We start from the raw sequence: 285,404 nt of genomic DNA, 5'->3' as shown, positions 1-285,404 counted from the left end.
GCTTGGGGAGGAGTTTTAAGGATAGAGTAGTCAAAATCATCCAAACAATTTCCCTTGTGCTGATTCCATTCTCACCAGGCGTCCTTTTTTATTATAATTTGGCTTCTCACGTACATTTCCTTTTGAAAGAAAATTTGCTGACCAGAGTTTTCCAGTCTTCTTGGCTGTTACATTTTTCCTGAAAAAAGAATAAATTGGATTGGAATTTTGGTTTGTTTTATAAACAATTTCTGGTCCTCCCTCTGAGGCAGATTGACTCTCCCTCCTCCTGATTTTAGTTCAGATGTGCAGGCTCATGACACTATACACAGAATTTGAGAGAAATTTTATTACTCAAGGGACCCCCCCACGGAAAGCAGGGGGGCCAAAATGGTTAGGACTGTCTTGAGAGAGAGGCAGAGGGAGTGCGTTGGGCCTTTATAGTCTTTAGGCAGGGGACTGGGGGAAAGCACTCCCTCATTAGCTATTGGTTTGCAAGTTTTAAATTTCCCACCTGTACCAAAGGAGGAGTCAGGCTGGAGAGTTGCGAGTTTGAAATTTCCCACGAGGGTGAAGGCGCCAGGACTGTAAATTTGCTAGTTTTAAGTTTGCTACTGACAACATGGAAGAGGGAGCTGGGCTTTCTTATCAGCCTGTCCAGAAGTGGGGAGCAATCTATGAATACTTTAAGATTTTTGAACTTTAAACTTTCCATGTTTGTTATTTTGATTATTCTCTGTCTATCAGGGCCAGTAGCAAAGAGCAGTATAGGTGAGAAAGAAGAAACTAGCTCAAATAGAAGAATTGGTAGCATTCAGTGGCTGATTGAACTTACATGTGTGTTAAGGAACTACTGAGGCAAGATTTTAAGTCTTGAGAGGAGGAACACTAGTGCCATAGACCTTGTGAGGAAGGTTGGGAGAGAAAATTTTCTATACTGTTTATTACACATGGTTTAGAATATGTTTGTGCAAGCAGTATCTTGCAAGTGTTTTTCTTGTAAATGTATTTTTTTCTTAACATTTTAATAACTATTATAGACGACTATATGACCGGGTTAGGAATAACAGAGATGCAACCAAAATCATATTTTTAAAAACAAATTTAGTAAAATTAACCAATTATTTAAAATAACCTGATTTTTATTCCTTTTACTCATCTGATTTATGTCTTCACCTCTTGGGTACAGTATTTTTTTTTTTAATTGGTGCTTCTAGCCCTTAAACACTGGGAGGACCCAGAATTCACGTTTCCATGTGCTCACATTTCATGTGTAGCCCTGATTTCGGGATTGCAACACGGGCTAGACAGTGGTCTGGCCGAGGAGATAGGCATCAGCCCAGACCCTCGCCCTGACCCGCGGAATGTGGCCCACAGCCCACCACCCGCAGGCAGAGCACCGGCTGCCTTCGAGAATGTGTAAGGCCGCGCACATGTCGGCGCCCGCCCTCCCTGATCAGTTAGAAAAGAAACCCGGATGTTTGGGGGGCGGGGGAGAAGCTGGCGTCTACCCATGAATCAGCGCGCGTAGCTATATATCTCTGCCCTCTTCTGAGGCGCTCAGTCCGCGCTGAGAGTCGCCCCAGGCTGTGGCTGTGGCCGTCGCCTAGTGTTTTCACGCTCCTCCCTTTCCTCCTCCTCTTTCTCCTCCTCCGAGTTCCAGTCAGGCCGACCTGCTCCGCTCGCGGTAAGTGCCCCGCGCCCCCGCCTGCGCCGCGCGGAAGCAGGCAGGGGCTCTCCCGCGAGGCTATGGCCACCGTACTCTGAGGGCAGCTGAGGTGGCCCGGCCGTGAGGACTGCAGGTCGAGGGTCTGGATGCTGGCGTGCGTCGCCAGGATGGCCCAGGGCGCGGGGGAGGGGACGGACTTGGCGGCGCGGTGGCGGGTGGGCCACCATCTTGCACCAGCCGGGCGGGGGGAGGCATCTCGGAAAGGTAGTTGGTTGGTGGCAGCGTTTGGCGTTTGGCGGCCTGAGGGCCGGGGCCGCCCGGGTTGCCACTGCTGCCTCCTCACCTTCCGGGGCCTATGTGTCGGTTGGTCCCAGCCTGGTTTTGGCTTTTCTTTCTGGAGGCAACTCCCTTTGGTCTTTTGTATATATGATGCCGATGTTTGGCGAGACCCGCCCATCCCCACGGCTCTTCAGTCATGGGTATAGAGACCAGAGAGGGTTCCGAACTTTCTGGCCTCAGGGCCTCTTGGGCCCCTCCTTTCTGTCCTGATTCCACCCCCCCACCCCCCCACCCGCCACACACACACACCCAGGTTACTGGTCATTCAGTGCTCACACCCTTGTTCTTGCCAAAGGGACTTCGCTCCTCCGTCATAGAAATCGTGCTCCATTCCGTTATTGTCTAGAGGAGAAGAGCCCTGAGGAGAAACGTGGAGTTAGAGACACAGTTTTTTAACAGTGATCTTTGCAGGTTTTACTTTGAGACGGAAAAAATTATCTCATTCTGAGGTTTTATCCTTCTCTAGACACGGAGGGAGTTCCTCTTAACTTATGTCAAGTTTTAATGCTTTTTTTAAAAAGGAGAAATCAGAGGAGAAAATGTCAAGTGAACCAGCTTCTGCAAGCACAGGGGGTCTACATCCAAGGAGTTCTCTTTGTTTGCAAAGATTTTTTAATCTGTGAACTTATATTTTGCTTTTATTATTTTCAGGTTTGAACTGTGATTTTTAATGCCTTTTAGTGCCATTAAACATAAAATTAAAACAAACAAGTAGAGTTTTAACTACAGAAGTCTGGTCTTAGCATTTGTGATGTGTCTTGCTTTGGGGGGGTTACAGTGAAAACTCAAACTGTCTCCTTAAGCAGAAACTTTACTAAGCCTATGAAGACACTGGGTTGCTTATAAAATTAAGGCTGTGTGCCCTTGATGTTTTAACATTTGTACAAGTCCCACTGCAGTTGTATCTTGCATTTGTATATTTCATGGCTATCACCTCTTTTGAGGTGGGCTGTGGGGTGTTGAAAGAACTGTTTAGGTGAGGAAACAGCCTCAAGGAGGAGACTTTACCGAGGTCATGTGGCTAGGAGTGATAGAACCAATTCTCGAACCTAGGTCTTCTGACTCCTCACCCAATGCTCAGTTCACTATATTATGATTCATTTTTTATGAGAGTGAGTTGGTCAAGGAGAATAAGCATGGAGACTCACCTAAAATATATAAGTAACACTTTTCAATTCTCTTTTCCTTTATACTTAAAATATTTAAGACTTCATATCAACACAACATTGTAAATCAACTATACTTCAGTAAAATATTTTTAAAAGATTTCATATCTTTTCAACTTTTTTAGTATTTAAATAATATTGTTATTATTTCCAAGCATGTTGAAAAGTTGAAAAAAGTTCTATGTTGAAGGGGTCCAAATTTCAGCTTCTTCTCTTCAACCCCTTTTCCCCAGTTAAGTTTTCTAGTCCAATCTGATTTTTTCAGCCCAGGGTTTTACTTCTCAGCATCAGCTTTCTTAGTGGAAGAGGAGAGTAAGGGGAAAGGATATATAATTCTGTACCTCCTCTTCTATCCAATTTGTTTTCTTTATTCAGGAGGACATTTAGAACCATACCCAAATTTTTCTGTTGTTCTTGTTATACCAATTGGACAGGGGCAATACCTAAATGAACAGCAATTTTTGTGAATAGAAAGTAACCCATAGTTTTAGTGACAGATAGGATATTGGAAATTTATATTGAAAATGTGTTTTATTTCAAAAGTGACTTTTCAAAGATCAGAAATATTTGACATATTGACTGCTTAAATACATAGCCCTGAATATTTTTTCTTCTTGCTTCAGAGAAGGACTTAAAATATATATGATTTTCAGTCAGGTTGTTTTAAATAATGACCCCAGAAGACTTGTTTTACTCAGTAATTTGTATCAAACATGTGTCTAGACTTTTTAAATTCATTCATTGCAAAGCAGTTTTCTTTTAAGGAGTGTTTTGGTTTATTTATTTATTTATTTATTTATGGCTGTGTTGGGTCTTCGTTTCTGTGCGAGGGCTTTCTCTAGTTGTGGCAAGTGGGGGCCACTCTTCATCGCGGTGCGCGGGCCTCTCACTATCGCGGCCTCTCTTGTTGCGGAGCACAGACTCCAGACGTGCAGGCTCAGTAGTTGTGGCTCACGGGCCTAGTTGCTCCGCGGCATGTGGGATCTTCCCAGACCAGGGCTCGAACCCGTGTCCCCTGCATTGGCAGGCAGATTCTCAACCACTGCGCCACCAGGGAAGCCCTTAAGGAGTGTTTTTAATAATACTCAGTATATCAGGAAAAGTAGTCATCCCTATGTACCATCTGGGTCCAAAAGACAATTTTTATTTCATCTTTTATATTTTAAGTCATTTTAGAAATAATTTACATAAGAATAAAGAAATAGTGAAACCAGTTTTATTAGATATTTAATGTGTTTAGACATGGTGTACTTCTTTGTATATACTTAGAAGAACAAAAAAATACATTCCAGAAGCTGATAAAGGAATCCAGTTGTCTTTTATTAAGACAGATATTAAAGACATTTGCAAAAATGTAAATCATTGTCATTCTTCTCCTTAAATTTTTTGTTTTTGAAATTGGTTATTTTAATTAAAAATATTAAAAAAAAAAATATTTATATGGACATGTAATGGGCTTATTATTACTTTAAATAAATTAATATATATTAAATTTTTTCTCAGTTTCAATTTCTAATATGGTAAGTATCAATAGATATAATCCACATAAACAGGAGGCTCATTGGGGTCCTCAGTAAGTTGTAAGAATGAAGAGTGGACCTGAGCCCAAAAAAGTTGGAGAACTACTGATCTGGTGTTCTTTATTTGTGACAGTATTTTAACAGTTCTATACATGAACTAGAATTTTGTTTCTTTTTAGTGCTTATATTCATCAACTTGTATGATTTTCAGTAAAGAAGGAAAAGTTGAGCAAAATAATGCAAAGTATTGTGCAGTAATTTTTCATGTGCTTCATTTAACCTTACAGTAGTGCTGCAAGGAAGGTATTACTGTTTTCATTTTACAGATAGAAAAACTAAGTTCAAAGAGGCCAGTTAAATATCCTATACGTTTGGCAACCAGAAAGTGGTAGACTTCAAATTCCCACTCAGTTATTCAGCCCCTATGTCCAGTATTCCCATAATTGTGTTTTTACTTGATATTTTCCCAGTGGATCAGTTTTACTCCTATAAAATGTGAATTAATTAAGAATATATACTTCCTGAAGTTACTTTAGGAATTAGTGATTATAGAATATCTTATAAAGGGGACTTCCCTGGTGGCACAGTGGATAAGACTCCGTGCTCCCAATGCAGGGGGCCTGGTTCGACCCCTGGTCAGGGAGCTAGATCTCACATGCATGCCGCAACTAAGAGTTCACGTGCCGCAACTAAAGAGCCCACCTGCCGCCACTAAGAGACGGTGCAACCAAATAAATAATTTTTTTTTAAAGAATATCTTACGAAACTTACTAAAACATTTATTATATAGTTTGTCTTTGAAAGGCCAATTATGCATTTGTCTTTTCACCAGGTTATATCTTTTACATATCAATTACAATAAAAACATCTTATAGATAAAATCTTTACCCTGAATATGATCTAAAAATTACTTTGCAGAAAGTAAATTTTATTAGAGGGGTGGTCCATCCCAAGAGCTAATTTTAAAATGTTTTAAAATATAGACAATCTTTGCAAAGTATTATGCTGATGAATTTTAAATCTTAGCGTCAACTAGCTATTTTCTACATATAGATGAAGTATGAAAGTCAACAGACAAAAGTTGAAAACTTATATTAGGGGGGAAATAGTAGAGTTATTAAAGATCTGCTCAAAATGTACCTGGACTTCATGTGTTCAGGCTTTCAGAAAAATAAAAAATTTCCACAATATAAAAACTTCTTGGACAAAGAAAAGATGATGAGTCTATATTTTTCTTCTAAATTATATGTGATTTGTTCCCAAAACCTGGTTTGAGAGTTTGAATTGTTTAGGTGCCAGTGAAATTGTCTAAGAAACCAAGGTATAATCCAGTGTTTCTTGGATTTGAGTACGGTACCAATTAATTCCTATTATAAGGAAAACATTTTCACAGACACCCTCTTACTTAAAATGTTTAAATATTCTTAGAGTTCTTGTACAGTCATAAAACAAAATAATCAAAACTGCAAAATCAATGCCATTCGAATCAACTTTAATACATTGAATAATGTATTTTGGTGAAACAAAGTCACTGACTACTTTTTTTGAGTTTTTCATATCCATGATTCATATCTATCTAAACAGTAGCAAGATTTTTCTGTTTAAACTTTATCAATACCTTCATTTCTCTGGCTAACCATAAATACTGTCATTTTCCTTGCATTTAGTACAAATGCATCATTTAGATATTCCCTCCCTCTGTTCTTTTATTATTAGCCAGCAGCAGTAAAAGTGATAGTACTTGATGACAATGCAGTAGTAAATACAGACAAAAACATGAGTAGTGGTATGATCCAACAGTTCCTCTTCTGAGTATTTATCCAGAGGAAACAAAAACACTAACTCAAAAAGATATCTGCACCCCCATGTTCATTGCAGCATTATTGTAATATAATGTTATAATATTATTGTAATAGCCAAGACATGGGAAAACCTAAGTGTCCATCTTTGGATGAACAAATAAAGAAAATGTGGAATACTATTCAGCCATAAAAAAGAAGGAAATCCTGCCATTTGCGACAACATGGATGGACCTTTAGGGCATTATGCTAAGTCAGACAAAGAAAGACAAATTACATATAATCTCACTGGTATGTGGAATCTTTAAAAACACACACACACACCTCATAGCTACAGAGAACAGATTGGTGGTTGGGGGGGGGACAAAATTGGGTGAAGGTGGTCAAAAGGTACAAACTTCCAGTTATAAAATAAGTCCTGGGGATGTAATATAGTGTGGTGACTACAGTTAATAAGACTATTGTATATTTGAAGGTTGCTAAGAGAGTAGATCTTAAAAGTTCTCATCACAAGAAAAAAAATTGTAACTATATGTGGTGATGGACGTTAACTAGACTTACTGTGGTGATCATTTTGCAGTATGCACATATATCAAATCATTGTGCTGTACACCTGAAACTAATATAATGTATGTCAGTTATATCTCAGTTTTTAAAAATGTGAGTACTGAAATTATGTGACTGAGCTTAGTTATAAGGTAGTCATTCAGATGATCCTTGGAGTATGCCTATGTTAATTTTTTAGATAGCAAAACAATGTATTGTTTTAGAGCTTTCTTGTACCATCTGGAATATAAGTATTTTCCCAGAGGTCTGTTAGTTTCAAAAATGTTGGGGTAATTTGTTGGAAAGTGTATTATTAATCTTGAATGTAAATACCAGAAACTTAACTCAAAGTAGTTTGACCAGAAATGAACAATTATTCCCTCTCTTAACTGAAAAGTTCTAGTAGCTACTTTGCCTCCAAGCATGGCTTAGGTGTTTAAATGGTAGCAAAAGAACCTGAACGTCTCCCTGTCCTACCCTCTTTTTCTCTACTCCATAATCTTATGGTTTTGCTATTCTCTTTGTTGGCGTCTTTCTTAGGTAGTCTTTCTCCACATAGGGACTTCCATCACCACCAGGCTTATATCCTACCAGCTTATTATATGCTTAACAGCTTTATTGAGCTATAATTCACATAACATACAATTCACCCATTCAATGTACAATTCAGTGATTTTAGTACATTCACAGTGTTGTGCAACCATCACCACAATCAATTTTAAAACATTTTCGGACTTCCCTGGTGGTGCAGTGGTTAAGAATCTGCCTGCCAATGCAGGGGACACGGGTTCAAGCCCTTGTCCGGGAAGATCCCACATGCCGCGGAGCAGCTAAGCCCGTGCACCACAGCTACTGAGCCTGTGCTCTAGAGCCCATGAGCCACAACTACTGAAGCCCAAGCGCCTAGAGCCCGAGCTCTGCAGCAAGAGAAGCCACCGCAGTGAGAAGCCTGCACACCACAACAAAGAGTAGCCCCCGCTCACCGCAACTAGAGAAAGCCCGCGTGCAGCCATAAATAAATAAATAAATAAAATTTTTTTAAAAACCAAAATAAACATTTTAGTCACCCCGTAAAGAAACCCCATACCCATTAGAAGTCCCTCCTTATTTTCCCGCAACCCTCCCTGCCCTAAGCAGCCACTACTCTACTTTCTGCCTTTATGGATTTGCCGTTTCTGGACATTTCATATAAATGAAATCATACAGTATGTGGTCTTTTTGACTGGTTTCTTTCATTTAGTATAATGTTCTCAAGGTCCATCCATCCATTTTGTAGTATATATCAGTACTTCATTCCTTTCTATGACAATATTATTCCATTGTATAGATATATCACATTTTGTTTCTCCATTAATCAGGCATTTGGGTTGTTTACTTTTTGCTGTTATCAATAATACTGCTATGAACTTTCATCTACAAGTTTTTGTGTAGACATATGTGTTCAATTCTCTCTTGCTAGGAGTGGAATTGCTGGGTCATATGGTAACTTTAAGTTTGTGAGGAATTGCCAAAGTGTTTTCCACAGTGTCTGCACCATTTTATACTCCTACCAGCAGTGTATGAGGGTTCCAGTTTCTCCATATCCTTGCCAACACTTGTTATTGTCTGTCTTTTTGGTTATAACCATCCTAGTGGGATGGTTATATTTATTGTATCTATTACTTTTTAAAATATTTTATTTTGTGGTAAAATACACATAACATACAATTTACTATTGTAACTATTTTAATCCTCTAACGTTTTTTTAAAAATTTTTGTAGAATTAACTCTTAAAAGATAGTTGAATTTTAGATGTATAAAAGCTGAAACAAAATATATATATGTAAATTATAATTATTTATACACGCAGTCTCCAAAAACTGATCGGGTTGTGCTGGAAGAGGTCTTTCATTAGTCAGTTACTCGGAATTAGTCAGTTACTTGTCAATAGCTGAGGTGGAGAGTTCTTTTCTGCTTATTTTGGTGCCAGCTCTGAGTTGCAGAACCTAGAGACCCTCTGGAGTTGCTCTTACAGGGATTCTAAGATACTTCTCGCATATTTTGCTAGATATTCCATTTCTCTAACAGATAATTTAATGTCCCATGGAATTCCTTGCCTTGCCACCAGAACTGTTAGTTTTGGGGGGCCTCAGCTACCTTATTGGATAGCACAGCTTTAGACTGAAGTTGTGGTTCTAATGGCATCTGAGAGTGTTTATGAATGTACCAATTGAGGCTCCTTGGTGGCTGCTATCAGCCTCAAAAGGTACCGCTGTTGTCATGGGCAGTGGATATGACTTGTTTATATAGACTACTTGAACATTTAGTACCAATTTAGGGTATTTGTACCAATAGATATTTGTATATGATCATTTAATAAAAGGATTCTATATGAGTCTCAAATGCTGTACAGTTGTGACTCTTAAAAAATGTTCTGTATTCTTCGTAGCAGTAGGTCCTTAATGCTGAGCAAGAATTGTCATGTATTTATCTACTTGACATATGCATTACCTTAATTCTCACTTAGGGACAAGCAATAACTATTCAAATAATTGAGTTCAGAGGTTTCAATAGCCAAACCTCAGAAATAGGGGAATTTACTTAAGTACAGAATTCACTAGAGATTCTTGTAATAGTAATTCAAACATTTATACCAGTAACTTCTTCTGGAGTTAAAGTCATTTTTTTCCTTTGATCTATTTCAGTCTAAATGATTTGGAATTGGAAAAAGCAAGAAAGCTTGCTTTTGCTACTCTGAGGATAAAGACAAATGTGGAAACTCAGTTAACTCTATTTATCTTAATACTTTAGATTATTGATGTTTAAGTTTTAACTTTTTTAAATAGCTGAAATAGTTTTTTAAGCATGTTTATCTTGTATGTAAAAAAATATGTATGTGCATGAGAATTCAGAACAGAAATTCCTGTTTTAAAGAAAGCAATTTAAATGCTTTTTTGAAAATGTTTAATATAACAGCTTTTTAAAAAGCCCAAAGAAACATAGACATTAGATTGTAAACTTCTGAAGGCAAGGACTATGATTTATTCATCTTAATTTTTTCCCTAGAACTGAGCACATTACATTGAGTACAGAAGGCAATGAGTAATTATTTTTAATGAGTTAATCTATGATAAAATGTATCCAACTAATTTTCTGTTCCTTTCAGTTAGCGTTGATAAACAAAAAAAACCTAAAAATTTCTTTGAATGTGTTTTTTTATAATATTAATTTATTTCTGAAATGTAAGGAACAACAGTTAAAGATTAATGTTAACTTAGCATTTCAAAATTCAGATTTACTAAAGCATGTATTACAGGGTGATTACTCATTTACAGAAGGGTGTCTTTCAAAAACTATTTGTAATTTAATAATTTCAGATTTCTTCAAATAATAAATGCTTATTACATTCAGCATTTTATTTACGAAATTTGCATTCATTCAGGAATGAACCAGTTATGGAAAGTGAGTAGCATGTGTATATCAAACTCAACAGGTAAACTTTTTGTAGAGAAAAATATTTAATGTGTGTACATTTAATTTAACAAATCCACCCTAATAGTAAGTATCTTTATTTTATAGGGCAGAAAACTAAGACCTAACTTGCTACCTTGTCTGGAGTCACATGGTGAGTTTCTGGAGATTGAAATTAGACCCAAAGATTTCTGAATCCCAAGTATCATGTTTCAGTATATTTGGTGTTACTTAAAGTGACTCATAAAATTGATTGATGTCATGTGTTAATGCTTAGGTGACTCTGCAGCTTGATGGACAACAACAACCCTTTTCAACCAAAAAGTAAGTATTGCTGCTGCAAGTGATACTAGTGTACTTGGGTCTTGTACTGATAACCTTGCTTCATGAGAAAAGGTGAGAGAGACAGAGGTGGGCACGTTAAAAAAAACACACAAGAACACTTAAATTTTTTAAAGTAATACCATAGTAAAAAAGAACTACATACAATAAAAATGTCAGTAAAGTAGAAATGAAGTGTTTCTTCCTCATTTCCAGAGATAACTACTATTATCGGTTTGGTATACATAATCACAAACTTTTTTCTATGCATAGACAAAAAAATAAATTATTTCTAAATAAGATCATACTATATATGCTGTTATGTGCCCTTAAAATTTTTTACTCAACCATCTATCTTGAATATATTGACAGTGTCGGTACCCAGTTAAAAAGAATGAGGAAGACCTATGTATCAACATGGCATTAAGACCATGGTATTAACGTAGATATAAATTTCTTTATTATCAGTATACATGGGTCTCTCATTTTTTTAAATTTGGCATTGCCTGACTTTGCCTAGTTCCTTAGCCCTTAGATTACCATATGTTAAGTGCATACTGCATATCTAGTAGACTACTGTGTGTAAAAGGAAATGTAAAGGAAGAAGAAAATATGTTCTTTACTCTCAAGGAGCTTACTTTGGAGTTACACATGTACAGTTAAGACACGTTAAGAAATAGCAGTTTGAGATTATATATAGTGTATTCTGAATTGCCTGGCATAGGCTGTCAGTGTAGTAAAAGGTGGAAGAAAAACAGGGTCTAATAGTTTATCGAGGAGTTACAATTAAACCAAGAGTTGGGAAGGAGTAGGGAATTAATATTTTGTTGAGTATTGCTTGAAGTTAGATACTTCATACAGCTTTTCCCTAAATCTACATTACCACTTCTATTAGGTAGATATTACACCCATATTTTAGGTGAGGAAACAGATTCAAGTAATTTCTCCAGAGTTACATTAGAAATGGTGCAATGAAGATTTGAACTATTCAATTTGATGTCAAGTCCATGCTCTTTCTACTATACTTGAATAATATGGACAGTATAAGGTAAGGAGGAAGGGTATTTTAGATGGAAAAAACAGTACAAATGAGGGCTCTGAGGGACACAATATGCAAATGCTAAACTATGAATTACACTCTTAATTATTTCACTTAGAGCATGCTGTATATATTTTTTTAAGTAAGGTTTAGAAAAGAGATCAGTTCTTAAAATCGGTTACATTTGGGAGGGTGGAAGATTTTTTTATTTTGTTTTATGTTAGGTGAACTACTAAGCATTAAACAACACTATGCTAAGAAATTATTTGTATAGAAGGGGAAACTACATTTTAAAAATTTGTTAGAAAATAGCACCAATTTATTAAACTGTTTCTTTTGTATGCCATCCCCAAATCATTATATTCACATAGTACCTTTTAATTTTGAGTCAAAAGTAGAAATGACATTGTTTTAATCTAGTAAAATTACCTTTAGAAATTATTTAATTTAAAAGATAAATTTTAGGTATCATTGTCTAATAAAAAAAGGATATTATTGTCTAAGCCAGAACTCTAGAGTTATTATTTTGTTTTGTTTTTATTTTTTCAAAGTTGTTACCCCATCCACATCTCACTCCATATATCTAGTGCCACTTATATCCATCTTCATTGCTATTATTTTAATTTGGGTGCATTTTTAAAAATAATACATAGTTTAAAAAAGACAATCAGAAGTTTATACGTTGCATACCCACAGATTCTTGAAAAGTGAGAGAGCAAGCAAGAGAGAGGTGTGTGTGTGTTTTGGGCCTACGTACTCCCTGTTTTTTCAAGGCATCCACTTTGAATAGTTTAGCTGTTTTTCTAATAATTAGTTTCATATTTCTAAATTTTTGAAATATGTACTGCTGTCTCTTGAATCATCAGTTTTTGCCATTATCTAATGATTTTTCCATTAAGGAATAGGAGGATTTTAGTTTTCGTACACTTAACCACCCCCCGCAAGCACCTCCCAATGTAGTTATATCTCAATTTTTGGTTAAATCATATTTGATGTTTTTATTGTGATGACTATAACAAATATTGTTTGCTGATGAGCATAGTATTGATACGATGGTAATAATATATTATGGATACATTTCCTTTTTCTTTTTTTTTTAATATATCCAGCAATTTAAATTTTTTGGTTTTTAAAATTTGCTAAATTTTATTAAAATTTATAGCCAAGTCTTCTCACACCCTTCTGTAGCCTCTTAAGTTGATTTTCTATATGGTAAAACTTGTCAAGTAATCTAACAATTTGATTGTTAATCTGTGTGTGTGTGTGTGTGTGGTCTCCTAGAGACATTTCTCCTGGGAGTAATGGTCGTCTCTACTCTGGCTGGTTGCTCTCTAGACCTGTTGAAAAGCTATTGTCCTGGGACTTCCCTTTGTCTTTGTATTGTGTGAATGTCATGTTTTCTGCGTTCTGTGTCTTCCTCCTTAAGTCTCATATTTTGATGGGGTCCTAAGAAAGAAAGGGTGAATGGGAGGTAAATTTTGTGTGATGTTGCTGGTCTTTTTTTTTTTTAAAGGTTATGTTTTTATTTATTTATTTATTTTATTCATTATTTATTTTGGGCTGTGTTGGGTCTTTGTTGCTGCGCATGGGCTTTCTCTAGTTATGGATAGCGGGGGCTACGCTTCGTTGCAGTGCGCTGGCTTCTCACTGTGGTGGCTTCTCTTGTTGCGGAGCACGGGCTCTAGACGCACTGGCTTCAGTAGTTGTGGCACGCAGTCTCAGTAGTTGTGGCGCACGGGCTTATTTGCTCCGTGGCATGTGGGATCTTCTCGGACCAGGGCTCGAGCCTGTGTCCCCTGCATTGGCAGGCGGATTCTTAACCACTGCACCCCCAGGGAAGTCCCACTGGTCTTTATTCTTGATGAAAGAATATGTAACTTCATGCTTGACGAAAATCTTGGCTGGGTATAGAATTCTAAATTGAAAATTATTTTTACTAAGACTTTTGAAATCATTATTCCAACTTTCTTCTCTCCCTCTCTCTCTCTCTCTCAGATTTTAGGATATTCTCTTTATTTCCAGCATTCTGAAATTTCATGATTTGTCCATCTACTGTAGGTTGTTTTCTTGATCATTGTGCTTGGTGCTGGTGAGCCCTTTCAATCTGGAGATTTATGTCCTTTAGAACTGGGAATTTTTCTTGTATTTTTCCTTTGATTATATCCACTTTTTTCTCTGTTCTTTTCTGGGCCTTTATTACGTGAGTTGTACCTTTGAAACTGATTTTATAACAAACTTGTCTTTATTTAGTATATGTATACTTTTTGACTTTTAGTTCCACTTATGGGCTGTTTACTCAACTTTGGCATTTTATTTTTCTTTACTGAATTTTGGCTATTTTATTTTTAATCTTTTTGCTTTGTGAATATTACTTTTTATAACGTTCCTGTCTTATCTCTTTAAAAATGCTAATTACAGTCTCTAATGTTTTCTCTTGTCCTCTGTATTATCTGTGTTTTCTTTAATATCTTTTGGTCCGTTTTATTACCTTGGTCTTTCACATTGGAGATTTTAGTCATATTTCTGGGGCTTATTGGGTGTCTATCCATATTTAAGAATGAGGCACTTAAAATGCTTCCTGGTAGCTCTGTGTGATTGGTCAGCACTTGTAGGCTGGTGGTATCCACAGTATGTTCTTTACTTAGTTTCTTCAGGTGAGAAATGCGTAATCTGCTCTGGGATGGAATAAGCCTCACTTAATTATCCTATTTTCGTTCCAGCATCTCATCCCTGCCTTGTCCTGTGCCTGGTATCCCTGAATCTGGTTCAGTTTTTCTAGCATATCTCCCACCTGTTGCTTCTTATTCTCAATGTATCTCCCTTTTGTTAATACAGAAGTTTGTGGGGGGGTTTTCAGATAATAGGTACAGTCCTTTTCATGGATATAATCATATTCTAGTCATAAAACTGAAACTCGGGCTTCCCTGGTGGCGCAGTGGTTGGGAGTCTGCCTGCTAATGCGGGGGACACGGGTTCGAGCCCTGGTCTGGGGGGATCCCACATGCCGTGGAGCAACTGGGCCCGTGAGCCACAACTACTGAGCCTGCGCGTCTGGAGCCTGTGCTCCGCAACAAGAGAGGCCGTGATAGTGAGAGGCCTGCACACCGCGATGAAGAGTGGCCCCCGCTCGCCACAACTGGAGAGAGCCCTCGCACAGAAACGAGGACCCAACACAGGCAAAAATAAATAAATAAATAAGTAAGTAAAAATAATTTAAAAAAAAACAAACTCACTTTGATTGGATTTGATTGTTCCTAAAATTTATTAGCTGCTGTAAATAACTACTGTCATCCATTATCTATCTAGCTAGATTAATTTTACTAGTTTAGATATTAGAGGTTGAGTTCCAAGTTTCATACTTCTGTTACCATTTACTGACAAATATCAGTTCAGTAATTGCTATCAGAATATTAAAGTACATCTTAAATATCATACTATGTATTGCAAAAAAAAGTATTTAAAAAAATAAAATTTGATTCTCTCTTTTTGAAAATTAGATAATCCCAAAATGGCAGAACTGTTCATGGAATGTGAAGAAGAAGAGCTGGAACCATGGCAGAAGAAAGTAGAAGGAATTCAGCATGAAGATGATGATGAGCTGATCTTTGTTGGAGAGATACAAAGTTCAAAACCAGCCATTTCAAGTAAGCATTCACTTTCAGTGAAGCAAAGTTTTATAAGATGTTGCTTCTAATGGAAAACCTGGGCCTGTCTTATATGTCCTTGTTACTCTATAAGGATCTGGAGGTGAGAGAGAGAGAGCATAGAGGTCAGTAAGAATTTGTGAGAATCAGAGGGAGAATGTGGTTGGAGAGTTGAATAAGGAGGTGTGAGAGGTAAAAATATCATATGAGAGAAAAGGAAAATGTTAACTAAATTACCTAAAGGTTAAGATTACCTAACAACATTGTAGGCTTTTTGAGATTAGCAATCATAATTTTATTGGAGCCAAGTAGCCTATTTACTTGTTTATTTGTTAATTTTTCTTTTTTCCCCTTAAGCCCAAATGTACCCGGAAAAGGAAGTGTTGGAATGCTTTGCTTAAAATATCAGACTACTAAATAAGTTTGTGTTAGTCTCTGATGGAGTTTCTTACACCCAGGCAAGTGCCTCATCAGTGTCATCTTGACTCATGGCTACAAAAATAAAAAGGTGCTGGTCTGTGTACCAACATGGCCGGTAGCTTCTGGCCGCACCCATCTTTCAGCAACTCCTGATGACTGTGTATTCATGAAGAATATACAGTGGCCTGATCTTCAGCTACTATATTGGGATGATGCAGGCAGTCAGCACACTTAATCCTTAATCCACACTTTCTAGGAGAATATGTCCAGTACCTTTGTGGATTTCTGGTAGAGTAATTAGACTTGACATTGTTATAATGTTAAAGTGAAGATATTAATGATACTTGTTAAGATGTCCAATCAGAAATGTGTAAAATGCAGAGGAACAACATACTGAGTTTCAGCGGAGAATGAAGAAACAGATTCTTTCTCATTATACTTACTTTTGTTAAGCCAGGAGAATTTACCAAAGAATGTAGCCAGCATACCAGTGTTTTCTTACTTACTATGGCAGTGCATAATAGTGTAGTTTAGAGAAAAGTTTGTAACTTTCTGAAAGCTTAGTTCTTACTTCTCTTGACTCTAAACTTAGAATAGCACTTCTATTCAGTTTTATAAAAGGTAGAATAATTTAATTAGTTTAATTCTCGGTATCACTTCCTGTGGCAAATTGAGAGATGCTAAGTGGAGTGCCACTTCAAAGAAGTAGGCATGTTGGCATATTTGCTGCTGATAGAGGAACAGAATATTATATTCTCTTAATGTTTCCTAGTCACTGTGATGATTTTTATACTGAAATATTGCCATATTTCAATATTATTCAAATCATCTTATTGAAAGCATGACAGTTCACATTGGATTTGTATCAGTTATAGATGACTAGTACTCAACTAGAATAATGTGTATTAGTTTTTTTTAATATCCATTTTTTTAAATTTATTTATTTATTTATTTTTGGCTGCATTGGGTCTTCATTGCTGCGTGCGGGCTTTCTCTAGTTGCAGCGAGCGGGGGCTACTCTTCATTGCGGTGCGCAGGCTTCTCATTGCAGTGGCTTCTCTTGTTGTGCAGCACGGGCTCTAGGCGTGCGGGCTTCAGTAGTTGTGGCACACGGGCTTAGTAGTTGTGGCTCGTGGGCTCTAGAGTGTAGGTTCCATAGTTGTGGTGCACGGGCTTAGTTGCTCTGCGGCATGTGGGATCTTCTAGGATCAGGGCTCGAACCCTTATCCTCTGCATTGGCAGGCGGATTCTTAACCACTGCACCACCAGGGAAGTCCTGTATTAGTTTTAAGTGATTCTGTCAGAAAGAAAATTGACCCCAGTGAAATTTCTTTTCTAAATAACTCAAAATTTAAATGATTTTATTGATGTTTTATGTGTGAGCCATAAAATATTTTAGCATATGGAACATGAGCTAAATATTTAAAAAGAACCACTATAAGAGGGGGGATAAAAACTTGTGTTTGATACACTGCAGTCACCAAAAAGTACTATAGGAATAGCTCTTTAATGGCTTGGGTAAATACTTACCTTGAATTTCTGAACGAAAACAATACCAAGTTGTTTGAATGAGCAGATTTTTCTCCTAGAAGACTTCTGTAGCGCTTAGTCAGAAACCCTACTTCTGTGTGACCCTTTACTTTATAGAATTATTTTATGAGATCTGGTTCTTTTCTACTAGGAGGGGAAAAAGGAAATTTTCTGATGTCTTATGGGATTTTTTTGTCTGCTTTGTATCTTCTTCTGATTAGCAATTTTCCAAATTTTCATTTGATTTCTCAATAACCTAGAAGTTATGGGTTCACATGGGTATAAGAGTGAGCAATATTAAACTGATCCAGAAGGTCATGTCAGGCTCAAATTGACTTTTGGTGTAGTAAGTAGATATGAGATACTTTTGTAAACTCTAGATTCAATTTAGTCTGCAGTCTCTGATGGTATCCCTGTCAGAAGTCAAGAGTAATGGTACAGATAATCCATCAGCTTGCCCATAATGAAACTTCCAGGCTTTTAGGGGTGTGAATGTGGCATGGAGATTGGGGAAGGGCTTGATTTCCAGTCACAGTAACCCAAGTCTATATACAACCCTGTCACCATTAAGAGAAAAAAATATACTTCAACTATTGGTTATATATGGATATATTTTTGGAAAGTTTTTTCTATTATCTTAATATATATTTCATTCAAATAAAAATTTTTTAAATAAATATAATTTTTACAGGTATTTTGAACAGAGATAATCCCAGCTCATCTTCAAAGGAAATAGAGATTGAGACAGTCAGTCAAGGTATAGTATTATTGTATTATTTTAATTTTAAAGTGAAATATTTTGACAAAATTGGTTGTGTAGAGAAATATTCAATATTTGTGTAATTTTAAAATACAGATGTTACGGATGATTTCACGCCTACAAGTGAACACTACAAAGACCCGACATCAGATCCAGTGGCTGCCTTGCCTAGATTTCATCCTGAATCTAAATCTTCACGTAGCCCTGCTATTGTTCAGGACATGTCTAAACCTGTAAGTGTTTCTAAAACTACAGAATTAGATCAGGGACACAGTGGATATTATAATACCCAGTCAGAATTGTGGACTGTCATAGCTAGTCACCATCCCAGTAGAAACATAATCACTATCAGAAAATGTCACCATCTTCAAAGTGAGAGAGTGGCATGGACATATATACACTACCAAACGTAAAATAGATAGCTAGTGGGAAGCAGCCGCATAGCACAGGGAGATCAGCTCGGTGCTTTGTGACCACCTAGAGGGGTGGGATAGGGAGGGTGGGAGGGAGGGAGATGCAAGAGGGAAGAGATATGGGGACATATGTTTATGTATAACTGATTCACTTTGTTATAAAGCAGAAACTGACACACCATTGTAAAGCAATTATACTCTAATAAAGATGTTAAAAAAAGGAGCAAGGGAAAGTGGAAGGGCTATTATAAACAAAGAGTCTGTGATTGGGAGATTGGGATTGACACATATATACCATTTTTTTTAACATCTTTATTAGAGTAGAAAAAAAGAAAAAAAAAGGAAAAAGAAAATGTCACCATCTTTATGATGGCTCAGCCAATACCCAGAATAATAGCTGCAGGAACTAACTATCCAACCTGTCAATAAATCAGGTAATATGCTTAAATTAAATAGGTGTAATATTGAAAACTATGCTATCTAAAGGTGAGTAAAAAAGTATAATCAGTAATGAATATTGCATAATGGCAAAATTCTTAAGACAGTAAACCGAACCAGGTATTCTTAATTGGGAAGATTTTTCCAAGGTCATTATTGCTGTTTATTTTGAAAACATACTTTCATAGTTTAGTTTTTAAAACTTTTAACAGAAATAATAGATAATGGTAATATTTAACATTTGTTAGTCTGTCAACATGGGTAAGTCTTAGTTCTAGATGCTATATATAAATTAATCTCTTTTAATTCTTATGACTTTCTTATGAGGTAAGCGCAGTTATTTCCCCCATTTTGTAGTTGAGGAAACTGAGGCTCAGAGAGTCTAAATGATTCACTCAAGGCCACACAGCTGGTAATGATGGATCTGGGATTTCAATCCAGGTTAGCCCAGAGTTTTTAAAATATGCACATACACACATCCATACATACATTTAAGTATGTGCTTTTAAAAATAGAAGCATTGCCTTGGAGCAGTGGTGTATTTCACAGACCATTGGGGTTCCCTGAGACTCTCAGTAGCCTGTGAGGTCAAAACCATTGTCATACTAACCCTAAGACGTTTGCCCTTTTCACTCTGTTAACATTTGCACTAGTGGTACAAAGGCAATGGAGGATGAAACTGCTGGTGCCTTAATATGAGTCAAGGCAGTGCCACCCAACTAACTGTACTAGTAGTTTTTGTATTGGTGGCCACCAAACACTCACAGTAGAAAAATTTCACTTTCACTTAAGAATATTCTTGAAGAAGTAATAAATTGTTTCTAATTTTATTAACTTTCAACCCTTGAATACACTTGTTTTTAAATATTCTGTGTGACGAAATGGCTAGTATGCATCATAAAGCATTTCTGTATCTGCAGTATAAAGTTTTTCTTGAGGAAAAGCACTTGTGAGATTGAACTGCAAGCTGAACTAGCTGGTTTTTTTAAAATAGAATGCCATTTTTACTTGAAAGGATGACTGACAGAGCACCATGGAGTAATTATTTATTGCTGCTTAACAATAGTACCACAAACTTAGAAGCTTAAAGCAATATATACTTATTATTTCATGGTTTCTGTGAGTCTGGAGTCAGGGTATGGCTTAACTGGGTCCTCTGCTGGGCCAGGCTGCAATCAAGGTGTCAGGCAGAGCTGCAGTATCAGTTAATACTGCTCCCAAGCTCACACTGTTGTTGGCAGTATCCAGTTCTTTGTGGGTTGTCAGACTGAAGGTGTCAGTTCTTGCTGCTGTCAGCTGGAGACCGTCCTCAGTTCCTTGTCGTGTGGGCCTTCCTAACATGACTTGCTTGCTTCCTCAAAGCCAGCAAGGGAAAGATGGCCTATGTAACATAATCATGTACATCCTGTCACTTTTGCCATATTCTCTTGGTTAAAAGCAATCACAGGTCCCGTCCACACTCAAGGGGAGATTATACAAGTGTAAATATCAGGAGGAAATTATGGGGGCCACCTTTAGAGTCTATCTGCCACACACAGTTTTTCAGTACTCAGAAATATACAAAGCATGCCTATCATGGAAGAAAACTGATACTATTCTTGCCAATGATAAAATTTGAGCTTTCAAGCAAAAAATTCAATTTTGGAAAACCTATATCTGTATTCTGAAATTATTATCAATCATAATATGAGCCCTGGACTAATAGTCCAAGAAACCTGGATTGAAAATGAGACTTGAATGCTGATTCTGTCTTTGTTCCTAAGTAGAGCATTGTCACAACCTCTGTGGGCCTCACTTTCTTCATTTCTAAAATGAGAACCTTTACCCAGACCACTGGCTCTCAAACTTGGATTCTCTAAGTATCCACAGGCTGTTCTTAATGTTTTTATAAACTTAATAGGTGCACCTGATGATTGCAGGCTACAAGAAATGCAAAAATTATTTGATTTTAGCTGGAATCAGATTAACTCAGTGGTTTTCTCATACTGTAATAAGCTGTTTGGCATTTAGGAAAAACAAACCAGGGAATTCCCTGGCAGTCCAGTGGTTAGGACTCGGTGCTTTCACTGTGGTGGGCCCAGGTTCAATCCCTGGTCGGGGAACTAAGATCCCACAAGCCATGCGGTGAGGCCAAAAAAAGGGGGGGAAAAAAAGGAAAAACAAACCAAAAAAACAATAAAGGAAACATCATTATTTAAATACAGATAGATGAAAATCATTCCAATGTTGGACCCAGGGAAGAAGAATAATAAGGAGGAGGGATATCTTTCGTGTTAGGAAAGTTAGAAACTAGAGCTCATCCAAACTCAGAATTTTGTTTCTGTGGGCATGGTTGTTTAATCAGAGTTACTCAATCAGGTTCCCAATCCTAGGGAGTTTTTTAAAAATAGAGATTTTTGTCAGTTGGTCTTGGGTGAGACCTGGGCATAATAGATTAAAACAGAAAAATCTCCAGGTGATTCTATTATGCAGCCACAGTTGAGGATGACATATATTCTCAAATGAATTGAGAATCCTATGTTAGGGAATTTTCTCTGAAATTCTAAACTTTTTAAGTTTAAGAATTCTCTTTAACCTCAATAACTCTTTTCGGCAGGCAGGGACATAATTATTATTATCCGTTTTAAAGTAAGTGTGATATAGCTTAAGGCACAGGCTTCGTAATAAGGCTGACCTTTGTTCTAATTCCAGCTTCATCATCAATAACAAGCTGGGTTTTACTGGGAACCTTACTTAACCATACTTAACTTTAGCTTACCTATTTATAAAATGGGAGATCATATTAGGTCTTCATTAGTACTGCTGTGACAACTTCTTAATAGAATACATGTAGTACAGATCTTCTTTGACTTATGATGGGGTTACATCCTGATAAACACATCGTAAGTTGAAAATATCATAAGTTAAAAATGCATTTAATACACTTAACCTACCAAACATCATAACTTAGCCTAGCCTATGTTAAACGTGCTCAGAACACTTACATTAGCCTGTAGTTGGGCAAAATCATCTAATACAAAGCCTATGTTATAATAACGTGTTGAATATCTCATGTAATTTATTGAATACTGTACTGAAAGTGAAAAACAGAATGGTTGTAAGTATATTGATTGCTTACCCTCGTGATCACGTGGCTGACTGGGAGCTGTGGCTTGCTGCCACTGCCCAGTATCGAACCACATATCACTAGCCTGAGAAAAGATCAAAATTCGAAGTATGGTTTCTGCTGAATGCGTATGGCTTTCACAACATCGTAATGTGGAAAATCGTAAGTTGAACCATCGTAAGTCTGGGACCATGTGTACTGTGAAAGAGGCAAGTACATTTTAAATAGACAATAGTTGGTGGCTATTATTTCAGTTGCAAAGGAATAACTTGAATCTCATAAGTGACTTACCCAAGGTTCCATAGTTAAATAAATGGACAAGTCTTCCAAATCCCAGTCTATCACCTTTTGTACCTTACCATTGTATTTGGTATCTTTCTGAACTACTTTATGAGATATTAAAAAATCCCAATTGGAGAATTATTTTAACAAGTTATTTGTTTAATAATGTATCTGCTCTCTGAAATGGTGGTACTTAATTGACCAGAGTTATCACCTAGGAAAGGATTTAAAGTGTTAAGTTTGTTTGGAGGAACTTCTGTTAAAGAACTATTTTGGGAATTGCTAGTGAATATTTTCCATTTTTAAGTGCAAATATTTGGAGAAAATATTTACCTCGTAGTTAGATTGTGCTTGGTTACAATTAAGTCATATAGCTATTATTGATTTTATATAATACATGGTGTAAGGCTCAAATGCAGAAATCTGCCTGTTATGCCTCAAATTCTAGGAATAGAATGGTTTGTGTCACTTCGATATCTGTCTCCATAACTTCTTAACAAGTCTCTGTCAACAGAAAACTTAGTAGCAAAGTAAAATTCTTAATACCTGATTGTCTCTCAACTTGTAAGCACAAAACATGCAAGCAGGATCCTTATATTCCCATGATAAAGGTAATATGTATGGGGTTTGGTGCGGAGCGGGGCAGGGGTTGAAAAGAAACGGAAGAGAATTTTGTTTTCTGCAGATGGTTAGTATGGTATATAGAGTATATCAATCAGGACTATATTTTATACACAGATGTCTGGTCCTCTTTTTTTCACTGAAGTTTATATTAGAAACATTTCTTTGTCATTGGCTGTTTCTGAAAAACTTAATGTTGCATGATAGTCTATTACTTAATTTATTTAACCATTCCACCATTGTTGGACACACAGGTTTTAAATTTTTGCTATTATAAATAATTCTCCATTAAATATTTTCATTTCCTTAGCATAAATTCTTGGAAATGGACTATTTAGAATAATTGGATCAAAGGATATGAACTTTTTAAAGCCCTTGATAGATACTCCCAAAATTTTCTTGCAGAAAAGTTGTACCAAAATATAACCTCTACTTTGCTAGTAATATTATCATTATTTTTAAATGTTAACTGTTTATTTAAAACTAACTTTAGATTTTCAGAAAAATTACAAAAATAATCCAGAGAGTTCTCATGTACCCTTTACCTAGTAGATGCTGATTTTGACAGCAAGTAATAAATATCTTTGTGTTTTATAACTTATTAGTAATTGAATCATTAAGGTTATCTTTATAGTATTGACATACAGTTAAATTTACCTTTATAAAACTTTGTAAAACAAAATAATTGTAACTTATTACAGGATTTTACAAAGAATTCATCACAAGATGAATTGGATTATTCTTCAGATTCAGTGTTCAACTTGACCCAGGTTACAATACCACTATCCCAAGATGGATCAACAGCTTATATAGAAGGTTTGGTTTAGCAGTTTTTATAAATATAATAAAAAGAGACTTGATGAATATACATATACGATGGATTTCTATTTTGAAGCCTGTATCTTCATGCTGTGTTTTTCATATGTTGTAAAATGGAAGCTAATCGTTCCTGAATGCCTTTCTTGGGTGATTTTATATAAAATCGTATTTCATGGTAGAATATTTTATTTCTTTTTATTAAGTTGGCTAACATATTCTTTGAGCTCATTCTAACTTGGAGCCAGCCATGCACTGAAAAATCTTAATATAATTTCTGTGAGTCAGGGAAGTCCCCTGATACCCTAATACTATGGTTTAAAAAAAAAGTATTAATTACTTGGTAATTAGTATGAGAAAAAGTGCATGGTTATAGTTGATTTCTTAATAGGCTAGAGTCTTTCTATCGAAATTAATGTTGTAGATGTGATAGTTAAATATGGTTATAGAGTAGTAGTATAAAGTGGCAATACTAAAGAAATAAGTGATTTGCACATAGTAACTACTCAGTAAATATCCATTGAAGGAATAATGAAAATTTCCAATTAAAGAAGAATTAACAATTCTTTGATTGTATACCATAACAAAGTTCTTCATTAACCTGAAATAGTATGCCATGAAGGAGTTTTATCTAGTTGAAAAATTCCCTGTTACCAAAGCAATTATTGTTTCTATGTTAGCAAATTTGATGTATTTCACTAACTGGAGAAAGGTACACAAAAATTTTTGTGAATATTTAAATTGTTTACTAACAAATTAGTATATATTTACAAAACCAAAATAGAAATTTATAGCAATATGTGCGCCAAAAACATTTTCCCTTGATAGTACTTGGTTTGATAATCACTTATCTAGGCGCCACTTATCTAGTGAGTAAAATAACCAAGAACCAAAATAAATAAGAAGATGAAATAGATGTCTGAAATCTGATTTTGTAATGCACACAGTCTTTATTCATAGAAAAAATCTGAATTCTTGAAGCTTCCACTCTCTCTCTCTAAGTTGTTACACTGCAAAGAGTGGAACTTTGCCCTGATGGTAAATAAGGTTATAGTTGATTAGGAAGATGTAGGCTTGAGCCTCTATTCTACATATTTTTGTAGCCTTTATTAAATCACCTAACCTCTTTACACCTCAATTTTCTCATATTATTAAAATAGATACTTTTATTTTTCTCACGTAATGCATTCATTTTCTAGACCTGAAATCAGCCATTTAGCTATATAATTTTGATTCTTGCTCTGTTTATCTCAGGGCTTTTTTGAGGCTCAAATGAGATAAGTGAGAAGTGAAAAATTCATTAAAACTTTAGAAGACTTGACAATAAACATTTTTAGCATGATAATTATGAATAATAATATGTACTATATGTTCAGAAGCATGATTAATGGACTCCTGTCTAGGATGATCATAAGATCTTGGAGACGGCTGGATTTGAACTTGATTTTGAAGAAGGAGAATGGGATTTTTATTGGCACTGTTGAGGATAGCGAACAGCACAAGCCAAAGGCAACACAGATAAATAAGTTGAAGAATCAGAATTTAAAGCTATTGAGCTCAGAGTGATTTTATTTAACTTGGAGATTTATGCATGCTTAAAAAATTATATATAAAACAGCCTATTAGATAACTAGTTGCCTAGTCCAAAATACCAGCACTCATTGGTTGTTCAGTTAACCTAAGCAACTGAGAAGAATGTTAGTGTGATTACACAGAAATCAGTCCCAAGTGTCTGCAATATAGCTGTCAGTAATCATGTGCTTGAAGATGGAAAAAAATCATTTCTGTGTTATCTCAAAGAATGAAACGCAGATTTGACAGAGGAGCCCACTGGTGTAATACTCTTATTTTCCTGGCATATATCTATTCTGCTTCTCCTATTAGTATACAGTTGGGAGCATTAAAACATGTGCAGTTTTAGAATCTTTATCACAAAGTACAATTGTGTGTTATTTTCAAAAGGGACTTTTTCTGGGTCTGGTTATAGCCTAAATAGCCCCACTTCTCTTGCAAATACCCTGAATTGCATAATTCTTTAGCCTTTAAGGTGATGGTTTTCAAACTTAAAACTATTTTTAGCAATGAAATCTCTATTCAAACAAAATATGTAAAAGTCTCTTTTTTTTTTTTTTAAAGTAAAATGAGAATTTCTCTATCTGACATGCCCACTGAATTCCCTAAAACAGAACCGTTAGGCTCAGGGGAACATAGTTTGAAAGCCATCATACTAACTCCAAACTTTTTCATATGAATAAGTGAGGTATTGTCATTCAAGATATTTAAGATTAGTTGTTTCTACTTTGCATGTAGGAATTAAATAGATAATTTAAACTACCCATCAGATTGTTAAGTGGGAAAAGAACCAGCTTGGTTTTCCATTAGATATCTTAGGATATTTTTTAAAGTATCTTAAGGAGTTTCTCTAAATTTTTAGATTAGAATATAAATTGTTTTTGTTCACAAGCTCAAATGCATTTAAGCATCTGAAGAGAAATTCATTTTTTGGAACTGAGCTTTTAGAGTATTCTCTCTGCTGCCTTTTTTTGGGGGGGGGGGGCTTGGGTTTTTTTGGTCTGACTTCTTTCATGATAACCTATTTATATATTAATTTGAAAGCATCTTTAGAATTTTCTTGCATAAAAAGTTTATTTCATGAATTGTTCAAACTGTGTAGTCCATAATGGCTATATGTGCAGTTTCTTTCTACCTATTGATCATATAAATTTTGGTCATTCTTCATTGTCAGTTGTATGATATGGTAATTCAATTATATTACCTTTATCTCCAAAGTATTCTTACTTAATTTTAAAGGTAAGGCCATTTTAGTAGCATTTGTAAGCAATACTCTATACTAAAGCAATTTCAAATATCTTTCCCACTATTTTAATCATTGTAGGTGTGGATGAAACTCCGCCTATAATAGAACGTTCTTCTGTTTCTAAAGTAGACACTGTTACTCCAAAAAAGCCAAAGACCAGCGAAAGAGTTTCTGACATAAATCCTTGTGCTTCATTGTCTTTAACTAACTCTCCTTCAGTGACATCCTCCCGTGTCTTGCTATCAAAAGGTAAATATGAATCTGGCGTATAAAAAAGAAAGTGTTATTTATACATAAATTTCAGAAATTGTGATCAAGTTTAAAACTGTTATTACTGGTTGGGTTTAAGGTTAAAAAAGGAGAATTTGACTCATAAAACTCCTTAATTTATTTTAGGTACAAATACCTCACCAAGTCTCCATAAAACTCAACCACCTTTTCTAAGATCTTGTCCAAAGTGCAATGTTCAGTTCAGTCTTTTGGATCCTTTGAAATATCACATGAAGGTAAAACTTTTTCAAAATTTGATTTTTAAAAATATTCACAAATCTCTGAAAATATTAATATTAAAATATTAAGGATTGATATATAGTAAATGCTAGTTTATCCAGATATTTAGATAAGAAATCTTCTCATTGGTATTTTCATATAACTTAAGTAAAAATTGATACTCATAATGATTAACTTTATAAGAGATTTTAAAATCCTTCCCAATCATTAAATTATTAAAATTAAGTTTACAAACACTACATATAATATTTTAATTTTTAATGAAATAATATATTAATCAGAATATTTTATTGACTAGGTCATGCCATTCTTCAAACTTCTTGGAAAGCAGGCATTTTATTAGGTGCTTAATCTTTCATGTAACTTAATTCCTTTTTTTTACGTTATTTTTTGTCCATGGTGATATATGCATGTCACATTACTCAATGAAAATCTTAGCCTTGCATTTTAATTTTTAGCACTTAGACATAAACAACTAATGGAGCATTTCATATGAAATGATAATTTTAACTCAATCCAGAATATAGTATGTGTAGTTGTTATAAATTAATTCTAGATTTATATTGGTGTAAGAAGCTCTTGAAATTAGGTTTTAGGTAATTTTCAAAGTACTAATGAAAATATTTAAAAATATTTTAGTAGATACTACAGTGTCCTTTGTGTCTGTGGAAAGATAGTCCATATTCTTTTCGTATGCCCAGTATAAGTGGCAGGAAGCGGGGAAGGAGGCAAGAAAAAAGGTAGTGTAGAATATATGCAGGAAACAAGGGATGAGAAGAATGCAAGGTAAAGAAAACTATTTAGTAAAAGTTATTGCTCACTATTTCAAAGATTGGCAATTTTTTCATTGAAATTCAGCATTTTACAAAAAAATGTAGAAAGAAAAGGAGCATCCTAGAATTCCAATTACAGTCTCTTTATTCTTGGGCAAAACTGTATTTGATCTATCACTATTTCCATCTCCCTGAGTGTGACTTCTGTTAACTGGACTTTGGGCTTTGGTTTTAAAAGTAAGAAGTAACTTCTACAATGCTTTCAGGTTTCCTATTTATGTAATATTGTGTAGAGATACACAATCAAGTGATGTTTTTATGTTTTGCATCATAGATAGAGAAAAGAAAGGAATGAGTTTGTTAGTTATCTTTAGTTTATTTAATTTGGGGGTAATTATAGTCACATGATTCAAAAAGTATAAGAAGGAATACAGTGAAAAATCTCACCCCGACTCCTGTTTGCCTAGTTCTCAATACAACTCACAAAGGAATCATTTTTTATTAACTTGTTTTGTATCCTCTTTGATTTTCTTTCTGCATATACAGGCACACGTGAATGTTCTTATTTTCCATCTATTAATATACACAAATCATAGCATGTTATATATACTTCTGTACCTGGAGAAAGTGACAGACTTTTTCTAAAATGTAGCTTTTATTTATTGTTTGTGATTAAAACTATGTGAGACTGTCTTTCCACATGAGCTGGCCCTAGTTATAAACACAGAATCATTTTTTGATGTCTAATTTTTAAAAGAAATATAAATAAGGCTTGTATTTTTTTTTCTCTTTCAGCGTTGTTGTCCAGACATGGTAAATGCATTTTTGGAAATGAGTAAAGTAGAACTTTCCAGTACTGAAGATAAAAATGAGACTGGTGCAGAGAAAGGAAAATTGGTTATGTTAGTTAGTGACTTTTACTATGGAAGACATGAAGGAGCTGTTGATGTGGAACAGAAGACTTATACAACATTTAAATGCTTCAGTTGCTTGAAAGTTCTTAAAAATAATATTAGGTATGTAAATACTTATTTCTATTTCTATTTGAAAATTGGGATGCTACAGATATAAATATTGTATTTCTTTTTCTGTGCCATCCTAGATAAGCAATTTTAACTTTCTACTAAGAATAAAGGCAGATTTTCATGTTGAAAAGCTTTTATCTTTTCTTGTATTTTTAGGAGTTTGACACTTGGATCCACTTTAGTTGTATGTATTTCAGATAGCTTAAGAAAGGACAAAATTTATTTTAAGCTAGGGGAAAATCATTCTTTTCTCTGTATTTATCATTGAACTAGGAATTTCCATGAGATATTTTTATTTTTTAACTGCTTCTGAATCTTATTTTTCCTATCACAAGAAGAACCACTTTATCCAATTTTACCTCCACCATGTTTGTCTTATTTAATGTTCTTTTTTTTTTTTTTAATAAATTTATTTATTTATTTATTTATTGGTGGCGTTGGGTTTTCGTTGAGGTGCACGGGCTTCTCATTGCAGTGGCTTCTCTTGTTGCGGAGCGTGGGCTCTAGGTGCGCGGGCTTCAGTAGTTGTGGCACACAGGCTCAGTAGTTGTGGCTCACAGGCTCTAGAGTGCAGGCTCAGTAGTTTTGGCACATGGGCTTAGTTGCTCTGCGGTATGTGGGATCTTCCCAGACCAGGGCTCGAACCCGAGTCCCCTGCATTGGCAGGCGGATTCTTAACCACTGCGCCACCAGGGAAGTCCCTTAATGTTCTCTTTTACAATTCATATTTATAATTTTAGTACATTTTCCTTACAGAAAAAGTGATTTTTTTGATCGTCTTCTTTAGAGAAGTGCCAGTTCTTTCTTTTTTTTTTTTTAATTTATTATTTATTTTTGGCTGTGTTGGGTCTTTGTTGCTGCAGGCGGGCTTTCTCTAGTTGCGGCGAGCGGGGTCTACTGTTCGTTGCGGTGCGCGGGCTTCTCGTTGCAGTGGCTTCTCTTGTTGCGGAACACCGGCTCTAGGCGCGCGGGCTTCAGTGGTTGTGGCTCGCGGGCTCTAGAGCGCAGGCTCAGTAGTTGTGGCACATGGGCTTAGTTGCTCTGCGGTATGTGGGATCTTCCCAGACCAGGGCTCGAACCCGAGTCCCCTGCATTGGCAGGCGGATTCTTAACCACTGCGCCACCAGGGAAGTCCCTTAATGTTCTCTTTTACAATTCATATTTATAATTTTAGTACATTTTCCTTACAGAAAAAGTGATTTTTTTGATCGTCTTCTTTAGACAAGTGCCAGTTCTTTCTTTTTTTTTTTAATTTATTATTTATTTTTGGCTGTGTTGGGTCTTTGTTGCTGCAGGCGGGCTTTCTCTAGTTGCGGCGAGCGGGGTCTACTCTTCGTTGCGGTGCGCGGGCTTCTCGTTGCAGTGGCTTCTCTTGTTGCGGAACACCGGCTCTAGGCGCGCGGGCTTCAGTGGTTGTGGCTCGCGGGCTCTAGAGCGCAGGCTCAGTAGTTGTGGCGTACGGGCTTAGTTGCTCCGTGGCATGTGGGATCTTCCCGGACCAGGGCTCGAACGCATGTCCCCTGCATTGGCAGGCGGATTCTTAACCAGTGCGCCACCAGGGAAGCCCAGAAGTACCAGTTCTATGCAACATGTCTGCTTTGATTTTATAATTTAACACATTTTCAAAGTAGAGATTTAATTCTCAATGGAATTCTGAGGAGTTATACATGTATGCTTCAAAATTTTAGGAACTTACACTGTGCAGTCTTTGAGTTATATGGCATATTACATATCTATCATCCTAAGTGAGATATAACAAGAACAAAGTAACGAGACATATTGATTGGTATTTTTTAATTGGCTATATAGCCTGACATTGTTTTTCCAATATTTTATTATAAAAAATTTCAGATAGTCAGCAAAGTTGAGAAAATTTTACAGTGAACATCTCTATATATTTACCACCTCAATTCTACCATTAATATTTTACTCTACTTGCATTACTACATATCTATTTATCCATAGACCCATCTGAGTTTTTTATACTTTTCAGAGTAAATTGCAGACATCAATGCACTTCCCTTAGGTGAGATACATATATGTATATGTATGTCTGTACCTATATTGTGACACATACATGCTTATAAACTTTTAAAAATATTTACCCTTGAAAACCATCATTTATAACTAGCATTCTTAAACATTCTATAGATAGGTCATTTCTAAGCTCAGCATTTATTTTTTCTGGTGAATTCTTGGGTCCAAAATGAAGTACATAGAAAAACACTGAAATACACTGTAATATAAGCCTAAAACAATTGTGAATGCTACATTTATGGTAGCGTTTTATAGTTTTCAAAGACCTTTCACTTATATTATTCATATGAGTTTTCACACTTCTTTACCTCCTTTTATCAAGCCCTACCAGCCATCAATTGCTAATGGTCCCAGTAGCTTAACAGAAGAGAAATTGTTATTTGCGATATAACACTGAAACAACGTTACGATAAAACCCTGTGACTCATAAAAACAGAGTAGAACAGTGGTTACCAGGGATGGGGGAATTGGGGATATGTTATTTAGGGGTACAAACTTGCAACTTCTTATAGATAAATAAGTCCTGGAGATCTAATGCACAGCATAATGGTTATAGACAACAATACTGTGTTATAAACTTCAAAGTTGCTAAGAGACTAGATCTTAATTATTCCCACCATAAAAAAAGAAATGATAATTATCTGATGTGATAAAGGTGTTAGTTTATGCTACTGTGGCAATCATATTGCAATATATAAATTATCAAATCGATACACACCTTAAACTTATACAGTGTTATGTGTCAATTATATCGCAATAAAAATAAAATAATGCCAAAAAAACACACCCAACTCTGAGACCTCATTCCATATTATCATTCTTATAGTAAAATACATCAGAAAAGGGACTTCCCTGGTGGCGCAGTGGTTGGGAATCCGCCTGCCAGTGTAGGGGACACGGGTTCGAGCCCTGGTCCGGAAGGATCCCACATGCTGCAGAGCAGCTGGGCCCATGCGCCACAACTGCTGAGCCTGCGCTCTGGAGCCCACAAGCCACAACTGCTGAGCCCATGTGCCTAGAGCCCGCAGTGAGGGGCCTGCTCACTGCAACTAGAGAAAGCCCGCGCGCAGCAGCGAAGACCCAATGCAGCCAAAAAAAAAAAAATCAGAAAATAATGTTGATAAATTTCGTAAAATGCATAGAAAAGTGGTTCACTAGTTAATTAAGTTCCTTGTTATACTTAAATATTATGTATATGATATTAGAAGTTCTTCCAGCATTAGCTTTTTGGCTTTTCTTTAAGATTAGCCCATTTAATATTAAGCATGAAATTTTCTTTGTTTTTTTGTTTTCATTTCAAAAGACTGGCTACAGATTTCTAGATTATCAGAATATCTAGAAATTTTAAACTAACCATGTTTTGTAATACCTAGGAATTTTGTGGCATTTTGACATACTGTTTAGTAAATGAAACCGGAACAGTAAACACTGAATAACCGAAGATGTTATATGTGTTAAATAACATTTTACCTTAATGGTAAAATCTAGGATGGAAAACTGATGGTTTTAAGGGATGGTAGACGCTAATAGCTCAAGATTTCTCCTCTCAGCCCTGTCAACATATTGTAGTATATTTTTCCCTACAGTGAGTGTCACCAAAACCAGTTAGGGTTATTTTATTTTGAGAATAGCCTTGTGAGGGGTTTCCTTTTTTCCACATCTCCATCTACTGGTTTAAGAAGTGTGAGCTGCTGATGGGGGCAGGGTAATAACTGAGAGATAGCTAGTTGGTTAACAGATTATTTTATACAAATAAATTTTACTAAAGTTGTGAGCTGAAAGGTTAATGGCTCATGACCTTTATATGTAAATATTTAGGCAAGACTAGGATTTTTAAATAGATTTAATAGAGATGATGTTAAAATGAAAGGAGAAAAAACGATATTTCACAGTGTACCATAAGCAGCTCTAAAGAGAAGTGGTGTTTTGAAGGTGTGAAGAGATAAATGTTAAAGCCTCTGTAATAATTGCTGCCTAGGTTGCTGACATTATTACTTCATTTCAAGATTATTTCCTTTAGGGACTCATAGTGACTAGCTATTAATATTTGACCCAGACTTGAGATTGTAATTTTGATTAAATAACTTTACGTTGAAATTCAGTAGAACATTTCAGTAAGCCGTTTGAAATAGATATGCCTGTTTATATTGTACTCTCTGCCATTAAAGGTCATAGTTCCTTCTCATAAGAAGCCTTTTAGGGAATCTGACATAGCAGAATGTAGAACTGAAAAATGGACTGTGCTACAAAGGGCACAGTCTGCGAGTTAAAATGAACTGTTTGTGTTAACAGTAAACCTGTATCATTAAATAAAACACAAGATTCTTGTAATTATAGGTATTAAAATTGCTATTACATGCATGTAGAAACCAAGGCACAAATAAAAATGCTAACAATTTGTCTTTTGAGCAGCTGAAAGCTATTGTATATCGCAAGGCCGTCAAAAGATTTCTGTCGTGATTCTGTAGCTGCTCTTGGTGGTAGAGTTTCCTTTAAGTATTTTATTTTAAAATGTAAATAGTATTTCATGTATGGTAAAGAAGCCTGCTGTTTTTCTTTACAAAAAAATTTTAATCTGAAATAATGGTGAAGAAGCAAATTAGCAGTATTTCGTATTAACTATATTAATGGATTATTTTAAAACAAAGATGCAAAGAAGAATGTTTGCTGATGCACTTAATGAAAGTGATCATTTGAAGTGCACACTTTTCCAGAGGACTGTATGGCTTTGGAGGTGTTATTTTGAGTCATACAACTGCGTTTTTAGCATTTAGGTTCAGATACTTATTTGTGAGATTTGTCTTTGGTTATAAATTTGAATATTTGCATCTGTTAACAATCATTTATAGGTTTATGAACCACATGAAACATCATTTGGAACTTGAGAAACAGAACACTGAGAGCTGGGAAAACCACACCACCTGCCAGCACTGCTACCGTCAGTATCCCACACCATTCCAGCTGCAGTGTCACATTGAGAGCACACACACTCCCCATGAGTTTTCTAGTAAGTCACAATTTTGTTAAAATCCTGAACATTAATGATTTTGATTATCTAACCTATGAAGAATCCTTAAGAATTCTGATGGAAAAATAAGAATAAGAGATAGATTTTGTAATTTGGGGGCAAAGTTGAAAGCATATTTTAACTTGTATAAACTTTTCAATAAAATTACTTACTAAAATTGAAGTCCCTCTTGTAAATTGAAGCTTCCTTGGCATAACTTATGCATTGTATGTAGGAAGTAAATTATAAAACTCAGATTCCCTGGTTTGCAAATATAAAATTAATGGTCTTCATTTACACTCTAATAAGAAAAATAACTGCAGTGATAGTTAAAATCACAGAGTGTGGAGTTAGCTTGGATTCAAATCCCAGCTCTGCCTCTTAATACAGCTGTGAGATGTCAGTCAAGTTAATTAATCTTTCTGTGCCTCAGGTTCCTCATCGGAAAAATGGGGATAAAACTTAACAGTACAGCTCTCAGTGATGGTATGAGAATGAAACAAGCTAATACTAAGCAAAGTCCTTAGAACAGCGTTACAAAATTAACCACTGTAGAATTGTTGGAGCCACCATCACCACTGTTATTATTATTATTATTATTATTACTTGTTGTTGCTGTTGTTATGGATGTGCAAACTGAATCTTTGATTTATACATCCTTAAAATGATGTAATGTGTTTTTTTCCACTTTCAGCTATTTGTAAAATCTGTGAATTATCATTTGAAACAGAACAGACTCTTTTACAACATATGAAGGACACTCATAAACCCGGTGAAATGCCATATGTTTGCCAGGTACACACACATTTTATTGTGTATTTAGGTGTTTAATTTTCACATGCCATGAAATAGTATTGTTCTTTTGATTTTTTTTTTTAAATAAAAATGAGTTACTAAAATGAAGACCCTCTTCAATAGTTGAAACTCTTGGTTTAACTCATGTATGTGTGGATGGTGGGTTGGATTTGACCTGTGGGCCATAGTTTGCTGACCCCTCTACTAGACAAACAAAAAGCCCTGCTGGAGAAAGACAAACATATTGACTTTCTTACCCTGTAGGGAAGAATATAGACGTGTTAGAGAAATAAGAAATACTGTTAGTTACGGGGAACTCAACTAAAGGCTTTGGGGCCAGTATTTTTCCCGAATTTCAAGTGGTTCCCAGTACGATAGCAAGATAAAGATAAATTGCCTCTGTTACAGCCTGGATGCTATTTAAAATCCAAAGAAGAGAATCCTCATTTGATGTAACAGGAAAAACTTTATAGGTCAAGAGGTGTCAGACTTTGAAAATTCAAGTCAGGATGGGGGATAGTAGATCTGAAAAGAAGGGAATCTACTGATGTTTAGGAATATATCCCTAAACTTTGAAAGACAACTTTTCTGCTTCAGAGATTATCTGTATTACTTGCAGTATCAGGATCCTTGGTTGTATAGGCAGCAGAGCTGAATTAGTAGTACATCATGTTACTCTAAACAAATGACTTATTGTTGCTACTTTGATATAATTGCGTACCGTTTATAAATTTTCAAGTTAAATTAAATCTTCTTTATATTTCTAGGTTTGCCAGTTTAGATCATCAGCATTTTCTGATGTAGAAACTCATTTTAGAGCATCCCATGAAAATACTAAGAACTTGCTGTGTCCATTTTGCCTCAAAGTTAGTAGAATGGCAACCCCCTACATGAATCATTACATAAGGCATCAGGTGAGATTTAGCAGTTCTTATTTGTTCATTTTGTCTTAGTGTAAAGGTTATATATATAAACTTAGAACATTGGTTAGATTTGTTCTAGAAGGAAAGCAAAGTTGTTCCAAATGACACCATTAATTTATAATTTATGCTGAAATACTTGTGAAACTTCCACTTCTTTTCTTTGTCTGCTTCCTGGTGATGATGAGGCTCATGGATAGTGAAAATTCTGAAAGGTAGGTACAAATAGGAGCCTAGTGTGGAGGGGAAGAGGAAAGATGAGTGGAATATTTACATTGGACATTTCAAGGGTTTAAGAGTGGTGAGAATGGGAATGATTTTAAAGAGCAGGGGAAAGGATAAGTTTGAACTAAGGAAGATAAGATTGAGGATTCACAATCTTCTGTTTTCCTCTCTCTTCAAACTTTATCTCCACTTTCTAGTCCACCTTTTTTTTTTTTTTTTCTTGGCCCCACGGCTTGTGGATCGTAGTTCCCTGACCAGTGGAAGTGCAGAGTCCTAACCACTGGCCCGCCAGGGAATTCCCTAGCCCACTTTTTATTATGAGAAGACATGTGGTTGTCATCAGTGATCCAGGATGGTCTCTTGTAGCAGCCAGTGCAGTGACAAAGGAAACAGCAATGACACATTTCTAGATATGTGAACTATGCCAAAGAACAGTGTTTAGGTTATAACTTGTTTCTTAGATGACTTTTACCAGTTCTGCTTTTGTAATTTCTGGAATATCAGTACTAGTGCTTGCACCTTTCCCTTGAATTTTCATTTTATGCTTGCTGGTTCTTAGGAATTCCTGACACAATTAGACCATCCTTTATTTGGGCTGAAAACTTGATAGAACAGTGAGCCTATTCTTGAGTGCTTGAAAGAGCAGTCATACATTTGCCAAAATCAGAAGTCAGTGAATTTACTGAATCTGATTATGTAATCAAGTTTTGCCTCCTCACTGATCAGCTCATTACATTTCCTTATTATTGAATGCGTTATCATGGCCATTTTATTCAGCACTTGTGCTAACATTGCTTTCAGTTCCAGTCATTATATAATCATGAAATCAACTTATAGTTGTTAATTGGAAAAAATCATAAATATAGAATATCCAAATACATTCAGGATCACCTGTGTTATGGCAACATGCTTATTTTTTTATCCTGGTATGTCACCTCACTGTTAAACTCTGGCAAAATCTTTCTATTCTAGAGTTTCCCCCATGTTCCATCAGATGTCAAATAGATGTTCTACTCTAAAATTGTTCCTGGAAAAAGAAATTCAGTAAATGGCTGCACTTACAAAATGAATAGTTTTTTGTTTATTTTTTAATAGGATTTTTCAGAGCTTTTAACATGCTAAAACATGCTTAAAAGATCATAAATCTCCAAGCAAGTGATATTGTAAATGTTGTTCCCAAAACTTATTTGACCATTGAATCCTTTATTTGCACAGTACATATTAAGATTTCTTGAGGAATAGAGTTTTTGAAACACTGATCTTGGTGCTCTGTATTTCATCTTTTAACCTTTGATTTTGAAAGAAAGAACGAGATATAAAGCAGTAGCTCTATTTTATTATGAAGCTTTTAATGTAATTCTTTCTCTTGTGCTTTACTAAGCTCCAGAGTGAGGTGTAGATGTGGAGGGAGTAATAGATGCTTAGAAAGGTAAGAAGGAGATGGATGGGCTTGCTATGTGGACTGTGTCTCCTAAATGGTTTAACCTGATCTGTAGTCACTCTTGCTGCCGTGAGTTGTATGTCTTAACTTGCCACATATATAGGAAAGCGTTAACCCAGCGGGTCTGAGTTGCTCAAATCATGCACATTTTCAGAAGAGTCTGCTTGCATAACTAGCCCTTGGCTAACTCTGGAAACTGAGCCTTTGTTATTAATTGATGAGTGTTTTGCACGCCTGGAACCTTGAGCCATGTGGTACCAGCTTTTCTAGATCTTGTGCAAAAATATGATTATGGTGAACGCCTGCTTTTCTTCTGGAGTCTGAAGATTTGGTGACTGAACCCCATGAAAAACCTGGGCTCTTAGACTCAAAGAGAGCTTCCCTGGAAAACAAAAGAAAACAACACAAAACAAAACCAAAAAACTTCATACCTGTTGCTGCAGTTAGTTGCTGGGGGATTGATAAGCATATCCTATGCAGCTCCACTGGGAGAGGGCACTTGGAGACTGGCGCCAGTATCCTCCAGACTTCACCCGATGCACTTGTTTCCTTTATTAATCCTGTTCTGTATCCTGTCACTGTAATAAATCATAGCTGTGAGTATAACAGCTTTTAAGCCCTATAAGTCCTTCTATTGAATCATCAAACCGGGGAGTAGTCTTGGGACTACTGACACACCATGGGTGCCCAATTTTTTTGTAAGTTTGGAGTACCTAAGAGGTAGGCAGTCAGCAATCAATAGAGGAAAGACTCTATCAATAAGAAGCGTCGTCAGGCATCCTTCAAAGTATTTCAGTTTGTATATAATTGTTCACAAAAGACTCAAAAGCCATAGCTGAGCAAGATTATAAGCTTGTAATTGAGATGATATTAGGGCAATTTTAGACCATAAGAATTGTTGAGTCTGTGGCTCATTTTATTCTTTTTAAAGACTTTGGTTGTAACCTTTTCCTTAAAAGAATAGATTATTATGTATTGAGTGATTTCAGAGCTAACAATGTAGTTTGTACAACTTTTAAGAAAGGATGAAGGATTTCAGATGTGTTAAATAGCCTCATTAGATCTTTATAGTAATAACAAGCAGTTAACATATACTAATCACTTGCTGTATGACAGCCACTAGTGCTTTTACTTGCATTATCTTGTCTGATCCTTACAACCACTCTACAAAGCAGGTATGCAATCATTTCCATTTCATAGATAAGGAAACAAAGCTTTATAGAAAGTAAGTAAGTTACCTTGCCCAGTGTCACATTCTCTAATAGTTGGCAGAGCCAAAAATTGACCTAGGGCCCAAGCTTTTACCACAGAGTCATTCTTCACTGACATTAGGTCTAAAGGCAGATATTACAGAGAGTCAGAATTAGCCTTGAAAACCCTCAAATCACCCAAAAGATATAGTATCCTTGTCAAAAAGTTCAACACAATTTTTTTCTCTACCCTTGGAATAGGTCACCATTTTTTTGGTTGAACATGTTATTTAAAAAACGTACTGGGGGCTTCCCTGGTGGCACAGTGGTTGAGAATCTGCCTGCCAACGCAGGGGACATGGGTTCGAGCCCTAGTCTGGGAAGATCCCACATGCCGCGGAGCAATTAGGCCCGTGAGCCACAACTACTGAGCCTGCGCGTCTGGAGCCTGTGCTCCGCAAGAAGAGAGGCCGCGATAGTGAGAGGCCCGCGCACCGCAATGAAGAGTGGCCCCCGCTTGCCGCAACTAGAGAAAGCCCTCGCACAGAAACGAAGACCAAACACAGCCAAAAATAAATAAATAAATAAAATTAAAAAATTAAAATAAAAAACGTACTGTATTATTCTCAGCACATCACAGGTATACATGCATAAGAGAGATATGAAAGACTTGAGTCCATCTAAGGGAACAGTAGGTTAATGTCCCCATCTCAGGGCTCTGGGCAAATGCTCATTGAATGGAATGGCAGACATTTTGAACTAGTTTAATTGTGCTTGCTTCTCATGTGCACTCTCTGTCAGTCTCTTGCTGCCTGCCTTACTGGTTATTTAACAAATATTTACTGTTTAATATATGCCAGGGACTGTTTTACAGAAGTGAGCAAAACAAAGTTTGTGCCCTCTGGAATTTGCATTATGGTGGCAGGGGGGAGAGAGAATGAGAATGTGTATTATGTCTGAATATATCTGTATGCCAGCTGATAATAAGTACCATAGGAAGGAAATACATGAGGATAGGGAATGCCAGGGCTTAGGAGGTGAAAGAGTAGCTTCCGTTTTTTTATATGGGGTGGTCAAAGAAGCCTCTCCAGAGGAAATAAGGGATTAAGCCATGTGGCTATCTGGGAGCGAATGTTCCAGGCAGAGGGAACAGTAAGTAGGCAGTGAGGTGAGCATATATCTAGATGTTCAAGAAGCAACAAGGAGGCCAGTGTGGCTGGAGCATGGTAAACAAGTGGGAGGAAGAGTAGTAGGAAATGAGGTTGTAGCAATAGAATGCGGGGAAGATAGTATATGGCCTTGTAAGCCAGAGTCAGGATTTTGGAGTGTTATGGGAAGCCATTGGAGTGTTTAGGCATGTGAGAGATTATTCCGGCTGCTATGGAGAGAATAGACTGTTGGGAGGGAAGAGTGGAAACGAGAAGGTAGGAGGCTATTGTGAGAGTGCGGGTGAGTGGCTTGGACTGATCTGGTGGCAGTGGTTGGAGGTGATGACAAGTGGAAAGATTATGCTTTTGAAGGTAGAGCTAAAAGGTTTTATCAGTGGGGTGTGAGAGAAAGAGTTAAGAGTGACCAAGTTCTTCCGTCCTGAGCAGCTGCAAGAATGACGTTCCCATCTATTGAGATATTGGGAAGATTAGGGAAGGAACAGATATTTTTTCAGGGTGGATGGGGGAAAATCTAGAGTTTAATTTTGTCCATGTTGATTTGAAGTGCATGTTAGATATCAAGTAGTGATGTTGAGTAGGCAGTTGGATGAATACTATTTAAAGTCATGAAACTGGATGAGATATAGGTACAGGTAGAGAAAAGATTTCTGGGAACTATATCTGGGGAACTTTCTGTCATGTTACCTTGCTGTCAGCTTCTTGACTGAGTTTTTTTTTCCCCCTCTTTCCCCTCTCTTGAGTACATATAGGTGAATCTGTTTATGTTGGCTGTACCTATGATATGATCCAATTAACCATACTTCTTAAGATGAAACTAAAATAGTAATACAAGTACATTATATTTACCTATTGCTTTGAACTTTGTAAGGAATTTTTATGTATCAAATGCCTGCTGTGCACCAGTAATGGCTAGGTACTTTAATGTATGTTACCTCATTTGATTTTTCCTAAATGTTTATTTATGTTTTAAATGCAAATAGTGATGAACCTGTGGAGATACAGCTTTAGAGAAAACATTTTTATATTTGTACGTTGTTCCAAATTTACAGATGAATGTACAATACATATTTTAATTGATGACAGCATATACAAAAAAACTGCAGTTGCTAATATGTAGTAGAAAGAACACTAACTAGCTGTGAGCAAGTGCCTTACATCTCTCTTCGGTCCTGTTTCCTATTGGTAAGGTAGTAATATGACCAGGTTTCAGAAGGAACGTAGTCAAGGGGTTCTCAAATAGTAAATTCAGATCAGTTGTTCTGATTTATGCTTCTGTAACCATGCCGTCCAATATCAGTCACTAGCCACGTGCATCTAATTAAATTTAAATTAATTTAAAATTAAAATTAAATAAAATTTAAAAATCGATTTCTCTGTTGCACTTGCCACATTTCAAGAACTCAATAATAACCACATGTGGCAGTGGATACCATATCAGACAGTGCAGTATAGCACATTATCATCACTGTTGAAAGTTCTGTTGGACAAACACTGACATATACAACCATTTCTATAACATAACTTTCTTGGGAGTGTCTGGTTAAATTTGTTTGGTTTTAGAAAGTTCAGTTTACCAACTTGTGAAACAAATGGAAATAACAAAAATTATTTGATCTTTCCAAGAATAAAAATATAATATAGCTCATTTTCACGGTATCATATATTTGAATAGTTTATACTTCAAATTAATAATTAGATAAACTCACACTACAAATAGTATAGGACTTGTCCCATTGTAATCTAATTGATATAATTATCATATTGATTGCCTGTATGATAACAAATACTTTTGAAACTCAAATACTAATGCAAGAAGTACTTGTAAAAAATGAAATATTTTGGAATTATTTATGATAGGATGTGGTAAAATTCTGGTTTTAAAATTCTTTAGCTATTAGAATTAGCAATTTCAGGTCTCGGGATTTGTGGTGGTAGAAATTATTTTCTAATATTATTTCTAATATTTATTGTAAACAGAAGAAAGGAGTTTATCGTTGTACAAAATGCAGACTACAATTTTTGACCTACAAAGAGAAACTGGATCACAAGACCCAGCATCGGACATTTATAAAGCCTAAAGAGCTAGAAGGATTGCCTCCTGGTACAAAAGTGAGTTTTAAATATGTTGTATTTTAACATTGTATGATAATAGAAATAAACCCCTGCCTGTTTTTATCTATTCAATATAACATTAAAAATTGACTTCTGGTTGTCATTAAAATTTTAATTTTAGGTTTTATCATTCTTATGCTTGGAAAGAAAATTTTTTATCCATTGTTTTTTGAGTTGATTCAAATGTGCTATATTGGAGCATATTTCTTTGCAGTGAGTGCAACTATATTAACTGTAGACTGAGTCATTGTGTTGTTTCAATATTCTTTTTTTTTTTAATAAATTTATTTATTTTTGGCTGTGTTGGGTCTTCGTTTCTGCGCGAGGGCTTTCTCCAGTTGCAGCGAGCGGGGGCCACTCTTCATTGCGGTGCGTGGGCCTCTTACCGTCGCGGCCTCTCCAGTTGCAGAGCACAGGCTCCAGACGCGCAGGCTCAATAGTTGTGGCTCACGGGCTTAGTCGCTCCGCGGCATGTGGGATCTTCCCAGACCAGGGCTCGAACTCGTGTCCCCTGCATTGGCAGGCAGATTCTCAACCACTGTGCCACCAGGGAAGCCCTGTTTCAATATTCTATAGTCTGGGGACTTGCCTGGTGGCGCAGTGGTTAAGAATCCGCCTGCCAATGCAGGGGACACGAGTTCGAGCCCTGGTCTGGGAAGATCCCACATGCCGCGGAGCAGCTAAGCCTATGCGCCACAGCTACTGACCCCACGCTCTAGAGCCCGTGAGCCACAATTACTGAAGCCCACACACCTATGAGCCCATGCTCCACAACAAGGGAAGCCACTGCGATGAGAAGCCCACGCACCGCAACGAAGAGTAGCCCCCGCTCGCCGCAACTAGAGAAAGCCCGCACAGCAGCAAAGACCCAACGCAGCAAAAAAAAAAAATTAATTAATTAATTATTTTTTAAAAAACCTTAACTTAAAAAAAAAATATTCTGTAGTCTGTTTTTGAGCTTTTCCAGTTGGCAGCGTACATGTCTGCTTCATCTGGTGAGGAATCATGTTTAATTTATCTTTGTGTCTCCAACATCTGTCATAATGCCTTGAATGCCGTAGTTTGTTGAAGTTGGTATTACTGAATCTACTCTTAGAGAAGCAAATTCTCTTGATTAGCATTGCAGTGTTAAGTGAGCAAACACACATCTGACTACAAATTTCATTTTCCCTCTGCCTTATGTACATCTGTTTTCTTTGACTTCTTTTATGTAAAGTCAGCTTTTGACTATTTGCTCCAGTAGAGGGATGCACAATCCAAAGTGAAATAATTCCCAAGCATTCAGTACTTATATTTGAGTACTAAACTTTGATGTGAGTATGTCTGCTATTTGAGTTCATTAAAATAACGTAAAGCAATGCTCTGAAGCTCTAGAGGGAGAGAAGCTATCCAGTATCCTTCCCTGTAGTCCATTCATTCCATGCTGGAACAAGACACGCAGAATACTAACATAAGCAGTGCAATCCTCTCTCGTATCTTCCCTTATTAATAATAATAGTAATAATTAGTATACTATAATTATGATATTATTAATAAATGATACTAAATGTCTTGTTAGCACTTCAGAATTAAGCTTTCCATGTGCTTTTTCATACATTCTATTATTTAATCCCTGTAGCAAACCAGTGAGGTAGAGAAGGCAGGTATTATTCCCATATTACAGATGAGGCTTAGAGAGGATAAGTTACTTACTCAGGGTCACATGGCTAGGAAGAGGTAGTACTGAAATTTAACCTCAGGTCTTTTGACTCCTAGTTCAGTGCTTTTTGTATGATACCAAATATATAGGTGACTGTTTTTCATTATCAACCAATGGGTATAATCAGACATTTCTTTTTCTGAATATTAAATGAGAAATTTTATATTAGTTCCCTCTAAGAAAATTCTGAATATTATTAAATTCTCCATGCTGTATGATGAATTGATGTAACCTACACAGTAGTAACCTTTGCCCGAAGAACCCCCAGAGAGAGAAGGTCACATTTACTGGAGATCTGGTTTTTTTGAGGGGGTGCATTGTTGTTTTTAATTGAGGTATAGTTGATGTACAATATTATATAAGTTTCAGGTGTTAACAGTGATTCTGGAGATCTGTCTTATAGTTACCAAAGAGTAATGCATGCCTTTCCAGAGTTATTTCAGGATTTGAGATTTAAATTTTGACCTCTATATTTGCCAAAGCTGTTTAGTTATATCAGAGCATAAAATAGCCATGGAATGTGCTCTTTTGACCCATTACTATCTGTGTTAACATATAAATGCTATCAATACAAAACTAGTATTACAACAGTAAATAAATACTGAGGTAAATTTCATTTAATTGGTATGACCATTTAGAGTAAATGCGAGACTTACCTGATTGTAGTTTATACTCTGATGTTTAACTTTTTGTATTGCAGTGATTTTTTTTTTTTTGGTAACAGCTTTATTGACATGTAATTCATATACCATATGATTCACCCATTTAAAGTATACAATTCAGTGGTTTTTAGCATATTCACAGAGTTGTGAAAACATCACTACAATCTATTTTAGAACATTTTATCACCCCCTAAAGAGACTCCATATCCATTAGTAGTCACTCCCAATTTCCCCTCCACCAGCAACAGGCAAACTTTAATCTGTTTTCCATCCCTGTTGGTTTTCCTATTCTGGACATTTCATACAAATGGAATCATACAATATGTGGTCTTTTATGACTGGTTTCTTTCACTTAGCATAATGCTTCTGAGGTTCATCCATATTGTAGCTTGTATCAGTACTTCGTTCCTTTTTAAGGCTGTATTAGTACTTGTGTATCAGTACTTTATTCTTTTTTATGGCTGAATATTATTCCATTGTATGGATATACCATATTTTATTTATTCACTCATAAGTTGATGAGCATTTGGGTTGTTTCCACTTTTTGGCTGTAATGAATAATGCTCTCATGAAAATTCATGTACAAGTTTTTGTGTGTACATTTCTCTCGAGTAGAATTGCTAGGAGTGGAACAACTAGGATTATATAATAATTCTTACATTTAACATTTTGAAGAACTGCCAAACTGTTTTCCAAAGCTACTGCACCACTGTACGTTCCCACCAGCAATATATGAGGGCTGCAATTTCTCCACATCCTGTCAGCACGTGCTGCTACCTGTCTTTTTCATTATAGTCATTTAGTTGGTCTGAGGTGATACATTACTGGAGTTTTGATTTGCATTTCCTTAATGACTAATGATGTTGAGCATCTTTTCATGTGCTTATTTCATGTGTATATCTTCTTTGAAGAAATGTCTATTCAGATCATTTGCCCATTTGTTAATTGGGTTATTTGTCTTTTTATTGGGTTGTAAGAGTTCTTTATATATTCTGTATACAAGTCCCTTATTAGAGATATGATTTGCAAATATTTTCTCTCATTATGTGGTTATCTTTTAACTTTCTTAATAGTGTCCTTCAAAGCACAAAAGTTTTAATTTTTACCAAGTCCATTTATCTATTCTTTCTTTGGTTGCTTGTGCTTTCAGTATCATATTTAAGAAATCATTGCCTAACCCAAGGTCATGAAGATTTACTCCTATGTTTTCTTCTAAGAGTTTTAGAGTTTTAGCTCTTACAGTCTGGTCTTTGATACATTTTGAGTTAATTTTTGTATTTAGTATGAGGTAGGGGTCCAAATTCATTCTTTTGCATGTAGATATCCAGTTGTCCCAGCACCATTTGTTGATAATACTGTTGTTTCCCTCACTGAATTGTTTTGGCATCCTTGTCAAAAACCAGTTATGGCCTGCATAATGTGTGATCTTTTTAATATTAATGTGAAGCTTAATTTTCTAAAAATGTATATTGCCTTCATTTTTATAGGTTACTATTAGAGCTTCATTTGGACCTCCTCATTCAGGGTCATCAACTACATCTTCCAAGGATACTCCAAGCACTTCTTCTCTTCAGGTCTCACCTCCAAGGTCTACAAGTACAACTGCTGAAAATCCTACAAGAGCTAATGAAAGTCAATATAAGACAAGAAAGCCTTGTGCAGCTACGTCCACTGAAAGTAAGCAAGGTAGAGGTGCATTTGAATATAAAGCAACAACCTATTACAAGCAAAAGCAAGAGCGCAACAGGAAGAATAAAGTCAGCATAGCTTTGAAGAACTTAAGGTAATATCTTTTATTCCTGATATACAATCCTAATTTAATATTAAATATTAAAGGTTATTTTAATATAGCTTAGCATATCACTAGATATGCACATTTACATGATAATCACTTATCTGGCATGAAGGCCAAGAAGATAATAAAAAGGTACTTTTTACAACTGCTGAACAGAACTTGAATTACTGAGTTTATTGTATAATTGTCATCTTTTACACTAATCTTATATTTTATGCTTATATCTTGTGATAGTTGAATTGTTCACGTGATCCTTTTTATTCCAAGGAAACATTAACTGGTATTAGACTTTTTTACTTATTCTAGCCTGTTGTTTCCAAGCAGATTTTCAAATTATAAGTCTCTATTTAAAGATTTAATTTAAACACCTTGGCTTCAATTAATAAAACATTAATAAGGCTTTACCTTATTTTTTTGTTTTACAATATATTTTTATCATTTTTTTCTGTCTCCATAAGGTGTCTTCAGGGAGTTCACAAGTGCATTGAGTGTCGTTCCGGAATAAAAGATTTTGCAAGCCACTTTTCAATGTATATGCACTGTAATTTTTGCAGATACAAAACAAACTGTAACAAAGCCTTTGTAAATCATATGGTGAGGTGAGTTAAACATGTACACTGCCAGTCAAAACTGCCATTCAAGATACTTGGTTTTTGAAAACAAAGCCAGTTTGTCACATCAAGGATCTAAAAAGATCTAGCAACAGGGAACTTCTAGGATATTACCCAATACTGTTTTCCAGCATAATAACTCATGAAATTAGTGGAACAAAAATTTCAAGAACAGTTAGACTAATGAAATTAGAATAGGTTTGTTAGGGAAATTATTTTTTGAAGTCTTTCAAAAAGTGGTCCATAAAATTTTAAATGTTTCCAAAATATTTATCAAATAAATACATGTAACCACGTGAGTGTTATGCACTTCAAAGCAGTCAACTTTTAGAGACTTCAGCTTTGTCAGAGACGCCAGGAACGTCATCGGTGCTCACATGCTCGCTCTCTCGCGCTCGCTCTCTCTCTCATCCATCTGTCTGTCCATTTGTCTTTCAAGCCATCTATCTTTGCATTCATTTGATGAATGTGAAATGAGGGAGTACAGGGATATTCCAGTCATGACGCTACTGTTGGAATTTCTTTTCATATATCAATTCTGTTTACATTATTTGAGCACCTACCATGTACTCTATTGCTAGAGAAAGACTTCAGAGCCCACATTACTTTCATTTGAACCTCATTGGTACTTTATGCCTCCGGGATAGATTTTTTTTAATAGACAAAAATTATTCAGATATAAATATACTAAGTTGATTATTCAGATTGAGGTAGTTCCATTTATTTTCAGTCAGAAATAAGGTATAACCAATAAAAGTGGTTTTCTTGCAAATCATAACAAGACCTCTACATTACTTTATGGTCATAGTTAACTACCACTTTCAAGGATTTGCCCACATTTTTTAATGCCTTCAGAACTTAGCTCTCAGTTGTTTTTTTTTTCCCCTTGATGATCAGCCCGTCATCATGTTGCCTTAACTTCTTTAATGCCAGCACTTCACATCCACCTCTGAGGTGTTGTACCCCCTTCTTTACCACCATCCAATTTTACCTCATCATATACAATATTCATTCGTTTTGAAATCTCATTACCCCAGGACTTTCAGTCTTGACCCCTCTTTCCAGTCCAGCATCACCAATCCAATCGTATAGTCAGCTTCACCCTCAAGTTCATCTGTTTTGAATGTTGCTTTGTTTTTTGTTCTAGAATCCTTTACATCTTCAATCATGCTTAACCTTGCTATCCTTGACTCTCTTATCCTTTTTGATATTCCTCTATGCTCAATTCTAGACCACCAAACTGTGCTTGATTCAGTCAGCTCTGAATTCCTGATCTTTAACTTTAATGTGGTCCTGTCTTTTTAAAAATACCTCTTTGTTTTTATCTACCACATGTTTAAATCCTTTTCAGTACTGTCAAGATTTTATTCTAGTCTCTCAGTTGTTAACCTTGCCTACTAGTTACTCAGAGGTCATCCTTTTCATTTTTCCCAAGGTTAACCTCTTTCTACCTCGTTTTTTTTTCCTTCATCCAGACATTAATCTCAGAAAAAGATATGTCCTCTTTTTCAAAGTTAATCCTGCCCCTCATCTCCTCCATTTCCTCCATAATCTTATGCACCTTCATTTTATCTTTTTCTCTCTGCCACATTCCTTCTGCCTGCAAATATTTTCAGGTATTTTTTTTTTTTTTAGGATGAGGGAGATTTGCCTTTACTTTGCATATTTTCTTATCTTCCTTTTACTGTCAACATTTGTAAAGAGTATTCTTTACTATCTTGTTTGTCATTTCTTTACCCTTTGTAATTTGAGTATCACCCCCATCTATCAGTTCAAGCTGCCCCTTTGAAGGTTATCAGTCATGTCCTAATCACTCAGTGTACTCACTGCTTTTCATTCTTACTCCTCCATGACTTCTTTAGAGTATTTGATACTTTCGATCACTCACTTTTGAAACTCTTCTCAACTTCTCTTAAACTATTACCACCATTTTTTTCTTGTTTGCTACTCCTCTGTTTCATTACCTTTTCTTTCTTCAGCTCTTCCTGCCTCTTTACGTTTCTTTTCTTGGTACTTCAACCACTCTCAGAGTTCTATCTTTTACCTTTCAACTGTAAATCCTCCAATTTCAATGCTGAGTTTTCCTGAGATCCAACTCTTCATCTCTAACTATTTGATAGATATTTTCACCTTTAACTCACTGGCATTTATATAGGACACAAATAAGTCAAACATTTTTGTCTGTCTGGGATCCAAACTCTTATCACCCCAATACCCTTTAAGCTCAGTCTGTCTCCATGCATTATTTCCATAAATGTGGAGCATCACCTGGAAATAATACACTTTAAGTTTCTGAAGCCTGTGGAGTTCTCTTGATCTGCCACCATTCATCATGGCTTCCTGAAAGTCCATCTTCTGTAATTTACCACTCTGCCTCACAACTACTGCAGTGGTTCTGCACCCATACCTCAGTTGTTCCAAACCAGACCACAGCCACCCTCTCTCTCAGTATACTGCTGGGGAGAATGCTGGTCTCTTATTCTGTGCCAAACACATGGCTGCCCCAATGGGGCTTTAATTCTGCCCCTAATTTCCAAGAGATTAAATTGGAAATTATCTTTGGTGTTTCTTAAACCCATGGATCATTCTGTCCTCTCCTTTCCCATTTTCCATAGGCTCCTCAACTGCCCTGTAGGACCTCTAACCCCATTCTATCCCAAAATATTCCCAATTGGCTCCAGGCTTCCTTCATAGCCTTTTTCTAATTTCCAGTTAGCCCCAGCCCTGCACTGCATTGTCGTCACGCACACTGATTGCTTACTCATCGTCAGCCTCATGTAGAACTGAAATCTTCCACTTCTGCTCTTCTAAGGGCCTTGAAGCTCTCTCTGTTTCCCCTACTTCATTGGTGCCTTGCTTCCCTGGTTGCCTCAAGTACCTCCCCGTTAATTGGATACCCTCACTCCGACCCATGTGGACTTTTGTTATAGGATTAAGCTCTGTACATACAGAAGCTTCATTTTTCTCAGAGGTTGAGTATCTTTATTCTCAGCCCATACCAACTCTGTAATCATAGAGAAGTCAAGCCTCCCAGATTAATTAATCTTCCCCAATGTATAGTTTGTCCCGTATTCAATATCTAAAGTGACTTTTCCTTATTCTTTGGAATGCCCTTCTCCTTCCCTTTCATTTTACCTTCTGTGAAGTATCTGATCACCACAGCCACTCGTAGGAATCAGTTGTTTCTTTTTGAGTTCTGTACTACTCAGCTGTTCTGCCTCATATTAAATATGTGTCTATGTCTTACCTACTTGAGAGAGCAGTTCTTTGTATTCACCATAGCACCTATTCTGAGGATTTTTTCTTGGGATTATAGGTAGCCATTCTTTGCCGATGTATACATGGTATGCTGATGATAGTTACTGTGTGTCTAAGGGTAACCATTGACTTGATGTGTTGTCTGGTTTGGGTCTGTCAGTGCAAGCTAGGGCTAGTACTTTTCAAACTTTATCTTGCGTAAGAATCGTCTGAAAAACTTGTTGAAACTGATTTCTGGGCTCCACCACCAGAGATTAATTCAGTAGGTCTGGAGTGGGAGCTGAGACTTTGTATTCCTAATAAGCTCCCAGGTGATACGGATGCTGCTGGTCTATGGACCACAGTTTGAGTAATACTGTGCTACACTAATCCCAGCTAATTCTGCCTGACTTTCTAATACAGGAAAGCTTTCCCTATCAGTTTAAAAGGGGATATAAAAGCTATTAGCATTGGCTACAAAATTTGGTTAGTGGTTTTCTGTTCTGTGCGTAGAGAAAGTACTGTTTTAACTCATGAGCTCTGCTTTTAATTCGCGTTCTTTAAAAGCTCTCCTAGTAATTGCAAAAGATTCTTTAAATGTTTCATTTTACTGATGGTAAGTAATGTCATTTAGCCCAAGAAACATTTACTTCCAGGATCATTCAGATTGGTCCCCTGGGCTAAGTATATCAAGATTAGAAAGTAATAATTATTATTCATAACAATTTATATTACAGCAAAATACATTATTAGCCAATACCTTTTAAGTTGTTCTCAACTCTTAACAGTTGAAAAAATTAATTTGATGCTCTTTGCATTTTTAACTCTAAAGGTTTTTTTTTTAATAATGGTGAGGTATGATCATTTAAGAATATCCTCAGGGAAATATGTTGTTCGAAAACACACAGGGAATATGAAACGTAAGATAAAAATCTTGAATTAAACAGAGATGCTAATAGAGCTTTATAATTTAAATCATGGTCTTTTATTCAAAACTAAGAAACTAAGCATAGGCTTGAAAACTGGTCATAAAATTAATTAATGGCTTATTGTATAATAAAATCTCATTTGTCTTTTGTCTCTCCAGCTCTCATAGCGACCAGCCAACTGAACAGTTTTATATTTTTAAGAAGCATTCTGGAACTCTCAGGTAACTACTCGATCTTTTTTCATTCTCTCTATTGAAAAATTATAGTAGCTTTTTAACCTGATGCTGGAGTGCCTAGTTTGGAAAATGAAATGATTGCTACTAGACATAATAGAGTTCTGTACTTTATATCCTTAGCTCAAAGAGGGGATTGCCTATATTCTCTAGCTAAACTTGTTTCAGTGATGTCAGGCATTAAGGTGAAACTTCCATGAATTTGCATTATAAAATTAAAAAAATAAGGCTCTCCAGCAATATTTGAAAATTTAAAAGACTTTTAAGATGCCTAGTAAAGTGACTAACACTACTTTGGTTGTGATCAATATATAGCCTTCATAATCCTTGGGGCTTTTTAATTTTTGAAGTAAAAGTACACAACTTGTTTACTGTTCAGAGGAATTGTTGTGAACATTTCTAAAGGCATTGATAATTCATTTTGGTTATACCACACACACTTAGCTCAGAATCCACTAAGCACCATCTTTTTCACATTCTTCTAATTCATTTTCACTCCATATTCCTTTGTTTAAGTTCTCATTGCTATTTGAAATACCAGTGTCAAGATCTTTGTAGCAGGAGGCTAAGACATAGACTTTAAGTTTAGCCAATACTTGTTTTGATGCTTTGGGTTAGTGGAAAAGTAGAAGAGGGGATGCTGTGTCTCAGGACCTTTGTATTTATTATTCCTTTTGCCTCATTTCCTCTTCCCCAGATATCTGCATGGGTAGCTAGCTCCCATGGTAGCTACCTTTAGGTAGCTCCTTTAGGTCTCTCCTCCAATGAGTGAGCCTTTCCTGGACCGCCCCATTTAAAGTAGCATCCTTTCCCCGGGCCCCACCCCCAGCACTCCCTATCTCCCTTTCTTGTTTTGTTTTTACTTCATGGCAGCTTTTTACTGTTCAATGTATTGTACATTGTATATTTCACCCTCTTGTTTATTGTCTATATCTTCTCACTAGAATGTGTGGAGTTCAGATACTGAGCTATGCCAGACATTTGCTGGGTATTGAATAGTGCCTGGCACATCATAGGCATTCCATAAATATTTGTTGAGTAAATTAATATTGAAAGTGACATATGTGGAGTATGTGGATGATAGACAAATAGCTCATAGGCAGAGGAAAGTTTGATTCCATTTTTAAAATATATTAGTGCTATTTTTAAAATATTACTAAATTCAAGGCATTAGAAGTTTCTGATAAACTATATTTAGGTATTAACCTGTACTAAAAATTTTTATAGTAATGAAAAGGATTTGTAAAGATGAGAATTTAATTTGATTTTTACCTCACTATTGTCAAACACAGTTTTGTGTTTGGTTCTTAAATTAACTGTATGACTTTAAAGATCCGAGGTGCTTTTTTCTTACCTTGGGTGGATCTCAAATTTAAACAGAAAATTGGTTATTTTCTGTATATGGGAGTTTTCATACTTGTAATTTTACAAAGCAATAAATTTCGTGGTTAATATTTTGTTAAAATGCAGTGTTCATTCTTTAACTATTTATTGTACATCTATTATGTATAACACAATGTAGCAAGTCCTATAAAGATGACAGTGATGAAGAAGGCTTGGTACCAACCTTCAAGGAATGTACCATTTACAGTAAGGTGTGAACATAAATAACTACAGAAATTAATGCAAGGAGGTTTGTAATAAGTGCAATGAGAGTTACTGATTTCAAAAGAAAGAAAGGTTTCTACTTATAAGAAGAGGCACGGGGCATTTTAGTTGGAATAAGTAGCATGAATAAAAAGGCAGACAGGAAAAAAGCAGAAGACATACACAATGAATGACAAGTAGTACAGTTTGAATGGAGCATGAAGTTCATGTAACATAGCATTAAGTTCAGAGTCTGGGGAAACAGTTTTGAGCTGAGATCCAGATTGCAGAATCCTTGAAAAAGGCTGGGGAACTTGGACTTAATTTTAATTTGAGGATGTTGGGAAAGCCATTGGGGTTTTGTGTAGAATCAAGGGTACTGAAAGAAGATCAGTTTGGAGGGGTATACAAGGTGAGTTGTAGCTACATGAGGCACATAGACTGGTTAAGACTATTGCAGTAGTTAACACTGATTTAATAAGATAACCTGGGTTAAGGTGGCGAGGTGGTGTAATGTCACATTTAAGAATATGGGCTCTGAAAGGGAACCCTCTTGCACTGTTGGTGGGAATGTAAATTGATACAGCCACTATGGAGAACAGTATGGAGGTTCCTTAAAAAACTAAAAATAGAACTACCATATGACCCAGCAATCCCACTACTGGGCATATACCCTGAGAAAACCATAATTCAAAAAGAGACAGCTCCAGACTTTTTCCCGGACTCCCTCCCGGCTAGCTGTGGCGCACTAGCCCCCTTCAGGCTGTGTTTACGCAGCCAACCCCAGTCCTCTCCCTGGGATCCAACCGAAGCCGGAGCCTCAGCTCCCAGCCCCCGCCCGCCCCGGCGGGTGAGCAGACAAGCCTCTCGGGCTGGTGAGTGCTGCTCGGCACCCATCCTCTGTGCGGGAACCTCTCCGCTTTGCCCTCCGCACCCCTGTGGCTGCGCTCTCCTCCATGGCTCGGAAGCTTTCCCCCTCCGCCACCCGCAGTCTCCGCCCGCGAAGGGGCTTCTAGTGGGTGGAAACCTTTCCTCCTTCACAGCTCCTTCCCACTGGTGCAGGTCCCGTCCCTATTCTTTTGTCTCTGTTTTTTCTTTTTTCTTTTGCCCTACCCAAGTACATGGGGAGTTTCTTGCCTTTTGGCAGATCTGAGGTCTTCTGCCAGCGTTCAGTAGGTGTTCTGTAGGAGTTGTTCCACACGTAGATGTATTTCTGATGTATTTGTGGGGAGAAAGGTGATCTCCACCTCTTACTCTTCCGCCATCTTGAAACTCCCTGCATGATTTATTTTTAAGGCCTCCTTTCTTTTCTGATTTTATCATCAATTAAATAGGACATTAGATTGTAGGCTTCACAGAGTGTATCCTTTTTTGTTCACTCTTGTATCCATAAGACCTAGTAGTACAGAGTATGTAACGAAGGTTCTCAGAAAATGTGTATTGAATGGATGAATATTGTAGCCTTGCTTTGCAGATGGGCAAAGGCATGGAAAGATTGTACCTTGCACAAGTTATATAAGTTAGTGGAGTCATGACTGGGCTTTCGTTCTCTTCACTCATATCTTTTGGAAACCGGCATGAGAGGGAACAGCTTATAGAGCACTAAATGCTAGCATAATTTAGACATGGCTATGCCGTTTTCTAGAGACATGGTTATACCATTTCATATATATCGGGCTTATATAACAAAATTTGCAAATGGTGATCATGACACATAAAAAACAAATCAAGTTATTACATGGAAAACTAATGCTTGAACTTGTATATGGATTTTCATAAAAGATAAAAACCTTTCTGTCTTCTTTTTTTCATAGGGGCATGACTCTGGTGTGCATTAAATGTAATTTCCTAACTGATTCTTCTGGTTTAGATCTTATGGCTAAACACTTAAGTCAATGTAAAACTCATACTTGCCAAGTTATAGTAGAGAATGGTACGTATATAATTGTGTTACTTTGGATTTCTGATACTTATTCCAGTGTTTTTGATCAGCCACAATACGGCTCTTACATATTAAAATGATAGTTTCATTCCTCATATATTCTTTAAAAAAATTTTTTATTGAAGTATAGTTGATTTACAATGTTGTGTTAGTCTCTGGTGTACAGCAAAGTGATTCAGTTACACACATATACATAGATTCTTTTTCGGATTCTTTTCCACTATAGTTTATTATAAGATATTGAATATAGTTCCCTGTGCTATACAGTAGGACCTTGTTGTTTATCTGTTTTATATATAGTAGTTTGTATCTGCTAATCCCAAACTCCTAATTTATCCCTTCCCCCCTTTCCCCTTTTCATTCCTCATATATTCTATTTTAAATGTAAAACTCTTCTAATTTCAGTTCCTGGAAGTATCTCAGCTTCTGGACCCACTTCTGCGTAAGTTTAATATTCATTCAGCGCATTTTTCTTTGATGGATTTTAGCACTGTTGCATTTTTTAAATGTATCATTAATAGAAATGAAAAATATTAAAGTATTTTGTTTTTGTTTTTGTTTTTAAAGCCACTTGTTGAAATAGATTCCTGCTCTATGGAGCTCGTGCAACCTGGTGCAAGACAAGTTGGAATTTCCTAAGTTCAAAGTTCTGAAGTGTTTTCTTACACAAAGGCAGTTTCCTAAGTTCAAAGTTCTGAAGTGTTTTCTCATACGAAGGCGGTTAAACAGCCAAGTTCATGACACTAGTTCTCATTATTCAGCTCTTTTCAGCTTTCAGATGGCACTAGAGTCTTATTCCACCTTATCTTTGTGTCAGGTTAACATATCTTAACATATGCTTTTCTCTCCAGTTGGCTCTCTTCAAAAATAACTTTTGTTGCTATGGTCTTTTCTTGCTTTGCTTAAAATAATTTGTGTTTTTCTCTGCTATACTTGCTTTCAGAATATTGCATTCCAAAAGATGTGACTGTTCATCGTTTTTTGTCTGTTTTGTCTGGTTTCTTCGTTAATTTCTTATAAGTCTTAAAATTTTAGGTCAGATAGCTGTCTTTTTCCTCATTCCTTGGCTGTCATTGTTCTATTTTTCATATTTTTCAGATGCAGAAGCAACACAGAAATTTCAAAAAAAGTCCAGGGTACTCCTGGTCAGTGTCCCCCTTCGATGGACACATCTGATGCCTGTTCTCTCTTTCCAAGGAATGTGAATTGTTTGACTGTGAGACCTCCTCTAGGTTGTGGCCTTAAGAAATCAGATCTTAGGGAGAGTCCGTTCCTTCATGCCTGGCCTCCCATAAGACTGATGCTAATGTGGCCAGAGATGACCTCAAGGCCCACCAAATTGAGCACACCTTCCCACTGGGGGCTTTGGTTCTTGATCTTAAGCTTATGGGTCGATTCTGACCAAGAAAAAAGCCTATCAAATCAATGCTTCAACATCCAAGTTGAAGTTTAATCATTTTGGCTGCTGCCCTTTAATCTTTCTCTAGCATGCATGCAGTCCAAGGAATATAAAAACTGGTTATGTAGGGAACCAAGGTTACTTTCATGTTCTTGGAAAACAAATTTCTAAAGCAGTTCTAAAATTAGTTATTTTTACTGTCATTTAAAGTTTTATCCAGTGTTAAACCCTAGGAGTTTTCAGCAATACTAATATTCAATTTTTTTTTTAAGTCTAATTTAATTTTGTTGTCTTGGTTTTATGTTGTCTTCACCAAATTTATTAACGTCCATTTTGTTATGTCCTCTTTTATTTCTTGTCTTTTAAACTTGTTTTGTGTTTGTTTTGTTTCATTAATAACTCCCCAAAAAGTCCTTACAATTCTCCAAGATTTTATGTAGCTACCTATTGGTAGCTTCTTAATTTGGTAATTGTTCAGACCCTTAGACATTATTATATCCTCTGTCTATCTTGGGACCATCATTAACATTATCTTAGTGATTGTGAGGTCAAAGACATAAAGAATTGGCAAAAAACACTTCCTACAGACCTTAAAACAAATTTTAGAGTTACATTTTCTGTACATCTAACACATAATGTCTTCTTAGCCATTAATGTAATTCCTTTGGATAAAGATAATATATCCAGAAAATATTGGGACCAAAAACTGCACTTGTTTCTTGCCCATATATATATAGATGTATATTTTTTTTTATTTGGTGTTTGTTTATTTTGGTTACATTGAATATAGATTTGCTGAACAGTTTTGATGTTATTACTTATTTTTTTAATAAAAGTTGTATTGTTAAAATGCCTCCGGAATTATTTTCTAATAAATAACTTCAAATAAAAGCTGTAGATTTTGTCATACAACTAGGAGCATTGCTTTGCTTCTTACATGGAAGCCTGATTACTTGGCCTACAGACTGAGAGCTTTTATCTGTTGAATCCATCTTCTGGTTTTTCCTTCAGCACAGTTAAAAGCTCACTATGTATAGTTTACTAATTTTTAGAACTTTAAAGGGTGGCAAGAGTCCCTTTGTAATCCTAATAACCATAAAGGTGGGCAGGCTCAGAAGTTGTTTGGCTCAATCATGAGTGGTTTTTTTCCTCTTAACATTAGAACTTCTTGAATTGTACTTTGAAACTTAGTCCGTTTGGGCTGCTATAACAGAATTGGATGGCTTATAAACAATAGAAATTTATTCCTCATTGTTCTGGAGGCTGGAAGTCCATGACCACGGTGCTGGCAGATTCATTGTCTGTTGAGGACCTGCTTCCTGGTTCTTAGACAGTCGTCTTCTCTCTGTGTCCTCACATGGTGGAAAGGGCAAGAGAGTTCTCTGTGGTCTCTTACAAGGGCATTAATCTCATTCATGAGGGCTCCACCCTCATGACCTAATCACCTAATGATGCCTCACCTCCAAATACCATCACATTGGGGATTAGGTTTCAGCATTTGAATTTGGCTAGGGGGAGGGGGAAACAAATATTCAGCCTATAGCAGAAACATATTGAAAGCCAATTTCAAGGACCACTTGTTATGTAGTCTACTTGTAACTCATAGTCAAAAGAGTTGAATTTAATAGTTTTAATTTTCCAGACTGATTTCTGCTGTAAATGATTTTACAAAATTTCCAAAAGTTGCTTGTTTCTTAGTAGTGGACTCGGCGATATTTCTAGTCTTTATTTCCATATCTGTCTCTAAGATGTTTTTTCATTCACCATCTTTCTATCCATTTTTTTTTACTCTTCAAAAATTGTGGTAAAAATATATAACATAAAATGTACCATTTTAACCATTTTCAGGTGAATAATTCATCAGTATTAATTGCACCAAGCTTTAAACTTTTGCCCAGAAATAACTTCTTTGTGGTTTTAACATAGGTTCTCTTTTTATATACCGATATTTTCTCTGCCTCTGTCATAGTTCACAAATACGATAAACCACATTCTTGCTATAGGAATATTTTAGGCAGGGGTGAACCTTTGTGTTCTTCCATAGGATTCTATTTCTTACAGTATATATTAGGTTCATTTTCTTAAAGTATAATGCTCTTAAAATTCTGTGTCCCGTAGCATCATTTTTTTACTTCATTTAAATAAAACATCTCAGTCAATACTAAGCTTGCTTATTTTATAGGCAGTTAGTTGAGTTTTAATTGGTGCTAATGAGTTTTAGCTTGACAGTCTGATCTCTTTACTTTCAGGCTATTCTAAATAGTCCTTTCACCTGATTTAGAAATAGCCATCTTACGCACGCATGCGTCTTGGTTACAGCTGAATAAAAAGTGTGATTGGCTCAGTTTCAATCCATCACCATTATTAGAAAAATAACCTCTGAACTACAAAGACTGTTTCTTACTCTGTTTTGTCAAACTTTGCCAAAACGCCTCTTTGGACCTCATTTATTTGTTTAGTAAATATTTATCGAGCACTTAACTATGTGCCTGACACTATTCTAGGTGCTGGCAAAACAGACTGAAATCTCTGCCCCTGTGGAGCTTATTTTTCAGTGTCGGAAGATAGACAATAGAAAATAAGAAAAGTGTATAGTATGTTAGATGATGATCAATACTCTTGAGAAAAATTAAGTACGGAAGGAAGATAGTGAGTATGGATTGGTAGTTGGGAGGTTGCAGTTTTAAATTTGGTGATCCGAATAGGCCTCCATGACTGGATGACAACTGAGTTAAAGACCTGGAGATAAGGAAGTGAGCCACTTGGGTATCTATCAGAAGAGCATTCCAAAGAGAGAACAGCAAAGGCAAAAGCCTTGAAGGGGGAGTTGGAATCCTCATTCGTTGCTGATGGTAATGCAAAGTGGTTCAGCCACTGTGAAAAACAGTTTGGTGGTTGCTCAAAAAGTTAAACAGAATTACCACATGACCCAGCAATTCCACTCCAAGGTATGTATCCAAAAGCCTCGAAAGCAGGGACTCAGATACTTGTACATGCATGTTCATAGCACTATTCACAATAGCCAAAAGAGGGAAACAGGCTAAATATCATAAACAGATGAAGGGATAAATAAATTGTAGTATATTCATAAAATGGACTATTATCTAGCCATGAAAAGGAATGAAGTAATGATACATGCTACAATGTGGATGGACCTCAAAAACACGATGCTAAGTGAAAAAAAATCACAGGTCACATATTGTATAATTTACATTTATATGGAATATACAGAATAGGCAAATCTATAGAGACAGAAAAAGCAGATTGGTGTTTGCCAGGGGCTATGGGGAGGAGGGAATGGGGAGCGACTGCTTAACGGGTACAGGGTTTTCTTTTCAGGGTGATGACAGTGTGGAGGAACTAGACAGAGAAGATGGTTGCACAACATTGTGAATGTACTGAATGCAACTGAATTGTTCACTTCAGAATGGTTAATTCTATGGCATGTGAATCTTCTACAAAAAAAACCAAAAACAAACAAAAAAAACCTTAGCGAACTAGGAATATGAAGGAAACCTCCTTAACCTAACCTAAACCTAATAAAAATCTACAACTAGCATAATGAGAGGAAGAAAAAGAAGGGCCCTGAAGTAGGATCATGCCTGGCTCAAGGAACAGCAACAAGATTGATGGGGCTGCAGTAGAGTTGGGGAGAGGGGGGACAGTAGTAGGAAATGGAGCCTGAGAGGTAATGTGGACCATGTAGTATAGAGCCTTACAGGCAATTGTGAAGATTTGGCTTTTATTCTGGGAGAGGAAGCCATTAGTGGATTTTGAACAAAGGAGTGTTGTGTTTTTTATTTTTTAATTTTTATTCTTTATTGAAGTGTAGTTGATTTACAATGTTTCAGGTGTACAGCAAAGTGATTCAGTTATACATACATATATACTTATTCTTTTCTAAGTTATTACAAGATATTGAATATAGTTCCTTGTGCTATACAGTAAATCCTTGTTGTCTATTTTATATACAGTAGTGTGTATCTGTTAATCTCAGATTCCAAATTCACCCCTCCCCCCTTTCCCTTTTGGTAACCAGAAGTTTGTTTTCTATGTCTGTGAGTCTGTTTTGTTTTGTTTTTTAATTTAATTTTTTAAATTTTAATTTATTTTATTTTTGGCTGTGTTGGGTCTTCGTTCGGTCTTCACGCTTCACGCAGGCTTTTTCTAGTTGTGGCGAGCAGGGGCTACTCTTCATTGCGGCGTGCGGGCTTCTCATTGCGGTGGCTTCTCTTGTTGCGGAGCGTGGGCTCTAGGCACGCGGGCTTCAGTAGTTGTGGCACACGGGCTCTAGAGCGCAGGCTCAGTAGTTGTGATGCACGGGGCTTAGTTGCTCCGCGGCATGTGGGATCTTCCCGGTCCAGGGCTCAAACCCGTGTCCCCTGCATTGGCAGGCAGATTCTTAACCACTGCACCACCAGGGAAGTCCTATTTCTGTTTTGTAAATAAGTTCATTTGTATCATTTTTTTAGATTCCACATATAAGTGATACAGTATGATATTTGTCTTTCTCTGACTTACTTCCGTTAGTATGATAATCTCTAGGTCCATCCATGTTGCTGCAGATGGCATTATTTCATTCTTTTTTTATGGCTGAGTAGTATCCCATTGTGTGTGTGTGTGTGTGTGTGTGTATCCCACATCTTCTTTATCCATTCATCTGTCAGTAAACATTTAGGTTGCTTCCATGTCTTGGCTATTGTAAATAGTGCTGCAATGAACATTGGGGTGCATGTATCTTTTTGAGTTAGAGTTTTCTCCAGATATATGCCCAGGAGTGGGATTGCTGGATCATAGCGTAACTCTATTTTTAGTTTTTTAAGGAATCTCCATACTGGCTGCACCAATTTACATTCGCACCAACAGTGTAGGAGGGTTCCCTTTTCTCCACACCCTCTCCAGATGAATACAGGAGTGTTTTATACCTCAGTGAAAAACAAAAATTCTTAAGTACAGTGAACAGGATCACTCTAGCTGCTGACTTGAGAATAAGACGCAGGGGACCAAGGGCAGAATCAGGGAGATCAGCTAGGAAGCTATTGTAATAATCCAGGTGGGAGATAACAGGGCTTTGGAGTAAGATGGTAAGAGTGTACGTTCATAAGTGGTTCAACTGCGGCTATATCGTGAAAGTTGAGCCAACAGAATTTGTTGATGGTTTGGATGTGAGGTGTGAGAGAAAAAGTGTTGTAGGGGACACCACAGTCATTAGCCTAATCACCTGGGAAGATAATGTTGATACTAACTGAGGTGGAGAAGACTAAAAGAGGAGCAGATTTGGGAGGGAAGATGAGGACTTTGATTTGGGACATGTTTGAATTTGAGATGCCTATTAGATATCCAAGTGGGGATGTCAAGGACATTCTCATGTGTGAGCTTGGAGTTTAGGGGAGAGGTCCAGGCTGTCAATAACATTAAAAATTTTTTTTAAGTCACAAGACGATATGAGCTCTCCGAGGGATAGAGGAGAGGTAGAGAACGGACAAGGTCCACAGATAAAGCCCTGGGGCATTCCAACAATAAGTGGTTAGAGAGATGAGAAGGAATCAGCAGAGGAGACTGAGGCGTGGCTAGTGATGGGAGAAGAACACCAGGGAAGTGGCAGTATCCTTGACCTCAGATACCCTATTTGTAAAATGTGGGTACTAACTTGTTCTGGAGTTCTTGGATTTTATTATTGTATTTTTGTTATACCTAAACATCACTTATAATTTGTTCTTAGAGGAAAGTGAATTCAGAATGTCACATCCACTCTCCCCAATAGCAGAAACAGATTTTTTTATACATTGAGAGAATGAAATACCCCAATTATTCCTAGTCATGGTTAACTCTCTACATGTACTCTTGTAAAAGTAATACTCTTCCCATTTCTGCAAAAGAAGGGATCTAGGTCTAGAGCTGTTGTCCATAATTTGTAAATGATCTGCATAATAAAAGTGCCATGGTCAAATAAATTTAGGAAATGCTGGGTTACAGTTAAATAGATTCTTTATTGTGGGATTTTTCAAAATAAATTTAGGAAATGCTGGGTTACAGTTAAATAGATTCTTTATTGTGGGATTTTCCATGCTACATGTGGTTTATGGTTCTCTAAGAAAAAAATCAGCAGACATTTATTTGACTCTGGAATTTCACCCCCAATACATAATAACTTCTAAACATTAATCTCCATAAGATACAGTGTGGAGAATGCTGACCTAGAACAATCATTAGTCAGATTTTCTGAACTGGGAAATAAAAAATAGTTGGGTGAGAGTGTTGACTAAGGTGAACTTCTAGACATTTCATTCACGTTCATGAATCATTTGTAAGATGGAGTATGAAACTGGAGGCTAGCAATATCCACTTTCATAGTTTTGGAAATTATATCAGGAGAAACTTGTGTGCTCATGATTGTGGTCGTAAAGTATAAGAAGTACATAACTGGAAGAGACCAGTAATTTGTGTTGGAGTATATGGTCACTTTACATTGTTTCAAACTCAAGAGGCTTCAGACTCTTATTGAAATTATGTCTAACTTCTCTCTGTAACTCATGCTTATCAAATCTACACATTTGCCTACTTTTCTTGAAACTATTACTATTTTCAGCCAATTTTTATCTATTAAGGAGTTTCTTACTCTGTAAAGTTTACTTCCTGCTTAAACAGCTTCAAGAGATTTTCCTTGATACTAAGATTACGAGCTTCGATCCCAAACTCCACAGTGAAGCCTCCCTGTACCTTAAAGGGGCAGTTTGGTGGGGTGGCTGAGAGCCCAGGGCCTGCAGCAGACTACCTAGGTTGGAGTTCCTGCCCCGCCAGCAGCTAGATATTTTACTCTGGGCTCTGTGCTTCAGTTTCCTCATTTGTAAAATGCAAATAACAGCACCTACTCATAGGGTTGAGGGAATTAAACGAGTTAATACATGTATATAGCACTTAGAACAGTGACTGGCACCCAGGAGTGTAAGTCATCTTTGTTACTATTATTGTTAGTCTATTAATTACTAAACTTCCTGATTTTATTTCTACCTTCATTTTATTCAGATAGAATGACCCTAATCTCCCCCCTATTTTTCTTTTTTTTTTTAACATCTTTATTGGAGTATAATTGCTTTACGATGTTGTGTTAGTTTCTGCTTTATAACAAAGTGAATCAGCTATACGTATACGTATATCCCCATATCTCTTCCCTCTTGCATCTCCCTCCCTCCCACCCTCCCCATCCCACCCCTCTAGGTGGTCACAAAGCACCGAGCTGATCTCCCTGTGCTATGCGGCTGCTTCCCACTAGCTATCTATTTTACATTTGGTAGTGTATATATGTCCGTGCTACTCTCTCACTTCCTCCCAGCTTACCTTTCCCCCTCCCCATGTCCTCAAGTCCATTCTCTACGTCTGCGTCTTTATTCCTGTCCTGCCCCTAGGTTCATCAGAACCATTTTTTTTTTAGATTCCATATATATGTGTTAGCATACAGTATTTGTTTTTCTCTTTCTGACTTACTTCACTCTGTATGACAGACTCTAGGTCCATCCACCTCACTACAAATAACTCAATTTCATTCCTTTTTATGGCTGAGTAATATTCCATTGTATATATGTACCACATCTTCTTTATCCAGTCGTCTGTCGATGCGCATTTAGGTTGCTTCCATGTCCTGGCTATTGTAAATAGAGCTGCAATGAACATTGTGATACATGACTCTTTTTGAATTATGGTTTTCGCAGGGTATATGCCCAGTAGTGGGATTGCTGGGTCATATGGTAGTTCTATTTTTAGTTTTTCAAGGAACCTCCATACTGTTCTCCATAGTGGCTGTATCAATTTACATTCCCACCAACCTCCTCCCTATTTTTCATTCCCACCTTCCAACACCACTTTCACAATCATTTCTGTTAACTTTCTTTTCCTAACCCAGTATGTCTTTCTTGAGAATCATGGTTGAAGCACAGAGTACTAAAGGTAGGCATACCATTAGCTTTTGGTGTCTCAAGCTCACCAGACTTCTATTTTTAGGGAACGTGTATGAACGCTCCTAGGTTCCTTTGAGTCATAACTGTCTTTTATAAATAGTATTAGGGTATTTCTCCTAAATTACACTGCCTTGTACTTGATCACACCATGGTTCACCTCATACTCATATTCACACACCTCGATTCTCTGATTTTGAGATCCTTCCATGGCCTCACTCCTGTCACTTTGGTATTCGACCACGTGGAAAATCTTGCTGTCGTCAAGCAACTTGGAGAGGCTACTGTGCCCCTCTTCTACTGTTTTTAATCTTTCATACTGAAAAATATCTATGTATCAATACCACTGGGTTATATGGTGGTATGAAGGGAATTCAGGCTTGAAATAAGACAGTCCTAGGTTTAAATCCTGGATTTGAACCTAGCCAGCTGTGTAGCCTCAGGTGAATTACCTAAACTTGTCACGCCTCAGGTTCCTCATCAGTGAAAAGTGTATGTGTGTGTATATATATATATATATATATATATATATATATATATATATATATATATATATATATATATATATATATATAAATAATTTGGCACTGGCCTGACAAAAAGTAGGCGCTCGATAAATGCTATTGCTTACCCTAGTATTGCTAACATTAGTGCTATTCCTGCCGCTGCTCCTGCTGTGATTGCTTTCATTGCTGTTACTACTATTGCTACCGCTGGAAGGAGACCCTGGGAACTACACATCAGTGGAATCTTCTCATTGACAGCTTTAGAGGCAATCCGTCAGCGCTGTGGTTATCCGTAACTTTGGCTCGTAGTTCAGATGTCCTGCAGTACATTCCTCCAGACTGCAGTGTGGATGACATCTTACCACAATGCTTCAATTACACGTGGTATAATTGTCTAATGTCGGAAATGAGGGTAGTTCTGGCTTTTCCTGTCAAGACAATGAAAAGACACCGCCTTGTTAAAAATGAGTACAGAATCCAATTTGCTTTGGGGGAAAACATTCCTTTTGTGCTGAGAGAATCCCATCTTTACAGGAAATTTTTTAATGATTATTACCAGGAATTCATTTCCAGGAATCCCGGCTTCTTATCTAATACCAGTAATTTTATGAAAAAGTGTAATTGTAAGTACCAGCAGTAAAGTGGCCTTTCCTTTAATAGGACTTTGAAATGATTAAAAAGTACCTGCTTTTCTCAGAAGTTAGGGATATTTTCATTCAACCTGGGAATTGCTCCATCTGTTTGCCCCTTATCTCCTTTCCTGTCCTCCATTTTCTCCGGTATATCTACCTGAATAATTATAACATAGAACAGAAGGAACGTTTGAAGTTGTACAAGTTTCTCTTTCTTGATAAAATGTTGAGAACAGAATGGGGTATTTCTATCTAGCAAATCTTCAGAGCCTCAAAGCATAAGAATCCTTGGGTAAATCAATAAATATCTCAAGCTTAGAAAATTAGGCTATTTAACCAGTTGTCTATTTATTGATTGACTCGAATGTCCTAAAGACCACAGTTTGAAGTGATTTTAAAAGTTGATTAAGGGACTTCCCTGGTGGCACAGTGGTTAAGAATCTGCCTGCCAGTGCAGGAGACACGGGTTCGAGCTGTGGTCTGGGAAGATCCCACATTGCCGCGGAGCAACGAAGCCCGTGCACCGCAGCTACTGAACCTGCGCTCTAGAGCCCATGAGCCACAACACTGAGCCCGGGTGCCATAACTAGTGAAGCCCGCGTGCCTAGAGCCTGTGCTCCACAACAAGAGAAGCCACCGCAGTGAGAAGCCCACGCACTGTAATGAAGAGTAGCCCCCGCTCACCACAACTAGAGAAAGCCCACGTGCAGCAACGAAGACCCAATGCAGCCAAAAATTAATTAATGAATTATTTATTTTAAAAACTTGATTTAGTTATCTCAGTGACTTTCAAGTGGCTTTGTGGTCAAATTACCTCAGTTCTGAATAATTTAAGAGAAGAATTTATTCAATACTGCTTTATTTTTAAAACTGAATGATCTGGAAAAACCTGAGTAGTCTTCCATTTTTGTTTCTTCCTAATGCCCTTTATATTAGGGGAATTGAATAAAGTATAATATACAAATGTTTACCCATACACTACATTTCACATGCTATCTTATTTAAATCTTCAAAAAATCCTGTAAAGATGATTTTCAATCCCATTTTACAGAGGAACAAACAGGTTACTTATTCTGAAAATAAAATGGTATCAGGAAGTACTGACTCGGAAGCACCATCCTCCCTGCCCCAGCTTTGGTCAAATCTGAGCATTTTCTCTAATGGAAGATCTGCACAATTTCAAAGCTGACTTCTGATCTGCAGACAAGGAAGCAACCCTTATCCGAAGGCCTAAAACGTCATTATCTTCATAGCTGGCTTAAAATGCGTACGGCCATAGAAAAAAGCTAGCGCACAATCACGCTATTCTCGGTGTTGTCCGTATGAATGGAGAACTGGAAAGGTTCATAAAGGTCATTTCTTCCCATCTCTCAAATGGTGCAAGAAGCTCTTCTAAAGTATCTCTTTTTAAAGTTCCAACTGTTACAGCCAGCCCATTCCTAGCCTTTCCATCCCCCTGCCCTGCCCTCTCTTCCTAGGAGGACAGTTCGATCCTCAGGTACCTACTCAGCCCCTACTCCCAGGTTCTGGACCTACCCCTGGGCTAAGAGTGATTTCACCAGATCAAGCCCTGGCATCTAGGATCAACTCCCAACTAATCTGCTACTTAGTCCTGAATGCAGCAGGAGCAGAGCCATTAGTCTCAGGCCCAGGAGCACAGCTTCCTTCCAGGCTTGAAAGAAATAGAGATAAGAGAAGTTAGCGTTGTGGTTCTGGCTCTGCAGTTAGACAGACCTGGGTTAGCCCCTGCTCTGACCCTGGGCAGCAGTGTGAGTCTGGGCAAGTTGCTTTGATCATTCTGTGCCTCAGAGTTTACTGTGAGGATCAAGCATGATAGTCCATGTTAAGCACATAACCGAGTACTTAGCAGTGCAAACAATAAAGATTAGCTGCCATTAATAATTGTCATTATTTGAGTTGGAGGTATAGAGATTGAAAATTAGGCTAGATCTGATATCATCCTTCCCATGGAATGATCCCCCTGGAAGGATAGGCAGGACCACTATACCTGTGTACTTCCCCTTTATCTGAAGCATCGGGGTTTCCACCTGGAATTGGTGAGTAAGAATCAGATAAGCCAGGTTTCCTATCCGTGCTTTTACCTGACGCTTCCTCCAATACTTTAAGATTAAACGGGATAAAGCAGAAACTAACACACCATTGTAAAGCAATTATACTCCAATAAAGATGTTTAAAAAAAAAAAAAAAAAAAAGGTTAAACGCGGCCGGTCACAATACTTTATTACTGGAGAAGAGACTAAGGACCAACCACAGTCAGCTCAGGTCATGAAGTCCATTTCTGTCTATTTCAACTGTGTCATGGCTTAGGGGACTCTCCCTGTGACCCCAGGGGTCTCTCTCAAGGCTCCCAGGGTTACTTACCTGGGATAGATTCAAAATCTATCTTCCTGGACAGGTGAGGTGCTTCTCAATGTCTCCCCTCCCTCTCTGCTGCCAGGCTCGTAGTTCTCACCAGGGGTCACAGATTTCCCTTAGGAGAGTTAAGCCCCAGTGATTTAGTGAAGGTAGCTTACTTATAAGAGTAACCATTAACATGAGATCCACCCTCTTAACAAATTTTAAGTGTTCTTGACACAAAAGCGTGGAGCACAAAGAAACTTTTGGAGGTGATGGATATGTTTATTACCTTGACTGTGATGATGACTTCACAGGGTGTGTGCATATGTCCAAACTCATCAAATTGTATAAAGTCAATATGTTGTTTTTATATATCAATTACACTTCAATATTTTTTTTAAAATTATTTATTTATTTGGCTGCGTTGGGTCTTTGTTGCCACATGCGGGCTTTCTCTAGTTGCGGCAAGCAGGGGCCACTCTTTGTTGTGGTGTGCGGGCTTCTCATTGCGGTGGCTTCTCTTGTTGCAGAGCACGGGCTCTAGGCGCACGGGCTTCAGTAGTTGTGGCACGTGGGCTTCAGTAGTTGTGGTCCGCGGGCTCTAGAGCGCAGGCTCAGTAGTTGTGGCGCACAGGCTTAGTTGCTCCGCGGCATGTGGGATCATCCCAGACCAGGGCTCGAACCCGTGTCCCCTGCATTGGCAGGCGGATTCTTAACCACTGCGCCACCAGGGAAGTCCACTTCAATATTTTTTAATTAGTAACCTTTCTAGTTCCCAGTGTCTTAAGTGCCCAAACTGGGACCAGGGTTAGCTCCTTCTGTATGGGCTTGCTTGCCAGGACATGGTCAGCACCCATTAGAAAAACTACTGGTATACATATACATATACCCCCTTATCTCTTCCCTCTTGCGTCTCCCTCCCTCCCACCCTCCCTATGCCCCCCCCCCAGGTGGTCACAAAGCACTGAGCTGATCTCCCTGTGCTATGCAGCTGCTTCCCTGATTCACTTTGTTATAAAGCAGAAACTAACACACCATTGTAAAGCAATTATACTCCAATAAAGATGTTTTTTAAAAAAAGAAAAGAAAAAGAAAAAACTACCGGTAAACACTTTCCAGCCTTCACTAATTTTACCAGCAGAGGGCGCACAACAGACATGCAATTTCTATTGAATTATCAACCTTGCGTCCAGAGTGGTCCTCATAGAGCAGAGCTGTTTATGCTCCGAATTAGTTCTTCATTTGCCTCTCATGGTTAAGAGGCTCTTGCCTACTAGTTTCAGACGCACAGCCCAAGGACGTTTGCTATGACTGGAACAGTTTCATTTATCCTAGGAAAGGATCCACCTCACCAGGCTGGATTCCATGGTTAACTAGACCACTAATTTTGAAGGCGTGGCTCAAGAAAGGTAGTTGCAGATCTTAGGGTTTATCAGGAAGCCTGGGGGTAGGGGGGAGGGGAGAGAAAGACCTGGAGGCACATCAGAATCAACTATGGATATTTAAAAAAAAATAAATTCCTGGGCCTTGCCCCCAGATCTAGTAGATCAGAATGTACAGGCTGGTGCCCCAGGAATCTATACTTTAACACGGTGCCAACGGATTTCATTCAGTCAGATGTGAACCGGCGTTTGGGAACTGCTAATCTAGGGCAATCTCTGGTGTTCACATCTCAGTTCTGCTGCTGCAGCTCCAGCCCTTAGGGACATGGACAGTCATGGAGTCAGAACTAGGTGTGAAACCAGTGGGGCCTAGGCCAGCCCTTCCAGAGGGAGCAAGGCCCCTCCCAGTGAGGGGATGAGGGATGGTGGGTGGAGGGAGGTCTCTATAAGTTAAGGCAGCAACTCTGTCCCCTCAGATGTTATAACAGAATAATCACTGACCCCTCTCTGCATCTGCCGCTCAAAGTTGCAGGAGAAGCTAAGCCTTGCTTTCCAGGGAGCTCTCAGCATGTCTCCAAGCCCTCCATCCCGGCCCCGCACGTACACAGGGTGGGCGGCAGTCAGCTACACTTGGGGGGTGGGCTTCTCCAGCTATTCCGGGCTGGACCTCCCTCCCCAGCACCGCTCCAGGTGGCGGTGCTCAGAGAAGCATTTCGTCTTGGTCTCCCTGACTGAAGGGCCCTGCTGAGACAGTTCTCAGCCACACTGAACTCAGCCAGAGCCAGTCCTCAGGCTGAATCGGGGGCCTGAGCAAATGCTCCGATACTGGGGGAAGGGTGGTGCTGGGGGTCCCAGTGACAGGATCCTACAGCCCCCAAAGGCTGAGCTGCAGAGTCCGGCTGGCTGTGTGGTTCCTAGCTATTGTCCAAGCCAAGGACATCTCAGGGACTCCTTTGGCCTGGAGCTGACACTTCTTCTGTCAGCCACTTGGGTTTCCTGGAGGATGTGGTCAGGGGTGTCCCATTCAGGGAGGAATGTCCCTGTCTGGCCTCCCGGATATTGAGTGGCCTCCTGGTCAAGCCTCCATGGGTCAGGGGCACTGGCTGGAGCAAACTCACAATCCCTGCAAGGGGAGAAATCCTGGAGCTTGGAACCAGCTGGAAAGACAGTATAATATCATAGAAAGAGCCTCGACTTGAAGTAAGACAAATTTCCCTTCACCACTTACTACCTTGGACAGGTCAGCACCCATATTCTTATCTGTAAAATGGAAGGCATTATCCCTACCTCACAGGGTTGAAGGAAGATTAAATGAGCTAGTGAAAGAATATAAAATGTTTTAGCACAGGGTCTGGTATCCAATAGGCATTGAAATGTTCGTAGTTATTTCTCCAGGTCCTGTCTCTGTAGCACAGTTGAAGACTCAAGGGTACAGGTCTGGAAAGTGAAGGGGGGCTGTAGAGGGGAGATACTGGCCATCATGGATCGTTCCAGAGCTTTACTGAGGCTGAATGAGGAGCCCGCATCTCCTGAAGCCCCCCGCTCCTCACCACCCTCACAGCAACAAGGGTGTCACTGTTCTCTGGCCTCCTGAGTCCCCTTCCTCTGGGTGCACTCTGGGAACAGCCCATTCCCAGGTCCTCTTGCTCGGTCTGTGGGCGGCCTGGGGGCCACCATGCCACCCTGCTGCTGCCAGCAGGAAGTTCTGGGGCTGGGAGACTGGATGGAGCCCAGAGCTTCTCAGGATTCCTGGGGCCACAGTGGGGAACCCCCTGACTTCTTGGCTGTCCCCAGGTGCCTGAGCAAGAGCAATGTCATCCTACAGGAAGGGACGGGATTGGGCAGGTGAGCTGCAGAAGATACAGGCAGGTAGGATTGGTGAGTGCCTGCTTTTGGCAGCAAAACTACCAGAGCCTTGGCGGTACCAATTACCAAAAGGTAATTGTCTGGGGGCAGTTTTCAGAGTCTGGATTTTAAGGTGGGGACCAGCCAGCGTGGAAGGGACAGCCCTGAGGCCCACACTCAGGAGGCACCCGGGAAGGCTGCCCGTTCCTCTCAGAGGAGCTAAGAAAAGTGGAGGCTTTTCCCTCTTACCGGTCAGTAAACCTGCTGAATCTTCCCAAAGGTTACTAAATCTAGATGATGCTAAGACCTTCCACTGGCTTCCCACTGCACTTAAATAAACCGACATTCTCCTCCCTGCTTGCTTAGCCACACCAGCCCCCTTTCTGTTCCTCAAATGCACCAACCTTACCCCTGCCTCAGGGCCTTGGTATCTGCTGTTTCCTCTGCTTGGGGTTCTTTTCCCTCACAGCTGGTTGCTTTCTTTCATTTAGGTTTCAGCTCAGATGTTCTCTCTTCAAAGACACCTCTTGGGGCTTCCCTGGTGGCGCAGTGGTTGAGAATCTGCCTGCCAATGCAGGGGACGCGGGTTCGGGCCCTGGTCTGGGAAGATCCCACATGCCGCGGAGCAACTAGGCCCGTGAGCCACAATTACTGACCCTGCGCATATGGAGCCTGTGCTCGGCAACGAGAGGGGCCGCGATAGTGAGAGGCCCGCGCACCGCGATGAAGAGTGGCCCCCGCACCGCGATGAAGAGTGGCCCCCGCTTGCCACAACTAGAGAAAGCCCTCGCACAGAAACGAAGACCCAACAAAGCCATACATACATACATACATATATACATAAAAAGAATGTAAGCAGACAAGAATAGCATTAAAAAAATTTTTAAAAAAGCAAAATAATTAAAAAAAAAAAAAGACGTCTCTTGTGACCACTCTATCTAATATGTTGCCCTCCCCCCACCTCCCGCACTTTCTGTCCATTTACCCCGTTTTACGGCCCTTAGAGTCCTTATCACTCTCTCAAACGATCTCATTTATATATCTCATTTCTTGTTTAGTGTCTGTCTCCTTTATGAGAGTAGGATTTAATTTTGTTCACCTATGTATCCCTGGGGCCTAGAACAGTGGCACACAGTAGGTGCTCAGTAAACGTTTGTTGAATGCCTGAAAGGTGTCAGAGGCAAGCCTGGTCAGAGGACTTGGAATGTTGTCATCTTGACCCTGTTAAAGCAGAAAGGGGTGTGACCAAGGCGGGCCGGGACCCGGACTAAAATGCATCCATTAGGATGGACAAGTGTCCCCGCAGCCACTGAGAGGTGGCCCGGCCCTGCAGCCAGGTCACAAGAGCCAAAAGATGCCACAACAGTAGTCCATATCCTGGGCAAGAAGTCGGCATCTGAAGCCTGAGACAAGGTCCTGGGGTATTCCATCGGGGAGAAGCACAGCAACAGGGGCTTCAGCGGGCAGTTCACCAATAGACAACAGGACCCCAGCCCCTCGGGTGAGAGTCAGGGGCAGGACGTTGGGTGGGGACAACCGGTCAGAAAACACAGCCTTAACTGGGGGTACTAAGAAGACTCCAAAAACCAGGATCCAGGCAGAAACAAAGTGATGAGAACCAGACTGGCAGCTGGGCTGAGGCTGACAGCAGGCGGGAGTGGGGTTGGGCGGGGAAGTAGTCAGTGAGGGACGCAGGAGCAGACAGGCTGTTTGGGTGGGAAGCACGTCTGTTACCCTTTGCTGTTAGGGGCAGGGCCAGAGCTGCGTTCGCCTATCAGAGGACAGTGCTCAGGGGCTATCTGTCTGGGACCCCCTCCCCTCCTCTTGGGCTTCCAACAGGAGGGCTGCCTTTAGAAGCACCCCCAAGCAAAGAAATCTACCTGGGGCTGTTGTACAGTAGATACGCCTTCAGAGCCACTTTTAGTTTCTTTAACCATCGGATAAGGAGCTTTCACATCCATAGGACCAGATGTACAAGAAATACCTACAGGACTTCTGCTGGAGAGCCACCAGAAGTTCCCATTGGCTCAAAAAGCAATAAACTGTCCTGCCTGAGGCGTGGGCCTCCCCAGCCTTGGCTCCGCACCAGGGCTCTCAGCTGTCAGTGGGCCAGACTCCTAGTTGTCCTTCTGCTCAAGCCCCAGGGTCATTCCTGCCTCCCTACTTTTGCCCACTCCCCTCCTCTTTACCAATCCAAATATTACACTTTATTCAACAACCAGAATAAGTTCAGTGATTTTTTTGGTGACTCCTCCCTGACGCTGAGTATATGATGCTTTCAATTTCCATAGCACAGTCTTGCCCTTGGTAATATTCTTGTCTAATTTTTGTTCCCAAGTAGTTTCAGTGTGTACGTTGTTCTCACAACTAAATCAGAGGGTCTTGGAACGTAGGGGCTGAATCCTCCTGTTACATTTCTTCCAGCAAAGATCTGGGGGCATCATAGACCTATGTTAGCTTGAACCCTGCCCTCTTCAAGAAAGGGCAGGGGGAAAGAAATACTTTTGGTATCGGGGGCTGCTTGGTGAAAAATGGGGAAGCAGGAGCTAACGGCGTTGGAAGGAACTGGGCCTGTTGGGCAACCTATATATATATTTTTTGTATATATAAATTTATTTATTTTTGGCTGTGTTGGGTCTTCGTTTCTGTGCGAGGGCTTTCTCTAGTTGCGGCAAGCGGGGGCCACTCTTCATCGCGGTGCGCGGGCCTCTCACTATCGCGGCCTCTCTTGTTGCGGAGCACAGACTCCAGACGTGCAGGCTCAGTAGTTGTGGCTCACGGGCCTAGTTGCTCCGCGGCATGTGGGATCTTCCCAGACCGGGGCTCGAACCCGTGTCCCGTGCATTAGCAGGCAGATTCTCAACCACTGCGCCACCAGGGAAGCCTGGGCAACCTGTATTTTTATTTTTAAATTTTGGGAAATAAGAAGAGAGCAGCCTACTCTCGACATCCTAGGAACCTAGGAAATAATGATGAGTCAATGTCTGCTCTCAAAACTTCTCTATCCCTCCGCCTGCACTGGCTCTCTAGAACCACATACCTGTCCTGTATTCCACCCCCTCCGGGTGTTTCTGCCCACTGATGACATCATGTGAGAGAATGAATTAGTCCTGAAGAAGTGACTCAAAGGATGAGCATTTCAGGCAGCGTAGAAGGCTGGTAGGGAGTGTGCCTTTCTAGTAGGGCGAGCTGCCTCTTCCACTCATCACAATCAGAAATGTCTTCTTGGAGGAAAGCAAGACATGAAGGCATATGATAATCTATACAAATTTTATTTTAATATCAATTTGTATGGAAACAAGCAGGTGTCAGTGTTATACAGGCACAGAAAAAAGGGAAAGAAAAAAACCTCCAGTGATAATTGCTCTTGTATTTACACCGTTTGGTTTCAGCAGGGACAGGAAGTTTTACTGTTAGCTTCCTGTGGGAACTCCAGTTTCTGCACCTTCCCCTGCTGCCTCTCAGCATCACGATAGAGCAGGGATTTCTGAGCCTTCAATCGGCAAGCCAGGCACATGAAAATTGACTCCACGTTCTGGCTCTCTTTGGGGTCCTTGGCCGATGTCTCAAATAAGAGCATGTTGTGGGCATCGGCAAATTTCAGGGCTAAGTTGGAGGGCACCTGGATCTGTTCCCTCAAGTCACACTTGTTGCCCACAAGCACCTTCGGGACTAGTGGAGGCACGGCATGCCCATTGCATTCTTGGATCCACATTTTGAGGTTGGTGAAGGATGTCATCTTGGTGACGTCATAGACAAAGACCACGGCATGCACATTGCGGTAGTAATGCTCGACCATGCTTTTTCGGAAGCGTTCCTGACCGGCGGTGTCCCACACCTGAACCTGAAAGATACAAAGACCCGTATTTGGAGTCAGAAAACGAAACATGAACAGATAGGAGAAAACATGGTTCTGTGGCATTATAAAAATGAGGTGACAAGCCCTGACACAGGAAGTGGTTCTTCGACAAATTGGCAGAATGGACTTATCAACATATAGAGAGAAGTTTCTTTCAAGGTTTATTAAGTCTTTCTTAAGGTTTTTAGTTGAAAAACTGGAATGTAAATCGGTCAACTTTCCTGGAGGGCAATTTGGCAATATTATCAAAAACCTTAAAAATGTACAAAACTCTTAGAGCCTAGAATCCCACTTCCAGAAATCTATACAAAAGAAATAGCAGATAACGTAAATAAGTACTTGGGGTATAATATACAGCATGATGACCATAGTTACCACTGCTGTATAATATATATGAAAGTTGTTAAGAGAATAAATCGTAAGAATTCTCATCACAAGGAAAAACTGTTTCTTTTTTTGGCTTTTTCTTTTTATTGTATCTGTATGAGATGATGGGTGCTCACTAAATTTACTGTGGTAATTATTTCACAATATATGTAACTCAAACCATTATGCTGCACACCTTAACCTTATACAGTGATGCACGTCAATTATATCTCAATAAAACGGGGGGGAGCAAAAAAAGAAAAAAAGAGATATGTGGTCAAAATTCTGCACAAAGATCTTAATCACTTAAAAAAAAAAAAAAACAGGAAACAACCTAAATGTTCACTAGGAGAGGAGCAGCTAAAATGTATGTATTGGGTTGGCCAAAAATTTCGTTTGGGGTTTTCCATATAATGTTATGAAAAACCTGAATGAACTTTTTGGCCAACCCAATATATATCTATACAATGGGCTATTATGCAGCCATTAAAATAACCTTTTCATAGAATAAATGGTGTAGAAAATGCTCATAAAATATAAGTAAGTGAAAAAAGTAGGAAACAAAATTTTTCATATGCTATGGTCCCAATTTTTTTTAAAAAAGTTAAACATAGACAAATGCATAGGACTGGAAGTGTATATGCCAGAACATTAATGGTTATTTATGAACAGTGGAACTTAGGTGATATTTACTTTCTTCTCTTTTTTTGTATTTTTTAACATTTATTTATTTATTTATTTATTTATTTATTTATGGCTGTGTTGGGTCTTCGTTTCTGCGCGAGGGCCTTCTCTAGTTGCGGCAAGCGGGGGCCACTCTTCATCGCGGTGCGCAGGCCTCTCACTATCGCGGCCTCTCTTGTTGCGGAGCACAGGCTCCAGACGCGCAGGCTCAGCAATTGTGGCTCACGGGCCTAGTTGCTCTGCGGCATGTGGGATCTTCCCAGACCAGGGCTCGAACCCGTGTCCCCTGCATCGGCAGGCAGATTCTCAATCACTGCGCCACCAGGGAAGCCCTTTTTTTTTGGATCTTCCAAATTTTCTACTGCATGCATACATCACTTTGGTTTTTTTTGTTTGGTTTGGTTTGGTTTGGGGTTTTTTTTATGACTTTTTAAAGAAAACAAAGTTAGTGTTAAAATCTCACCGTGTGGCTCAATTTATTTTAAGTTCATTTCTTTGTTATGTAAAAGGTAATTTAGCTCACTGGATTTTTCTTCTGCCTCTCAGCTTTTGGGATAAGGCCAATCAGTAACATATGTAAAGATACAACTCCCAGGGGATACTCTGGAGTCTAAACACATTCAGCCCAATCTATTTCCCGTTATACATCCAAAGTCTTGGACAAGAGAAATCATGCTGAGAACGATGGTCCCAACGCCTTATACAATTCTCAGTTATGAAAGAAAATGTGATTATGGTCACTAATTGACTACTATGGTTCTTAAAACGAAGTATAGCCTTTATTTGGAGTTAGCAGTCAGTAAGTATAATCTAGTAATTAAATCTCTTTGCTGAATGAAGATCTTACAGGGCCCCAGAGTCATCATTGTGAACATCAGTTTTCATTGTCCAGGCTTCCCTTCATCTCCTCAATGGAGATGGCCGCCATGTTCCTTTGGCACGACATTCGAATTCATCTCCTTCTTCTATTTAGATTTCCATGTCTCTTGGTCAGACTCTCCTCTCCTCACCCCTGGACTACAGCAAAGTCTTTCGGATTCTAGACGTCTCCACTCCAGTGCCTCTTGCACACTGCTTTCAAACTAGCCTTCCTAAATCCCTGCTTGCATCAGCATGTGACCCTCCTCTTCCGCCAATTCCGATAGCCCTCTACTGCATGTGGCATCAAAATGGAAACACTTCTGTCTGCCATAATCGGACCCCACCCAACCTGGTTTCCAACTACTCAGCTGCACCTGCTTCATTCTCTCCTCTGTACCTTTGGTGGTTGCCCCCTCATTGCTCTATCCAAAGCTCACCAATTCTTCCAGGCTTGGCTCACACTGCACCTTCTTCCTAAAACCTTCTCCAACTTTTCTTCAATTCTCTTTCCTTAGGCATTCCTATCGCACTTTGAGTCTGCACCACACCATTTAGAATATATTTATTTGTTCTCTAGTCGTTTCATCAGTGTTCTTGGCATCCCTCCAGCTAGACTGTAAGCAGTCTTTTTCTGCATCAGATCACTCGTCATCATGCTTGTCATCAATATCGTCATCGTGATCAAAAAGCAGTATTGGCCTGAGCCAGCAAAACTACTGTCTGGCATCCTAGGTACCTGCCAAGGTGATTTCAGAGACAACATTCGACTTTGGTTACCCAGAAAAACATAAGTCCTCAAAGGCTGATTTGCTTCGGCAAGCAGAGACAGAAGAGAGTTTCATTTCTTCCACCTCTCTGGTGCTCTGAGCAGGAAGAAAGAGGACAGCAGGCCAGGAAAGGAATGGAGGTCAGTGGGAAGAGGGCAGGTGTCCTGCGAGAATATCATTACCACTTGGCTCCCACCCCCACCCTCCGGTAGTCGTAACTCTTGCCTCTGAGTAAGGCTGAATGCCTACCAGCCCTCAGGCATGTGGCAGATGCTTTAACACCATGAGCTCAGGACTCTAAAAATACCTGCCACTAGCAGGAACGTGGGTGGGAGTGTATGAGGTGTTTGGTGCTGAGTAGTTTGGCTGTTTGGCTTTTCTATGGCTTCAGAATTATGCACGCTACCCAAGCTGCCAGAACTGCAGGGAGGGCCCTCTCTGCTGGAGACCTCCTTTGCCTTTCCAGTGCCTGGGGAGCCTTGAAGCTTTTATTCGGAGGCTCAGAATTTCAACGACTGCTCTCATTCCAGCTCTTTAGAAACCCCACCCCAAGTTCTTTGCACCCCTGTCTGTGGTGAGAGGGGAGCCAGGAAGCAGGCTGCTCACAGCAGAGAATCAGAAGAGCCAGTGCTGTGGCCTCAAGAGCTATCACGAAGGGAGAGCACGGCAGTCAGGCTCGCTGGAACACGACCGACCTCATTTTGTTTCTGGGTTTAGTGTCCCTGTCCTTCTCAGCATCCTCATAAACCCCTGGCCTCTGTCGGACAATGAAAGCATCTCCTCTCCCTTTGGCAGCTGGCACTCCCTCACCCAGTCCTCCCTTCCTGTGGGCACTGCATCTGACGCCTGCCCCTTAGCCACACACATGCCCCCAGGACCCTCTTTTCTCCAGAAGGGCCAGTGGGGTATAGTGGAGTCAAACCAACTAGGGTGCAAATCTCAACCCAATCACGTCCTACTAGTTAGGTGTCCTCAGTCAGGTTACTTTATCTTCAGCGTCCTCCTCTGGAAACTAAGGATAAACACAGCAATCTGGTAGCATTCCTCGTAAGTACAGGACACAGTGCCTAATACACTCCCGCTTCGTCCCTGGCCTGAAACCGCCACCATCAAGTCTGGCCAGACAGCTAATCGGGCTGGCGCTGTTGGAAACGCAGCAGTAGATGTGGAATTGGGAAAGCCGGGTTCTAGCCCCTCAGCTTTCTAGCTGAGTCAATGACCAGCCAAATGAAATAACATGCGAGGAAGAGCTTCTGCACAATATAAAGTGCTCTGCAAATATTAGCTGTTGCCATTGTCTCAGAGGGCCCATGAGCCCTGTCCTGGTAGCACTGCTCCTTGGATCCGCTGGTTCTCATCCTGGAAAGCGCAGAAAGCTTGGCTTCTTTTTTTGGCTGCACCACACAGCATATGGGATCCTTCTGCCCCGACCAGGGATTGAACCTGTGTCCCCTGCATTGGAAGCGTGGAGTCTTAACCACTGGCTCGCCAGGGAAGTCCAAGCTTGGCTTCTTGATGATGAGATAGAGCCAAGGCAAACACAGTCAGTGGGGAGGGGGAAGAGAGAGGAAGGCCAGCAACATGCCATGGGTGGCTGGGGGCAGGCCCAAAGTGACAGGGACTCTGGAGAGTCAAGGGGCACAGGGTGGGGGGCTGCCAAAGATAAATCTAGCCTTGTAAACCATTTTCCTGGGGCTACCGCTGCCTGAGCAGGCTTCGGCAAGTCCCTCCCCCCTGCACGTGCTCTTAGCTGACATGGGTATTTCTTATCCCTAGGGAAGACATCTGGCGTCTTTCTACAGATAAGGCATGAATGTCCTTTTGTTGGAAGCTGGTGGAGCGGGGGTAGAAGTGGAAAAAGAGAGAAAATACATCTGTAACCTTTGGAGGATGCCCGAGTGGATGACGGGAAAAGTTTAAGATAAATCTTCAGCTAGCTGGCTGTCCCATCTGCATCTAAGATACACCACGTTCACACACCAGGCTGACACAGAGAATGGCAAAGGAGGACGACAAAGAGAAACTCACCCACAGCAAGAGAGGCAGCAAGGGAGACAGAGAAACAACAAAACTGCTGGATAATTAACCATTCAGCTAACTGGCAGGAGATGGAAGCTCAGAAGCCCTAAGGAAGACATGATGTCATTCTGACTGCGGGCAGCTTCCGAGGGAACGCTTAGCTCAGCCACTCGGTAATGTAACACACGAAGGTGTTTTTCCAAGTGATCAGCGGAGGAAGAGAAATCCACAATCCTGAGCGGCACCTGCCCACAGCCTCGGCTGTCCTGCAGCGTGCCTGGTCTGGAGTGCTGGGGCAGAGGGGGTGCCCAGGCTATAGGAGGAACCCAACTGGACAGCAGGGGGTGCTTGCATGAAAATTTACAAGGAATGGCTCAAAAATTAGAACTGAGCCTCCCCTCTACTACCTGCCCACCCCCAAACACACGCCCCAGTCGGCATTTTCCAATGTTTTAGACTGAGACAGGCGCAATATTTAGCTAAACCTGTAAGGTGACAGACACTTAATGGTCATTAAGGGAAGCTCCACCCTGCCTTTGGGGATTGGGGGAGGCCTCCATCCTTCCTAGGCTGATGTCAGGAAGGACTGTCAGCTTTCCCATATGATGTCTCACCATGTCCCTGTCACAGGTAACTTTGTGGGTTGGATGGACGATGGGGCTGGCCCAGAGTGGGGATTTACATGCTCTTCTAAGCCAGGCAGCATGGTGTGTGGAAAGAGCACCGAAAAGGGAATAGGAGACCTGAGTTGTAGGCCGGGCCCTGGGTGATCTTGAGCAAGTCACGCTCCCTCTCTGAGCCTCAGTTTCCTCTCTGTAAAATAAGGAAGTCAGATTAGAGATGCTCTAAGGTCTCTTCCATCTCTGAACATCCTCTGATTCTCATACCCAAGGTGAGACAGTCAAGGTGCAAAAAGTAAAACCCGGCTCAATGTCTGGGGTGCAGCTGAAGGTGACATCTTGAAGGCTCCTGGGTTCTGGGGCTGAAACCCTGGGCCCCTGGCCTAGAAGAGACCATAAGGCTGGTTGCCCGGCATGCCACCTCGCCCTGAGCACAATGCCCCCCAGCCAGATACTGCCCCGCTAGAGGAGAGAGCAGTAGGAAAGAGCATGAGCTCGGCATCTAGGTTGAAATCCTGGCCCTGTCACGGGGAAGGCAGGATAGTGAGATGGCGAAGTGCTTGGGCACAAGAGTCAAAGACTGAAGCTCAGATCCACGTACCTTGGGGCAAATTATTTAATCTAACTTTGGTCTCCTTATCTCTAAAACAAGAATGGTAATAATAGTCCTAATTTCATAGGGTTGCTGAGAAGATCAAATAAGATAGTGCATGGAAAGTGCCTAGCCTGTGCTCTTTGCTTCTTCAATAAATAGAACTTGTTGTTGTTATTATGATTATTGCCTACTCGTTGTAGGCTTTTCTTGATGTTCTTGTGAACCAGGAAATACTGGATTATAAATCTTGTGAGGGCATGGGGGACACATTGATTGGAGACACCAAATGGGGCTTCAAGGCCCTAGGGATGGCCCTGGTAATTAAGACAGTAGCTCCAAATATGCTAAATTAGTCGTCCCCCTGCAGGGGTTGACAGTATGTGCCACCCTGGGACACAGTGGGCCAGCCCAGGAGAGGCCACACCCTACTCTTGAACTGAGAGAAGAGCTTGCTGAGACCTCTCTGCCACTCTCCTGTGAGCACTGGCATTTTAGAGCCTGACAGCCTTCTCTCGCTGGCTGTGGTCTAGGGCCACCTCAGCCTGGGGACTTTTCTCTCTTCCCCAAAAGCAGTCACCTCCTAGCGTGATTTTGGTACCTGTTCCTTGAGAAACTTCAGGCCAGCCGGAGTATGGGGCAAAATCATCTCCTATGGAGCTCATTTGCTAGCTGCCATTCTCTGCCATCTCCCCAAGGACATGCTGGTCTTGCCTGCTGGCTGGGGCCCTGAGCTTGCAGCAGCTTTGCCAGAGGCAGGGTCCCCATCCCGCTGCACCCACACCCCACCCTGAGCTCCCTCAGAATCTGCACTCAGAGGGCTCCTCCATGAGCAGTGTCACAAGGTTTTGCCCTCTTGAAAATATCATCTTCCCAAAAAAGCCTGTGTTAAGCACTTATCTGCACGTGGTGCTGTGCTGGGCTCTGTTTCTAGTGAGTCACATTGTCACAGGCTCTGCCCTCTGGGAAAAAGTCCAGAATCTTTGGCAGAGACTGTAAAATCCAGTTTGATCAAGTACTGGGTGTTAGAAGGGAAGGAATCTTTGCAAAATTTCCCCAAGGCCATTGGGTAGTGACCCTCTTCCACTCGTTTTCACCTCCCACTTTCTGGCTTCCTCCTCTCCTCTCCCCCTGTTCTCCTTCCCTAGACTCCCAAACGCTTCCTTTTTCCTCCATCTAAATTTCAAGGGGACTTATTTCCCCCTCTCTTAAATCCAGAGGATTCGTTGGCTCAATGTGACACAATTTTAAACAAGCGATAGCATTAAATTCAAAAGGTTTTGAGGGTTTAAGAGCACATCCATAAGTACATTTCTATTTTGGATTTTAGAAGGCATGTTTTAGAAATGCCAGAGTCTTACAATGTTACATTAAAGAAGTCCTAGCCAAGCAGATATTGACATAAGAGCCCTAGGAAAGGATGGAGACAGATACCTACTTTGACTTTTAAAAGGAAATGTAGCAATTCCCTCCAAAATGCGAGGGGCAAAAAATATCACTGTTTCCAAACAGTGCCCTATCTTCCTGATCCTGGGTCTCAGTTGTTTTCAAGAGCACTCCCTTACCGATACTGAGCTGCCCATCTTCCTGACATCTATTGCCTTGGCCTGGTCTCTGAAGCCATTTTAAAACACATTCATTTTAATAATGAAGGAGTCAGGAATCTTGTACAGTTTAGAGCATTGCATCATTCTCCTCAGTTACTCAGTCCTTCTCTCCACATCACTCAGAAGAGAGGCCCTGTGGTCATTGGGGCTGTTTACCCAGCAGGAGGGAGGGTTACCTTCACCCGAAAGTGTCCGACCATAGGCTCAAGAAAAGGCCAGCTGTGGGACTTCCCTGGTGGCACAGTGGTTAAGAGTCCAACTGCCAATGCAGGGTACATGAGTTCGAGCCCTGGTCCGGGAGGATCCCACATGCCACAGAGCAACTAAGCCAAATGCGCCACAACTGCTGAGCCTGTGCTCTAGAGCCCGTGAGCCACAACTACTGAGCCTGCATGCCACAACTACTGAAGCCCACACGCCTAGAGCTGGTGCGCCACAAGAGAGGCCACCGCAATGAGAAGCCTGTGCACTGCAGGAAGAGTAGCTCCCGCTCGCCGCAACTAGAGAAAGCCCGCGCGCAGCAACAAAGCCTCAACTCAGCCAAAAATTAATTAATTAATTAATTAAAAGACAAAAAGAATTAAGAAAAGGCCAGCTGTGGGTCTAAAGAAGTTGGTCTTTAGTGCCCAGTGCCTTCTGAGGTGGCTTTCCTGCCCATAACCCTGCCCCCTCTGCTCCTCTGACACATGAAGCTGCCCTTGCCATGTCCTCCCTCCCTCCGTCCTCTGCACATTGAAATATTACTGTCCTATCGAGTTTCTACCTTTTCTGAACCAAAAGTGAGCACAAATGGTCAGACAAGAATATCTGTACTTAGCCTACTTGACAAACTAAAGAGAGGGGGGCACCAAGACACTTCCCTTAGCCCTCAGATAAGTTGCTCTGCATTTTTACAAAGGCCTGCTGAAGACAATACCAACAGAATGAGTAACGGGTATTAGGTACCCAGACAAATAAAGAAGATATCATTTAAGGGGTACTTTCCAAAAGAACTAGTTTTATCTATTATGAAGTGTTGGCAGGTAACCCTGTCTCAATTTCGTTAAAAGGGCTCATGGCTTTGTGCCAGAAGCACCCCACACCACTCCTATTCCAAATCAGCCTTAAACTTAATTATAACTTGTAATTTAAAATAAAGCAGCTTTCATTCTCCATGGATTTCCATCTCTCCCCACCCCCGCAAGGCCTGGGGGCTTAGCCAAAGCAGGTTTTTGCAACCTATTGGCACCCACGAGGTAGAAGGGACCTCAAGATGTGTAAAGCGCTTTGGGATCCATCCCACAGACCAGGACGGAGATCCCTCATACCGCCCTCTGCCCACAGGTGCCGCTGCTCCCAGCTCAGGGTCAAGGATAGGATCAAACAGGCTTTTCCTACCGGGAGCTGCCAGGCAGGGGCAAAGGGCATGAATGCAACCACTCCCGCCTGCCCTCAAAAAACGGGTGAGGTGGGTACTGGGCCACTGAGAGAGGCGAAGGGGATGAGGACGTGCCGAGGGTCTTGGGCTCAGCAAGCGGCGACACAGCCACGCGCTGGACATTTACAACCACTAGAGCAACGCCTCTGGCAAGGCCCCCTCCCAGATCCCTCCCTTCCCGGACCTGACCGTCTGGATCACCTTGATCTTCTCGCCCTCGATTTCCACGGTCTTCTCCCTGAAGTCCACGCCGATGGTGGCCTCAGTCTTGTCCGGGAAGGTCCCCCCGCAGAAGCGGAAGGTCAGGCAGGTCTTGCCCACGTTGGAGTCCCCAATCACGATGATTTTGAAGATGCGAATCTGCATGTACTGGTCCAGCGACGAGTCCAGCTCCAGGGACGCCAGGCCAGCGGCCGAGGCGGGCTGCAAGTTCCCATGGCCCAGGATGGGCTGCGCCATCTCCCCCGGACCGGACCCGGGCCCCAACCCCCCTCGAGGGCTCCACACAAAGAAAACGGCCACGTTAGTGCGCTCGAGGCGAGCGAGCTTTGTGCGTGTGTGTATATGTGTGTGTGTGCGTGCGTGTCTGTATCCGCGCGTGAGTGCGTGCGCCAGCAACGTGTGCGCGCGCGCGCGTGAAGGGGGTGCCTCTCACCCCAGCCCCCCCCTCCTCCAGCGCACCCTCCTAGCAGCTCTGAGACAGCGACACAAAAGCCAGGGAGGGGAGGAGAGATGGAGGAGAGTGGGCAAGCGTTCTCCTTGCGCCTGTGCGCTGGGACGGGACGCTCGGGCGTGCGATCCTACCGCGCTCCCCAGGCCGCCGCTGCCGCCACCGCACCTTCGCCTAGACCCTCCCCTGCCTGGATTCCAGGGACACACCGGAGGGAGGAAGCCTAAGGAGGAAAGGGTGGGTGGGGAGAGCCGCACACACCACCCCAGGATGGTCTTCTTTTCTCCTTGCCCCCATTTATTTTATAGGTTTATAGGTTTCGGGCTCCCCACCCCCACTTTCTTGGAGCGCACGGGGTCAGCGGGCACAGCTGGGGAGGACAGAGAGCTGCACCCTTAGGCATCTCTGGAGCACCTCGGCCTCGGAGCGACACTACTCGGCGGGGGTGGGGTGCGGGGCGGAGATACCTCCTTCACCGCCTTCACCAAGCGGCCGGCAGCTGCGCCGCGCCTCCGCAGCCCCCTCCCAAGCCTTAGGATAAAACGATGCTCTGTCTTATTGAGAAAGCAGGTGCGCTCGCGCGCTCCAAGGAGCCGGGGAGGGCGCTGCCAAGACACGCTGTGGGTTATGGGGGTCCGCGCAGCTGCGAGAGGTAGGCAGGGGCACGGGTGTGCGTGTGTGGGGGGAGTTAGTGTTTCTGTCACAGACTTGTCAGATGTAGGGGGGCGCGTGCCAGGCGCCAACCTCCCCTCATCACACCACGAGCACCCATCCTCTGAATGTTCAGGAGAGTGGCTCCCATTGGCTGCCGCAGTCGGTTGTGTTTGTCTGGCCAATGGGGAAGGCCCGCCACGGGAGAGGGCCGAACATGGGGTAGAAGAAGGGGGAAGCTGGTGGTGGCAGCTTCAGCAAAAGGGGACTTTGTTTCCGGGGCTAACCATTACAGGTCCAGGTGGAGGGATCTTGGGACATGGCATAAACCTCACAGTGTGTTGCATTCCCGAGCGCTCCATATAATCATAAATCCTTCCAGAATGGTGGAGTTTCAAAAGGAATTAGAAACCCCTAGGAGCGTTCACCCCTCTGCAACTGAATGTAGAACAAAGTGGTTGGGTCTAATTTGCCAGAAGCCTAGGTTATGCTTGGAAGATGATAAATGAACAGAACTTTCTTACGGTGTTAGGGGGCAGCTTCCCAAGGCTTAATAAGCATCACACATCTTGGTCAAGACCAGTATTCCCTCTGCCGAAAGTGATTTGCAGGTTCAGAATTTGTTTGAAATCAACTCTGCTGAGGTACAATTTACATACAATAAAATGTGCCCGTTTATGTTTGCTTTTAAGACTCTATCCCTCCTCCCACATACTTCATAAGCTAAGGTAATATTGACACATACCAATAGCACCGACGTATGAGTTATTTGCTAACGCCATCAAGGTCAGGGATTCCAGCAGCACACGTGAGTTACCATCTTATTTGTGTGTGAGGCTGAGCTGCAGAAGAGACAAATATGACTAAATCCATTCCCACTATGAGGAAAACAATTCAGTGCATCAGCGATAGATCTGTAAGCAAACTGGAGTGTGACTGCTCAGCCAAGTGCAAGTTACTCAAAATGGCTGGGAAAATGGGGTCTTCTAGTTAAGAAGCTTTTTAAGCTGAGTTAGCAGATATATTTATAGCTAACTCTTTTAGCATATACGTGGGTCACCCATTTCTAAAACCCTAGATTATACTATTCAATATTAAACCTCGAGAAGGATTTAGTCTTAGTTGGCTAATCGAAGGTCATCATTATGAATACCAATTATCATTGTCCAGTGTGAACAGTAATCCTCATTGTACAGTATTTTGTTTTTGATTGGTTGATGTCTAGATAATAGTTGGCCGAATCATTCTCCTCTGAATTTGAAGCTAATGCTCCTGGTGATCATTATCTACAGAAGAGTAGCTATTTTTAAAAAAAGGTAACTATTAATTAGGCATATCCAGTAGGTAAGAGTGAAAAGAAGGGCTTCCCTGGTGGTGCAGTGGTTAAGAAACCGCCTGCCAATGCAGGGGACACGGGTTCGAGCCCTGGGCCAGGAAGATCCCACATGCCACGGAGCAACTAAGCCTGTGCGCCACAACTACCGAGCCTGCGCTCTAGAGCCCACAAGCCACAACCACTGAGCCCGCGTGGTACAACTACTGAAGCCCGCGCGCCTAGAGCCCGTGCTCCACAACAAGAGAAGCCACCGCAATGAGAAGCCCATGCACGGCAATGAAGAATAGCCCCTGCTCGCTGCAACTAGAGGAAGCCCGCGTGCAGCAACGAAGACCCAACACAGCCAAAAAAAAAAAAAAAAAAAAAGAGTGAAAAGAAGCTTTGCTAATTCATAGCCATAATTAATGCTAACTTTCTGGGAGATATAAAAAAATATTACATCCACATAAGATTATTTAGACATATGCTCCCAGCAAAAACTTGTCACTGAGTCTGAGAGTTCACATTATATTTGTAAGGTAGAAACACTGATTTCTGGAAATGTGGTATATCAAAATGGGCCCCATGCCCTAATAAAATACTCTGTGGAGTGAGATTTTGGGGAAATTTCACTTATATTTTTGGAGTTATTCAATATGTGTAAGTTGCTTTTGCCACCCAAAATGATAAAATATAATTTTTTATTAAGAGGACAAGAAAACCTCATGGTACCTATTGCAAAAATAAATGTGCTGTACAATGTCTTTTTTGTATGTTAATTGTGCATCATTAAATGACTGTCTTTCAAATACACCCAGTTGTTTTCATAGGTATCTGATCGTCGTGATTTTGATAGTGTTTTCCAAAGCTTCTTTCACCAACAGATATGATTAACTTTGTATTTAATCAATCCATGTTTATTATTGGCTTTTAGAAATAGCAATAAATTTCAATGTCTGCAAGACCTTTAAAATATGAAATACGTAGAAATAATTTTTTACCTTATTGTGGAATTGATATTTTCAATATTTATCCCCCCAAACAGCGCTAGGTTAAAAGGCAACTACTGGGACTTCCCTGGTGGCTCAGTGGTTAAGAATCCACCTGCCAATGCAAGGGACACGGATTTGAGCCCTGGTCCAGGAAGATCCCACATGCCGCGGAGCAACTAAGCCCGTGCGCCACAGCTACTGAGCCTGCGCTCTAGAGCCTGCAAGCCACAACTACTGAGCCCACGTGCCACAGCTACTGAAGCCCACACACCTAGAGCCCATGCTCTGTAACAAGAGAGGCCACCGCAATGAGAAGCCCGCACACTGCAACAAAGAGTAGCCCCTGCTAGCCACAACTAGAGAAAGCCCGCACGCAACAACGAAGACCCAATGCAGCCAAAAATAAAAATAAATAAGTTTATTAAAAAAAAAAGGCACCTACTACCTGCACTTCTGAACATTAACCTATTCTTAATGAGTAAGGGAACCCTGGATCATTTTCACCCAATAAATACTGCTTCCTGGGTTAAACTTCCTAAAACAACTTTGTAATTTCATTCTCTATCCCTATTCCACTAAAGATAATAACTTCATCACCTACAATATTAGGGCCAAACTCTTTTGCCTGTTCAAATCTGGCCCCACCATATTCACCTGTCCTTACTTACTTCCTAGTATGTACTCTCTACCATTGTCCCCTGAAAACGTGCTGGGTTTTGTTTTATACCTCCAAGCAGCATGGTGCTTCCTCTAAGATACTTTACAAATATTAGCTCATTTAATCTTCATAACAACCCTATGAGATTGGTAGAAGAGGAAAGTGAGGCACAAGTTAAGTGACTTGCCCAAGTGGCAGAGCCAGGATTCAACCTGGGGCAGACCGGATGCAAAGTCAATGGTGCTTAACCACTGAAAATATTACCTTTGGTCCCAGAGTATTCACCATCTGAAATATCATTCCTTCTCCTCCACTATTTGAATTTTACTACTCATCCTTCAAGACACAGCTAAAGTAACACTTCTTACATGAAGTCCTTCCTTAGCTATTCCATCCCATATTTTCTCTTGCTCTTGCACTACATCAGATATTATTTATTATTTAAATGACCAGTATATGTCATCTCCCCAACTAGACAGTGACCACTTCCTATACTTTTCATATCCCAGAGCTCCTTTAATAGCACAGTCCAAGTGGCAAGTGCTCAATAAATACCTGTTAAATGAACATGTAACTCAAAACTTTGAAATAGGCATATGTTATGTTTTGCATACAGCCAATAATTTATTTCCAATTTAGCTTACATTTGGTAGAGTCAAAACACCTATTTACACTCAGCCCCTCACCCTACTCCTCCCACAACTCTTAAAATCCTGCTTAGGAATACTCTCACAGAAAGTCTGTGAAGCACGAACTCTTTTTGCCAGCATCTTGCTCTCAAGCACGGAAGCCATAATAGCAGGAGACTGTCCGCAGCACCTCGTACAGCATCTAGGACACAGAACTGCACAATATAAAAGCAATTTGGGAAAGAGAGCGCGGAATGATTACTTGTCCTGCAAACAGGGGCTGGGTGGGAAAGCGCCAGCAATTTGTAAAAGACGGAAGTCCACTCCGAATCTGGGAAGCCAGGTCCCCCGGCTGGACCTACGGAAAGACTGGAAGTGGACTACAGCCAGAGAACCCGGAAAGCTTAGTACCTAGTAATTAGTGGCCTAAAGCAGAAGAACAAACTGCGGTGCTGGGGCCACGCTTTGTGAGGTGCCGTTACAGGTTCCCGCCATCGACACAGCGGCCGCACCGGCCACAACCGCCAAGCAAGGCGGCCCCGCCGGTCCCTCCTTGGACAGCTTTTGAGCTCGCTTAGCGGAACACGTTGCCATCAAACCCGCAGAAGCTTGCAAGCAACTCAGCCTGGGGTCTTTCCAAGCGTTCGGACAGCTAGGCGCATGCGCCCAACTTCTCCCCGTGCGGACCAATCGCAATGCGGCGCTGAGCGTTACGCCTGCGCAGTAGGTCTCCAGTCGCGCTTCCCCTTCCCCTGCTCTAGAAGGCCGGCTTAGCTGTCCAATGCCCACCCGGGGCTGGGAGGAGGAGCCTACGTAGAGTGCGTGTGAAGGGAGCCGGAGGAACGGGGCAAGGCCCACGGTGTTTGACCTGTCGGTACGTGCTTAAGAAGAAAGGAAAGGAGGAGGAGGTTCAGAGTAGCGGTTGCCGAAATGTACCGGTGTGGAGGCCTGGTGGCGGGTGCTTTGAAGCAGAAGCTGGCGCCCTTGGTGCGGACGGTGTGCGTCCGAGGCCCGAGGCAGAGGAACCGGCTCCCAGGTGACTGACCCATCCCGGGCAAACCCCACCTTGAAGACCAAGGGCCTGGGTTCTACAGGCTCCCTATGCCCCTCAGGCCTTCCCCCCCACCCCACCCCCACCCCTGGGGAAAAACTATAAACACACTTACAGTCGCGTGAATTCCGAATTGGCGGGATCCAAACCGTGAGTTTCGCAAGCCGTGCCGGCCTGACCTTCAAGGGATTTGAGCCCAGTAGTCAGTCGGCTTGAGGCCTTTTCCTGGGAGGGTTTGCTGTTCAGGTATAACAGAACAGCTGGCTGTCTCGTATTGTCCAATGCCACCTCCCGGCCACCCCCAGTTCGCCTTTTTAGAGCAATGAGGTGAAGTAGACTTTGTCATTTATCGATTGAGAGACTTTAAGCAGGACGCTTAAGCCCTACGCCTCAGTTCCTTCTGTAAATGAGCATATTACCTGCCTACCTTCCAAACCCCAGATCAGATTCATAGATTTGAGTGCCCTGTGAAACAGAAACAGTGCAATCAGTGCAAGTAAGGAGTCAGTACGCCGTGCGCCAGCCACGGGGAAGAGTTGGCCCAGAATTAGTCTGAGATGCCTGCTCAGTGTAATTCTTGGTAGTCTCAACGCTTCGAAGAAACAGTTTGCAGAACGCATTGTATTTGCCCTCCCTGAAGTTGTTTCAGCAAATTTTAGAGCTAGAAGGGATTTCATAGTAAAGTTCAACCCACTCTTTTTATAGATAATAAACCGAGGCACAGAGAGGTGAAATTGCTTGCTCAAGGTCACATACCTAAGTAACAGGCAGAGCAAAGGTTAGTTTGCCAGTCTCTAGGTTCCTAATCCTCTTGCCTCAACTCCACACTGCTTCCTAAAGTTTGACCTCAAAAGGTTAAGGATGAATCCAGTTCCCCTTTAGCCCATTGGGCATCAGATTCCTTGAATTTATCTAAGCATGTCTTGAGCCTGCTGATTTCCAACCTGCACAATTTCAGGGGGGTAAAGAATTATCCACCTGTAGGAGGTGCTGTTTTGTTGTTCTTGTTTTTTTTATCAATCATCTTTGGCCACCCGAGGATATTCACATTTGCTATGTCAGTGTGGAACTGCCTTGAGGCCTTTTCAATTTGGAACTGCCTTCTGGGTGCTTTAAAAAAAAAAGTGGAAAATATTTCCCTTAGATTGTGAGAGTCTACGGAAATGTGCATTTGAATAGTTTTTCCAGTTGCTGTGCCTCAAGAAAATGTTTCCTGATGGGTATACCTGACGTATGTTCTAAGACATGTTGCTTTGGGAACTTAGAAACCAGATTAGATTTTAAAAACTAACCTCCTGTCTATGATGTCATCTGTATGGGTTTTGTGCATTGAAATGAGGATGCTCTATGTAAGTTGGAAAGAAATTTAGGTAAGCTGAAGATTTTCATTCACACTGGGCTTTCAAACTTTGTGTACTTATTTTGCTTAAAACTCACAACTTTTGCCAGCATTCTGAAGTCTGACCAAAAGTTCTCATCAATTAAGTATGGATTTGCAAAGGTAAATTGATTTATGAGACATCTGAGGTGGTTGGTGATATTAGAACTACTGAAAAATACTCACTGAAAATGTTCTTTTCCATTGCATGACTTTATTTTAAGGCAGTCTGCTGTAGAATATATTCTGACTTCTCGACATATCCATCATTTCTTTGTATACACTTACTCTTTGTCCTTTGGCTAAGCACCAGAGTATAACATCATTACCTTTAGCAGTGGGTGGGGGTGGTTACAATTTCAAAAAGCAATGCTTCTGTCATTTAAGGAATCAACCTTGTTTTCTAGCTTGATTACTGATTGCTTTTAATCTGGTTTCTTTTGTGCATAGCAGCATTTACCATATGTTTTTGCATAGATCAGAAAGAGGCATTGTTTGTTGATAGGCCATTTCCCCTCCGTTTTTCCCTTCCTCCCCACTAGTTCTTTGCCAGGATTACAGCAAACTTGAAACCTCCCTTGAAACATCTCATCCACATCTGTCACCATTGTCAGGTTCATTTCCATTATATGTTGCCTTTTACCTTAAAACCATAATTGCTATTATTTGTTTATTTACTTTATTTGGATGCTCTGCCTCTTTCCAGAAATGATTAAAGGTAATTAATAGTCACCACTTTATATCTGCATTCAGCACTGAGCAGATTGGTTAGGTAGTAGATATTTTCTGTTCTGTAGTATTTTATTTGGTTATCAAACATTGTGCCACCGATGTGATCAGACTGATCACCGACCCCTGAGGTGAGGGTCAAATGTTTGAACATTTTTCTCTGTTCAGAGTCCTTCTCACCTCTTTAAAAAGGAAACTGGACATCTTGTGGGCAAGGATCCAGGCTTCCTGGACACTGCCAAATGACACTTTCTTTGAAGCCTAGAAGATGAGCCTTTACCCACTCTTTCTGCTGAGGCAAAACTTTCCAGAAGAAAATTTTAGCAAGTCAGCATTTTCTGCAACCAATTAATATGTTGTATTTTCTAGACATTTTCTAATATTTTAAGGGAGTTGTTGCATATTGTAAGTTTTATGTTTCCAAAACTTGCCTGGTCATATAAATTGAGTGGAGGGCCAACCCTAAAAGTACTGAATGAGAATCTCTAGGAGAGAGCCTTGGGAATTTATATTTAACAAGCCCCTTGATGTAATTCATATGATCAGGCAAGTTTGGAAACTACTGTTCTGATGAATGATGACTCTTTCCCTTCCGTTCCTCTGACCTAAGGATTAAAAACCAAACTGAGCAGCCTTGAGTCTCTTGTGATTTGTGTCAGGTTCATTTTCTGGTATTCAGAATAGTAGCAGCCGTTCTCCCCTCCTAAACTATACGCTGTCTGAGACAGGAGTTATGTCATATTTATCTTTGTGTCCTCAGCATTTTGTACAGTCTCTGGCACGTGGTGAATTCTCAGTGACTGAACCCTAGTACTGTGAAGGACTTAACTTTGCAGAATAGAGTTAGATTTTTTTTTCTGTCATCTAAATCATTTTTCTTCTGGTGCCTTCAGAGTGTTTCACACAAGAGGCATCTAACTACAATGGACAGATCATCTAGGCTTGTCCTATCCTGTGTTTTATCCATGTCAGAAAAATAAGTTTGACATTCAGAAAACAAGATTCAAGAGCATATAGACCTCTTAACCACTTGAGATTCCTAGGTGCCTCAATTGTGTGGATGTATTTCTGGAAAAGGCCTTCTGGGAGTATGGAAAAACAGGAGATTATGAAATCTACAGAAATGAATTTGCTAATTTAGGTACTATTCTAATGCTAGCCTGTGGTATTTGAAGTTACTAATTTATTATTAAGCAGCCTGTACAATGGGATATGGCCAAAACTTCTTTGCAAAGAATTCTTCAAAATGTTCAGTCCTTATCAGTAGAACTGGGAAGAATTTCTACTTCCTTATTTTATTCATTAATTCAAGAAATATTTGTTGAGCAAACACCTACAGGAATTGAATCTTTGCACGATATAATGAATATAGGCAATAATGTTGTATTATCAGACTTGCTAAGAGACTAGATCTTAATTATTCCAATCACTAAAAAGAAATGATAATTATATGACACAGTAGAGGTTCTAATTATCGCTAAAATGGCAATCATATTATTATGTATAAATGATCAAATTTTAAAAAAAAAGAATTGAATCCTAAGTGTGAGGAAGGAAGCTCTACCTCTGTACATGTGGTCTGACTGCAGAAGATCTAAAACAAGTAGATTGGGGCAATAAGAAGTCAAGGAGTAAGGTGGCTTTCCCACATTAATAAGACAAGTGAAAAGGCATGTTTCAGTCATAATGTAAAATCTCCTAAAACTTTGAGGCTATGGGGGGAAAGGAGTGGGAATAATTTTATAGGTAAAAGAAAATTGGAGGGAAAATATGAACATCCATACAATATTATCACCTTTTACAAAATTAAAGTCACTAGGTATGTAAAAAGTTGGTTTGTTAATGACAGTATTGTATTATATTTCTTTTCAAGCAATAGTTTAAATGTAAACCCATTTACTTTGTAAAAAATCAATTTACTTTTTTTTTTTTAAAGGAACTCCTTTATTTATTTATTTATTTTTGGCTGTGTCGGGTCTTCGTTTCTGTGCGAGGGCTTTCTCCAGTTGCGGCAAGCAGGGGCCACTCTTCATCGCGGTGCGCGGGCCTCTCACTATCGCGGCCTCTCTTGTTGCGGAGCACAGGCTCCAGATGCGCAGGCTCAGTAGTTGTGGCTCACGGGCCTAGTCGCTCCGCGGCATGTGGGATCTTCCCAGACCGGGGCCCGAACCCGTGTCTCCTGCATTGGCAGGCAGATCTCAACCACTGCACCACCAGGGAAGCCCTCAATTTACTTTTTTTAAAACATCTTTATTGGAGTATAATTGCTTTACAATGGTGTGTTAGTTTCTGCCGTATAACAAAGTGAATCAGCTATATGTATACATATATCCCCGTATCCCCTCCCTTTTGCGTCTCCCTCCCACCCTCCCTATCCCAACCCGCTAGGTGGTCACAAAGCACGGAGCTGATCTCCCTGTGCTGTGCGGCTGCTTCCCACTAGCTATCTAGTTTACATTTGGTAGTGTATATATGTCCATGCCACTCTCTCACTTCGTCCCAGCTTACCCTTCCCCTTCCCCGTGTCCTCAAATCCATTCTCTACGTCTGCGTCTTTATTCCTGTCCTGCCCCTAGGTTCTTTAGAACCTTTTTTTTTTTTTAGAGAAATGCAAGTCAAAACTACAATGAGGTATGACGGTCAGAATGGCCATCATCAAAAAATCTACAATCAATGCTGGAGAGGGTGTGGAGAAAAGGGAACCCTCTTGCACTGTTGGTGGGAATGTGAATTGATACAGCCACTATGGAGAACAGTATGGAGGTTCCTTAAAAAACTAAAAATAGAACTACCATATGACCCAGCAATCTCACTGCTGGGCATATACCCTGAGAAAACCAATTTACTTTTAAATGTCTTTTTTTGTGTGCAAATTGAGGCAAGAACTGCTGAACTAACCCAAATCTACACATTTAGTTTTATGTTTGTGAAAAGCAAGCAAAATCAGAATATTATATTAAATTATTATATTAAAGCAAAGTTATTATTATTTCTGTACTTAGGATCTTCTAGAGGGATAAACGGAATTTTAAAAGCATTTATTTTCAGTAAAAAAAAAACTTGGAGTGGAGGTAAGGGACAAAACTAAATTATTTGTACTAAGCCATGTGGAACTTTTTCTACCCAGTTTCATTTTCTAAGCTCTGAGAGTTGTCAGTTTCTATTTCCGATGCTTCATTGTTTTTATGGACTTCTGAAAATCAAAAGCTTGCCCAGATCGAGATAAGCTTCTCCACTCTTGCACATGTTTTTATTTTCGTGATTTGTTGTTATTTCCAAATATAAGCCGTTTTATTTCATGTGGTGATGAAGGATTCTAAAACAGGAAAGAAATAAAAACAGTAGAGAAAAATACATTTCCAGTTCTAAGAATATAGGTCCATAGTCTCTTATCTATAATCTAGAAATCAAAATAGGACTAAAAATCAAGTTTTTGTAAGTCATTTGTCAGTAAAACCTGACCTGAACTGGAGAGAAGCTACTTAGAGTCTTGTTTATTCCACTCAGTGTGCTTGGTCATAGAAACATTAATGTGTGTGACTGGGTTGCTGCCCCTTACTGTGTTGGGTGTTACTATATGGTGTATGCATTATATACTTAAAACCTAACAATTCCAAGTTCTGGAATGCACATGTTCCCAAGGATTTCAGGTAAGAGACTGCAGCCCCGTTTTGGACGTGTTTTTACCCCTCTGAGCCCTGTTATTGTGAAAGCAAGGGGGAAAGCTCCCTATTTCACATCTCTGCAAGTACATATGGAATAGCTACCGGCGCCGTTCTGTTTGTCTTTTAAAGCTTGGTCAGAGCAGAACATATCTACTTGCCTCTAGACCAGTGATTCTCAAAAGTGTAGACTGGCGGCATCAGCATCACCTGGGAACTTGTTAGACATGCACATTCTTGAGCCCTATCCCAGATCCTCCAACTCAGAAACTCTGGGGGTAGGTCTGGCCATCCATGTTTTAGCAAACCCTCCAGGGGATTCTGATGCGCACTCAGGTTTTAGAACCACTGTTCTAGATCAGGATTGGCAAACTACAGCCCACAGGCCAAAGCCACATGCTTTTGTATGCCCCTTGAGCTAAAATTGGTTTTTACATTTTTCAGATGGCTGAAAAAAATTGTTAATAGACTATTTTTTGAAAATTATTTAAAATTCACATTTCAGTGTCCATTAACAAAGTTTTATTGGGACACAGTCACGCCCATTCATTTATATGTTATGGCTTTTGTGCAACATCAGCAGAATTGAGTAGTTGCAGCAGACACCATGTGGCCCGCAAACCTGAAAATATTTTCTATCTGGTTCTTTACAGAAAAACTTTTGCAAACCCCTGTTCTAGGTCAATAGTCAACACGAGGAATATCACAAGCAGAGAAGGTGTTGAGACCTTCTTCCTTCATCTGAAAATGCCAGCATCCTCCTGGAGAAAGAAGTCTATGAAACTCTTACATTTCCATGTGTGAGCGTTGTTATGATCCTCAGATTCTTACATAGCTGTACCGAGTTTTTGCATCAACATAATCTTTGTATTATTTTGGAGGACTGAGAGCCAAGTATTGATAGTTGGTAGATATTTTAAATTTTGTCATTGTAAAAAATATTTCATAGTCCAAAATTCTTCAGTTCTTTGGGGGAGATAAATTCACCTAATTTTTTTTTTCTGGTTTTCTTCTAAGCTTTACCATTTCTGTCTTCCAGGACACATTGCCTTTCACACAAGACTAAACTGTATTCTGGTTAGATTGTGTTGCAGGAGTTTATTATTTTGTTCAAGGTTTGAACCAGCCATTTAGACTACTCCTTAAGTAGTTGTTAGCGTGTCCCAGGTAGCCTGTAGTTAACTTGTTATATCTATCTATTCAGTCATCTCTCCATGTTTACTTCATTTACGGTGAAGATGTGAAGAGAGAGGTATTTGATGAACTGCCCGTGTGTTTTTCATTACCTTTTCTGGAAGCTATAAATTCCTCCCTGGACAGCATTAAATTGTACTGTTAAAACTCCAACAACTTAAGAGTGTGCATTCTGATATCTGTTGTATTTGTGTGTACAGCTTTGAAGATTTTTTTCCCTTGGTCATTTGACAGTGAATATCACACAGCCCAATGGGCAGTTAAGTCTTTACTTGTACAGTGCATTGATGTTTAGTCATAAACATGTATTAACTATTTTATTTTTGTATGTGTGTGTGTCTTAATAAATTGTGTTCCTTAGGCAACAACTTGTTCCAGCGATGGCATGTTCCTCTAGAACTCCAGATGACAAGACAAATGACTAGCTCTGGTGCATCAGGGGGCAAAATCGATAATTCTGTATTAGTCCTTATTGTGGGCTTATCAACAATAGGAGCTGGTGCATATGTAAGTAGAAAAGCAGCTTGTGTAAAGAAGCTGCCAAACAGCTCCCACTAATAGACTCAATACTTATCTGCTTTAAGACTTTTACAACTAATTCTCCTTTCTCCTTTTGGAAAAATTTCCAAAAAGCCTTCTTTAAAGTGCCTGTTGTCTAATTTCCTATGAGAGCCAATTTGGGAATGACTGAAATTTAATCTCACGTTGATTATCTTTGCTTTTTTCACTTGTCTTTTTACACTTTACTTGAAAGCCTCTGCGTTTTCTTAGATTTGACTAATCCACAAAATTGTACCTTTTCTCTTGGATGTGACACACTAACCTGTGAATATGGTCAAAATTTATTGCAGCTCCTTAGCACAATATTTGATTTTGACCCATTTGTCAAATATTTTATTTTTCCTTAGTTTGGGATAATAAACATTTAAAAACAACAACCTTCAATCTGGCATTCCTGAAAGGAAAACTATCCCTGAATCTCACCCAAATACTATATTATAGAGGTAGGCCTAGTATCTCCAGTTTTAGGATGGAGTTTGTGTGAGGTGGGAAGTATGGTTTTAACTGCTATGTGGTAGTACCACAATAATATCTCCTTAAATGAACTCTGATCAGCTTAGCTGGTCACAGAGGAGTTATTCTGTGGGCATTTTTCTTTAACTTGGCAGGGTTTACTGTGACTAAGCAGATCAGTCTAAAGTTGGATCATGTAAGGCTGAGTGAACCAACTTAGATAACACCTAGTAACACCCTTGATTGAAGGAAGCTGTTTGTTTTACTTATTGAGAGCAAATGGTTGGATGATGACATTACAGTTTTAGTTCTTTCTACCCTGGTAAGACGGTGAACTTATCTTTGTTACTTGATCTAGGTTAAAAAAAAGGGGGGACATGAAAGTTATTTGCAGCTACTTAGATTATCATTCCCTGACCTAACTCCCAAGTGCACAAGAAAAGTAGACAGCTCTTGCCAGTTGTGGGTCAGATCAGAGTAAGAAATAGGTGAGCTCTGTCTGATAACAGACTTTGAGGAAATATACATTCTCCTCCATTCCTGGAGCAGCATTTTTTTCTTTTTTAGCACAGGGTAACCAAAAATGCTTCCCTGCCTTTGTGTTGAATGTTTCTTCATTAATACTTAGTGCTTTTTCTATTTCCTTTTGTTTCTTTCTTGGCCTTATCTTTACCTACAGTTGTGCAGTGTCATCACCTAGGATCCCCTTCTATCTAGATCACTAGCGTCTACAGGTGCTTCTGGGAAAGATGGCAGCAGCCTAGTATACTTCTTAATTGTAGGAGCAACAGTCACTGGGGCAGGAGTTTATTATGTAAGATACTTACAGTAAAATATATTTTGGGGTAGGGTGGGTGAGACCATGGCACTAATGAAAACTTGATCCATTAGAATACGATGAAATATTCACAGCATGTGCTTTCTAGGTATTTATTAAAAGGACATTGTCAGTCACTAGGGAGTCCTCCAGTCTCATTCTTCAGACTGTGGAAGTCTTACCAGATATATCTAAAGCCATACATTTAATGATTATTATAAATCCTCATCATCAACCCTTTCTTTGAAACTTTTGCCAATTTCATAATTCTTTTTTTTTATGATGCTAAATTATATTGTGCTTTAGTGCTGCATACCTAACAAGACAGTCTCAAAGAGTAAACATTGAATGCAAGTAAAGGTAACTTGAACACCATCCATTCTGAATCATTTTAGGTAAAATGTAATTTTTGTGTTTTGTGGGAAACAGTAAATTAACCCTACTTTTATTGTGAAAAGGCATTTTATTGAATGCTTCGGAGGAGGTCCAAAAAGCCATAGAAATTGCAGTGTTCTTCCCGCTCACCCCCAGCCTCTATTTCAAGTAAATTCATTTGGCAGTGTCCCTTTTGTAGTCTGTAATTTGGTCAAACTAGTGGCTGAAGTGGTACAAGCTAATGCATTCGTGTGGATAGCTTTCTTAAATGCCTCTCTTTCATAATTCAGATACTACCCTCTAAACCTTAACTTTTCCATTTTATAGCTCTCTCAACTTTTCCCATCAGTTCCACCCCATTCATTCAGAAATAGATTTAAATTGTTTGCACCTGATATGTTTGTAACAGTTGAAACCTATTAAACCTCTGGTTTATGTTGCTGTACCAGAGTTGGATGGCCTCCACAGAGCTGGCCAGGCGAATCTCTTAATGCCAGGCAACAAGATAGGGCCACTCACTGTTGCTTTCTCCTGCCTAGAAATGCCTGTGAAGCACAAGTTCCTCTCAAGCCATTCAGTTAAATGCCTCATTGCCCTCTGAGTTTATCCAACACTGGTAATAATAAAGCTGCTATATTATAGTGATTTCAGGTTAAATGATAAGCTTTTGTCTACCAAACTATTTTGTATAGTTTTATATTACATTTTAAATAATGAGGTGGCTTAGATTTGTCAGTGAGCAGAGTCAAGGTGGCCTTTAGAATATTTAGTGAGATTTAGTATTTGGGCCCTTTGCCGTTGTTCAACTGATAGGACCACATTGCCTGACTCAGAAAATGAACTGTTTCCTTTCATATTCCTTTAAGATGAATGTATGGCGTTATATTCATCTGTTTAGAAAAGTTGTCTGCTAACCTATTTCATAAGTTTGTAGTTTTTCTTAACCTGACATGTATTCATGTCACTAACTGAAAATCTGTGCAAACTGGGGAGACAGAAACACACGGGGGAAAAAGGTAAATTTTTATTTAGTATGTCTGTAAACTTATTTTTATATCGGAACATTTACTTAAAAGCTAAATATATAAATATATATGTATATAAATATGTGACAAACCTCTTTCTTGTCCTTTCCCCACTAAACCTCAAGATATTTCTTGGTCTGCTCTTCCCCTCGTGTGTGAAGCCATTAGGAGGTATGAGAGGCCCTAGGCTATTTTTGGATATCCCTCTTAATGTGAACATGACCCCAGTTTACTCACACTCACACTGACCAGCTTAAGCCGTCTTTTTAGGTAAATGTCCCTTTCTTAAATATTTTTTTAAGGAATGAGTAAATGCTGGACTTGTGTATGATATCTGATGCCAAGATAAAAAAACTTTCTTCCTGAAGTTAATGTTAGTTGAATTCAATTTATGAATTTGATGAATTTAGTGGTAAATTCAAGGAATAACCATTATCTTTTAACATACAGTACTTAATTTTCTAGTCCATTCATATCATATGTTAGATGTTTCCAAGCTCATAAATGTCAAGTCCAGGTCTGAGAGTCCAGGTTCCTTACTGCATGCAGCACATTGCCTAGTGGGCTGCTTTGTAAGGGGCTCATAGAAGTATTCTTAGAACATGTTTTATGATACTTCCTCTGATTGTCCTTACTTTCTCCTCCAATTAATTAACAATCTGGGATTTCAACTGACATATGGTCACTTAAATTCCTATCTTATTGACCCTGTGGGGTACAAAAGAGCAAAAGTGTTGTAATTAAAACAAGTCATTCTTGCCTACTGCTTTTTTAAAAATCTTCAATAAATTCTGATACTGTATTTAAAAAAAAAAACTAGTCAGTGCTAAGGTACCCTTCTTCAATTTGAAAGGATAGAGAAGATAGTATATTTGAAATATAGTAGGTGTTTAAGCGAGACGTTTGCCCATTAAGTATCTGAGTGTCATAAAAGGATAGGCCATTGAGGGAAAGATGGGTTACTCTATAAGACTAGGCATACTGGCGGACATGCTTCAGGGCATTATCTAAGTACTTAGCGAAACTTGGGACATCTACCAAGAAAACCTATGTCCCAGCTTCCTACTCAGGACCATATAGATTGGTTTCACAGGTAGTATCCAGCATAGTCCAAAACCCCTTTTATAAAGTTTAGCTCTTCCTAGCACCTTTTTCTTCCAGTATAAAATGTTTTTCTTTTTTCTTTAGCTGTACCTTCAGAATTAAATATGAGGAAAATTCTTCACATAGAGCCTAAGGAAATCTGAAACTGCAACATTTCCATCTGCTTACCTGTATTCTTTCCACACCAAGTGTGTACACACTCGGTATTTTTTATTTCTTAAGAAAATAATTTTTGCCTTAGTGATTCTAACATAGAAGAACTTACCTCATGTAGACAAAAGCTTCTCATTTAATTGAAAGATAATGAATGTTACTTATGGTATGAGCTAGCTAGCTGTATGATGAAATAAATTTTCTCCATGTTTGGGTCTTCAGGCCTACAAGACAATAAAAGATGACCAAAAAAGATACAATGAAAGAATTTCAGGGTTAGGGCTGACACCAGAAGAGAAACAGAAAAGGGCCACATCATCTGGTGAGTATGATTTGAGACTCAATATATAAAGGGAAAGTTATAAACAATTTGGGTGCTATGCTTTGCGGGTATATTGTTTAGACACAATGATGCTGTGAGATTGTAAGCTTCCAGAAACTGTGGTATTACCCCAGACCGGGGAGCAATTTGTTACAGTGTTTGACTGTAATTTGGGTTTGAGAATAAAATTAGTGATAATTATGATTGGTTGTTTTTCTTTATATTAGACCCTTAAGGGCAAACTTTAAATAAAAAATGCAAGCTTGGCAAGAACAATTATTGGAAAAGAGATGAAGGCCTTTTTTTTCCATGAGGACATTCTTTTGGTCTGTTTTGTTCCCCTTTTGAGTCTTTGGAGTTTCAATTTGTTAAAGATATATTTGTTTCCCTAAAGCATATAGCTCTAGCCATCACTTCCATCCCACACATCTGGCTTGATTTTTCAGAGAGGAGTGTTTTAATCCTTTAATAAGCCCCACGACTCTGGGTAGGCAATTTCCATTGCTTTCCTTCATACCACCTCCTTAGTTTTGAACATTGTTTAATAATCCACAATTGATCTGCTGGGTTTTCCCCCTTTATTGCTAACAAAAGGTGAAACTGAACTTGATATGTTCCTGTTGGTCATTAAGAAATTAGTGGGAAGGGCAGAAGCTTTCTAATATATACTTTCTAATATATTTTAGAAATAGCTAAACACTAAGCTAGGTTCTAGTTCTGAGAGACTTAGTGAGTGAATGACATTGGCCAAATTATTCACCTCTTTTTTGGGTATTTTTCACTTATGAAATGCAAGGAATGCTTCCTTCTCCTATACTATCAGAATGCAATGAAATTTGATAAGATTAATGTACCTGCAGTGTTTTGCTAGCTTTTTATGTAAAGGATTGAGTCAAGTGCAAGGTGTTTTTGTTTTTTTTTTAAATAGTGGCAAGGAGTTGTCTGAGACTTAAAAAAAAATTCACCCTGTCTGGTCTTTTGCTTACAGCTCCAGAAGGAGAGCCAGTTCCTGAAGTCAGGGTACCAAGTCACATTCCATTCCTGCTCATCGGTGGAGGCACTGCTGCTTTTGCTGCAGCCAGATCCATCCGGGCTCGGGATCCTGGGGCCAGGGTAAGGCACATACTGTCTTGCTTGGCATGGAGGGTGCGGTCTGCAAGCACTTAGCCAATGTGAACGCTTTATTTGCCTCTTAAATGACTTGGCTCTGATAAGTATCATTGTTTTGTGTCTAAAGGTACTAATCGTATCTGAAGATCCTGAGCTGCCATACATGAGACCTCCTCTTTCAAAAGAACTGTGGTTTTCAGATGATCCAAATGTCACAAAGACACTGCGATTCAAACAATGGAATGGGAAAGAGAGGAGGTCTGTTGACTTATGTAAAATGGGTCCGACCAGCAACTTCAGCTAAGCACAGAGAGTAGGTCAGGATTTTGCATGAACCGCATGTAGTGAGTAGGACAGGTGACTTGGCTGCACACTGGAGTCCGCTGTGGTACACACTTGGTATAGCTTATAGGCAACAACAGGCTATAGTGGCAAGAGTCCTGGATTCTGTTAACCAGATCTACCAACAACTGAAGATGTAATGTTGGCCTCTGAAGCACTAATGCTCCTGTTTCCAGGACCTTTGTGTTAGACGTCTCTAGTGAAGAGCAGCTCAGCCTGTGTTGTCACTTCTTCACACCTGCCTAGGCATGTCCCATAAAAGCAAAAAAAAAAAAAAGAAACTGTTCAGTGGCACTTCCTTGGATGCCCTAGGAGGCACTCAGAGTTGGGGGTATATAGTGGGAACACTGTAAGGAAGAACCTCTATTAAAATGTTTGCATGAGAGACTTGGAAATACAAGTCAAGAAGCCCTTTCCTTTTAAAAGACTCCTTGGATCTCCTGAGTCCAGTACCGTGTTCTTTGGGTATCAATTTTTTTTCTCATTAGTGGATCCCTTTGACACTGGACTAAATTTTATAAATCTACCTGCCTCCCTCACTCGTATTATCATGTCCTTTTCTCAGGCAGGATGCATACTTCCAGTTACGTTATCCATCCCTTAATTAATATTTCATGGTTACTGTCTACTGTTTGAGGCAAAATCATCTCAGGAGCTAGACCTAGTTGTCCATTGACCAGTGCCATTCTGGACAGCTCGTTTGCGTGGATGTGCATACCAGCTCCTTGGACACTCCTCGTGTTCTAACTTTGAAAGGAACCTAAATCCAGAGCAGGGTTTCTCGACCTCGGCACTATTGACCTTTAGGGTTGGATAATTCTTTGTTTTGGAGGCCTTGTCTGTGCATCGTAGGATGTTTAACAGCATCCCTGGCCTCTACCCACTAGATACCAGAAGCATCCTCCCCCAAAGCTATTATAGCGAAAAATGTATCCAGACATTGTCAAATGTCCTTGGTAGGCAAAACTGCTCCCAGTTGAGACTCACTAGTGTAAAACACCTCTGTATAAGTAAGTCGCGACCAAGATTTAGTGGCCTTGGAGACTTACTTTAGAAAATGTTCCTAAAAGTTTTCCATGGTGGAAGCAATTTTACTAAAGCTCTGGGGGAAGTTGATAGCAGTTCCAGGTGCTTATAACATTTTTTCCCTTTTCTCCATACAGCATATATTTCCAGCCACCTTCTTTCTATGTCTCTGCTCAGGAGCTGCCTCACATTGAGAATGGTGGTGTGGCCGTCCTCACTGGGAAGAAGGTGAGCTAGTAGGCTGCTTCCTTTGTCAGGCTCCACCTATCTGCCCATGTGGGCAGCGAACATGGTGACTTGTATTCCCACTACCATTTACGTCTGTCCTGCCATTGTGGTTCATCAAAGAAAGATCAAGTCATTTTAGGTTTAATATTGCCAGTCTACACTAATTAGTGTGTCTTCCTGGGGAAAGCACTAGTCTCAAGCCTAGAATAGCAGGCTAGCTAAACTTTCCCGGGGAAGTCAAATCACTGGGGACCGTGACTCTGAAGCTGTTCCTTTTTCTGATTTGCTCCTCTGCCTTTCCTTCTTCTTCCTGTTTTTCCACACTAACATTTCTTTGGGATTATTGATGGCAAGACATTGACAAATGTATATTATTCAGGATAGTAAAATGATTCAGGCATGACATCAGCATGGAAAATATTGTTAGACTTTACAAAGTTGAGTGCCTGAATACTGGGGGCAGTTACTGGAGGGCATTTAGGGTCCAAGGAGGGTTTTGTTTTGTTGTGTTATGTTTTGTTTCTGTTAACAAGAGGGAGGTCTAGAGTGTGTTTGTAAACTAATGGCAATGTTCCAGTAGAGAGGGAAGGGTTATCAGAAGGAGCAAAGCCCAGAGTAGATGGGATCCAGAGCACAAGTGGAGGCATTGACCTTTGATAGGGATAGGCCCACTTCTCCTATAAGGGGATGTTAGGCAGAGAAGGTGGATATGGGTTTGTGGATAAGCTGGTAAGAAGACCTTATGTATTAAGTATCACCTATGGGTAAATAGCACACAGGCCCTGCCCTCCAGGGGCTAACAGTATTAGGCAGAAACATGAACAGATAATCATAACACAGATTTGGAGTAAGAAAGAAATTCAGTATACTGTGGGAATTATTGGGAAGTGTGCCCAGTATAATGATGGTTTCAGGAAAGGCTTGCTGGAGAAGGCAGTCTTACAGAATGAGAAGTCTTAGGGAATGAAGAGGCATTCACCAGATTAGAGAAAAGTGAAAAACATTCAAGTAAAAAAGAATAGCATAAGCAAAGGCACAAGGGTATGAAAAAGCATGTTTGGTGCAGGGGAACACAAGCAGCTAGGTACCGATAGAGCAGAAAGTTAAGGAGTGGCAGGAGATGAAACTGAGAAGTTGTGCAGGGTCTGGTCGTCGAGAGCTCTGTCGTGTGAAAGAGCTTGAGTTTTATCCCATTGGCACTGAGGAGCTGTTGAGTTTTAAACAAGGATATAAAACAGTTGGATTGAATTTTAAGTAATCACTCGGTTGGCTGTGAGGAAGATGGTCTTCAGGGGAACAAGATTAGAGATAAACCATTTCGAAGACGATTATAATAATCCAGGTGAGAGATGATGGGAGCCAAAATTAGGGCAGTAGTGATGGTGGTGGTGGTGATGATGATGATGATGATGAAGAAGATGAAGTAAGTATAGTTTTTTTTAAGTGCTTTACGTGTATTACATAATTTTACCCTCACAATAATCTTATGAAGTAGGTACTATTATTATTTTCATTTTATAGAGAAAGAAATTGAGATGAAAAAGAGGTTAAGTAACTTGCTCAAGATCACATAGTTAATAAGTGGTGGAGACAGAATTTGAGCCCAGATCTCTCTGAATGGAGAATTCTGATTCCAGAGCCCAAGCTCTTAATTACATCATTGTATAGCTTCCTAGCAGAAAGGTGGTGAAGAGCAGGGAACAGACTGACGGCGTAAAGGCAAACTTGGTAGGGCGTGGTGGCAACTGATTGGAGGCAGAACATGAGGGAGAGGGGGAGGCAAAGATGACTTTCTGATTTCCAGCTTGTGTGGTAGATGGTGGTACACCCCCAGCTGAGAGAGACATTGCAAGAGGAAGACCTAGTTTAAGGGGGACATAAAATTTCGTTTTGGACTGTTAAGTATTAAATGGAATATCTGTGTGGATATGTCCTAAGGGCAGTTGGACGCATGACTATAATGTTCAGAGGAGGGTTCTGGGCTCAGATACAGATTTGGGAATCATCCACATGTGAGTAGGATTTGAAACCATGAGAGTAGGTGAGGCCTCCCGTGGAGAACTGAGGTAGTCAGAAAAGGAGTGAGGCAAAGATGGAACCCTGAGGAACCCAAATTTCAGGAAACAGGTTTAAGAAAAAGTGTCCAAAAAGGAGACTAGGAAAGAAGTACTAAAAGCATAGGATGAGGAGAACCCAGGGCAGGGGCCAAGGTTGGAGTTTCAAGAAGCAGGATGTGATCCACAGTATTACCGCAGCAAAGGAATCTGCTAAAAAAAGAATCATAAAATGACCCATTACATTTAGGTGTTCAGATATCATTGTGAAGTTAGAAAAGAGGATAAACTTCTCTTTCAGAAAGTTTAAATGACAAAACGGAGATGACATTGGACAAAAGCTTGAGGAGGACATAGAATCAAAGGTGGGACATTTAGGATGGGACAGAATTAAACATGTCAATGGGCTGAGGGGTAAGATGTCAGGAGAGAGATGGGGGAATGAGCAGGTGACTAATAGGGGAATGTTCTGGGAGAGAAAGAAAGGGATGGGGGTCAGGCATAGAAACAGAACAGAAAGGCCACCTCATCCCAGAAGCTGGAAGAAAGGAAGTAAAGTTTTTATTTGGGCGTTGGGAGGTGGGAATCCGTACGGGAAGCTGAGTAAGATCACATCTGATGGCTTTACTTGTTTTTGCAATAAACTAGGACACCAGGTGGTTATCTGAGAGTGAGCAGTTTGAGGGGTTGAGTACAGGGGTTGGATTGAAGAGGGATCTTACCCAGGACAAATCAAAGGCGGCTAAGGAGGCTGCTCACCCATCCAATCTCAGTTTATGTCGTTGCCCACCCCCATCCCCCCACCCCGGAAAACTCGATTGAGTGCACCTGTCATATGTTTCTAGCGCTACCTGTACTGTCCTTCTTAGAGCATTTCTCACTCGATTTTTCACTCTTGATTGTAGTACTTGTTAAATTGTCTGTCTTGGCTACTACACTCTGAAGGCAGGAAGGTATCTGTTTTTCTCAACATTGTGTCTCCAGCACTTACCACAGTGCCTGACACATACTAGGTGCTTAATAAATATGTCTTGAATGAATGGTCTCACTGCTCATAAGGAGTAGAGCAGAGCCAGGAACCCCAGTCTCTCTGACTGCAAAGCTCAAGCTTTTCACCCTAAGGAGCAGGGTGCAAGGAAATTAGGGATGTTGGCAAGAGCACAGTTTGGATGATCTACTATGGGCCCAGATTAGTTGGAATGGAACAGCCCACTGGGTAAATGGAGAAAATCAAAAGCAAGGATAGGTGACGGTGGAACCAAGAGAAAGCTGGAAGGATGGAAAATTGTGACCAAAGAGTGAGATGTTTGAAGTATAAGTTTAAGAGATAGGATTCTAGATGTGGCTCAGAGGAGAAGTATAAGCCAGCTGCCAAGGACTTCAGTGAATGAGGAGTGACCAGGAGGAGGCTGGATAACACTGATTTGTAGGGATATATGTCGGTGTCCTTCCAAGGGGATGATAGTACAAGAATAACTTGGAACCACCAGCAGCCAACACCCTCTCCTTGTGATGGGGAGGAGTGTGGGTGAGTGAGCAGTCTCTATGTATGAGCTTTCCTGGGGGCGGGGGGAGCGGGCTCAGTTTTAGTGAAAGCTAGAAGTTGGAGAAAGCATCCTGCAAAGCTGTTGAGGATGTAGGAGAGTTGTTAACAAGGAAGTAAGGGTCCCAAAGAGCCAGGCAGAAAAGTCTGTCCCTGTTCTCCATTTCCACAAATTGGGCAGGAACTTTGGGACAGTAGGGACTTAACTCTAATGTTGGCTGCTTAGGAAATTATGACTACTTGAAGAAACTGGGTACCAGAAACTGTAGTGCCAGTGATTACCTAGAAATGGTTTCTTAAGGATCACCTTAGGTCAAGAACTAACTCTTCTCATTGGGCTGATGGGTACAGGGTTCCTTTTGGGGGTGATGGAAATGTTCCAGAATTATATAGTGGTGATGGTTGCACAACCTTGTGAATATACTAAAACCCACTGAATTGTACACTTTAAAATGGTGAATTTTATGTTGTATATCTCAGTAAAAAATTTTAAAGCCAATTTATATCTTTCTGTGTGTGTATGTGTTTGACTGGACCAGGTAGTACAGCTGGATGTGAGAGGCAATGTGGCGAAACTTAATGATGGCTCTCAAATAACCTATGAAAAGTGCTTGATTGCAACAGGTGAGTATTTCTGGAGATGGCTTTATTCCCTGATACAGCTCATTCAAGTTTTAGTATAAAAGCATTACTTAATCTTAAGAAAACTGAAACCCAGACTCTGAAGTGGGTGTCTTCTCTTGGTGCAAAGCTTGGCTAACTACAAGCATCTGATCAGTTGCCCCTCTGGATTATCCGTATTGTTCCTTCTGGTAAAGGCATGATGGATGGGTATTGAAGAGGACTGCCTTTCTTTTTTCTCTCCCTGCTTAGCCTTTGCCTTCTGCCCTCTGCCCTGTGTCCTGAAAGTGATATAACCTCATGGCTTCATTGCCAGTTCCAATCAGAAATCAAGAGAGGAGAAGGATGCAGTTGCTTAAACAAACGTAGCCGTGCTTTCTGGTGAATCCTCATGAAAAAGTAGAAGAGAACGGGAGCAAAAAGTGAGGGCTTCTGGCCATCTACGGGAATGGTGGGCCCTTTGAAGAGAGACTCTCAAATCTGCTTTTCAAAGGAAATTGATTAAAGCCCACTGTGGGGCGAGTGGAGGGAAAACAAAGCCTTGTGTCCTGTTGATGCCGCTGTGACACCAGCAGCACACACCACAGCACCACCTTTGTGGGGGGATTGTTTGGGCTAGCTCCTGCTCGTTGGGCTAAAGGATTTTTCTCCTCTTATTTCCAGGAGGCACTCCAAGAAGTCTGTCTGCCATTGATAAGGCTGGAGCAGAGGTGAAGAGTAGAACAACACTTTTCAGAAAGGTAATTGTCAGCTTTAGTGCTTTCGTTGTGGCGGTTTTGAAGAGGTAGCACAATCTTGTGGTCCCCAAGTACCCACCCGGGAATTGGGAGATTGAAGTTCTAACTATGGCTCTTCTACAGGCTTGTTATCTGGCCTTGAGCAAGTCACTTCCTCTCTCTGCACCTCAGATACCTCACTCAAGGGTTTTGAGCTCCTAGGAGAAAAACAGATTTAGCGTTTTTTATTGCTTGCTATAGTTCCTTCGATTGCCCTTCCATAGTTGTTTTTTCCTGATGCATTTGAGTCATTGGAACTCCTTATAGCCTCTTGGCATTTTTCACTGCAAGTGCTATTGTGGAGACTTTAGGGAGAAAAGTTAAGAGTACCTAAGTGAAAAAGGAAGCGGGGGTTTGCTTCTTAACACCATGCTTTACTTATGAAAACTGCTGAAAATTTTCAGCCACCGCTATGGGTACCGGAAAAGGTTTGTACTGTCCTTTAAGTTCTTGATACAACAAGGTTTGTCAACCTTGGCACTATGGGCATTTTGGGCCGTATAACCATTTGTTGTGAGGGGCTGTCCTGTGCATTGTAGGGTGTTCAGCGGCGTCCCTGGACTCTACCCGCTAGCTTCAACTAGTATCTCCCCACTCTAGTCGTGACAGCCAAAAATGTCTCCAGACATTGCCAGATGTCCCCTGGGGGAGGGGGAGTATATCTGCCCCCCGTTGAGAACCACTGTTATTAGAAAGAATGTTACATTGGAGAAAGAAATTTACATCAATAAAATAGAGGCTATAATTGAGCCACTTTATACAAGGAGAAGATTTTATGTGCAAATTACTGTTGTCAAAGATTTAGCGAAAATATTTCCTGGTATTATCATCCTATGCCCCTTTGGGAAATCAGTGGACTAAACTTGTGTGATCCTGCAGATTGGAGACTTTAGAACCTTAGAGAAGATTTCCCGGGAAGTCAAGTCGATTACAATTATCGGTGGGGGCTTCCTTGGTAGCGAACTGGCCTGTGCTCTTGGCAGAAAGGGTGAGTATTGGGGAGTGACCTCGATTTTCTTTCTCTGGTCTTATATCACATGCTTTTCAGAGATGCATTTACCAGGATCAGTAGAAAGAGTTTGATTAAGGTTTACATGGTGAAAAACTAATCACTGAGCTTAGCTCTGATGAGGGATGCCTTAGTGATCAAAAAGCTGTCATCTGAGCAGCTGAGCAGTGCTGCTTTCTTTCCTTTTTCCTTTCCTCTCGCCTCTAGGTCAGGACTCCTTAGAAATAAAATATTAAGGAAAGTGAGTTATTAAGATGGTAGGGGCAATGTAGACTACAGAACTGTATGTATCTTTGAACTGCTGCTCCCTGTAAAAGTCAAAGGCTTCTTTCAGATACATGATGGTTCCCAGCTTGACAGATCTGTGAGTTCCAGTTTGAATGTTTCATGGCAACCATTTTTTTCTTAATGTTATTTTTCAGCTGTGTGAAATCAGGGCATCTTCTCGGGAGGGTGCTTACTATTCAGAGCTTGCAAGGCACTTGTGTAAGCCTAAGTGCACTGAGTTCACAGTATGTAGTTGAATCCAGGGACAAGTTCTGGCATCTGTTGTATTTGCCTTGTGGATGCCCTTGTGCCCTAGTGCCCCACAAACGGGCGCTCTGGCCTGGGCCGCAGCATTGCCCTGTGTGCAGTAGATGGCTGCCTGTGGCTCCTTTACTTCTCTTCCTGTCTTCTAGGATTGACTTTTGCCTCCACTATACCTACTCTGTTTCTTCTTCCCAGCTCAAGCCTCGGGCACAGAAGTGATTCAGCTCTTCCCTGAGAAAGGAAATATGGGAAAGATCCTCCCCGAATACCTCAGCAACTGGACCATGGAAAAAGTCAGGCAAGGTAGAGACACTCTTTCCAAATGCTCCCACTCTTGCCTTGAGTGAGGACTAAGGCAAAATTTGCTTCTTTGGGAACCCCCTGTCCATAAGCCTTACCAGCTGCCCTATGAAAAGTTTCCACCATCCTCCTGTCAGCCAGCTTCATGTAGGTGTTCTGAATCTGACACACCAGATTCCTGGAAGTGCTGGAAGTGAACTGTGGGCGTGGGTGCCTGTGGCTCTCCAAGGCTGCCTACGTACTAATGATTACTCTCGTCAGCTTCTCTGGTTGTCATGAAGGTGGTAGGCTCACAGGCTCAGCCTCAGGTCTCGTTTGCCTTTACAGAGGGGGTTAAGGTGCTGCCCAGTGCTATTGTGCAATCAGTTGGAGTCAGCGGTGGCAGGTTACTCATCAAGCTGAAAGATGGCCGGAAGGTAAGGAGGGGAAGACAGGCTGCCAGAACACCTTCCAAGCCTGCTCTGCCCTTTCCTCATTCTTACTCCTTCATTTGATACCAGTAGATTAGTTGTCTTGGCAGTCACCATTAACCTGTCATAATTTTCTTAATGAACTGTCTTTTGCTAAAAGAAGAATGATGAGAGCCAGAGTAGCTGCCTGGGAACCATTTCCCATAGCCTCTTCCTATGTGTATCACAGATTTTTGAGACCTTCCTAGGGTGGCAGATTTCTGTTCAGATGGTAGGGGGTATGTATATGTGGAGGGGTGGCACTTTATGAAATGGAACTTAAAGTCTTTTGACCAGAGTTACCCGATGATTTTTTTGGTAAAGCCCCGATTTTTTGTGATTTTTTGTGACTGTGATTTATAGTCGCTGGGTTCATAGGCATACGAGGAAACTGTAATAATCGACTGAATTCTTTTTGTCCTCAGGTAGAAACTGACCACATAGTGGCAGCCGTGGGCCTGGAGCCCAATGTTGAGTTGGCCAAGACTGGCGGACTGGAGATAGACTCTGATTTTGGTGGCTTCCGGGTAAATGCAGAGCTCCAGGCCCGCTCTAACATCTGGGTGGTAAGTATGCGATGACAGCCTGACCAGGCACGGTGCCTTGGTCCCGGCCTGGGAGCAGGTCTGCCCGGTGGTGTGCGAAGGCTCAGCAGCAGCCCACCCAAATAGGGTCAGCGTGTTTGGAAGCTGAGGGTGGAGAGCAGAAACTTGTGAACTGCTTGGTTTACGAGATCAGGTCTGGCCTCACGCTGCAGGCTCATGGAAAAGGAAATGAACAGTATGCGTGCCCACAGGAGTAGGTCTCTCCTGGTTCCACTGTTGGCAGCAGCCATCAGCATGACCCTGGCGGGCGTGTGCGCAGCTTTCACACTGATCTGCTATTCCCTTGCCTGAACACGAGTCCAGGGAATGGAGGATGAGGCAGTTTTATAACATTCTCTGGAAAGGAAAATTACTCCATTTTCATTTTCCTTGAGTACTATTTTTAGCTGTTTTTAAAAATCTGTTATGACACAAACAAGACTATAGTATGTAGGAACCATGAGGTAATTTCCCTATTGTTAGATCATTACAAGTGTATTGTGTTTGATTATGGACTCTGCAACTGAGGACATAGGAACTTTGCAGGGTGTTTTTCCCGTAAAGATTTTTTTTTTTAAAGTTACAGTGTACTGGATTTTTAAAAATTGTTATAAAAGCAATACACGCTCAGTATGAAAAACACAGGCAAAAAGGAGAAAGGGACATTCCCCTGCAGCAACCACTGATGTTTAGGTGTAGTTTCTTCCCTTCATTTTCTCGCGCATAGTTTTTTTCTTTGTTGTAGACAGTCATGGCGAGCATACTACGTATACACATTTGTATTTTCTTTTTCACTTAACATTCGAATGTAAGTTTTTTCCACATTGCTTCAGATTCCATAAACAGTGTAACGACTGTATAATATTCCATTAGGTGGATTTCAGAGTTTATCTCGCCATTGCTCACATGTTGGATTTTTAGGTTGCTTTGGGGGTGTCTGAATAGCCACAAAGATGAACAAAGGGTGAGAGAGTTCCCATACCACATCCTTTGTGAAGCTGGCCTTGTTCACCTCCAGCCGGGGGTTCTCTCTCTGCTTGAAACACTGAGCTCGCTCACTGCGCACCTCTGGCATGGTACACCATAGTGAGGAAGAGTGCCGCGCCTTCCTCAACTCACTTATACACTCCTCGTGGGCAAGGTCTGTGTCAGGCGTGTCTCTGCAGCCCAGACAGTATAATGCTTTGTACAGAGTCAGTATTCTGTAAATACTTGCTGAATGAATGAATGAATAGTGAATGACCAAAAAACTTTTATCTTGGAAAAGGTGTCTAGGTAAGAGGCAGTCACATCTAAAAACTGGATTCCACACAGGAAAGAATATTCTGCAAATCATGGTTATTAAATATCCTGTTTCTGCTGAGGGCAGAATGAGAAGAAATAGGTGTAAGCTGGAGCATGGAAGATTAAGGTTAGCTTTGTGGAAGCATAGAATGGTTTTTGTGAAAATGGAAGCTCAACTGTTTTTGATAGTGTAGGTATGATTCTGGCCTGTGGTTGGAAATCATTAGTTAACATCACAAGCATTTTTTGAGCCCCAAAAGTGTATGTTCTGTCCTTAACTTGCTTTTTTATCATGTGCTCATGTAATGTATTTGTCTCCAAAGGCAGGAGATGCTGCATGTTTCTACGATATAAAGTTGGGTAGGAGGCGGGTGGAGCACCATGATCACGCTGTTGTGAGCGGAAGATTGGCTGGAGAAAATATGACTGGAGCTGCTAAGCCGTACTGGCATCAGTCAATGTTCTGGTAATAGTTTTGTGCCTTGAGGACTCAATTGGTTAGAACACAGAATTAATGGAACCAGAGTTATATGCTTTGGTTTCCTGGTGGGCCAGTTAGCTTCATACAGAGGGTGAAAAAATTCCATCTCGTGTCCACGCAGCCTACCCCCGAGCCATCTTCTGGTAAAAGGGTTCCATCTGACATAAGTTAGACTAGGTGAATGAATGGAAATGGCATCAGCACTTCTGCTAAAATAGCTCAGAGTTCGAGCTACAGTAGGTAGTACAAAAGTGTGCTCTTAGATACAGACAGCAGTATATTTTATTTGCTCTTTGCTGCTAATTCTACTGAGCCCAACCTACTGACAGAAAAGGCAGCTCACTCATATGTAACCCTTAAGATCAGCAACTCAGAGTCAGACGTATATAGGCAGCTCTCTGGATAGTAGAAAGTTAACAATGGACATTCTTGAATACTGGAGCTGCCCCTGTTTGGCCCACTGTCATCTTGTTGATTTGAAAGATGGGGTACATAAAACTTCACGGTTTCAGAAGCCTCTAAGCAGTTTCTGTTGGGGAAATTCTCAGCTGATGGGAGTACATTTTAAGACGATCACACACAGTTTCATGAGTGGGCAGCAAAAAACATATAACAGATGGGTTTCAGGGTCAACACGTGTAAGATAATGCAGTTAGGAAAAAAAGTAGTTTGTAGCTATACAATTATCAGTTAGGTTCCAGGAACAGAATCCAAGAAGTCATTGTAGACTGCTCCCTGAAGACCCCAGTCCAGTGAGCCTCTGTGGCCAAGAAGATAACAAAATGTAGAGCACCAGAAACAAAACAGCTCAAGTAGCTTGGATGATTACAAAACCATAGTGTGTCTGTGCCACAAGTATTCTGTGAAGTTCCTAGCATGTTAAAAACAGCATGATGATGATAGGAAAAGTTTCCAAGAAGAACAATGAAAATAAAATGACCAAGTGAGTGAAGGTGCCACTTTATAGAAAGCACTTCAGCCTTGAAAATTGAAGGCTAAGAGGAAGTATTGTCAGTTAATAGAACCACAAAATATCCCAGATTCTGGATTCCATAAATATGGAGCACTCTTTAAAGTTTCAAAAAGGCAGTTTTAAAAAGAGTAAAGGAAGGTAGTGAATAGTAAATGTGGGGAACCCACCCCCACCAAATGTGATATGGTAAAAATTAAATGATTAAATTTAAGAAAGTATAGATCATTGTATGGATCTGTGATATGCATAGTGGCTTGTTAGGAAAATAAAACCTGTTTGGAATAATCGTGCTTTCTCACAATCGTCCCCAGATGTCCTAGCAGGCGACAGATCAGTTTGGCGTTTCTCTTGCTGTGGCACATACCAGTTTCTTTGGTTGGCATAAAAGTGTGGTGCCTTAGAGGAAGCGTTCTACCGCACCATCCTTTACAGCCCTTTGACAGAACACCCTCTTCTCTCTCCTTCCTTAGGAGTGACTTGGGCCCCGATGTTGGCTATGAAGCTATTGGTCTCGTGGACAGTAGTTTGCCCACAGTCGGCGTTTTTGCAAAAGCAACCGCACAAGACAACCCCAAATCTGCCACAGAGCAGTCAGGTAAGGAAGCCCAACCACTTCTCTTGGAAGAGTGTTGAGAAACCATGGTCCAGATCCTCCTGAACAAGGGGTATCTGTATTGGCCAGAGGGAACTGTCAGTGAAAGCCTCTCTTCATGTTGTGCTTTAAAATAAACCAAACCCGAAGTCCTCGCTCTTTAGTGGTCTGAGAGCTGGCGAAATCAGGTATCCTGGTCAAAGCATAGATATTGTGGATTGTGGGTGTCGTCCCAGACTCTTGGACTCTTGGACGGTGGCTAACTCAACGACTCTGTAAGTCTAGTTTGTCCCAAGGGACTAGGAAGACCTGCGTGATTAAGAAAACCTGAACTTTTTCAATGGCTTTTTTTTTTTGCTTCCTGCTGATCCCAAGAGCTAGGCCTGAGAACCTTAGTTTGGGACCTGCTCCCCTCCTTGGGCCCTGAAGAGTGAAGAACTGGGCTGAGTAGTTCTTGAGCTGCCTCTAATTCCATTTGTCAGATCTTAATAGCGGGTTTTCTTTAGACGGGAGGCACCTCTCGGAATGAACTTCTCTCCGACACACATCTCTTTCATTAACTCCCAGGTCTCTTCTCTCTCCCTTCGTGACCTTGGCTGAAGTTATTTAACCTCTGTGTCCTCTTGTTAGAGGCGTTTCAAGGACAAGTTGCTCTTTAGGAAGGAGGAAGCAAGACATTATATGGATATGAGGTCCTTTTCCTGTGTAATCTAAGTGGATTACATATACCCACTCCTTAATTCGGACCTCTCCTGGGAAGTGGATCCAGGAGGGGGACCCAGGGACTTATACAGTAGGTGTTTATAAACTCCAGGTCACTACTCTGTCCACTGGGCAGTATTACTTGAAGCCTGGTTGTTCCCAGAAGACAAAATGCCCTCTCCCCAGGCTGTTGCCACCACCCTGCACAGGAGGAAGCACTTGCACTATGGTTTTTCCATATGGAAGTGCCTTCTGCTTTGGCCAGAGTGTCTCTAGCAGTGCCATCCAAGTGAACTTTCTGCTATCATGGCGGTGTTCTATCTCTACTCTGCCCAATACATTGGCCACTAGCCACATGTGGCTCTTTAGTATTTGAAATGTGGCTAGTGCAAATGAGGAACTGAATTTTACATTTTATTTAATTTTAACTGAAATAAACTTCAATTCTGAATTAATTTTAATTAGAAAAGCTATATGTGACTAGTGGCTATTGCACTGACCATGTAGCATAGAATGTTTCTCAGGGGACAAGAGCAAGTCTTCTGTAGTTTGAAAAAAGATACCAGGAAATATCCATAGTGTAAATTTAAAATGAGATAGTTTGGGGTCAGACTGACCCAGTGCCCAGGAGCTGGCAAGGAAGAGCTTTTGTTGGCTTTGTCAATGGAGAGGGGCTAGAATAGGCCAGTGTTTACTGAGGCGGCATAGAAAAACAAATCATTTAGAAGCAGCTTGAAGCAGGTGTTGAAAGATACTTGCCTTCTAAAATTTCCAAGCTCATAAGAACTGACTTTGTTTTGTTTTGACTTTGCTTGTTTGTTTTGGGGATTGGCTACAGGGACTGGTATCCGATCAGAGAGTGAGACAGAGTCTGAGGCCTCAGAAATCACTCTTCCTCCCAGCAACCCTGTAGTCCCCCAGGCCCCCGCCCGAGGGGAGGACTACGGCAAAGGCATCATCTTCTACCTCAGGGACAAAGTGGTGGTGGGAATCGTGCTGTGGAACATCTTCAACCGAATGCCAATAGCAAGGAAGGTAGGTGCCCGTCAGGGCTCTGAGAGGAAGATGGGAGGTGTGGGCGGAAGCCGTCTCTGTGACTTCGTCGGATGTCCTGCCACGCACTGTCCACCCGGGTCAGACTGTGCCTGAGCAGAACAAAGGTATCGCCTTGGCTCGGGTATGTTTCTTTTTCACTCGGGACATGGCTGGGTAGCACGGGCGTTGGCACATGCTCACTTGGGCTTCGTAGAAAGCCATTCCCACAACTCCCTCCCAGTGTGAAGTGGCAACTGGCCCGGGCTGCCCTGGTGTGCGGCCCAGCGCACACACTCCTTGTTCCTCTGTCCCTCAGATCATTAAGGACGGTGAGGAACATGAAGATCTCAACGAAGTAGCGAAGCTTTTCAACATTCATGAAGACTGAAGACTGCTGTGGAACAGGCAGGCCCTTTGCTGTCCCCGACAGCAGCTTGGATGGGTAAAGGAGCGTTTTTTATTCAGCAGACTTCCTCTGTATGTATGAGTGTGAATAATCAAGTCCTTTGTGAATATTTCAACCATGTAGGCAAATTCTTAATGTTCACATCACTAAATAAAACCCGATTCTTCTAAATTAAATTCTCTTCTCTTTGAAAGGGAGCAAGTGTGTGAAGGGAGGAAAGCTGTGCATATTAGAGAGCAAGTCAATTGGAGCCACTCCCAAGTGCATCATCTTCCTCGGCCTTGTAATCCCTGCTACACACTCTCAGCTTCTCTCATTCACTGAACTTCTCCCTCGCCCCTCCAGACATCCTGTACGGACCTGCTGTGACCTCTGCCCGCAGCACTTGACCCCTCTCCCCTCCTCTGGGGAACGTCCCGGTCTCTGAAGACTTTCCTGATCCTTCCAAGCCTGTTCCTTGTTTACATGTCTCCCTGCTGCTCTGCAGCTTCCTGGAAGCCAGAACCATGGCTCTCCTGTCTTGCTCATGGTTCTCTCTCCAGAGCTGAGCACAGGGTCTGGCTCACAGTGGGTGCTTAGTGAATCGTTGAATGAGTGTACACATAAACATGTGGACTAGACTCTGCTCTACCTGGGACAGCTCCCCTGTGTACCCCCCCAGCCCAGAACTGAACTGGTCTTGGGAGGGGAGGGCAGAAAAGACATTTATTGCAGACAGAAACGAAGGTTCAGAGACCTGCCGCCTCATGGCTAAGCCTGGAGCCTGACTCTGAGGGATTGTGGCCTCTCAACTCCTCCTCCCACTGTCCCCCAAACTAGAAATCTGCCCTCTCCTAACCCCTTTTATCTCAAATAGGCTTATAGGCATGCCTCACTTTACAAATGATTTCCTGGGAAGAGAAGTCAAAGTTTCATAAATCAACTCATTTTTTGCATTTCAAATTACTTAACTTTTAAAAATCAAATCTTATTTCAATTAAGAGGAAATTTTTACTACTTTCAAGAGTCCTATTGTGAATCTTCTTCTAAAGAGAAAATTATTACCAGGCTGGATTTTTTCGATATTGGGTTTGTTTAAAGGGAGTTGCAGCTACAATGAAATCCCTTCTGAACACTAGAACAGGACAAATGTCCACTTTGAGAATTAGCTGTACTAGAACAGGTTCTTACTATATGTATACAGGTTTAGTGAAATATGATCTGAGGCATGACATATCTAAGTCCATAATGTAGGTAGAAAACTCATCTAGTATCCTGTGAAACGGGACTTATTATACAGTAATTGCTGCTTACAAAGATCTTACAACTGTAAGATCCTGAAGTGTTTCACAAATCATTTTTTAAACGGATCGAATTGTGATTTGCCTTGTTTTAGTATCAGGTACAATTTAGTCTAATTCTTTGACAGTTGTCATCCTTGTATGGAATGTCATAATAATTCAGTTAATTAAAATGAAAGGATGTATTCTTCTATTCAGTGTTCATTGAGTGCCTACCATGAGCCAGGTAGATGGCAGAAGAGGAAGATGGAGAAAACATGGCCACTTCTCTTAAGGAGCTCCTGGTGTCAGTGAGGAAAGCAGACATGTGAACGCAGAAGTATAATATAGTCAGTTGTGTCCACAGGAAGATACACACCAAGAATGGACATCAGCCAGAGCATCCGTCCTTTGTCAACTACTGCTGCTAGATCACTTCCTAAAGCATCACTTGGTCCATATCCCCCCACCCTACCTCCTGGTGACATTGACTCCCTGTCACCAATCACATCAAGTCTGAAGCCTTCCATAGCGCTCTTGACCTCAGCCCACTCTGCCCTGCGGGCCTCCTCTGCCACAACTTCACGTGCATGTGCACACGCACATATACATCTGGTTTATTGCCACCTTTAAACTTCTGTTTGTGCTCTTCACATCTGGAACGCCGTCCCTATTCCCTTCTACGTATCCAAATCCTGCTCATCTTTCAAGGCCCAGATGAAGTCCCACCGTGGTGATGTAGTACCAGTTGGACTAGTGACCGCGCATGATTTCATCTCTGAACTTCGATTGCACCTACTGCCTTTGAACTTGATTTTGTTCTTTAAGTCGTTCTCTGCATTATTAGTGTTCACTCCCTAAATTGATTGCAAGCTACCCCAGAGCAGAGACTTTTTTCTCAGGATGGGGACAACACGCGCCATCCCCCAAAACCCTGGCAAAGTGCTGACCAAGTCCTTGGTTGCTTGGTTGGATGATGCTAGGTAACAGGGCTTATTGTAAGAGTGAGCCTCTGCCTTGTAGCCTCAGTTCTCTCTAATCCAGGTTATCAGACCCCCATTACTTCACCCACTGCCACGACTTGCCACTTTACCCAGGATGCATTTAACCTGTTGAGGCCCCCAAGGATCGCAAGGACCAATTTCTGACTGTACAGACGACCAATGCCAGCTGAGGTTTGGCCCTTGAGAGCTGGCCTGTGATTAGCCGGGCCACAGCACAGCGCAGTACAGGGCTAGCCACACCCTGCAGAGTTGGGGCTCTGCCAAAGTATCCAGCTTTCAGGGCTCACCCACTTGACTTCAACCTCGCTTTTCTTTGCCATTTTACAACTGACATCTGGTGGTACCTTGGCACCGCTTCACGATGGTACTAACATTTGCCTGGCCACCTGTAAGGCACGGCGAGGGATGTCCTCGTACTTTAGCTGGAGAAATGGACCTGAGGGAAGGAAGTGTGTTTGATTGGAAAGGGGTCAGAGTAAGCCTCTTAGTGGAGGATGAGGTCAACATGTGTGACTTTTTTGTTGTTCTAATCAACAGGGCCTGTTTTGGAGACAAGAGGCTTAAAGTGAAAGGGAGGGGGGGTGGGGAATCCACAGTGAACTACTGCAGGCTGCTTCCTTGAAGGAAAATCAGCAGCCCCTCTAGAGACCCATTTATACAAAGGAACTCTCCCCTCCCTTCCACCACTACCCCTTCCCTTTCCCGCTCCTCTCAAGTTTGGCTGCTGCAATATCCCTTCTGTCCTTCCCTGACTCCACCTAAAGCTGGGCACCCTTGCTGCCCTAGAGACCATTGGGACTCAATTCCAGTGCCTTGCTCTCTGGGCAGAGGGAAAGTCCTGCGGGGCCCAGAGGTGAAGTAAGACCGCCTCTGGCCTCTTTCCCATCTTATCAGGGAATTTCTGGCGGGCACAGACAAATGTACACAGAACCACACACAGAGACACACAGCTCAGGCCAGTGATGACGTCCCCTGCCTGGCTGGTTCTACAGATGGGTGTGAACTGGGTCAGAGTATAGGGAGGGTCTGAATATTTAAATTCTGGACTGCTAAGCCCTGGTTGGAAGACAGGGATCGTCTCAAAATGAACATTTTGGGAAAGAGAAACGCAGCCCCTGACATCTGGAAGCTGGTCTGGGACTGTCAGCAAGGCCTTGGTGTCACTAAAAACTGGCTTAACACGCCCCACTAGGCCTGGGTGTTCTGTTGAACGTAAACAGGTTCACGGGACAGTAGAATCGTACAAGGCCACCCTGATCATGGTGGATGGAGACAAAAGCAAGACTACTCCAGAATCATGTGTGAACACAGGCAAAAATATGAACACTGCCCAAGCCACAGAAATGACCAAATACCGCCCTCCGTCCTGGCTAATCTAAGTGACTGCTGCTTCCTAACCAATTACATATTGAGCCTCGCTCCAGTCTGCCCTCCTATTGGATATGATTGATTCAGTAAGACACTCCCTGACAGCATCCAATCCAGAGCAAAGCCCAGCTTCCTTAAACCCTCCCCCAAATCACCCAGCCTGGCCTGAATCCTATAATAAGTCCTTCCCAGCACCCTCTTCCTGAGACACCCCATGGTTCCCCAGGGCATGCATCCTCCCTCGCTGCAGTGAGCAATGAACTCAACTGGTTCGACTGCAAGAGTGCCCTGGTGGTCTTTGGCTGGTGGGCATTGACAATTTGGAGACAAAGAGCCAAAATACCTTCGGGAGGCCCACCTGTGAGTTTTGCCTAGTCTCGTACCTTCTTGAAGACCTTACCTGGTCCCAGTGGAGCCTCCAAGGTCTGTGTCTCAGTTGGAGAAGGCCAGGAGTCGCATCTGGTGCCTGGACAGAGGTGTCTGGCTTCCCAAGCAGGTTCCCGCCTGTGCTCTCTTGGCATTTGCAGCACAACACAGAGATGCTTCTGGAGGAACACCCAACATGGGTGTTGAATTTATGAATACATACATACGTTCGTAAATGGATTTATTGGTCAGCTAGCAAACATACTGCGGAACTTGCTGCATGCCATGGGCCAATAGGCCCCAGAGATAAGAAGATGAGTAACATACAGTCCCTGCCCCCAATGGCTTTAGAACCTAGTGGCGGACACAGACGGGTCAACAGGAACCATCAGTGCAACAGAAGTGCTGGGAGTATGATGTGTGAGTTCACATCGGAACTTCGTCACTCCTCAGATGGCTTTACTGTTCTGCTTCCATCTACTCCAGGCTTTTCTTCCACTGACCAAATCGTGTTTCTTCCTCCATTCTCTGCTTGTAACTTCTCTCATCTCTAGGAGCAGAACATGAATATGTTTTCTTAAATAAATATGTATAATATCCTGAATACAGAGGATGGAGCTGCCAGCCTCCTTGCCCAAAGAGATCACCCCTCTTCCTCTTCACTTTTCCTCAGCCCCTTCATTTTCCCTCCTTCCTCGCCCACTTGTTTTCCTTCTACCTGTGTTTCTTCTTCAGGTTCCAGTAAGTGCTCCCTGCCCGTGTTTCTTCCTCCCGAAGCTGGGGAGCACGGCGGAAAAAGCGCTCTTTGGGATTTGCGTCTCAGCTTTGCCACTCACTCCTGGATGACCCAGAGCAGCTAATTTCCTAGGTCTCGGCGGCCTCATCTGTAAAATGAAGAGAACAGACTAGATCATCCCTCCACCCTCAGCTCTAACATCCTGTGTATGGAAAAGTCTCTCAGGTGCTTGCCCAGGACTTTCTTCATCTCTCCATGGACTCAGTTGCCTTTCATCTCTAAGTCTAGAGCAGATGCTAATGGGACCCAAAGCCTTTGGCAGATGTCTCCCCACATTGCCTCTGCTGTCCCTTTGGCTCAACAGATTTTTTGTTTGTTTGTTTTAGTTTGAGGCTTATGATTCTTCTTTGACTCAGCAAGCAACATTTAGACCTAGGCCCCTAGAAATCGCTGCTTGCCAGATTTGCTCTCCATGGAGAGTTTGACAGCCTTAAAACTACGCTCCATGAAAGCCCAGAATTTCCCCAGGAAGGCTTTATGGTGAGACAATGCTCAGCCATGATCCTAGCACATATATTCCTACACAAGCATTCAGTGGCTCCCAATCCCCAACAAACACACCCTGCAGAGCTGGCCGGTGAACAGCCACCTTAACCCAAGCAGCTTTCAACTTGATGCTGAGATAATTAGCTCAGAAAACCCCCCTCATACCACATAAGCCCCAAGTCCTGAGACTAGCTTGTACACCCCCTTTGCTCTTAAGTCCATGGCCATTTCCACGTTGGCCATGGTCCTGGCAGAGCCCTGCCCTGAAGTGCAGAGACAAGTGAGCCAGGAAGCTGGCAAGCTTCACCACCCGATTCTTACCATAGAGACAAGGAAACTGCATACAGGGAAAGAGAGAAAATCCAGCACTGTGATTTGCTAGGTGGAAAAGGATGCTTAAGGATCTCTGTGCCTCCAGAGGGAAAGGGGAGCTTTAGGTGTTTCAGAGCAGGCCTGCAGAGCCCCGCCAGCGTGAAGCCTTCCTTGGCCCAGGCCTGAGGTCCTCGGCCACCTTTATTGAGACTAATATCCCAAGCAGCCTGAGTGAGATTCGGGTCTCCCACTACAGTGGGAGTCCTCAAACTAGTGGCACAGCGCGGGGGGGCAGAGACTGGTGGTGAAAACAGGGAATCCTTGGCCTCAAAGTCACCCCCACCTCAACCTGGCCTGGGCCAATACCAAGTTGGGAGGTATTCTCTCCAAAGGGAGAAAGGCCACATCGACCTCTCAGGCAATTGATCAGCTTGACTTAATGCAGGGGGTGGAGGGCAGCTCAAAGCTCAGAGCACTCCGCCTTTGTCCCCTTGGTGGCGCCAGCCCTTGTGCTGGCCTCTTCACTAGAACAGGAGGTTCCAAAGAGACCTCAGCTTCCAAGTGAACTCCCCAGCCAGTCCTGAAGCAGCGAGGCTCACTGCGTGAGATGGATAATTGCAAAAGAATACCTTGATGGGAGTTTTGCCCAAAGTTGCAAACGTACACTGCCCTCCCAGGCATCACCTGTTGTTCCCCAGAATAGAGCGGCGTGGATGGGGCGGAGACCGAGCTTGGTGGTCTCCACGAGGACTCCCGCCCTCCCGCCGCTCCTCTCCCAGCTGCCCCACCGAGTCCTTCTCCAGGAGTCCGGACCCGCCCCTTCGCGCCCGACGGGGAGCGAGGAAGGGGGGTGGGCAGGAAAGAAGGGATTGAGGGGAAGTTTCAAGGGGTGTGTCGGGGAGGGGGCAGGATTCTCATGAGTCAGCGGATCGGGCTCAGTGTGACTTCACTGCTTCCCGAGAAGAGGCGCCCGGGGCAAGAGGCCGCTCGGAGTGCAGCCGCTGGAGTGGAAGGTCGGAGCGCTGGGCGGGGCTGCGGGACGGGGTTCGGGGCTGGCCAGGTCGCTCGGGGCCGGGGCGGCGCTAGGAGGCCGCTGGCGAGCGGGGACCGCTCGGGGCAGCGGCGCCGACCTCTCTCCCCCTCTCCTCCTCCGCCGCAGCCAGTTCCCGCCTCGGCCCGAGACGTGGCGCGCGTTCCGCCTGTAGGTGGCGCTGCTGAGGCGCCGTGGGCGCGCTGCTGGGGGTCTGGGTGGGGAGCTCTGCCCCCGCGGGGAATCCCGGGGGTGCAGGGTGGGCGGCCCATGCAAAGGGATGGCGAGGGGAAGGCGCAAGGGGCCGCCATAACCCCCACTGTCCTTCGGGCCCGGCGCTCCCACCCGAGTGGCGGCAGAGTTCGGAGAGCCGACCTGCTACGTTAGCGTCCAGGCGTGGGGCCGCCTGGTGCGCGCTTCTTCAGGGTCCCTCGGGGCACCTACCGGGTCCCGCAGAGCTCGGGGAAGCTCGCCTCCAGCTAAGGGACCGCGGTTTAGGGACAGCGTTTCCTCTCCAGGGATGGCGCTCTTGACCCGCGGGCAGTAGAATGGAAATTTTGAATCGCTTCTCCAGCGTTAGGGGTGGGTTTCCCTGAGCAGCCACTCTCCAGCCTGGCTCCCTTGAGACCAAGGGTGCATCTTTTGCAAAGGTACAGGTTGTGGCCGGCGTTGGGGTGCAGTCTGGGACCAGGGCTCGTGCTAGATGAGGGGTAGGGGCTCAGCTTTGGGCTAGATGTAGGGCGATGGTTAGGGATTCCATGCTTGTCAACCCGGTCTTCAGCAACTATGTAAAAAAAAAAAAGCGAAGAGGCCCATCTGGGGCTCAAACTTGCAACCTTGGCCTCTGTTGATAGAGCTTTGTGCCCTACCTCCGTGCAGGCCCTGAGCTCTAGTAGTCATGATGCAGCTGACCTTCCCATGTTGGTTCATGGTTATGTGGTGGCTGGTTAGTTAACATATTGAGAGTATCAGGGCACAAAAATAACCTGTGGCCAGACACCTTTAAGCTGAAAGAAAAAAGTTGTTAGGGGCTCCAGCCTCACCCTTTCCAGAAGCTCCAGTGGCTGGCTCTTTCCATGATAGAACTTTACATATAAATATATGGATAGAGTGTGTCTCCCTTATCGGTGCCAAGATATAAAAGCTATGCCCTGTACTAGGGTTCTGGGTGCCTCTTCTCCTCCATCAATCAGTCCAGCTCCTCTGCTTTCAGGATGTCCAAAGCCATCTGAGAAAGTTATCTAAGGATTTTCCATAAAGGAGAGGAAAGGGGGAAAAAAAACCCAAAGGATCCTAAACGTTCCCAGGTTTCACTGTGTGCCAGGAGAAATACCGTCTGTCTCCCGCCCAGACCTCAGAGCCCGGGCCTCCTTCCTACAGGGCGGTGCCCAGCTATTCCTGGAAACCCCCTCCTTTCTACCAACCCCTTCCCCAAAGTGTCTCCTCCCAGAGCACGACCTAGGAAAAGGATCGTATTGTCAGAGTTTGATGTCCCCCGTCCCCACTTTCTGTCCCCAACCTGACCTGCCGCAGTCCTCAGCCTGCCCCCTCCCTTGATGCCCACGTGCTGGCTTCTCCTCCCGGAGCAGGGCCTGAGCTGTGGCCTCTCCCTCCAGCCTGGCCCTGCGCCCCACTAGGTGACTGGGAGAGGATCTGATATACTAATTTGTGTTAATGTGATAATGGGCACTAATGGGGTCACGTGCTAACCACTGCCTCACTGCCTCAACCCCAAGTCGAGGTTGCAGGCTGACTAATCTCCACAGCCGGCTGGGGGGGGCGGGGAGTGGGAGGAACCCAAGCCTCGGGACAATCCCAGGGTGCTGGTGCCTTCGAGCTGCTGCCTCGGTTTCAGTTTCATCCTTGGCTGACACTTTCCTCTGACGAGTGGAATTGCTTTGGTTTTCCTCCAACCCCTCTCCCCTCCGCGGCTGCCCCCCCCCTTTAGACTGCTAGCTTCCCTCAGCCAGCCCTTCACTTCGTGAGGGGAGAGATGGGAAGATAATTTGGCAGCGATGAGGAAAAAATGTACACGTAGACACCCTCAGACGCACAGGCTCACATACCACACTGCCTTGCAGACACACACATGCACACGCCCTCCACAAACACACACGCATGCACGAGGGGACTTGACACTCACATCCAAGAGTCGAGCCCGTATGTGTGTGTGTGTGTGTGTGTGTGTGTGTGCACACTGGCCACGGTTACGCCCTCGCTCACATCTGAGGGACACACACGGAGTCACACATAGGCAGGCTAGGCCCTCCAGAGACCCATCCCACACACAGACCCACACACACACTCACACACTGTCACACACACACCAGCAGCGGCAGCCCAGTTGGATGGCTTCCTCAAAAGAGGGCTGGAAAGTTTGTTTGCTGCCAGTGAAGGGGCCTAGACATTCCGTGAAATGACTCATACTGCACCTTTATAGACATTAAATGTTGTATTTTTCTGGATTCGACAACAACAACAACAACATGCCCCGTCATGGGGGCACGGTAGGGGAAGTGAGGCGTGCCTGCACTCCTCTCGGGCCTCTGTCTAGCGCCCGCCTCAGGCTTGTCCTCGCCTCCCTGTGGGATGGGGCAATCCTGAAAGGGCAGAGTCCTTTACCTCCTGGTACAAAGCTCAGCCTGGAACCGCCCCTTGGCAGGAGGTGAAGTGGGTGAAGTTGGGAACCAAGTCCCCCTCACAGCCCCTCCCCATTATCCCACCACATCCCCAGTCCCGAGGACCTGCAGTCAGGCCCAGTGCCCCCACTTGGTGTTCCAAAATGAGCCCTTCGTCTTCTCTCCATCCATTCAAGCGCCCCTCCCCAGCTCTCCTGGGTTTGTCCTTACTGCCCTCTCCCGCACAACTCCAGGAGGCGCCACTCGCCGTATAGAACATGAGCGCCCCATATAACGTGACTGCAGCCCCCTCCTCTCTCCTGAGCCTCTTCTCCATCTGAGGAGGTACCGCCCAGCCCAATGGCTACTTGTGTCCCTGTCCCCCAGCACACTCAAGCGCCAGGGAAATCACTCGCTGCTCTCCTCTGGCAGGGCCTCCATGTGCTGGCATCCCTCTGCACCCCCGTCTCGAGCCCTGCCCCCTAGCAGAAGCTCCTTGGGCCAAGGCCTCCCTAGGTCCACTCGTGTTTTCTGCAGCCTTGAGGAGAGGCACCTCTGGAGTGTCACTTGGAATCCCCGCAGGGCTGAGGGGCACAGCGAGGCTGCCCACCACACAAGATGGGTGCTGAGCCAGCAGATGTCGGGGGTTGAGGGGTTAACTCTAGTTCCACTGGACAGTGGCCCAAAAACTCTGGATGCTGTGCTGCCTCTGATAGGTGCCCCAGAGCAGGCGCCTGCTCTCGGCTCTTCTCCAAGGGACTTTTCCAGGCTGAGCCTAGGCCCCAAGATCGGGGCTAGGGACCAGTGGGATTAGAGACTCCAGAGGGCTTGCCCTCATTTACTGAACTCTGCCTGAGCCAATTCTTCCTTATTTTTTGCAAATGAACCACAGGATCGGGTCCCTCCCCCTACACCCACCCTCCAAATCTCCCGCCAGCCCAGAGGCACTGAATCTGTTTCCCAAATACAGTATTAGGCCGGCTCCCCTGGCAGTGCGTGCAGTGCGGACAGCGCCTCCCCGCAGCCGCTGAGCCCAGGGTGGACACGCAGAGCACTCACTCAGGGCCCGTGGCACCTCCTATATCTGGCTGTCATCTCCCTCCAGGCAGGCCCCTGAGCTGCTGTCTGGCCCCTCCAAAAAGTGAAACCCAGCGCTCCTCTGAAATTTTGTAGGGGCTCTGAGGATGCCAGGTCCTGTCCCAGTAAAGGCCTGGAGGGGAAATGGAAAGCTCTCCATTTTAATGAGAGAAGGGGTGGGTGAGGGGTGGGGACCAAGCGGCTTTCCAAGAGCCCCAGCCAAGGAAGGTGGCTGGCCAGATGAAAGTCATAATCTGGGAAGTTGCTCCCAACTACATTCTCCCACCGGCATGCCTGTGCTTTGACCTGGGCACCCCACCTCCGTCACCCCCCAGTATGTGCCAGACAGTAGATCAGCTCATCTCCCGGGAAGGAGCACTCTGCTATAACCTATCCAAAGGAATTCTTCTCTCTTGCAGCTACTCAACAATCTTTTTAGGACAAAAACTCCTTATGATGCCCAGCCACAGCCTGGGACTTAGAGATTTCTGTCCATCATTTGCATCTATCTAGGGCCTCGTCGTGTCAACCCAACAGAGGCAAATCTGGAGTTACTGAACGTATCAACAGAGGAATGATTGCGGGCTGTATAGAAAGGATTAGAGGGGACATCTCAGCTTTACAGGTGGGAGGATTCCTTTTAAACCATAACTTCTCTCCTGACTTTTGAATATGCTTCTCATTCTGAAAGTCTGATTGATAGGCGACCTTTCTAGCATGTGTCTGTGGTGGAAAGTAAGGGCCATGGCCACAGAGGCTGTGGCACTGTGGTATTTTGTTCTGGCCACAGGTTTGAATAGAATTTGTTGAGGCTAAGGGGTTAAGGGAGGGAGGAAGCAACCAGCCACCTTGTTTCCAGAGAACCTGGGGTGATTTGCAGGAGAACATAGGCTAGCAGGCACCGCTGAAAAGAGGGGCTGAGAAAGTGGCCAAGGTGGAAAGGCAAGTTGAGTGCAGAAGCGGGGAGGTGGCCCTACACAGGCTCTGGGCAGCCAGGAGGCCCCTCCTCTTCCAGGAGGACCCCAGTTCTGAGGGTCGAGAGGACAGAGTTGGGGTTGGAGAGTGGGGGGGAAACAGGGCTGGAAGGAGAGAGGCTGAGAGCTGGATGGCGCAGCCTGGGCATTCACGGGCAACTCGAGAAGGGGAATTCCTGCCAAGTCAGGGAATGAGCCATTGGCAGAGACATCATGCCTGTCGTCAGGAGTGGTGATCTCAGCCGGCTGGCCCCACCTGGCTGGGGCTCACCCAACGGGTAAGTGGAAGAGCGGGGAGCCAGGTGGGGAAGGGCTGGGCAGCAGCAAGGTCATCGGGAAGGGCAGCCTGGCTGACCTGGAGCCGTGGAGTCAGGAAGGTCATTCAGGTGGCCTATGGCTCCCTAAGGCGAGGGCAGCACCAGGTTTTCATCAAGGGGGTGGGGTTTGCTTTGGCTGCAACTCCCAGATCATGGGGCTGCGGTTAGTTCCGAGTGGCTGCGGAAGGTGGGAACTTATGGGATTCCCACAAGCCATAGGCTCCGGGTCACTGGCAGGCATCAGGGCCTGTCACCATAAGCTGGTGGGCCCGATGCTGTCCTCTCTCCCTGCCCATCCCAAGAGGAAGGCCTCTCCTCTGGCACTTCCATGCCTTGAGGCTTCAACCTTGGTTTAAACCACAAACACTCATAGGAGGCATCCACCATTCGTCCTCAGCAGCTTCCGGCCCTGGCAGACTTTCTCCCGATAGCTGGGTTGAGGAAAAACGAGATGAGACAGAGATGGTGCTGAAGGCAGCTAACGTTTATTGAGGGCTTACTAAGCACCAGGCACTGCCACAGACACAGGCTATCTCATTCAAGCCTCACCACAGCCTTGGGAGGTAGATTCTTATTATCCTCAATTTAAAAATAAGGACAGTAAGGCTCCGAGAGTTTAAGCGACTTGCCCAAAGACACACAGCCGCTAAATGGTGCAGCTGGAATAGGAACCCAGGTCTGTCTGATGTTAGAGACCACTGAACTCTCAGCAAAATGGGAAAGTGTGTGTGTGTGTGTGTGTGTGTGTGTGTGAAGGTCAAGTAAAGGGGGCTTAAGGATGACTGGGACCTACCACAATTTTGAGAGGGGAGCCTCCCTGGCAAGAGAACAACAGAAAATTGTTGTGTCTCCTGATCCAGAATCCCCTGGGGAAAGTGTGCCCATTTACAAGAGAAAAAAACTGGAAATTTGCTCTCGGCACTTATTTCAGGGACTTAACTTTAGGTGGCCAGGAGGTCTCAAGGTGCCCCGGTGCCCCAGTCCAGCCCCTAGGTCTTCCCCCAGAAACCTGTAATCTGCAGCTGCCTTCGCCACCATCATCCACCACCACTCCTGCTCCCCAGTCCTGTGCCAGGGACTCTCCTTTCCCAAGGCTGGGGAAGCAGACAGATGCTGGTGGCTGAGCAGTTCCCTGAACCTCAGGCCCTTGGTCCACCCCCACCCCCCAGAGAGCCCTCCTCCCCCGGGGCCCTTTCCGCTTTGCTGCTTTCTGCCCGGGAGGTAGATGCCGGGCTGAGGCCTGGCTGGGCCCCTCCTCCAGACCATACAGAGCCATAAGAAGTGAGAATTCCCAGCCAACTCCCTCCTAGAACCTCCTAGCTGTGGGACGGAGGAGGGTGCGGGCTGGTATGGATGCTGGGGCAGGTCAGAGTAGAGGGTAAAGGGGAGGCAGAATGGGAGACTGGGGTTCAAGTAGATGCCTCAAGCAGAGCAGCCTGGCTCTGGACAGAAAGGGGCATGAGCTTTTTCCCAGCACCCCAACTCTGGCTACCTTTGCACCTGCTGCACCAGCCCCTCTCCCCCCAATCCTTCCCCGGATTTATATCCTCCCGGCCTCCCCCACCCGGAGCCCTAAGCTCGACTTCCCTAAGAAATCCCCAAAACTCTCCAGTCGCGCCAAGTGCACGAGCATTTGGCCAGGGATTCCGCGGCATCTGGCATATCGTTCCCGAATTGTATCCTCTGGGCATCTCCTGGCCTCACCCACCCGCTCGGCCCGCCCTCACGCCAGGTCCTCCACACAGCAGGCGCTCAGTAATAATCCGGAGCGCAGGGCTGGGGCCAAAGGCGTCAAGCGAGTGGAGCGCGCAGGCCAAGGGGGCCGGACATAGCCATCCAGAGTCCCCCGGGAATGGAGCGGCTTTCTCTGCGAGGCATTGTGTAGGGGCTTCCCGGCCGGAGCTGCGGGCCCCGGAACGCTCCAGGTGGGGGCTGGGGCGCTGGGAGCGCGAAGTGGGCTCCGCGGGAGTCCTGCTCTCGCGGTTCCCCGGGGGCGAGCGAGCCGGGAGGGGAAGGAGAGGCCGCGCGGGCCCCTGGCACGGCTCCCCCTGCCGTGCTGGCGACCGCGGCGGGCCGGGGGTGGAGGGGCGCTGTTTCCACCAAGACGCCTCGTCCCTCCCTCGCGCCCTCCCCCACCCCGCCCGCCCGTGGTCCCTCCCGTCGGTCCCTCCCTCCGGCTCTTCCCTCCCTCCCGCCCTGCCTCCTTCGCGCCCGCCCCAGCCGCCGCCTGCGGGGACGTGTGTGTCTCTAGTGCAATTTCCCCTTTCGCTCGGTTGTCTGAGTGCAGGTCTCCGCTGGCTCGCGCCCCCTCCCCGGGCGCCCCCGCCGCCCCCTCCCTCGGCCTGACCCTCCCCGGCGTCCACCCGGCTCCCCCCGCACTCCACCCCACCCCCCGGAGTCGCTTTATCAGGGGCGCCGCCGTCTCACCTGGTATTTGCATCTCGCCCTCCAACTTGCCATTGGCGGCGCGACGTGTGGGAGAGCCCTGCGCCTCGCCCGCCCGGACCAGCCTGCCCCGGCGCCGAGGTGAGTCACGGGCGCGGGGCCGCGGGGGCAGGCGGGCAGGGAGGAGAGGAGGGAGGGAAGGAGGGAGGGGGACGGTGGCCCCGGCGGGCGCGGGGACCGACCGGGCGCCGCGCTCAACTTCCACTTCTCCTTTCGCCGGCGCCGAGGTATCGGCGCCACTCGCCCAGCCCGGCTTCCGAGGGGAGAAAGCGGGCTGGCCGGGCTGGGGACCCGCGTCTCGGCCCTCGGAGCGGGGAGGGGACCGCGGCGATCGACCCCGGCCCCGCTACCGAGCCCCTTCGGCGGCAGGTACGTCGATGGCGCCGGTTTTCGGAGCCTTCGGGGACCTCGGAAAGTTTGCCGGAGGGCGGGATAGGGGACGCCTGGGCCCCGGAGCGTAGGGGCTGGGGGCCCAGGGCAGGGTGGGAGAGCGGCGGCGTGTTGCGTCCCGCCCTTGCCTCGCCCCACCGCGTGTGCGTTGTGGAACCCGGACTACGGATCCTGGGTTAGAAGCTGAGTCGATTTCCCGAGTCGGGGTGGAGGCCGGTTTGCCCTCTCCCCAGGCAGCCCGGGGTCCGTGACTGGGCCTATCGTGACAGCCCGCCCCAAAAGCTCGGTGCCCGAGGGCAGGAGGTTGGGCCTCACTGGCGGGGCTGCTAGATTGATCTGGCGGCCTCTAGGGCTTCTGGGACCAGGCGCCTTAGGGTAACACACACTCACACACACACTCTCTCTTTCTCTCCCTCTCTCCACACACACGCGCACGCGCGCGCACACACACACACCTATGAACCTATGACTTGGATAATTGGGTCGCCAAAATAGAGACCTCTGTCGTGAGGGGCCGGAGTTTCCGTGTGAGCCGGCCGCCAGCCTTCCCGCTCCCGCGTTCCCGCTCTCCCGGGCTCTCCCGCCTCTCTGTTCCCTCCTCTGCTGCCGGCACGGGGACTCAGCGGCCGCGCAGCGCGGGGTCCCCTGCCGACAGCGCCTTGCTTTTGGAGACTGCTGAGGCGGCGGCTTTATGGATTCCCGGTCCCTCCGTCGCACCCGAGGTCTGCCGCCCTTCCCTCACTACACGGCCTTCCTGACCAGAGTCACCTCCTGACCCCATTGGCTCCGCGCCTCGGCCAGGTTCTCCCCGGCTGCCCACCCCCCACACGCCAGCAATGGGATTTGATGGCCGTTGGATTCCTGCCCCTCATCCTTCTGCCCGAGATAGAGGCCTGTCTGGTCCTGCAGCTTCTTCTGGTTAATGTTTGGCGGTTCATTGTGGCTAATCATTTTAATTAGCTCTTAAAGTGGGGAGGATCAGTTAACCTTGAACTTCTCGATTTTGGCCTGGTGGGGCCTCATATGGGAGGAGTGCTGGGGAGGTAGGAGCGGAAGTGAGGTCACCACCCCAGGGCCAGAGCCACCACTGCTTGGCCCCAACAGCTGGTGGGCACACCCATCAGGGACTCACCCACTGCGAGCTGACCCCTGGCCTGAGTGCCAGGTTGGAGGGGGGAGGTGAAGGGATCAGATCTAACTCTCTCCTCTGGGGAGACAGGACACTTTGGCACTGAAAATGCTCAGGGTCACGTTTGCACGGCAAGAATGCAAATTCCTCCTCGCAGTTAGTTATGTAGGGTTTTACCGGTTACAAGGCACTTTCTCAACCATTAATTCAGTAGACCCACAGCAGTAACAGATAACGGGGAGCTATCTTGAGTGAAGTGCAGGAATTAACTATCCTGGAGGACTGCCCATCCTGGCCAGTGTGGGGAAGAGGCTGCCTTGCAAGTGGTTGTCTCTGGGTTCAAAGCCCGGGTGGTGTGAGTTGCAGGGGTGGGGGTCGTGGAGCAGGCTGCACGTTGCCACCCTCACCCAGCCTCTAGCTGTGAGCCGAAGGAGTGGCTTGTTTGCAACTATGTCTGGCATTCCTCCCACTGCTGCACTGTTTGCTCGGTGGTTGCTCAGGAACTGGCGCCCACCCCTGGACAAACTGGAGGCCTGAAAGCAGCCCTCCCCCTGCCTTGAGCTAAGTGATGGGACAGCAGCTTCTGTCTCCTCTGTCCTATATGGGAATCTAAAAATGAGGGTGCTGTGGTCTGTCATTCAGGGGCCTGATTAATAGGATGTCCAAAATATCCCTAGCCTGCAAAATTCAGGGCCTCCCTGAGAGGCCCAGCCAGACGCAGGCTGAGGGGATTGCTTCCCCAGGGAAAGCCCTGCGCCGAAGTTTGGCCTTGGTCCTTGTGAGCCTCACCCCTCACCCCTCAGCTTTTTCATTTTCCCTCCCATCCCTAGAGCCAGACTGTCTGGGTCTATATCCCAGCTCCGTTATTTACTAACTGTGTGATTCCAGTCAATTGTATGCCTCAGTTTCCTCATTTGTCAAATCAGACCCACCTCATAAAGTTTTGCCAAGGATCAAATACATCAATACACATAAGCTGCTTCTTAGAACGGTGCACGGCACATGGTAAGCACAAGCGAGCCTTATGGTATTGTCTTACACGGTGCCTAAAACTCAGATTGAACCCAGCGAACATTTGCTGAGAACCAGTCCCCGTACTAGGCATCAGCGAAGGGGCAGTGAGGGAAATACAGAGGTGAAGAAGACACCGCCTGTCTTCCGGGGCTGTGTGTACCTTCTGGCATGGGCCAGAGTCAGGGTGGGGAATGTGGGAGGGGGCCAGAGAGGGTGGCTAAGTCATCTATATAAATAACCATAATTCGAAGCCGGGCTCGAATGCCTAATTCAAAGCCAGTGTGGGGAGCCAGGTACCCCAGACTTGGAGGCTTCTCCTTGTCTGGGGACACTGGCTGGGCTCTGGTCAGGACGCCACCCCTGGACAGAGGCCTGCCCTGGGATTTGGGTGAATGAGAGGGAGGGGGAGACCCAATTCCTGTGTGGGCTGCAGGTGGCAAGCATTCAGTGGTGTGATTTGTTGGTTTGCAGGACAGGACGGCGTTACTTAGGGCCACCCCCAGACGCCCCTCTAGCCCCTCTGCCTGCCACGCCCCCAGCACCTCCCGGAGGTCCCCCACCAACCTTGGAAGGGCCTTGGGCAGCCTTCTCCCCTCAGGCTTGGGCCTGACCCCAACGCAGGCTTGGTTCTCTCTCCAGGATTTCTAAGCTGCAAAGAGGTTTCTGGCTTCACCGCCAATTTATTCCCTTTGTGGTTCTCAGACTGAAAACTAGTTCTGCAGGGGAGAGAGGAAACTCATCCGAGGTACCCAGAATCCCATGGGCGCTTTCCTAGGGGTCAGGGGCTTTTCTCATCAACACCAACCTGCCTGCAAATCTCTGGCCGCTGAGTCTTGCGTGGCCTGTAATAGCGGCCGCACCGCTAATGCCCTATAGCTCGGACCCCAGCGCTGGTTGCCAAGGAACTGCTGGTCGGGGTGCTTATGACGGTTCTGACCTCATAGGGGCCGCTGAGTTTCAACTCAACGGACATTTATTAACACGTACTGTGTGCCCAACCTGTGCTAGGTGCTGTAGGGCAGACGAGCGAAGGGGGCGGGGTGGGAGAGATGACTAAGACACTGAGACAATCAGAGGCGAGGACAAGCAGCCAGGCCAGCGGCTGGTCAGGTGCTAATTGTGCTCCTTGGAGCAGGGGCCAGAGGCGGCCGGGGCTCTGAGGTCAGCAGCAGTTGGGGGAGGGAGGGAAGGCTTATGTGAGGGCCTCGGCTCTGAGCTAGACCTTGAAGGGGGCAGGGTGGCGCGGGGGAGATTGGGCTAGGCAGAAAAGGGCGAGAAGACGCCTTTCTCTCTCTTCCCTGGCCACAGGCTGACCTTCAAAGCCTCGATAATTGTTTGGCGAATGCATGTCACATAAAAGACCAGGTCAGCCAGTGTGGGTGGCTCGGTGCAAGCCCCAGTCTCCATCCCGGGAGATGCAAAGTGGATGGCCCAGGTGGGGAGCCCAGCGCCCCCAGGACGGATTGATAAGACACAAAGGTTGGCCAGGCTTTCCCGCCCCACAAGCTGAGGGGATTTCATGTTGATCTCCTGCCTCCTCCGTCCCCTCCACCGCCCATGCACAGGCCCTGGAGGGGAGAGAGGGGAAAAAGAGAGGCAGAGGGCACCAAAGGGACAGGAAAACTGCCCCGCCACACGTGTTCACTGCAGGCACGGGCTGGTTGAGTCCCATCTTTCCCCAGGGTCCTCGGATTGCTCTGGAAGCCCAGAGGTTCAGGTAGAGGATAGAGAGTTTCATTTTCTCAGCCAGCCGAGAACTAAAATGTCCCACATGTTTCTGTCCAGACCCCCTGGGGAAGGGCGAGGACTAGCCATGTATTTGTTCTGCGACTTTTGCATCTCCCCATGCCTGGATGTGGAGGGGGACTTGGTCCTTGTTGGATTTAATTGGATAAAAACACCTGGACACACACATACCGCCCCTGCCATGCATCAGTTTTCCTCTCTCACTGCCCTCTTGCCCTGCGCCCTCCCCAGCACATTGCAAAACTACAGAGGCACACCAGAGTGCCCTGACTTCTCGGCCTGGGAAATTGTGTCCTAACGTGAGTTTCTTGGCAAAGAGACCCCACCCAGCCTTCTCCCAGGGTGATGACGAGGGTCAGGCAGAGCAGGGAGGGGTGTTTCATGCAGGAGGATCTGCGAGGGAAAGTGCCAGAACATTTCTCAGCCAGACCAACAAGAAGCAAGAGGTTAAACAACTTGCCCAGATTGAGGAAGCTTTGCCCTAGGTTCCCATCTTCTCGAGGGACCATTTTCTTGTCCCAGTGCTGGCACTTCCCACTTCTCACTCCACCTGCCCTTCCCGAAGCTCCCTTCCTCTTCCAGTCTAACCCAATATTCTTCTCGAGACCGATATTGTCCGGAGGAGGAAGAGCACAGGCTCTCTGTGTTCATATCCCAGACCTATCACTTACTGGCTGTGTGACTATGGACTAGTCACATAACCACTCTGAGTCTCAGAGCCCACTTCCCAGGGTTTGAGTGAGGATTAAATGAGATAATGCCTGTAAAGCGCTCAGCATGGTGCCTGGCACATGGTAACCACCCAGTAAGTGTTAGCTGCTATTATTCTGTGGCTCTTATTATTATTGTTGTTGTTGTTCTTATCATTTCCTCCTCCCACACCCTTGACTTTGCCAGGCTCCAGGGATCAACTGCTTCTCTGGCAGTGCTGGCAGGGCACGCGATGCCCATTCATAAAACCAACAGGGAGATTTTCCACATCTTTCTGCTAACTTTTTGTTAACTCTGCTGTCACACAGGATAAGGAAGGGATGTGGAAGAAGATGTGTGTGTGTGTGTGTGTGTGTGTGTGTGTGTGTGTGTGTGTGTGTGTGTGTGTTAAAATCTTTCTGAGTGGCAGGCAGTGCTGTAGTGAAGAGTAAAAATCAAGTCTTTAACATTTTTATTAACATTGCCATCTTTATCTCTTCACCACTTCATCTCAAGGTTCGTTCTCTGCAGGAATACGAGTGAGTTCGTTCCTTTGAGAGAAGGCCTCATGTTCCATCCCTGGCAAGTATTTAGCAATCATCAGTTTGTTGTTATTACCCTACTGAGTGTAGAATTCTGGGAGCCGACTGGCCAACCACTGCTCACTTTCTGCCTCCTTTCGCTCATGCCCAGAGGCCTTGGGTTGGGGCTGGGACACTGCCTTTGCCCAGAAGAGTTCCTGGGGGCCTGGGGGCCACTCCCATTCCAAAGGCCTCCCAGAAAGTAACTTGGAGGTTCCATCTGCTAGCAAATGGATTTTGTTTGCTTGAGAAGCCTGTGACCACCCACAAGGGCAGGAGGCCCTGGACCACCCTTGGACCACCCCTGAGCCACTTCACTCAGTCCCTTGGTCCCCACCCGTAGGCCTTGGGGGATGGGATGGGATGGGGGATGGGAGAGTGAGCAATTAGTCTTAACCTCCCCAAATTCCTGATGACCTGATAACAAGGAGGTACTTAAGACATAGATTTAGGAGATAATCTGTCTTTTTCCCATAATTCCCCCAGAGGATAAGAGAGGCTAGTTCAGCTCTGCTGCTTCTGTGGGAATCCATGCACAGAAAACACCTGTCTCATTAGGTGACCACTTTCTTGGCGCCACCCTGATCCTAAAAAAAAAAACACAGCAGGCCCAGGCCGCTGCTCTGAAGAATCTAAACCCAATTCTGGAGCTCTAGTAATACACATGCACTTAGCCTCACAGCGGGCGGGAGCTGAAGTGCCAACCAGCCTGTGGCACTTAAGGTTTGTAGATTAGGTGATGGTGGGTTCGAGGAGGGCTTACCTAGAGGAAGATCATTCTTCTCCCTCCTTAACTTAATTGGGGAAGGTCTCCTGGAAGTGAGAGGGCAGATGGCCTTTCAAAAGAGGAAAGAGAGCGCATTGGCTGTGCTCTAGGGGCCTTCCAGGCTCGGTGGGACAATAACATCGGCAGGAGTGTGAGCAAAAGATAAAACAACAAAACACATTCGAATCAGCACACTCAGTAAGTTCCAGGGTTCAGAATTTGTCTCCACTGGTGGCATCAAGGAATGTGTTTTCTAGGAGAGCGTGCGTGTTCTTGCCTCTTTTGTCTTCACTGCTCTCATATAGTGATACTATTGCATAGTTAAATTATGCAGTAATATTACTTGCTAAAATTACATAGTAAATGCTGCTGTTGTTATTTTATCCAATCTGGGGACCTTTTTCTTTCTTTTTATTTAACAGTTTTATTGAGGCAATATTGACATTACAATAAACTGCACATATTTAAAGTGTACAATTTGATAATATTTGACATATGTATATACTCGCGAAACTAGTCACCCCCGAAAGTTTCCTTGTGCCCCTTGGCAATCCCTCCTTCTCATCCCGAGCAACCACTTATCTGCTTTCTGTGACTATCAGTTAGTATTCATTTTTTAATTGAAATATACAAATCTCCTTTGACTTATGATGAGGTTACATCCTGATAAACCCATCGGAAGTTGAAACCATCTTAAGTTGAAAATACATCAATTACACCTAACCTACTGAGCACCATAGCTTAGCCTAGCCTACCTTAAACATGCTCAGAACACTTACATTAGCATACAGTTGGGCAAAATCATCTAACAAACACAAAGCCTATTTTATGATACAGTGTTGAATATCTCATGTAATTTACTGAATAATGTACTGAAAGTGAAAAACAGAATGGTTGTCTGCATACAGAATGGTTGTAAGTCTATCGGTTGTTTACCCTCGTGATCGCGTGGCTGACTGGGCGATGTGGTGGCTGCCGCTGCCCAGCATCACATATCGCTAGCCCGGGAAAAGATCAAAGTTCAAAATTTGAAGTACAATTTCTACTGAATGTGCATCGTTTTCGCACCGTCGTAAAGTTGAAAAATCATAAGTTGAACCATCATTAAGTTGGGGACCGTCTGTATTTGACATATAACATTGTGTAAAGTTAAGGTGTACACCATGGTAATTTGATATGTTTATATATTGTAATGTGGTTGCCATTGTAGTGATAATTAGCACCTCTATCATGTTGCATAATTATCCTTTCTATTTAATGATTGGAATAATTAAGTTCTAGTCTCTTAGCAAGTTTGATGGTTGTTAATACAATATTGCTGTCTACATTCCCTACACTGTGCAGTAGAGTTCTAGGGCTTATTCACTGCTCATTGTAATAGTTTGCATTTTCTAGAGTTTTATATACGTGGAATCATATAGGATGTACTCTCTCCTTGTATGGCTTCTTTCATTCAGCATATTTATTTTAAGATCCATCCATGTTGTTTTCTATATCAGTATTTCATTCCTTTTTATTGCTAAGTAGAATTCCGTTGAATGGATATACCATATATGGTTGATCTGTTCATCACTTGGTGGACATTTGGTGGTTTTGATTTTTTCTACTTTTTGGCTGTTACCAAAAAGGCTGCAGTGAGCATCTTTGTACAAATCTTTCTATAGCTGTATGTGTCTTTTTCTATTGGTCAAATACCTAGGAGTGGAATGGCTGGATCATTCAGTAGTTGTAGGTTCAACTTTTTAAGAAACTATCAATCTGTTTTCCAAAGTCATTGTACCATTTTACATTCCCACCAGCTGTGTATTAGAGTTTCAGTTGCTCCACATCCTTGTCAACACTTGGTGTGGGTAGTCTTAAAATTTTAGCCATTCTAATAGGTGTGCAGTGGTATCTCACTGTAGTTTTAATTTGTATTGCTCTAATGACTGAGGAGTTGAACATCTTTTCATGTACTTATTTGTCACTCATACATCTACTTTGGTGAGGGTGTCTGTTCAAATCTTTGGCCCATTTTTAAGTTGACTTGTTTGTTTTCTTGTAGTTGAGTTTTGAGAATTCTTTATATATTCTAGATATAAGACCTTTATCAGATACATGCTTTGCAAAGATTTTGTCTGAGTATGTGCCTTGTCTTTTCATTCTCTTCATAGTGTCTTTTTTTGGGGGGGAGGGGTTTAAATTTTTTATTGAAGACAAAATATAGCCACATAAAATCCTTGCCATTTAGTGATTACAATGAGCTAGAAGAATTATTTTTAAGTTATTATTTTATTAATGTAGACATGCCTTCAGAGTCATAGTGTCTTTTTTTTTCAGAATATTACTACTACATTTATTTATTTATTTATTTGTTTGTTTGTTTGTTTGTTTGTTTTTGGCTGCATTGGGTGTTCGTTGCTGCGGGCTTTCTCCAGTTGCAATGAGCGGGGGCTACTCTCCGTTGCGGTGCACGGGCTTCTCATTGTGGTAGCTTCTCTTGTTGCGGAGCATGGGCTCTAGGCGCACAGGCTTCAGTAGTTGTGGCACGTGGGCTCAGTAGTTGTGGCACGTGGGCTCAGTAGTTGTGGCACATGGGCTCTAGAGCACAGGCTCAGTAGTTGTGGCGCACGGGCTTAGTTGCTCCGCGGCATGTGGGATCTTCCCAGACCAGGGCTCAAACCCGTGTCCCCTGCATTGGCAGGTGGATTCTTAACCACTGCGCCACCAGGGAAGTCCCATAGTGTCTTTTGAAGAGCAGAAGTTTTCAATTTTGTTGAATTCTAACCAATCGGTTTTTACTTTTATGGATCATGCTTTTGGTGTTGTATCTTAGAATGCTTCACCTAGCCTCAGGTCACAGATATTTTGTCTTATGGTTTCTTTTAGAAGTTTTGTAGTTTCAGCTTTTACATTTTGGTCTTCGATCAATTTCGAGTTATTTTTTTCTCTATGATGAGTGGTACAAATCCAAATTCATTTTTTTCTTTTTACATATGGATAGCCAGTTATTCCAGCACCACTTGTTGAAAAAGTTATCGTTAGTCTGTTACAGTTGTCCTTATATATAGGTTTATTTCTGGACTCTATATTCTGCTCTGTTGATTGATCTATTTGTTTATCTTTATGCTAATGCCAATTGTTTTGATTACTGCAGCTTTATAATCATTCTTAAAATCAGGTAGTATTAGCCCTCCAACTTTGTTCTTTATCAAAGTTGTTCTTGCCTATTTTAAGTCGTTTGCAATTCCATGTAAATTTTAGAATCAGATTGTCAGTATCATTTTTTAATTGACATATAGTTGATTTACAATATCATAAGTTTCAGGTGTACAACACAGTGATTCACAATTTTTAAAGGTTATACTCTATTTAGAGTTATTATAAAATGTTGGCTATATTCCCTGTGCTGTACAATATATCCTTATGGCTTATTTATAATATCATCTTTTTTTAATACTTGAATTTATTCTATTTACGTTAACTGTTATAGCAGATATGTTTGGCTGTGCTTTTGTGATCTTATTTTATAATCATGGATGACCCTAATGTTACTGTCATTTTAGAAGATGCTTAATTTCTTCGTTGATATTCTTTTTTTTTTTAATTTTTATTTATTTTTGGCCGTGTTGGGTCTTCGTTGCTGCTCAGGGGCTTTCTCTAGTTGTGGCGAGCGGGGGCTACTCTTCATTGCAGTATGCAGGCTTCTCACTGCAGTGGCTTCTCTCGTTGTGGAGCACAGGCTCTAGGCGCATGGGCTCAGTAGTTGTGGTGCATGGGCTCTAGAGCGCAGGCTCAGTAGTTGTGGCCCGTGGGCTTAGCTGCTCCGCGGCATGTGGGATCTTCCCGGACCAAGGGTTGAACCCCTGTTCCCTGCATTGGCAGATGGATTCTTAACCACTGTGCCACCAGGGAAGTCCGATATTCTTTTTTTTTAACTCATTCTTTTTTAAAAATTATTTATTTATTTATTTATTTATTTATGTATTTATGTATTTATTTATTTATTTTTGGCCGTGTCGGGTCTTAGTTGCAGCATACGGGATCTTCGTTGTGGCATGCTGGCTTCTCTCTAGCTGTGGCTCACGGGCTCCAGAGCACGTGGGCTCTGTAGTTTGTGGCACACCGGCTCTCTAGTTGAGGCACGTGGGCTCAATAGTTTCGGCAAGTGGGCTTAGTTGCCCTGCGACATGTGGGATCTTAGTTCCCTGACCAGGAATCAAACCCATGTCCCCTGCATTGGAAGGCGGATTCTTAACCACTGGACCACCAGGGAAGTCCCTCATTGATATTCTTCAGTAAAGAGTTTCTTAACTTTACTATGCGTTTGCAAAAGAGAACTATTTATTATTTGCCCTTCGTTTATAACCTATTTTTGGTGCAGGGTTCCATGATTATCTGCTCCATACATCATTTTCTAGATGACAGTCATATCCCTTTTCAACCTTGTCTATCTAGCCAACAAAAGACCTCTTTAAAAAAAAAAAAAGTTATCCTCACACCGCATTCTCTTGAACCACTTTAGCTCTTAGAACTGATCCAGCATCATGAAGTCTTTCCCAAGGGTCCAGTGATCCGACCAGCACCCAATATTCACCAGGTAGAAACACTGTGGTTTTGTACGAAGAGAGAATGCTCTGATGATGACCTGATTGATCATCAACCGCCTTCTTGATGCCGTTTGGAATAAATGACTCTAGCTGGTATGTGTTTCCCTTAGTAGAGGCCTGGAGCAAGAGAAGATGAGTAATGTTTGAGCCTGGAGACCTTTGCCCCCTAATTCTATCCCTATCCCCACCCGTAGACTGTAGCCCTCAGATCTATCAGGTTTCGGGGTCTCTTTTCTAGAGATCTCACTTGGGCTGAGAATTTACATGGACTTAGGTCATGAATGCCCAGACCTGTGTTAGAGTCAGGAGAAGATTAAATAGACCTTGATCCCATGGATTTTACCACCTGTTGGGGAAATAAGACATACACATGAAATAAAGAGCAATTCAAGATTGCATGGGATTAAGAGATCTTGTGGTCAAATTTAGGGGCTATGGGAGTTTAGAAGGGGGCTCCATTGGTGTGGACTCTCGTTATCAGGGCACAACCAGCTCCGTGGATCTGGGGGACTTGGTTGGGACCTTGCTGGATGGGCACTATTTGATTAACCAAAACAGAGCAGCAAGGGCCTGGCAGGCCTGAGAAACTCCGTGAATGAGCCTGGAATGTTCCCTCAGGGGACCATGAGGAGACCACTGGGCTTGAAGCCCAGGCTTGAGTTGGGAAATCATGGGAAACAAGGCTGAGTAGGTAGGGTGGGGTCAGACTGTGAAAGACCTTTGGAAAGCAAGCAGATGAGTTTGGACTGTAAAGCTCTGCCGAGTACGGCTGGTGTGGCCACAGCCGTAGATGTACATGTGTGCCCTGGAGTAGGAGCAGGCGCCAGCTCAGAGGCTAGGGGAGGAGCTAGGCAGAGGCAGGGCCATGACTGGAACTCACTCTTCCTCATGCCCAGTCAAGTGGGCTTTCTGCTGCACCAGGCCTGGTTAGCTTTTCAAAGACTTTCACATCCCCCCTATACAGCTTCCCAACAGAGACCACAGGCATGGGGAGTAGATGGGGAAGGCCGGCTCGCTCCAGGGCTAATGGTGTCAGCAAGAAACACTCCCTGGCTCACTGGCACCCCTATTAACCCCGGAGCCACTCCTTAGGTTAAAGCAGGGTAGCTCCGGATGGCCTTTTAAAATGAAAATGTGCTGAGGAGAGAGGTGACACATTAACCCAGTATCACCCATTAACACATTAACACTAAATGGTTTATGATTTTTCTGAGTGGTGGGAAGTTATTCCTGGGGAGGTGGGGTGGCCTGCGGAGCCCTGACTGCTACTAGGGTCAGTAAGCTTGTGAGAAGCTCTGAGTAGCATGAAATCTCTGGTGGAGGGGGGCGGGGGAAGCCCGAGGCTGTGAGAGCCATGTGACATGGCATGCCTGTGGTTACATAGCCCATTAATGGCAAAATCGCCTGAGCAGAGTTTTTCCAAACTTTCCCACCCAAGCGCCCCAAACTATTGAATTGTATCTTAGAGACCTAGAAAGACACAGCTGCATAAAATTTCTTTGAAGTGTGGCATTTTATCTGTAGTGTGAATGCCGCAATGTACTGCCTGAGCATATTTTAATTGATTTCTCAGTGAACAAAATGGAAGCCCCTGGAAGAGGAGCGGTTTCGGACTGTGGCTTTGATCCCTGCTCTGGGGACTGGTCAGCTTTAGCAAGCAAGCCCTGTCCCTGTGGGACCCGCCTAGGAACAGGTCAGGACGTGAACTTTCAAGGTTTTAGCCCAAAGTGCTGGAAGGGAAATCCATCACCTCCTGCATGTTTATTTGCCCACTGTCCCCATTCCTGTCCCCTTCCTTAGTTCAAACTCATTTGATGGAAAAATCTAAGCTGTTGTGCTCTGAGGGGAAGTCATCGGACTTGCTCAGTGGTTGGCTCTGGCCTCATCCTAGCCTTTGGGTGGGTGACCAGATCCCAAGGTGAGATGGAGACAGCGTGGGACCCAGGAAGCTCTGAGGTCTGGGCTCTGAAGGCTGTGCCCACGGATTCCCCAGCCTTCCCTACTCCACCACACTCAGTCTGCAGCCCCTCATTCTGCCCCACCTGTAGTGTGAAGTGTTTACAATACTCTGCAGTTAAAAAAAAAACAAAACAACCAACTGTCTATACACTCAGAGCCTTCCAGCCTACGGCTGCGCCCCCAGCCCCCCGCTCACCTCTTGGTGGCTGAGAACAGAAGAGCCGTCGAGGCTCTCCAGGCCAAAGTTAGCCTCCTCAGCAACCCGAGCGCCTCATTTCTGTCCCCAGAGCCTGCAGGTAGAGACAATGACAATGTAGAAAGAGGGCATACCCTCCCCCAGCTTGGACAAGGTGGACGACGCGCTATGAATATTCAGCTCTCACTCCGGCAGGCAGCAAGCCCTCATCCACACCCCCTGCCTGCCGGGGGTGTAGGGGTGCCTGCCTGGAGTGATGAAACCACAGCAGGTAGGGCCCTGGGCAGGCTGGCTGCGCCGGGCGGGGCAGGGCAGCCGACTGGGTGAGGCCCAGATTCCCCAGGCTGATAAGGCAGCCTGTAAACACCCAGCAAGGGGAGGGGGCAGAGGGCAGGCAACCAGATGGCAGGAGAAGGGGGAAACCGGAGCCCAGGCCTAGCTGCAGGAAGTGGGGCTTGATGTGGAAACATCCTGTCCAGTGGGGACTAGACTCGTGGCCATCAGCAATCATTCCCTCCACCACGGAGGCAAGCTCAGCACGCGGTGGGGCTGCCTAGGGGCCAGGCCAAGAACCTGGTTCCTGACATCTCCAAAGGACATGATCAACGGGTCTCTATTATGGGTTATTCTACCACCTAGCACTGCTGGTGGGCAGGGGCGGTGGGGGGGGGAGAGAAATCAGGACCAGCTATCCCCCCATAGAGAAACTCAGCAGTGGAATCCTCTGAGAGCATCTGACTCTCACGGGAAAGTCCTGTTCGTCACTCTGCGTGAGGAGCATCAGTTGGAACACCTAATCGTGTCCAGGCCCCCTGCAGCACTCCAAGAAGAACCCCATATCCGACATGCCAGTCTCTTCCATCCTGCAGGGCTTTATAATTAGAACTGCAGATGGTCAGAGCTGGTGGAGCCTTTTGCAAAGGATCACCAGACTCATCCTCTTCACTTAACAGATGGGGCCACTGGGTCTCAGAGATGGGCAGGGACTTGGCCACGCTCATGGAGACCTAAGTTGAAGCCCCAGCTCTAGAGCATTTTCTACTCCTACCCTGTTGCTCTAGATCCAGCCGCCAACCCTCATGCATAGGGCTGCCTTGCACACTCGCTGAACCTCAGCAGTTATGCTTGTTCAGGGTTATGGGGAGGCTGATGGGAGGAGGGAGCTTCAGAATCAGAAATCCGAAGACCTGGAGTCTGGCCTGAGCTGTCCTATGAACTTTCGTGTGGCCTTGAGTGAGCCCTCTCTGGGCCACTTTTTTTTTTTTTAATAGCAGCTTTATTAGATATAATTCAATACCATACAATTCACCCAATTAAAGTATACAATTCAATGCCTTTTTGTATACTCACAGAGTTGTATGTACTTCACCGCAACCTATTTTAGAATATTTTTATCGCCCCATAAAGAAACTCTATACCCATTAGCAGTCACTCCCCGTTTTCCCCCAACCTCCGAGCCTCAATTTTGAAGAGACACTTGCTATGGGAGTGTTTTGAGGGGAAAAAACCCCAGCAATGTTGTTTAGGCAGATGGGCTAACCCAGCTTACCGGGAACTTAGATACGAATAGGCCCTACCACAGAGAAGAATGGGGTGGGCCCAGCGATAGGCCCCTGGCCACAGACCTGGCACCTATGAGGTGTTCAGGGCTGACTTCCCATAAATATTTGAAAAAACATGTGAACCAACACCCTGAGATAAGAACCCAGACTTAAATTATGTGTAAGCCGAGAGCAAGTGTATATTTATGGGGCAGGGACCATGCCTAAGCCACTCCAGGTGTGGAGCCAGCAACACTCTGGAGACAGTAGTCTCCTGAGGTACAGGAATAGAGTCAGCCTCCTTCATCAACAGAGCCGGAAGCCTTGTGCTCTACAATACTTTTCCTCCACAGCTGGCCACGGGGGCTCAACTCGTCACCATTTTGGTGCATCTTTGCCCAGAAAGTTAGGTTTCACCTATCAGATGGAGCTTGGAGGCGTCTGGGACACAGGCTTGGGAAGCTTTCGTTGAAGGACATCATAGGGGCTCCGAGCCTTCAACCTTGGTTGTTGCGAGCAAGCTCTGAGCTAGGACTCTGAGCAGATGGTCGGCAGCATGGAGCAGTGGGAAAAAGCACAGACTTTGAGGTCACACAGGCCTGGGTTTGAGTTCTGCCTCCATTCTTGACAGGCAGTGTGACCTTGGTCCTGTTACCTAATCTTTTCTAAGCCTCACTTCTCCTGTTTGTAAAATGGAACTATTAAAACAGGATTATTACCAAAAGAGATGTAACTGAAAACAAAGTTCAAAGAGCGTACTAGTTGGAAATAAACCTGGGTTCAAACCCGGGCTCTGCCACTGACGAGCTACTTTGTTTGGGATGCTGTAAGAATGAAAGGAGATAGCCCTACGGCAAGTGACTGGCGCGACACCACCCCCGCAGCTTGTACCCAATAAATGTAAATCCGTGCCATCTTCCCTATGCTCCGCCCTGTCACCCTGTAATGCTTACTGTTCGGTCCCCTTCCCCAGAAGCAGAGGGAACAGCCTGGCGTGATATCAGAGGGCACAAAAGAAAATCTTGCCCACTTTAAACGAGTACCCACGCCACTCTGCCCATCCTGCAACAGGCCCACGGCTGAGGCCACAGTGGCTACACCCGCCATCCCGGGTCCAGCACTAGCTCAGATCGGTGCCAACCCCGCAAGCGCTTGCCCTGAGCTGGCACCGGTCTCAAGTGCTTCCACCCGCTCCGCCCAGTCAGGTGTGCTTTCCAAACACGTGCCACCAGCTTTGAGTTGGGCTTGTAACCAAACCCTGGCCCTGGGTTTGCACTGCAGATGTAGGGAGGGGCTGGCAGCAGCCCAGGTGCACATCCAGATGTTGTCTCTGAGGCTTCCGTGGCATCCTCCATACCAGCTGTGAAGCAGTATTTACTCCAACTTGCGGGGTGGAGCGGGCACTCCCCTCAGGGGCGATGGGGCTCTATCGCAGGGACACTGGGTCTTTTTGGCTCTGGAGGCATGGAGGGAGAGGGGAGAGGGCGAAGCCGGACTGTTCTCTTGACAGGAGGCCTGGCTGGTCAGGGCTCTTGGCCAAAAGCACAAGAAGATGACCTCTCAGAGTGGGGAGAGGTATCAAGACCATCTTCCCATCCATTTTCGTTGGCCCATTCAGAACCATCATTTCGAGGGGTCCCCTTACCCTTAGCTTCGCTCACTGCTACTTGAACCTCATGGAACAATATTACCACAGAGGGCCAAGGTGGTTGTGTCTATCCACTATTAGGCCCCCATCCCAGGCACCAAGGCTTCTAGAACCAGCATCATGTACTTCTAACATGTCTTCAGGGGGACTGACAACTGGGCAGAGGTGCAGAGCCTCAGGCTGCTACTGCGCCTCTGACCCATTGCCTTGGGAAGGCCTGGCAGAGCTGGTCACCTGCCCGGATCCCTCACGGGCACACAGCCCCACTGCTAGGAGCCCCACCTTGCAAAGGCAACTGGGAGGTATTTACAAGTAGAAGTCACCACACCACATCAGCAGCGGCTGTGGAACGTGACAGCTTCCTGTTCCATCACCCAGAAAACGCCACTACCCTTGACCCTCATGTAATAGAATACTTTGCTCTCCATTGTTGCCTCTGTCCATCGGCGCTACGGACAAAATCATGCAAAGTTTTGACGTGCCATTGATTTCAGTGTCACCTGCTGCTCCGAATTAACCACCATCGTTGGCCTGGTTTCCCCAGGCTCTCTCGCTTCAACCCGGCTCTCCATCTGAAGCCACCCAGGGCTGGTCCTCAGCCCAGGCGGAATTGACCTCAGCACTTACAGCCCACTCTTTCACCCAGCAGGCTCCCTGTGCTCTCCAAGGTGATCGCTAGGTGAGGTGATGAGCTCACGTGTGCCCATCCGCTAACAGGAGCGGGTTGTGGAGGCAGTCCCACCTCCCTCCCAGGTCCCGGCTCCCCCGGCCCGAGCAGGCTGGCAGAGGAGCTGCTGGGGCGTCCCCTCGTGTAGACAGCTGTCTCCTCAGCCTTCCTGTGAGGGATCCTCCCCACTCACCCACAGGGCCCCTCCCCTCTCTGCACTCTCTGACCTGTGTGGGGCAGGGGCGGGGCTGGGAGGGCCCGCAGGCCCTGAAGGGGAAACTGCTGAAACCCCTGGGACAGGAAGTGGCAGAGAGGGGCTGTTTCCTCTGGCAGAGCAGGGGTGCGGGGAGGGCTGGCCCTATCTCCTGCTCCACTGCCTGTCTGCTGTGGGCCCTGCGAGGCCGAGGAGAGCCGAGAGCCCTTCTTTCCCTGCCTCCGCCCCACCCTGCAAAATGGAGGCTCCTGGACCACCGGGTGAGGGGGGGCGGTGCTTCCTCAGAGGAGGCCATGTTCATTTTGCCGGAAGAGGAGTTCGGAGAGAAGGGCAGACAGGTCAGCAGAAGGGAAGGGTTGGGCGGGGCAGGTGAGTATAAGTGAGGGGGCCCACAATGGTAGGGAAAGCCACAGCTGGGCAGGGGAACCTTCTGTAAGGTCTTGTTCGGAGAGAAAATGATCAGAATGGTGCCTGCTCAAAACTGTGTGAGTTGGAAATGCAGCAGATTGCTGAGTCTCTAAATTGTAGGGCTGGAAAGGGCCTGAGGCCATCCAGGCCAACCCCCCTCGCTGTGCAGCTGAGGAAACTGAGGCCCACAAAGCAAAAGTGACTTCCTCAAGGTCACAGTATGGGCAGAGCTAGGGCCAGAACTTTCTGATGAAAATTAGGAGTTTGTACTTGATGTTCCACGCCTCCCTCCAGGCACCTCTGAGTCTCTGTGACATTCTTCCACGAAAGGAACTTGATGAATTTATTCACTCTGAAGGGGAGTGAAGCCTTTGGTCCAGGAGTCAGCAAACTTTTCCTGCAAAGGACCACATAGTAAATAGTTTAGCCTTTGCGGCCCATGTGAACTGTTGTCACAGCAACTCAACTTATGATGCAAAACCACCACAGACAGTATGTAAACGAATGCACGTAGCTGCATTCCAATAAAACTTTCTTTGTGGACACTGAAATTTGGACTTTGTATAATTCTCCTGTGGCATGAAATATTGTTCTTCTTTTGATTTTTTCCCCCAAGCCTTAAAAAAATACAAAAACCGTCCTTAGCTCACTGGCCACACAAAAAGACGGTGGGCTGGATTTGGCACATGGGCCATAGTTTGAAGACCTCCTGCTTTAATGTAAGTCAAGCTAAGGTGTTAAGAAGAGGAGGAGGAGGAGATATATCAGGTGAGGAGGAAGCAGGTAAGGCTTTGTAAAGGAGGTGACATTTGCTTCAGATCTTGAACACCGTGTGGGAATTGGAGCCACAGAAATTGGGGAAGGGCATATCAGGCCTAGGGGACAGTGTGAACAAAGGCATGGAGGTGGGGAAGTCATTGCGAAAGTTAAATGTGTTCTGCACATGTGTGGCTTCATTGTTGTTTGCCAGCCCTGGGTCTTTGGCTGCTGTCTGTTCTCACCAAAGGAAAGGGTTGGCTTTTTTGAGGATGCCAGAGAGACAAAGAGGAGGGGAGAAAGAAAGGTCACCTGGGAGTCACGGCAACTAGCTGTGTGACCTTGAGCAAGTCACTTCTCCTTCCTCGAGAACTCGGTGTCTGCAGCTGGATGACAGGAAGGATGGATGCCATGATCTTTCAGGTCCCTTTTAACTTTGGCATCCTGAGACTGTGTCAAGGAGAGGCTTTCAGCCATGTGGGGGAGGGGGAGGGAGGAGCCCCCGCGAGCTCATGGTGACTTCAGGGCTGAAGGTGCCCTCCCTGTCTGCCCACCCCAGCCCATTGGCTCTTTCCACCTCATCCTTTCTCGAGCCCGCCCCTCTGTACAGGGGACGCTGGACTGCCCCTTGCTTTTCCTTGCCTGGAAAGTAGCCAGTAGGGGAAGGGGGTGTTTGGAAGGGGCACCAAGAGCCAAGCATGTCTCAAACCCCGCGCCGCCCCTCCCACCTGGGGGAGCCCCAGATCCCAGCAGGGAGCCTCTGCATTCGTTTCTAGGACACGTGCTGGCAGGGGCCTCGACAAAGAACACTGTCCCTTCAATAAAAGTTATCTGACTTAATATCCTGTTGGTGCCCAGCCACAGATTGCCCCAGCTTCTAAAAAACCCACTAATAAATTTAATTAGTCTCTGGTCAGTGTGTCTGTCCCCCGCCCATCCCCTCCCCCCCCCCGTGGAAGCAGGCAGGCCTTACTGGGGGCAGGGGTGGGGGTGGAGCGTGTGCCATTCGAAGCATTTTCATTCAGCACATGCAGCTTTCTGCTACAGTGTCCAGAATGCCAGCCTCGCCAGGCCAGGCCTGCTCCTCTGGCCACTGAAGGCCTGTCGAGGCCCCCCTGCCCGGGTGTGTGTGCGCGCGCGCGTGTGTGTGTGTGTGTTTAGCAAAATGACTGTCTGGGCCCTCTTTTTTCCACCATTAATCCTGGATTTTTCAAGATAATCCCAACTTCAAAATGTCCAAACTGAGCTCATGTTCTTGCCATATTTCCTGCCCCAGTCACTCTCTATCTTTTACAATTCTCACAGCAAGAACAGGCTGCAATCTTGGGGTCTCTGCAATTACTGTATGGCCCTGTACTCTGTCATTTTATTCCTTCAGGGTGGCCCTGGGATTCACCTCCTTGGCTCCAGGTGCCCCACCTAGTCCCCTTCCATCTCCTCCACTCATGCACTCAGACCAAACTGATCTTCCTTGAGAACTGCTTGCCTTATGCCCCTCCCTTGCTCAAGAATCAACAGTAACTCCCAGTTGCTTTCCATATCAAGTTCAAATTCCACCACCTGGTGAATCGAGGCCTATGCACTTATCCCCCTGATTTCCCTGCCCCCCCCCCAGCCAGCCCCACCTCCTCCCCATAGTCAAACTGGTTTCCGCTCTCTACCATGTTTGATAATTGTTGGTTATGTCCCCCCTCAGCCTCCATTTCATCCCACCACTCCATTTCCCTTTCTTTCTTCCTGTCCATCCAGGTAAAGATATCCTGAATGCTTAATGCATGACCTCAGCCAGAGAGACACGGATCTGACCAGGAAATCTAAAAACACACTTAGGGAGTAACAGAGGGCTCTCACCTACATTGACCTGCTGGCCTTCCACAACAATCCCGTGAGCTAGGGAGGATGGCCTCGTTCCCCACAGGAAGAGGGTGACCTGCCTAAGCCCCAAGGCAAAGCTGGGTCCTCTCGCTGGGAAGCCCATGCCCTTACAGTCTGCAGGGACTTCTGGGGTCTTCTAGGCTGTGGCTGGTAGCGCACCCCGCTGGGGTTCAGTAGCTGCCCTGGATTTGGCTTTGCCCGCTTTCCCGCAGCATGTTCTCCCCATCACTGACTTGTTCTTCACTTCCCAGGAGCGCTTGGTGCCCCTCTGCCTCCTCCTGGTCCCTGGAGCTCTGGAGATGAGGGTGTGGTGGCTGCAGGCACCTCCAGGGGGCGCTCTTTTGGCTTTCTCAGGCCAAGCCCCTGGGAGTCAGGGCAGCTGGGGAAATAGGTTCCCTTTGTCATAGCCCTCCCCCCCCCTCACCCCCCCACGGGGGCTTCTGTAGTGCTCTTCTTGCCACATAACCACAACCCAGAGGGCTGGGGCTGGGTGGAGGTGGTGAGGATGGGACTGGGAGCACTCCTTCAACCACAGCAGCCTGTCCCTCCCTACAGGGCCCCCATCCCAGGAGAGGAGCCAGCCCCTTCCAAGCTGACAACTGGAAGCCTGCAGCCCACCCTGTCTATGTTCTAGAGCCATTGGGGGGGGGGTATCCAGGAGCTTAATGGGGTCCCCAGCCCCCCTTGCTCTCTGGGAGGTCACCTGGAACTCATCATCTGAATGAGTGTGTTTTAATTTTCAAAGCACTTTCCCACCACCATCTTCATTCACCCGAGACTCCCTGGTGAGCAGCTGCTAGGCCTGGATTCCCCTCAGCCCTCACCCATCTTAAGGATGACAGAAACCACAGCCCAGAAAGATGGCTGACTTTTCCGGGGTCACACCTCTTGTTGGGATGCAGCCAGGAGAGGGCTGTTGGGTCTCCTGGAGAAAGAGGAGCAGACATCTCCGTGCCTGCGACCTGCAGCCCTAACCCCCCCTCCACTGCGCCAGCTCCGGCCCGGGAAAGTAGGGGCAGGCCTGGAGCTGAGAAAGGGCAGGGGCAGTTGGAGAAGAGCTCTGGGCCTGCCTTACCATCAGAGCTGTGACAAACCCTACACGAGAATCAGGCAGTGACCAAGGGCCAAGGAAGGAAACTGGGTTTCTTGTAAATAAGCACAGAGAAACCCCAACCAACAGAGCTTGCAAAACCTTTATTTTTTTCCTTCCCTCTTCCTGATTTCATCTCAAATGGAGGGAGTGGTAAGAAGGCAGGAATAGAGGAGAAGAAGTTGACAAAATAGCTGTGGCCAGGGCCCCTTCGCTGGGCATCTGTTCAAGGAGGGGGGTTTAGCTGGCTGCTTGGAGTCCAGCTCTAGTTGGACCAAGGTTGTGCAGGAGTCCCACACTTGGCTTACTTCTGCTACGTCCACGGCTACAGACTGGACCCCCGAGTCTGGCCCTCTGCCTCTTAAATACACGCCACTGGTCATGTGGTGCAGTGTGCAAATGTGCTGCTTGATGACTATTAGTCGGAGGAGGGGCTGTTTTTAAGTAGAGGGTACAGCTGTTCCTGGGGTAGTTTCCATTTTGTTTGTGGTTGTGGGGGAGGGGTGTTGAGGGAGTGGGAAACGGCATGAAGGAAATTGTCACTTCCTTTCCAGAGAATTCCAGAAAGGTTTCAGGGAGGACGGGGTATTTCAGGAGTGAGAGCTGGCTGCGAGAGGGCGAGGAACTGGAGAGCTCTGCTCTGTGGGCCGAGCTGACCATCTGGCCCCCATGTTTGCCGGCGTGTGTGAAAATGCCACGGGTGTTATTAGTGATTCTGTGAGAGCCATTGGCTCAGCCGAACGGGTGTAGATTTAAACTTGCTCCACGGAGACTGTGGACGTGGCTTTCACATAGGGGCTGTTTCCTGTAGGGGAGGCCCAGATGGGTGGGTGCTGGACACCGCTTGACGTGTTCCAGTGACAGCCCCAGAAAGGGTCTGTACGTCTGAAGGGGGCCCAGCTGTGATGACGCAGGAACAGCCCAAACCACTTCTATTTTGCTATTTTGGTTTTGAAATGCAATCACAACCACAGAGAACCAGAGGTGTGCGTTTGCAGGCCGGGGGTGTGGGCGCCCTCGCTTTCTTGCTCCCTCCTGTGGCGCATGCGCACATGTGCGCGCACACGCACAGGCCGGGGCCATATGCTCTCACACAGGCTTTGCTTTCAGCCCAAGTAGGACAGGCCCTGGGAGCCAGGGATACTGCAGTGGCCTCAAAGGGAGTGGAGCTCTTGCCACCCTGGGAGTGGACTTTGACTGGAGCCAGCTGTGAGCTTTGCAATGATGGGGCGGGGTGGGAGGAACTCAGCACTGGTTACTAAGGGTAACCAGGTGCCCGATTCCTTGAGCCGAGTGTCCTTGTGGACCTTCCTAGCCCCCCACTCACCCATGAGGCGGTGTCCAGGGCTCTAGGCCAGTGAATGTGTGTCCCAGGGCGTCTGTAAGGACGCCAGGGAGGGGAGCCCCTGTGCGGGCCTCCCCGGCCTCCAGCAGGGCGGGCCTTCTTGTGCTGGTGGCTTCTTTGGTTTCAGGTTCCTGGGAGAGGGAGGTTATTTTGAGGGACTTGGGGGAGAGTGAGTGAACATGCAAATGAGCCTCTCCCCACCTCTCACTTTCAAATCCTCAAACATCTGAAGGGGGAAGGGTGAAACCTTCTGGACTGGAAGGTTCCATGGGGGTGAGGGGAGACTTTTCTTAGCTCCCCACCCCCACCGCACACACCTCTTCACCTCAGCTTCAGGCTCGAGGTCGGGCAGAGCGAGAAACCAGGATCAGCCTTGGGTGCTGGGTGCAGCCTCACAGTAGTCACAATTCTGGGCCGTCGGGACCTGCACCAACCAAGTCCTGAATTTGGATATTTAGACACGCTGATACCTAAAGAAGGCAATTGGATTCGTCTCTATCTTGTATTTCAAACCTCTCCTTTTTGCCTTGATGGCCAAGGGTTCCATCCAATCCAGTGCGGAGCTGCCTTCCCTCTCCCACCACCCCCCTAGGAGAGCGGGCCTGGTGGGGGCTCACACCAAGGACCCGTGGGCCACGTACACATTCTGCTACTGGCATTCTCCTCCTGGGAAGCAAGAGGACTTTGAGTTTTCCGTGGGGGGGGCTGGGTGGCCGTGGCTGCCCTCTCGCCAGCAGAACCCTGGGCCCCGCCCCGGCCCACTTCACCACAGCCAGCTTCTGCCAGCCGGCATCAGCTTGGTGTGTAGCCAGTATTAGCTCGGGCTTGTCATTCTCACAAAGGCAGGCCTGGCGGAGGAGGAACCGACGACTGAGCTTGTGGTTGTGCTGGCCCAGCCAGGACCAGAGCCCTTTGACACACAGAGGCTCTCACGCACATATCCCCACACCCTGCACATATGTATATGTACGGTGTGTTTGCACACCCACAGCAAACTCCCTCCCGAGCTCCCCTCGTTGTAAATTACAGTGCAGAAATACACAGATGTAACACACACAGAGTGCACACGGTTCTCTCTCTCCTGTAAGCTAGAGCACGTGACACCCACCCCACACCCAGTGTACGCATGGGTATACTTATTGCCCAGGAAACACACCTCACTGGTACTAGCTGACCAGTACCATTCATTCATGTGTTCGTTCCACAAACATACATTGAGCGCCTGCTACATGCCCAGCACGGTGCAAGGTGCTAAAGTTTCATCCATGCCCTCAGTGAAGCCACGTTCCAGTGGGGGAGGTAAGGGAGGTGCACAGAACTGTGAAGAGAAGCCAAATTGATGAGCAAACCTGGAGGGAAAGGCCATGGCGGAATGACCTCGGAGGAGAGGGGGGCAGACACAGGAGTTTCATGTTTAGACAAAGTGGGATTAGGTGAAAGTGATCGCCTTTCATTTGATTAGTATGAGAATGCTTCCTGGGGGCAGACGGCGGCCTGCGGGAGGGCGCGAGCTGCGGAATGCGGGCCTTGGGGCACTTTGGCTGGGGGAGACAGACCTTCCAAGCATAAATGGCCCTGGGAGGCTTCTCCAGGAGGCCACAGGCGCCCGGGTCACGTGCAGGTGGGGGGGGTGGGGGGGGGTTGTGGTGGAAAGCCGTGCTGGCGGGGCTCAGCCTCTCATTCACCCAAAGGGAAACTAAGACCTGCCACGTTGACTTGAGCGACTTCTCAAAGTTCTTGCTTGGGGGTGGGTGGAAAGGTGTGGGGGGGGGGGAGGGCGGAGCCAGCCCTGTGGGCTAACGGAAAGGAAGTGGGAGAGGCCTGGGTGTCTCCTGTGGGGGAGAGCGGTCATCAGGGAGGTCACCCGTGATCCCCCTCCCTTTCCTCCCCTTTGTCCCTCTCTGAAGTTCCTCCTTTCTTTACGGGCCAGGAGAAGGTTTTGCCACCCTGACACAGCCAAAGGAGTGTCGAGGAGCTGGGGGTCAAGTGTGTCGCTCCTCCTATGGTGCGTGGAGCCAGTTCTTCAGACGCTTATGGTTGAACCAGGCTGTTCGTAGACCTGCCACACCTACACACAAGCGGGTACCACGCAGAGCAGAACCCTCGGGGCCAAAGCTGTGCTACCTGAGTGTTCGGGCTGGAGATGCTGACCGCGGTGGAGGGAGGGGCGTGGGAGGGGAGCCAGGGCTTTGGGAGGCAGGCCTGGGTGCTGCGCAGATGACTCGAGAAGGGCAGCGAGCACAGGAAACAATCAGAGGCCCGGGTGCCACGTGAGCAGCTGAGGTACAGACTGTGAGTGCCACAGAGGACAGACGTGTGGACTGCAGCAGACAGATCTCCTGGAAGAGGGGGGCCCTGAGCTGGCCCTGGACGATGGGGAAGTTTCCCTGCGCCCCTCCCCCAGCTGCGGCTCTCCTTGCCGGTTCCCAGGGTGACAGTTCAGTCTTGAAACTGAAAGCAAAGCTAAACCAAGAGCACAAGCCACATACGGCACAGAGGCCATCGTCTCTGGCGGGGCGGCGGCGGTGGCTGGGTGCTGACGAGAGCGCAGGACATGCGGCCCACCTGTCCCTCTGTCTCCAGGCTCTCTGGAGGCGTGGCTGAGTCTGAGAGTCCCATCCCCTCAAGCAGGGTCAGGCTGTCACTGGCCCTGACAGCACAACCCCTACAGTGAGACATTACTTCCACTGTGGACTCTGCCCTTCAGAACTAAGTGGCCCCTACTCCCAAGGCAAACTGAGCCAGGCAGAGCCTAGAAGACCATCCCGTGCACCCAAATGTCCCCACCCCAAGTCTCGCACACAGATTCTTTCCCCAGCCAAGGGTTCTGTAGGGATTCTTCGTGCTCCATCCATGAGGCCAGATGGGCTGCCCCTGGCTTCCCCTGTGGCACACCCTGGGGATTAATCTTCAGAGTGGAGAGAGCCCAAATTCCCGCTATCTCTCACCTTCTCCAGAGGGCGTGGGAAGGGAGGGAGGCCAAGCTCAGGTGCAGATGCTGGTGACCCAGACTGGCATCGAGGCTCAGCCTCTTCCCCCTCAAGGTGACTCAATTTACTTTCTCTTCTTCCTTCTTTCCTTACCTGCCTCCTCTTCTTTTCCCTCCCCCTTCTGCTCCCACTGTCCTCCACTTTTGGCTATCCGTCTTCTGGCAGTCTGTCCTAGGAACAGACCTCAAGGAAGGGGACTTACTCACTGCCCCCATCTCTCCCTTCTCTATAGGTCGCTCCTGCACTTGGCCCAGCCCAGCATGCAGCCTTGAACCTGGCTTAGGCCACCACCTACTCCAGCTCTCTACAACCCCTATTTTACCGTGGCTCGTGGTGTAGGCTCTAGGCTCCAAGGTACAGCATCTCTTCATTTAGGAAACCCCACGCCTCCAGAGGGCCCTGCGGATCCCGCAGTCGGCCCTCTGAGAAGACAGCATGGCTATTACTCTGCAGCCCAGTGACCTGATCTTTGAGTTTGCAAGCAACGGAATGGATGACATCCACCAGGTATGGCCCCAGAGAACAGAGCCTGGTCAGCCAGCACAGACGATCAGATAGACACAGACAGGCAGGCAGACAGCCAGTGAGCCGGCCGACCAGCCAGCTAGCCAGAAAGCAAATATTGTTGTTGTTGTTGTTGTTTTAATGTATATTTTATTTATTTATTTATGTATGTCTATTTTTGGCTGCGTCGGGTCTTAGTTGCGGCACACGGGATATTCGTTGCGGCATGCAGGATCTTTTGTTGTGGTGCACGGGTTCTTCGTTGCAGCACTTGGACTTCTCTCTAGTTGTGGCAGGCGGGTTTTCTCTCTCTAGATGAGGCATGCGGGCTGTTGTTGTGGCACGCGGTCTTAGTTGCCCCGCAGCATGTGGGATCTTAGTTCCCTGACCAGGGATCGAACCCGCATCCCCTGCATTGGAAGGCAGATTCTTTACAACTGGACCACCAGGGAAGTCCCAGTCAGCAAATATTGATCAAGCACCTACTAGGTTCAGGACATAGGGGCTGCTTGCCAGCCAGACTGTGCACCAACGAGTCCCATGCGGCCAGGCAGTAGTCATCGGGTGGTCATTTAGTGAGCTGGTTTTGCCCACGTGCAACTACAGGGCACGTATTGTTCCCAAGCCAGCCAAGCAGCTGCTAAGTACACTAGCTGAGCTGTCAGTCAGCAACAGGGGCTGAATGCACAGGTGTACACTGACCTCCATGTGCATTTTTGGCCACTTTGCTTCACCTCCAGTGTCACAGTGAGTAAGGTGCTGGGACAACCACATAGCGGGACTGAGAACTGCCAGCTGGCACCGCAGGGTACAGTCCAACCCCCAGCACCTTCAGACTCATGTCTCTAGCCCGGTGGATGAGCCCTTCCATAACCGTCTTTTCAGCCTCGATCTAAGGATTCAGGATAAACTGGAGATAGGTTCCTCTAGTGGGAGGAAATTGGAAAATAGGACAGAATTCTGGCACTCAGGCCCCCACTGCTCCATACCTTGCCTGGCACTAGGGTACTTATATGTACCCATTGGATGGTGTCCTGGCACACTCATCCCTACCCTCCACTACCCTCCTTCCACACACTGGAGAAGAAGAGGCAGCCAGGTCCGGTAGAAGGAATGGAAGGTTAGAAGTCCAAAGTCCTGGGCTCTGATCCCAGTGTGGCCACAGTGTCACCTGGGCAAGTCCTGTCCCCGACCCTATCTGGCTGCCATCGCCCCATCTTCACCAAGAGGAGGTCCAGCTGGATTATCTCCAAGGGCACCCCAGCCTAATTCTGATGCTGTCTATCCCAGATCCCTGTGAGGATGGGAAACTTTGTCCAATCTCTAGTGACCTACCAAAGGCTGCCCCCTAGTGGGCTTGGAGTACATGGTACTTTCTGTCCAGCTAGGTCTTAACCTAAAGTTGCTCAGTTTTATCCAGCATCTCGGGCGTGCCTAGCCTCCTGGACGAAGGGAAGAAAAATCTAACTTTACCTGGGTTCTCAACTCCACTAGTCACTTTTTGACTTGTTTCTAGTCCACTCAGCAATTATTTCTGTTCTTCATAAAGGCTGCTCTTCACCGAAGCTGTTCTTCCCTCCCGACCCCACGCCTGCCCCTCCACCCTCAGCAGACAGCCGCTCCTCCAATCCACAGAGAAGCTCAAACCCAAGGACGCCCTCACTTTCCCTCCCTTCTCCCTCTTAGCAATAACATCACCTGTTCCTATTTCCTTTCCGCCGGCCTGGGACAAAGAAGTGTCCCTCTTCCTTCCAAGGGTAACACATACCCCAGTGCTTAATCTCTTCTCTCCTGCCGCCTTCAAGACCTCACACCATCCATCACCTCCTCTCTCTCCTGTACCTTTCAGACCTCCCACACCTTTCTCCTCAACCTAGAACATTTTCATGTCTCCCCAACCCTAAAAGAAACCCTTTCCTCCCTTCTGCCCGCCTCCTCCAACATACCACCTTCTTAGCTCTGTTCTTCTCCCCAGTGTAGCCTCCACCCTCCGGGTTTACTTTTTCACCTCCCTTCTCTCACTCTTTTTAGGAAACAATTTTTGTTGCAAAATATACTGTGAATACAAAAGAGGTAACGTATAATGGAAAAGAATCTGTAAAAGAACATATATATGTGTATGTATATGTGTGTGTATGTATGTATAACTGCATCACTTTCCTGTACACTTGAAACTAACACAACATTGTAAATTAACTATACTTCAATTTAAAAATGAATACAAAAGAGTGCATAAATTATATATATATATATATATATATATATATATATATATATATATATTTTAAAGAATAACTATAAAGTGAATACGCATTAACTCACCACCCAGGTTAAGAAATAAAACGTTACTAGTCTCCTAGAAGCCCCTGATGCCTAAAGCACCTAATGAGAACCTACTCTATGCCAGACCCTGTTCTAAGTGCTTTATCTACATTGATCTGTTTAAAAAACCCTATGGGGTCAATAATATGATCGCCCCAGTTTTATAAAGGAGGAAACCGATGCACAGAAAGGTTAGGTAACTTGCCCAAGATCACACTGCTCGTAAATAGCAGAGTTTGGTTTCAAACCCAGGTAGTCTGGCTCTAGATCAGCACAGTGCAATAGAATTATCTGAGATGCTAGAAATGCTCTAGATTTGCGCTGTCCAATGTGGGGCCATGTGGCTATGGAGCACTTGAACTATGGCTGGTGCAACTGAAGAACTGAAATTTTAATCTTGAAAAAATTTACACAGTCACCGGTGGCTAGTGGCTATCGTACTGGACAGGTAGCTCTAGACTCTGTGGCCTTAATCACTACGCCCACCTGCCTGCCTCCCTCTGTCCGTCCTCTCTGAGATCTGTTGTAATGTGTTTTGGGACCCCAGCACTCCCCTGAAACTGCTCTAGCCGGGTGACTGCCCAGCGGCCAAACCCAAAGCCAGTTTCATCGATTTTATTCTTCTGGATCCTTCAGGAACATTAGGCAGAACTGAGCATTCTCATTCTTTTTTTCATGAAGAAAGAATTAACAGACTCATGAAAGAAAATTTGGAAAATACAGACAAGTAGAAAAGAAAAAAAATCACCCAAAGTCCCACAACCAAAATATAATTATTATGAACATCCTGGTGTATTTCCTTCTATTCGTCATTTTTTAAAAATTTGTTTAATTTATTTATTTCTGGCTGCATTGGGTCTTCGTTGCTGTGCCCGGGCTTTCTCTAGTTGCAGCGAGCGGGGGCTACTCTTTGTTGTGGTGTGGTAGCTTCTGTTGCGGAGCACGGGCTCTAGGCGCATGGGCTTCAGTAGTTGTGGCTTGTGGGCTCTAGAGCGCAGGCTCAGTCGTTGTGGCTCATGGGTTTAGTTGCTCTGCAGCATGTGGGATCTTCCCGGATCAGGGCTCGAACCCATGTCCCCTGCATTGGCAGGCAGATTCTTAACCACTGCGCCAGGGAAGCCCCTATTCGTCATTTTTAAAAAACAGTGGTGATTGCACTCATTTTTTAAGTTTAGCTTTGTTTGATTTTAGAACAACTGTGTCCTCTGGGGGTCAAATTCTCATGCCAATAATTTTATCCACTCCCAGGGATGAGCTCTTGGATACATATTTTTGTCTCCCTGAGGTATCTCCATTTTAAATACCTCAGTGGTACCTCCAACTCACCATATTCAGACACTTTCTCCCTATCTTTCTCCAAAAACATGCTCCACGTCCTTCTGGGTTCCCCCTTAACAAGAACAGTATCCCCATGCACCCACTGAATCAAGCTGGAAATCAGAACCCTCCCCCCATCCAGGCAGGGACTAGGCCCTCACCTTCCTACCTCTATAATGCCTCTGTTCTTCTGTCTTCATTCCTACTCTCATCACCACAGACTGAGCCCTAAGATGTTCACAATCTGAGCCCCTAACCCTGGTACCCAACCCTGAGGGTAGGCTGAGTCCCTCGCCCTTGCCATTGACGAATCCTTTCCTACTGGCTTCAGAATGAGCCTTATCCTCATAGACTGAGCACTAACCCTGGTCACTGATTAACCCATAACTACGACCAGTTAGAACTGTCTGCCCTTGGTTGAGTGCAGCTGGTACAGAGTTAACCCATCTCTATTAATTAAGAACCCACTCAAAGCATCACCTAGTGAGGTTGGACCCAGAGCAATGTCATGCCCTACAAAGGACAGCCCCTGAGGGATCCAAGAATTAGGAATTGCAAGAAGGGCCAGATTCTGGTACGGAGGGCTTCCTGGGAGAGGCGGGTGAGCCCTGAACCAGATCCCTCTCTTCTCCGTAGCTGGAAGACCCCTCAGTGTTCCCAGCTGTGATCGTGGAGCAGGTCCCCTACCCCGAATTACTGCATCTGTACTCAGGCCTGGAGCTGGACGACGTTCACAATGGCATCATAACAGACGGGACCTTGTGCATGACTCAGGATCAGATCCTGGAGGGCAGTTTTTTGCTGGCAGGTCTGTTTCCTTCCTGGGCAGAGAAGGTGTGGAGGAGAAAGGGGTTCTGTCTTCAGGGAACAGTAGTCCACAATGGCTTCTAGTGACCCCACGCAGCCAAGGTCAAGGCCCCCAACAGGTGGAAATTAGATGGGGTGATTAGGATAAGCAGGAGGTAGTACCACTTCAGAGAGGAGGAAACCACCTAAATGGATTCATGATCTCCTGAGATGGAGTGGGACAGTGAGGGGAGACCAGCTGGGATGGGTGTAGAGAAAGGTGGAGAATCAGGGTGGGAGGCGCTCTGGTCCCCTCCCGGCTGCCCCTGGGCTCCTTAGCTCCATTCTCTGAGCTGGCCCTGGTTGTAGCTGCATCCACTGCCTTATGCCCTGAGGGAACTTTTCTTCTCCCCCACATCATGGAACCCGGCACCAGATGACAATGAAGCAACCTCGCAAACCATGTCAACCACTGAAGTCTTGCTCAACGTCGAGTCTCCCAATGACATCCTGGATGAGAAGCAGATCTGTAAGTTTGAACCCTGGCGCCTTAAGTTGAAGCAATACAAAATTCCATTTAAAAATATCACATCCGTGTATTAGATTCTCAGGGACATGTGTGCGCACCCACACCCACCCATATACACGTGCACGTGCTGTTTGGCTCTGACTGGAATGGGAAGGGCAGGACGGCACTGGAGACAGGCAAAGATGGCCAGGGTGACTCTTTGGGGGTTTTTTATCTAGTTTTTCAATTATGGTAAAATACACATAACATAAAATGGACCACCTGAACCATTTTTCAGTGTGCAGGTCCGTGGTATTAAGTACATTTGTTATGTTGTGCGGCCACCACCATCCTCTCCAGAACTCTTGCCATCTTGTAAAACTGAAAGTCTGTCCCCATGAAACACTAACTCCCCATTTCCCCTTCCCCTCAGCCCCTGGCCACCACCATTCTACTTTCTGTGTCAATGAATTCGACTCCTCTAGGGACCTCAGATAAGTAGAAGCTTACAGTACTTGTTTTGGAGGGACTGGCTTATTTCACTTATGTAATGTCCTCAAGGTCCGTCCATGTATAGCATGTGTCAGAATTTCCTTCCTTTTTAAGGCTGAATACTATTGGCCAGGGTAACTTCAGGCCCCTCTGCTGTCTTGCTGAGCTCCCAGGAAGACCGTGCAGGGTGTGGCTTATTTAGAAATGGACCAGGCTGGGAGCTTTCTCATCCCTTCACTGTTCTGGGAGGTTGGCCCCTACCTCCTCCGATGGCCCCCGAGGCAGGCTTCTCCCTCGGCACCCCCCAGGCATTTGCCGTGACTCCACAGGAGGATTCCTGGCCCCAACTGCCCCTTCCCAAGGAGGCGCTGGGATACAGTGGGGGAAAGAAAGCCCTGAAGCTGCAAATTCTGAATCCTAGCATTCCTAACCCCGACTCTGTCACTAATATTCATTCAGGATTCAACAAATATTTTCTGAGTGCCTGCATGTACCAGGCATGTGTGACCAGCTTGCTGTGTGACCTTGGGCACATGCTCTGCCATCTCTGGGTCTCAGTTTCCTCACCAGAAAAGCAGAGGAATTGGGCTAAATGATGTCTAAGGCCCCTTCCGGTTGTGAAATGAGTAGATGACTAAATCAAGGTGGCCCTTTTCCTTGGGTGTCACCTGGAACTTCCCCACCACCAGCAGTGGGCTATAAACGTGGCCGCCGTGATTGGGGCCAGCTCGTGCCCACAGCTCTGCAGATGTTTCCTCCCCTAGTGTTGTGAGACACGGGAGGCGTTTTCAGGTGTATCCTGTGTCTGGGACCGTGGGGAGTGGCGCCTCGCCCCGCCCCCCCGGGAGCCCGCCGCTCTCCTGTGCACTGGCAGGCCGTGCCCTGGGCCCCAGCCACCTCAGGCCTTTCTTCTTGCAGTCAGCACCTCCGAAATGCTTCCAGACCCGGACCCTGCTCCAGCCGTCACTCTGCCCAACTACCTGTTTCCTGTCTCTGAGCCCGACGCCCTGAACAGGGCTGGTGACACTGGTGACCAGGAGGAACACTGTCTGGAGGAGAAGGTCCCCAGGGAAGAAAGTGCCAAGAAGACTGGAAAATCGAAGAAGAGAAGTAAGAGAGAGAAAGGGGCGGGGGGGGAGGGAGAGTGTTCCTTCAGGGTGGTGGGCAGTAGGAGGGGCTCAGGGAGACCATAAGTAGGGGTGAGTGTCGGGGTGAGGCTCACAGACACATTAAGGGAACAGCTCTCTGGTGTGGCGGGGTGGACAGAAAGTCCTCCCTTCTGGAAAGACGGGCCTCATCAGGTGGCCTGCCCAAAGCCTGACATTGCCCAGGCCACCCCCATCTGCCCAGCAGATATGGAAACTTTTAAAAACCCAATGATCCCCATGGGTTGCATCCTGTACTGAGTGTTCAGACGCCAGGCTTGGCCCCCTGGCCAGTCCCTGGCCCTCTGGGGGCCTCTGCCTCAACCCGTGCTCTTATCTTCCCTCTCGGAGCTTACAGAGCCGAGACCACGTATGGGAGAGGACTTTGGGCTTTCCCAAGCGCCACTGTTATTGATTTACTCAGGCGATGGCTGGTCGATACTGCCGTGTCCGTGCGGCAAGCAAACCCTGGTGCCACACTTATCCGCACCACAGTCACGCCTTTAGGCTGCCTTTTTGTTTCAAAAATGAGGCGAGGCAGATTCTGATCTTCTAAAGGTGGCTCATCGGCAAGCACTCCATTGCCCCACACAGGAGCGGTGTTCTGCTCTACCTCTGGGGCCTGAAAACGAGGGCGGGCCATTGGGCAGGTGCGGGCACCTGAAGGCTATGCCTGTGGAGAGTGACCCTGGGCCTCCCAACCTGCCTCTTCCTTGTCTGCCTCACCACCCCTAACTCGGCGAGCGCTTGGGCCCTCCCTCTCAGGAGCCTGCCCTTCAGCGCTCACGCTGGCTGGGCTCAGCCTCATCCTGCTCCCACCATCCCCCCACAGTCCGGAAGACCAAGGGCAACCGCAGTACCTCACCCGTCACTGACCCCAGCATCCCCATTCGGAAGAAATCGAAGGATGGCAAAGGTACGGCGGGGAGGCAGGTGAGGCGGGTAGGGAGCCGGGGGGCCTGGGCGCCCCCTCACCGCCCGCCGCTCTGCAGGCAGCACCATCTACCTGTGGGAGTTCCTCCTCGCACTTCTGCAAGACCGGAACACCTGCCCCAAGTACATCAAGTGGACCCAGCGAGAGAAAGGCATCTTCAAGCTGGTGGACTCCAAAGCGGTGTCCAAGCTGTGGGGGAAGCAGAAGAACAAGCCTGACATGAACTATGAGACGATGGGGCGGGCACTAAGGTAGGAGCCCCTGCCCTGAGGGGCCACCAAGCTCTTCCTTCTGTCCAAGGAGTCCCGTCGCTAAGGGGTCTCCAATTTTCCCTGAAGAGACTGGGCTCTGTCTGGGTGATGTGTAAGTGCCTCGCTCCTGTGGCCTGGGTCACCGGGACACTCTTTGGAGGAGGGAATTCCTGTGACCCTCCCGTTTGCTTGCCCCCCAGCCCATTTCCCAGGTCCCGCCTGGGAGGGACAGTCCCCTTCCTCTTGCATTTCTGTCCTAGCCTTTTTTCTTTTTAGAGCAGAAAGAGAACTTTAGGGCCCCCCATCCCCAAGAAGGGCTTCCTTCACATTCTGCAAGCTAGGGGCCCAGGAAGATGGGCCTGACTTACCCACGGTCGGTCTCTCAGGTTGGGGGACCGCTGAACCCCCATTGTCCACCCCCTCCCATCCTTCACTCACCCCCGTCCTCTGCCCCAAAGCAGGATGGGGATCAGCGTTTGCAATCCCTTCTTGTGGACCCTTTGAGTCATCAGGGGGAGAGATCAGAAATTTCATAAAAGCCTTCCAAGTCCGAGAGTTGGCCCTACCCCTTCCCTTGCCCTTGGGCTCCCGTCTGGCTCCCCGACCAGCCTCCACCTCGTGCACGCCCTGCCTGGGAGGGTGGTGTGTCCCTGGCTCACCCCCCACTTTCTGCCCCGTGTCCCACAGATATTACTACCAAAGAGGCATCCTTGCCAAAGTGGAAGGACAGAGGCTGGTGTACCAGTTTAAGGAGATGCCCAAGGACCTGGTGGTGATTGAAGACGAGGATGAGAGAAGTGAAGTCACAGCCACATCCCCTCAGGCCTCCGCTCCCTCCACCTCGTCCAGCAGCACCACCCGGCGAGCCAGCTCCAGGGTATCATCCAGAGCTGCCCCGCATGGCAGGGGCGCCACTTCCTGGGAAAAGCCAAAGGTCCAGCACGTTGGTCTACAGTCATCTGCGAGTCTGGAATCGGGACTGTCTCTAGACGAGGAGATCCCCACTACCTCCACGGTGCTTGTCTCTCCACCAGAGAGCCAGGCCAAACGCACCAAAGCTGTGAGGTAAGTGCACCCAGGTCGTTCCAAGTCTTCCCATAGTACCTCGTGATGGGGGGCGTTTTCAGCTTCTTGCAAAGCTCCGCACTCTCTCGGGTCTCCTGGGACCCTTGTGGCATCCCTGGGAAGCCAGTGGGACACTTGTTGGTTAAAAGAGGAAAAGTGACTTGCCTGAGGTCACACGCCAATGTAACGGCCGAGCCAGCTGTTGACCTGGGGGGCTTCTCTTGCCAGCTGGGGCTGTTTCTGTTACCCCAGAGTGCTCCCCAAGCAGCCACCGGGAGCCTCCACTCCTGGGCCCATCCCCCCAAGCCTCCTCCACTCCGGAAAAGAGGCAACAGAGAATGTTACATTCTGCCTTCCTCAGGCCCTCCAAGCCCACCAGGAAAGCTCTTGCCACTTCTTGTCCACACTAAGGTGCCTCCAATTTTCCATGAAAACTTTGGGCCTTGCCTGGCTTATATGTATGTACCTGTTACTACGCTGGTGTGGGCCACAGGGATGCTCTTCTGAAGAGGGACGGCAGTAGAGTGGAGCGGTGACAAACACGAGCTCTGGAGTCAGAAAGCCTTGATGTGTCCCTGTTACTGGCTGTGTGGTCTAGGGCAAGTTACATAACCTCTCTGTTCCTGTTTCCTCACACAGTAAAATCAGATTGTTAATCTTATTCAACTCATGGGCTGATCGGAAGATTGAGTGAAATCCTGCATGCCAGCCAGTTAGAATGATCCCTGACCTTTACTAAGTGCTCGACAAACGGTAGCCAAAGTGACGACAAAGAAAGAAAACGCCTTCGGCTCCGTTCCTCCTGTGCCCTCCTTCTGAGCCTCCTACCTGAACCAAATCTGTTTTCTGTTTCTCCTCAGTACGTCTTCAGTGCCCAGCAACATCCACCTAGGAGTGGCCCCTGTCGGGTCAGGCTCGGCCTTGACCCTGCAGACCATCCCGCTGACCACCGTGCTGACCAACGGGCCTCCTGCCAGTACTACTGCTTCAACCCAGCTCGTTCTCCAGAGTGTTCCGCCTGCTTCGACCTTCAAGGACACCTTCACTTTGCAGGCCTCCTTCCCCCTGAACACCAGTTTCCAAGAGAACCAGGTGGCCGCACCAGGGGCTCCGCTGATTCTCAGTAGCCTCCCCCAAATTCTGGCTGGGGGCAACTGTGCGACCAATCCAGCACCACCCTCGGTCACAGGGGCTGGCCCAGCCGGGCCCAGCTCTCAGCCCCCCGGGACTGTGATTGCGGCCTTCATCAGGACTTCCGGTGCCACAGCAGCCCCTGGGGTCAAGGAGGGGCCGCTGAGGCCCTCCTCCTATGTACAGGGCATGATGACTGGGGCCCCCATGGAGGGGCTGCTGGTTCCTGAAGAGACCCTGAGGGAGCTCCTGAGGGATCAGGCTCACCTTCAGCCACTTCCAACCCAGGTAGTTTCAAGGGGTTCCCACAATCCGAGCCTTCTGGGAAACCAGACTTTCTCTCCTCCCAGCCGCCCCACTGTTGGGCTGACCCCGGTGGCTGAACTTGAGCTCTCCTCGGGCTCAGGGTCCCTGTTTACGGCTGAGCCTAGTGTGACCACATCTGGGAGCCTGCTGACCAGATCCCCAACCCCAGCCCCCTTCTCCCCATTCAACCCCACTTCCCTCATTAAGATGGAGCCCCATGACATATAAACGGAGGGCTTGGGGGGAAGTGTGACCCACCAGGCAAAGTTGAGCAGCATTTGTATACGGACTTCCTCTAAGAGAGACTGACTTAAGTAGTGCACCTGCCCTTATATTTCAGTGGGGTGTCAGTACACCACACCCCCGTGCCCCACCCCTGCCTGGCGTCACCATGGCCAAGACAGGCCCAGTCGGAGCATCCCTGGTGTCAGACCACGGCTTTCAAGAGCACTAGGGGATATGTTCTTGTCGGGGTAATAGGCTGGCTCGGTGATGGAGGGCAGACCTCCTGAGACGTTTGTAGCCAGGGCTGGGGTAGGGGCTTCGTGAGAAGAGTCTTTTCACCTGGCTGTATTTCACCATCTTCTTTCCCTCCACAGAGTATTTACTATCCCGTATGTGAATATCTCTGTACGTATTTGTGTGTACTCGTGGGTCTGTATCTCCATTTCTTTGGTGAGGACGGGGGTGTAGCTGTGAGGTCTTCAAGGGTGTGTGTCTCTCCGTGGGTCAGCCACAGAGATGGGGAATTTTCTGTTTTAAGGGAAAGCCTTCTCCGGTTCCCTTTGTACAAACCAAGATTCGGTTGTTCTGAGCCTGTGGGGTACAGGTTGGAGCCCCCAAATCTGGAGAGATGTCACAGAGCTGGAGCAGGTCCAGGGGAGGAGACCTTCAATGGGCACGTGTGTTGGGGAAGACGCTTGGGCTCAGCCTCTTTGCCCACCAGTCATCAGCCAGCAGGCCGGAAACGTCAGCTCCCCGGAGTGCTTTGCTGAAGCGCCCCTCCAGGGGCAGACCCAGCCACAAAGTCCCCAGGGGGAGGGGGGCTAAATTAGCTGGATATTTGCGCCAAGGGCTCGGGCTGTAACACCAGCCTTCACGGGCGCCCTGCCCTGCACCCCGGATCCTGGCTTCCCTCCTGATTAATTTTGCCCCTGCCGCTTCCCTGCTGGCAGGTGGTGCCGGGGACAGTCGGATAATCCAGTAGCAATGTGCTTTGGGCCCGCCTCCGTCCCCGCTCGTGCCTACTTGCTGCTCAGCCTACTTTCTACTCCCCTCACAGGTCGGTCCACCCAGCCACTCCCGCGACGGCTGCAGCAGACCACCTCCAGTGGGCCTCGGCCCCTGATCTCCAGCTTTCTCACCTCACCCCGATTCCTCCTCCACGAAGATGGGAGCCAGCAGCTGTGAGCTTCCCGTCCCTCCTGTCTCTCCACGTGCCTTCCTTCCGTCTTTCCTCTTTCTGAGAAGGGCTCAGCCAATTTTCTCGTGAAGTCAACCCCTCGACCTGGGGCCTCCATCCCGTCCCCTTTCTCTTCTGTGAATTCGCTTTCCTCTCTCCGCCAAGTTTCAGAGCCAGGCTAAGAGCTCTAATGTGTCAGCCTTGGAAACAGTGATATTATCTGATGAATTTGGTTAATGTGAATCAGTGCCTCAGGACCTTTGCTATGTCCTTGGCACAAAACCAGCCACGTGACCTAACTACCTCCCCTGGTTGCCCTTCTCTCCTGGTCACTGCCAAGCCCATTATCGTCCTCTTGTTCTCCCTCTTCTCCCCCCAGGAGGGAAGCATATATGGTTGTGCAGGTGTATTTCTTACACGTCTCCAGCGCTTGGCGTTAACGTGACTTTTTCTAATAAAATCAGTTTATTATGACCATTTCCTGGTGGCGGAAAGTAAAGCATCTTGAAAAGGGTCACCTTTAAAAGTAATTTTGGCACAAAGGTGCCACATGGGTTAAGAGTGGCCCTGCCCCCCTCACCCCAACCCCATAGAACTCATCATACGAAGGTCTTCTTCACAGTTCTTGGCCCCTGTGAGCCCTCACGGCACATGACACTACTTCCCATCCCCTTCGGCACTAGCTGGGCTCATCCGAGCCCTCCATCACCCTCTCTCTCTGTGCCCATGCTGGCTCCACATCTACCACTTTACATGTGGGTGCCCCCAAGGGCCTCATCCATCCTCCTGGCTCCAGGAGGGCTCTTTGGGTTGGGTCTGAAATCTAGAGCTCCAGCCCTCACTCTTCTCCTCAGCTTCTGGCTCACATTTCTAGCGGTCTGCTGGATAGTTCTACCTGGATGCCTGTCAGTCCCTCAAAGAGTGCCCCTCTGTCAAAAATGGATTTTTGAAAGTCCTCCACACACACAAAACCTTTCGAAACAAAACGGCCGTCATGACTTGCCTGTTTCTGTTAATGGTGCCACCATTTTCCTGACCTTCTAAGCTTGACATTTCAGAGCCAGCTGATGGCTGCGTTCACTTGACCCTGTCCCCTCCCCACTTCCTGAACTCCAGCGCAGTTCCCCACTGTCTCTCAAATCTGGCCGTTCTTCCACAGTCCCAGCGTAGCTGAAACTCACTCAGAGCTTAACCCCCTCCCCAGACATATTGGCAGCCCCCCGGGGTGATCCGACTCAGCCCGTCCAATCTGCCAGGGCACCACCTCTGTTATTCCTCTGCCAGGATGCCTCCAGGTCGGGGTGACACTCAAAATACTTCACCTCCAATCTGTTCTGAGCAGCTGGGCATTAACCCTTTATTTTCTGAATCGTGAGGCAGTCCAGGGGTCCTGGAGGAGGTGTGGGGGAGCACTTGAGGGCTCAGGGCAGCCGTTCCAGAAGTATTTTGCGCTTAGCATCAGCTCTGTCTTCAGACAGGTTCCCAAGTCTTTGACCTTCTGGCAAGGCCCTTCAACCATCAGGGCCTGACTTCCCCAATCGGCTCAACGTTGCTCCCCTGACCTGTGTACTGCTCCAGTCAAAGGGATGGATTGGCTGGACTTTGAATGTGCCTCTGTTGGAGTTTCCCACCTCTGTGCTTTTGCTTTACTTGCTTCTGCTCAACCGGAATGGTCTTCCCACCCCGCTAGTACCAATTAAGTTGTATCCATCCTTCAAGTCTTGGTTCATGGAAGCTGCCTCCCCAGACCAGCCTATCCTTAAGTGAGTTCATTTAAACTTGTTGCAGTTGCCACTCTTTTGGCAACTGATTGTGAGCAGCCTGTGACATCTCCTCTATAATAATCACAAACTGTTACTCAAATCTTCAGTGACCTGAACCTATTTAGTCTCCCCAATTAGTGTGTTACCTTCTGAGGGGCAGGGGACTGTATCACCCAAAGAGCAGGGCACACTACGAAGCAACTAGTGAGCATCAGCGGACGGTTACTGATTGAGCTGGTGAGAGATGGGGGACCAAAGTTTGAGGTAGGTGACCTCCGACCTCCCCTCTGCACAGGCACTCACCCCAGGTGCTCCACTGCCCAGGGCCTGCCCTCCCTGGCTCAGTGCCCTCATGGTACCCCCCACCCCACCCCCCAGCCTTAGCACCCAAGAGTTGTTACTACTTTGAACATCTCCTGCCCCTAAAGAAACTTCCCTGTCCAGTTTCTTTCCTACTCGAAGTGTTAAATTAGCTAATCTGATAAACTAACCTGTGCTGATATAGTTATGGGAGAGGGCTAGAGGAGAGCCTCAGGAGACAGGTTCATTTCAACCAGGGTCACGTGGCAACAACATCCCTGCCTTTGCAATGGTTTAATAGAGTCAAGAGACTTGCTCCTCACCCCCAGCAGCTGATGCATTACTCCCTCCTCTGAGCTCCCACAGCACTTTGTATATACCTCTTATTGTAGCACTTAGCACATGGTAGCTCCTTAGCTATGTGTTTATGTATGTTTCCCCTCCGATAGACTGTGAGCTCCTCAAGGACAGGGACTGTGTGTTAGTCACTGATGTATCCCCAGCGCCTAGCACAGTGCCTGGCACACAGTAGGTGCTCAATAAATGTTTATTGAAAGAATGAATGAGTCCTGTTTCTAATCATGGGGATTTCAGCCCTATACTAAGGCAGGCAAGAGGGGCGAGAAAAGGACAACCCATACTTGGGGGCTACCACGGCTTTTTTCCCCTCATCCAGCACTGCAGGCAGCTGCCTCCCTTGCCCACGTCTGCGGCCACCCCAGGACAGCAGGGTCCACAAGGAGACCAAGGCTGCTTCCAGCAGTGCCTTGCTGCCACCGGGTGCCCCGAAGACTCTGAACTCCTGCCCTTTTCTGCTGCCCCCTTCCTGGGACAGACTCATCACTATTTCCTCATCCCTGGGTGGGACTGAGTGGTAGAAGTGTCAGGCCCTGTGTGGGAGGGGCGGAACAAGAAGTTATTCTCACGGTCGCAGTCTTTCTGACCCCATCATGTATTTTTAAAGAGGCGGTTGCCTCCGGCTCCAAAGCCGCTGGATCCGAGGTGAGCTCATTGCCCTCCGGCCGCTCCCAGGCCTGGGAGGCCAAGGCGGTCGCAGCCTGTGAGAGCCTCCGCCTTGGCACTCCAGGCGTGCGGCCGGCGTCCAGCAGGTGGCGCTATGGAGCCGGCGCAGGCGGGCGGGTGACCCAGCGGAGCCCGGGAAGGGAGAGGCGGCCAGGGCGGGGCGCGCCGCTCTTGGCTGAGGCGGCCGCGGCCGGCATCTTCCTCTCCCTCAGTCCTGCCCCTGCGCCCCAAACTGTCCCTGGGCGGCTCCGGCCCCCACCAAGGCCTTCCATCGCTCCGTAGCTTGGAACTTTCCCCCCGGCCCCCTCCCCCTCCCCCTCCCCTTCCCCTTTCCAGAGGGAATTCAGCAGTCGAATGAATGCCCTCTCCCCATTGGCCGGTCGCGCCCTGGCCCCGCCCCGTCGCCCCCCACCCCCAGCCTCCGGGACTAGCAGGTGAGCACGCGGCGGGCCTGGCCTCCTGCGCCGGCTGCCACTCTCGCACGGGCGGCGGGAGTGAGACCGGGCCGCCGCCCCCAGCCGCGGGGCGCCCGGCCTGGCCACCTCCCCACCGCGGCCTGCCTTTAGCTACACTTGCACGCACCGCCGCTTTCAACCTTGAAATCGGAGAGTGATCGAGGCACCCGCGACAGCCGTCTGCGCGCGGAGGGCCCCGACCGCCCGCGGCGTGAGCCCGGGCTCCTGGGAGGCGTCCGAGTCCGTTTGCCCAACGCTGCAGCTTAGCAGCCCGCCTCGCCATGGAAACCCGTGGTTTCGGGGAACACGTGGAGCCTGGCCCGCCCCGTTGCGGGGTCCAGAAGGCTCCAGCACTTGGCCCCTCCCCCTGGGAGCTAAGCAGGCCGCCCTTGGGGCGGACCTCATCCTCCGCGAACCACACACGCACTTGTCTTAGCAGGGACGGGACACAGTAAAGCACCCAACAAGCTTCCCCGTCATAGGGTAAAATATGGAAGGGGCAGGAGCTTACCGCCCAATTCCGCCCCCCGCCCCCCAACCCAAACGGATCGCGGGTCATCCTTCCTCGGAGTACGGAGACTTGAACAGGGCCTCCCTCTCGACACTGCACCCCAAAAATGAACATTCTGGTAAGACCATCATTAACTGTAAGCTCGTGACCTCAGCATGTAGGAGGAACTAACTTCAGCTAAACAGCCATGTTTACTCAGTACGATTTTCTTCCGTCGGCAGTAAATTGAGCCCCATTTGGCAGATGGAGCAATGAAGGCTCGAAAGATTAGGTTCTCTCTCACCCGAAGTCAGCCTAGATGCTAAGTGGTGGGCTGGCTCTTTCCCCTAGGCCGCACTGAAAGGATTAGATCATTTAATAAGAGGCCATCGTCCTCACCCTAGTCCGGACCAGGGATGCAGATTTACCTCCTGCTTTATGGGATTCACAGTCCGTACCTCCTGCTTTGATCTTCCCACTCTGGCAGAAGGGCAGTGAGAGGACTCCAGAAAAGGCGTGGGGAAGGGAACCCAAAAGCAAGAAAAGAAACTGCTGTTTGGTCCCGCTTTTAACTCATCCCCTTTCTCCAGAGAAATAAAGGGGTGTGCACACCCACACCCCCCAAACGCCCATGGCTGTCCACGGGTCCCCAAAGGACCATCACCTATTCCTTTGGGGTCATTCGGACTTTGCCCACAGCATCTCCCTCCTGCCCTAAATGGAAATCCTTATAGCATCCCCACGACTCTCCCTTCATCCTTTCTTCTGAATCTCAAGGAATCACCTTTTCCCCTCCCTCTGCCTGTCCTACCTCCAGCACATTTTTACCAATGTATTAAAAAGAAAAACAAAAAAAATACTCTTGTCATACCTGGCTTAAAGGGTTCCCATGGTTCCCCATCACCTCAGGCAAAAGTCAAAGCCATACACCCTGGCATGGCTGGCAGGGCTCCTACACCCTCCTCCCCCACCTGTACCTTCTAGCTCCAGTGACACTGAAGTGGGTTGTAGTTTCCTGCACATACTACCCTTGTCTGTCTCCAAGCCTGTGCTCAGATGTCTCCTTAGTTCAAAGATTCTTCCCTGCCACCTCTAATTCCCATTTTCCTACTTGTCAACTAGGCATCACTTCTGAACAACCCTGTGCCCCTGCCCATCCCTCTGAGCTCCCATAGCATCCTTGGCCTAGCTGGATCCTTGCACTCGCCACATGGCCTCAGGTGTTGTTTGGGAACCCGAGGCCTCAGGATCAGAAAGCAGGTAAGTGGAGGCCACTGGGGAGGACTGCTGCTGCTCCTCCATCTGGGCAGCTCACAGATCACTCGGGGGCTGGCTGGACTCCCGTCGGCCAGACACACAGACCCCTGGCCTGTATGCTGATACGGCGCTTCAGAGACTGCAGCCACAGTGAGAGGTCCTAAGAACATAGCTTAAAAGGGCCTCATCCCAGGCCTGAAGGCATCCCGTTCCCCTCAAACAATAACGGGCTCATTCTGGAGCCAGCAGTCAGAAGGAATCATAGCTTCTACCACTGGTTTTCAGAAGTAGGGAGAAAAGTTGTAAAATCCAGGATGGGCATCTTGCCTCCATAGTAGCTGGGTCTTGGGAAAGCAGAACCACAGAAAGACTGCACTGGGTAGGGGGGCAGGGGGGACACCGGCATGACAGTGAGGGCAGTGACAAGACCATGAAGTCAGCTGCTGACACAGGTGGCCCAGGGCAGGGAAGAGAGCTGGCAGGCAGGTGATTTCCTTGAGTTAAAGAGGATCATCCCTCACAGCCACCTAAAGAGGGTCCCTCCCTCTGATCATGCTCCTCCTGTGCAGAACGAGGAACGTGTGCACACGCGCGGGGGGACCCCACCAACCCCCGCCCCCCCCCCCCCGGGGCCCAATCAACGCAGGTGCTCAACTCTCCCCACTGGCCCACCCGCAGGATTTGCCCCTGCCTTTCCTTTCCTTTCCAGATCTTGCCCCAGTGACCCAAATGCTCACTGGCCACTCCACCTTGTCCTCATTTGCTGTGCCCATCAGGACGCAAAACTGCAAAGCAGGATCAGGGCTTTCCCCACTGACTTCATGGGGATGCCCACCTTCTGTAACCACGGAAGAGCCAATAAGGGGAGGAGAGAAGACAGGAGACAGAAGCCCTGACACAGGTTTTTCAGTATGCAAGTGTTTTTGACTCCACAGCCAGTTGCTTAAAATTAAACATAAAGGGCAGCCAGAATACACACCCAAATGCAAAAAAGTAAAGGCAAACATAAAATAAACCACACAATACCATGAACCCCAACAAAACCAAAAAATTAAAACCCCCAAAACCCCTCAATTTCATATATATATATATATATATATACACACATACATATATATATATATATATATATATATATATATTTTTTTTTTTTTTTAGAAAGGGAGAACAACTGTTCAAAACCAACTGGGCAGTATGGTGGGGGTGGGGAGCAGTCCTACAGAAGGGGGCCTAGAACTTCCCCCTGGGGACAAAGAACAAACACAATACAAAGAAAATAACCACCAATGCTCCTGCAAGGGTCAGGAGTCTCCAGAGAACAGATTGTCCCATCCTCAAACTGGCTCTTTTTTTTTTTTGCCTTTTTTTTTTGTCCTTTTTTTTTTCCATTTTCTTCTTTTGTTGTTGTTGTTTTAGCACCTGTACAATAAAACTGTACCATCTCCAACCAGAGCTGGCCATAGGGAGGCCCTCCCGCCTTTGGATGGCACATACTCTCTACAAGGATTGTTCGGAAAAATAGCAATTGGTAGAAAAATAAGAACAAGAGTGGGAAAGACAACGCCACAGAGGGAGCCGGGACAGGGAAGCAGCCCAAGCCCCTCCCTCTCTCTCCATGAACAAACCCAGCGCTGGAAGGGAAGCCTGGTAGGGCCGCACACTCAGCCCCAGGTCCCCAGGCAGGAGTGGAGGCTGGCCGGAGACCAGACTCCTGCCCTCAACCTAGGAAATAGCTGAGGCCTGGGTTCAACATCTGGCAGGCAATCCCAGAGCCCTCTGCAGATTCCAAAGGAGAACAGGGGTGGGGGGCAGAGGGAGAAGGAGGGAGGAGAGAGAGAAGAGAGAGGAAAGGGGTGCTCTGAGTCAGGCAAGGGGGAGAGATGGGGACAAGGGTGGGGAGCTGAGAGGCTCAGTATCCAGGGCGGCCGGGGGCTCAGGGGGGAAAGCTGCAGGAACAAACCCATACTGTGCACTCTTGAGGAGGGCGGTGAGGACAGCAAGGAGGGGGCTACCTTATCCTTCAGACCCATTCTCAACTCTCCTCCGTAAGAGTAACTCATTAACCCCTTACTCCCATAATCCTCCCCTCCCCAGTAAACACTAATCTCGAGACAGCAGGGCTGCTGCAAAGGGCAGGAGGGTGAAACGGGGGGAAAAACTGGGGGAGGGGTGAGCACCAAAGACTCAGGATTCACCCCCCACCCCCCAGACCTGGGCCAGCACCAGCCACCATCATTAGTCAAAGCCAATGGCCCCCCCCCACCCCCTCCCCAGTGGTGGAAAAAAACCTGGGAGTAACTTTTTCAGAGGGAGGGAACAGCTTCAGAGCTTAATCGAGAAAGACAAAGAAAGGAGGTGAAGAAAGTCCCTCAATACAACAAGTTGTCTCAAATCGTCACAGTGATACAGACTTATCAGAAACCAATGAAACAATACAACTTAAATACTAATAAAATAAATACTATGGAAGACAAAAGAACACAGGGGAACAGAGGGGGCGCTCAGAGATTTGGGCTTTTCTCATTTCTCCTCCGGACAGGCCGTGGCCACCCAGGGCCCAGGTTTGGTCTTGGTCACACACAAGGAGGCCAGTCCAAGGGACCCTGGCGCCACCTCCCACCACCCCTGGGACCTCTTGTCCTCAGACGTGGAGTTCAACTTTCCACCCCCGTCACCAACCACGACAACAATGACGATGACAGGGAGATGAGAACTAACTGTAACCAAACGAAAAACAAAAAACAATCCAGTCACTAATGCTGGCATTGATAAGGCGGCTTCTTGTTGGTCCGTATTATTGCCTCTTTCTGCAGTCTGGTGCTCGGTGGGGGAAAGACATGGGAGGTGGGGGAAGGGTGAACTTGGGAGGAGAAAGAAGAAAAGGGAGGGGCTGTTTTCCCGGTCAACTGTTCCAAGGCTGGAACTCCACCTCAGACCCTAGGAGCCGAAGCAGCTCCGCCTCGTACCGCACCAGCTCCACAGTCTCAGAGGAGCCCGGGGCGGAGGTGGCGTCCACGCCTCCAGGCCACTCGGCGGGGGTCAGCAGCTGACTGGAGGCCACCTGCCGGTAGAACTCGGCCTTGGGCAAGGTGGCGATTTCAAAGTGCGGGAACCGAGCCTGAAAGATCCTCGAGGAAAGCTTCAGCCTCTTCAGGACGTCGGTAAAGAGAAACCAGTTGCAGGGCCTAGAAAAGGCAAGAATGGGAGTTAGGGGAGGGGGCCAAGGGGACGGGGCGGCGGGGGTGGGGTGCTGGGAGCAGGTGGGAGGGCTGCCGGTCTGGCCACCCTCCACTAAGCCACAGACCCCATGGGTGTAGCGGAGGTGCATTATTTTCTGTCCCCCACATTGGCAGGCCCAGCTTTCAGCTAAATGGCGAGCACTCAACCCATGAGTGACCTCTTCCAAAAACTGGGAGCAGGAGGGAAATGGGCCTTCCAGAACCTAAACTTCTGAGCAGGCTTCCCCAGGCCTTACCCGCACCCGTGACCTGGAATTTACCATCTGCTGGGACCAGTTCTGCCCCGAGCGATCCCTGCCAGCCTGTCTGGCTTCCCTTTCCTGTTCTCACTCCTGCTCCCCTGCCTCCTTGTTCTCCAAGACCTCCCCCGGCAGAGGGGGAGCCGTGGAGAAAGGCCTAAACTGCGGGTAATCCAAAAGGCATTTCTCTTTGGCTCTGGAATGCATTAGACAAGTTTTGTCTCCGGCGGATGCCATCACTTCTGCAGGGCCAGAGCTCACGTTACAGCTACAGCCAGTCTGACTTTGCTGAGCACACCCGACTGGGCGACAGCCTGGGGGCAGCTGGGAGGGGGCTGCTAGCCGGGCCCGGGCCAAACGCGTGCTTTGACTAAACCACGAGGAAATGCTGCATCCCCATGTCAGTGGTCCCTGTTTCCAGGGCCGTCCCTCCTCGCCATTCGCCATTCCACTGTCCCACTTCCAGCCTTTACCACTTTTAGCCTGGACTATATTGCATCAGCCTCCTAACTGGTTTCCCTCTGCCAAGAGCCACCCCCCACCCACCCTCACTGGGTCCTCTGTTATTCTTCCTTTTCTAAAAAGAATATCGGACCTTTTCACTCGCTCCCTAAACCACTTTCACTGGATCCCCAGTATCTCCAGCAAAAAACCCTTCAAACTCTTTAGCATGATTATCATGCAAGACCCCATTCAAACACGACCCCATTCAACCCCTTCAGCCCTGTCTCCGCCCAATCTCCCTCTCTCTTTCACACACACACACACACACACACACACACACACACACACACGCACTGTATCCCCATCCCACCAAGTGCCAGCCATTTGATGAAGGACTAGCCCTGTTTTCTGAACTTGAATGTCTCAGTGCCTTTGCTCGTGCCACACCCTCCATCCTCCTCTCCTCACTGGCGCAGTGCAGACTCCCTGTCACCAGTGAAGCCTTCCCCCGATGTAACCGGTTGCTCATCCCATCTTCCACAGTCTCATGGCACTTGGCTTGTACCCCTATTATAATACCTGTAACAGAGCCCATTTCAGAAAGAATATAAAAGAAATGTAAACTGTGGTTCCCTCTGTGGCACAGGAATGGGGACTTGGGGTGGACCGGAACTTTTACTTTTCACTTGACACCCTTCTGAACTGTTTGAGTGTTTTACAATAATAAATCTGCTTAGGAACTTGGTCTTTTATTAGAGTTAATGGTACACTTGCCTGTGTCCTCTATCAGACTGGAGATTCTTTGAAGGCCAGAGCTATATTCTAGCCCTCAGGGTTTGACCTGGTACAACTGCTTAAGACATGTTTCTGGAATTGAATGTTCTGTACAGCACCTAAAACTTCTACCCAGACCCACAAGTCCTCATCCCTAAAATGCAGCATTTCTTCCAAATGACAATAACCTCTGTCATCTCACACAATCAGGGAATGGGGTGTTCTGGGTTAAGGGACAGGGACTACAGATACCAGACACTTGGACATCGCTTTCAAAGAATGGAGGAAAAACCCCCTCAGAACATTAACACTGGTGATCACAATTCAGTCTTGCTTTGATGAGTCAGAAGGCACTTCTGAAAGCCACAGGGCCTCGGAGTCATCATTCTACACACACACACACACACACACACACACACACACACACACACACACACTCTTTAAGAACATAAACGTTCACATCGTGCTGTAGCCGTGTGGAAGGGCAGATTCAGAAGTGGCGCTGGAGGATGTAACATCAGGAAAACCAGCTCTGCTGGTACCAAGCTCTCAACGGAAAACCTGCCTGCCGCCCAGCTTGCTGAGTGGTGCGCGGCCCTCGGTTGCCCCATGTTCTGTCCGCACCTAAAGCACACTACCCCGGTCCTTTTACTGCCTGCGGCCCAAGATCCTGTTTCAGAGAAGGAGGTGCTGAATACTTTGGAGGAATTAATTAACTGTGCAATACTATATCCCAGAGGCCCCGCCCCGCCCTCAGGGATCAGCTTATGCCCAGAAGAATAAGGACCAAAACCCCGTGAAACTTGATCCCTACTAGTGTCATCATAGAGGCTATTTTTATTCTTATCAGGCCAGGGGGGAAGGGATGCAAAGAAACTGTGGTCTAGTGGTTAGCGTCGTCAACTGAGGGGCTCCCTCACAGGGTTCCTAATCCATTGCCCCCTCCTCCCCGTCTCTCTATCGAGTGCACTTCATGTGCTTTCGTTTAAAAAAAATAGGGTCTGATATTGTAAAAATAGATATCAAAGAAAAAGTATCCTTAAAAGTGTCTGCAAAGGTATTTGAAATATGTGAAGATACCAAGAAGAGGACACTTAATGATGGAGGCCAAGAACAAAAGGACAGCGTATCCTGCATCCTCCTAACCAGTACAGCCACGGCCCTGCAGGCCGCTGAACTCCCTTCTGAATCATCAAATAAAGGTTAAATTGGGTTCAGTCTAATGCTAAGCATCAAGTATATCCTAGCCTCTGCAAACGGGTGATCCTCGTTATAATGTGCATGGTAATCTGAGAGGACAGCGGCCACGCCATCACCTCGCCAACATTAAGGCAATGAGAAACCAGCCTGTGGATTACTTAAGGACCCCGGTGGCCCCATAGCTATGGCAACCATATGTCCCGGCTTTTCCAAGAATCTCAATTTCAAATATTCTGTCTGGCTGTCCCCAGAAACCACAAAAATGTTCCAGAGATTCTAATAGTTCACCAGCCCAAATATCTCCCAGATCATCTCTTACACCCAGGAACAGGGCAAAAATCCTTCAGAGAGTGAATCTAGATTTTGGTTTTGGAAAACACACATAGTCAATGTACCTAGAGCTATTCTGAACATATCTAATCTGGGCTGGAAAGTCAGGCTGGACTTGGTCATATATTATCTTTCCTATGCTCTAGCACTTGTTCTCCAGGTCTCAGCTTCCTTCTGGAGAACTCCAGCATCCGCAGGGAGGCGGGCCAGGGTTGCCAGGCTGCTAGTGCTTGGTCCTCATAGATCTCTCAAACACTCACCCGCGGGACACTGACACCTGGAGGTTGTAGCAAGGGAGAAGAGGCTTGTCTGAGAGCTCGAACATAAAATCATCCTCTTCCACATCATCTCCTTCTTGATCGGAGCTCCCAGGAGGATTATGTAGGAGGTCACAGGCAAACCCTTCTTTTTCCTCTGTAAAGACATCATACAGGGAATTAGGACTTAGCTACATGCATAAAACCAAAGAAAAGAAATGTTCCAACAAGACAAAGAGGTGCGGCGGTGGGTGATCAGGAGACCAACAACCAGATCCCCGGTCAGGGCCAAATGTCTCTCATCTCGTGGCTCACATCCTTGGGAGGGCACGTGAAAGTTCTAGCCCTGGGAGGTAGTACTTTGTGGCCAGAGATTCCTTATACTCCTCCACCTTTCAACCGGAAAAAAGCAAGGTGGTGTGAAGGATACGCTGCCCAACTGTTGGAGACAGAAGCCTGAAGATGTCATCAGCAGTCGAAGGCAAGGGAAAACACTTGCCCTTCAAACCGCAGCTTTCCCAAGCCACCAGACTGCCTGCTGGCGTCCCCAGAAGCCCGGAGGGGGCTCAGCCTGTTCCCTTCCCCAGCCGTGTGTTCGGGTGTGGCCTGTTTCTCCTGCTCCAGCTTCCCCCCAAGCTTAGTAGTGGGTGTCTCCCTCGATCTGCAGCCCCTGGTCCAATGCGTGAATGCCGGATGACGGCCACAGATAAAGGCTCACTGCTCTTCCAACAAAGGAAAGCTCGGGCAAGAAGGCTAAGGGCTCGGGAGACAGCAGCTATCTCAGAAACTCTGTGTGCATCTTGGGGGCAGGGCAGGGAGGGAATGGTAGCTGCCAGATGAGGGGCTGGGTCCCTCTGGAGTGTGAGCAATACCAGAAGAGGTGACAACGCACACAGGCGCTTCTGGCAGGGTTAGGACAAAGCAACGGAGGAGAAAGGGACTTGGAAAAGAGAGAATTTTTAAAGTACCCAGGGGTGGGGAGTGGTAGAGGGCTAATGACGGATGGCTTTCTCCAAATCAATGGCATCTCCTGGTTTTGGCCAACAAGTTCTGAGTCTGGGGGAGGCATGGGCTAGAGTGTGGGCTGAAAGGGTCTGTAAGCTACTAATGGGTGAAGAAGGGCTACCTCCATTAGGTCACTCCTAGCTTTGAGAAGAATCAGTGAAACCCAAAGCAGATCCCAAACCTCTGAGCCATAGACAAGGGTGGGAAGAATCCCACTTAAAGCTTACCCAACACAGAACTGCTGTAAAAGTCCCAGGAAACGCCAGGATCACCCTCTGCCCGGCCCTGAAGATCCAAGAGGTGATCTGATGAAAGAAGAGGGAAGTGAGAAAAGGAGGTAGGTTAGAGAAGGAATCTAGAAGCAAAGTATATCCATATGGGGTTAGGAGAATGGAAGATGGAAAGGAAGGACCATAAGAGGGGCTGGGAGCGACCCAAGAGAAATCCGCTTCCTGCTATCCATCAGAGGTTACAAACCAGCAGCCAACAGCCAAATCTAGCCCGCTTACTGTCTAGGTTTTGGTCCAGTGTTTTAAACCCCTATAATTTAATTAACTTCTAACATTTTAAAATCGGAAAATTTCACTTAAAAATTCGGATTTCCAACTTTTCTTGAAAAAAAATCAGGAGATCTGGCAACACTGCATCCACATTCCTACATGTCAACAGTTGGCTGGAGGGAGAGGCGACATGTGCGTTCTCCAATTCAGCAGGCCCCACCCAGCCTGCTCTGCTCTCTAACACAATCAGCCTGAAGGCATTTAGGCCTGCGACCCCTGCTTCAAATGATGTAGGGAATTACTCTGCAAGCAGAATCCTAGACCTATCCCAGGATTTCAATTCCCTGTTGGTCACAATGTTCATATATCCAATCGCGATCTTGCCAATTCAAAGTAAGATAAGGAAGCATAATTCCTTCTGTTTCATCTTTGAAAACATGGTGGGGAGGGGAATGGCCAAGTTTATCCTCATGAAAACCTACTGCTTCCACTCCTAGGTATATACCCAAAAGAATTAAAAACAGGTATTCAAATAAAAACTCATACATGAATGTTCCACAGCAGCTCTATTCACAATCTCCAAAAAGTGGAAACAACCCAAATGTCATTCAGCTGATGAAGGGATTAAAAAAAATGTGGATAAACACAATGGAATATTATCCAATCCTCCATTAGGAGGAATGAAGTACTGTTACACACTATAACATGGATGAAACTAGGAAAAAAGGAGGCTAAGGGGTTAGGACTCAGTGGTTTGTTTTTTGTTTTTTTTTTTTGTTTTTGGCTGCACCACATGGCTTGTGGGATCTTAGTTCCCGACCAGGGATTGAACTCAGGTCCTGGCAGTGAAAGCACCAAGTCCTAACCACTGGACCACCAAATTCTCCAAAAAAACCCCATTTTAAACCTTTTGCTTACTTGATCTGAGAACAGACATCAGGTCACCCCTTAGCCTCCTTGTTCCCTAGCTAAGCATCATCTAGGTGAATTGTTTCACCTCCCAGCCCCATGTGGACAAAAGGCAGGTTTCCATGACAAATTCAACTGTGTCATCTGTGGGCACATGGCCCAGTGGTTGCCAATATGCCACGTAGTACAGTTGGCAAGCTGATTTAGCTGTGACACCTGGGCAACAGGACAGGAGAGAGTCCAAAGGGCACAGGTGAGGTGAGGGTGCCCCCTGAAAACCAAATCCCAGGAGGAAGTTGGCAGCTACTCTTAAAGGAGCAGAGCTAAGCCTCCCGGATGGAAGGCACCGCCACGGTCCAATATACCTTCCCTTTGGGTCACACATTCTATCAGCAAAAATGCCCATCAGCTGTTGTGAGCTACTGAAAGCAGTCGTTTTTTAGCAACCTTCTAGGAGATGAAGGGTTTCTTCCGAGAGGAAAAGGCAGTCAGAGAGAAGCATTCAAGTAATGGCCGAGCAGCCAGAGCGGAAAACCTTTCATCATGTACATTAGATCTTTTGTGCATTCTATGTGAAAAAACTCTGAGGTCACGGCTGCCAGCTTATTTCCTCTTCTGTACCCTGTGCCATTTGGGAGTTGGAAGTAATTCCTTCCAAAGGCATCTGTCAGGTAGGTGTCTATTCTGTGCCTAGCCCTGTGCTAGGTGTCCCGGAAGATAAAGGAATGAGATCGTAAGTTCCCTAAAGGCAGCGCCCACGTCTGTCCTGTTCATCACTGCCTCCCTGGTACCGAAGCCCAGGTGCCTGGCACACAGTAAGAGCATAATAAACACACGGGGAAAAAAGTGGGCGGCGGGGCAGAAATTACTGTAAGGCGAGACTATAAAGTCATGTGCTTACTCAGCCTGGGTCCGGAACATATGCATTCAAGTGACTGCTGTCCCCCGCACAGGTCACACGAGGACTCCATCAGAGCAGCCCTTGCTCACCACATTCCTGGGGCTCCAAGCTTCTCTTGGAGCTGCCTTCAGAGCCCCCAGCACATTCCTCTAATTTTCCTCGCTGGCAACAGATCTTTGTCATTTGCAGGTGAATTTGCCTTTTTGAGACAGCCCAAAGTTAACTGGCACAGGCAAAGATGCCAAAGTCGGAACAGGCCCACGAGTGGCTTACAAGAGGAACCATCAAGGTCTGCTTGACGGGGCAGCTTTGAGGCACGTTTCCTCACGTCTTCTCGTACAATCAGGATGAGGAGTGACTCCTTCTCCTTGATTCTCCCTTGCCGTCCCCTTAACTTTCAGTTCTTTTCTCTTACCTTGCCTTCAAAAAGAACCCTCAGCCCAGCAATCCTGCTCCTAGGTATATACCCCAAATAACTGAAAACAAACAAATATTGAGTCAAACAAATATGTGTTCACGCGTGTTCACAGCAGCACTAGGCACAACTGCCAAAAGGTGGACACAACCCAAATGTCCGTCAGCTGATGAATGGATAAGAGACAATGTGATCTATCCATACGAGTGGATATTATTCAGCCTTAAAAACATGCCACTACGTGGACAGACCTTGAAAACATGATGCTACGTGAAAGAAGTGAGACTCAAAAGACCCCATATTGTATGATCCCATTTATATGAAATGTCCAGAATGGGCAAATCCATAGAGACAAAGTAGACAGGTGGCTGCCAGGGGGCTGAGGGGGCGGGGCATGGTGGTAGAGAGCAACTGCTTAATGCGTATGGGGTTTCATTTTGGGGGGATGAAAATGTTTTGGAGCTCGATAGAGGTAGTGGTTGTACAACACTGTGAACACACTAAACGCCACTGAATTGTTCACTTTTAAATGGTTAATTTTATGTTATGTGAATTTTGCCTTGATAAAAAAACATTTTTTTAAAGTACTCAATGTGAGCCGTGACCCTGGCAATCAGAGTTTCTCTATGTCCCAGGGTCCCATCGTACCCCTCCCCATCTCCTCCAACCAAGTCACCAGCTGAGGGACATGAAAGGAGAGAAAAACAAAAAACAAGCGGTCTTCGACATGGGGTCATATGGCTGAGGTCTCTGGCAGGAAAAACAAAAACCTGTGATTCAGTGACCTCAAGTGGTAAATTGCTAACCCTTTCATCAGTGGAAGGAAAAGCAGTCCTGATACTTCCTCCAATGCCCCAACCCAAACTGCAACAATTCCCCCCAGCTCCCACATTCTTTCTGACAGAGGACGAAAAACGAATCTGTTTTCCCTTGGGTAGGTTGGATATTATTCTTTTCTTCAAAGGGTCAAAGGGAAATCGGTCACATGCCTGCCTGTAATCTGGCCCAAGGAGGAGGTCTTCCAAAGGCCTCTCGGAGGGCTTGGATAGCTTGGTGTTCCGAGCCCAAGGACGAGAGAGAAAAGGTTCACTGTCTGACCTCCAGTACCCAGAACTGTACCTGAAACCTAACAGGTGCTCTATAAACTCACGAATGAACGAACGCATGAAGGAGCACCGCTATACCCTTCAGGATCTCAGGAGAAATGGGCCTCGTGTTAAGCCAAGCCAATGTAGGAAAATCCACATTTTCAACCCACACAAATTACCAGCATCTCCTGCTTTACAGAAGAATTCACTACCGGATACCATCCCCTTGTATTTAAAAGAGGATTTGATTCCCAGACTTTTCCAGAGCAGGGGACTTGCACAAAACGAGGGATGCTCTACATGAGGCACAACCCTGATAATCTCTCTGGCTCGCCGTTTCTGCCCTTTACACCCTACAGGGACTCGCCTTCATTTGCTGCCCAGTGGGATCTCCACTAGGGGAGGAAGAAGACAATTAATCTATGGAGAATTTGGTCAGGCAAATGCTTGGGGATGAAAAGCAAAAAGCTTTTTAACTACCTCGGCCAGACAGGCAAGGTAAAAAGAAATCCGGAAGTCCACACGGACGCATCTAGGTGTAGGGGCCTCCCCAACCCTCAACCTCATGGTGCTTCCTGCAGCCACTCTACCCAGTGGTTCCTTGAGATTTGGGGCAGGGGAGCGCTATGGAGATGAAAAAAGAGAAATACCCGGTTCAGGGAATCGAAAAAGCTCCTGGTGATGGTTACACAACATCGTGAATGTACAAAATGCCACTGAATTGTTCACTTCAAAATGGTCCTGTTGGGTGAGTTTCTCCTCAATTAAAAAAAAAAGGTGGTGGTGGGGGGGGGGGACTTCCCTGGTGGCGCAGTGGTTAAGAATCCACCTGCCAATGCAGGGGAGACGAGTTTGAGCCCTGGTCCGGGAAGATCCCACATGCCGCGGAGCGGGCTAAGCCCGTGCAGCCTAGAGCCTGTGCTCTGCAACAAGAGAAGCCACCGCAATGAGAATCCCGCGCACCGCAGCAAAAGAGTAGCCCCCGCTCGCCCCAACTAGAGAAAGCCCGCGCACAGCAACAAAGACCCAACGCGGCCAGAAATAAATAAATAAATAAATACTACTAAATACATTTATTTTTTTAAAAAAGGCCCTGAGTAATACTTCTCATCCCCCCAAAACAGCCTTTGGGCTCAAGTCCCTCCTCCCGGTGCCTGCATCTCCCGGCTGCCAAGGTCCTAGCCAGACTGAGCACTTTCCCTAACAGCCAGTCAGAGCTCTGTCTTCAATCGGCACTCAGTATTTGCATGGAAAAGAGGTGGCCCAGTTTTAACACTCCTTTCAGCTCCCGGCTCCCACTATGAAGTTATAGCTCCATGCCCATAAAGTTGAGAAACAATGTCAAGATTTGAATGAGGGTGTTCAGCCTGGACAGGCTAGGAAGTGCCAGAATTAAGAAAAGTCTTCTCTTGCGTCTGCAACACAGACTAGCATTCAAGTTAGTTTAAGGAGGCATCAAAAGGCTTTCTAGTAGTTGGGATTAGTTAACAGACATGAGAAGAAGAGAGAAAAACATGTTTATTTCTAATTCTTTAACTACTTAAAATGGTTTCAACATTCAAACTCCTTGGGGATTTTGGAGAAGGGGTCGGGGAAGAAAAGACTTTGCATGCAATGGTGGTCAGAGACAGCTTTATTTGGACCCAGAGGGCCCCAAGCCCTCAGGAGGGCAGTCTCTAGCCCAAAGAGACCCCTAGATGAGACCTGCTGATCAAAGGAGAGCTTCGTGCAGTGCTTTTATCATGTTGAGATGTTCCCGTGTGCCAGCTTTTCCTGGGAATTGTGTGGAGTGCAGACAACACGTGTGCGCGTGGAGGAGAGTGCGTGCGGTGCGCGGCATGCAGGAAGAGGCCACAGAGGGTGGCTTGCCCCGAGCCCCGCGCCCCAGTGATGGTCCAGCTAAAGTGAACAAGAGTCCTCACTGCCCCAGAACAAAGGCCTGAAGGAGCATCCCCAAGCGGCTCCACCCCTCACAGACAGGGGCCTGGGACCCCAGAGCTGGCAGAGGGAAGAGGCAGTCCTCCTGCTGCAGCCAGAGAGGCTGGGTCCTGCTGGGGGCGGGAGGCCTGCACACAGCGGGTGGCCAGCAGGGATGCGTTGGTTTGGCTGCGGACTGGATGGGGGCTGGCCGAGCAGGAGTCAAGGGCTCCCTCAGCGGCCTCCTGTCACTCCCCCTCCAGCTTTTATTAGTACCTAGAAGGCAATTCCCACCTCGTCCTCCTTTCGTGGGGACCTTTAGCTCAGGTTCCTTTGTTTCTTCCTCCATCATCAGCTACCTAGTTAACCTTTGTTCAATAAACAGATGAGCCCCTGGTTGGGAGCCCAGGACTGTACTGGGGGAGGCAGGGGGTGGGGAGAATTGGGGACTGAGGCCACAGCCTGGGAGAGAGGGAGCGGCCTCGGGCGAATCCTTGGCCCTGTGGGCTTCCAGGCGAGTGGGGCTGTACCACAAACATTGAAGCCTCCGCGGAGGATCAGCGACACAACTCCCAGCTGCTCCATCCGACCAACTGCCGCTCAGGCAGCCTGAAGAAGTCACCGCTAGTGCAAGGGCCAAGCTGTGACGTCACGAAGGAGGCGGGGTTCCTTCATTCGGAGGTCAAGTCTGAGGAGATTCCCACTGAGCATGCCCAAGCTAGACTTCCCTCCTTCCCTCCTCCCTGCTGCCCAACTCGGCAGAGCTATCTAACTGCAGACAAACAGCTGTCATCCGCTAATAAGAAAATAAATGCAAGTTGGCTTGTGGCCCTTGCCATGGGCCTTAACACTACTTTTCCAGAGGGGGCAGGTGAGGGAGGAGGAAAAAGAAGCAGGAGGATGCAGAGGGAACGTCACAGTCGCCACAGAGTGTGAGGAAGAAAGCATTGGAGGGGTCCCAAGGGTTGGACTTTGATCACCAACAGGGAGAAAGTACAGAGTGCAAAAACAAAAGCAAAATGTTAAGTGTCACTTCTTTGCAACCGACATACCATTCAAAGCACAAGTCCACACATTTTGCCCCCAACTAAATCTACTAGTGGGGCTGCTGTCCCACAGGGAGGCCTCCCCACATACCGAGCGGGGAAATGGGTCCCCGCGGGCTACCAGGGCCCTGAAGAGGATGCGTGTGATGTGGACACTCAAAGCACAGGGACAAGAGGAAGCGACCTCCTGACTTTTTAAAGTTCACAGAGATTTCTGAGCCGCCAGAAGGAAAGCCCGTGCAGAGGGCTGACGCCCCTCATGGGAGGTGCTTGAGATGGAGGGAGATGAAGGGCATCTCGGGAGCTCAGGGATCAGAGGCCAGACCTAGGAACGAGGTTTTGAGTCTGGGCCGTACTCACCGCTCAGAAAGCGCTTCATGGTGTCGCTGCTGGCCAGCTTCATGGCCGTCTGTCCCGAGTAGGTGGCCAGCGTGGGGTCAGCCCCGTAGGACAGCAAGAGCCAGATGGTTTCCAGGTTGTCGTTGACCACCGCATCGTGAACTGGCCTGCGAGGTGATACAGGGTGAGAACAGCAGGGCCCAAGCGGGAAGCTGGGTGTCTAGGCCTCACGCCACCTCATCAGGGAAAGCAAACTGAGATGACCCCAGTGTAACGTGGGTAAGACTTAGGGCAGGGGAACCACTTGCTGGCCTGCACTGCCCTCTAGCCGTACCTTTCTCCTCCCTCCCATTTCTCTCTCTTATCTTTCCCCCACCATGACGGGACAGTCCCTGTGGCACAATGGAGCTCCGCTGTTAGCTCTGGAGCTCAGGAGAGAACGGGCCCCTGACTGAGGATAAACTTAGAGCAGATGCTGGGGGATAGGAACGGAAAAACCCAGACGACTGCCCCAGAGCAGGGATGAGCAGAGCTGCTCCACACACCAGGCCGGTGGCCAAGCAGAGCCTACATCCTTTGACCCAAGTCCCCCCACGCGGTATGCAACTTGTGTCAGTTTCACTCAGGAAGTAGTCCCTCGAATAGAGCACAGGAGAACGGGTGCAATTTCTTTAAGACAATGGCAGGTGTCTTTTTTTTTTTTTCTTAAGTATATAGACATCAATTCAAGAATCATATCTGGGATGTTACCCTAAGGTCAACCTCCCAATTCCTAAAGCCCGAGATTCTGCCTGAGACAGGTGCACAGGATGATCCCCAGACAACACCAGCCTCCCCTCAGTGAGCAATGTGCACTGGCCAGCAGGAACTCATCCAGCCTTGCCCTAAACCTGTCCGAACCGGGGCAGGTTCTCTTGAGGGAGGGGCTGAGCGGGGGGGGGGGGGGGGGGGAGGGGCTGGCGGGGGGTAAGGGGAGCAGCCTTCTTGCCTCGTGCCGTCCTGCGCGCTGCAGTTTACGTTGGCACCGTGCTCCAGCAGGATGTTCAGGATGTCAGTCCAGCCCCGGGAGCAGGCCTCGTGCAGGGCCGTGTAGCCAGCGTTGTCACGGTGATTCACATCTTCACTGTCTTTCTGGAGGCAGTAGAGAACAACGTCCTGTGGGAACAGGGAGAGCACCGTGAGCAAACAGAGGCCGAACTCCGGAAATCACCCGAGCTAGGTGTGAAGCTCTCCAAATGTCCAGAGTCTCAGAACCTGCTCTTTAGTCCAGAGACTGACAGGCAAATCTCAAAATCTTTTGCCAACAAAATCAGTCCTGAGGTGCCATCGCCAGGGGCTCAACTTTGGGCCGTGTCCTCAGCCGTGGGGAGGCAATTCCAGTGACCGAGAATACTCATCTGGGTGTGGTTTGCTGGCGTGAGGCCCTCAGAGCGGCTCACCTGCCCACCCAGAGCTTACACCCTCAGGCCTCAAGTGTCTGAGCGCCCTTTCTGTAGTCTGGGGCTTTTCGAGACAGCCCCAGACCAGAGAAATGAGACATGTGCTGGCAAGCACAGCCCCTGGCAGTAATTCGAGAACAAGGAAGAAAGAATTGGTTTAAGTACTATCCCTGGATGCTGGTTTTAATTGTTTTAAGTACTATCGCTGGATGTTTATCCCTGGGCAGTCAATTCCAGCCCTCCCCTCAAATCAAGACTGTTCCAAGGATAAGCCAGTATGGTCACTCATCCATAGTAATGATTAGCTTCCCTGGGCTGAGACGACAGGACCAGAAGTGGGACTCCAGGCCGAGAAGCAGCCTAGCTAGTCTAGGATGAAGCTGGTGAATACGCTGACGGGGAGGGGAGAGGCAGCCCCTCTTCTGAGGGAAAGAGGCTGACAGCAGCTACCAGGGGCCTCTCATCAACTCCCCCAGGCCCTGGTGAGATGGGACTCAGTCGTCCTGACTGACAGCTAGCTCACTGGCTGGCTGGCTAGAGCTAGCGAGCGCGCGAGCCTGTGTGTGCCCACTGCCTCTACCCAGGGGACCACAAGGCCCCCTACCCTCCTCATCAGTGCAGATGTTGCCTCTTCCTCCAGGCCTCAGACTACTCCTCCCTCCCTCCCATGACAGGCTGTCCAACCTGCTCTTGCCCTGTCCTGATTGGTTGGCCTGTGGTTTCCTGTTGGCTGCTTTGGCCCCAGGTAAAAGAAGTTCACTTAAAGGGCAAGTGTTGGTCATCATTTTTTCTTTCGATCTCCCTTGGCAGCTACCCAGGCCCCCACACGAGGTGCTCGAGACAGATACGTGGCTTGCCAGTAAGACACTGTCAAAGCGGCTCTCCCGTGCCAACCAGGCTGGCTGGGAGTGCAGCTGTCTTTAAATGAGTCAGTTATGGGTGTCGGAAGCCTTAAAAAAAAAGAGGGCCTACTCTAAAGCCCAGCAGCTCCACCCTTCAGAGCAAATCCTGGGGAAATAAGTGGTGTGGCGGGCAAAGGCGCATGGTCAAGGAGCTCATATCAACAAAAATGTCCAACAAGGTAACTGAATGATGGCAAATGAGTCAGGCTTCTGCCCCTACCTTGGCATTTGGGAATCAAAAAGACTTTGGTGTGAATTCAGACTCACATGTACGTAGTAGCTGAGTGATTGCGGATGTATCACTTAACATTGCTAACCCCTGATTTTCTCACCTATAAAATGGGGTTAATAAAACCTACTGCCATAGGCTTACAGTGAAGATGAAAGGACACGACGTAATGAGAACTCAACACGACAAAATAAACACCAGCTTCCTTTCCTAATTTCTGTTCGATCCATAGGGAAGTAGCATAAGGTCGGGTGAGCTCATCTCTGCCCCTCCAATGTACTCCTGACCCCCCCGCTACCAGAAGCCAAAACGAGGGGAAGCTGGAGAGGGATGTAAAGAGTGAGCAATGATCACCCCCGTCCCTGAGTGGGGGAGCCACGGCACAGGGAAATTCAAGACGACATAAAAACCCCCAAATCCCATTTCTGGCCTAGGAATGTACTGGATGATATTGTGTTACCATTTCAATTCTGTTCATCCTAAATTGCCTTTCAAAAGGGTTTGCATTCCCACACACCACGCCAGGGTCACGGCGGCCTCAGAGGCCGTCTGCGCAGTAGGAGGAGGCCAGCCTGGGCTCAAGCCCCAAACCAAGCCCTGCCCAGGCCACAGAAGAGCCAGTGGCGAGAAGCTTCTCCACAGATGCTCGGGCAATGGCATCCTGTGGCTGGGGCGGCTCCTTACCTTATAGCCAAGACGGGCCGCCCGCTGCAGGAGGGTCTCGCCAGCATTTTTGTTCACTATGAGCCGACGAGCCTCTGGGGGGATCTGCCGGGCTGCAGGTGACTCGGAGGCCTCCTCTGGGCCAGCACTTCGGGACTTCGAGGGCGTGCATGGTTCTGTGGGTCTCGCTGGGGTGGGAGATTTGGGAGAGCGTGTCTTCTGCTGGCTCCAACGCCCTTTGCCCTGGAAAGCAGAGACGCAGTCCTAGATCAGCACAGGTCCCCGCTCATTTCTACCTGGTGAGCAGACGCTAAGGGGCTCAAGTCCTCAACCCCAGAAACCAAGGAATAACGACAGGATTGGAAAGCGCAGGTTGAGGAGACATCCCAGCCTCTCTCAAGCACTCTGCATGCCTTCTTTACCTGCCTCAGTCCCCGTTTATTGTGGTTTTTACAAGTCATCTCGATAAATAAGCGGGAGCAAACTCTCAGAGTAAAGAGAAGTGGAGACAGCTAGCTTTGACTAAAGAGGCACGGCTGTGGAAGCCTTCACTCTTGTTGCAAAAACCTTCCCCCCACATCCAACCCTCACCAGGTTTTTCCCACCTCTCACCACACTGTGTCCCCGATCACACTCATGCCCACCTGGGCTGGTGGAAAGCGATCAAGCTCACGAAGCAGACAGACCGGGTTTTGAATCCTGCCTCTGCCAGCCGCTAGCTATAAGACCTGGGGCAAGACCCAACCTCTCGGAGCCTCGCTTTTTCCCTTGCGGGGTCTTTGAGATAATGAACTAGAGCAGCTCCAGAACAATGCACAAGGTGGGTGCTCACAAAACGTTAGTGTCCTTTCCTCATGAAATGACCCCTGCATGTCTCCTTTATCCTCCCATCTCGAACTGGAATGTCTAGAGCAAGTTTCCATGCCTGGCCCAGCACGGTTTAGTGAGTCTATAGGGGCAGGTAACTTGTCTCTTTCAGATGAAGGGAGGGGACTTCAGATGGGGAGGAACTGTGTTCGAGGAGCTGTACTCGAGGAACCAGACCCAAGGCGCCTCATCTGCACCTGGACCTAAGTTAGATGATGAGATTCGAAACCTGGAGTTGATACCGTAAGTGGACAAGACTTTGGGGGGGCCTTGGGAGAGGAGGGTATGACTTGCATGTGGAAGGGTATGAATCACTGGGGGGCCCGAGGACAAGAATGTGCCCTCATCAGACTTTAAGATGGCCCCTGATGATCCCCACCTCCTGATATTCATGCTCTTGTGTAGCCCCCTTCTGCACTGGAGAGGACTGATCTGTGTAGCCAACAGGAGAAGGCAGAGATGACGGTGTGTGACCTCCAAGGCTAGGTCCTAAAAGACAATGTTGCTTCTGCTTTGCTCTCTTTTGGATCACTCGTTCTGGAGGAAGCCTGCTGCCAGGTCATGAGGACACTCAAGCATCCCTTCAGAGAGGCCCACGGGGCAAGTAAAGGAGGCCTCCTGCCAACAACAAGCATCAACTTGCCACCATGTGAGGGAGCCACTCTAGAAGCAGATCCTCCAGCCCCAGTCAAGCCTTCCGATGAATGCAGCCCTGGCTGACACCACGACTGCAACTTCACGCACGGGAGACCCCAAGCCAGACACAGCGAAGCTGCTCCTGAATTCCCGACCCCCAGAAAGCGTACGGGAAAGCGTATGTTTATTGTTGGGTTAAGCTGCTAACTCTTCGGGTAGTTTGTTGCACTGCAATAGATAACTAATACATCCCACTTACCCAAGTCCCTTAGAGCATCAAGGTCTCACTTAAATCCTGTGTCTTCTACAACATTCTACAACACTCTGGTCCCCACTGCCCTCTTTCTCTGCAACACCCAGAACACCTAGTCTGAATCACATAATCCAATGCCTTATGTCTGACTGTCAATTTCCTCCCGTTGTTTCACGGACAAGTCTGGCCTCTCCTGCTACGTTTGAAGCTCCCCGGGGTCAGGGTTCACATTGTCATCTGCTCTTTTGTTCCTTACAACACTTAACTCGGGGTTGGGCACATCACTGCAACAAGCATTTGTTGACTTGATCCAAGGCAGCTATATGGAGAGCCCTGGGCAGCCAGAAGAGTTGCCTAGAAAGACACGAAGCCAGGAAAGGAATGGCAGCAGGGAAAAGACAAGGTCCCAGGGCATTTGTTTCCTCTGGTAAATCCCAAGACAAGAGCTGCTATATGTCCACATCCCAAAAGGGCAGAGAGGTACGATAGCTAGCAGGAAGGCACCGGCTATGAGTGTAGAATGCTGCTTTATTGCCGGGAGGATAGAGGTGTACTATGGTGATACTGGAGGACGCTGGGTAAAGTACCCAGGTTTTTGCTAAGCCAAGCCGGGAGCCAAAGGGTGGCTCTCTTTCTAGGGGCCAGAGCTGCCAGAGACAAGGGAGGCTGCCTGAGGGAGGAGCAAGAGCAAATGGGGACCACCTCCCCCTCCCCCCTTCCTCCCTGGCTCGGAACCCCTGTGGGAAGAAGCCTTTGGCCGATGCCTCAGCTTTAGTGTTGCACGTGCGTCCCCCGCCCTCCCACCACCTTGCTTCCCACTACAAAGCACCGTGCCATGGGGGCAACTGGAGCAGGTGGTGGTGACTAGGAGAGAAAGAAAGGCGGGAGGGAGAAAGGGAGGCCCTGTGAAGGGAGAAAACCTCTCTGGGAGAACATGTCAGTGGACACACCGCCAGGCAGAATAACCACACAGAAGCATCAGCGTGTGCTGCTGAACGTCAGGCGGCTGGCCACCTTTGTGTGGGACGGGGCCATCTGAGCGTGTGGGGAAGAGCAGGGGAGGGGGACGCCCACCTTTCGCCAGAGCTGCTCAGGGTTGCAGTGTCTCCCTGCCCAGCTGCCCCCTCCCCCAGTGTCTCCCGGACAGACAGAAGCCACCCATTCACAGGGTGGAGACATAGGCAAAGAGTGGGGGGCGTGCACCAAGGGCAGCCAGGCCGGCCTCACACCCCAAGTCTCTCACTCGGGTCACCGAGTAACCTCGAACAAGTCCACTAACCTCCCCAAGCCTCAGTTTCCTCACCATAGAATGAGGACAGCTACTGTGGGAATTAAGAGCGATCACGCAAGCAGAGCACCTGGCACAGACCAGACTTCCCCTCTCCTGCCTAGGCCTCCTCTGGGGGTCGCAGGGAACTGGCACTGCTACCTTGCCTCTCCAAGCCTCTGTCTCCTCATTCTTACCTCGGCCTGAAACTCGAGGATGTACACCAGCCTCAGAGAGAGCACTTTACTGTTCTCAAAGCCCTTCACATCCGTTGCCTCCTTTCTTCCCCCAAGCACCCTCTCGAGATGGAAAGGACATGAAGTATCATCTCCATTTTTAAAGAAGAAGAAATAGGCTTGAGTACTTTGTTTGAGCTGGAACCAGATTCCAGAACGAGGAAGGGGAAAGGAGGGGGGACTCAAGCACTTGGGTCTCCTACCTTTCGCCAGTGCCACACAGGGATCCCTCCTCTGGAGCTGGAAAGAACCGTAAGGATCACAACCACCAAAACAAGCCCAATATGACCTTTTTTTTGGTTGTCAAGACAAACACATATTACAGGTAAACATTTGAACCTGAACCTCACTTCTCTCAAATGTACAGCTCACCCAGGATAAGGACGGTGTAATTTTTTTTGAATTGTGCAATGCGGAACTCAACACCAGTGCCATGAACATCAGACCCAAAAGAGACGTCAATTTTGAACAGGGGTTCTAGAACGCTTGCCTGGCTATTGATTGGTGAGTGCCCACTTACCTGCTCCTCTGCTTCCATGAGAAGCAAAGGAACTGAGGAGTGGGGTTGGGGAAGTACAGCTATGACCGGCCCAAGTGGAAGAATTCCTTCAGCCCCACCCTTAGGCAACCTTGGCCTGGACATCAACATCCTTGCTTCTGTAAGTTGTTTTCTACCTTGATTGACTCAGAAAGCTCCCTGATTGGTTTCCAGTGAGTTAAGCCCATACAAAAGCTTCTTGATTGGATGTTAACAAGCTATTCAGGGTAACATCCTGCCATATTCTTTAGCTCTTCCCTAACTCAAAGGAGATTCAAGGATTGTCAAGGAAAAGCCATCATGGGCCAAACCCCATAGTTTGCAGATGCTTCTTGTTAGCTCTAACTTTAGTTCCCATTCTTCAAATCCACACCCCAACCCTTCTAGAACTAGTTTAAAATATTTTAATAAATATGGGTTAATTTGATCTCCACCCCCCCACCCCCCACCCCGTGTACTCACTCACTCAGAAGACTGTTGACTGAGGAGCCTGCCTGGAAAATGTGCCAACCTAGCCCGGCCCCGGCCGCCACAATGCCCCTCCTCTACAGCTCCCCTGGCTGGTAATGTACCTTTGCCTCTTCTGAGACCGTCGTCATGTGCTTGGTCTTGCACTTTCGTTTTCCTGATGGCTTTTCTGAATTTTCAAGGCAGGCTGGCTCCTCTAGGTTATTTGGGAGGAAACCATTTGGTGAATCTGAAATCCCCTGGGCTTTGTTGGGCAAGAGAAGGTTCCTGTTCCTGAGGTGGTGCTCCGAACTTTGGGAGGAAGTCTTCTGCTTACGGGCCTTTAAATCTGAAGGCAAGAAACAGGAAAGAATGGATGTCAGGGAAATGGAACACAGAAAAGCAACGCCTTCCTCTAAGCTGAATCAGAGGACTTTGGGGATTAGAACCTCAGTACAAAGTTGTGTAACTATTCGCTACCCATATCTGGCACGGTGCGGACTATTCCACTAAATGCTTCTCGAATGGACACTGTGCTTCCGCATCAAAGTCCCTCTTCTACACGCAGGAGACAACTCCCAGCCCTGCTAGCAGGGGGTGGCCCATCTGGCTGTCCCCAAGATGAGGGTAATTTTAAAAGGATTTCCCCATAGCCCAGAGCAAATCAGAACTTTCTTTTCAGCTTTTCCCCACTTTGTCTTTTTTTCCACTCTAATATGAAAACAAATTTAGCAGCTCTGCTGAAGTGAAATATGAAGTATACTGGGGTGGGGAGTAAATGGTAGAAGGCTTCCTTCATAGCCTCAGCTCTACCCGCCTGACTGCCCTGTTGGTCTCTCTCCAAGCACACAAAGATCAAAGCCACAGAAACTCCCTGACACCAGAAGCTGCCATGGGCCGACTTAACTGGTGGGCAATCACAGAAACAGCAGGCTGCCCTCCGTGGCTGGAAATCAAGTCACTGGGACACACTGGGCAACATCTCTAATTCTAGCCATAGCTCACTGAACAGAGCACATTCCAGTTTCAAACAGGCCTGCTGGGAACTCCATTACCAAGAGCCTCATCCCACAGGGTCAGTCCTAAACTCCAGAGGCAGGGGGACAGATTGAGTTTATCCTTATCTCTTAGCATTAGTGTTACATGACTTGGCCACTAGCTGTGTGACTGCTGAGGGCAGGTCATAATCTCCCTGAGCCTCAGTTTCCATGTCTGTAAAATGGGAGCATATAACCCACATCACCCCTTTATAAAGTGTTATAAAGAATAAGGTATCATTATCGTATTATTTAAGTGTAAGCTCTTTAGGTAGGGCCATGCCCATGTGTTCTTTATCTCCCCCACAGGACTGGCCACCGTGCCCAGTACACAGCAAAAGATCAGTATGTCTGTGAAGTGAGTGACTGCAGCCTCAGTTTCTCCAGGTTGTGAAACGAGGGGGTTGAGCAAGATCCAAGAGTTCTCAACTCGCCTCCCCTGACCTTTGCACGCGCTCTTACGTGTGAAATCGCCAAGGGCAGATCCGGATGTAGGAACCATCATTACAGCATGAGGAATTGTCTGCAGGTTATGCACAGCTCTTAGAAGGCCAGCTGCCATACCACCCCTTCCTCCCAACTAGCTCCAACCCACTAGTGGGTCCCCACATCTGTCTAAGAACTGCTGTGCTGGATGGCTTCTAATGGCACTTCCAGCCAGCACGTTCTCAACCAGGCCTTTTGATGCAACAAGTTTGGGCTGAGGCAAAAGAGGAAGGAACAGAACCATGCCTTGTGAGGACCTCAGGAAACACAGGGAAGCCATATTACAGCATTCAATGCCACAGAAAAAGCAGCAGCCCCTTCCCTATGTACTCAGGGCAGGGCAGGCTGTGGAGTTTATTCAACTGTAGTGCAGCAGCCTCACAGTAGCACAGAAAGGAACAGAGAGTGAAGGTAGCAGGTGTATGAGTGGCAATGGCTCTTCCTATCCCCTTCTGCAAATCAAGAAAAGAGAGACCCAAGCCAAGGACGAAAGGAAAGATCATGAGGCCCAGACAGGAGTAAAGTGACCTGTCTAGTTTGGTCTCTGCCTGACTCTCTGATGTCAACCTGAAAGAGGGTAGCAATAGGAGGGATCACAGCTTTCGGAGAAAAGAGATGTTTGCCAGGCAATTCCTTCATGAAGAGTCACCATCAGATCTAGAGGAAGGTGACCAGACCACAGGCCAAAGCCAACAAACTCAACTCAAAGGGAGAATGATCTACTTTCCAACAGCTGGAGCTGCCTCCACAACAAGCAGGATGCCTTGCTGAATGGCGTTCCCATGCTCCTGGAGGTGGTTAAGTTGAGGCTACCTGTCAAGAGTGCTGTGGAGATCTCCGCATTGGGTGGAAAACTGGGCCAGGTAATCTCGAAGGTCCTTCTGGTTCCAAAAGCCGATAAGTTCCATAAGAAGCTTCCAAGCTTCTAGGAAACCAGATCTCATTAGAGAAGACTGGGTGATACAAAAGCTCCTCTTCATCCTAACACCAGTGGCTGAGGCCCACTGCTTGACAACTCATTCCTGACCAATCCATATGGCTATGGCAGAAAACTGGGAAAATCATCCCCACTCTCTCACACGGTTGATGAAAATTGGCTCGATCACTCTCTTAAGTGTAGGAATAGGTATTGTATATATCTCTACTTAAACAGAGCTGGAAATGAGGTTTAGCCTTCTTTGCATTATAGCAAACCCAGAATCTACTACCCACTCAGATGTGGTTATTCAGTTTTCACTAATATGGAGACTGCAGATATTTACCGGCAGCTCAGGATGAATACATTATAGGAGCCAATCAATTGTTGTTTCAAGGGCAGAGGTCAGAGAAAGAGAGTGAGAGACAGAGGTGTTCTCATTGAACCCAGAGATGTGCTTTTTGCTCATCTAGAAATCCACTATAGGAATGGGCCCGAAGAGCACTTAGCAGAACAAACTGATGTTAGCCTTGGTGACAGTCTGTGCCTCCATGATTACATATTATAGCGTCTAACGTGGCCAAACAAAGCCTGGTGTTCTCTCCTTGGGCTGCCTGATTTTCCAACAAAAATGATGCCTGCAGGTCCAACAAAAATGATGTCATCTGAAAGCTTCACTCTGCCTCTTAATAACCTTTGTGGCTTTAACCAAGAAAGCCAAGTTGTGCCCGCTTCTACTTGAAGTTCTTCTGTTGGGTTGAGGAAACCATTGTGCTTCTTTTTAGTTTAGGGGCTGGAGGCATCCCAGGAAAGGCAGCCAATACCCTCTTTCTTCTTGAAGCCAGGATTCTAGGAGAGAAAACCCAACCTCCCAAAAGACCCAACTCCCTCAAGCCAACCAGAGAACTCCCTGGTATTGAGTTGTCCCACACCAAGGACGTCACTGTGGCCTTGCCCACAGGTTCAGACTTTTATAAAAAATTGGAGAGCTCGGGGCTGCATGTCCTCAGCTCACCTGTAGGTCAGTCCAATGTCATTCAATCTCAACCCCAAGCCAAGACCTCGGGAATGGAGTTGAGTGACCCCCTCTGGCAGCTGGAGCTCATAGCACCACGTTTCTCTGGGTGCAGAGGCCTTTGGCTGGCGTAGAGGAGGCAGAGGTGGGAACACCCAAGATGCCCGAGGGTCCCCAGAAGCCAGAGTCACTGTGGTTTGGGGACGGGGGACAGCAGCTCCCTGGGGCAGCAGCCCCTGGCCGGCCTTACCTGCTCTCCCTTTCCGCCGCTGCTCTTCTTCTTGTTCAGTCAGGTACTCCCCAGTCTGATATTTTCGGCTCTTCTGCCGTCTCCGTTTCTTCCTCTTCACCAGGCCCTCCTCCTCGTCTTCCTCCTCCTCCTCGTTGGTGTCCCACATTTGCCGGGCAGCCTCTGTCCTCCAGGGCATCTCTCGGGCTCGCCACAGGTGCCTGCGGCCCTGGCTCAGCAGGGTCTTGTCCTGGGCATGGTGGCTGCGATACTGGGTGTCCCGTTGGGTCTTTCTCACCTTGCGACGCTTGGCCGGGGTGGGGGTCACCTCCTCTTCCTCCTCGGTGGGGAAGACTTCCTGGCTTCCCATGTCACTGTCTGCCATACCAGCAAAGGAGCTACAGATGCTTCCTGTGGACGGGATGTACAGAGGACGGTCAGGTACCTCTTCAAAGGACCAAGAGTATGGTGTGGAAGCAAGTGCCCTGGATTAGGAGTTTGAAGGTGGGTTCGAGTTCAGGCTCTGCCAGTTATTGGCTGTATGCTCTCAGAAAGTTCCTTCACTTCTGTCTCCTCATCTATAAAATGAGAATACTGTTCTCTGCCTTACTGACCTCACAGGACTGTTCTGAGGCTCAAATGAGATAATTCACCCTTAAGCGCTTTACAGAGTCCAATATGTTACACAGCTATCAAGTATCCAAACCTCACACCCTTCCTCATCCACGCTGCCCTGCCACTTTCATTCATTCCACAAACTCTTACTTTGTGCTTATAAGGTGCCGAGACTTGTCTGAGGGGCAGGAAAGGGCCACAGGGTTTAGTAGAGGGTGAGGGAGGGCAGACTGACATGGCGCCCCCGCCCATGCTCACTATGTGACCCCCCCAATCTTGCTGACAGAGCCACCCTGGGCAAGCAGAGTTGTCACCAAAGAGTCTCAGGAAAAGTGAAGCAAGAAGGAGCCCCTTTCCTGTGACATAGCCTGCGTTAGTCCCGCCCAAATGCTCCTCAGCCAGGCCCTCTTCCCTTCCTTGACCCCACCTCCTACTGAGCAGCCAAGAGTCCAGGGGTGGAGCTTTCTCCCCAGCTCCACCCTCCCGCCCCGCTGCAGCTGTTCCTCACCGTTAGGCAGGCACTTCCCCCTCCTCTCCCCACCACCCCAGGATGATGGGACCTTTACTACCCTCCTCTGCCACCCGGCCAAGAGGCCATTTTCCTCCCCACGCCTGCCTTCAATTCTGCTAACAACAAGCACAGTCCTAAATTGGCCCAGTTTAGTGATCCAGGAGATCTGACATCTTTCTCAGAAGCAGCTCTGAGATACCACCATCTTTCTCTCGAGGCCCGGCTATTAACTCGACAATCCCCAAACCCAAGTGAGGTCAGCAGAAGAAAGAAATGGTTCGAGGGAATTCCCTAGTGGTCCAGCGGTTAGGACTCCGCGCTTTCACCGCCAAGGGCCCAGGTTCAACCCCTGGTTGGGGAACTAAGATTCCACAAGCCGCGCGGTGCAGCCAAAAAAACAAAGAAAAGGTTCAAGGCCAACAGAGTGGCAGTGGCTCTTGACCAAAGCTTCAAGTCAGTCAGACCGCTTAAAGACAGCAAATATCCAGCAAACTTTCCATTATACAGACTAGGCAGGGAATGAAGTGTTCTAGTTAATCTAATATTCTGGTTAACACGAATCACCATAGAGATCACACAGGGATCACCAATTTCCAAAGAATCAAATACACTACAATGTGTTTAACACTAAAATGGGAACGGCTGTAATGTAATCGTTCTTTGATGATTCAGAGGACACTTCAGGATTTTTCGAGGCCTCCAGGCTGTCGTTACGAGCCCCAATTACCACCGCGCTCTCCATGTGCTGAGGTGCCCATTAATAGAAATGTCAGATAACTGAGTTTACACTGTGCCCTGCTTCCCCATTCCATCCACTTTGCATGGAAATCTGGGTGAACTGGGGCAACCATTTCTAGCACTAAATACCAACTTGGAGGCTAGCAGACAACAGTAGTAGCTATAAAGGGCTATCCTTTTCTAGACACTGGGGGTTGACCAATACAAGTTCAGGGGACCAGAGGTGATTCTGCTGGCCCTGACGACTCAGTGACCATTTCCAATTTGGATGATGCCTGGCACACAGGGCAAGAGGACAGAGGCCCAAAGGTTAAATGTCTGTGCCAGAGACTGGCCCCAAAAATCACGAGATGCCAAAGCCTGGAGTAGAACCAGTTTTCCTGAGTGGCACAGGCCTTTCCTCTTTCCACCACTGGCTGCCAACAAGAGATGTCAAATCTCTGTTATGAAAAGCTAAGTAAATCATCCTAAAATCGTGGGCAACGACCCAGCTCCTACCCTGGGCTCCCTCGTCTCTTCAAGGAGCTGGGCATCTTGGCACGGTGAATCAGATTTCCAACTCTCCACCTGCGCCAATGGCAAAATCGCTCGACCAGACTTCTACCTCTCTGCAGAGAAGTGCCAAGATGGGCCTCAGCCTCAGGGTCACTCACCAGACTGACTGCGCGTCCGGGTGCTCAGGACCACGGGGATGAAGTCACGGAAACTGCTCTTTGCCTTCTTCTCCAAGGAACCTGGAGTGGTGTGTGGTTTCAGGGCAGAAGGCAGGAATATCACAATCAGAGTCTCAGGACAGGAAAGCCTCCCCCACCCTCCCAACCCAAGAGGCTCAAATGGAAAACTCAAGGGAGGGTTTGTGTTCTCCCTGCATTACATTTATTAATTCCCCTTATGCTGCTATCACCTACGTATCTCTTTTAGAGAAGGAGCTTTTCCCGGTGGTTTTTGAAAACTGGGAGTTGGGTCATTTTTGCTGACACCAAAAAAGGCAGTGCACGGCATCGATTCGCCGGCACGCCACAAAGTGGAAGGCCCGGTTGCCTGGACGACTGTGAGGCTGCTGCGCCTCCACAGCGTTATAACTGAGCTGGAGCAGGTCCCAGAGAAGGGCAACCTCCATGAATCGTAGAGGATTGAGCAAGGCAGGAAGATGGGAGCAGGGAGCGGCGGACAGCGGAAAACTGCTATATAAGAACAGACTAGAAAGAGGCAGGTCACTTCAGACAGGCAAGGCTATGAACACTGGCTACTATGGGCAGGAATACGCGGGCTTCTCTCTGCTGAGGGCGCCAAGGCACTATTAGTGGCAGAGCACACGGGTTACATACACACCTCCCCAACCCAAACATCCTGTGTGTCCCTAAATAATAAGGGTTTAGGATTCCTCTAACCCTTCTAGCTAGCTAGCTATTAATTTTTAACTTTTCTAATGGGAGCTTCCAAATATACCAAAGGTAGAGAAAACAGTGTAAATAACCCCCATTTGGTCTTAATCCTCATTAAACCCATTTCTTCTCTGAGCCTAGACCCACTGTAGGGTAATAGGTTGGCTACTCTGCTGTAGGACTGACTCTTGTCTGTCTGAAAAGCACCACTTCAGAGTGTGCCTTATTCTAGCAACCAGGGTGAGCAGCGTAAGCCCCCACTCCCGTCTCCCTTCTCCCTCCACTTAGATTTCAGAGGTGTCAATTATATCCTCCTCCTGGGACTTCCCTGCTGGTGCAGTGGCTAAGACTCTGTGCTCCCAATGCAGGGGGCCCGGGTTCAATCCCTGGTCAGGGAACTAGATCCCGCATGCTGCAACGAAGATCCCGTGTGCCACAACTAAGACCCGGCACAGCCAAACAAACAAACAAATAAATAAATAAATACTTTTTTCAAATTATATCTTTCTCCCACAGTGAGGAAGTCTCACTTTCCTGGTCAGTTTCAGAGCCCCTCACCCCCCCACCCGCCACAGGGATCCCTCTGCAGCCCATCAAGAGGGCCAGGACCCACGGGGCCTACCTTCCTCGTGGCCATCGGCTCGTTTTCCTGGAGACTGGGACTCTGGCTTTGTTGGCTTCCGGTGCTTGTGCTTTACCCTGACTCCATTGTGCTCTTTTCCTGAATCTGAAGCCCCCCTGGGGCTTTTCTTGGTGGGTTCCTGGGGGTCACTAGGTGGCTTCCGGCACTGTGGAGAGGTGGAGAGAGTCAGGTCTGAGGTCAGTTTCACTTCTTAAGAAAGCCCTCTTAATGTTGAGCCCTGGGCCCTGATACTGACACACGGACACGAGCTGCCCAGGTGGAGGCTGGGGGAAGGGGCCGCCCGCTGCCTTCCACAGTGGGCTACAGAGGCTTTTTGGACTGAATCCAGTGCCCTAGCTAATCCCCATAGACATCCATACCCCATCATTTGAAACACGTCCACAGAGTCTGCATTCACAAGCCGAATAAACACCCAAAGTCATTTGAAAAGGTGCAAAGTCAGGCCCCATACTCTCTATATCCGAACAGCAATAGAGAGGTGGACAGAAAACAAAAATGCCTCTTCTGCAAGTTGGATGACTACATTGTTCAAATAACTTCACTGTGAATAGTATTGACACCAACAACTGAAACTAATTCTCATATGGGCCAACTCAAGAAAAATTATCTATTTTCACGTGTAGATTAATACCAGAAAAAAGATTCAACTAAGGCAAGAAGAAAAGTCTACCACGGCAGCAATTCCAATCTCCCCGTACTTAGGAAAGACACCGAAAAGGCCCAGGCATTTTCAATAACGACCCTTTACATTCTGAGGCCCTTTCACCTTTTCCAAAGACTCTCTCTAATATTCGATTTGTTCTTCCCAACAACCCAGAGAGAAAAAGCTAGTATCACACCCTTGAACAGACGAGGAAACTGAGCCTCCAAGATAAGAGGTTAAATGACTTGTCCAGGGCAACACAGCCCAAGGCGTCCACTTGCTCAGGGGCCGTCAGGGACTAGGCAAACCTGCAAGTTAGCTGCTCTGTGCCTGCAGTGAGAAAACGGCTGAGCTAGGACTAAGACCCAGGGCTCCTGGCACCCAGCCCGGGCCTCTTCACCTCAGCTCTCACTCCTTTTCTTCCTTACTTGTGTCCTCCACTGGTTTTGGTCATCCGCACTCATACCTACTGCCCGGCGCATGGGGTAGGCACAATGGTTGTGCTTACACATTGCAAGGACACTCTGAGCCTAGCAGTCACAGATTCTCACAAGCTTTGAGATCTCTCCATGCCACCCAACAAGAAATAGGGCAAGGTAGGGATTTCTAGTATTGTAGGATCCAGGGAGTGCAGAGTAAGCAAAACATTTTAACAATGACAGCGGGCCCTAGGAAGAAAGGAAGAGTTGTTTTCCCCCTAAGCAGAGCCGCACACCACATTCTAAAAAGTTATCATGGTCCAGCTCCAGCTAAGGGGATGGCAGATGTCTTACTGATGGAACATTTTTCCGGCGGGGGGGTGGGGGGAACATGTCTCCATAGAGTCACCATTCCCCATCAAATTCCAGGGACTCCTGCTATCCCATGAACTCCTCCTGCTTCTTATTCAGCAGAGGGCTGAGTTGAAAATTCAGTTTCTCCCTTTACTTGCTGCCAGTTCCTACAAACCAAAGTGTTAGGAGAAAGAAAGAAATGGGAAGGAAAGAGGAATATGGGCAACTGCTGCTTGAAGTGTGACCTTCAGGTATGGCCACAGAACAACTACCTCAAGTCAGGCGGAATAAAGTTCAGTGCATGTCAATTTGAACATGTCGTATTTATTTCTGAATATCATTTTTAGCTGGCTCTTTCAAGTACGGATCATTAACTTTTACTTCCTAAGAGAGACAAAAACAAGTAAAACAGAACATCTAGAAGGGATCTGTGTCTGTATGTTCTGCAAGGGCAACACTCAGAGTAAAAATATATCGCACACTCCAACTTAGGCAAAAAGTTGCGATGATGAACAGACCATGTAAGATGAATGTTCTGGTTAACAGAGTTTTGAAGGGTTTTCCAAAGAATTTTCCAAAAGATGAGAAGACAACCAGCACCAGATGAAGCAGAACTTTCTTTGCTGATGATTCAGAAGGTCCTTCAGGATTCCGTGCGGCCTTGGGGCAGGTGGTGTAGGAGACAGGAGACTGATTCTTTTTTAAAAAATTTTTTTATTTAATTTTTTTATTGAGGTAACATTGGTTTATAACATTATATAAGTTTCATGTACATAACATTATATTCCTACTGCTGTATACACTACAGAGAGTATTCTGATTCTTGGCCATACCCTGAAAGGGGCTGCTTTGAATCGACCCCTGATCTTAGTTTTGCTTATCAATGGTTTCTTTCTCAGGAAAATGGAACATAAGAAAAGAAAGATCTAAGTTATTTGCTTTCCGGAAAAATGGACATTTACTAAATCATTACAGGCAGTTGCCAAGGGCTGCTTCAAGGCTCCTGATGCTGTGACTTTATTCTCTGCCCTCTCCATCTGTCAGTGGGCCCAGTGAACTGTTCATCTAATATAGGAAGGGACAGTGCCTGCCTGTCAGCGAGTCACCTGCAAGACATAAGCTCCATGAGGGTCTATCCTATTTGTAATACTAATGATATCAACAGCAGCCACTAACACTTTCTGAGCACTTACTATGTGCCAGGCACTGTTCTAAGCATTTACACATATCACTTCATTTTATCTTTTTTTAACAATAGCTTTGTTGACATATAATTTACTGAGATATATCATACACTGATTTATGTTTATTATTCAACTGTTTTTAATACAACCACGGAAATGTGCAAGGATCATCACTATCTAGTTCTAGAACTTTTTCATCACCCCAAATAGAAACCCTGTACCCATTAAGCCGTCACTCTCCAATTCCTCATCCCCGCCAGCCTTAGGCAACTACTAATCTACTTTCTGTCTCTATCAATTTGCCCATTCTGGACATTTCACATCATCATTTCATTTAATCTTTACACAGCCCTATGAGTAGGTACTATCACTGTCTCATTGTATAGATGAGGAAACTGAGGGCGAGAGAGATGAAGTAACTTGACTGATGTCACACAGCTAGGAAGAAGCAGAACCAGGATTCACACTCAGGCGCTGTGCCTGGCTCCAGAGAGCATACTCCTCACCAAAATGCTGTACTGCCCTCCTTAAGATGTATTCCCACTGCCTGGCAAGGACTGGCACATAGTAGACGCTCAACAAACACTTGCTAAATGGTCAGTGAAACAGCTATACATAAGCAGAGTGGAAGACAGTGTGGCATAGCTCAAGATGAACATGAACTTTATCTTTCTTTTAATTTTTTTAAATTGGGGTATAGTTGTTTTAGAATGTGAACTTCAGAACCAATGAGACTGGAGCTTGAGTTCCACTTCTGTCATTTAGTAGCTGTGTAACTCTGGGTAACAACTTACTCATTTTCTTATCTGTGAATTGGGTGTAGTGTTCACCTCATAGGGTTATTTGAAGGATTAAGTTAGATAACATATGTAGAAAGCACTTGGTATATAGTAGGAATTCAACAAACGGTAACAACTATAACGACATGAACTATTATTATTACCACCAAGAGCAGATTGCAGTTACCTGAGCAAATGCTAGACATGTGCTCTACTGTGTAATGACCTATGTTCCTACTTGGCATGTCTCTGCCGTACTGAGGTGGTCATGGGGTCACTGAGAAAAACCCACCCAAACTCTACTCCCAGGGTTCTTAACCTGGAGTCCATGGGTGGGCTTTGGGGAGCGGGTTGGGTCCATGAGCCCCTTGAAATTATGGGCAAAATTCTGAGGCCATGTTTCGGGGAGCAGGGTTCACAGCTCTCATCAGCTCCCCAAAGTGCTCTATGGTCCAAAAAAGACTAAGAGCTTCTGCCACAAACAAATTCATAGTGCTCTGGCTAGAGATCTATTCAACATCCAATTTGAAGGCTTGTTAACATAACCTCAAATTGCTCCATGTTTTGAATAAGCCCTATCCTCAACTGCTTCAAGAATCTCCTTGATCACTAGTGGCCTTCAGATCCTCTTTGGAGGAACACTGGGTTCAGGCCAAGTCCTCTTAGCCCACCTTTTGGCCTAGAACCCTGCCATCATCCTTAGCCTATTAAGAACCCAGACCCAGATGCCCATCTGCCTTGGACACCAAATTCCCAATGGGCTGAAACCCACAGCTGCCACCCCAAGCATTAGGGGGATAGGAAACTGGTGGATTTGCCCAGAAGCTGAATCGGCTCAAGCCCCACAAAACTCCAAGCAAATCCTGAGCAGGCTTACCCCGGTGGTGCAGAGAACAACCTTGTCAAAGGCCCCTTGCCTCCCTGGACCCTAAGCTCTCAAGGCCAGCAGTCATCTTAGAAAAGGAAAAGGAAGAATGGCCATGCAAGGAAGGGCCTGTTATTAATTGATTTCCCTCCCCGTATCGTACGGTATTCTTCCACTTTCCAACCTCATCTGGGACAATGGCTTTCCTAGCCTCAGGGACCGAATCATTTCCCACGTCTACAAAATAGAAGCCCACCCCTCCCCACGCTAAAACACCATATATGGAGAATGTTACTTGGTAAGGGTCATGATTCACTTTACACAAGCCTTCCAATCAGCTCAGTTCACAGAGCTACTCAACAACACTGCACGAGGGCTTCCCTGATGGCACAGTGGTTAAGAATCTGCCTGCCAATGCAGGGCACACGGGTTCGAGCCCTGGTCCGGGAAGATCCCACATGCCGCGGAGCAACTAAGCCCATGCACCACAACTACTGAGCCTGCGCTCTAGAGCTCGCGAGCCACAACTACTGAAGCCCACGTGCCACAACTACTGAAGCCCATGCACCTAGAGCCTGTGCTTCACAACAAGAGAAGCCCCTGCAATGAGAAGCCTGCGCACTGCGACGAAGAGTAGCCCCCGCTTGCTGCAACTAGAGAAAGCCCATGCACAGCAACGAAGACCCAATGGAGCCATAAATAAATAAATAAATAGATAGATAGATAGATAGATAGATAGATAGATAAATAAATAAATAAAATTAAAGAACACTGCACGAGGTTGACGTCTGCAGGACAAAGCAGACCCCTGGTGTCTCGGCCCGGCCCTCAACCTCAGCCCAGCACTCACCTTGGGTCCATGGGAACTCCGGACCATAACCTTGGCTTGTGGCTGCTGCTCCTCACCATCCTTCTCTTTGCCACACTTCATTTTCTTGGGCGGCAGAGATTCGGTCACCCCATCGGTCACCACCGAGTCTGGCTGCCACTTGTTCTTGCAAGGAAAGACACCTACACTTTCCTGTTTCACTCGAGCCTGCCCGGCCTTACTCCGCACTTCAGCTTGGCCCCTCTGGGTAGCTGCTGGGAGGCCATCGGCCCGGAAGCAGGTGGCTAAATTGAAGACCACATCACCATCCACCTTCTCCATTTTCACCCGCCCCAGGTCCACCTGGCTTCCGAGCTGTGAAAGGTCTGTGCTGGAGGCCCTCTTGCCGCTCGGGACCACGTCCAAGATGAGTTCCTTGGGGTGGCTGTCATGAGGTAGCAAAGGCAGCTCGGGCATCTTGTGCAGGTTCTGGGGGGTGGCCAGGACCAGCTCATGGGACATATAGGTGGCCAGCACTTGGTTCTTAGGCTTCGTGTCTCCTGCCAGCTTCAGGCTGCAAGCCCCCTGGGGGCCTTCCAGCTTAGGAGTGCTGTCGGGGCAGAGGTGGCTCTCTGATTCCTCAGGCCCCTGATTCACTCTCAGGTCCCCACTGCTAGGCTGCACAGACAGTGCCAGGGTCCCTGTCTGAGGGCTGAGCGTCAGGAGGACAGGGTTCACTTGTTCCTCGTAAGGCTTGGCAGCAATCCGGCAAGTTTTGTTCTTTGTGCCCGTGTCCTGCTCTGGAGCAAAGGGGCCCCCGGGCCGTGGCTGCCCCTCGGGAAGTCCATGCACAGCCTCACCAGGGCCAAGGGACGGCACACCAGAAAACTCAGAAACGACGCTGGTGGGCCTGATGGGCACCCCCTGGCTGGGGGTCAGCTGCCCGGCACTGGAAATGCCGATGGAAAGCAGAGACGCCTGGTGGTATGGTGACCAGCCAACAGGCAGGACCTGGGTGCTGGTGGGTTTCCCGTTGACTGAACACCGTGGGTAAATATTTGCTGGCCCCGTGGGCTTCCAGAGGGAGAGCTCCTTGGTTTGGCAGCCCGGCAGCCCAGGGGCGATGCGGGCTGGGGTGTAACGCTTGACTGTGCTTGGCTGTCCCTCAGTCCCAGCCTGGCTGCCCTTCTTGCCACAGGGGGCACCAGTGCTCTTGGGCTCTCCTTGATCGATGATGGAGATGGGCTCCTGCTTGGGGAGATGGCGGGGGTCTCGGTTGAGGCCCAGGTTGGGGTCTTTGTTCAGCAGGAGGGATGCAGGCACTGGGTTGGCCACTCCCACGTAGGTGCCGGGAATGGTGCTGATCAGCGCAGTGGAGTTCTTCACCCAGGTGCTTGGGTCCCCGTTCCTCACGATCTCAGGAAAGATGACGAAGGGCGAGGAAGTGGAGCCCAGGCATGAGGTGACATTGCTGCCGGCAGCCTGGGTTGTGCGCTGGGACCTAGACAGGACCGTGGAGAGGAGGGCCTTGCTGCTGGTGTGCACGGGGGTCAACACGGGCATGGGAGGCGTCTTGCGTTGGTTCGGCAACGGGAGCTTCTGCCGGTTGGACTTGGAGGAGAGGTCCAGGGGCATCTCGCTGCACTCGGGCGGAGAGGCCATCTCTCGCTCCAGCTGTGGAGGTGACTTGAGGGGAGAGAAAGTGACGGAAGTCCCTTCTGTTTGTTGCTCATTGCCACCTGGCATCTTGGCAGGATGCGGTGGGGCTGAGCTCACGCTGGGGGCTGGCAGCAGAGGCTGTGGTGGTGGAAGCACCTTGGCAGAAGCAGTGGAGAGGGAAGTATCTGCCAAAGGCCCGGGGACCCCATCGGGTGCCGGCTGGGTGCTGGTGCTGCTGGACGGGGAAGCGCAGGGGAGCCTGTTCACCTCCAGAGAGACCAGCTTGGACTCCGAAGTCAGAGGCCGGGCCACAGAAAATGCATATGGGTAAGACCGCAGCTCTGGGGAGGCCAGCACCCCAGGGAGACACCTGTCCTGCAGGTAGGATGGCAGGACAGGGAGTGTAAGGGTGGAGGAGACTCCCAGGGTGGTTGGCAGTGTGGCCACGCTGAGTGGCTGCCCACAGCTTGGAGGCGGGATATAGACCAGCGGCTGGCTCGGGGTCAGCACTGTCCCTGGCTGAAAGGACAGGGGGACTTTTTGCATAGCTGGTGCCTGAGCTGCAGGAAAACACACTCGACTCAAACTAAAGGACGCCGGGATGGGTGCAGAGGTGGGAATGGCAGTGGGCGTGGCAGCCGGCATGGGCGTGGGGGCTGGAGTGAAGATTGGGGCTGGGGTGGGTGCAGGCACCGGCGTGGGAGCAAAGGCAGGGATGAGGGTGGGGGTAGAAGGCGGGCCAGAGGACGGGGTCGGGGTGGGCATCGGCACCGACGGAGGGGCGGGAGCTGCCGGAGGCGTGGACGCCGGCATCGGAGCCAGAACTGGAGTGGGGACAGGTGCGAGGACCAGGGTCGGAGCCGAAGGGGGCACGGGAGCCTGGATCAGAGCCAAGGGAGGAGCTGAAACTGGGACTGAGATGGGGGTAGGGGCCGGAGCCGACAGGGGGACGGGGCCCGACGGGGGAGCAGAAGCTGGCACGGGCACCAAGACTGAGGCCGAAACCGAAAGAGGGCTCGAATCGGAGATGAGTGTGGGCACTGATGGTGGCGCCGGAGCCAGAGCCGGGACTGGTGCTAAGGGAGGGGAAGGGGCCGGAACCGAAGTGGCAACCTGGACGGGAACGAGCCCGGAATGGGGCACTGGGGCGGGGACGGAGAGGGGGACCTGGAATGGATCTGGAACAGATGGGGGGACAGAGGCTGAACTGGGAGCCGGGGGGCAGATGGGGGCTGGCAGCGGACTGAAGTTAGTGGTAACCAGAGGCAGGGTGCCCTCCACGGGGACGCCAGTTCCTAGAGTTGCCAAAATGAAAGTATTCTTCTCCCCGACACCCTGCCGAGAGTCCAAAGCCTTCGCCCCAGCTGGCGAGCAGTCCACCTGTTTGCTCATTTGGGTGCTGAGGGGCGTCCAGGAGCAGTCCGCCGTGCCGTTGCTGGCCTCCAGGCCGTCGGAAGTGGGAAGCTTGAGCCCCTCTCCCGGGCTGCTCAGTGACACCAAGGGGCCCCCTGCCTCTGCCACATTCCCAGCATAGTCCATTTTCGGCTGGGCGTCGTCAGGCCTGTCTTCTGACTTGTGCCCAAGTTTTTCTGTTGCACTGCCATCTGGGTCTGCCCCCCGGGCATTGCTGCCACTTCCAACTGCCGTGAGCTCCACCTGCAACGACAGAGCAGCGTGCCCATCTTAGCGAGCTCTCTGTAGATCGTGCAAGTGTCCCGAGGCCCAGGAGAGGTGACTGCTGGTCCTCTTTGCAACTCGACCAACCAGGCAGAAGCAAAGAGAAGCTGGCCAATTTCTGTCTCACATACAGCAACTCCTGGGAAACACCCTGTCCTTTCCTGGCCCCCTTCTTGGGATGGCAGGCTGGGCACGTTGCCTGAGCAGTTCAGCTCCACCCGTTGGCAGGTGGCATGTGGTTCTGCATGGCCCCTTACCTTGGAAAAACTGCTGACACAAAACTCCTGAGATCCAAAGCGCTGGCAGTCACCTGTCGTGGACTCCTCATCAGAAAGAGGTGCTCTTCTAGCATGGGAGACACAACCAGAAAAGGGACGTGAGGCCTAGTCTTCAGGCCACCAGCACCTTCCCCAGAACGCCCCCTGCCTGCCTGGGTTCCCATAAAACCCTCCTGTCTCGCTTCCTTTGGTGGCTTGGGGGAAATCACAAGGAACTAGGGGTAGGGGAGGTCCAGGCTGCAAACCGGAGCCTCCTTGCCCAGCTTTTCAAGTTCCTGCAAAGGAGCCTGATCTGACTAGACTCCCCTCTTTGGGCTGTGTATTCTAGGGCTCTCACCAGGAGTGTGGAGGACCCCAGCACCTTTGCCTTGTCCCTAGAGCTTATCCATCAAGGTGACCGTCCAGGAGGTACTGGGCATTGCCAGAAGGGGAGAGGTAATTCACAGAAGATCCCAAAAGGCATGCAAACTGCTTTCCTCGTAAATATGATCTTATTTTAAGTCTACAAGGAAAGCTGGCTACAGGTACCATAATGGTAACCCTTTCCTAAAACAAATAACCACCCCCATTGTGGTTCATGTTCTAAATCCAAATCATCACCTAGTCACCTGATGAGCTTGCCTAGAGCAGATACACGTTTATTAGCACACATAATGATACTGATTTGAGGCAGGTCACTGAGCATCAAGGGGCATTTCAAGGGCACGACTTCTTTCCCTCTAGGGTATCTCTTCCCCTTTTCTAGGGTACCAGAGAGCTCAAGCCAGCACCCTCCTTCCTACCTTTCTGCTCTTGCTTGCATCCTATCCCCTGCCAGCTCCCCCACTCTCCGCTTGGCCTCCCAGCACCACTGCATTTTCTCCCATCGCAAAGGGAAGGAAGCCTTCAAAGCTACAGACCCCGAATTCAAGTTGGTATATTGCAGAGGGAAATGCTCAAGGCCAGAGAGTTGGTTCCCAAAGGAGGAAAACTCAACTGTACCCTCACCTCCTCAAAATGTCTTCTCTAAAATTTGGGCAAGAATCTTAGGAGATGGTATATCCTGACCAAAAAAAAAAAAAAAAGGTCAGACTGGGAGGGTGAAGTTGAAGAGAAAACAAACACCCACTGGAAGTTTGGTATTTTGAGTTATAGCAAGAACGTGCCACTGCTGCCCTAGGGAAGACACCAGTGGGGCAGGAGCCATGGTGTGAGTGGCCAAGTGGAAAGCTGAGGTGCAAGAATAAAGCTCCAGAAGAAGCCCTGAGATGTGGTTCCTAGGGTGCAAAGCACAGGAATGCTCTGTGCACCTCTGGGGAGCTAGACTGCCTTGGGGTTTGCCCCCCTTCTTCAGAGCCTCGCCCTGAGCTCTGCAACAGCCAGGGAAGAAGCCAGCACCTGCCTCACTAGCCATCCTAACCAAAGGGCAGTCAGGGCGCCCACAACCAACCCCCACAAGAACTAACTCCTTCCCTCCCACTGGAACAGGGCACCGTTGACGGACCCCAAAATTGTACCTGGGGCAAGAGAAGCAAAAAAGGCAAGGGGATCACCGCGGGCCTCTCCCCATCTTTTCAGGGCTCCAGAAGGGACTAACCGGGGGGAAAGGCTTGTTCCCTTTAAAAGGCATCTAGGCTGGCAGAAGTGGGAGGGTTCCACTGCTGGCAATGACTGCTGGTGACAAACAGAAATGATCATAAGGAGAGAGGCGGGCTGGAGATGCAGTCGGGGGTCTCAAGGAAGGGGAGGAAGGGGAGCCTGAGGGAAAGGGAAAACATACTTCGACATCAATCCCTGAGAGCCCAGAAAAGTAAGACCAATACCCAGCCTTAGGCCAGGCCAGGGATGGTTTTGTGGGGAGGATGGTGACGAGGAAAAAGGAGCGGCAGGGAACCCCCCCTTCACCAACCCCACATGAGGGACCGCAGAGGGGAGACACTATTTCCATTTCCCCCGTCCTCACCATACACAGGGGAGTTCAGCTGCATATTTGGTCCTCCTTGCTCGGCTCCCACCCTGCATAAAGTCACCTTGAAAGTAGAAACCCTGCCTTCGAAGGCAGCCACCAGAGAACGGCAGAGCCACCGGCCCAGAGACTCTGGAGGTGGCAGCGGCCAACAGCAGTCCTGGCTACTCCAGCCATACCCACACCTGAGTGCCAGCCCCCAAGGCTCTGGGAAAATGTCCTGCGGCCACGTTTCAAACCCTCTGAGGAGAGAGGTGTGTAAAGCCAAGCAAACGTTAAATTGCTCCATTGAGAGAAGAACCTAGGACAGAGACAGCTTGCAGGGCAGGGGTGCATGGGGAGAGGAGGGTCAACTGGGCAAGATTAGGAGGGTGTGGGTGGTGGGGAGAAGGGAGCAGGGGTCAAAGCAGGCTTCAGTCAGGTCTGAAAATCAATCCCACCTTTTCTTCCCAACAGAGATGACCCTGGGCCATTATACTCAAGGCTTTGTTGAACCTAAACCAGAAACAGCCATAACCTTTCAGGGCTGTTTCCCTAATTATTAAGGGCTAGCACCACTGTCAAACCAGACCTTTTTCAGTTCCTGTTGGGCCCTAACTACATGGCACACATCTCGCTTAGATCCCAGCCCCTGCAGACTTCCCATAGCACCCCAAGACTGCCTTCATTCCAGCCAAGGTCTCCCGCAAACACACCATGTGAGAAATACCAGCCCTCACCTGAAACTCCTACTCATCCCCCAAGCCCCGGTGCAAAGGTCACTGCCTCTGGGAAGCCTTCCCTTATTCCACCAGGAAGTTTTTCATTCTGGCCTGTAGATTCCCACGGGACCTGTACATGCCACGCGACAGCACTTACCACCAATATCCCATGACTACTGGTTTGCTCTGATTGAGTTTAATAAATGTTTGGTGAATGATGGCATGAATGGGTACAAGAAAGGAAGCAGCAAGCAAGCAAACAGAGGGATTTAGCTGGAGGCTTGTCTAGAGTCGGCCACCTGAGGCCAGCATAAAGCCCCTGTCCCCAGTTTCTACAGTCCTCAGCTACATCTGATGGCACTGGGCAGGCTTCTCAAACATAACTTCAAGAGTTAACCCCCAGATGCAGCTTTACACCCGAAATGTCGAAGTTCTACAGGTGGTCAAGGGCTAAGAAAGATGGTTTTTAAATAAGGTGAGATCACATTTTGGAAATCAGCTATAGCATGGCCTGGGCTGTAGTGGGAAGGTGACAGCAATGGGTAGATGAGATCAGAAGTGACAACACTTAAAAAAGGTCATCTTAACCACTTGGCATATTTGGTAATCTAACATCCCAAGAAAAGTCCATAAGGAGGGAAAATCAGGTTCGGGCCCACTTCCTGGTCCTTTTTCAGAGGGGATTTAGAATAGACAGTAAACTAAGGTAACTTGTTCATTGATTTTTTGAAGGCTCTAGTCCAGATCTCTACATCAAAGCCTCAACTACTTATAACTAGTTGCCAATGAATACTCACGCAAATCAATACCAGCGCTCTGCCTTCCCCAGATCTTCTCTTAGTTATTATCTAAGGACATACCTCATATGCAAAGGAAAATACCTTTCTCATGCAGATCTGAGAAGAATTTTGTCTTATTTTCCTTGATCTTGATTTTTATATTCTAAAATTAAATTCCTTTTAAGTCCATCTCTAACTTGTTCCTCAGTATAGACAGCATTAAACCATCAGGAGCTAACTAATGGCTTTAAAAAAATAATAAAAAGGTCTATTCTCCTAACCTGAACCTCACACAAGTACATACTTCTCCAGTTAAGAACAGAAGAAGAAAATAGATACACACAAAGACGTCCATTCCTTTTCCCTTCAATATTACCAACACTCCCCCACATGCACACACACCCATGCACACACTTCCAAGATTTCCCCAAGGAAATGCCAGATCTTGAATCCCAGGGAAAGCCATACCGTTCTGTGTTCTAGGTGACTGATTTGATGTATTTGGATTTCAACAGTCGATATATTGAAACCAGCAAGCATGGGGGAGCCATACCTTCTCTAAAAATGGGAGAGGCATTGCAACCATCACACACAGCTCTTTGGCCAAGGGTTATGAAAATCAAATGTAGAATCTGAAGGCCATTTTGAGTGCTCTTCATACGGGGCATGATCAGGAAATGGAACAGCTTGGTCAACCCAGTATTTTGGTGAACAGAAAACTGAAAACACACGCAGATCAGGCAAGCATCACCAACTCTCAATTTCATACAAAAACTACGTTAAGCAGTTTGATCCTCCTTTGATACTTCATAAGGATCTCACTGCGAATCATCATTAGCCTCGTGAGGCAGGAAAGTGCTGATCACCAGAATACCCACTAACAGTTCCCAGTATAAAGCTGAATGACAAAATCGCCTTTCTTCCAGGCTTAGATCGAGGACCAAAAATATCTTACACGTACCCTTGAGCACAGAACATGGATGCAGCAAATAAAACTTGCAATTGCCTGAGCTTCCCTTTAATCCACAGTCTGACAGTTCTTAATGAGTAGACAAATACTAGTTGGCAAAAGGTCATCTGTTGGCCTCCTCACTTTCATCTGAACAGGGACGGCATGGCAGAGCAGGCCACTCACACAGCCCCAGCCCCAGCCCATCTCAGGAAAATTAGAAACAACCAGCAGCCCCCTCCCCAAGGTCCCCCCTCAGGCGCTGCTGCAGCTACCTCGCCAGGGAGCAGGCACCGCTCACTGGAAGCCGGCGACGGCCACCTTCCCAGCCTCCTCACCTCTCCTCGTTGATGCCACACATGCGAATCCGGTCAGAACTGGTCCAGTTGTGCACGCCGCTGTAGAGCGGTGCTGTAGAGATCATGACAGCCACTCACCACCAGCTAGGACCTGCTGTGGCCACTCCCCCTGGGGAAAAAGAACTCCCAAAAATCAAAACTTGTAACACGGACAGCTGCTTTAACCACCTTTTATGCGGAAACATTTAAATAAATAAAGGTAATTAGAGCACCAAAATGTTAAAGCAGTCTCTCTCACAAGCCAGCCTGCTGTGGAAAATTAAGGTCCAAATGGGGATGAGGGAGCACCAGCTTTCCAGGAATCCATAGGTTTCAGGATGGAGACGAGGATGCTGTTAATCACCTAGAGTGATTTTTAAATTATCTGAAAGACAGATATGCATGAGTGTTCGAGGAAATTCAATCTATTTCAGACAAGTGAGATGCCAGTATATTGTTCTACACACATTTAGTCTAACCAACTACAATTAGGGGGTCATTCCCATATATGAACAGGGCATCGAAAGACCACTGGGGAATCTTTTTCTTGTCAACTCTCCAATCCATGAGTACTGAAGTATTTGAGTGACATAACCAATTTAAGCTCTCCAGAGGAAGCACATGCTTTCTTTATAAGCCCTTCAAAAATACTCATTCTAATTTCAAGTTAGGAGTTATACAGATATAATGCATATACCTAACCTGGTTTAAAGTGCCCTTCAGATCAGATGCCATACTCCTTGCGCTCTGACCACAAACAGAAAACAATGCTCCAGCAAGAACCGCACATGTCTGCCCTTGTCCCTTCCTATCGGTCTGTCATCCCCATGACCTACCGCCCCCTTCACCAGCCAATGTCGGGTTCTCGCTGTTGACAACCACTGCACAGCCAATTCACCTTCCAGAGAAAATGAGGCATCAAGAGAAAGAGGTTTATCCAATGAGCTTGTCTTGAGACCCTCAAACTCAAATTAACTTATTAGCTAAAAGCCTTATTCATCAAAGCTCAACTGAACAAAACCCTACAGTGATCAGAATTTTATGCTGTTCTCCACTTTCCAAAGAAGTAAACCACAGTAAAATACAGTCACCTCAGGAATTTGTTTCATTTATCCTTTATACAATTTTCAGAGATCATCCATATTCAACACAACATCACTTACTCACTCAACAAATATGTATTGAGCACCTACTATGTGCTGGCACTGTCCTAGGTACTGGGGATTCAACAATCAACAAAAAAGACCAGAAATCTCTGCCTTCATGGAGTTTATATTCTAGTGGGATGAGATGGACAATAAACACGTTAAATGAGTCTGTGTTACAGTATGTTAGAAGGTGGTATAACACAGGCTAAGGGGCAAGGGCGATGGTGGGGGGCGGGGAGTGGAATGGGCTACAATGTGTAAGTGGGTGATCAGAGTAGGCTTTGCTGAGAAGGAGACATTTAAACATCCTGAAGGAAGCAAAGAGGTGAGCCATGTGGATATCTGGGGAAGAGCATTCCAGGCAGAAGGAACAACCTTGCAAAGGTCCTTAAGGCACGAGGTGCCTGCTAAGATCAGAAAAGAGCCAGGAGGCCAGTGTGGCTGGCACAGAGGGAGCAGACAAGGGAGAGAGTCAGTGAGAGGAGAGCAGGGCCACATCCCCCATTCTCTCCTCAGTCCTCATCCTACTCCTGTCCCTGTCGCATAGGATACTGTTGCCTTCGCCCCTTCCTTTGTACTTGCCCCTTTCCTGGCTTTGCAGACCCAGTGCCTGCTGGCCTATCTGGGGCCCTTCTCTCCTGCCACCCCAGAAACCTGGCCCTCCATCTCTCCTCACCTCTGCCACCCTCTCCTATCCCTTCCCCTTCCCTCCTTCTTTCTCTTCCTACCCCACTCATCTCTCTCTTTCCCTTCCCCCTCCTCTCTCAATCTCTCTCTCCCATTTCTCTCTATTCCTCCTCATCATTCCCCTTCCCCCTATTATTCTCCCAGCTCTCTCTCTCTTCCCCTCTCCTCTGCTTCTCTTCTCCTTCTCTCTCCACCCCTGCCACGGTCCCCTCTCCTCCAACGTTCTCCCCTTTTCCCACCCTCCTGCCCCTGTCCTTTCCCTCCTTTATCTCACTTTTCTTATTTCCCCTCAGGCTCCACTCTCTCCTCCCTCCCCGCTGCCCCCCCCCTCTACTCTTAGTCCTCGGGCCTCAGCCTTCAGTCTCCCTCTCTTGTCCTTCTGTCTTCCTCTGTCTCTCCTCTTCCTGTCTCTCTAGCTCAAGTCTGGCTCTCACTGGCTCTCCCCAACCCCTCCGCCCCCCTCCCTCTGCCCTAAACCCCCTCCCCCTGTGTGTGTGTGTGTGTGTGTGTGTGTGTGTGTGTGTGTCCTGCCCCTCCTTTTCGCTTAGCTCAAGAGCTCTCAGTTTCAACTCACCCCTTCGTGCGCTGATGACTCCCAAATCTGTATCTCTAGCCCTGACTTCTCTCCTTAGACCCAGACCAGAATTTCCAGCTGCCAGCAACTTGCTGTTAATTGGATGTCCACCGAGCCCCTCAAACTCAATGTGTCTCAAACCGAACTCATTATGTTACCATAAACCTGCTCCCCACCCCCACGCCCAGCGTGTTTCCTATCTTAGTTAATAGCACCACTATCCCCTAGCCTGGAAATTTCAGCATTCAACTCCTTCTTTCCCCCACCACCCACATGCAATCAGGAGTCAAGCCTTAATAATGCCATCTCCATCCTCTCCTTCTACCCCTCTCGCCACTGCCCTGATGCAGACCCTCATCATTTCTCGACCAGAATATTACACTAGCCTCTTAACTAGTCCCTCTGCCTCCAATCTCTTGATTCTACAATCAATTCATCTTCTAAAGAACCAGTTCGATCACATCACCCCCTCCCTCCTCCAAAGCTTTCAATAGCTTTCCTCTGTCTTCAGAATCAAGCCCACATTTCTTAGCACAGCATTCAGGGCCTTCCACAACCTGCTCTCAAACCTCCCCTCTAGCCTCCTCTTCAGCCACATCCTGCTATTTCCCTGCGCCCTTGCCACCCCGACTCCTGGCCCTTCCCTGAAGTGGCCTCTCCTGTGTCCCCTCTTCCTTTCTGTCCTCTCTCAAAGCCTAGCTTAAATGTCATCATGTCATCTCCCCAGCCCCAGCCCCTGGTCGGTTAACTCCTCCCTCTCTGGTTCTCCTCAAACATTTCATTCCCACCCCTACCACAGCACAGATTCTTAGTCCCTCTGCTGTGTGGTTAGTTGGGGATGTGGCACGTCTGTCTTGCCCCCACCCCCAGACAATCTTACTTACGGTAAGAAATACTGTCTTTTCTGTCTCTGGTTCTTCTGCAATATCTTACGTATAGTAAGTACTCAGTATATACGTGTTATATGGAAGTGAAACCTGGATGAGAATTGAGGTGGTGACCCTGAGAAATTACATGAAGCAAAAGAAACCTCCCTAAAAAGTATTCACCATGCTTACTATTTTAAAAAAACGTATTTCAATGAAAACGTTATGCATTATCTATAGCACACCCTTCCAAGCTGCCTGATTCTAGCCCAGTTCATTGTCTTTGGGTTATTTTGCACCTTTGTAAATTGCAGGTAACTGATGGATATGCAAACTCTGTCTTGTCCCATGCAGTTTGGATTGACTTTCCTCCCCACTGTGGAAAAACCAGTTTTGCCTCCATTTGCAATTCAATTCCTTTACTCCATATAAATTTGTGCTTTTTGGACTTTTTCTTTGAACCGGCTATAACATCTGTCTGGTTCTCTTGCTGATTAACGAGTAAAATAAAATCTTTAATACGTGTTCAGTTTTACATCTGTAAGAGACTGATGATTTTATCTTTTTCTGAAAGTTATCTTTAACATTCCTAAAACAGTTATGTGGGCTCACACATAATTTTAGAGATTTCCACAAGGGGTAAGACAAATGGGTTGACTGTCTGCGTCACATCAGGTCACCGGGATCCCACTCCCTAAACATCCCGGTTGATCAAGTTTTGACTGTTTCTTAGAGTATCTTGGAATATCCCAGTTTAGGAAACAATAGCTCAGCCTGTTGGCTGACCAGCCTGGGACAGAAATCAGAGGGGGTATCCTGGCATTTGGAAACAGAATAACGTATAAAATATCATTACCTAGATAAGGGAGTTTTTAGACCCCCCAAATCCCCAAATAACAATAACAACAACAAGAAAAGCAAGTAAAAACCAAAATAATTACCATACAATGTGCATTTTATGACTACCTAGAGAGCAAACCTGATCCTAGGCAGCCCCACTTTCACAAGATCCTGAAGATAGAGCATCTGCTTAAATCTCAGCCTCCCACTCTTCCACTATGATTTTGTCAGACCAACACCTCTTCTTACGTGAAGTCCTCTGCTGCTAATTAATAGTAGCCTTTGCGGAGGCAGGGAGGGGAGTGGAGGGGTAGAAAGCGCAGTCAGGAGAGCACAGAGCTAAGTGGTCTACACAAGAAGCAAAGATCGGTTCTCCTGAGCCAGAGAGTAGGCAAAGGGAACTTCTAAAGAGGCACCGGTGGCGTCAATGCCCACATAGGACAGGAGGAGTCAAGATGGACAATGCACACCAATATTTCCCAAGTCAGAATCACCGAGGTGCTGGTTCAAAATACAGATTCATAGGTCCCAGCCCTGGAATTTCTGATCCAGTAGGCCCAGGGTTTTGTTTTGTTATTATCATATCCGATCAAATTAATAACCGCTCAGCTGTACACTACGCCTCAGGAGAGGTGAGCAGAAAGGAAAAATCCTACAGACACGCCACACTTGGTAGGTTTCACTGGTGTACACACTTGGGGCCCAGCTTGCTTTTGCTCGTAGTGCCTGCACTCATGTGTGGTGTACAATTCTCAATCTCTCTCTCACTCCCTCTCTGATGGGAACCATCACATCAAAGGCAAAAGGCGAAGTTCCTAAAAGGAACTTGGAAGAAACCTGGTAATCTCAAGTGACCCAGGAAGCACAGGCACAGGGATACGAAATACCGCAAAGGATTTTCCCAGATGTCACAACCATGTAATTGCTAAGAAATGAACAGCTGCACGGCCCCAGAATCAAATGCTGGTCACTGCCTGGAAGGCAGCAGGACCACTGTGAGCTGTCCCCACTTTGGGGGGAAAAACTCAAAAGACACATCCAACTTGTGGTGAGAACAAAGGAGAACACATGCTCCACCAATCCAAAGTGATAAGTGTGGCTGAAAATATAAATAAAGAAAACTTTTTGATTAGGAAGGCACATGTACACATAAGTAAAAGGACTGACCAAGATACAAGGGAATGAATCCAAGAAGCGGGCGGCAAAAAGCAGGTAGCCAGGCACAATCACCACACTATGAAACAGGGGAAACCAAAGAGAAATGGACTAACAGGAGAGCAATAACCTTAAAATGGTGAAAAGAGCAGCTAAGCTGAGGGCGAGCAGGTAGTAGAAGAAAAACCATGATGAGGCAGAACTCTTTCCCCCAAAAATCCAAACGGAAAAAAAAAAATGCTCGAAGACAAGTGCAGGTGTGAAAGGCATAAAAGAGAAGCCCATAGCATATAACAACCAAAAAGGAAAAAAATGAAATAGGGGAACCTGAAATATTTCACCATAGTGGGCCAAACTGAAACACTGGGGGGAAGCACTGAAGGCAGACATTTTAGAAAAGTTTAGAGAGAATATGTTCTCAAAAGGGGAAGAACATCAAATTGTAGCCCAAGTTAGGGTTGGGGGAGTTGGTAATAAGGGACAGTCAGCACTAAAATCTCAAAGGAGATTGTACAGATTGGGTAGACTTTTTTGGTTCTGTTTTGAAAGGAAGATGCCAAAACAAGCAGATTTCACAACAAGGACAAGCAAAAGCATGCTCATCCTGCATGTGAGGAAGAGGAGGACATGACAGGAGGTAACAGAGCATCTATCTGACTTTTTTTTTTTTTTACGAAAGTAGACATTATTAAAAACTTTTAGTTTTTACCCCCGAAAATGACCAGACAGGGGACTTCCCTGGTGGCATGGTGGTTAAGAATCCGCCTGCCATGCAGTGGTTGAGAATCCACCTGCCAGTGCAGGGGACATGGGTTTGATCCCTGGTCTGGGAAGATCCCGCATGCCGCGGAGCAGCTAAGCCCATGGGCCACAACTACTGAGCCTCCGCTCTAGAGCCCATGAGCCACAACTACTGAGCCCGCGTGCTGCAACTACTGAAGCCCATGCACCTAGAGCCCGTGCTCCGCAACAAGAGAAGCCACCGCAATGAGAAGCCCGTGAACCGCAACGAAGAGTAGCTCCCACTTGCCACAACCAGAGAAAAGACCACGCGCAGCAACGAAGACCCAATGCAGCCAGAAACAATAAATAAATAAAATAAAATAATAAAATAAATTTATAAAAAAAAAAAAAAAAGAATCCGCCTGCCAATGCAGGGGACACAGGTTCGATCCCTGGCCCGGGAAGATCCCACATGCCGCGGATCAACTAAGCCCATGCGCCACAACTACTGAGCCTGTGCTCTAGAGTCCGTGAGCCACAACTACGAAGCCTGCGTGCCTAGAGCCTGAGCTCCACAACAAGAGAAGCCACCTCAATGAGAAGCCCGTGCACTGCAACGAAGAGTAGCCCCCGCTCACCGCGGGGCTAGAGAAAGCCCACACGCAAGAACGAAGACCCAATGCAGCCAAAAATAAATAAATAAATATATTAAAAAAATAAAAGGAAAGAAAAGAAAATGACCAAACAGGGTGTTTGTTAGTCTAGTGGACCAGTTCCCCAGAATCACATAGCTCCTTTTGTGGCCAAAGACCCCTTACATGCAGAACAACTGGTGCTGGCAACGCATGGCATACAACTAGGACCCCTACACATAGCATGAAGCCTGCCCATTTACTCCTGCTTGGACTCTACCATCCAGACAGTAAATTAGAAACTCGATTAAGAAGGCCTCAGTTAAACTAAATCTGGTAGTACTCCCCCAGGACTCTTTTGGTTCACACTGTCTTGTGACCTGGAAGCAATTATGACTTTAAAAAAATGACAGAGCCGGAAAATATTCCTCTTGAAGCCTGGCCCTGAATCTGTCCTCAAGAGGATAGGCGTGGCCAGTAGACAGTTAAAGAAGGAGGGCTGGGTCAGTGATGACTAATAAGTAAAGAAAACCAACTTTGGGACCTACTGCTCCAATAGAAATCCAGAGCCCTGGGGAAAGCTCCCGTAAGACAGAGGTATTCACATTCTGATTTCACAGAAGCAAAGGAAAGGCCACCCTACTACCCCACTTTGGGAAAAGCAGCATCTAAGACACCCCCAAGGAGATCCAAGTGATCACTGGCATTGAGATCCTAGGGAACATGAAAAGGCCTCGGCTTCCACCCAGTCACTGGAGTGCCTTTAGAGGGATGTCAAAATGTCTCAAAATCATTGTTTTCAACAGGAAAGTTTACACATACCCAACAAGGATAACTTTACCTGACTTTAGATATAGAACCCTCACCACAGGTCTTACCCTCCTTGTCCCTCTGCCTTCTTCCACGTGTAGGACTAGCATTCCTATTTCTCCTACTTAATTACGTATCCTAAACCTCACCCCCCAATGAGGAAGTTCTTCCAACTTAAATTGTTCTAATTTAATGATTTCCCATATGATATTCTAATATTCTCCTCTAGCTTTCCACTCAGTATCACTATCCCCTCTTCTTTCCCTACCATTAACCAAATACCATTCCTTGAAACTGAAGAGTCCCGTATACATGCCCCAATCACTTTGCTTCCCTTTATGCAAAACAGGTTCCTCTACCACTATACACCACCACACACAAACATACACACACACAAAATCAACTGAAAATAATCTGCTGGGCAATTGAAAGGAGGAAGGGGCCCTTTGCACTGTTCATCCCCACCTTCTATTCTAGCACTTCCTGGTTACCCTGAGGTTTTTTTTCCTATCCAAATAGTTCCACGAGTTCTACTCCAAGGGATAAGTCTTATAAGGGACACTGCACCCTGTTCCCAGATGCATTCATTCCTGTATTTACCGAGAAGGCTAAGGAGTTGTCTGCACACGGCTCTAGCACAGACACCTTCACAGACTCCTTGGGTACCTCCATGTTTGAAAACCCTGCGTTATAAACATTTATGAGACTTAGATACAAAGGAATGTTAACTATCTGCTAAACGCATGAGAGCTTACTCATTCAAATGAATAAATGTCGTTACCGACAAAGTAGTCACTTTGGAAAGCTAGACATTCATCTCGAAGCAGTGACCAAGGCTTGCGATCTCTTTGGAGCTCTCCCGGTGAGCATTACCATCCAAACCTTTCTCAGTCCAACTCACAGCCTTTTCAGTCTCCTCACGAGCGCTGAATCCATCCATTCAGAGTCATTTTGATGTTTTAAAACTGCCAAAACCCATTCAGAATCATCTAATCACACAGCGGCAGTACCCTTGAAGAATGATATACAGTTCACCGGCGGTAACCGTGGGTTTCACATCCGCAGTCGGCTGAATCCTGGGATGCAAACCTCGTGCGCGGATGCGAACCTCGTGCGCGGATGCGAACCCAGCGCGAGGATGCGAAGCTCGCGCGAGGATTCGAACCTCGTGCGCGGATGCGAACCTCGCGCGCGGATGCGAACCTCGTGCGCGGATGCGAACCTCGTGCGCGGATGCGAACCTCGCGCGAGGATGCGAAGCTCGCGCGAGGATTCGAACCTCGTGCGCGGATGCGAACCTCGTGCGCGGATGCGAACCTCGCGCGAGGATGCGAAGCTCGCGCGCAGATGCGAACCTCGCGCGAGGATGAGAACCTCGCGCGAGGATGCGGAAGGCCGACTGTGTTCTTTCTACTCCGCCATTTTTCGTCAGGGACTTGAGTGTCCACGGATTTTCGTCTCCATTTTGATATCCACGGGGGTTCGTGTAACCAATACCCCGCAGATACCAAGGGACGGCTGTACGCTAGTACCCAAAGCCTAAACTGGGGGGGGCAAAACTTGGAGGGTATTTTCAGCCCCCACTTCTCAACCATCTGAGACATCTCACTATGTGCAGTTACTATGTCATCTGCAAAAACTGAGAATAACACAAAAGCACTTGAACGGACCAAAGGTAATCGATTTCAGCAGTGAAGTAGGCAAAAACAAAAGTTTTAATCTCTCACGTATATTTTCATACCACCAGATCATTTTAGCTTTTCCACCCACTGCCAAGATACTTTTTTCCTATTATTCAAATAGTACTCACTTCCATTTCCTGCTGCAAGGAAATTATTTTACTCCATTTAAGGAAAATACCTCATCATAGCTTTAAACTGGACCTAGGCTCTAGGAACAAGATTTTGTACAACTTCTAGATGTCACAGATATCTAGAAAACCTAAACATCATGAAATTAATCAGTCCTTTTCCAAAGCCACCTCAAAATGTCACCCTAAGTAAGTAGGGTCATCCTTTGAGCACTTCTCATTTCTACTAGATCAAAAAAATGAGTTGGCTTTCCTCAATTTGGTCTTCAGCAGGACCATGTGAATATTTGGTGTGTCTTTCACACTCCAAAGTTGAATCATTGTAATCTGAGACTTCAGTCCCTTTTGTGATGCTTCTGTGCGTCCTCCCTGCCATAAACTGTGACAGTGGCTCTCAGGTCCTCCATTTCAGTAGACAGCATTCATGATATGGAATTTTTCACCTAAAGAGGATTCCTCCTCACCAAACTTTGGCCTTTTTTAAAAAAGCTCTCCTGGACCTCTTACACAAATATTTGGAGAGGCCATATCAGCCTATTTTTTTTTTTCTATTCTCTCACCCCAGAATATGGGCTTAACTCATTTTATATATTTACTCATTCAAAGGTACACACACACACACACACACACACACACACACACACAATTAGCTCACAGAATTTCAAACTCTCAATATTGGCTTAACCTGCTACCAGTCTATAGGTTTCTCAAGGCTAGAAAAAATATTTTCTACTTCTTTTAATAGTTCTTCCCAATAGTGTCTAGCATGACACAAAGCACACAATATGCGCTCGATAATTACTTGCTAAACTACGGGGAAAAACTAAAATTCCCTCTACCCCATACAGAAACCAAGAACAACCCCATGTAAAAAGCATTGGGTCAGGCTTCCCTGGTGGCGCAGTGGTTAAGAATCCACCTGCCAATGCAGGGGACATGGATTCAAGCCCTGGTCTGGGAAGATCCCACATGCCACGGAGTGACTAAGCCCGTGCGCCACAACTACTGAGCCTGTGCTCTAGAGCCCGCGAGCCACAACTACTGAGCACCCGCACCTAGGGCCCGTGCTCCGCAACAAGAGAAGCCACCACAATGAGAAGCCTACGCACCACAACGAAGAGTAGCCCCCGCTCGCCGCAACTAGAGAAAGCCCATGTGCAGCAACGAAGACCCAACGCAACCAAAAACTAATTAATTAATTAATTAGTTAATTTTTTAAAAAAAGCATTGGGTTTTTGAATTCCTTTTACTTCCCGTGCTCTCTCATAAACTTTCTCTTCTTTCTTCTCCTTACTTCCATGATAAAGAAACCACAGAAATAAAATAAAATTGGGCTGGGGCAAAACAATAAAGTCAACTTCCAATTATCTGTAGCTTAGCCACAGCTAATTTTTAAACCCAGCCGACTTATGGACTGCCTTCTGCCACTTACAGTAGATGTGTGCTCAGGGAACAACTCATTTTAATATTTGCCTAAGCATAATATAAATAGGAAGGTAGATCTGCTGGGGAGGGGGACAGGTAGAGAATAATAATGCATTTCTGAAGTCAAACAGAAATTATTAATCTGTTTACTGATCTAGTTTTAAATTGGCCTGGTATCACACTCTCCCTATATTGGCATAGCTGATTGTTGGCATCAAACTTCACTTTGGCTGCAGAGAGGGACTATATTTTACAGCCCATCATTTTTCTCTGCCCAAAAGTTTGGTTTGGGGATACCTGAGCTATTTGAGACGTTAATCTCTCCCATCCAATCACTGATGAACATCCTTGCCATAGAGCCATACCAGACCTGGGCTCTATCTACCAGCTCTTGTAGAACTTCCAGATGTCAGAGACAGCTGGAAAGCCCAACCAGTCATAATTAATCACAGCAGCCCTTTTCAGAAAGCAATGGCTTTTTAAAATGTCACCCTGGTAAACTACGTTTGGGTCATTTCTAAAGCACGGACCAAAATGTGCCCTGAAGTTTCGACTGGATATACACCCTTCAGTTCCTGCTCTGAAATACTAAGCGGGGTTACAGCAGAGCTGTTAAAGAAGCTGCCACTTCCACCTCAAAGGTGGATGCAATAATGCAGTGATGAGCCAAGCTCTTTCCTCCTACCACGTCGTAAATGCTAAATGTGTACTAATACAACAGGAATATGGAGAAAGAGCACAGAGAATCAAGATATAAGGGGAGCACTCAGGAGCTATTGATAGTTTTCTTTCTGCCACCATGTTTACCATCGTGTGATATAGAAAGGTAATGTCATAGGACACAATTGAATAAGAAAAACTAGATTATGCTATAATAATAGATGCCATTTACTGGGCACCTGCTATGGACCTGGCACTATAGATGCATCATCTTGTGTAATCCTCACAGCCCTGTGAGACTAGGATTATCATCTCCATTTTATAGATGAGAAAACTGAGGCTCAAGAAAGTTCCACACGACTAGGAAGTAGAAGAATGTGGACTGTAACTGAGGGCTGTATGTCTCCAAAGGCCTCCAGGTAATTCTGATGCGGGCTAAAGTCTGAGAACCACTGGACCACACTAACCCGTGCGTGGTACCACCAAGTCACGCTGAGTAAAGCCTCATCATAGTAAGACACCTAATCACCTCTCAGGTCCAGGTATAGAGTGCATCCACTCACTCCTGGGCTCAGAGCCACATGTAGTGCACTTCTCTATAGAACTTGGAAAAATGAAAACCTGCTTGCTCTCCTTGTCCCCGGACACCAGCATTATAACAAAACTCGACTGTACCCTTAAATGGCACTAACACTAAGATTTCTAGGCATACCTTAGCAATGAGGTAACCAAGTTTTGTTTCTTAGCAGACGGTCAAAGAAGCCTATAACACAAAACTTTGCCTGCCCCTCAGTACTCTCGATTCTTCATGGATACTTAGCTTAAGGTCTTCTTAAAATCCAAATGAAGATGTATCCTGCGTCACATACTCTCATGAATAAGCTAAAAATTACCCCATTTTACAAATAATAAATCATCTCTCTTCAAATTCATCACAATCCATTGGGCAGGGAGAATATGACCTTGACATGCAGCCTGCAGCCACTTTTTAAACAATGATTCACTTTTTAATGTTTCATGGGGAAAGGGTGGCTTCTGCTTTAAAAAAAAAAAAAAAAAAAAAAGAGGGAACCAGAACAGCATATTGGAATGATGGGGATAGAAACAGAGTTAAATTTTACTCTTGACTAGAATTCAACTTTAGTTCACCAAAGAAAGTTTTCATCATAAAAGAGTGCTTTTAAGTTATGAACAGTAGGAAAGCGTATGATTTAGAAGGACAACAGTTTCTACGTTATTTTAAGGATGACCATTCAAAAACTGGCGTTAATAAAGCCTAGTTTGTATGTGAGATTATATAAAATACTGTATAGCATCCTAGTGGCCGAAAGGTAGATTACTTCTTATTACCTCCCTCTTTGGCCGGTCAGACGCTAAACCTTCTGGCAAGCAGAGACTCACACCCAACTGGAACTCCAACATAAAGAAATTTCCTTTCTTTTGGAAAACTCAAAGGTCTAGGGCCTTCCTTCCCCCCTCATGTAATCATCAGTGGCTTCTCCTTTTCCCTGTCTATTTTATCCCAACAATTTCCACTTTCCCCAGCACTCTCTCCGTTCCACTCTAGTGTTCACTTTCCCACCCAACTCAACCATGAACTCCTCCTCTCTCAATCCCAGATGCTGGTTGACACTGGAAAACAGCTCTCTACCCTCTGAGGCCATTCTAGCCCATCTCAAACTTAGCTCAGCCTAGAAGCAATGAACCACTCCAGCTGTCCAACCCCTGATTAGCGCCTCTCCTCCATGCCCCCACTCCACCCTCCAATTCTGGCCCAAGGCTCTCAGGCCACTGTTCTTTATCCTGTTTCATTCTGGAATTTCCATCATCCATCTCCATATATCTAGGATTCCTCCCACTTGCAGACTGGAAAAACTGGTGTATTCCCACTTTCTCATTCTTTCAAGGCCATTCTATTCATGACGGTTAATTCCTTCCCCCATTCAATATCCTTACTTTAGTCTAGATTTTCTAATTCATGCTTAGACTTATAAGCCCTGGATCCCAGCTAACCTCTGCTTCCTGGGCCCTCCCAGGGCAGCGGCTATCAAAGGCAAGTTTTTACCTTCCCCACACCAGCTCCCAATGACATCTGAATAAACACCTTCCTCCTTTGGCTTGTTATCCCACCCTCTTTCTCTATTCTGCATTTTTCAGCCTGTATAGTATCTCTAAACTCCCTATTTCCTTATGTGTAAATATATTTCTATTTCTTCCTACATATCAGTTTCTCTGTAGCCCTATTTTTACCCAAGATCATCCGTCTCGGGCTTCCCTGGTGGCACAGTGGTTAAGAATCCGTCTGCCAATGCAGGGTACACAGGTTCGTGCCCTGGTCCGGGAAGATCCCACATGCCGCGGAGTAACTAAGCCCGTGAGCCACAACTACTGAGCCCGCGTGCTGCAACTACTGAAGCCTGCGCACCTAGATCCTTTGCTCCGCAATAAGAGAAGCCACCACAATGAGCACCCACTGCAACAAAGAGTAGCCCCCGCTCGCCGCAACTAGAGAAAGCCCGCGCGCAGCAACGAAGACCCAACGCAGCCAAAAATAAAAATAAATAAATAAAATTTAAAAAAAAAAAAAGATCATCCTTCTCTCTTGCCCAAACCTTACTGATTCTAGCATGGAAGTGTAAAGAGCCTTAAAGATTCTTCAAACTTTACTTCGGAAAACATTATCCTGGAGATTTCAAGGTTCCACTTTTTCCTACTTAGCCCTAACATGGAACCAGTGTCATCACCTTTCTTCCCTCTTCACTGTGCAACCAACCCACTTCTGACTTCTCTTTCTGCCTTCCTTCTTTCTAGTATTCAAGTCCTTTTCTCCCATAATTCTGTTCCCCTAAAAGAATACCCTCTCTAAAACCCATAATCCAGACTCATCATGTTGAGATCCTCTGCCCCCTGTACTAACCTTTTTTTTCCTATGTAGTGAACTGTAGCATGAGTAAAGCAAAGAGACCTCTGGAGGAACCCCCTTTGCTTCCCAAGAAAGTTTACATCACTGAGAAAGAAAGGGATCCTCCTTCCCTCCCTATCCTCTCCTGGCAAATCAAAACAATCAGCTCTGCAAGTGCCCTTGGTACAGCCACCATTACTTGTGGAAATCCCCTCCACTCTGCCCAATCCAGACTCCAACTGCAGAACTTCCCAGGGACTTAGCTTTCCTCTGCCCTGTCCCAACAATTTGCCATCTCTTCCTTGTGGCCTCAAGAACTAGTCCTCCTTAACCGAGACATCAGAGTCCTCTCCCCTTCCTTCATCAGCAACTTCTCAGGGCCATAACAAAAAGAAACCTACCTACCTTTGCTGCAAAGCTAGCAACGGGGTCAACCCTCTTAACATCAATTTGAGTAAGTCTCTGTGCCCCATGGCCTGTGACTCTTGTCCGCTATATCCACCCCAAGGGCAGCTGCCTCAGTTGCCATATCAAAAGATGAGACTGCCTAGCAATATCCACATAGCTTAGTCAGATGGCCATGTCCCTCCTCAACTCCATCAGCCTTCAGATTCTCTTAACTTGCATCACCAAGCCTCCTGCTCCTCCTAGCTCCCCCAGTCTTTCCTACTAACTTCGCTTCTCCATCAAAATTTTACAGGTTCCTCCCCCTGCATTTTGCTTCTATTTGGAGCCTCTGGATGATTCTTGGGATTAGGTTACCCCATTTAATCCTCCAGTGGAATCCTCCAAATTTCTTTCCTACATACTGTCCTCTTCAGTACTACATGGTGACATCACCATCCAATTTAAGTACCCCTAAACTCTGCTCCATTGTGCTGCCTACCATCTCTCCCCAAATAAAGCTTCCTCTCTCCCAACATTCAAGGACAGGACAGGTAAACAGAAAATTAGATGACCTTTAAAGTCCCTTCCAACCTTGTAATTTTATTATCAACCTAATCTACTCCCAACCCCGAATACATACCCCATTCATTTCCCCCGAAAAACGTTTCAGCAGTGTGACTTTGAGAAATAGCCTTCTAAGTTGAAAGAACCACGGGCTAACCAGGGTAATGCAAACCTACAGTTGCACCCCCAGAAGTCTCACCAAACATTTCTGCAATTGTACTCCACCTCTGTGCCACGGGGACTGCCTCCAAACTGCCTTGAGAGTATTCCGCTGCCGCAGAAGTTACAGGGCCCCCTTCCCACACTCGCATAAAGAGCCCCTAAACCCTGGGCTAGATGCGTCCTCACCAAGGTACGCCTGTCCTTACTGTCTACTCTAGGAGACACCAAGAATAAATAAGTATCACCGCATCGACAGCTTCGTACAGCCAACACTTAAATTTTTCAAAACAATAAAACAAAACCAGAGTGCTTCCACGGGGGGGGGGGGGCGGGCGGAATAGAAGGGCACCCCCACCGGCCTCCCAGGTTTGCAGTGTGGTTCCCTCCCGCCTTTCCCCTCGACCACGTCTTTCCCTACAACAATCTCCCACACCTCCATAACTCGAAATCCCCAGCTGAGGTGCGGCCGGCTCCTCCCAGCCTTGCCCCGGACGTCCCTCTGGCCCAGCCTTCCTCTCGGCGGGACCCCAGCAAGAAGGGCCCCCTCCATCGTCCAGCTCACCTCCCGGTCCCTTCCCGGGCCTCTGGGCACCCCCGCAGGGCTCTGTCCCGAAGCAGAACCTCGAGAAGCCAAGCCCACGAGGCCCGTCGCGGGACCCACCCCCCGCTTCCTTCTCCCAGCACCTCGTCCTCCATGCACCCGGCCCCCGGGGCTCTTCGTCGTCGTCGTCCCGGCTCGTACCGCCCCCCGTCGGGGGCTCCACCCCCCGCCTGCACCCGCCCCCAGGACGGTCCCCTCCCCACCGCGCGCCGCCTGCGCCCTCTGCCCCGGCACGGGACTCCCTTTGGCCTCCGTTCCCCGCCCAGAAGCGGCGGCGGCGGCGACGGCAACGGCTGCGGCGGCCCCAGCAGGAGCAGCAGCGGCGGCGGCGGCAGCGGCGGCGGCGGCAGCAGCGCCGCCCCGGCCCCGCCCCGCCGCCCGCCGGAGCCCCACGCCCCGCCCGCCCGCCCCGCCGCGGGACTGCTCCCCCCAAAGCCCACCACTAAGCACCCCCCCACCCCAGTCCCCAGCCGCGATCCGTTCGAATCCAGCTCCGCCAGGCCTGCTGTCCGTTCCTCACGCCCCTTAGGACCCGGGGTGGGGGAGCCCTGGGGTTCGCGGCCATCCCTCTCCCTCCTTCTCCAAGGGCTGGGGGATTGCCCCCGATCCCGAAACCCGGCCCAGTAACCGGAGCCTCCCTCCTTGCAGCCCTCAGCTTCGCTCTCAGACCCCTTGCTTCCAGGCCTGGCGCGAAGCGGGTGGAGAGCTTGCACGCCGGATCTCCCCCCTGGCTTGCCGGGGCTAGTATGAATTGCCCCCGATCTCATCCTCCTTCAATTTAAGCCCCCTCCCCGCCGCGCCCGGCCCGGCGGCCCCCGCCCCTAGAGCGAGGGCAGCGGAGCCAGGGCGCTCCGAAGTCATCCCCCGCCTTTTTTCCAGGGACTCGGATAATTGCCCCTGCCCCCATCACAGCACTCCCACTCCCGAACCCAGGCCCCGCCGCCACCTAGGGGTACCCCTTACCCTACGGTTCCTGCACCCCGACACCAGGGAGAAAGCAGCCCTTAAGAGCACCCGTCGCACCTCCCCTCTGAGGTTGGAGGGTATTTTCTCCTGGTCTCTTCAGGACTTCATCACGGACAGCCCCCCCCCCCAAAAAAACAAGCCCTTTCTCGCCCTGCCCTGCTGGCCAGCCTCCCTTCGGATCGTCGGATCCTTGTATCAGGGGGTTGGGGCCAGGTAGTTAACAAGACCGTAGCCTTCACCTCCCTTTCCGAGGAGTGGGGTAATTCCAATGGTTCCCCCCCCCCAGGATCAACCCGACCCCCGTTTCCATGGAGACCCCCGCCCAGCCGGGATGAAGACTCTCGGATCGTGGCGAACAAGTCTCACCTGGCTAAGGGAGAAGGGGTGAGGAGGGGGTAGGGTAGGGCAAGAATGGGGTACGAAGGTGGGAAGTGGAGGGGAGCTGTCCCGAAGGGAGGGGCGAGGACAGAGCGAGCTCCAGGGAGCGCTACGTCCGGGGACACGAAGAGGACGGCGCCCCCGGGGGGCAAGCAGAGCGGCCGCGGGGCGAAGAAGGGACAGGGTTGGGGAAAGGCTTGAGGTAGAAAGGAGCGGGTGGAGGATACGAGAAAGCCGGGGAGTCAAAAGGGGTGGAGGGGTTGGAGGAGAGAAAAAAAAGACGCACCTGTTCCCGAGTCGGCTCCGCGGGGAGGCTCAGGCCGCCACCCGGACTCCCTCTTACCCCCTCTGAGCCACCACCCGCCTAATACTGCCCCGATCTGATGCCCCCTCCGCCCCTTATTGCCACCGACCTCCTTCTCCTCTCTCTCGGCGGCGGCGGCGGTCGGACTCTAGGAACTGAGAGGAAGAAGGGAGGGCTCAGCAAAGCGGAGGAGAGACAGAGCCACACACTGGCAGCAGCCGCGGCGAGCGAAAGAGTGAGGGGGAGAGCGGTGTGTGTGTGTGTGTGTGTCTGTGTGTGCGAGCGAAGCCTGGTGGAGTGGGTGCCGGTCGCAAGGCTCGACGGGAAGTGGAGTCCGGTCGGGTTCGCGGGCGGCGCCAGCCACCGCTCCGCGGGACTACAACTCCCAGAATGCCGCCTGTCCGGGGGGAGGAATGGGGAGGAGGAGGCGAAGGGAGGGAGAGAGCAAGAGAGGGAGGGACGAAAGCAGGGAGCAAGCGGCGGCGAAGGGGGCAGAGCCAAGCAGCCCCGGTGACACTGGGAGGGGAGGGGAGGAGGAGGGGATCGCTGCGAGGACCGAGCGGATTCCGGAGAGGGAGGCAGCGGTGGCTGCAGCAAGCCGGGCAAAAAGCTAGACTCCCAGGAGAGGCGGAGGCGCTCAATTCGAGAGGCTGCAGGAGCTCCACGCCCCCCCCCCGTACGCCCCACGAAGGGGGAGGTTGAGGAAGGGAAATGATCAGTGCACCACGGCCAGGGGTTTCTCTCTTTCTTCCAACGCTCTCCACCTTATGCCCCGACCTGACTTTCTCAGGCCACTGGTGCTGGATCCAGTGTGCAAATCCGGAGACCCCAGATCTCCCCTGCCCGGCAGCACAGAGCAGACACATTCAGTCCCCTTCTCCCAGGGGCCTGAGGGAGGCTCCCCTTGCTGGCAGGGCGTGACTCCCCCCTTCTTCCCGCCCCCCCTCATCGCCACCCCTCATCTCCCTCCCCGGAACCCCTCCCTTGAAGCCGGGGCTCGCGTCTCCCTCCCAGCCAAGAAAGGGAGTCCCTCGGGGGCGACTACCCAGCCCCCTCCCTTATACTGGGCCCTTACCCACCAGTATCCCCTTCTTAGCGTTGCCCCCCTCACCGAAGTAATAGTGGGGGCGACCCGAGTTGGACTGGTGGCTACTTTCCCTCCGAGACTAGCCGTCCTTGGCCACGCCGACCCTGTGTAGAGACAGAGAAGCACATTAATTCTCCCGTTCCCCCCCCTCAAGTTCGGATCCCCGTGGAAATGGCTCACAAGGAAAGAGGGGTTGGTAGTGGAAGTGAGCTGGGGGTGAATCCCAATCCTCAAACCTCATCCCAGGCGTGGAAATCCAGGGATTCGTCCCCTTCCTTAAAAGCCATCAAATCGCTTGCGGGGGGGCGTTAGTTGGGGGTAGATTATCTAAACCCCAATGTCCATGCTACTCGAAGCGACGCTACATGTAGGAATAAGATAGGAACTAGGCTGCCGCCGCGAGAGGAAAAGTATTACACCCCCCCCCCCGCCGTCGTCCACCCCCAAACACACAACCCTAGGAGATCAGATGGCCGAGTAAGGGGCGGGGGGAGGCGGTGGGAGTGCTGGAGAGTGAAAGGGTTGCGGCGGGGAGGGTCCGCGGCCCCCTGAGAGCAGAATCCAGATGCTAAAGAGGTGGGTGGGGGGGGGTGCGGCATAATTGCAGACAGTGTCTCTCCTAGCTTTTCCCGGAATCGCCACCGAACACCGTCTAACACTCGTAGTTGCTTACCAGTCAATCCCCTAGCCCCATTTGTGCGCTTGAGGCTGCCGGAGCCCGGGAAGCCCGGGCACAAACTCCGCGGAAGCTGGCCTTCGCCGCCGCCGCGCTGCCGCGGGCCTCCCTCCCTCCGCTGGCGGCCCCGCCGATCTACCTTCGCCCCCGGCCGAGGCCAGACCCCGCTCGCAACTCCACGCCCCTACTCCACCCCCGGCTCCCCCTCCCCTCGCCCTCTCCCCGCTGGTCCGGCCCAGCCCCTAGCGCCGCCCCGCCCTACTGCTCGGTCCCGAGCCCAGCAAGTGCCCCGAACTCGCCCCCCGCCCCCACGCCCAGGCCAGTCCGGCCGGGCCTGGTTTCCCCCTCCCGCCGCGCCCCGCCCCCGAATCCACGTCCTACTTCGCCACCCAACTCGGCCCGATCCGGGTTCGGCCCGCGCCCAGGCCACCGGAGTCCCCGGTTCGGTCCGGTGTACGGCCACCCACCCCGCCCTTGCCTGGGTGCCGGCCTGGCCCGCTGCCTGCGCCCGCCGAGCCGACTCAGGCGCGCGGTCCTGGTCCCGGTCCCGGTGCCGGCCTCGGTCCCGGCGGCGTTGCCGCGTCTCGCCACGAGGGCTGGGTCCACGCAAGATCCGAACCCGCGCGGGGTGGGGGCCGAGGAAAGCAAGTTTCTTTATCTTCTCTCCGCCCCCGCCGCAGGGCCGCGCCGTCCCCCCCCTTCCCCGCTCCCACGGAGCCCCCTTCACCTGGGCAGAGCCCCTCGGCCGCTGTCGCAACTTTGCTCTTCTCCACGCTGCCGGGGAAGCGGGCGAAGCGGGAGGAGGAGGGAGGTGGAGGGGGGTGCTGGGATCAGGCCGCTGGGCTCCGGGAGGACACGTGGGGGAGGAGGGGAAGGAGGAGGAGGAAGGGGGGGCGGGCCTGCAGTTCTCGGGGCTCCCCCTGCCAGCCCCGGGGAAGCCGGAACCTCGCCGGGCAGCCGCAGACCCCGCACTGGCCACGGGGGAAGAACGGAGCCACCTTCCCCGGCCAGCCCCTGGCTCCAGGAAGGAGGGGGGGCGAGCAACGCCGCTCGGGGTCGGAGAGCAAGCGTTTTCGCTCGAGCTTTATGTGTGGCTCTCTTTCTCCGTTTAGCCTCTGTGTATGGGGGGGGTTAGGGTCTTGCCTGCGGGGGGGACGGACGCCCCGCCGGACGCCCCGCCCCTCTCCCGGCCCCCCACTTCCCTAACCCGGGCGACCTCGGTGCGTGGCTCCGGCACGGGCACCGAGGCCGCTCGCGGGTGCAGCCCCAGCCCCGGCGCCGAAGTGGGACAGGTGCTGGGGAAGGGAAAATGCCGGGGCTCGCTGCCTCGCCTCGCGTCTCCGGGGTGGCCCACCCTTCGTGGCAACGGCCGGGGCTGCAGCCCCCCTGGGCAGAACTCAAAGGGCAGCCCCCGGCCTGGGCGTGGAGGCATCTGGGTGGGGGGGCGGGTAGGAGTGAGAGGCCCGAGGGAGGAAGGAGGAGGGGGACGAAAGGTCTGTAAAGGGGGGAGCCTGCACGACTCGGGCCGAAAACCTGGCTCTCTTTCCCCGGGCTCCTCAGTCACCAAACTGAACCCCTTGACCCTTACCCTTTACCCTAACGACTCCTCTCCTGGCCAAAGGAATAAATCCTCGTATGTGTTTACATCCCAGGCTATCCCCGGCACTGAAGGGCTGAGAAGCCTGCGGTCCACATTGGAACTCTGATGACTTTACATTAACTCTGAGGAGAGCAGCTTGCGATGGAGCTGAAGCTGCCGGGCGGACTTACTTTCAGTCTTAGGGTGTTTCTTAGCAGCTCCAACCCTGAGTCGGTGGTGGGGACTTCAAAGGCATCGCCTCAACCTAGAGGGTATTAGGGGAGGTGCCCTGCAGTTCCTGGAGGGTTCAGGGCTTTGTAAACGGAATGTGAAATGAATAGCAGGAATTTGAAAAAACAATCTTTAATGTGCAGATATATTGATATTATTTATTATATATTTATCTATACTAAGGAAGCCAGAGGGTGATGTGGACTGGAAGGAAGCCCTGCAGGATTAATGTCTTCCTCCTCCCCTCCTCCCCGCCCCCCTCCTTTGTCCTAGGCCCAGAGGTTCCATCTCTAAGCTGTGGGGTGTCTTCTCTCCTTCTCTCCTTTGGAAGGACTTTAGAGATGGCAGTTGAGACTTGCCTGGTATGTCTCCCTCACCTGGTTTGAAGGATGTGTGTGAGTATTGCGGAGGAGGGCAAGCCACTAAGGCTGCAGTGGCTTTGCTGCTGGATGAGGCCTGGTGTTCTACGACCCCTCTTGCTTGTCCTCACCAACGTCAAAATCTGTTGCCAGCAGTGTGGACATACCGCTTGCCATTTTGCTTTGCTTTGGGAACCTCTTCACTAGCTGTTTTACTTGACCACTCCTGCCCTGCCATGCACCCCACACACACCTTAAAAAGTGGCCTAAGTTGCACCAAGGGAAAGTGAAGATTGGGAAATGATTTGTTTAAGCTAATCAACATATGAACTCGAAATGCATTATTAAGGGGGGAAATTGCCTCTATCAGGCCTGATAATGCAGGCCCCACCACTTCTGCTTTGATTTAAATTGGCTGTCTTCACTGATTTTAATTAATCTGGTAATTACTAAATCTCCACGTCTCTTAAGGCCCTTAGGGCCTTAGGGCTACTTTGCTCCTTGGTTTGAGGCTGAAACAGATTCTGGACACCTCCGTTCCCACTCGTCTGTGTCTCACCATTTGGCTGCATCATTTATCTGGCGAAATATAGGTTGGGGCAAGATGGTTATTTCCTGGCTGAAGCCCTAGCATTTCTGAGCCTTTTCCTGTTGGGGGGCCACACTTCCTGCCCTACAGGAGATGATGGGAAACCAAGGAGCAGGGTGGGGAGAGCTGTGGGAAACCTTGTAAAGAATGTAGAGTTTAATGATTCTTTTATTTGAGGCTAGAACCACAACATCATCATAATAATACCTTACCTTTGTACAACATCAGAGTGTTTACAAAGCCCTTTCACTTGTGTTATTTCATTTGTTTCTCACTACAACTCTTGATGTTGTAATTGAGGAAACTGAGTCCATGAGCAGCTATGAGTGGCTTGCTCAAGGTCATATGGCTAGTGAGTGCCTGAGCCAGGATTCAACCCCAGTAGTCCTGTTTCCACATCCGGAGCTCTTTTTAATATGGAATAGCGCCTCCATTTCATGTCAAAATATTCCTTTTCAGGCAGGATTGTTTTTCTAATTGTTTCTCCCATCGATAACAGCTGGACTCAGAGAGGCAGCTTGGTGTAATGGAAAGAGGATTGTTTGGAGAGTTCTAAGAATCAGATCCCAGTCCTGTCTTGTCGATAGCTAGCAGTGTGACCTCAAGCAAGCCCTAACATTTAAGTAGTGCCAGCCTGATGCCCGGTACTGTATTTTGGGTCTTCCCCCTGCTCTAAAATATGGAAATCAATGCACCTGTCATACCTCCCTTACAGGGACACCCCTGAGCATCAGATGAGATAATGGATGGGAAAGAATTTTGTACACTGTAAACCACTGGGCTCATGCAAGAGTTATTATTATCAGCATTGGCACCACCAGCCTCCCTAGGTGTAGCTCAGAGACCTAGGGGTGACACTGGCCTGGGCCCTACCTTCCTGAAGCTTACCAGACAAAACAGGGCACTTGGGGGTGGGGGGGTCCCAGGGTAATTTAAGCTCCAAACCAACCTCTGGCTAAATTCATAGGATAATTGCTTCAATTCTCTGCTTTATTCTGCAATCACAGGCCTTGTCTCTCTGATAAAACAGCCCAGCCCTATGACAACAATAACAACAATAAAATCCCAGTGGTTTAGGTCTTTAGAGTGTCAGAATGAAGCACATTTGCTGCTTCTGGTCATCCCTTCATCCCCTGCACCCCAGTCAGTTGAAGGTGAAGTCACGTTTGGAACCCAGGGTCTCAAGACTGCTGAAGGGCTCATTCTAAGTCACCCCAGTTGAAAGCAGACCAGGGGAGATTGGGGTACAGAAAGAACCTTGCAAATGTGGGAAAAGAGTGGGGCTGGTACTAGGTCAGTAAGACTGACCATGAGTTACAAACACTATGTGCTCTCAAGTGTTTCACTTTATGCTCTAGGAGGGGCCACAGGGGAAAATTCATTGCCCCCTATTCACGTAAATCTCAAATGCACAAACCCTATTGCAGCAGGTTGCTGCTGGAGAAGCATTCCAGTGGCTCACTGCAGCTAAGGAAGGCCTGGTCTCTGCCCTCTCAGAGCCCCGGGTCTAGATGGGGAGACAGTATGTCTGGTTAAACTTAACTCTGTAAACAACCAACAACCTTTCTGGATTTTATAGCCAAAGGGGGGGAAATGAGGAAGGGGACTAAAATCACCCCAGAGGTCTCTCTGGGTCAAGCCTCCCCCCTTCCCTAAGACTCCTAGGCACTTAACAAGGTTCTTAATCAAACAGACAGTGTTAGAGGTGGAAGGAACTCTAAGAAATCATCTGCCCTCCTGAAAAACAGGCTGTGGCTGCAAGCTGCCAACAAAATCAAGTCCATGAGCCTTCACCTAGCTTTCAGGGCCTTCCCCGATCCGATTCCAGCCTCCTTTCCTCCCATGTCGCTCACAGGGCCTCTGTTCTCACCAAACTGGCCCTCTTGCCATTCCTTGGACAAGAGGAGCGCTTCCTTGACTGCTCCCTCAGCTTTTTCTATGCCCTTCTCAGCATGTTGAAATGCCACTCAACCATTACTTAAGCCAGCTCTTTCCTGCCACCTTCCCTGATTCCCCACTCCCTGACCCCCAAGACCTCCTCACTCCCTCCTTAGTAGTACCCCACAGTACTGAGCTTGTCCCTTTAGTTAGCACTTCTATGCTCTGCCTATTTAGCTCTCCAACCAGATTTTCCCTTTGTTGGATGAAGGAACCCAGTATTTCTCATCCGTGTGTCACAGCCTCCGTCCTCTCCTCCAAACATCCCCCGCCCTGGCATGGAGTAGGCCCTCTATGAGTGTTTGTTAAGTGAATGAATGAATGGATCATCTAATCCAACCCTCTTATTTTATAGTGAGGAAACTGAGGCCCAGACCTGGCTTCCCTTCTAGCCAGTTATTAAAGACTCGGGGCTTTTTTTTTAATTTATTATTATTATTATTTTAAATTTATTTTTGGCTGCGTTGGGCCTTCGTTGCTGTGTGCGCGCTTTCTCTAGTTGTGGCTTGCGGCGAGCAGGGGCTACTCTTCGTTGCGGTGCGCGGGCTTCTCATTGCGGTGGCTTCTCTTGTTGCGGAGCACGGGCTCTAGGCACGCGGGCTTCAGTAGTTGTGGCATGTGGGCTCAGTAGTTGTGGCTTGTGGGCTCTAGAGCGCAGGCTCAGTAGTTGTGGTGCACGGGCTTAGTTGCTCCGTGGCATGTGGGATCTTCCTGGACCAGGGCCCGAACCTGTGTCCCCTGCATTGGCAGGCAGATTCTTAACTGCTGTGCCACCAGGGAATTCCCAAAGACTCAGTTTTAAATCTTGGTCCTTTTTAGTCTTTCTCTTCCCATTTAATTCACACAGTCTCTGAAGTTAGACAGACATGATTGAATCCTGGCTCCGCCACTTCCTAGCAATATTACCTTGGACACTCGACTTCCTTCTGAGCCTCAGTTTCCTCATTTATAAAATGAGGCCTAATAAATACCTCCTGAAAATGTTCCAAGGATCAGATGAGTTCTTGTATGTTAAGCACTTAGAAAAGGGCCTGGCCCCTAGTAGACACCCCATAGTAGTTTGGTTTTTTTTGTTTTTTTTAATGTGAGGAGTTTTTAAAGAGTTCAGAACTTGGGAGCACCTGCTTAATTCAAGCCTGGGAATAAAAGCTACAACCTGAACATAAAGAAAAAGAGAGGTGTATTTTTGAAGAGGAGAATGGAATAAAATTTAGCAAGACCTTTGAGTCAGTCGAACTATTACCTCTTCCTCCAAAGAGGCTAAAGAAGATTGAGAATAGCACTCAGTCCAGTGGCCCACATTCAGTGGGAGCTCACCAAATTCCTGTTCCTGGAGCGGTGCATTCCTCTGGCTGTGGTGGTGATTCTGTGTCGGCTTCAGGATGCCGGCACAGGATTGACGTGCCCTGCTGAAGCTACACATACTATTCTCACCCCTATCTGTGTGCCTACACTTGAGCGCCCCTTCACCTGGCCAAATCCTTCAAGCCCCGCTGCCATGAAGCTTTCTCTGAATGCTTCTGCCTCTGAACTCTTGGCCCCATGGCAAGTACTACTTAGCACTTGGTTCTTTTCTGTGCTCTGTGCCTTAGTTCTACCTCCCCATCTGAGGGACTTGTCATAGTCATAGAAGGTGCATCGCCCACAGTTTCTGGGAGCATTCAAGGAGGCAGAGCTCCAGGAATACTTTGGGATTGTTTGACAGTAGGTGTTCAGTGGGGGCATGGGACCCTTCAAGTCGGGGCCACACTATTGTCTCCCAACCCCCCGACCCCCCCCCCACGTACCACACTCCTCAAATCAACCACTCCCAGGACACCCCACCCAGCCTTTTCAGTAGCCATCTTCTCTCTTAGAATTTGCAAGTATCCGGAGGGCAAGGGCCATGTTTTACTGTGTCCTCCACACAGCCCAGCATAGTACTTCCAACATTACAGACTAGAGTAAGCACATGGTTTTGCTGCTGTAGATAACTTGGTAAAGATACCATGCTTATTTCGGGCCTGTGTGTTTATATGTGTTCTTGTGTGTCTGTTCTTGCTCATTAAACTTCAAGGGGCTCCAGAGGAAGAACTGTCCATTTTGGGAAGACAGTCGTCACAAGATGATTAAAAAAACAAGTTGAGACCTGGGATTTAGATTTTTTAAAAATCCAGGAAGCCAGCATTCTGCCTTCAGTACATACTCACTTTAAATGCTCACACCAAAATTTCTCAAATTTAATATACACAATAATCACTTGGGGGGAGTGGGGAGCTTGTCAGAATTCAGATTCCAAGGCACCCTCCCACCCAGGGTCTTATTGAATAGGTCTGGGGTGGTGCCTCATACTCTGAATTTCTAACAAGTGCTACCGGGAAGTTGGAACCAGAGGATTTTTAGATGACCCTCTGAAAGACATTGAGCACTTTTTCTATTTTCATCTTCACCAGGGACCCCCAAACTTTTCACTACCAAAGGTTTTATTATTTTGTCCCTCATAGACCCCATTTTAAACACACAGTTATATGTCACTTAGTGTGTGCTAAACACTGTTTTAGGATTTTACAGGGACTTCCCTGGTGGTCCAGTGGTTAAGAATCCGCCTTCCAATGCAGGGGATGCGGGTTTGATCCCTGGTCGGGGAATTAAGATCCCACATGCCGTGGGACAGCTAAGCCTGCGCGCCACAACTACTGAGCCTGTGTGCCACAGCTAGAAAGAAGCCCACGTGCTGCAACGGAAGATCCTGCGTGCCACAAACAAGACCAAATGCAGCCAAATAAATAAAAATAAATACATAAATATTTTTAAAAGGATTTTACAAATAGTTACTCTTTAAATACTCCTAACAACTCCATAAGATAAATACTATTATTTTCCCCTTTTACAGATGAAGAAATTGAAGCCCACAAAGGTTCGGTGACTTGCCCAAAGTTGCCCAGCTAGTAGGTTTTTTTAACTGAGGTCAAATTCACAGAAAATAAAGTAATAATTTTATTTTATTTTACTTTTTGTCCGCACCACACAGCATGCGGGATCTTAGTTCCCCAACCAGGGATGGAACCCGCGCCCCCTGCAGTGGAAGCACGGAGTCTTAACCACTGGACCACCAGGGAAGTCCCTAAATTAACAATTTTAAAGTGCGCAATTTGGGGTGGGGGGAGAGATAAATTAAGAGTTTGGGATTAACACATACACACTACTATATGTAAAATAGGTAAACGGCAAGGACCTACTGTATAGCACAGGGAACTATATACTCACTATCTTGTAATAACCTATAATGGAAAAGAATCTGAAAAAGAATATATATGTGTGTGTATAGCGGATACACTTGCTGTACACTTGAAACTGTCAAAACATTGTAAATTAACTATACTTCAGTAAAAAAGAATAAACAAATGTTCTATAAAACTATTATGTACAAACTATTATGTATAAAATAAGCTACAAGGATATATTGTACAATACAGAGAATATAGCCAATATTTTATGATAACTATAAATGTAGTATAACCTTTAAAAATTGTGAATCACTATATTGTACACCTGTAACTTATATAATATGCTACATCAACTATACTTCAATTAAAAATTTTTTAAAGTGTTTTGAGCTAACAAAATGTTCTATAAAAACATTCCATTTCAAAAATTAGAAATCTAGAAAATATTTATCAATGTTTTCATTAAAAATAAATTCAACACTGAAAAAAAAATAAAGTGTGCAATTCACTGGCATTTAGTACATTCACAACATTGTGCAACCACCACCTCTAACTAGTTCCAAAATGTTTTCATCACCCCAAAATGAAACTCCGTACCTGTTAAACAGTTGCTCCCCTTTCACTCTCCAGACTCTGGCAACCTCCTGTCTGCTTTCTGTTTCTACAGATTTAACTATTCTGAATATTTCATTTAAGTGAAACCATATAATATGTGGCTTTTAGTTTCTGGTCAGTATCAAGTTTTCATGGTTCCTCTGCATTGTAGCATGTATCTTCATTCCTTTTTATGGCCGAATAATATTCCATTGTATGGATGTGCAGTAATTTGTTTATCCATTCCCAGCTACTAAGTTTTGTTTTTGTTTTGTTTTTTTTTTGGGGGGGGGGTCTGCACTGGGTCTTCGTTGCTGCGCGCGAGCTTTCTCTAGTTGTGGCGAGCAGGGGCTACTCTTCTTTGCGGTGCGCGGGCTTCTCATTGCAGTGGCTTCTCTTGTCGCAGAGCACAGGCTCTAGGCACATGGGCTTCAGTAGTTGCAGCACGCGGGCTCTAGAGTGCAGGCTCAGTAGTTGTGGCTCACGGGCTTAGTTGCTCCGCAGCATGTGGGATCTTCCCGGACCAGGGCTCTAACCCGTGTCCCCTGCATTGGCAGGCGGATTCCCAACCACTCCACCACCAAGGAAGTCCCCCAGCTACTAAGTTTTGAAGTCGGGATCTGAATCCAGGCAGTCTGGTTCCAGAGTCTGTGTTCTTAACCCTCTGTATTCAAAATATTTATCTACTTAAACAGGATATATTTTAAAGTAATAATTTTCCATTGAATAACGTATCAGATACATACAAAATTGGGCCAGAACTTCAGATCAGCCCAAGATAGTCACACTGAGGTCATTTAATTCCAGCCAAAGCCAAAAACACTTGCCCTTGTAGTTAACCTCTGCAACCTCATGCTGGTACGTTTCACTAGACTTTGTGAAATACCAGTGCAATTCATTGATTCTCTCCCAGGCTTTTATGGGTTCAGGGACCCCAGTTTGGGATCCACTAGTTGCAAATCCCTGCAAGACACCCAGTCAACAGAGAGGTTCTATTGAGTTGCTCATTAAAGTCTACTGACAATCTAGAAAGTGGTCTCATGCACGTGAGAAAGGTTTTCCACACCAAGAAGCTAAACAAGAAAGGAGGTGGAAGTTAACCTTTACTAAATTGGAAAATTCCAAAATCCAGGAAGGCATTCTGTTTGAATGTTCTAGTTAACTAATTAGAGTTTCCCCACCAAGGATGCACATGGCCATGTACTGGGGACCAATAAGACAGCCCTTTAACTGCCCCCACCAAAAGGTGACAGCCTAAGCTGGACTTACCAGAGAGGCTTTCCAGACCCAGAGCATCTGCTCTGACAAAACCTAAGGTGAGAATGCTATTCCAACACAATGCTAATCGCATGATTTTTCTCCTGATTCTTCAAGGGTGTGGACAAAAAAAAAAAAAAGAGTCAGGCTTGCATCTCCTCTGGAGGTTTGTGATACTTGCGCCCCATGTCTGAGAGCCCCATTTGATGTTCTGAGCACTGCCCTCTCCAAAGGGGCCCCTTGTTGCCCAATCAGAGACCGAACAACCAGGGCTGGATTCAAAATCATTAGCCCTGGCTTCACTCAGCAGAATAAAATGAACATCAAGGAGAGCCTTGAAGGGGAAAAGATGCTACAAAACATGTCGCTTGAGAGGCGAGAGGTGAATAGTGAGCAATGAAAGCTTCTTCATTTTTGTAGCCCCAAGGTCTAGCAGAAGGCCTGGAACTGATGGGAAAGCACTCAAAACAGGTTTGTTGATTGAATGACTGACTGAAAGAGAGCCTTCTTCTTGGTCTGGAGGTCGTTATGGAGGCATTGTAGAGCTGCTCTGTGGGGACAGAGAATGGAGGGAAGTTGGCATGGGTCTGGAGTGCCCTGCCAGGACCTACACAGACCATGTTTTTCTCTGCCTGAAAATTTCTCCCAGGCAAAGTTCTCAGAGCCTGCAAGTCTCAAAAGTAGATTCCTCGGAGCTCACTGTGTGCTTTATTCTACTGAACTCAAGTCACAGAGACTTAACAGTGGCACAGTGTTGTGGGAGAATCTGATGAGAGCACCTATATAGAAGCATATTGAAAAAGACAGAAGGCCAGGGAATTCGAATTCTTGTTAACTTACCAGTATGGCTCTGCATGGTCTAAACGACTCTTTGTGTTACTTGGCCAAGTAGGTTTCTATCTGTGGGTCTTATCACTGAACGTGCGCTTGTGCAGACACCCCCCCGACACACACACACACACACACATTTTATAATGTGGTAAACTCCTGTTTGCCAAAATCCAAATAACTACAACCCTCAAAGAGTCGGAATGCTCTTTTTGAGATACAATGCAATAATCCCTTACATTTGTATGGGGCTTTGCTGGTCACAAAGTGCTTCCCCATCCATGACCCCATTTGTTTTTTGATTGATGTTCAGAATGGTCCCGAGGCTTTGCAAGAGCCTGGAGGGTCTTGTGAAGCTTCAAAGAGCAATGACGTGTGGCGCAAGTGGCCTTGGCTGTGTGCAGGGCCTCCGAACACCAGGCACCTAGTTGTGGCAGAGACATCAGGGGTACAGTGACTGTCACAGACTTGCAGGGACATATCAGCTCTCGGGGGACTGGGCTGGTGGACGTGACTCCTACAGCTGAAAGGAGCTGAGACTCATCTGCACACAGTCAGCACTAGGGCAGCAGAGGGGACAGAAGGGTGGGCACACCCATCGCTCTTTCCTTCCAGCAGCCTTTCCATCAGTCATTCAATGGGCAGACATTGAGCACTTGAGCTCAGAAGGAGCTTGTTCTGGGTGTTGAGGGTGCAGAGACGAACAAGACTTGTCTCCTAGTTCTCCCTGGCCATGTAATCTGTGAGGTCTTCTCCCCTTCAAATGGCTCCTTGTTCATTATAACCCTATCTTTCCAGGGACAAATGTTGAGGGAAGGGGTTCCACCCAGTGGCTCCCTCCCATTTCCCTCCCTCTGTGTCTCTGGTTCTCTTTCTCTCTCACACACTCACACACACACACACACACACACACACATACTGCTTCACTCAGGGCCTCAAAAGCCTCAAGGCTAACCTGGCTATGTCATGCTCCTCTATTAAGGAGAGTATTGAATAAACCAGATCCATGGGAGCAAAATGAAAATTCATAATGCATAGCAATAATAATAGTAATCCCTCACATCTGTATAGAACTTACTAGTTTACAAAACACCTCCATCCTTATTTCTTTATTTGATCCTGTGTCCTGTCGTCATCTTTCATATTCAGAGACAATCTTCTGATTGTGATCTCCATCTATGAGTGAAGCAAGACTAAGGCAGGGCTAAGAGTCCCTCCTGCTCCACCACTCCGCTCCCCAGGTAATGAACCTGCCCCTCCCGTTTGTTTTTGCACCTTTTTCTTTTTTTTCTTCCCTCTTTCTCTTGCTGTGCTGTCTGTGGAGCCTGGAGTTGCCTATGACTCAGCTTCCCAGTCTCTTGGGAGCCTGGAAGCCCATGGGAAAAGGCTGCTGATCAGTAGCCCCTCAAACTGGGCCACAAAGCCTTTGGCTCCTGCCAGGATGAGTGGGGTGGGCAGGGGAGACCCTCCTCTTTGGGTAGCCCCCAAATGAGCCCTAAACCACCTCAGCGGATTGGGCAGGCCTGGCCTGGGAGAAGAGGAGCACTTTCAATTGAACAAGGAAAGGAGGGTGTGATGAAGCTTTTAGTAGGATGTGAAATGGGGCTTTGAAGCTGAGGAGGCAACCGCTGAGTGCGGGCTTTGCAGGATGCAGACATACTGAAGGAGCCTGGGTCTTGCAGGAGAAGATGTTAGTGAAGGGCAAAGAGGAGCCCCCATTGCATCCACTGGGTTTTTAGGCTTTTTTGTTTTTAACCCTGACTAGTTCACTCATCCCCATTCCCTCCCGTACTCCCATATCCCCTTCATTTCTCCAGTCTCTTCACTGAGCCCTCTTCTCCCGCCATTCCTCTAATACAGCCCCAATTTGCTGAGCTAAAAATGCTCTCAGTGAAAGTCCACCCCAGATTGTTCTGAAGCCATCCCAGCCAAACATTCTCAAACTCCCCCATCCCTCTCTCTACGTGGTATTTAGCACATGGCTCGGGCCACACCAGCCACACCCTCCACCTGGCCCAGAGCTGGCCCCAGATGGGAATGCCCAAGGAACTAAGGAGGAATAGGGGGTATAAAGCCACTGTGCTCTGGTGATTTGCAGCAGTAGAGGATCAAAGCTTGTCCTCCCCTGGTAGGAGGGGTCAGGGCCGTCAGTCCTGGCAGTCGCAAGCAGGGGGCCCAAACAGCAGGGAAAAGCTGCTTTTAGCTAGTGGCCAGGTTTAAAAGGGACGATTGTGCCTAGTGGCTGCCATGCTGGGATGGGGACGGAGACCCACGATCTCCTCCCTTCATCCCTGGATGTGACCAGCAGCCAACTGAGGCTTCCAGCGTTGCCCAGCCTTGGAAACTCCCTTCCTTCAGGAAAGGAGCTTCGTTCCAGCGCAGGAGCCCCCGGCCGAGCCCTCTTCCAGCTCCTACCCTGACGTTTGGGGCCGGCCGAGTTAGCACTGTCGCTCCAGCAGTGGCAGCCAGTGCGGGGCGGGAGTGTGTAATTGCAACCACTTCCTGCCCCAGCTTGCCCTAGGGCTGGCCCCGCCCCTGAGGACAGTCGGGGCGGGGCCCAGGTACAGTGAGGGAGCCCGATTGGTGAGGGGCGGGGCTGCCGAGGAGGGCGGCCCTCAAGGGAAATCAGCTGAGACTCATAAAAAGGCGGTGTGGGGCGAGGGGGGGGGGACGCCCTCGGTTTGAGCCAGCCGCAAGAAAGGGCTGGGGCCTGGGGCATTCTATTGGCACAATCTGTCCCTGCAAAGAAGGATCCAGACAACAGTCCCTCTCGAACTAGTAGACGACTAGTTCCAATATTAGCTTTATTCATGAGCTCTGAACACTCCGAAGCCCCAGTAGAGAGGGGGAGGGGAGACCCTAGAGATGCTCTCCTCTCTGGCCTTGGCACTGCTCTCCCTGAGCAAGTTAGAACTGAGAAGAGACAAGGCGGGGGGCTGCTGAAAAGACTCTGGTGGTACACAACACCCTTGGTCTGCAAGTGCCTCTCCCTTCCTGGAGCTTCCAGGATTCTCTGGCTGGTGGCATCATCGGTCTGTTGTCTACCCAGGCCTCGGAATGCCCATTGTGTGCAGAGCCCGTCTACATCAGGTACCCTGGAGGTACAAAAGAAGCAGAAAGGCACCTCCCTCACTTTGGGGAGCTGGACATCAACTGGGCATTAGGGTGGCAGAGTGGGCAAAACATGCCCTTGATAGTCAAAAATGGAGGTTGTGGCCTTGCCCCATCCTCACGTATTAGCTGTGTGACTTTGGGCAGCTTGCTTATCTTCTCAGCTTCAGTCTCCTGGTGTGTCGGATGAAGCTACTAATACTTGCCTTACAGGGTTGTGGCAAAGGTAAAATAAAACACGCTTTGAAAGCTATAAAGCACCTTTCAAAGGCGGGGAAGGGATGCTCACGATAAGTGGGGTAAAGGTGGGAGAGAGGACCCTGATGGCTGGCGGGAAATGAGTGGGCACCAATGATTAGGGTGCAAGCTATCCACGGGAGTGTTAAAGGAGCATGTTGTAAGAGGGCTAGTGGGGCAGGCGGGGGTCGGGGGGCTTAAGTCCGCCTGGACTCCCACTTGGAGGTGGGTCTGAGAGAGGAGATTCCCCTAGGAAAAGGTGGGCAGGCGAGGTGGAGAAAAAGCCGTAATTTCTCTCCTTTTGAGAAGGGCTTGCAATGGTCCTGGTTGCCTTAATCATGCCCATGTGAAGAGAGGCCAGCGGTGGGTGAGGAGTTTTGTCTGGGGGGAGGGGGTTGCCTGTCAGCCCTCGAAGGCAGCAGCTGGAAGCCCGCCGCTTGCTCACATACCACGCCTGCAGCGTGCACACGGCTCGCTGGAATGAGCCCGGAATGTCTCCTCTCCTCGCCCTCTGCAGACCGAGGAGAGCCGAGGGGAGCTGGGCGAGCCAAGCACGTTAATGGCAGCTGCAAACCTGTAGGCTTCTAGGTCCCCTTCGAACTCTGGCAAGGGCTGCCTAGGCCCGGCTGACCCCTGCCCTCCCTTCCTTGCCCAGCAGCCACACGGGGGCGGGGGCGTCCTTGTTTGCTAGGTGGGTGTTGGGGGGAGGGTGTACCCAGGTGTAGTGGTGGCACATGTTTCAGGGATGCACCCACGTCTGTGCATGTCAGCAGCCGTGTCTGCATACAAACGTGTCATACATGTGCACGCTCCAAGTGGCACGAATGCGGGATTGACGTTTCTGCTCCTGTCTGACTTTGGACCTTCTCCTCTGTAAAATGAAGAGACTTGTACCAGAGCATCTCAGAGGGCCCTTTCAGCTCAAATGTTCACTGTTTCCACATGTAAGGCTATGGCTACTTAAAAAGTCAGAGCAGCGGAAAAAAAAAAAAAATCAGCCAGGGCTTCCCTGGTGGCGCAGTGGTTAAGAATCTGCCTGCCAATGCAGGGGACACCGGTTCGAGCCCTGGTCCAGGAAGATCCCACATGCCGCGGAGCAACTAAGCCCGTGCGCCACAACCACTGAGCCTGCGCTCTAGAGCCCGTGAGCCACAACTACTGAGCCCAGGTGCCACAACTACTGAAGCCTGCATGCCTAGAGCCCGTGCTCCGCAACAAGAGAAGCCACCGCAATGAGAAGCCCGCGCGCCGCAACGAAGAGTAGCCCCCGCTCACCGCAACTAGAGAAAGCCCACGTGCAGCAACGAAGACCCAACGCAGCCAAAAATAAATAAATAAAATAAATAAATTTATTTAAAACAAAATCAGCCAAACCGGTTGTGACGTTGGTTGTCGACACTTCAGATGTTTAGGTTTGAAGATTCAACTTTCAAAAGGCCAGTTACTTGGCATCATGTAACGGTCTGTTCACTTTCCACCCGGACTGTGGCATGATGGTGTTTGTCTATTTGCTGTGTGTTTACATGTGTGTGAGTGCAACTATGGGTGCGTGTTTAAATTGCATCACAGAATATTAGAGCTGAACGAGATCCTGGAGGTCATCTAATTGAATCCCTTCCATTTCTGATTCATTTATTCAACAGCCCGTTTGTGAGCCGGGATCTGTGCGGGGGAGCTGCAGAGATAAATAAGACTTAGTTTCTGCCCTCCAGGAACTCACCTCTAGCAGGGGGGAGAAACATGTAAACAAATAATTACAATACCATGTGATAATAGAGGTATAAATCCTATGCTATGGGAGCCCAGAGGAAAGGCCAATTAATTCCGCCTGGAGGTGTCTGGGACAGAAACTACAGTGACAGTCTCACAATCATTCTACAGCCAATGAGCTTTCACCTTCACTTTCCTACTTCCAAAATATTCATCCTTGTTCTCCTAGCCAGCCTTCTTCTCAGGAAATCTAGGAAGATGCACACTAGGTCTAGGTAACCAGGAGAACCTAGAAACTCCTATCGAGCTGGGAGTGAGAAGTTCCCGGCTGGGAGTATAAGGCTATGAGAAGAGAACCAGCGCCTCCACACAAAGGGCCTGTCTGCACAACCGTAAAAGGATTGGCCAGGTGGCATGCTAGGATCAGCACCACCCACTGGGATCCACCGTGACCCCTACCCCTCTCAGCTCTAGGCCAGGGAGAGCCATAGTTGCAGATAGTTGAGTGAGGTTGCCTGGTGTTGGAGGGATGGAGACTGAGAGGGAGGCCAAGGGAACTGAGACTCCAGTCCTTCTTGCCTGGCCAAAGGGGTGTGTGGATGGAGAGCGCCTTCAACAGGGCGTGCCCTTTGAGTTTTCTGCCCGAGGAACGTGGCTGCGTTAGGCATCCTGTCTCCCTTGCCCCGGCGGCCCTGGTTAACGGCAGTGCACGTTAGTGAGATGGTTGCTGATGGGGTAGCCGTAGTCGGCGCGGAGGGCAGATTAGAGCGATGCTAACTGGCGGAGGGTAGGGAAGACAGTAACTCTGGACTCGACACCAGGTTCCAACCTCTGCCCTACCTGCCCAAGAGGTAGCTGTGGGAGGCTAACCTGCAGCCCTCAACCTCCACCCCACCTAGCGTCCTTCTCCCTCTCCGCGGGCAGAAGACAAACCACCCTCGGGGCCTACCACCACCCACCCACCCGCAGGGCGGGAGCACTCCCTCCCCCTCCCACCCCTCGATCCCTAAAGCCCGGAGATGCTACGGCGAAGGGAACCCTGGGAGTGCGCCTTGAATGACCCCCAAACACATCTGGATTTTTGGAGTTCGGGCCAGCCCCCGAAACGGACCCCAGGGAAGTCCGCCAGAGGGAGGGGGCGGGGGAAGGGAGCGGCAGAGCCGAGCGAAGGGCCTGCCGTTTAGGACTCCCGGCCCCACGACTAGGACCGTCCCAAACTTCCTGTTTCTTCCGGCCGCTCTGACCCTGGGGCTGCAGCTCCGAGATAGCTCGGGGCCTGGAAGTGCATGCTGGGTAAGCGCAGACGGACGGAGTAGGCGAGCTGCTCGCTGTCGCTGTCGCCGCGGCGCAGGGCCGGTGTGGGCGCGCGCTCGCCTTCCTTCCCCAGCGGTCACGCTTTGCATGTGGGATGGGCAGCGGGCAGGTGGCAGGGAGGCCCCCGCGCCCAGGGCTCTGGGAGGAGCTTAAGCCGGGGCGGGGGCGGAGGGGGAAGGGGAGGAGGTGGCTGGAGGGGCGGGGGTGTGGGCCGGGAGTTTCTGCATTTTAAAGGGAAGCCGAGTCGCCTGCTTCGGAGGCCGAAGTTCGAGCCGACCTCGCCGCGCCGAGTGCAGGAAATCCTGGAGGGGCAGCGCAGCCGGCTCGGCCCCGGCCCGGCCCCCGGCTCTCGCGCCTCCCCGAAGCCCTAGGGGGGTCGTTTAGGACGGGTAAAAGGAAGTCCTTCTTTACTCTGCGAGGAGGAAACTTAACGGAACGGGTGACCCCCCCTCCCCAAAGGTGGGCCAGATTTAGGATTAAAAAAAAAAAAGTGTGGGCAAATACTCGACTCCAGAGAGAAACTAAGGTGATCCCAATCGCGGAGGGGTGAAGGTAGGAAAGGACAACCCTTCCCTCTGCTTCCGTCCTCAAGATAGACGGCATGGAGTGGGGGGCCTGAAGCAGACGACGCTCGACTGCTATCCTGAGGTGCCTTCTCCCCAGCAGCCCCACTCTCCTCCCCGATGCTGCTACTTTGTTCCCGCTTCAAGACGCCGGGGGAGAGAAGTCGCCGGGGAAAGATAGTTAACTGCGAAACGAGGAGATTACCCAACCCCCCGCACCTTCCTTTGGGGCCACACCCCCTGAACGCCGCCGCATCACCCACTCCCATCACCTCTCAATAGTCCCCACTCTCCGGCTTCGCCACATGTTTGCGTGGCATCTCGATGAAACTGGTAGTTATGCTCTCGACCTGGGGTAGAGGTTGGATATAGGACCAAGCAGGGTGGGAGGTAGGGCACACAGGGGCCCACTTCACAGATTATTGCTCCCATTTTGAAGATGAAGAAACCGAGGCAGCCCAGAGAGCTTGGACGTTTGCTGAGCTCACACAGGGAATTAGTAATAGAGGTTAAAACACACCTTGGAGATGGGGGGCAGGGGTTGATGTTTAAGACTCAGATTAAGCAATCACATCCCCCACCAAGTCTCTCCAGACTCCATGCCTCCCACTAGCTGGGTGCTACCTTAGCAATCCTCTCTTATCCTCTCTCTGATGGCACAACGCACTTAGGGTTTTTGTTTTCTGGTTTTTTTTTAAATCGCGTTTCTGTCACCCATGCACTGCTGGACTGTGAGTGCCTCAATGATGGAGACAGGGTCTTGATATTTATTATGTGATCTCAGTGCCTAATAAAATGCTTGGCACATAGGAGTCACTCAATAAATGTTTCTTTTTTGAACAATGGAAATCAGGAGTCCAGACTCCCAACCCTTTTCAAGTCAAAATGCTCTCTTATCCCATAACTAAGACCCGACGCAACCAAATAAATAAATAAATAAATATTTTTCTTTTAAATGCTCTCTTATCTACCCATCTACCTACACACCCGGCTTAGAAGTACCCCTTTAGGAGCAAGATCTTTCTGTTGCCACATATCCCTGGTGCTGGACTCTGCAGTTAGAGGGGCTTTCAAAAGTAGACACGGGGGGGGGAGGGGCCGTCTTGGGCTGGCTGGCTAGCTCACCTAGCCAGGGGCAGGCTCAAGCTGCCCAGTTACAAATCTGTTATGTATGTTCTGTACTCTGGTGCCCTTCTCCCGAACCAAAATATAGCAGGCAGTGCAAACATTTATGCAAATGAGCCAAGAGCCCTGCTGCTTTCAAAAATAAATGATGGAGCCCGTATCAGTAGTTGCAGTGTGTCTTGGCAGGGTTTGGAAGGGGCCCTGCCCGCCCCTTGCTAGTTCTCTCGGGAAGCCAGGCACAGTGAGAAGCAGTGTCCCCTACCCCCGTAGTTTCCCCCTCCCTTCCAAAACTACAAACAGCCACAAACCACATGGCCCACAAGCAACCGAGATTTGTGGCCTTTGGAACCTCCCAGGGCAGGGGTCAGTAGGGAGGTCAAAGGGGGTGTAGGCATCACACAGTCCAGAGTCATTACTCTAATGCCCTCTGGGAGAGTTTCAAATCAATGGGCCTATTTGTCCTCCCTCCAGGGAGGACTGGGGGTAGGGCAGTGGGGGTCCATTATCATGCCCACCCCCACCCCCCATAACACTGCCTCCAAGAAGCTCACTGAAGGCCTGGTAGCCTGCAAATCTCCCCACTACCAGAAAAGCAGAAACCGGAAGTGGGATGATTTCTGTGGGGATGGGCAGACAGGACGTGTTCTTTGGATTCTAGGTTCGGAATCTAGGAGTCTGGACTTTCATTTGGGAGTCTGTGGCATTTACAATGCCAGTGGGGTAACCCAGGGCCGCTGTTGACCCCCCACGTTTTGGTAGCCAGCCAATTTCCAGCAAGATTGTGCCCTGGCCCATGATTGTCCCTGTTCCTTCTGGGAGAGTTTTAGAATCACTCGCTGTGGGAAAGAGGCGAGATAGTATAGTGAGTGGTTGAGGGCCTGGACTTGGGCGTTGGCCAGACCTGGATTCCAAACCCAGCTCTGCCACTAACCAGCTGTGTGACCTCTTCAAGTTACCTTCTCTGAGCCATAGTTTCCTTATCTGTTAAACCGGGATAATAATAGTACCTACCACATGAGACTGTTATTGGATTAAATATGATGTGTACTATGTACTTGGCACTTTCTTACGTGCTCAATACGTTGTAGCTGTGGTGACCATTCTTAATAAGTTTTATTTTTATACATCTTTATTGGAGTATAATTGCTTCACAATTGCAAGTTAAGTATTGTGTTACCTGTTACCTATCAAACCTGGGGCATTTCTCAGCTCAAGTCCCTCCCTAAGATCCTGGAGAGATGGAATTCCTTCTGGCAGCCCTCCCCTCCCAGCATTTGGGTAATTGTTATCAGGATTGGCTCGGGATATGCCTAAGGTGCGGCAAGGGTGACTTTGGCCACAGGCAGTATCCCTTGAGGGAATTTAGCTTTATTGACTAAAATGGTTTTAAGTTGTGGTCAGTAGGGGGGGGGGGCGGGGCTCAGGGAAACTGTCCCTCCGTAAGCTCTAAAACACATGCCCATGGTATCTAGGGCCAGGCTAGTACCATGGCTCTAGGCACCAGCTAAGTGTGCATTTACAGTGAGGCAGCTTTGAAAATGGTTTGCCTGATTTGCTTGATAACTTCCATCTCTAAATGGCCTTTGTTTAAAAATTTACCCTGGTATGGAATGAGAGAGAGTTCACTTTTAATTCCAAATTTTGGAGGCGGGGGTTGGTAGGCCAGGGAGCGGCAGTTCGCTAAGTGCTGGCCAAGATGGGCAGGGAAACACAATCTGGTTCTGCCAGAAGTTCACGAATATGTAGGTCCAGCTCTGCTTTTGCAGGGCACTTTCGGATTCATCCTTTTTTTCATTGAGTTTGTACTGCAAAAGAGAGGGAGGCTGAGTCTCTCTCATCAGACTCTGGCTCCCTGAGGTTGGAGACCTTGTCATCCACCCCCACAGGACCAGGAGCCTTCCGACGGCGGGGTCCTAGTCTCCCCAGTGAGGCTGGCGGTTCCCCAGCCTGGGAACCGAGAGCGTTGCCTCGGTCCTCGGAGCGTCTTCCCCCACCGGCGCCCGGTGCATTCCTTGATGTTCGAGGCGCCCGGAGGCTCAGCACCCGCGGCAGAGCGATTGGCGCGAACGGGGAAAGGATGGTGCCTCGGGGGCCCTAACTCCCCAGACCTCTGGCTGGGGAGGGGACGCGGGAGCTGCACGCCGCCCGCGGAGGGAGGGGCCACGTGGTGGGGAGCTGCAGAGGGGTGCCCCCGGAGTCCGTCCGAGCCCTTTTGTCTGTCCCCCGCGCAGAAGCCCCCTCCCCAAAGAGGGCTGGCATCGGGGAAGGAGGGAGGCCCGGGCGAGGGGTGAGGGGGAGAGGGGAGGGGAGAAGAGAGGGAGCGAGCACTATGGGGGCTGGGAGAGGCTGGAGGGGTGGAGGGGCCGGAGGCCGAGCCGAGAGGAGCGGCCGGAGCTGCCCGAGAAGGCGAGGAGGAAAAAACGGAGGAAGGAAACCCATCCTGCCCCCAACACCCGAGTGTCTCCTGTTACCAACCGAAAGGTGCTGCCTCAGGAAGAGGTGATCGGAGCCGTTGAGAGCAGTCGGTCACGTGAACCGAGGGTTGGGGGGGAGAGAGAGAGCGAGAGCAGGAGAGCCAGTGCGCGAGAGAGCCGACAGACAGACCGACCGACAGACAAAGAGCCCAAGAGGGAGGCCGGCGGGGACCGCGAGAGAAGGAGGAGCCGGAGGGAGGGCAGCGCGGCCCCGGGTCTCCCCCTCCCTTTCCCTCTCCTCCCCAGCCTCAACTCTCAGGTCCCCCACTTGGGGAGACCAGTGATCCAATGAGGGCCGGAGACCCGGTCCTCCCGCGGAAGGAGCCCTTTATTCCCCTCGCTGTCTCACTCTGCCCATGCAGCTAGGCTTGACGCTTCCCCATTCCTGGAACGACAAAATCAGCTGTAATTGGGCCTGGTAAATACTCCTTTCTAGCTTGCAGAATAAGGCAACTCCCTGTTATCCGCAGGGGGGCTTCCCCAGGGCCCTGGGAATCCGGAATCTTCCAGACCTTAGAGCTACCCCCGTCCCCGCAAGTCCACTGGGAATTGGGACCCCGCGGGGTAGACACTGTTGCCCATTGGGCAACAAAAAACGAGTTTTGGGTGAGGAGTCCACTGTGCCAGGCACTGTGCTGGGTCCGGGGGCTGCTGAGACGGACAGCACAGCTGAAAGGCTGTGACCTCCCTTCTGGGAGCTTCCGCTCTAAGAGAGGCGGTAACAGTCGGACAGTCAGAGTTGACTGTGAAAGGACTCTACCCAGCACTAGGAAAGAGCTAGAGGGAGTATGGAAGAAGGAGAAATGACCAAGGTGCTGCAAGGCTTCTTGGAGGAACATGGCCTTGAAGGCTGAGGAGAGCTCTGGAGTCTGGGGGATGTAGGTGCAGGTGGAGGGATTAATCTGAGCATTAGAAGGGCTGGAGCACAGGCTAGCTCCTTCTAGCAGGAACCTGCACTGGTTCATAATTATAAAGGTAAATCTGCTGTTTTAAAACAAATTGGATTGTAAACATTGCTATTTTTCTTGATCTAATTGCAGGCCCTACTGCTGGCCCCTTGTTCATGCTGATTACTGGGAATTAGCTATAATTTTACAAAGTGCTACCAGTTCAATGAAAACTTTCCTCAGCCCGCTTTTTCCACTTTTTCCATTGGGGAAGCATGGGCTAGGAGGAAATGAAGTCAGTATCCTGTCCCCTGTCCCCCTGCCCCACAGGGCTAGGAGGTGACCACCCACTGATGAGTCTGGGCCAGGGGCACAGAGAGGTTTGCCTTGGTCCTGCCCTCCCCTCTCACTGCCTGCTTGGCCTCACCATTGGGGTCACTGGGCAGGGATTCCAAATCCAGATTCCAGGTCCCTGTGAGCAGGTCAGGTGTTCCTTGGCTATCCCAGGCCTTTCACATTGGCATATTAATCGTGTGAATTCCTTTATCTTTCATCTTTTTTAGTTTGCAAAATACAGTCAACTCCCTGTTATCCTCAGGGCCTTCCAGGATGCTCTGAAATTCCAGCATCTCCCTGACCTTAGTTAGACCCCCTCCCAGCTCCAGCCCGCCAGGAGCTGGGGCCTGACAAACACAAGGGTATTTTAGTGGAAGGAAGGACATGGTAGCTACAAGCCTTGGGTGGCAGGCCCAGTACATGGAGTCCCCAAGATTAGGGATATCACTTGAGATATGACTGGCTGGGTTGCTCGGGGCAAGGGGACCCAAGTCTCATAGGAAGGTGTATAGTCCTAAAGGTACCCTTCTCAACATTCTGGTGAAAGGGCTGTCTCTTCCCCAAACACCTTGTAGACACACAGTATTAACATCACCACAATGAACTTTTTATGACTGTTACTCATTTATTCCTTCATTCAGTCCTTTATTGCACAAACATCTATTCAGCATCACTGTGTGCCCCTCTGTGTTCAGGACTGGGGACTGAGTCCCTCCCCACCAGGAACTACTGCTCTACTGAGAAAGAGATCACAAATTCTGAGGAATGGGAGAGAATGCTTCCCTTTGTTCCTAATCCAAGAAGGATTAATTAGTTGAAGAAAGGGACAGTTGGGAAAAGGTAGAAAGCATATGTTCATTGCCAAAAATTTGGAAAATAGAAAAAAGCAGAAACATAATTTTTAATCAATAATTTTTAATTATGCCACTTCTGAGCTGTGTGGATTTCAGCTAGTTAGCCTCTGGGAGACTCAATTTTCTCACCTGTAAAGTGGGAGTAATTGCCTCACAGGGTTGTTGTGCAAAGACATGTGATAATTTATCTAAGTAAAATGCCAAGCACAGACCTGATACTTGATAGGTCTTTGATAGTTTGCCTCTACCTAGTATTGTTAAATAACTACCATCCAAAGACAATCAACTGCGGTTAATATTTTGGTGCATTTCCTTCCAGTCTTTTTAAAAAGGCATAGTTTTTCCATACAGTTTGTGATTCAACTCAATATACCATTTTATAGCTTGCCTTTTTAATTTTTACTTAAAATTATAAAAATAATTTCCTCATGTTATTAAAAAGGTCCTTGTAAACATCATTTTAGTGGCCATGTAATAGCCCATTGTGTCGATTCCTGTTGCTTTTTAAAAGCTCCCAGGTTATATGTCAATTATTTCTCAATAAAGCTGGGAAATAGAAAATAAACAAATAAAATAAATGAAAGCTCCCAGTCCTACCGTCTCCTTTATCCTTTACCCATGACCAGCCCGGCAATACCATGTCTTTGCTGAAGACAATTATAGAACCACCTGTTTCCCACCCCCCACGTTCAGATCTAGTTATTTTCTGTGACATGGATTGGTCCTTTCACTTGGGCATTTCCACAAGTGTCTGCCCTTCCATACACTCATTAGCAGCCAGACATTCTCAGGCCTTGTGGTACCATGTTGTAACTCAACACAGTCCCTGCCTCAGAGGACCCTCTCCTCCTCCCCCTCACCACCTTTGCCTCTCCCCACTCCCTAGCCTGCCCCTTAAGCTTGGGCTGCGAGTTCCTTAAGGACTCTCTGGATGCCAACTCCATTTCCACCCTTCCAGCCAGAGATGGCACCTCCACTGCTCTACAACCTCCGTTTCAGTTTTTTTGTTTTTGTTTTTGTTTATGTTTTTTGTGGCCACACCTCGCGGCTTGCGGGACCTCAGTTCCCTGACCAGGGATCGAACCTGAGCCACAGCAGTGAAAGCCCAGAGTCCCAACCACTAGGCAACCAGGGAACTCCCAACAACCTCAGTTTTTATGTCACCAAGAAAATAGACCAGGAGGCAAGCACTGTAGCCACTGGCAGGTCTCAGGGGGTCTATAGATCAAGCTCCTGTGTCTGGAGGAAGCTTAGTAGGTCCTCTTCTCTCCTGGGTGTTGCCACAGATGACAATGAGAATTATACAGAATAAGGAACCAGTGAGGTGGGTGGAGTGGGAGTGGGTGCTTATCTTGGGGCATTTCTTTTTTCATTAGGTAAGCACTTCTAACCCCTCTGAGTTTCTCCAAATGGGGGCTGGAATCGTCAAATAGATGTCTTGCTATGGGGAGACCTAAAGTCAGCAGACATGTTTCTTAATGCAGTCCTCCAGCTTAAAGAGAGAGAAGTCCTTAGATATCCAGAGTGCTCAGTATGAAGCAGGCAGTCTGGGGTTCTAGAACAGGAGACTTCCCTTGTGGAGAAGAGAATGAAAAACCCTCTGGTGTTCTAGGAGAGACAAGGAATTCTAGTCAATGGGACAGTCCCAAGAGCAAGAGCTCATTCGGTGGAAAATGTCACGCATTTCAAATCGGTGGGAAGAGAATGGATTATTTAACAAATGGTTTGTGGATATCTGATTATTTGGGGGGAAAAGTTAGCACCTCATGCCATCTGCCAATGTAAATTCCATAGTTAAATCATAGTAGCCTGATGAGTCAGGTTCTTGGTTGCAAACCACAGAATCTAATTCGAACTAACTGAAGCAGGAAAGGAGTTTGTTGGAAGGCTATTGGGGATCTCACTGTGACCGTGACTATGTTAAAGAACCAGCCTCAGGAAAAGGGTAGGAAGCAGGGGAGGCAGGCACAGTCAGGATCATGCCACAGGACGGGCTTGCTCAGGATGCTGTGACTGCATGGTCCCCTCCAGAGACTTAACTGCTGCTCTTCTGGATGTCTGGCTGCTGAGATCTCCAGGAATAATTGCTTTTCTCCCCTGCAGTGCTGTACCACTCAAGTTCCAAAGTCCAGAGGGAGAGAGAGCATCTGACTGGCAGACCCTGGGCCACATCTCTGCTACCAGGCTGCTGGTGGATAGAGAAAGGGAATATCTGCCTTCGTGTGTCTTGGGATTTGCTTCAAATCATCAGAGTGCTTGAATACTGAGCAACTCAAAATAAAAAATGTCCAAATACAGTTGCTGATGTTTCCTGAGCACTATCAATTTGCTATACATGTTCCCCTTGCCATCTTTGTCTCTCCCCACTCCCTACCCTGCCCCCTAAGCCTGGGATGGGGGTTCCTTAAGGACTCTCTGCATGCCAGTCTCGTTTCCACCCTTCCAGCCAGAGATGGCACCCTCATTGCTCTACAAATTCTTTACATATATTATTTCATTTAATCCTGAAAACCACCCTGTAAGTTGGAAACTATTATTATCCCCACTTTATAGTGGAGGAAGATGAATATGCCCTTGGTCACAGGGCTAGTAAGTAAGGGGTGGAGCTGATTTTGGTCCCAGCTCCATCTGACTCCAGAGCTAATGCTTGCACTTATACACTCTGCTCCAGAGTGGAAAAGAACAGCGAACAATAAGACCATAAGCAACCTAGAAGAAAATAGGGGAATATTCCTCTGGTCCTGAGAATAGGGAAAGTCTTTCTAGACATAAAGGTAAACGAAGAAACAATAAAGGACATGAAAATATAGATTTGGCTATGTAAAAATGTAAAACTTCTATATTTAAAAAATAATAACACCACAAGCAAAATTAGACGGCAAGGAGTATTTACAATATATGACAAAGTTTAAGTATCTTTGATATATAAAGAAGTCTTACAAATCCACATGAAAAAGACAAACATCTCATTAGAAAACTAGGCAAAGGACGTGAATTGGCAATTTGCAAAACAAGAAATACTAATGGCCAATAAAGTAGGAAAAATATTCAATATTGCTAAAGAAGTGCAAAGTCAAATACTGAGATATTGACATAGAATTTTTTACCCATCAAGTTCACAAATATATATGTATACATTTAAATTTATTTTAATAATAGTTATTTAAATAATACTCTGTTGGTAAGAGTTTAGGGAAGCATGTTTAAAAAATCAGCTTGATTGAGGGATACTTTAGCTACAATTAATGTCCATTGAAATCGTGCAATTTAATGAGTTTTGGTATATATATCTACCCATAAGACCACGGCCACAATCAAGATACAGAACATATCCATCTTCCCCAAAACTTTGCTTTTAATAGTCCATATCTTCCCCCACCTCTCTCCCCAGGTAACCATGGACCTGCTTTCTGTCACTATAGTTTTGTTTGTATTTTCTAGAATTTCATATAATGAGATTATACAGTATATAGTATTTTGGCTAGTTTCTCTCACTCAGCATAAATGTTTTTGAGGTTCATCCACGTTGTTACCTGTATTGGAGTTTATTCCTTTGCATTTCTGAGTGGTATTTCACTGTAATAAATATACCATTAAAAAATTATTTACCCGGTGATAGTTATTTGGGTTGTTTCCAGGTTGCACTGACTGGGTTATTGTGAATAAAGCTGGTATGAACATTCTGGTAGGAGTGTAAACTAGTAAAATATTTTAATAGGTCAATTTGGTTCTGTGTGTCAAATATTAAAAATACACCTATCAAAATTACATGATATACACTATCAAAATTACATGATGTACAAGGTTTGCTTCAAAATAATCCATTGGCAGGAAGAAATAGGTGAAGGTGTAGGTGAAAAAAGATCGGCTATCAGTTGATTATTATTGAAACTAGGAGATGGGTACATGGGGGTCTGTTAAACTATTTTACCTTTGCGTATGTTCCAAACATAACATTTTAATACTCATACCTCTTGATCCAGTTTTTTGTAAAATCACATATGCACAAAAGATGTTCATAATAAATTATATTTATAATAATGGAAAAAGCTAAACAATCTAAATACCCAACAAAAGAGTGGGTAAATAAATTATGGCACATTCATTGAACAGAATACTATGAAGTCTTTAAAAATCATGTTTTCAAAAAATATTTAATGACATTGAAAATTACAATATACATTTTATATAAAAAATGTAGTTTACAGACCAATTATATACAGCATGATTCCACTTTATTTAAAATATATAGTAAAATACAAAGACTGGAATGTTAACGATGGTAAGCTATGTGGTAGGATTACAAATGTTTTTTATGATCTTCACAGTTTCCTGTATTTTTAAAATTTCTACAACGGGCATGTGATACTTTTATAATGTTTTTAATGAAAGAAAAATAGCATTTCATTTTCCTCTGGTCTTTTGCATTCTTTTGAACTCTTTTCCCTTACATTGTCTTATTTTTAACTCTACAAGATCAGTAGAACAGCTTTTTCTACATTCCCACAGACCCAAAGTAATACATTCTCAGAACTAGATGGAACCTTAGAGACTAAGACTGACCCCATTTTTCAGATGAAGAAACTGAAGATCAAAGAAGGGAAGTGACTTGTTTAAGGCCAGCCACACAGAAAATGGGTATCAGAGCCAAGACTAGAAGTCAAGCCCCCTGAGGCCAACTCTAGGGACTTTTCACTGCCTTCTGGAAGGGATCCCAGTTAAACCCAGCTCCTGACAGGGAGCATGGTTAGACATTCTTGAATAGGAGGCCCCAAAGATAAGACACCTGCCCTGACTTCTAATCCTGGCCCTAACCCTGGCTGCAGACTGAACCCAACCCCATTAATCCAGGCCTCAATGGACCCCTCAACTCCACACACAGACCAATCTCCCCAGCCCTGGCCAGAGGCTGAATTCAGATCTGTGTTGCACAGGGAGCCTTTTCTCCACCCTCACCCTCCATCATACAAATCCGTATGATGGAAAGGCTGACAGGGGCAGAATATGGGTGAATCGATACAACCTCCTCCCTTCAAGGGTCAAGGGCAGCACTCTCCTATAGGCAGGCAGGCAGGCAGGCAGGCACCTTTTAACTAGAAAGACAAAGGCAAGTCCAGGGCTCCAACGGAGGATACTCAGAGCCAGCTTTCTAACTTGGGGAGAGTCTGGCTCCTCTTGAGAACATCTCTCCTATCCGTCCATGTGGCTCTCTGGGGCCCTCAGCCTGCTGGATCAGAAGGGTCAGGCCCGGAGGCCTTTCCCGGGGTCCCCGAGTTAGCTGAGGGAAGGGAGCGGCCCAGCGTAGGGCGGTTCTTGAAAGGCCTTGGGAAACAGGGGCGGGGCGCAGGGGCGGGGAGTAGGGGCGGGGAGTGTTGAGAGCTGCTGGAGGGGCGCCAGAAAAGATCGAGGGAAAAGATGCGACCCGTGACGCCTGGTTAAAGGAATTGGAGCTACAGGAAGGAATGGACCATCCTCTCTTCACCTTCATTCCCGGAAGCTCTGTCAGAACTCCGCCGTGCTGGGAACCCCAGCGGAGGGGACTGGGACTCCCTGAGGGATAAGGAGTTCCCCAAAGTTGAAAAGGAATTTCTCTTCCTGCGAGATAATTGGACCAGTGCCTCAGTTCCCCCTATCTGTACAATGGGGCAGCAATAGCCTTCCTGGCCCCGCCTCCTTGGGGAGATAAGTGAAAATGCATAAGAATCGGGTACAACGTTGTTGAAGCATCTCTAGTTCCAGGCTCAGCTGGGAGGGAGGTACACGTCACACTAAGAGAGTTATAATTCATTTTGGTGCCTTTACTGACAGGCACTGGAAGACTGGGCATTTAGCATAGGCCTTTTTAAGGGCTACGACACTGCTCCTCGCCCCCCCCTTAAATTTCCAGGGGTGGTATTGGGAGGAAGGGAGGGGGCTCAACCCTTGCCTCTCCATCCTCCCTGGCCCGGCAAGGGAAACCTATTCCAACATCACTGCTCAAAGATTAAGGCGACCCCTCAATGTTCAGCATCTTGCCAAGTGGAAAGAATTCCTTTGGTGGCATAAGGTGGCCCCATCTCTGAGTCTGTGGAACACTGTCGTCCAAAACTTCGCTGTTTGGAGTTCCTGAAATCTGGAAAATGAGCTGTCTTTTTCTAGCTGTAATTGTGTGTGTGTGTGTGTGTGTGTGTGTGTGTGTGTGTGTGTTGGGGCGGTTTGTGGGGGAGCGAGGGGGGAGAGGGAGGTGAAGTAGGTAAAGGGGAGGGAAATGGGAAGTAGTATTGCAGGTATTAACCTGCCCAATAGATTTTGTTTCCCCTCCCACAAATGCTTAGGAAAAAAAAAAAAAAAAAAGACCCGCAAAGCCAGAGAGTAGCTTCAGGGTGAATCTTCTGTGGTTTAAGGCTTTTCAGACCCCAGTTAGCCCTCTGCCCACCTGAGCAAATGAAAGACAAGGATGAAAAAGTAAAAAGAAGAGATCAAGGTAAACATGTGAATCTCCTTTTTACCTCATGATCTTCATAGAAAAGATGCCAGTGGCAGCAAAACTACAAACCCAGGTGACAACATGGAGGAAGCAAGGACCATGGGAAGAAAAAGGAAGCTGACCACGTGTCTTTCTTGAAAAACTTTCCTTTATTTCTCTATAGCCAAAACTGTGAGCTCAAGGGGCTTACAGTGTGGGCAAGGAAACAGATTATAAGAAACTAGAGAACAAGGCAAGAGAGCAGAGCATCAAGATTCAGGTTAAAAAAAAATCAGACAGGATGAAAAAGTTGAGAGGTGGTCAGAATCAGGGAAGGCTTCTGGGAGCAGGTGAGTCTTGAACCTTGACTTGGGAAATTCAGGTATGGAAAGAGGTGGGGAGGGTATCAGACTAGAGGGACACCACGAATCTGAATCCCCGTGCGGTGGGGGGTGGTGCAAAAGAACAAAGGCTGCAGAGAGCAAGGTTTGTTCAGGGAGGCAGCATGGCTGAAGAGGAGGGTGCGTGTTGCAAGGTCATTGTGCAGATCTGAAGAGAATGTACTGTACTGGGGGGATCAAGGAAAGAGACATTGTTTCCCTTTTGAGAACGCTGGGATCAGGGAAAGAGACTTTGTTTCCCTTTTGAGAACACTGGCCCCAGGCGATCTGGGAGAGGCTTCCACAATTCCCTCAACCCGTGGGACACACACACACACACACACACACACACACACACACACACACACTGCTCAGCCCTCTGCCCCCTCGTACCCCCTCTTCCTTCCATGCTTACAGGGCTAAGGGGTGATTTATAAGATGAGAATACTGACCCCACAAAGATCAGTGTAATTATTTTACAATCCTACTGTGAACATGCAGGTTGCTGTGTGGGTGTGCATGCATCTGTGCGTGCACGTGTGTATGCATGCTACAGTGCAAGGACACACACAAAGCGTGTCTTGCATTTTGTCAAACTGAAGCAGAGCAGGTGGCAGCCTGCTTGGCACTCTTCGAGGCAGGCTGCGCAGCACAGCAGAAGGGCACAGGACTTGGATTTGAATCTCAGCTCTGCCACTGTCCATCTGGGGGACCTAGGTAAGTCCCTTCACCTCTCTGAGTCTTGTTTTCTCATCTGCAAAATCAGGATAACAGAACCTACCCCAATAAGGTGAAGGTGAAATGAGATCAACTGGAAAACACCTGGCTCATAATAGATACTCAAGCATGGGCAACTTTTTATATTAATTACCCACTCCCCCAGCCCACATCACCCCCAGGAACCTGCTCTGCAAGCCTGAATTCCCACCGTTTCCCACCAAGCCTCAGCTCCTTTGTTGAAAGAGCTGTTCAAGGCAGTGCTAGGCACTGTTTGTGTGGGATGCGGGATACAAACATGAAGCAGAAACAAATGTGGCAAAATCTTGATAATTGTGGAATCTAGGTGATGGGGGTGCATTGTACTATCTAGTCCTTTGTGTGGGTTTGAAACCCAAAGCATAAAGTGAAGCAGAAGCCCTCCTCAGCTACAAAAAGGTTACATCTATCCCATAGGAGAGCAGCAAGCCAGCAACTAATTTTTATGCCAGGCAGAATGTGCAAGGAGGCCCTCAAAGAGGGACTACTGAGTGCTGTAAACCCAGGCGGGTGGGCGGGAAGATGACTTCACCTGGGGCACTGTGGGCAGCTTCCCAGAGGCAGGGGCAGTTCAGCTGGTCCTTTGAACAAGAGACTTTGATTTGCAGAGAACAGGGTTGGGGGCCTGGTTACAGTGGTCCAGGCTCAGAGAACAGTTGCCAACTGCATAGACTCTAGCACAGACCTGACTGGTGTGCTTTGAGAACTGCAGTCCAGTTGGGTGTGGCCGGAGGGAGAACACATTAACCCTTGAGTGCTCAATAAACGGTTGTGGAGAAGGCTGAATTGATCAGGTTAATCTGTTCTTTGCTAGTGAAGGGCAGAGCCAGGAGGGGGCCTATTTCAGGGCTCAGCTGGGAGATGTGGATGAAGGAGCATGGAGCTTGAGGGCTGAACTGGTTCCTGGGGTGTGGGGTTACTCCGGGTGTAGAACTGGAGAGGAGAGGGTGAGTGCCTGGGGCGGGGGGTGTTGGCTGGGTCTGCTCAGGGCCCAGAATACAAGGCAGAATTTTCAAGGAGGCAAAACAGAGCAGCGTCACGGACGACGAAGGGTAAAAGTTCTCTCCTGCCCATGCCACCTCAGCCTGTTGAAGGCCCAGAAATCCCCTGCCATCTGTTTGCATTCTTTTCTAGGCACCTTGAGGATTTTTTTCCCCAAGTTAAAGAGGCTCCTATGCAACCACAAGACCTGGGGAGGGGGTGGCATGTTAAGCCAGTACTAGCTTAACTCCTTACCTGTGCAGAGAGAATTTTCTAAACCAGTACTTACCAACCTTCCAGACTGAGAGCAAGACTCTCTTGAAACAGGAAGGGACAAAGGGAGAGGGGGTATCAGTGGAGCTGGCAAGTGAAGAGGGACACTCCATTTGGCTGAGGACAGACCTCCTTGGCAGGTGACAGGGAGGAGAGCGGGCTTCAAAAGGAGAGGGTGGGTCAAGAAGAAAGGCCAACGACTTTGTCTAGGTCACAGTTATTTCTCCTGAGCGTCCTGTGGGCCCCTCCCTGCCCCCTTCCTCCTCACTTTGGCCCCTCTCAGTACTGTGGTCCCCACCTGTCTTCACACACAACAGGAAGAAGGCAACTGAGAACAGCCCAGCATACTCTCTATAGGATGGGTCTGGTTAGCTGGGGAAGGATGCCCAGGCCACTACTAGGCTGGTCTCCACCTGGGAGAGCCAGCTTAACTCAGGCTTCTTAGGCAGGTGCCAGGACAGAAGGCCCTAGAATCCAGCAACCCTGGAACAGGACAGTGATCCTTATGGGCTAGAGCTAATCCCGGGTTAAAGGTATAGCCTTAAGAAGTTGGAATTAAGCAACCAACAGCATCCCTTTGCCAGCTATATTTGGGAGGTTCTGGGGACACCAGGGGTCCATGTTCACCTTTTATGGCTAATATCTAGCAACCAAAAGTCATTTATTTTTCATCTTCATTGCTGCCATTTTTGGAGTGTATACCATGTGCTAGGTACTTTATTATTATCAGTAATAGCTAAAAGGCGTGGAACACTTACAGCGTGGCAGGCTCAGAACTTGACTTGTATTATCTCAGTTCATCCCCACAACAGCCCTGTGATGGAGGTACTGTGCTGGTCCCCATTTTACAGAAAGGAAAACAGAAGTTCAGAGAAATGAAACAACTTGACTCATCGAAGGCCACATAGCGAACAACTGGCAGAGGTAGGATTCAAACTCAGGTCTCATCGGCTCCAAAACCCACATACTATGTGCTTCAGCAGCCCGCTCCACAATCTCCAGCATGCTTTGCTGCCTTGCTCCTAACTAGCGATGCCTTCTCGCTATTAGTAGATTAGTCATGTGTTGACACTTCTAGTCTCAGTCTAATGGCTTGTTTATTTAACTGATGGACGCTGCTCCCCATTTGAGGCCATTAGCATTTAAACAAAACAAAACAAAACAAAACTGTTGAGCCTGGCATAGTGACACTGTGTTTACTGTTTTTCTCCCAGTGTTAATTGTATTTTCCAAATATGTATTTTGATGTGCTAACGGTCCCTAAAGAGAACGTCGGAACAGTTTAGTAATCTCCTCATGTAGCTCCAGCCCCACTCGCCTTAATCTCCTTAGTGAGGGGGACAAATGGCTCGGGGACCAGCCTTGGCTAGGTTGGGGAAGAGGGATGGTGACTGTCCCATTCTGAATAATTAGGGGGCAGAGAGACTGGGGCTGGGCTAGCAACTCTGTCCTTGGAAGCTAAGCCCTGGAGCATCCCCCCTCCACACTTGGGGAGGGAATTTCGTATATCTTTCCAGGACAATAAGAACATCTGTGCCAAGGCAGAGGAGGAGGCCGGGCGCTCCGAGGCATCTCTGCCCGAGTCTCTTGACACTGTCCGATTGTTACTGTTTCAGTTTCTGCTTGGATCACTGACCGTGTCCATTTAGAGCAGGCTGACTTGGGTAAAGACAGTGTAGGGCTGAGGAAGGACAGAGAGGACCTGTCCGACTGGGGGTGGGGGTGTGAGTTGGGCAGGGAGCTGGACTGACTCTAAAGTGACCAGGTTACAAATAAACCGCTGCAAAGTACAGTATCAATCTTGCATCCATAAATGGGAGGAAGGAGCACTTCCACTGTCCCTCTTTCCCTGGGGTTGATTGCTGTTGATCGGGTCCATTTTGTTTGTAGCCTCCTTACTCTGACACAGTGGGGTTCAGCTTGACCTTGGGGTAAATGGATGAGGAGCTTCAGGTTTGATCCTTATATGGGACAGTTTGCTTTACAGGGAGAAAAAAACTGGCTACTTCCTTCCTCCCAGCTCCAGTTGCAAACTGATGGGAGTTAAAGTGGGGAGTTTATGGCTCCCTGCAAACCCATTCCCAGTACTGGAAAGTCACATCACCCAGTGTGTTCTGATGAGTGCAGCCGGATCTGGCCCTATGAAGTCGGCCTGGGACTGGGAATGAACTAAGGCAGCTCCTTATTTTCTTCCTTACTCAGGACATCCAGCTCTGGAACTGGGAGTTCTGAGGACCAGGAGGAGGTAGGCATCTGCCTCCTGCATAATTAGCTACATCAGACTCAAAAAACATTGACGGCCCATCCCTTTGGGCATCATGCTGTGCCTGGCACGAGCTAGTAATCCCGACCCGGTCCTGGCCCTCCCGAGTTTACAACCTTAAGTCACACGATAATGACACAGATCCCAAAGGCGGGCAGTTAACAAATAAATCCACTTGTCCGCCAATCACAAGGGATCCATTGAGGGAGCCACAGAGACAAACAGGGCCCCCTTCAAAGAGCTTCCAGTCTGGTGGGTAAATAGGTAAGACTGAGTGGGGGCTTGGGGGAAGAGGTTCAGGCGAGGAAACGCGGTCAATTTGGGCATCACCGAACAGACTTTGTTTTAAAAAAAAGTGCCCATTGACCTGTGGCTGGGTTTTCTGTTCACTTGAGCCGCGCCTGCCACCCCGGATTGAGGTTTAATTCCAGTCCTCCACGGGCGTGGGGTGGATACAAAGGGCTAGAGGCAACGTAGCTCTGCGCCCTGGAGGTGGGCAGCCCGGGACTGGGAGGCGGGGGCCGAGGCGATCCGCGTGGGATCGCCCTTTCTCCTTGGGTGGCCGGGGTGTGTCACTGGCCCTCACCTCTCTGGGCCTCACGGTCCGCAGCTAAGGTTCCTCAGGGTATTTTCGGGACAGTCCCCCTCCCACCCCATCCCACTAGCCGCTAGTCCCTGCTGCGCACTGCGCGCTGGTGGCACAGGTTTGGGGCGGGAGCCGGGAGGAGCTCTGGGTAAAGTCATCCCGTGCGGTAGGGTCGCAGCATGTCCCCAGGGCGCGCCGGCCAGGCCCGGGTTGCGGGAGGCGCCGTGGCCCGCCCGTCCCCCAATCACTTCCGACGGGCGCCTGAGTCCCGGGAGGCCGCCGAGGGCCAGGCTGGGGGAGGGGGCGACCCGGCCCGGGTTCGCGCTCCCGGGCCGTGCGCCCGCCCACGAGGTGCCGGTGGCCGGGGGACGCCGAGGCTCCCCCGAGGGCAGGCTGCGCGCCTCGCGGGGCCGGGCCGCCGCAGGGCCTGAGCGGGCGAGCGGGCGAGGCGGGTGGGAGTGCGTGTGTGTCTGTGCGGGGGTACTGCGCGGGAGAGCGAGCCGCCGACCCGGGAAGGGTGGGTCGGGGAGCAGCGGCGGCGGCTGCGGCGGCGGCGGCGGCGGGAGGAGCGAGCCGGGAACCAGGGAGGTCGGCCGGGCTGGCGGGCCCGGAGCCGCGGGGGGGGAGGGCGGAGCGCCGAGGGCGGAGATGGGGCCGCGGGAGGGAGGGGGCCAGCGGGGCGCGGCCAGGGGGCGGGGCGCCAGGACCTGGGGAAGATAAGAGCGTGCTCGCGGGGAGCGAGGGCGGGAGTGAGGGAGGGGCGGGGGACTTAGAGACCAAAGAGGAGACAAAAGGACGGGGTGGGTGGGAGGGGCGTAGACAAGCGGGGGTAGGGGAGGGGCGCCGGGGGACGCCTCGGAGGGAAGGGTATGTGTGTACGGCGTGGGGGGGCTGGTGTGGGAGGGACTTAGAGAGGGACGTGAAGGGACAACATAAGAAGGGAGCGCGGGGGTACGGAGAAAGGGGGGTGGGCCGGGAGTGCTCCACCACGCTGGCCACGAAGGGGAGGGGAAGCCGCGAAGGGGAGGCCGCTGGGAGGAAGGGCCACACACAGGGAGGGGGATCCTGGGGATGGACAGTCCGCGAGGAAGGCGGGCCGGGGCTTCGGCGGGCTCGGGAGGGGAAGGGTGAGCAGACGCGGGGAGAGGGAGTACTGCAAGAACCCGAGGGTGGAGGCGGATGGGCGTGTGTGGAGCGCTGAGGGCAGGGATTTAACGCTGCCGTTCGGGATGACCGAAAGACCACGGTGGGGGCCGCACAGACGGGACGGGGCTAGCAAGGCAGGACGAAGACTGCCCAGGGGAAAGTGGGACCTACGCGGGCTGCAGAAGGGTGGCGGGGGCGGCCTCGGGCTCGGCAGGAAGGCGCCACCACCGCCCTCTGCCCGTCCCCAGCGTGCCCCGCCCCGTCCGGGGGCCCTAAGGGCAGGGGCCTGGGCCGAGGGGGAGCCGAGCCAGGGCGGTACCATTCGGAACAGAGAGGGGGGCTGGGGGGGAAGGGAGGAGCCAGGGGTCAGAACCCTGTTGGGGGCGGGGGGGCCACACCCTGGGAAAAAGGCTTGGGCACATCCAGAATGGACCAATCAGCGAGCAAGGCCAGGGTGGCGTCAAGGGGCAGCTCCGGCCAATGGGAAGGGAGAACACTTCGGAGGTTCGGAGGAAGAAAAGAAAAAAAAAAAGCCCCACGAAACAACAATCGAATCCGTTTGGGGGCTTGGAAGGCTGGGAGTGGGCGCCGTTTATAGCACGTTCCAGCGCCTGCCCTCCCCTTTGAAGGATGGGGTCGTTTGCATCACTCCTGGGCCGCGGGGAGCACACGGAGCTGAAGAGGGTCCCGAGAAAGTAGACGGGGATTGGCCGTTTACAGGGGGCACTTGATTGGGTGCTTCGATTTGGGGGTGGGGGGGTGGGACGGAGGTGGCAGCTTTGTGCTCAAAAGAGTGAAAGAGAAGGTTATGGTCTCTTCAAGGGAGGCAGGAGTGGGCAGAGGTCCACCATTCCCCCTCACTGGCTACTGACTTAAAGTGACAACCAGCAAGTGGATCGCGGATAATCTCAAACCAATGGATAACTTAAAAATACCCCTTGAGCTCTGAACACTATCAACATATTCAGTTCCCTTCCCAGCACAGGGCAGGTTCTTGAGAGGATGAGCAATGGTAGTCCGGGCCCACAGCTGCCACTGGGAATTTTATAGACATTTATGGCGTGGCTTTTGGCTTCAGAGTTAATCTGGGGTCCCACTGCATAGTCACTAACTGAAATCTTAAGCCTCTAAAATAAAGGCATTGGGACGAGTTACCTTTGAGGTGGAAACACTTGGGAACTGATCTGGAGAGTGATGGGCTCAGAAAAGAGGGCCATATTGGTGGGGGGCATTGCAAAAGAATATTCGTGGAGTGGCAGAACTTTTGGCCCAGGGATTCCAAATGTCTGCAAAGCTCCTGAAACTGTATGTAAAATGGTGTAGGCGTTTGTGCATTTTTCTGGGGAGGGTTCATAACTTCAAATTCTCAGAGGGTTCTGTGACACACAAAAATTAACCCCCATCTTGGTCTAAAAAGGCTGGGGGGACCCATCTCCAAGGCAGGAGGTGAAGTGCAGTAGTGGCTATGTCCTTTCGGAATCAATGGAGGGGTTTCTCCAATTCCTTGTGAGGAATCTTGGCTGCAGGGGCCCTTTCGATACATATTGTCATCCAGAGAAAGGCAGGTTCCTCAGAGCCGAGAAGCTGACATAAACTGCCATATAGCAAAGTAATGCTTGAATAAACTATAAACAATGGTGAGGAGTTGGCCCTGCATTAGGAAGTAAAGGGAATAGAGCTTTACTTCTGAAAGCTCATCTACCTCATCTGTAAAGTAAGGGTAAAAGTGCTAACTACTCTAGACAGCAACCTGTGTAAGCCGGGAGGCTCACACATGAAAAGAAAACCATAGTGGTTAGACTTAAAGCTGAACCCAGCTTCAGCACCATCCTAGGACCAGCCCCGAGCAGAATCCAATTGAATGATTTGTGCATACTGCTGCTAGGTTCAGAGGTTAAGAATATACAGTATTTAATTACTATCCCTGACTCTTTAAACTGGTTGTTTATGGTTATATCCGATGTGATGGATTTAAGGTCGTAGGCTAGGGTAACTTCCCTCCAGTCCAATTTAGGACAACATAGTCCTTGGTAAGAAAATACGGTCCCCTGACAAGTGCGACTGGAGAAATGCAATGGGGAGCATCCAAAGGTGTCTTGTCTGACTTGAAGGAAATGGGAAACAACACAGAACACACTCCAGTTAAATAGATTTAAAAAATGCCTTTATTTCTAAAATGTGGCTTAACTACACCCGCGGTGTGCTAAGCCAGTTTTGGAACTGATCCTGCAGCTCGGAGTAAAACCGGACCAATGGAGGAGCAGTCAGGGCTCCCAGTTCCGGGCACCAAGGTGTCACTACTCCAGCAACTCAGTCTACAGAGTTTTTCTTCAGCTGTTTTTTGTGACGTATGGAGAGTCGTTTTGGATTTCTCTGTACGACAGAGAGGTCCGACCTTGAGGAAGACCGGTAGCCCACATCCTCTGCTTTTATAGGCTTAATGATATGGCCTGGCTTGGTGACAACCTTGGGCATAGTCAGCTTTTGGAAGGCCCTCTGGGTGTTCCATGTAGATCCTATAGGGGTCTGAATGGTCCTTTCAAATTGCTGATGGTGTGTGAATGGATATGGAAGCATCCGCACCTAGAAAGGAAGGCAGAGAGACGTGGCGTGAGCCAGGCCTGTAAACTCTAATGGCACCTGGTCAGGTAGTTTTAGCACATAGGCCACAGTTCTACACAATGGCTGCAGTGAGTGAAGCTTCTGAGAGGCTAAGGTATCCCCATGCCCCCATCCAACCTTAGGAGTGCCAATCTGCTTGATGGCATATGGGAGTAGAGGGGCCTAACTTGGATTAGAACCTCCCTTCCCCCAGGCTTACACAACAATCTAGGGATTGAAAAACCATCCCAACAAGGCCCCTGCAGCTATAGGAACACAACAGGAGCTGCGGGTTGCTGGCCCCCAGTGGGTCTCCCTATACAACATTGTGACTGCAAGACACATCTGAGTATTGGTGTATCTCTGTGACTCTCCTACCTTCTTCACGCTCTTAATCCCTTCCTTTCCTCCCCCTGATTCACAGGATTGATGTTTTACGGAACCCAAAGATTTACTCCTGAATCCTGAACTCTACCAGGCTATTACACTTAGCTTCATGCTCTTCCCAAGTCTCATCTCCTTGCCCAGGATTCTTCTCCACTCCACCAAAGCGCTACCTTCAGACATATAAATAATCTTTAAACATCTCCCCGATGGCCAAAGAGGAGCAAAAAGATGTAAGCAGAAAAACGGGTAAGTTACAATCAGTAGTCTCTAGAGATACTCAATGGAACACTCAAGAGAAGCTGAGTACCGCCGGGCAGTCCTGGTGGTGGTGAAGGACACAGATTCTTTAGGTTAAGGGAGGGTCTTAGTGGGGTTGATAGCTAGATCTGTGCATGTCACCCAGAGCAAAAGAACAGAAAAAAACACCTGCAGAAAATATTCAGTCTTGGGAGGTTTTTCCCCCTTTGGCTCAAAGTGCTTTATTCTATTGCATACTGGGACCTGAAGTGTATATAGCTTATTAAAAAGATGAGGAAAATCAAGGGAGCTTCTTGGAAAGTTATTTGTCAATTTACTGTGACTGTATTAAAAAACAAATAGTTAAGATTCCTGGAAGGGAAGGGTGATCTTTATTGAGGTCTGTACTCTGCCCTTCACCTAGAATCCGGGCCCGGTGAAGCACCCCTTTTCTCTCCCTCTTATCCCATAACTGCTTGTTCATTGCCTATTTTTCTGGTTATATATCCTCAATTGGGATTACAATTCAATTTATGCAGCAAAATAAGATCAACAGAGTATTACTGAAACGATATTTTCTCCTCTCTTCTGTACCTATTAAATAGCCCTCCCCCACTTCAGAAGGAAAAATACAACTCATTTCAATATTAAACCGGCTGGGGACAGATCACAGGGCCACAGACTTTCAGAACTGAAGGGAACATAAAGGTCACCGAGTCCAATCTCATTCCCAAGTCCCTTTTACACATGCTCACAACCCCAGAGCAACCCCTTCTCTCTTTTGACCGGCAGAAAGTTGTTCCTTGAACTCTGCCTTTCCTCTAACTTCGACTTTATGTGACTTCCACACGACAGCCTTCAATATACTTGAAGACCATGATCATGCTCAAATCTGCTCCTCTCTTGGGTAAACATCCCTAGCTCATTATCACATGACACAATTTTAAACCTTTTCACTGTCCTGAACAAGTACCGGTTGGTCCTCATTTTTCTTAAGATGCAGCTTAAACCTATAGCCTCTGAACATTACCTGGACTATAGACACAAGCCTGCAGAACAGCAATTCTTAGTTTGGTGAGGCCCATTTGCATCAGCATTATCTGGGGGTACTAGCTGAAAATGCAGATTTGGGGGCCTCACCATTGCTGCAAAGATTATCCTTTAAGTTTTAACTTTCCCAGCCAGTAATTAAAACAGCAGAGTCAATTTGGAATTATTCATCTCAGAGCCAGTGAAAACAAAAATAGATCCGATTCTGTGGCCAAGATCACACATCCCTCTTGACCACAGGGCACCAGAACACTCCTCCCAAGCAGGAGAGCCAGGCAGCAAAGAGGACGCTGCTAAAGAGCTCTCTATCCCTCACCTGATGAGCCGCTGCATGGATGTTCCGCTTCTCACTGAGAATCACATTTGGCAAATTCTCGTCTTTCCTTGGAGGACCCTCAGGGGCTTTAATGAGAAACCTGGAAAGCAGAACAGCAGGACGTCTGACTAAGAGCATTAAGGACTTAGTCAAAAGGGCAGAGAGGACGCATGAGGGTGAAGTGGGAGAACCTGGTGCCCTTCTGACAGGCTTTCTCCCCTGTTCTTACCGGCGTCTCTTCTTGGCACTGGGCTTCAGGCCCACACCACCCCACTCGCCCCAGCCAGGCAGAGTCAGGTCCACGTCCTTCGGCTTACTGGCCTCCACAGCTTCCCTCTTCTCTTTCAAGAAGTCTCTGATGACATCATCCCCAGCAAAAGCTTCCTTTATCATCTGCCTTTGATCTCTCTCTTCTTCATCTTCCTGGGAAGAAACGAACAACAGCTACAGCTTGCCTCCTGAGCCGAGGTTCGTGGCAAGACCGCTCGACTGCTGGGTCGTGACATTTTAGCGCCCCCTAGGGGGAAGTGCAGAACAATGATGGTCTTGCACTACAAACCCGTCGGCAGCCAAACAAGCTCCAATCTTCTCTCTAGGGTAAATATCCCTAGCTCATTATCATATGACACAATTTCAAACTTTCAATAAAGAAACTGCAGGGTAGAGGAAGGAACGGCCTGTGTTAGGAGGGGGAGCTCCAAGTGGGCCTGGCCAGAATGTGGGAGTCCTCCAGCTTATATCTCTGAAAAGACAGGCACCAGGGCTCCTCACTTGAGCAGTTTCAGTGACTTAATCGGGGAGCCCCCCGGATCATTCGAGATCCCACTGAGTAGAGCAAAACACTGTCAACAGCTCACTGACTCACCTTTGAGTTGTCCTGCCTGGCATCTGGTCAGAGCTTTGAGTGACTCCCTCTTTCCTCTGAGGGCTTTAGAGTCACCCCAGGAAGGATTCGGTGGCTCAGAATTTAAGGTGAGGGAGTCTCAGCGGCACTCACAAATTTCCATCTACTAAACTGTCACTGGGACCAGCTGGGCCCATACTATTCCAGACCTCTTAACTGCCGCCATGTGCCCCCAGCACAAAACTTCACTGATTCTATTCCTCGCGCAGGAAGGACACTTTCCACACCAGCTCTGATCTCCCGCAATGGCCCACGACCCTGGCTCTGCTCACCAACTCCTCTGTCGTGGGAACTGCCAAGGACTTCACGGAAGGAGATTTTGTGGTCAGGAGGTTCTGGAGATCAATCATTTGCTCCTTCCTTTTCTTCTCCTTGGGGACACCAAGATGATTACTTGGGTTCCTCTCCCACTGCTGCCCTTCTACCGCAGCTCTGGGAAGCTCCTTGTTTTGAAAACAGCCTTCTTTGCCCAGCTCCTCCAGTTCGTCCAGAGTCCGTGCTCTCTCCGGCCTCTGCAGCAACAGAGGCTCCTCTTCCTCCCCGGCAGGTTCCTCTCTCTGGACCGCCAGGACTGTCCTCGTTGAACTCAGTTCTTGCTTCCTGGACTGATGGTTCTCCCTGTTGAGTTTCTGAGACAGTGCCCTCAATTCAGACAGCACCCCCTGGCTGCTAGGATCTGGGGGAAGAAATGAAAGCTGTCAGAAAAGTAGGGTGGGAGCTGCCTTGTCAACAAGCGTCTACTGACCTCTCGCTGGGCGCTGGGCACCATAGGAGACATGCTAACGAGGACAAATGGGTAAGAGAAGATGCCATTCGCTGGATCTCCCGGCGAGTTCACTAATCATTACCTGTCAAGTCGCGGACAATGGAGTTTAGGAGTTAAAAGCAGCATGTTGGGAAGCAGATGTCCGGGTCCTATTCCCAGCTTTGCCAATGACTCACTGTATAACTGGAGCTGTGGCTTAATTTCCCGTAGAGTAAACTCTGCTTGGGAAGATCGCCCCAAATTCCAAATTTGTATTAAAAGAGCTGTTTTAGCAAGTGGCCTCTAAATTCAACTTCATTGTCATTTATTATTTGTAATTGCTAAAAAATTGTGATTTCCAATTTGTAATTTACACTGTAATTTCCTACTTGTAAAAACTGTAGCCAGCATTGTTTTATCTTAAAGCAGCATTTCACAATCTTCTGTGGCAGAGTCAAGTAGCTCGCACTTTCCCGCCACGAGCATCATCTGAGCAAATACTGCTAGTCTCTGAGAGCCCCGAGGGAAACACAGCCGTGACATGCTTCTAAACTGTCCTTTGCGTTGACTCAAGTTGCCTCCATTCCCAAGTTCATCCTGCTCTCTAGCTCTGGCTTGAAGCCACTGGAAGAAGCTACTTAGATCTGGCCTGAGGACATGCATGTTTATTTTCAAGGACCAACTTTCCTTGCTCATTTTGTTTGCGGTCCATGCCTTCCCACTATTTTAGGATACTATTTCCCCAAAGGTTTGGGATCATTCTATTTATCATCCAAGGAAATCCAAATCCACCTTTCATTCCACAACCAACTGTTCTACACATTTCACTAGATGGGCAGCTTTTGAGGGGGCTTGGGAGGAACCATCTCGGCCTGAGGCGCTGCTTTCTACAATCCTCTCGGAAGCAAATGCTTGCAATTATTAATCCCAGAAGTCTTTAGCTGAAAACCCTAAGTAAAGGTCCTCCAATACATTCTAAATGACAGCTCTAAAAAAAAACTTTTTTTTTTTGCCACTGAAAAAGATTCTTGCTGCCGTGTAAATGCATTCATTATTCCTCTAGGAAATATAATCGGACCCAAGAATCTGTCCAGATTCAGGTGATTTCTGAAGGCAGTTAGTTTCCTAAGCAGGCTTTATAACGCCCTGCTTTGTCCCCAGAATGGGAACTCTGACCTGCCTCAAGGGTGCTAAGGCTGCTAATTAATATATAACATGCAAATCGAGTCTGAGCATGGCGTAACAATTCTAATTTACCCGGTACCTTGTGGAGTCATTCACTCCTATCAAGAAAATCACACCCCATATCAACATATCAACCAGCATTACGGACAGAAAACTGCAGTGATGATTTGAAGACATTTCATAATGTCTCAAAATACACCTCTGTGTCTGTGGGTGTGAACGACTTTCAGATTTGCCAGCCCACCACATGCATTTCTCGCTGGCTTGTGGGTACCAGTGATGTTAACTCCTGCCCTTCCTTCAAGGATGGTGTACTTCTGTCTTTCTGAAGACTGGACACACACTCTGGAGCCATGCAGATGCCTGCTTATTAAATGCCTTTGAAGGAAAATGGTCATTACAAACCTATTTTCTCTTCAGGGACCCAGGGCACTCTCTTGAAAGTACCTGGAGCCTAATCACTGTGTGACACAGGTGGGTGGACCCAGTTTTCCTTTCAGTCGGTCAAGAGCACCAGCACTAGGCACTGCTCACCTTTTGTTTCTTGACTGCCCACCGGCTTGGCGATCTGCTTGAGCCCAGACTTTTGTCTAAGTGATCGCCTTTCCTCAAATTCTTTCAAAAGAATTTCTTCCGCCACCACTGGTCCTTCTTCCTCACTTTCAGGAGCCTCCTGGGCTGCAGGCTCGGCAAGTTCTTCAGGGTCCCCCTGGACCTCAGCCTCTTTTGTGTCACTGGAGTGATTCCTGAACATCCAGGGGTTCGGTCCGCTTGCCTTCACCTGCACCTCATTCACCACGTCAGGGACAAAGGGTTCACCCTCTTCCTCTGCAACTCCCTCCTCTTCCGCACTCTCGGAGGCCACCTGGATCTTCTGCATCAGCTCTTTGTTCCTGGCCAATTGTTCCTGCATAGCCTGGCGAGCCTGGAGGAGAGGGTCACGGCACGAGCACCTTGTCATTAGTGACCACAGTCACACCTTTCCCGGTCCATTTCTTAGAGCTGCCTCCTCTCAATTTGACTTAAGTATTTCTTACTGGCACCTACTGTTCAAACTGCACGTACACCACTGTGTTAACAGTTATGGAATAAAACGGAAGACAAATTCTTTGTCCTCAAGAAATCAACATGTGAAACAAGGTTTAAAAAAAAAAAACAAAAAAACCCCCACAACTCCTCTCCCCTTTAACTGGACTTGCCTTCAATGCTGTTTCCCTTTCATCTCTCCCTTTCCACCTTGTTCCTGGTCATTTTCCTCTCTGCCTTAGAGATTTTCTGATGCCTTTTTAGATTCCTGGTTTTCCAAGCATCCTCATGGCTCTTTCCCAACTCTGCTTCTGCTAGCATCCTTATGGATTTTCCTTTCTTTCCTCCAATTCCATCTCTTCTCTCACCCTGATGGTCTCTTACCTCCAGGTCATATTTGGCCATAATTGCCTTTGACTTTGCCCATTTCCCACTGTTCTGGTGCTTAAGGCTCATTCGCTCCTGGAAAGAAAGGGCAGAGTGAGATCCTTATTGCTTTCCGGGGAAAGCTGGTTCAAGGGTTGGGGGCCAGAGGCAGCCTCACCATCATTCTGGCCTTTTCGAGTTTTTCCAGTTCTTCCAATGCTGCAGCAGGATTGACCTTCCGCAGCTTCTCGAACTCTTTTAGGGCTTGCTTGGCCTTTCCTTTCTTCAGAAGTTTGTGATACCTATAGGATGAGAGAGGTGCGGGGGAAGAGATTTAGCTGAACCACTGGTGCCGCACACGAGTGCCCCGCCACACAAGGGGTTTCCCTATGTGGGGGAATGGAACAGACATCACAGAGCTAGCTGACTGCATGGAGCTGGCTCGAGACCTGCGAGGCCCTGCGGGACTCAGTCCCTGCAGACCCCAGGGGCAGACCTCTGCAGAGCAAAGAGTCCCCTCTGCTTCTAGAATGCAAGGGAAGAGCAGAATAGGATCTAAAGAGGCAAAAAGGCAGGAAGGAAGCCCTTACTGGCCTCCACAGCTGTAGAACTCAAGAGCTCATTCGGCAGAACCACTCTGTGATGCCCTGGAAGGGAGAGAAAGTAATTGAACAGTCCTCTTTTTAGCAAAACCAAGATGGAAAGCCAAAGCCACAGGAGCAGGTACTACTGAAGGAGGCAAAACTCTCTGAGGTTGGTTTGAGAGAGAAAGAGGCTAGTCACTACTCTTTGGGACCTCTCCTACATGACCCCAGCCGCCATGGGCAAGGTTCTCTCCTAAGGACTTGCGATTCTTCGTCACTTTCTTCCATGGAACCCAAGGCCGGTACACAGGGGCCTCCTTACTTTTTGCTTTTGATTTTCTTCTCTCTTCGAGCCCTGGCCTCATAGTAGGACTGCAGGGCCCGGGCCCTCTGAAGCTCTGCTCGGCGCATCTTCACCTATAACGAATGACATTTACAGTGACCCCTGGGCTTGATGGCAAATGCTGGGAGAAACAGAGCATGCCTGGGTGGATCAAAGGGCCTAGCACACTTACCTCTTCCAGGCTCATGGCTTTGAGAGAGGCCTTTTCCATGGGAGTCAGTAAAGGGTCTGTCACTGGCTGCTTGTTCTTATGGAGGAGATTAAAAATCTCCTGCTCCAGGGGAGTTCTTGCCTTAAGGAGGTAACAGAACACTCTAAGTCTTAAATCATGCTCCTAGAGTCTCCCTCTTTACAATCCTATGGCCATCTACTCTATGACACTATAATTGGAATCACGAACTGGATAGGATTGACTGTTACAGCAAGAGAAGGGGGTTCCAGGCTCGCTGTTCAGCTGTGTAGATAAAGCCTTAACTTTTATTCTGATTTAAGACAACTTCAGCAAGGGGACTCTGAGGCTACTCTCTAATATTACCGGGGGGCGGGGCGGGGGGGGGAGGATCACTCTGTGTTCAGATTACCAATATATGTAAAACAATACCATTCTCTTAAGAATCAAAGCAGGATGCCCTTAAGGTCAATGCTGGCAGGACAGAGGAACAGCAGTACCAAATTGTCAGTCTTAAGAGTTGCAAAACAAAAGGGTCCCTGTATTGTTATGTATATTTGAAGCACAATACTCTTAACATAAAGTTAGGGACCTCAGATCCATATCAGCCTCCTTTTAAGAATATTTCTAGAGAAAAGGGGAGGTTAGGTCTTAAGATGAGCACAAAAAAATAAACTGCCTTTAACAATAAGACCTTCAGGTAATTAGCCTGCTTCCTGACAGCTCAAATTTAACTCTCATCAGTTTCTAACTTTGGCTCCAACTCCTCAGTTGCCAGTTAACTTTGCATACTAGGTGGTGCCTATGCGGATGAAATGAATGGACTGTGAACCAGTGACTTTACATGTCAACAAAAGACCCCATTTGCTGCTTGACTGATATTGTGAGGATGGCTAAAATAATCAGGCTGATCGTGTCATGGTCCACTTTGGCAAGGCACAAAGACAGCCCGGGGCAAGAGCCAGTTTCAAACCTCATGCACGTATTTTATGTGGTTTTCTTCAACGGCCATATACATCACGGTCAGTGTTAAAACTTACAAGTATCTGGACAAGCGCATAAACACACATCATCACACGTTACACGGCACTATTGATCTAACCATAAACCTATTCTACTGAATAGTAAAGGTGCATGTTCTTCCATTTTTAGTATTTGCAGTAGTAATCAATCACAGGCTACAAAGTGATTTATATTACAATGTTGTAATCTCCCTCCGATTCAATTCAATTTACAAACACTTATTGGCTGCAGCTACATTCCAGGCACTTGTGCAGGGTGCTAGGAATACACAATTAAGATAGTTCCTGTCCTCATAGAGCTCATAGCCTTTCAGAGGAAAGAGACATATGCACCACTAACAACATAATGGGTTAAATATTAGTCCATAGGAGTAATCACAGAGGAAGGAACAATTAATTCTGATTAGGAGGTGGGGTGGGCTTGGGGAAGGAAGAGACTTTTTGAATTAGGCTTTGAGGCATAAGCACAATTCTACAAGGAGGGGGAAAAAGCCAAATGGAGAGATGAGCATAAGCAAAAACACAAGACCTAGGGCAAGCAAAGGTATGTCAGGGAACAATGCACTGTCCAGTGTAGCTAAGATGCCAGGCGCTTCTGTCTTATTCTGTAAGTGGAGAGCCTTTTGAAGGATTTTAAGCAGGAAAGTGATAATCGGTTTTGTGTTTTGGAGAGAGAATCCTGGTGATTGTGTGAGGGGTTCTATGGAAGGTGTCAAATGAAAATGAGGAGAGGAACCAGGGATGTGAGAGTTATTACAGAGACAGAATTACAGGACTAGACCCCCTGCCATGGGCTGGGGATGCTGGTAGTTGAAGGGAGGAGTTATGCCATTGACTGAGTTATAGCATGAAGGTCGTGGTACAGAGTTTCAGGGTCTGGGGAAGGAAAATGCCAGGCTTTCTTTGTTGTTGAGAAGTTTAGGTGCACAGGGGAGAGCCAGGTGAGGCCTGCTAGTCATACGGAACATGGGCCTGGAACTCAGAAGGAGTTGAGAGTGATCTGTACCATGTTTACAGAGCAAGAATAAAAAGGACTAAGAAGAGTCAGATAAAAACCAAAACAAACAGACAAGAAAACAACAGCAGGACTACGTCATAGAAGCCAAGGGAGAAGTTTTAACCACAAGATGTGTTAACAGTGTCAAATAGGCTGAAGACGCAGAGGACTTGGGATCTGGCTATTGGGAGGCCCCTTGCTAACACCTTCTGAGAGAAGTTTCAGGAAGGCAGTAGGGGAAGAAGGCGAGAGAATGGAGACCAGCTCTTCCCAAAGCATGTTCCTCAGCAGCTGACAAGATTTACTTCATTTTTTAAAAGTTTAAAATTCAATGCGTTCGATTTTTAATAAAATCAGTCTGTCCTACCTGGGTTAGAGTAAGTCATAGGGGTTTCTTTACTATCTTTTCATAGCCTTTAAAAGGCTAGCGTAGGGGCTTCCCTGGTGGCGCAGTGGTTAAGAATCTGCCTGCCCGTGCAGGGGACACGGTTTCGAGCCCTGGCCCAGGAAGATCCCACATGCCGCAGAGCAACTAAGCCTGCTCACCACAACTACTGAGCACGTGCTCTAGAGTCCGCGAACCACAACTACCGAGCCCGCATGCCACAACTACTGAAGCCTGTGTGCCTAGAGCCCGTGCTCCATGAGAGGTCACCACAATGAGAAGCCCGTGCACTGCAACGAAGAGTAGCCCCCGCCTGCCACAACTAGAGAAAGCTCGTGCGCAGCAACGAAGA

General features: G+C 46.9%; 6 protein-coding genes and 2 long non-coding RNA genes across 18 annotated transcripts in view; 4 read left to right on the top strand and 4 right to left on the bottom strand.

Annotated features, from left to right (window-relative positions):
• Positions 1-1,552: 1,552 nt before the first annotated feature.
• Positions 1,553-56,678, top strand: ZNF280C (zinc finger protein 280C). Of its 2 annotated transcripts, XM_068532975.1 has the most exons (20): positions 1,553-1,666; positions 10,577-10,622; positions 10,746-10,792; positions 15,326-15,472; positions 18,114-18,179; positions 18,279-18,415; positions 23,744-23,858; positions 26,755-26,925; positions 27,073-27,182; positions 28,755-28,975; positions 33,871-34,028; positions 34,723-34,823; positions 35,591-35,737; positions 41,746-41,877; positions 45,729-46,024; positions 46,495-46,635; positions 50,972-51,034; positions 54,448-54,566; positions 54,981-55,017; positions 55,143-56,678. In XM_068532975.1, exons 3-20 carry the CDS (start codon positions 10,762-10,764, stop codon positions 55,156-55,158), a joined length of 2,208 nt encoding a protein of 735 aa, XP_068389076.1. In that variant the 5' UTR covers positions 1,553-1,666; positions 10,577-10,622; positions 10,746-10,761; the 3' UTR covers positions 55,159-56,678. The 2 variants fall into 2 exon arrangements, with proteins under 2 accessions (XP_068389076.1, XP_068389077.1); XM_068532976.1 differs by lacking the exons at positions 1,553-1,666; positions 10,577-10,622; positions 10,746-10,792 and adding an exon at positions 14,969-15,026.
• A 17,283-nt stretch (positions 56,679-73,961) lies between these two features.
• Positions 73,962-84,108, bottom strand: RAB33A (RAB33A, member RAS oncogene family). The gene is made up of 2 exons (XM_068533541.1): positions 83,643-84,108; positions 73,962-74,493 (listed from the first exon to the last, which is right to left on the bottom strand). The coding sequence occupies exons 1-2, from the start codon at positions 83,898-83,900 to the stop codon at positions 74,038-74,040; spliced, it is 714 nt and encodes a 237-aa protein (XP_068389642.1). The 5' UTR covers positions 83,901-84,108; the 3' UTR covers positions 73,962-74,037.
• A 5,023-nt stretch (positions 84,109-89,131) lies between these two features.
• AIFM1 (apoptosis inducing factor mitochondria associated 1) lies at positions 89,132-117,402 on the top strand. 2 transcript variants are annotated; one of them, XM_068533584.1, is made up of 16 exons: positions 89,132-89,392; positions 96,732-96,877; positions 101,081-101,180; positions 102,169-102,293; positions 102,418-102,548; positions 103,796-103,886; positions 108,023-108,107; positions 108,768-108,844; positions 109,760-109,868; positions 110,616-110,723; positions 111,048-111,136; positions 111,595-111,735; positions 113,361-113,503; positions 114,962-115,086; positions 116,624-116,820; positions 117,137-117,402. In XM_068533584.1, the coding sequence occupies exons 1-16, from the start codon at positions 89,287-89,289 to the stop codon at positions 117,206-117,208; spliced, it is 1,845 nt and encodes a 614-aa protein (XP_068389685.1). In that variant the 5' UTR covers positions 89,132-89,286; the 3' UTR covers positions 117,209-117,402. The 2 variants fall into 2 exon arrangements, with proteins under 2 accessions (XP_068389685.1, XP_068389686.1); XM_068533585.1 differs by having other exon boundaries at positions 89,133-89,230.
• A 4,045-nt stretch (positions 117,403-121,447) lies between these two features.
• On the bottom strand, positions 121,448-131,645 carry LOC137756941 (uncharacterized). The gene is made up of 3 exons (XR_011072279.1): positions 131,261-131,645; positions 121,942-122,107; positions 121,448-121,773 (listed from the first exon to the last, which is right to left on the bottom strand). It is a non-coding gene; the product is annotated as an uncharacterized lncRNA (long non-coding RNA).
• Positions 131,038-171,657, top strand: ELF4 (E74 like ETS transcription factor 4). 3 transcript variants are annotated; one of them, XM_068533514.1, is made up of 11 exons: positions 131,038-131,359; positions 157,105-157,226; positions 157,326-157,379; positions 161,652-161,823; positions 162,238-162,330; positions 163,720-163,911; positions 164,779-164,862; positions 164,939-165,131; positions 165,819-166,196; positions 167,057-167,615; positions 168,233-168,713. In XM_068533514.1, the coding sequence occupies exons 3-11, from the start codon at positions 157,362-157,364 to the stop codon at positions 168,626-168,628; spliced, it is 2,085 nt and encodes a 694-aa protein (XP_068389615.1). In that variant the 5' UTR covers positions 131,038-131,359; positions 157,105-157,226; positions 157,326-157,361; the 3' UTR covers positions 168,629-168,713. The 3 variants fall into 3 exon arrangements, with proteins under 3 accessions (XP_068389615.1, XP_068389617.1, XP_068389616.1); XM_068533516.1 differs by lacking the exon at positions 168,233-168,713 and adding an exon at positions 168,916-171,657 and having other exon boundaries at positions 131,039-131,359; positions 157,105-157,379; XM_068533515.1 differs by having other exon boundaries at positions 131,039-131,359; positions 157,105-157,379; positions 167,057-168,406.
• Positions 171,658-173,150: 1,493 nt separating this feature from the next.
• LOC137757079 (uncharacterized) lies at positions 173,151-177,430 on the top strand. Its single transcript, XR_011072297.1, has 3 exons — positions 173,151-173,205; positions 174,189-174,326; positions 177,258-177,430. It is a non-coding gene; the product is annotated as an uncharacterized lncRNA (long non-coding RNA).
• On the bottom strand, positions 176,706-237,526 carry BCORL1 (BCL6 corepressor like 1). 6 transcript variants are annotated; one of them, XM_068533682.1, is made up of 15 exons: positions 237,441-237,526; positions 236,030-236,141; positions 217,357-217,486; positions 212,624-212,711; positions 209,073-212,345; positions 203,958-204,123; positions 202,604-202,684; positions 200,108-200,497; positions 196,529-196,752; positions 192,181-192,402; positions 189,915-190,081; positions 188,948-189,093; positions 182,039-182,116; positions 180,810-180,963; positions 176,706-177,508 (listed from the first exon to the last, which is right to left on the bottom strand). In XM_068533682.1, exons 3-15 carry the CDS (start codon positions 217,440-217,442, stop codon positions 177,226-177,228), a joined length of 5,358 nt encoding a protein of 1,785 aa, XP_068389783.1. In that variant the 5' UTR covers positions 217,443-217,486; positions 236,030-236,141; positions 237,441-237,526; the 3' UTR covers positions 176,706-177,225. The 6 variants fall into 6 exon arrangements, with proteins under 6 accessions (XP_068389783.1, XP_068389782.1, XP_068389784.1 ...); XM_068533681.1 differs by having other exon boundaries at positions 236,062-236,141; XM_068533683.1 differs by lacking the exon at positions 237,441-237,526 and adding an exon at positions 236,711-236,835 and having other exon boundaries at positions 236,062-236,141.
• Positions 237,527-274,882: 37,356 nt separating this feature from the next.
• Positions 274,883-285,404, bottom strand: part of UTP14A (UTP14A small subunit processome component) — an 18,117-nt gene continuing 7,595 nt past the window's right edge. For both annotated transcript variants that reach the window (XM_068533243.1, XM_068533244.1), the window contains exons 7-15: positions 282,652-282,771; positions 282,459-282,553; positions 281,731-281,854; positions 281,571-281,648; positions 280,695-281,085; positions 278,503-278,906; positions 277,556-277,749; positions 277,327-277,426; positions 274,883-275,318 (exon numbers count right to left, since the gene is read on the bottom strand). In XM_068533243.1, coding sequence (XP_068389344.1) covers positions 275,046-275,318; positions 277,327-277,426; positions 277,556-277,749; positions 278,503-278,906; positions 280,695-281,085; positions 281,571-281,648; positions 281,731-281,854; positions 282,459-282,553; positions 282,652-282,771 — 1,779 coding nt within the window. In that variant the 3' untranslated portion in view covers positions 274,883-275,045. The remainder of the gene's footprint in view (positions 275,319-277,326; positions 277,427-277,555; positions 277,750-278,502; positions 278,907-280,694; positions 281,086-281,570; positions 281,649-281,730; positions 281,855-282,458; positions 282,554-282,651; positions 282,772-285,404) is intronic.

The sequence above is a fragment of the Eschrichtius robustus genome, chromosome X (assembly GCF_028021215.1).
Source record: "Eschrichtius robustus isolate mEscRob2 chromosome X, mEscRob2.pri, whole genome shotgun sequence".
NCBI lineage: Eukaryota > Metazoa > Chordata > Mammalia > Artiodactyla > Eschrichtiidae > Eschrichtius > Eschrichtius robustus.
The sequence above is the reverse complement of the archived record's forward strand: the minus strand, read 5'-3'. Positions and strand labels throughout refer to the sequence as shown.

What these genes read in the sequence shown, in the direction of transcription:
- BCORL1 (XM_068533682.1), bottom strand. Translation starts at nt 217,442, where the DNA reads ATGATCTCTACAGCACCGCTCTACAGCGGCGTGCACAACTGGACCAGT. An exon ending in AGCCGATGGCCACGAGGAAG is followed by an intron (nt 202,685 to 203,957) that starts GTAGGCCCCGTG and finishes ACACCACTCCAG; the next exon opens with GTTCCTTGGAGAAGAAGGCA. An exon ending in CATGAAGCGCTTTCTGAGCG is followed by an intron (nt 182,117 to 188,947) that starts GTGAGTACGGCC and finishes TTCTTTCATCAG; the next exon opens with ATCACCTCTTGGATCTTCAG.
- RAB33A (XM_068533541.1), bottom strand. Translation starts at nt 83,900, where the DNA reads ATGGCGCAGCCCATCCTGGGCCATGGGAACTTGCAGCCCGCCTCGGCC. An exon ending in TCGAGGGCGAGAAGATCAAG is followed by an intron (nt 74,494 to 83,642) that starts GTGATCCAGACG and finishes TGTATCTTTCAG; the next exon opens with GTTCAGGTGTGGGACACCGC.
- AIFM1 (XM_068533584.1), top strand. Translation starts at nt 89,287, where the DNA reads ATGTACCGGTGTGGAGGCCTGGTGGCGGGTGCTTTGAAGCAGAAGCTG. An exon ending in TGGCATCAGTCAATGTTCTG is followed by an intron (nt 113,504 to 114,961) that starts GTAATAGTTTTG and finishes CTCCTTCCTTAG; the next exon opens with GAGTGACTTGGGCCCCGATG. An exon ending in ATCTGCCACAGAGCAGTCAG is followed by an intron (nt 115,087 to 116,623) that starts GTAAGGAAGCCC and finishes GATTGGCTACAG; the next exon opens with GGACTGGTATCCGATCAGAG.
- ZNF280C (XM_068532975.1), top strand. Translation starts at nt 10,762, where the DNA reads ATGGACAACAACAACCCTTTTCAACCAAAAA. An exon ending in TTCAAAACCAGCCATTTCAA is followed by an intron (nt 15,473 to 18,113) that starts GTAAGCATTCAC and finishes TAATTTTTACAG; the next exon opens with GTATTTTGAACAGAGATAAT. An exon ending in AAATGCCATATGTTTGCCAG is followed by an intron (nt 34,824 to 35,590) that starts GTACACACACAT and finishes TTATATTTCTAG; the next exon opens with GTTTGCCAGTTTAGATCATC.
- ELF4 (XM_068533514.1), top strand. An exon ending in AAACGCACCAAAGCTGTGAG is followed by an intron (nt 166,197 to 167,056) that starts GTAAGTGCACCC and finishes GTTTCTCCTCAG; the next exon opens with TACGTCTTCAGTGCCCAGCA. An exon ending in TTCAGCCACTTCCAACCCAG is followed by an intron (nt 167,616 to 168,232) that starts GTAGTTTCAAGG and finishes TTCCCTCCACAG; the next exon opens with AGTATTTACTATCCCGTATG.